We start from the raw sequence: 288,358 nt of genomic DNA, 5'->3' as shown, positions 1-288,358 counted from the left end.
TAAAGTTCAATGCAAAGGGAAACATTGGCTTTTACAGAGTTAGCTTAGCAAAGCATACAGTGAGCGAAGTTTGAGGACTACAAATAAATACATCAGGGTTAGTGTGATCACAAACGCTTCAGGTTACGCGCATTCACCCCACGCAGCAAAGGGGCTTGGCCAAGGGTGCTGTGATGTTATAGCGGAGAAAGCTAAAATGGCGTCCAAATGCTGCTATTTCCACTGCTGCTATTTCCACTGCTTACAGTTTAATTTTAATTATGTTCAGAGAATTATAAAAAAAGATATAGCTAGCATTTAATAAAGGACAGCTTCCAGAATCTGTCCCAGTTCAGTGCTGGATTCGGCTAAAAACTGGTCAAAGGAACAGCATAATAGAAGAAGCTGTGGATTGTGAGCTACAACCTGTAAGTATTTTTATTTGTTAAAACTGATCTAGTACATGCACAGTTTCTAGCGATAACGGTATGTTGTAGCAAGGACGTAAACAAGGATATAAACTACTGGAAATGCTGTTTGGCACTGTTAACAATTTAGATGCAAATTCATATTTATCCTACAAACTACTGCAAACACTGCCAATCTTCACCAGCGCTGCAGTGTCTCTCTATGCTGCCCATTTATGTGCATTCTACTTCTCAAATAACCAACTCACAAAAGATACAGTATGTGAACATTTCATATTACTTACACATTCTTATTCTGAATATCTTTGAAAGACACTTGTCAGATTTTATTTTAGAGAGCAGGCATGAGGTTCAGTTGTGTCCTATTCATTTTCTTTCAGATTCAGGCTCAAACTGATACAGCTACAGTGATGGACAGTGTTTACACAGCAGAGGCACAGTGCATGTTATTAGGCGTGACACTTTTCCTGGTGACGTAGAGCCGATTTGCGAATCATAGCACAGCTTGTTAACTGGCCAATCAAAGCCTCTATAAACACAACAAAGCCTTAAAAAATACACTCTGGACCACCCCATAGATATATACACTAGATATCGCATAGGGACCCTGAGCATGCGTCAATAGCACTGCCACATTGGTACAGTGCTCACAGGACTAATGTCATTCAACCGCAGTAGTCAAGACAGTATTATTACGTGAAGATGCTGGACTTTAGCGCTGTCTACGGGTGTAGTAACGAGCAAACAAAGAAAACAAAGCACAAAGGCAGAACATTTCATAGGTAATATTAATTTTTTTCTGTTTTTGTATGTTCTGAACTTTCATGCTAATCAGGTAACGTTATTGATGATAACAGTCACTTACTGCATTCACCATACGGCAAAGCAGCTCCAACTCGCACTAAACACTCGGCTTAAGCTAGTTTTGTTGAATAAAATCAGTAAAAAATGCAAAAGAAATATGACAACGAGATGCTGCGCTGCCAGAAACTTGTATTATTGTCATCTAGTGAAAGAGTAGTTCAAGGGATTCATTCACAAACGAATCGCTCCCTCCGTCAGTATGAGAAGTGAAAGCAGGAGAGGAGGTGTGTTTCAGGACATGATTATATCAAATTTAACAGGGAGGGTGGATAGTACATTTCTGTACACACAAACACAAGCTTTTTGTCAGGAATGCCCGTGCGGTCACTGATCCATCAATGTAGAAAAGTTATGTAAAATTTTAATTTTAGTAATTAGAAAAAAAAAATTACATACTAACATCCAGGAAAACTGCCGATCATAGATATATGTGTATATGTGTATATCTCTGGCTTTGGATGGCCACAGTCCTCCACTGTACCTTGGTCTTGCATACATTTCAACGGAGCGCCACCCTGTACCAAGATGGCGGCGCTATTGACGCATTCCGTCCAATAGACAACAATAGGCCAGGCGACATCTAATGTATATATCTATGGGACCACCCCTTTAAACTGTTACCAAAACAACCATTAATTTACACTTTATTAAAAAAAAAATAATAATAATAATATATATATATAATTTTATTTTTACACATGAATTCCTTTATGAATTTTTACAAAAACAGTATAATTTACTGTGATTTCCTAAACACAGTGTGTTTATTGTCGTTGGAGTGAAATATAATCCGAGCTCATTCTCAACAGGTTCAGTGAGTTTCCCTCTTTGCTCAGCACTAGAATGTGTGTGAGATGCATTGATTTAGCAGGCTTCTCTTACCGGTGCCATGATGAAATTAAAAACATATGAGTTGAAAAGCAGATATCTTCTGACGGACGGATGGTCCAGCGCTAATTCAAGTGGACCCTCAAAATTATCTGCTGGGATCTGAATAGGATTATAATGACGGTTGTTGATTCATTTAGAAGTGTACATGAACAATTCTTAAGGCAAGCTGTAAATACTAGCCTGGAAGCCTTTTGTTTCCAGAAGAGTCCTGCAGCGTGAGAAGTCAAATTTAGGAGTGAACCAGGAGGACGTGGGGACTGATGCCACACACTGACCTGACAAAAAAACACACCAGGTGAGCTTTAATGCAATAAAACAATTTAGGCAGGATTTAAACGCCCTATTAATTATGAAAATGAAAGTTATACATATAAAAGAAAGGCATATTTCTAATTCCTGTGGCATTTCAGAAACATCTACGTGTTATGAAAGTGTCATTAGAGCATTGCAAGCATTTCAGTGCTATTGTTTAGTTGAGGCCAATAAAGCAGGGTGGTAAAAATCATGCTGCAGTCACATTTGTACTCTTTGATGATTTGGTTTAGCTGTTTTTTATGAACACTGGATGAATTGGAGTGATATGTACCGTTCCTCCATGTGGATGATGTGCCTGGTTCTCCTGCTGTGCGTGACTGTCCTGTGGGGGATTTGCCATCAGATTTTTCCTCTCTGTTACACTGCCGCTCCCTCTCCTCCATGGTGACGGCCACTGTCAGAGCCTGCTGGAGAAAACAGACACGCATTATATAAAAGGGCGCATAAAAGAAAATGTGATCAAACCGTTTAAAAAGAGGGCTTAAAGCAAATCAGGATAAAAAGGATTAAATTAACATTGATATGACCAAACATCCCAATTTAATTAATCACATTTTTTAGATTAGAAGTTACGCTGAAATAAGGCTGTATCTCATTTAAAATATGTAATAATTTGCAAAGCATTTCTAAAATAGCACTGGGTTTACAAATGTCTATAAATGAAACATTACACTTACTTTGTTGACATTTAAAGGTTTTTATAAATATACTTTTGATGTTTCTGTTTAGAATTTTGCTAGTTTGTTCAATTTAAATGTATAGACACAAATAGACAGTCCAACAAATGTAGATTTTGAAAGTTTGTTAGTTTTTTCCCATACAAAAGTGTGAAGCAAAATATGCTATAGATGCAAAACAGACCAACAAATAACTCAAAACTAATCACTGCAAAATAAATGTTTTGCCCAATACTTGCCTTGTTTCTGCTAGTATTATAAAGGCACATGTACAAATTTATGACTAAAAATAAAATAAACAAAAAATCTAATAATAACACTGTAAAACCCAAAGTTAAAGCAACTCAAACCATTTGAGGAAACCGATTGCAACAAACCATTTAAGTTAAAAAACTAATCCTATTGAGTCCTGTCAACTTAATCCATTTGAGTAAATAAAGCAATTTGAGCACAGTAAAACCCAATAAAAGAAGAGAACTCAAACCAACTGAGTACTGATAAACCCAATAAGTTAAGGCAACTCAAACCATTTGAGGAAACCGATTGCAACAAACCATTTGAGTTAAAAAATAACAACAACTAATCTATAAGAGTTCTGTCAACTTAATCCATTAAAGTTGATGTAATGAGGTATTTAATTAACTCATTACCTTCAACACCGAGTTCAAAACTCTATTCAAATGAGTAGAAATAACTTTCAGCAAATTTAAAGTTTACTAAACTCATTTCATTTAATAAAGTTGACTGTTGGGTTTTACAGTGTACATTTTCTGCAAGATCTTATTCTACATCCCTAATCCTATATTAAACAAACTTTTTTTTCTTGCTTGTTGAAAATACTTTTTCAAAATATGCTAAAACATCAGAAAGTTCAAAGTTAAAAAGAAATTTGAGTACACTGTAAAACCCAAAAGTCAACTTTTTCAAAATAAATGAGTGTAGTAAACTCAAAATCTACTCAATTTGAAAAGAGTTTTAATTACCTTCAGTGTTGAAGGTAATTAATTAAATACCTCATAACTTAAACGGAGTAAATTCACAGTACTCATATACATATCCAAAAACGGTTTGAGTTGTCTTAGCTTATTGGGCTTTACAGTGTATCACATAAACAGATATTTCTCCTTGGTTTATGCATGATTATTTCATATTTTAGAAAGTTTCAAAATTCATTTTGATTTAATTCAATACAAAAATACTTAGAAGAAAACATTCTTGCTTTTGTTGTGCTTGCAACATTTAATGTCAATCTCTAATTTAAGACTTTTTAGTGATAGTTCATCCAAAACCAAAAAATCTATCCTCATTTACCCATCCTCCACTTGTTCCAAACTTCTTTGACTTTTATTTTCTTCCATTGAAACAAAAGATATTTTGAAGAAAGCTGGAAACCGCTAACCATGGACATCTATAGTATTTGTTTTGGTTAAAGGATTCTAACATTCTTTAAAATATCTTCTTTTGTGTTCAATAGAATAAAGAAACTCTGGAACCACTTGAGTGAGAGTAAATAATGAATCAATTTCTGGTCGTTTTTGCATGAACTATTCCTTTGAGAAGATAAAATTGACTGGCAAAGCAGGCATCATTTGTAATTATATAACTAATAGCACGAATGATCTATAACTGTCTAGAGAGGTCGAACTATAACTAAGTGTATAATGTAACATGAGAAAAGCTTGAGTAATTTCATCATTCTAAATAACATGTCATTCAAAATGACAAAGAGTGTGATGGCAAACCTGTGGTTCGGGCCCAGCTTGTTTCAGTTGATGATTTCGGCACAGTTCACTGTCTGTTTAAGAACAGGAAACAACAATCTTGCAGTCAACTTCTCTTTTAACAGTTTCACATGAGACCGTATAAGGAAGACGTTATGCTATATCTCAAAGATAAAGAAAATGGGCAGCAGTCTCTCTGAATTACAGTAATCTGCATGCCAATCTGAATGTGTTTCACAGTTATTGCAAGCAGTGTTTTTATACATCAATCCGCATGAACCTTTGCATACATTACATCACTTCAGAAAGCTGTTAATGTTTGACCATCATGACCCAGAGAACACCAATCAACATGCATTTAAAGCCATTTCAACAAACCTGCTAGCAAAACGACAGCATTCACAGCTGACTGCAGCCAATCTGAGGGAAAAGGAAAGTGATATTAGTCAGCACATGTAAATAATAGCTTAGGCTGAAAATGCACCCCTCATTTAACCCTCGCTTACCTTAGCTTTACTAAACATCAAACACACTTTCCTCCAGAATATAGTAGTGTGTATGTGACAGCAGGTCCATCTCTTCATTTCTGTCATTGTGTGTCTCTCTCAGGTCCTTCTCAGTCATGTCTGCAGTTGCCACTACCTTCTAAACTCCTCCCACTGCTTTAGCTCTCATTTTTTAAGCCCTTCATTGCCATTTATCGGGGGTTTCTCTTCATTTTAAGGTAAGACTCTTCTTGTGGTATCCAAATAGCTTTTGTTTTTGAGTCTCTGTGAGATTGTGTTCCTCTTAAGTGACTGTGGGAGTGATTTTTAAACCCTCCCCCAGCTCGAGCTCTTCCTCTATCTCTTCTCTCTGCTTTCTTTTTCTCTCATCTTGTGACTCAGCTCAGTCTGAACACATGACTGCAGGAATGTACACACAATTTCACAGCGCCTCGCCAAAAAGTGTGTGATTGTGCTTGAATCATGTGTGTGAGCACAGAGAAGAGATGGTTATAATGTGCTTTTTGTTGCAAATATTTACTGATGGCAATACTGGCATGCTGTGAGTATAGAAAACAAATGAAATGAGTGCTTGAATCAGGTGCAGTTGTTTTTTTATACACCTGCTTCAGAATAGTAAATGTTTTCTGTGAACTCTGTAGTTAAAAATTGACATGATTTGTATACTACATAATAAAAAGTAATCATTTGCACAATTTATTTAAGGATCAATGCATTATTAAATAACTAATATACCATGTAATATATTCTCATATGTCATTAAATGATATGCTATATACAGCTGAAGTCTAATTATTAGCTCGCCTTTGAATTTTTACTTTTTTAAATATTTCCCAAATGATGTATATATATATATATTAAAATATATATATAAAATAAAAAAATAAAAAATAATAAATATATATATATATATATATATATATATATATATATATATATATATATATATATATATATATATATATATATATATATTTGGAGAAAGTCTTATTTGTTTTATTTCGGCTAGAATAAAAGTAGTTTTTTTTTTTAAATCCCTTTTAAGGTCAAAATTATTAGCCCCTTTAAGCTATATAAATTTTTTGGATATTCTACAGAACAAATCATAATTATACAATAACCTAATCTGCCTAGTTAATGTAATTCAACTAGTTAAGCCTTTAAATTTCACTTTAAGCTGCATAGTAGTGTGTTGAAAAATATCTAGTCAAATATTATGTACTGTCATCATGACAAATATAAAATAAATCTATTATAAAATAGTTATTAAAACTATTATGTTTAGAAATGTGTTGAAAAAATCAGGCGGGCTAATAATTCTGACTTCAACTGTATATTCTAATATTATTAGTATGTACAATGTAATGTAATATAATAATTCAGTTTTATGTATATTAATTAACAAAGTCTTCGACAAAAGTTTTTTTTTTTCATTCATTCATTCATTTACTTTTCGGCTTAGTCCCTTCATTAATCCGAGTCGCCACAGCAGAATGAACCACCAACTTATCCAGCACATTTTTTCGCAGGGGATGCCCTTCCAGCCGCAACCCACCCCTTGGAAACATCTACACACACTCATTCACACTCATACACTATGTGTTTTGTAAATTTAGCTTACCCAATTCACCTGTACCGCATGTCTTTGGACTGTAGGGGAAACCGTAGCACCCGGAGGAAACCCATACGAACGCAGGGAGAAAATGCAAACTCCACACAGAAACACCAACTGACCCTGCCAAGGCTCGAACCAGCGACCTTCTTGCTGTGAGGCGACAGCACTACCTACTGCGCCACTGCGTCGCCAACAGGGCTTTTTTTTGAAAAATGTAAAAAATTAAAAAGATTTTGTAAAAGAAAAATGCATCTAATTTAGGTTGGACATGACTGATATTTGTGTGCATAATTAAAATCAATGCATGTATCACATATCATATAATATTATGACCTATTATATTAACAACCCAGGCTCATTCTGAAAGCGTACCCCTATATACATTTCTGGAGAGTGCGAAATACATCCCAGGAGGTAATTTTTTTTTTGCACTTTTTATTCTTGCGAATCCACCAGAGGCCGCTGTCAACTGACTGACTGACCAAACCAACCCCCCCACCCCCTTCCATAAACCCCAACCAATAGTTTTTTCAAAAGTACCGTTTGACCTGATCATCCCCTTCCCTAAACCCAACCGATTGTGTTTTTAAAAGAAATCCAAGAAAAGAAAAGCCCTCACCTGTTTTTTACCACGTTTTCACATCTTATCACGTTGTTATTTACTTGCTTATTTAATTTGTTGCCTTTTGTTTTTGTTTTAACGGCTTTCTGGAAAAGAAACAGAAGCTGTCGGCGATGTCATACCGCCCTGTAGCGTTCGTTTCAAATTACTTGATTCAAAATTATTTATATACACAGTGGGGGAAATAATTATTGAACACGTCATGTTTTTTATTTTAGGAAATAATATTTATAAAGTAGCTGTTGACAAGGAATTGAACCAGATTTTGGTAAAAACCCAAACAATACAAGCATTTAAAAAAAAATAGATATGTGTAATAACATTTGAATGACACAAGGAGAAAGTACTAAACTATTGAAATGTATTTAATGGGCTACTTTACATAAAAGGCATGAAAGGCTTTTTTAGGGATGGCAGCTTAAAGACGCCCCTCATATCCAGAATGAAGTCACATGCATTGCTCAGGTGTGATTTTTTTTTTCACAGACTTCAACAGAGTGCAAACATCTTGATGGTTCTGTAGGTTTTGTCTATCAAATCTGATCTTTAAATAGTAGTCTCTATTGGATTCAAGTCAGGTGATTGGCTGGGCAGCTTGATTCTACAGGTTGATTTTCTTTCTCTGAAATCATTTGAGAGTTTTACTTGGCTGTGTTTTGGATTAGTGTCTGGCTGAAATGTCCACCCTAGTTTCATCTTCATCATCATGCTAATATTAGTTTCAGCTAATATTAATTCACAATGACAAAAAGCAAAAACTTGCTGAATAACTACTCAAAGATTTTTAGGTGCTGTTGGCTTTCGCTACCTTTCTACACCTTCCTCTTTCGTGTGTTCAATACTTTTCCCTGTGTCATTTCATTTTATTACACACAACTTAATTTGTAAACCAATTAAATTGGTTTTCTTCGGGCATTAGAATTCATTTGGTTGTTTCCAACATCAAGCGAAAATTTCAAGTCAACAACACATTAAAAATATAAAATGTATTATTATTATTATTATTATTATTATTATTATTATTATTATTATTATTATTTGTAGTAGTAGTCGCAGTATTGTTGTTATTATTTTATTACTACTGTTTTGTAGTGGAGTGATAATGTGCACCTGTTCAGACATTTGTCAAGTATATTTGTCAAGTATATTTAAAAAGTCTTTTTTCAGTTACATCTTCTGCATTAATAAAAAAGTATGATGTAGTAAAGATTAAGGGTATATTTACAACATATACAGCAATTTAATAAATCAAACACAAAATGCTTTAAAGCAATGTGTTCTCAGTCTGAAGGTCCCTTGTTAACTTACACGCACATTAGAATCACTTCTGCTTTTGTCTGGTTTGTTATAACAGGTCAAGATGTGCTTTTTGTTTTAACCAACATCTTATGACTGATTATTCAGCAGCACAAAAGTCCTACAGTACTGTTTACAATTTACATAAAGAAATTAAGAACACAACAGAAGTGCATCCTAGACTTATTCATTCATTCATTTTCTTTTCGGCTTAGTCCATTTATTAATATGGGGTAGCCACAGCGGAATGAACCGCCAACTTATCCAGCATGTTTTTACACAACGGATGCCCTTTTAGCCGCAACCCATCTCTGGGAAATGCTTAACATTATACGTCATATAATGTATATATGGGGACAACATCCTTATTTTATGTTCAATTAACTTAAATTCCTAAAAACTAACAAGTTAACTTAATTCCTTCATGTTTTCCCTACACAAATTGATTGAGTGGAACCCAGGATTTTTTACAGGATATAGACAACTCTTGGTAACTGACCCCATCTGCTGGAAGAGACAAAAGTGCGCTGGTAAAACAGTGTTGATGTTTTTAGTTAATATAGGCTAGGCTACTGTTACTAAAATAACCAAAAGATAAAATGGATTGATTAAAAACTAGATAAATAAATTCATCCATTTTCAATAACCTATTTATTTATTTACACATTTATTTACTTACTTTAAGCATTTTTATGATTTTAATATATTTAATATATTTTTTTAAATAAATGATTTATCATAATTTAGTTTATTTATTTGAATCTTATTTAATATTGTTTTGTAATTAATTTGAGTTTTATTTTTTATTAGTTAATTTCTTAGTTAATTTAATCCTAATTTTGTTTATTTGTTTGCTTCTGTTTTGAGTGTTTTGTTTTAATACTTTTGAAATAAATGTATAGTTTCTGCAAACTAACGTTACTGATGACATTTTTAGTTTTGAATAAATGCTATCCGAACTTAATAGAATATCGCTTTAATGACTTAAAACCCATATACGTAGTTAATGCAGAGAATACGTGTCTTGATTATTTCTCAATGACTGCATATATAATGTAATATATCATTTGCATTTGTATTTATGTACCAACTGTGTATTCCACGTCTGCCTGTTCTTTATGTAAATTGTTGTGGCATGTGACTCTGACGTCACGCACTGAAAGTCATGTGACTCTTATAAGGATGTGAGTCCCCTGTGGTTGGGAATATGCTTAGCAAACGTTATTAAAGGAGATAAAGGAGACAAATAATTTATTTAGGAAGAGACTGCCCCTTCTCTTCATCTGGTTTATCGTTGCAATGGATTTTATTCGACAAATTGGAATTTTACTCGGGATTGCGGTGCTTTCCAGCGCGCGTGCCGACAAGACTCAGGTAAATACACGACTTCTGTCACATGATGTTATTTCTTTTGTCCGTAAAATGTCGTTTTGTGTTATTACGCATTATAAACAGGTGCTGCTCCTTCGTCGGAGTGGAACGTGTATGCAGTAGTTTAACTAAGGTTTTATGTTTCCGTGAATAGTCTTCTCACCAAGACAAACTCAACACTTAAACTGAAACTGACACTTGCTACTGTATTATTTTTTTCATAGGGATGTAATGCATTTGTAAATAAAAATAAATAATAATAAGATTTTTTTTTAATTCTTGTCCAGCCCTTGTTGAAGTATATACAGTAGGGATGTATAAATATATGCACACACCATGTACGTGTCTGTCTGCAATGTTAACTTTTCAAATGTTTTTATTTGCTGTGATTGTAAATTAGAATTATTTTGACAATTTCTTTTGCCTACATTTGGATAATGTCATCAGTGCTTTAAAGAATAAAACAGTAAATATATTTTAATATAACAAAAATAAAAATACAAAATGATTCAGAATTTTCAAGTGGACTCTTTAATTTTCCCCCCATGTGTATATGTACATACAATATAATACAGTAAATAGTATAAAAAAGTTAGTTTTATATATGCAATATAATTTATTTATTCATATGATAATACTAAGTTATTAAAAAGACTATAGCCAATAAAAAGATTTGCACAGAAAAAAAACTGTTGACAACAAGCATTGACGTTGACTGTCATGTGATTGTCATATGAAAGAATATGAAAGGTTTTTGTATCATGGTTTGATTATTTTACTTGCCACAGATTGATCCGCTGATATACGAGGAACAGTTACTATGGGTCAGTGGTGGAGCCGGTCAGGTCAACGCTTACAGGATTCCTCTGCTAACGTTTACATTGCGTGGAAGCCTGCTGGCGTTCTCTGAGGCCAGGAAAATGTCTTCTAGTGACATTGGGGCAAAGTTCATTGCTCTGAGACGCTCCACAGACAGAGGTAAATCACACGCATTCACCAGCTCTAGGCATGGGTCGATATAAGATACTGACGGTATGATAACGTTGGATAAAAACATCACGGTTTCATGGTATTGTGATTACTGCTCTGAAATATATTCTGTTTAAATGTCTGGTAAAAAACTAAAACTTTTTTTTTCTTTGAACACAATATATTTTAATTTGAGAATCATTTAAAGTATTTTGGAGCAGTAAACTTGTCAGGCTAAATACTTCAATTGAATCATTGACTTATGATGTCTTCATTAGGTTCCAAAACACAGATTACTTTACAATTTAAAACGGCATCTTCGGATATTTTTTTCTGCTGGAGATACTGCTGTCCTTAAAAAATTTAAAAAAACATTCATATAAAATCTTACACATACCTTAGGATTGGTATAGCAGAAACTTTTGGCGGTTTTGAAACCTTGACTTTTCCAATCCCTGGTATACCTTGAAATCGTCCCATGCCTAACCAGCCCACTCCAGAATGCTTCATAAATGTTTATTTTTCGAGATCGCAACTCAATTTCTGTTTTATTCCTCAGGTGCCACCTGGTCTCCCACCTCGTTCATAGTGGACGATGGTTCTCTAGCCGATGGGTTGAGTCTGGGTTCAGTTGTAGTGGATGAGGAGACCGGCGCTGTGATCATCATCTACTCTCTGTGTTTTCACCAGTATCAGTGCAGCCCCTCCAGCACGATGATGGTGCAAAGTCTGGATGATGGCTTCACCTGGAGTGTTCCACGAAATCTCTCTATCGAGCTGGGGGTGAAGAGCTTTGCTCCTGGGCCTGGATTTGGAATACAGGTGAGTAATTCCATGTCAACAAATTCCATGTTCAATGTCAACATTGCCACGCAAAAAAAAAAAATTCGGACACAGAAGTTTTTTTGTCTAAGTAAGTATTTTACAGTACTTTAAAAATACTCGAAAATGTCTCTGTTAGTACTTTCAAACAATTATATTTAACTAACCAAATTTACACAAGTGCTAATTTCAATGTCACATCTGTAACGAAGAAGTGTCACATTCATAACGAAGCTGTTTCCACATAAATGCAAAAAAATCAAATAAAATCTCATAAAAAATCTCATAAAATAAAATCAATTATTTTTTTTCTACAGAGAGCCAACTCCTTTAGATTAGCATTATTTCTTTTGAGTTGTGCTGTTTAATTGACAGAATTTCTACAAAGTATGTTGTTCACTGTAAACTCGACAAACTTTTTGGTCACATCCATAACGCATGTTTATTTTTCTCATTTAAAATATAAAAAATGTTTACAGATTTATATATTTCTGATCCCATAACTTTTAGGTTACTTGTTTTGGAAAATATTAAAGGATAATTATAATAGATTGAAACACATCTGCCAAATAAATTCTGACATAGCTGCAAACATTAATCCAACGTGACTAATCACCTGTTTTCAATGATTAGTCCAGTGCAGGGGTTCTCAATCCTGTTCCTGGAGATCTACTGCTGCATCCCAATTCACACACTTGTACTGCGCCCTAAAAGTCTGTACTTTTTTGTGAAGGAAAAATATATACTTTTGAGTGTGTAACAGAAGAGTATGCAAGCTTTGGGACATACTACTTCCTCATTAACAGATTGTTATGTTGCTTAGTTACGTCCCCTGTCAATCATCCACACATCATCCACTGTCATATCTGTCAGATTTAATTTCCTACCTTATCGGAGAAGCAGCAGCAGGTTAATCTCCCACTCATGAGTCTTTCATGCACAGAAATCTCCTCAGGTCTTTGGATAATTATGCTTTTAGACGTTAAGGTCCAAACAGGTTCACGTTGTTGCAGATGAAATAACTCAGAAAATGTGGTTTAAACATGTTCCAGTGGGCTAGATATTAATTAACACTCATACAAACATCTTTACTGAAGCCTCTCTACTTGACAGTTGGTCTTGTTGGCTGTCATGTTTGTAGTCTATTTACACTTTTCACCCGCGTTTGTAGTTCTAATCGAATTCATGTCCAACGTGCAATGTATTGTGGGCAATATTAGTGGGTAGACTCTTCTACACTTAAATTTTTTACCGGAAATAGTGAACCATCAGGGAACCTTTGGCATACTCTTTTCAACATACAATATTTGGGACATACTAATTCCATTTTCAAATACTATTTAGAACGGATAGTAAGTGAATTTGGATGCAGCATACCTTTCTGCAGATTTCAGTTGCAGTTCATATCAAACACACCTGCCTGTAATTATCAAGTGCTGTTCAGGCCCTATTTAATTGGTTCAGGTGTGTTTGTTCAGGGTTGCAGCTGAACTTTGTAGGAAGGTAGATCTCCAGGAACAGGGTTAAGCAGCCCGTAGTCCAGTGTCTTTTCAGTTTCTCGGTTGCTAGCTTACCAATATCCCGTGTTGAAAAGTAAAAAAATCTAAAAGTAATCAGGAATTGTACTTTATTAAGGACTTAAATAAATGTGCACTTTTATTTTTACTTGAGTATATTTTAGTTGTGTATCGGTAAACAAAACAAGCGAGAGACTTAATGGACTTAAACAATTATTAATTGCTCTACAGAATGTTATGTTTTCAAATAAATACACAAATACAAGGACCCTTATAAATGGCACTGGTTTATCTATTAATTTGCAGTGTATAAGGTGGAATCATTTTAACTGCATATACATTACTCACCACTCTTCAGTATGTTTAGAAGGGTTACATTTTACTCATGCTTTGATTTAGTATTTAGGGTCCCACTTTATATTAGGTGGCCTTAATTATTATGTACTTGCATCAAAAAATAAATACAATGTACTTACTGTGTTCATAATGTATTGCAGAACACTTCTGGTGCTCCTGAGGTGGCATACGAGTAGGGTTAGGGACAGGTTTGGTGGTATGAGTAGGATCGGGTTAAAGTGTAAGGAATGGTCTACAGAGTAATTAATTACAGATATAATTACATGCAGGTATTTAATCAATCATAAGTACAATGTAAAAGCATGTAGTTACACAAATTAGTTTCAGTGTAAAAACCTATAGATTATTTTAAGGGGTGTAAACAAAAACAATGGTCCCAATGTATTTCCTGTTTTACGTTTTTATTTTCTACAGCTTCAGAGAATCCAAAAAGAGACGCATATTGATAAATAATGTCCTTATAACAGTTTTAACATTAAGTTAGGATTGAACTGCTTCTTGTTCAGAGATGGGAAGTACCTAAGTACAAATACTTCATCACTGTACTGAAGTAGATTTTTCTGGTATCAGTACTTTACACCACTACTTATTTTTTTGACAACTTTTTACTTTTACTCCTTACATTTTCACACAAATATCTGTAATTTCTACTCCTTTCATTTTCATGTGTTTGGTGGCGCGATCTATATTATTTCTTGTCATTGCGCAATTTGAGTGCCTTTTGATGCAGTCTGTCTGTTTTTTGTGCCTGCGTGCTGCAGTGTGCGGCTAGTACGCGCCATATGTAGGCTAGTTTATGGCGTTTTTGCTATGAGAAAGGCAAGGATGACTAATTTAACATGACTGATGTTGCCCTTTTTTACTCAGTTATAAGACACATTTTGCTTGATCAGATCACAGGTAAACAAGAGAGACACATTCCAGTTCAAAAATATGCCATACAAATGCTTAAGGTAAACAGTCTTTAGTCCACTTACAATCATACTGCATGGGATTTTTCAGATCTTTCAATCTAATACTGTGAAAAAAGTGTTTTTTAGTACTAAAACAATAAAATGTGGGAGACCTTATATTTACCTACCTAGTATAACTAAAATGTGTAGTAGTAATGGGTACTTTTTATTTAGGTAAATTTTTGAGGCCATTTTTTACTTTTTATCTTTACTTTTACTTGAGTACAAAAATGTAGTCAGTACTTCAACTTTTTCCAGAGTCATTTAAAACATGAGAATCCGTGCTTCTACTTGAGTATGGGATGTGTTTACTTTTGCCATCTCTGCTTGTTTTACAGTTATGAAAAAGTTTGATAACAAGCAGGAAATGTATATGGGCCAATGACTTGGCCACATTAAAATGGTCTATTAGTTAAGGCCTCGTAACATAAAGTGGCACTGTTTTTAAAACAGATTCTTTTACTCAACTTGCTTTACAAGTAATGGTACTTTTACTTGAGTATGATTTATTTTAGTGTTCTTTCCACCGCTGTCAATGCCAACATCAAAAGGCTTGAGAGAAACTCACCTAATTCATATTTGGGGTCGTTTCTTTTTTTGGTAACTATAAAAAGATTCGCTTCAGCTTAAGATCAATACTGTTTGCTTCTGTTCCTCCTTCAAAAGAAAACGAAATTCAGATTTTATGACTTCCTGTTGTTTATGATACTTTTAGATCTCTGGGTGATATAAAACTACATTTTATCAAGTCTGTGGTTAAGCATTGGCTTGTAAAGGGGAACAAATGACCTGACATGGCCTTTTCCAGCTTTTTCAGATTGCGTGCTGTTTGCTTTCATGTATTTGTTTGTTTTGCAGAAGCGGTATCCACCCAGTAAGGGCCGTTTGGTGGTGTGTGGCCATGGCACCATTGCTGGCGATGGGGTTTTCTGCATCTTGAGTGATGATCACGGTAGATCCTGGAGATATGGAGCTGCTCTGAAGAGTATCCCTTACAACCAGCCTAAACAAGACCTGGATTTCAACCCAGATGAGTGTCAGGTAATATTTAACAGCGTCTTTAATTTGCTGTATGTATGTTTACAACTCAGTTGTTGCTGTTTTTAAAGATATTGTCATTGAATCCTCCGTTTCTGTTGCTTTGTTTCTATTCTTAAATCATTTCTCAGTTAAGAAATTCAGTTATGGCAGATTGTTTTTCTTCTAAGCATTTTAACATCAAAGCCTGCATTGTAAATACTTATTATATGTCAATAATAATATTATTAACAATACTACTAGTTATTTTGTGACTCTTTTTATTTTTACAATATTAGAGAATAGTATCACACTACTAATAAAAGATAGAATGATTAACATTTTTAATGCGTTCAAACAGCCAAAAAGGACATGCTACTTATTGGCAATACCTAAACATGGCCAGTATTTGTATATGGATGATTGACTGTCAGACACTCAAAGACAAAAATTATTAGAAAAATACACATGACACATGAAACACAGAAAAATATTGATAACTAAATAACCCAACATAAAACACTGACACTAAATATGTGTTTTGCCATGTTCATTCATTCATTCATTTTCTTGTCGGCTTAGTCCCTTTATTAATCCGGGGTCGCCACAGCGGATTGAACCGCCAACTTATCCAGCAAGTTTTACGCAGCGGATGCCCTTCCAGCCACAACCCATCTCTGGGAAACATCCACACACACACACTCATACACTACAGACAATTTAGCTTACCCAATTCACCTGTACCACATGTCTTTGGACTATGGGGGAAACCGGAGCACCCTGAGGAAACCCACGCGAAGGCAGGGAGAACATGCAAACTCCACACAGAAACGCCAACTGAGCTGAGGTTCGAACCAGCAACCCAGCGACCTTCTTGCTGTGAGGCGACAGCACTACCTACTGCGCCACTGCCTCGCCGTTTGGCCATGGTATTTATCGATTTTTGTAATATATGATAATTCATTGTTAAACAATTCACAGTTTTTCTCTGTGGTAAGATGACCAAATACCTAACAAAATTATCGGTTAACGGTTTATTGTACAATTTTTCTATGAAACGTACATTTATTTTTACACTGTAGGCTTGATATTAAACAACTCTTCTGCACTGCTTCCTGTTTGTTTTGACACCTTATCCCACATCCCTTTTGTCTGTCCTAGTGATTAACAGTTTTGTTGACACTTAAGCAAATTACAGAATACTGCAGAATACAGTATCTCTGTACAGAAACAACATTTTAATCCAAAACTAGGCCCCAAAACAGGCATTGAAGTAAGTCATAACTTAACTATAATTAAATACAATTTAAATATTCTTCAATATTTAATGGTCAAAAATAAAAAGTAAACAAACAAACAAACAAATAAATAAATAAAAAGTAAGGTACATGAAATAAATACATGCCAAAATTCAATAACTTAATATATTGTGATAATGAACATGCACACTAATAATGTCATAGACACTTCAAAATACTGTAAAAGTGTGAAGTATAGTTTATTGTTTAAACGTTGGGCGGCACAGTGGTAGGTATTGCTGAAGGTCGCTGGTTTGAGCCTCGGCTGGGTCAGTTGGCATTTCTGTGTGGAGTTTGCATGTTCTCCCTGTGATCGCGTGGGTTTCCTCCGGGTGCTCAGGTGAATTGGGTAGGCTAAATTGTCCGTAGTTAATGAGTGTGCATGGATGTTTCCCAAAGATGGGTTACAGCTGGAAGGGCATCCGCTTTGTAAAAAACATATGCTGGATAAGTTGGCGGTTCATTTCGCTGTGGCGACCCCAGATTAACAAAAGGACTGAGCCAAAAAGAAAATGAATGTATGAATGTTAAAGCTTTTAGAGTGCTTTTTTAAGATATTCATATTGTATTCGGTTTTCATGAATGCTTGGAGACAATTATTTTGTGACTATTTATAGGGCTGTTGTTTGTTTAGACTAGCTTAGTTACTCATGATGAAACCTACAAAACCTTTTATTTATCTTTAGTGATGCTGATTTCATAGATAATGCCTAATAACATGTTCAAATTCATTCATTCAGTCATTTTCTTTTTGGCTTCGTCCCTTTATTAATCTGAGAACCGCTAACTTATCCAGCATATGTTTTAGCAGCGGATACCATTCAAGCTGCAACCCATCACTGGGAAGCATTCATATACACTCATTCACACACATACACTACGAACGTTAACGGCTGCCACGTTAAAATTACAAGCCATAATTATTTTATTAATAACTAATTCATAACTAATAAAATGTTGTTGTTTTTTTTACTAATATTACCATAGTAACTAATAAATCTGGCCTTTTCTCACTTTTGATCTTAATCTATTATTTATTATTTACTACTGATGAACTTGCCTGTTGAACTTTATAATCCTTTTGCAATTTAATTTGGTTGAAATATTTGTTTACTCTGAACATGTATATGCAATAAAGCAATACTTCCTCCAATATTTCCTCATTATACATGTTAAAATAGTATTTTTTGCAGCTTTGGTCAATATTGTAAACTGTGATAAAAGCTTCAGCTATTAATTGCAACAAGAAAATTTTATACCGTCATAAGACTTACAGCAAGGAGAATAAGTATTTAACGTGTCACCTTTTTTCAGAAAACATATTTTTAAAAGTGACGTTTTTTCCCTAGGATGTGGTAAAATAATCCATATATGCAAAGAAAATATATCGAATTAGTTTAAACAAAGGTATGCGTTATAAAATGAAATAACGCTGGGAAAAGTTTTGAACACATGAAGAAATGGAGGTATAGAAAGGCAGTAAAAGTACAGACAGCAGCTGAAATCTCTCAGTAATTCTGAATCTCTCAGTTCAAACTGAAGTTTGCGCATACAAATCGAAGAAATAAATATAACAAAACATTCCCTTAATCTCCTCCCCAATCCACTAAATAAGAAAATAACAATATGAAAAGAAAAATCTTCAGCGCAAAGCGCCCTGAACTTACTCTAACTGATAAATAAAAATACAACATTAGCGCACTTCGCTAATTAGTGTGTCTATACATCAATAATCCTGCGTGCAAATATGTATGTCACGTGACTTACTATGTTGTTCCAGATCTCCCTTGTCAAGTCACAGAAGGTTTTTGAATGGAGCAATAGCGGGCTAGAGATGTAGAAAACACTCGTCAGAACTCTCAAACAAATCTCACTCAAAGTCATCAGTTAATCTCACTCAAAGGCAACATCAGCAAATCTCAAAGTACACATCAGTAGCAGCGACAACACACACGGACACCACCAAACAGACAACACGCCAAAACAACAACAGCTGATCTCTCCCCGTTGCCGCTTCCGTTTTTAAAGGGCTCTGCAACGAACGCGATTGGCAGAGAGAGAAGTCATCGTCACATGGTTGATTAGGATTGGCAGTCCTGTCAGCCAAGAGTGCTCCAAAGTAGGCTGTACCTGAGAAAATGACAGGGCCGGTACAGAGAGAGAGAGAAAGAGATAGAGACAGAAAGAACATACACGCAGCAAAACTGTGTGGTTCGTAACAATCCACATTACCAGGATGATGAAGATGAAACCAGAGTGGACATTTCAGCAAGACAATGATCCAAAACACAGCCAAGGAAACTCTTAAATGCTTTCAAACTAAGAAAATCAAGCTGCAGAATGGCCCAGCCAATCACCTGACTTGAACCCAACAAAAATACAAAAAAAGATCAGATTTAATAGACGAGTAAATGAATTAAATCCGATCAACTTTACACTGTTGCAGTCAGAATATTTACCACACATTGCATTCTTTGACCCATTTTCAAATAGGTTAAGTACATGGTTTTACAAGTACAAGTTTAAGTTGACCACATGCTTATAAGACTTATTTAATGCAGTCTTTTGTTTGTCTTAACAGCCAGTGGAACTAGAGGATGGAAGCATTGTCATTAATGTACGCAACCAGAACAACTACCACTGCCGCTGTCGCATCATAGTGCGCAGTTTGGACGGAGGCGAGTCTCTGCCCGTTGAGGAGCTGGTGTTTGATAAAACACTGATCGACCCAGTTGTAGCAGCCGGAGCCTTGCAGAAACAAGGAGTGATGTACTTCACCAACCCCTCCAGCACACAACACAGTAAGGAACAGCAATTCACCAAGTCTTACAAAGAAATATTCAAGTTAAATCTTTACTGAGACCCTGTTTTTCTTTCATTTTATTACACTCAAAATCATAATTCAGTGGCTTTTTAAATACTAGAATAATCAAAATCTATGCATACTAAATCAAATCTCTGAAAAGCCAACAGTTAATTTTGTGAGAAGTTTACAGCTGTATATTAGATTTATATTTTTCTTGCACAAAAAAAGATGAATAAATTAAATAAATTCACACAAAAGATTAACAAAACTGACAAAATGTAACAAAACAATTGACATTGTTTTCATAAAGCCTTTTTTGCCATGTACTCTCTCATACAGTGCCTGTGAGTTGGTGCATTGCTTTGTTGAAAGATAGGTTTGTGAGTGTACAAGATCATTAACAGGGTTGCATTTACAGTCATCAAAACATACATTTTATTCACAGACACTCAATTTTTTTTAAATATATATAAAATATGAATTAAATGAATTTAAAAGTGAATAATAATATAGAAATGTGTCAACATTTCTATATTATTATAAGTCAACATACAGTGCTCAGCATATACAAGCACACCCCTTACAAATGTATCTTTTAAATTCATATTTTTAAATAGGAAGTTATACAATATTATATTTGTGCATATACATTACATTCGTCAGTACTAAACTAAAAAGTTACTTACTAAAAATACTACGAAAAGTGACTAAAATATTATTTAAATAAATATATTTTGTTTAAACGCACCAAAATACATTCACTAGAGAAATAGATACTAATATTCATTTTCTAAATGGAGTGTACTCAATTTTGCCGAGCACTGTAAATTGTGGCATAAATTCATAGGAACTCATTAGAAAAAAAAAAACGAAATACATTAAATTATATATGATTACTTTCATTTTTCACTGCTTTGACAGTTTTATCAGTACAAAAAAAAACAAAAACAAAGAGTTTGTGAATTGCACTTTAAATAGCTTATCTTTCCAATATAAGGTCAAAAGATCAATAATTAAAACAGGGTGTCCGTGGGGTTTTAATAAGTCTTACATTTCAAAGACTAAATTTTAGGCTTTAAAAGGCTTAAATCCTTTGAAATATTGTGTTGTAGGTCTTAAATCTTTTTAAACAGGTCTTAATTTTGCTTTGTCCCAGTAAAGCTACTCAATCGGGCCGACATCCATCCAATTACCAATGATACATCTCAATAAAACCTTATTCTTTTAAAGTTTTTTTTTTTTTTTTTTGCAAAGAGATGCAATTCACAACAGCCATTTGACATTTCTACAACAAAGTCCCCATTAAATTCCCTAATCAAGGAAAGAAAACTAAAAACAGTTAAATGATTCCTCTTTATAAATCCTAGCCATTAGAAATATGTTAATTGTTTAACCCTGTATACGTCTATAACCTTTAATTCGTTTTAATCTTAAAGGGTTATAAAAAGTCTTAAATTTGACGATGAAATTTGCTGAAACTCTGTAAAGCACACACATTCTTAGAATAATGATCAAAGGTGGACAAAAGAGTAGCAGTTTTAAACAGAAGAGTATCTTCCATGTTTTCTACTGATCTAATAGAGGGGTTCCCAAACTTTCCAGCTCGCGACCCCAAAATAACTATTCCAGTGATTCGTGACCCCCACTATAATCGTAGGTGTTAATAAACACATAAACCCTGCACACAACAGTGCACACACACACAAATTAACAAATTAAATTTAGCCAAATTATAAAATTAATTAGAGGCCAATTTTGATACTATAAAATTTTGCTAAATAACAAAAAAAATAAAGGGCAAGGCAGCAAACAATCATCACTCTTCTCCTGTCCCAGCACTTCAACAATAAATCACACCAAATCTAATATACAAAAACAACAAGTATATTTATTTACAGATTAACAAAAAATAAATAACCAATGGTCAAACATACTAAGGAGGGGATAATGCATAAACAACAAACAAAAGATCTAACTGACTGAGGAAGCAACTTTCTAAACTTCTCAAAAGAAAATTAAAAAGAAAAACAAAGATCTTACCTTGCTCCCTCTCTACCAGAAACAGGAGAAAAATAAATGTATTAAACAAAGAAGAGACATCCACCTCCATACTGCTCCAAAAAGTTGAAACAAAACTAACAAGATAAAGTATTAAATAAACAAAGGGAATTTAAAGTCAAAATTTCACTATTGTTCACTAACAACAAGATTTGTAATTTTACAAGTATCTCAATTATTCAACACCAAAAGCTAGTCTGGGGCAGGAGAAGCAAGTGAGCGCAGCCTTTACCAACTAGTGTTTGGCACAATCTCTCTTTGTTTTTTCCTGCCGCATGCTCCAGCCACTTAATTGCCAACAGGTGAGACAAGGTAGAAAGAGAGAGAGAGAGAGAGAGAGAGAGAGAGAGAGAGAGAGAGAGAGAGAGAGAGAGAGAGAGAGAGAGAGAGAGAGAGAGAGAGAGAGAGAGAGAGAGAGAGGGAGAGAAAAAACAAAAGCAACAACAAACCCCCCCACAGGGTGGCAGTGTACCGCATTTGAAACCACATACATATATAAAGTGTATACATATATTCTTCTTTTACAACCTTTATATGCAACAGTGGGCACAATGTTTATAGCAAAAGACTATTCTTGGTTTATTTTTGGAGACAGACACTTGGAGATTGTCCTCTATGTTCTGTCATAGCCTAAATTTGTTATGCACGTGAGTGCCGTAAGGGTGTCTTAAGTTTAACAATGTGCCGTAAAATCAATCTGCACCAGCTAACGCTGTGTCTTTAATCTAGCATATAACCCCAGGGGTCGCAATCTAATGAAAAAAAAAACATTAAGGCTGATGGCTTTTTAATTGCATGTTGTTTTTATGTAACTATTAAACAATTTATATCTTGTGCAGTTTATGGATAAAATATGATATTAGTTTAATAACATATATGATATTTTTAAGAAATCACCAAGCGACCCCCACTTTAGGAACCATTGATCTAATAGACCAAAATATATCTATTTTTTTCTCTCTATGTTTTTCTTCTTCATAGGGGTCAATCTAACTCTTCGCTGGTCTTTCACTGATGGGAAGTCATGGGAGAAGGAGGCCGTCCAGATCTGGGCGGGGCCAAGCGGTTACTCCACTATGACATCACTCAAAGGAGGTTCTGCTGAGGACAACAAATACATCTTCGTCGTTTATGAAAAGGGCCACAAAGATTACTGGGAGACCATCTCTTTTGCCAAAATCCATCTGTATGGAGGGAAATAGCACACCGATGGAGGAGCCGAGAAAAAGGGAAACTTAGGACTTCGAAAATTGACAGGTTTTTTGGAGAAAACCAAGCTATCATCCTGATCTGAAATCAGTTTTACAGTTCTTTAAATAAAATCGGGTCTGTACTATGCACTGCTTTTAAGATTCACTACGGAAAGAATCAAAATATCCTGAATCAGTGATTGAGATCTAGAGTCATTTAATTTATAAAAACACAGCCATGATTGTGCCAACATTTTTACTCGTCTCACTCCAATGCACAAATCCTTCTGAAATAAAAGCAATTTGAACACGTTTTATGAGCTGCACATGAGCTGCATGTGTTTATCAGGCCTATCTGATGCTTTTGAACCCTTTATCTGCTTGTTCAGTCGTGACGTATGGAATACTGTTTTTGAGTCCGAGGCGTATTCGTTTATGACCCTTTTTGGTCATATAACACATTAAAGGGATTTTATTTTAATATAAAATCATGGTGTACACAACAATCTTTAGACTTGCTGCATCACAGACATCAATATTTGAACAGTTTGTAAAAAAAATTTGCACTTTCTGATATTAGGTATGGTTATATATACACTGTAAAACCCATCAGTCAACTTTATCAAATGAAATGAGTGTCGTTAACTCAATATTGACTGAAAGTTAATTCTACTTATTTGAAAAAGTTTTGAACTCGGTGTTGAAGGTAATGAGTTCATTAAATGCCTCATTACTTCTACTTAAATGGAGTAAGTTCATAGTACTCATATAGATTAGTTTTGAACTCAAATGGTTTGTTGCAGTCGGTTTCCTCAAACGGTTTGAGTTGCCTTAACTTATTGGGTTTTACAGTACTCAACTGGTTTGAGTTCTCTTCATTTATTGGCTTTTACTTTGCTCAAATTGCTTCATTTACTTAAATGGATTAAGTTGACAGGACTCATTAGGATTAGTTTTTGATTTTAAATGGTTTGTTGCCATCTGTTTCCTCAAATGGTTTGAGTTACCTTAACTTATTGGCTTTTACAGTGTATATATTGCAATCCTAATTTTCAGAAGTATTAACACGCTTTGTGAATGTTTATTAGTAACATTAGTCGAGTCTCCATTAGTTATTACCTTTAGTTGAGTCTTTATTGTCATTCCGCTACATGTGTGGACATACAGAGGAACAAAATGTTGTGTCGCATGACAACTGTGCTACATCAATTAATCATAAATTCAAACACAACACTGGACATAAGAGCTATTTTAAAAAAACCTATGCATAACTATACTATAAGATACTTGACTATACCGAAGACTATAGAATACACAAGACATGTCACTAGTATCTTTTTGAATGGAAAAAAGTGTAACTGTCAATATGGTGAATAAAGCCCCGTCTACTAGTACAGAAGCCAATCATTGATCACTACATGGTGAAAAAAGCCCGCCTTCTTGTACAGGAGCCAATCACGATACTCTTCGGGAGGGGCTTGGACCAGACTTGAGTTTCTGCAGATTTTGTGTGATTTGAACGTTTAGAAATGAAACTAAAGACAGTTGTTGTTTAATTTTATTGGTGATTCCTAATATGAAATTCAATCGTAAGCTTGGCAAGCAGTTTTGGAGAATTTGATGTTTCCCCATTCAAACAGAATGCCTGAGCCTACTGCCCAAGAGGTGTTTTAAAGATAGAAATGACTTGCCTTAAAGGGACTTTGACTATAAACATAAGACTATAAGGCTATACAAATACTTTTACTGAACAATGTTGTGCAGGATGTTGTGCAAAAGAGGTTAGAGGTTTAATATTGTGCTAAAAAGTTTCTAAGGGTTAATTCAAGCAGTGCAACATGATTGTGGTACATTTATAGTAAACATCATTTTCATTATTGAGCTCTTGTAAGATGGAGTTTAGATAAAGTGTCAGGTGCATTATAGAGAAGAGTGTTTCTACAGGAAATGAAATCCAACAAATGATATAGGTCTGCTATCATTTATCACTGCTTTGACATTTTTTACAATTTCATCAGTAAAATCTCCATTTAAAAGCGTGTAAATTGCACTTTAAATAATTATTTTTGCAATATTAAGGAATAATCATCAAAAAAAACAATAATTAAAATCATTTAGTACATCATGATTGTTATTAAATTAGTAAACCTTTATTATTACCATTTGTTGAGTCTCCCCATACAGTTTGATCGAGCGATTGGACCCAGAAGCTGCTACACGTGTCGTCACACTTAACAAGCGAATTGGTTGAAGAACCTTGTATGGTAAATTCATTGACATTGATAACAATATAATTCATAATAATCATAAATATTCTAAACGCTTGTATTAACCCTCAGTAACAGTATTCCAATGGGTGACCTAAAGGTTAAATCACTGTTTGTCTTCCTGACACTTTCCTATTTTTATTTAATTTGTTGATGTGGTTTACAATAATGCAGTTGAAGTGAATCTTCGTGAAGCTGTGGCAATCTTATATGGTTGTTTTCTGTTGATTTGCAAGACTTGAGTTAATGTTTTAAATATATGAATGTAATTTCTTTTTTAATTACCTTAATGTGTTTCTCCATTTCCAGGTTTTGATCAAATGAATGAAGGGCTTAAGTTTTGCTTTTGTCAACTGTAAGACACAAGGCTTTGAGAACCATAGACACTATAAGCAAACCATGTTTACGTCCTCCATGTCTGTGACATCAGAAAACTCAAATTATATTCGACCTATGTAATTGATGTACTACTGGTTTTGTTTGTCCTGCCTGGCCTTTTTGTGAACAGATTCAAAGGGCAGCCATATATTTGGGAAACATCCAACTGTAAGTGATTTTTGAGTATTATAAGGAAGCTTTGCTGAAAGTCTTTCACTGAATTACATTTGATGAACTGACTTCTCATTCATCTGCTGGGTTTACACAGGGACATTTCATTGTTCAATAAATCTTTCTATTTTAATACAGCAACTGCTTGTTTGATTTGTTTACGTTCACCTAAAAGCCAGTAGAATAATGGAATACAGAGGTGCTTTTTTTTTAATCGAAGTGTTTTCATTTTTTGTTCACTCAACCAGTGGCCTACCCAGTGACCATGAAGTTAGATTAACTCACTTGCCAACGTTTTCTTTTTTACAAGAGGCAGAAAAAATAGTGAAGCATTTTTTTACTATTAATATTCTTAAGTTTTATTTTTGATTATTTAAATAAATCAACCGCCAACTATTGTGGCATATGTTTTTGCAGCGGATGCCCTTCCAGCCAACTCAATACTGGAAAACACTCATACACTAAGGCCTGTTTTTGTTTACGTAATTCACCTATAGCACGTCTTTGGATTGTGGGGGAAACCGGAGCACCCTGAGGACACGCCAACATGGGGAGAACATGCAAACTCGGAAATGCCAACTGACCCAGCCGGGACTTGAACCAGCGACCTTCTTGCTGTGAGATGACAGTGCCAACCACTGGGCCACCATGACACCTGATCTTTAAACCATTTATTAAGTAAGTAATGTGTTTTTATATAGTGCATTTATCGTGTATGGCCATACACCCAAATCACTTCACAATCATGAGGGGGTCTCTCCACACCACTACCAGTGTGTAGCATCCACTTGGATGATGCGACGGCAGCCACAGGACAACAGGGCCAGTGTGCTCACCACACACCAGCTACAGGTGGAATGGAGAGGTAGGCTGTTTCTCAATATGCGTTCTTCAGCGGTCTTGCGTCCTCGTGTTCTCGTGCAACGTCATCATCAGCTGCCTAAGTTCAGTTCCAATACTCAAGACCGCAAGTACGGAGGACGCGTGAAACTTCCCGGATGTGTTCTTGATATCGAGGACGCACTGATGCAGACTTGACCACCGAACTCGCTCTGGAAGTCCCCGAAGTCATTGCGACTGGAGGTGGGAAGCGCAGCATTTTATTTAGATTTATTATTAAAGTTCAGAGATATCACTTATTTACCTCAGGAGTTTCCCTAAATGAAACGGTGAAAATAAACATTAACATGGACATCTTAATATAGGAATAAACACATTAAGGGTGTTTGTTTGCTGAAAATCGTATTAAAATCTGTTTTATTTATATTGTGCAGAGCATATTTATAATGTTTTTATGCAAAGTATATATTTTGAAGAGGGGAAAAACAATAAATCGTTGTATGAATGCTGTAATGTTTAAATAATTTCTATTTTAAACACGTGAAGGTCATATGACCATCAGGAAGAACGCAGCATCCCATTTCTCAAAGGATGCGTTCTCTGCCCTCGCGGTCTCCTGAGTTCGTTCTTTCGAGGACACCTGGCAAGACCGCTCTCCACAAGAACACAAGTCCGTTCTCTGCGTTCTTGGAATTGAGAAACAGCCATAGTGATAGAGCCAATTCAGTGGATGGGGATAATTGGGAGGCCATGTTGGGTAAGGGCCTATTAAGGGAATTTGGCCAGGACACCAGGGTTACAACTCTACTCTTCAGATAAGTGCCCTGGGATTTTTAATGACCGCAGAGAGTAAGGACCTCGGTTTAACGTCTCATCCGAAAGACGGCGCCCACTGACAGTGTAGTGTCCTCTTCACTTTACTGGGGCATTAGGACTTACACAAACTGCAGGTTGAGCGCCCCCTGCTTGCCTCTCTAACACCACTTCCAACAGCAACATAGCTTTCCCATGTGGACTCTTATCTTGGTACTGACCAGGCTCAGCCCTGCGTAGCTTCAGTGAGTAACCGGTCTTGGGCTGCAGGGTGATATGGCATTTGATTTTTCTTTATTCAAAACATTTCATTTAAAACACTATCTAACAGTTTAAAACTGTAAAATAAACATATGGACAGTGATTTAACAAGATTGTAGTAAATGTTTAGAAAAGTTTTCTGGTGCATCAAAAAGTGTGCTGTTATCTTAACTGCAGACAAACGAATCCAGTGCAAATGAATGCATCAAGTATATGATTGAGTAAATAAACCTCAATTAAATACAAAATTAGGGAAATAAATGGAAAAAGATCCACATTTTGAGAAACAGAACCACTCATTTCACTGTAGGCTGGCGAAATGTCTGACATATATTTCTCTGTTCTCGTAATTGATCTGTAACAGAAACACTATATGAATGTCTGCAAAAAAACTTAAGAAAACAAGTTTTAGGAAATTTCTTTCAACACGTTTGAGACTGAATTAAAGTAAAACATGATTTTTTTTTAACCTGTTTCCATTGTGTCAAATATAAATCTTTTTTATTCATTAATTTCTCAAATAGAAAACTGGATGTGCCTGTATAACATATTTGACATTGCTTCATTATCTCGTGGTGTTCATATTGCTCATGTCAGGTCTAAAGGTGCAGCTGTCTATGATTTCACCATTCTTTAAAAATGGTGTAAAAACTGGTCTTTTAAAACAATTCTCATGTCTTTTATAGTTGTATGAGGGCTTGAGGCTGTAAAACAGTAAAATCAGTAGCATATGACTTGACAAAGGTTGCAGTCATGATTCGGCTCTGTCGAATACTAGAATATTGCTTATTATCATAACTTTGTTGATAATAAACATGACTAAACATCAGGGCCCCTACTCTACAACTTGATCAATTTATTGACTTTTTGCGCAATAGTGTTTTTGAATGATAGGCAATAGTAAATTAAAAATTGAAATAAATTGTTGTAACACAATGACTACAGTTGTATAGTTTAGTTTGTGCGTAAACTGTGGTGTAGTTTTATTAGTTTATCATTTCTCTATCAAAGCCCACAGCCAGCCTTTTTTGCAGTCATTCGCCTTGTTTTCTTTTCATTTTAGGTTTAAATATACTGCATTTTTAAATGACATTTTAAGCACTATTTTTTCTGGATTAGCTTGTCAGGTGGTCATCATATCCACAATTTAAATTTAACAAAAACATTTTCTAATTATTTAGAAAAAGGAAATGTAAAAAAAAATGCTTATTATTTTTTAAATACAAACTTATCACATCTTTATCATGAGGAAAAAAAAAAGTAATCTGTTTTAGTTTTACATTATTATACTGTGACTATTTTTATTTGTTAGGTAAATAAACTGGCCAGCACTTTCAACTTTCCTCTGTGAATTTGGCCATTTGTATAATAAAAAATGAAAACATAGTAATAATAACATAGAGCTTCCCGGTTGTTATAGTCTCTCTTGTAAAATTACATTTGGTAATTCATAGATAACAACTGAGCTAGTAATTACTGTAAAACTGTTTCAAATTTTGTAAATATTCATGTAAACATCATTATAATCATTCATCAAAGTTGAAAACGATAATATATTCGGTACTAATATTTTTGTAGAGTTGAAAATGCATATTTGATTTATTATTTCTCTCTTTCATTTTTTATAATGGCTGCTCTGATGTGTAATATGAGAAGGTTTAAAATGGTTCAGTCATGCTTAAACGTGATTTTTAAATGCTATTGTGTTTACAGCTTTTAGGGTAGAATCTTACCCTTCACTGGTCTCAGAATCAAGATCTAAGCCAGGCCAAGTGGATGCATACTCTTGCATCACTAAATGCAATGAAAATGAGGATCATAAAAAATATCTCTGTCATCTTTAAGAAAGGCAAAGACTATTTTGGGTCCATCTTCATTGTGAAAATTGACCAAAGAAGAAAGGCAATGATGGGCTGTTTCATTTCAGAGAAAACTAAGAAACTTTGAATAAACAAAAAAATAATATTTAAAGATGTTTTTCACCTAAAAAGGAAAATTTGTCGTAAATGTACTCACCCTCAGGTCATCCAATATATATGGATTTGATTTGATTGTGATTTTCTTTTCTCCAGTAGAACATTGTAGAAAAAAATTTAATTCAAAAACTGTGGTCCTTGATGGTTCCATAAAATTCAAATAATTCCATTCAGTAATACATAAGTGAGCCTACTACACCACATTCTTACTGACACACACTGTGATTTAGATCTTGGTGTGACACAGGCATAAACGCCTTTTTATACCTGTTCTTCTCTACAACAACAAAAAAGTCATTTATGTTTTTCCCCAATTCCTCAATAATTAACAAAATAATGTATGCATGTATTTGGGTATACTGAAAACAGTCTATAAATCAAATGTGTTCTTATTTTAAAACCTAAGAACACAGAAATGTTTATGTTCGAGTTATGCTAGGAGGAAGAGTGTTATGGATTAGAATATACAGTTTGCACAGTATAAAAAATGATTGTCTATGGAAACAAAGTGTATTTTTGCTTAAGTGTATTCTGCAGTTTTGTAGCTTATTTGTAGATGCCAAGTTTCAATTTAGCTTCTTTGAAGCCCTCTACAGTTAAATAAGTGGAATTCATTGTCGTAAATATACCAGCTTTGTAATTACACTGGATTACACCCAAAAATAAAGAATAAAAATGAATGATACATATAAAACTATCTTGTGTTGTGTTAATAGGCCTAAGTTAATCATTTTAATTTAGGTAGAAACTTAGTGAGCACAAAATGATCACTCATTAGGTCACCTGTACAGGACGCGTGCTGAATGGGGCCTCCAACAGCTGAGTAAATATGTAAAAAAATAAAATACATGGTGTCAAAGTGTACAAGGTCGAGGTTAAACATCAAGTAAGCAGAACTTTTTTGCAAGCGAGCAAGAAACATGCCAGAGTCACACATCTAACAGACACTGCCCTGTTTAACAAAAAAAATCAAAACATGCATCTTGTGTTCCATCCAGAGGTGAATTACTATAGTAATTCATAATGAATAGTGCATTTGAACCAAACTATAGTAAAGTGTATTATAATTTTAGCATCTACAACTCTTTGTTAATAAATGCTACATTCTGAATGATACATTCTGTGTGGTATATTTTATTTTGTGAATCGATAAACTGTTTTAAAAAACTGCTAAAAAGGGAGAAAAGGGGTGCAAAGCAAAACTACCAAAAGTAACAAACCTTTTGTATTGCCAGAGTGAAATAGTGTAGCATAACATAGAAGTACCTCATAAATTCAGCTAGTTTTGACATCTTTGTCTTGCTTCCTGTGCAGTTGCAACTTTTTAAATAAAAAATTATAGTTTTGAAAATATTTAAATGACATATAGATATACTAGCCTTTGTGTCATTTTAAATTTTAAATTAGAATCTTGGTTAAAAGTCATTGTTTGTTAATATGCTATCTATTTAAGGATAAACTCCTTTTATTTAAATAATAGTTCACCCTCCAAAAATGTAAAAGACATACAGATATAATAGCCTTTGTGTCATTTTAAATTTGTATGAAATTTCATTTTTTTGCTCAAAATAACACAAAAGCGTGCAGAAGAAATCTGGTAACCAAACCTGCGATAAGTGGTCTGTAATATTGAATAATAAATGTTGATTTTATTGAACTATATGAACATTTATAATCAACTGACAGCCCTAAATAATAATATAAAATAGTATAATATAATATACTATAATATACTATAATAAAATAAAACCCTCCAATCTCATAAAAATGTAGGTAGAAGAGTGCTGAAGAAAACATATAGCATTGTTGTTCACCATAACATTTCTTATTATTATTTCTACCAATTTATTTTATTTTGTTTTGTTCAGTCGATTGTTCCACCTGTGTCTTCCACATCTTCAGGTAATTCTGATGCTGTTGGCATTGTCTTGAGTCTGTGATCTTCTGAAACTCTGCAGAATCTAATCTGTTGTCCAGAATCAGCTGGTTTGTCTTAGTCGGGCATCTCAGCTGAGACCTGTCCACTATGGGTGACCCTGCCGGTATCTGAAGTACCAGTGGTGAAGCTCTCAGCATCACTGATGCACACAAGCCCTCACAGCACGTCAAGCTGCAAACCACGTGAGGGACCCTAACCTAACCTACCCTAACTTAACAGACACCACAAATCACTAAACGCATCGAAACACCCTGAAGAGTCCAGCGACCGACCCGCAACACGAGAACAACCGATCAGAAAACCCTGATAAACGTGCAGAAAACCACATGAAACAACCTGATGACCACACAGCAAAGCATTAAAAACCATGAGCAAACCCACTGACAATCACCAAACACAGCCGACTGATGAAGCAAGAGTGTGTGAAAAAGGAAACTTACTTGTAAACTTGCTCTAGAACTATGTACAGTATATACAGTATTTACATGCGCAGCCTGTGGTGTGATTCTCAGTGTCTGGACCTCTTTCTTCTGGGCTCCTCAGGCAGCGGCTCTTCACTGATGTCTACCTGGATTCGAGGAGCGATGCTGGATCCAGATCTGCTCTCTGTGATGACTATTCGTCCATCAGCCTGCTCCGTCTCCTCCACTACAGGACACCCGAGTGCCTCCCACAGCCGCTGCTTGATGTCCAGGCCCAGCTGCAGGCTGTAGGGACGGCGGTGACCGCATCGGTTCTTCCTCATGGGCTCGACCACAGAGCGGTAGATGTCCTGATAGTCCTCAACACTGCAGCCATGGATGGAGAGAGACTCTGTCTGCTGACCTGCATCCTCTGAAGACACTGTGACTGCTGGACGGAGGTCAGGAAGGACAGCCGCGTTCTTCACGTGTCGCTCCTCCAAACCTGAAACAGAGACACGGCTGTAAGTGTGATCTAACCTGACCACAGCTGCAGGATCCAGAGCAGAAGAGGCACCCTCCACCAAGAAGTCTCTCAGGCGTGCAGGAAGAGCCCTGGTTCTTCTGAGGCGTCGCTGCTCCATGAAGATCAACTTCTCAAATCAGACAAACTGATGAAACTTGTCAAACTGGAGAGTTTAAAGAGCTTCAAGCAGAGGATTCAAGACTTTCAGACACTTGTGTGGATTTAAAGTGTAAACTCCAGTTGCCGTGGTGACAGAATATTGAACTGGTTTAAATGTAAACAGCACTTGATCAGCAGTAGGTCAATCAGAGCACGAGAAAAGTTCTTCTCTGTTACCAGTTTTGTATTTATTACAGTAAATATAAGCAAATACTGTGTGAATGAAACAAAATTAGTAATACAGAAACATTATCAAACACTTTGATTTAAATATGATTAAAATCAATTATGGTCAGCAAATTTTTATGAATAAAGTCAATCATTATTTTAAAATCAATTATCAATTAAAGATATCTTTATGAAAAAAACATTTTAGAATGTCCACATACATTTATAGTAAATATAATTAGCCCTCCTGTGAGTTTTTTTTTTTTTTTTTCAAATATTTTCCAACTTGTTTAACAGAGCAAGGAATTTTTCACCTTATTTCATATCATATTTTTTTCTTCTAGAGAAAGTTATATTTGTTTTATTTCAGCTAAAAGAAAAGCAGTTTTAAATTTTTTAAAATCATTTATGGTCAATATTAGTCCCCTAAGCAACATTTTTCTCGATTGTCTACAAAAAAAACCATCGTCACAATGACTTGCCTAAAAGTGCTACATTCACAAAGTAGCCTAAGCTTTATATGCTTTACATAATTGCAATCTAGTTTATTTATTTATACTAAAAAGTATCAATTTGCTTCCTCTACTTAAAATATACCCGTTTTTATATAAAAGTATTTTGAGTAAAACTATTGCAATTTATTTGAGTACAGAGTTTTGTATGTGGGTTTTGTGTACAGGAAATGTTTTAAAGTGATTTTACACACAATTTATTAGTGCAGCTGCCAATGTGCGGCAGGTCTGTGCATCAAACTTGATTTTAATAAATCGGCGTTACCTCTTTTTCATTGACCGGAACAGATGACAGATGCATCATCTTTACTGGCCGGACTCGGTACTAACTGCTTGCAGCAGCGGACCTGAATGGCGAAGTCCATACGTCAAGCTAAACTGATGACTTTGCTAGCAGGTGAGGTTTTAGCTTTGCGAATTGTACTGTAACGAAGTTTGCTAACGATATTTAACCTACGCTAGTTTATGTTAACGCTAACTAATGATAAAAAGTGATGGTATTGGTAAAAAAAAAAATCTGAAAGTTAGTTTTAAAACACTTAATAGGCATAACTACAGAACTTATTAAGTCTCTGTTGGGCGGTCGGGTGTGGATGCAGGGTTTGCAAGCGCTTACTTAGCTAGCTCACCTTTTAAGGATGACTGTTAAATGCAGAAACATATGCAACAATTAGTTTAGTTTACGTTTAAGTGGGAGAAAGTTAGGTTTGTATTTAGGTGATTTAATCCAAAAAAATTTGTGCTGCAGTAAATAAGTTTAATTTATTTATTTTAAATTAAAACTACTTGTTTACTGAAAATTTAAATTGTATAACTTTTGCCTTTTTCTAAAATGCAATTTCTTGGTCTTTAGATACCCAAGTGCTTTTGTTAATTGTGGGTCTTCAAACTTTACATACAGGTAAAAAAAACATTACATACAATTACAGCTATTATTTCAGGTAAAACATGGTAACATTGAAAACAATATAGGCTCCATAAAATTACACATGATTTCTGAAGATATTTATGTGTGTGCAAGACACAAATAGTAAAAAAACTAACGCAGTTTCTTAATATCTGTCACTTTTTCTCTAAAGCTAACTCGAAATAACTATTCTCTAAACTGTCATTTTCTAAACCGTCATTCACTCAACATGTTTCTGTAATAATTAAGATCTTTACAGTACATGTGATGACTAAAATCCTCTGTGTAGTTAAATATACCACACAACTAAATCTACAGAGTTAAATGTGTATCATAAAAAACGTTTCTTAAATTTGGAGAAAGTCAATTAAATGTGGTTTCAACAAAATTCATTATGAAATGTAATGTAAACCTCAATGTAATATGTAAAATGACATTTATTTAATTTAAACTTAATGACATGCAAAGTTTGTTGCAAAATGAAGATGACAATAAATTAAATAATTTATTTTTGCCAATAATTCAGATTTCAACTGTAGATAATGCTTTTTGATGTTTATATCTGCTATTTTGGCTGTTTAACTGTTACCTACAGTGTGATCAAAGTTTTATACAACATAAGTGTGGCTGTTTGAGCATGAGCAATTCCATCTAAATGTCGACCTTTCAATGAAAAAATAAAGTTATCACCAAAATAGCGAAACCCTTTCTACATTTTTGAGTAGGCTTGTATTTCATAAAGCTAAAAATACTAAAAAAATGTCTCTGTCAATGTTTTTTAAAAAAATGATATTTGATTTACCAAAGTCACACAAGTGGCAATTTTACATCTGTCACATTCATAATAAAATCAAATCAATCATTTTTGTTTCATAGAAAGCCGACTCCTTTCCTTTTGATTAACATTATTTATTTTGCTTTGTGCAGTATAATTCACAGAATTTCTACAAAGTATGTTGTAAACTGTAAACTCACTAACCTTTTTGGTCTCATCCAAAACACGTTTATTTTCCTCATTTAAAATCTAAAAAATGTTTACAGATTTATGTTTTTTCTGATCTCATAACTCTGTGGTTAGTTGTTTTGTAAAAGTATAAACGGATGTTTCAATATAATGTTAACATATACTTTCCGAATTTATGTTTTGAGGCTTTTCTACAAATGTCACATGCATAACACTGGAGTCGCTTACATTTCTGTGCAAAGCAGATTTAGTTCATGTAAATTTTGTGACTTCAGCTCAAATGCTGTTTTAGTTCACTCTACAACAATTTAATGAGGTTAAAGCTAGCTTAAGGTTTGTAAAACACTTCAGAATGGTAATTTTTTTGTGTTGTTCTCGTGTGTTTAGATATCCAATATTAAATCCTCATGATTTTACTTTACAAAACGGTCAATTATTGTTGAAACATTGATCACTGAATAATACTATTACTGAGTGTCTAGAATCTCAGTTAAAAAGCATTGTTTGTTTACATGCTATCTGTCTATAAACACTTTATAGTGTTTATTTTTACTTTTATTAACTTTAATTAAAATAATAGTTTACCCCAAAAAATAAAATGACATAAATACAGATAAACTAGCCTTTGTGTCATTTAAAATTTCTATAAATTTGTTCAAAATAACACAAAAGCGTGCCGAAGAAAACTGCTAACCAAAACTGCGATAAGTGGTCTGTAATATTGAATAATAAATGTTAATTTTATTGAAATAAATGAACATTTATAATTAACTGACAGCCCTAAATAATAATATCAAATACCTTAATATAATATAATATAATATAATATAATATAATATAATATAATATAATATAATATAATATAATATAATATAATAAAACCTGAAATTGCATTGTATAAATGTAGGTAGAAGAGTGCTGAAGAAAAAATTCAGCAAAGTTGTTCACCATAACATTTTTTTATTATTATTTCTACCAATTTATTTTATTTTGTTTTGTTCAGTCGATTGTTCCACCTGTGTCTTCCACATCTTCAGGTAATTCTGATGCTGTTGGCATTGTCTTGAGTTTGTGATCTTCTGAAACTCTGCAGAATCTAATCTGTTGTCCAGAATCAGCTGGTTTGTCTTAGTCGGGCATCTCAGCTGAGACCTGTCCACTATGGGTGACCCTGCCGGTATCTGAAGTACCAGTGGTGAAGCTCTCAGCATCACTGATGCACACAAGCCCTCACAGCACGTCAAGCTGCAAACCACGTGAGGGACCCTAACCTAACCTACCCTAACTTAACAGACATCACAAATCACTAAACGCATCGAAACACCCTGAAGAGTCCAGCGACCGACCCGCAACACGAGAACAACCGATCAGAAAACCCTGATAAACGTGCAGAAAACCACATGAAACAACCTGATGACCACACAGCAAAGCATTAAAAACCATGAGCAAACCCACTGACAATCACCAAACACAGCCGACTGATGAAGCAAGAGTGTGTGAAAAAGGAAACTTACTTGTAAACTTGCTCTAGAACTATGTACAGTATATACAGTATTTACATGCGCAGCCTGTGGTGTGATTCTCAGTGTCTGGACCTCTTTCTTCTGGGCTCCTCAGGCAGCGGCTCTTCACTGATGTCTACCTGGATTCGAGGAGCGATGCTGGATCCAGATCTGCTCTCTGTGATGACTATTCGTCCATCAGCCTGCTCCGTCTCCTCCACTACAGGACACCCGAGTGCCTCCCACAGCCGCTGCTTGATGTCCAGGCCCAGCTGCAGGCTGTAGGGACGGCGGTGACCACATCGGTTCTTCCTCATGGGCTCAACCACAGAGCGGTAGATGTCCTGATAGTCCTCAACACTGCAGCCATGGATGGAGAGAGACTCTGTCTGCTGACCTGCATCCTCTGAAGACACTGTGACTGCTGGACGGAGGTCAGGAAGGACAGCCGCGTTCTTCACGTGTCGCTCCTCCAAACCTGAAACAGAGACACGGCTGTAAGTGTGATCTAACCTGACCACAGCTGCAGGATCCAGAGCAGAAGAGGCACCCTCCACCAAGAAGTCTCTCAGGCGTGCAGGAAGAGCCCTGGTTCTTCTGAGGCGTCGCTGCTCCATGAAGATCAACTTCTCAAATCAGACAAACTGATGAAACTTGTCAAACTGGAGAGTTTAAAGAGCTTCAAGCAGAGGATTCAAGACTTTCAGACACTTGTGTGGATTTAAAGTGTAAACTCCAGTTGCCGTGGTGACAGAATATTGAACTGGTTTAAATGTAAACACTTGATCAGCAGTAAGTCAATCTGAACACAAGAAAAGTTCTTCTCTGTTACCAGTTTTGTATTTATTACAGTAAATATAAGCAAATACTGTGTGAATGAAACAAAATTACTAATACAGAAACATTATCAAACACTTTGATTTAAATATGATTAAAATCAATTATGGTCAGCAAATTTTTATGAATAAAGTCAATCATTATTTTAAAATCAATTATCAATTAAAGATATCTTTATGAAAAAAACATTTTAGAATGTCCACATACATTTGAAGTAAATATAATTAGCCCTCCTGTGAGTTTTTTTTTTTTTTTTTTCAAATATTTTCCAACTTGTTTAACAGAGCAAGGAATTTTTCACCTTATTTCATATCATATTTTTTTCTTCTAGAGAAAGTTATATTTGTTTTATTTCAGCTAAAAGAAAAGCAGTTTTAAATTTTTTTAAATCATTTATGGTCAATATTAGTCCCCTAAGCAACATTTTTCTCGATTGTCTACAAAAAAAAACCATCGTCACAATGACTTGCCTAAAAGTGCTACATTCACAAAGTAGCCTAAGCTTTATATGCTTTACATAATTGCAATCTAGTTTATTTATTTATACTAAAAAGTATCAATTTGCTTCCTCTACTTAAAATATACCCGTTTTTATATAAAAGTATTTTGAGTAAAACTATTGCAATTTATTTGAGTACAGAGTTTTGTATGTGGGTTTTGTGTACAGGAAATGTTATTAAAGTGATTTTACACACAATTTATTAGTGCAGCTGCCAATGTGCGGCAGGTCTGTGCATCAAACTTGATTTTAATAAATCGGCGTTACCTCTTTTTCATTGACCGGAACAGATGACAGATGCATCATCTTTACTGGCCGGACTCGGTACTAACTGCTTGCAGCAGCGGACCTGAATGGCGAAGTCCATACGTCAAGCTAAACTGCTGACTTTGCTAGCAGGTGAGGTTTTAGCTTTGCGAATTGTACTGTAACGAAGTTTGCTAACGATATTTAACCTACGCTAGTTTATGTTAACGCTAACTAATAATAAAAAGTGATGGTATTGGTAAAAAAAAAATCTGAAAGTTAGTTTTAAAACACTTATTAGGCATAACTACAGAACTTATTAAGTCTCTGTTGGGCGGTCGGGGTGTGGATGCAGGGTTTGCTAGCGCTTACTTAGCTAGCTCACCTTTTAAGGATGACTGTTAAATGCAGAAACATGCAACAATTAGTTTAGTTTACGTTTAAGTGGGAGAAAGTTATGTTTGTATTTAGGTGATTTAATCCAAAAAAAATTTGTGCTGCAGTGAATAATTTATTTATTTTAAATTAAAACTACTTGTTTACTGAAAATTTAAATTGTATAACTTTTGCCTTTTTCTAAAATGCAATTTCTTGGTCTTTAGATACCCAAGTACTTTTGTTAATTGTGGGTCTTCAAACTTTACATCCAGGTAAGAAAAACTTTACATACAATTACAGCTATGATGTTTATATCTGCTATTTTGGCTGTTTAACTGTTACCTACAGTGTGATCAAAGTTTTATACAACATAAGTGTGGCTGTTTGAGCATGAGCAATTCCATCTAAATGTCGACCTTTCAGTGAAAAAATAAAGTTATCACCAAAATAGCGAAACCCTTTCTACATTTTTGAGTAGGCTTGTATTTCATAAAGCTAAAAATACAAAAAAAAAAAATGTCTCTGTCAATGTTTTTTTTTTTAAATTATACTTGATTTACTAAAGTCACACAAGTGGCAATTTTACATCTGTCACATCCATAATAAAATCAAATCAATCATTTTTGTTTCATAGAAAGCCGACTCCTTTCCTTTTGATTTACATTATTTATTTTGCTTTGTGCAGTATAATTCACAGAATTTCTACAAAGTATGTTGTAAACTGTAAACTCACTAACCTTTTTGGTCTCATCCAAAACACGTTTATTTTCCTCATTTAAAATCTAAAAAATGTTTACAGATTTATGTTTTTTCTGATCTCATAACTCTGTGGTTAGTTGTTTTGTAAAAGTATAAACGGATGTTTCAATATAATGTTAACATATACTTTCCGAATTTATGTTTTGAGGCTTTTCTACAAATGTCACATGCATAACACTGGAGTTGCTTACATTTCTGTGCAAAGCAGATTTAGTTCATGTAAATTTTGTGACTTCAGCTCAAATGCTGTTTTAGTTCACTCTACAACAATTTAATGAGGTTAAAGCTAGCTTAAGGTTTGTAAAACACTTCAGAATGGTAATTTTTTTGTGTTGTTCTCGTGTGTTTAGATATCCAATATTAAATCCTCATGATTTTACTTTACAAAACGGTCAATTATTGTTGAAACATTGATCACTGAATAATACTATTACTGAGTGTCTAGAATCTCAGTTAAAAAGCATTGTTTGTTTACATGCTATCTGTCTATAAACACTTTATAGTGTTTATTTTTACTTTTATTAACTTTAATTAAAATAATAAGTTACCCCAAAAAATAAAATGACATAAATACAGATAAACTAGCCTTTGTGTCATTTAAAATTTCTATAAATTTGTTCAAAATAACACAAAAGCGTGCAGAAGAAAACTGCTAACCAAAACTGCGATAAGTGGTCTGTAATATTGAATAATAAATGTTAATTTTATTAAAATAAATGAACATTTATAATTAACTGACAGCCCTAAATAATAATATCAAATACCTTAATATAATATAATATAATATAATATAATAAAACCTGAAATTGCATTGTAAAAATGTAGGTAGAAGAGTGCTGAAGAAAAAATACAGCAAAGTTGTTCACCATAACATTTTTTTATTATTATTTCTACCAATTTATTTTATTTTGTTTTGTTTAGTCGATTGTTCCACCTGTGTCTTCCACATCTTCAGGTAATTCTGATGCTGTTGGCATTGTCTTGAGTCTGTGATCTTCTAAAACTCTGCAGAATCTAATCTGTTGTCCAGAATCAGCTGGTTTGTCTTAGTCGGGCATCTCAGCTGAGACCTGTCCACTATGGGTGACCCTGCCGGTATCTGACGTACCAGTGGTGAAGCTCTCAGCATCACTGATGCACACAAGCCCTCACAGCACGTCAAGCTGCAAACCACGTGAGGGACCCTAACCTAACCTACCCTAACTTAACAGACACGGCAAATCACTAAACGCATCGAAACACCCTGAAGAGTCCAGCGACCGACCCGCAACACGAGAACAACCGATCAGAAAACCCTGATAAACGTGCAGAAAACCACATGAAACAACCTGATGACCACACAGCAAAGCATTAAAAACCATGAGCAAACCCACTGACAATCACCAAACACAGCCGACTGATGAAGCAAGAGTGTGTGAAAAAGGAAACTTACTTGTAAACTTGCTCTAGAACTACAGTATATACAGTATTTACATGCGCAGCCTGTAGTGTGATTCTCAGTGTCTGGACCTCTTTCTTCTGGGCTCCTCAGGCAGCGGCTCTTCACTGATGTCTACCTGGATTCGAGGAGCGATGCTGGATCCAGATCTGCTCTCTGTGATGACTATTCGTCCATCAGCCTGCTCCGTCTCCTCCACTACAGGACACCCGAGTGCCTCCCACAGCCGCTGCTTGATGTCCAGGCCCAGCTGCAGGCTGTAGGGACGGCGGTGACCGCATCGGTTCTTCCTCATGGGCTCGACCACAGAGCGGTAGATGTCCTGATAGTCCTCAACACTGCAGCCATGGATGGAGAGAGACTCTGTCTGCTGACCTGCATCCTCTGAAGACACTGTGACTGCTGGACGGAGGTCAGGAAGGACAGCCGCGTTCTTCACGTGTCGCTCCTCCAAACCTGAAACAGAGACACGGCTGTAAGTGTGATCTAACCTGACCACAGCTGCAGGATCCAGAGCAGAAGAGGCACCCTCCACCAAGAAGTCTCTCAGGCGTGCAGGAAGAGCCCTGGTTCTTCTGAGGCGTCGCTGCTCCATGAAGATCAACTTCTCAAATCAGACAAACTGATGAAACTTGTCAAACTGGAGAGTTTAAAGAGCTTCAAGCAGAGGATTCAAGACTTTCAGACACTTGTGTGGATTTAAAGTGTAAACTCCAGTTGCCGTGGTGACAGAATATTGAACTGGTTTAAATGTAAACAACACTTGATCAGCAGTAGGTCAATCAGAGCACGAGAAAAGTTCTTCTCTGTTACCAGTTTTGTATTTATTACAGTAAATAAAAGCAAATACTGTGTGAATGAAACAAAATTAGTAATACAGAAACATTATGAAACACTTTGATTTAAATATGATTAACATCAAATATGGTCAGCAGATTTTTATGTATAAAGTCAATCATTATTTTAAAATCAATTATCAATTAAAGATATCTTTATGAAAAAAACATTTTAGAATGTCCACATACATTTATAGTAAATATAATTAGCCCTCCTGTGAGTTTTTTTTTTTAATTTTTCAAATATTTTTCAACAGAGCAAGGAATTTTTCACCTTATTTCATATCATATTTTTTTTCTTCTAGAGAAAGTTATATTTGTTTTATTTCAGCTAAAAGAAAAGCAGTTTTAAAATTTTTTTAAAATCATTTATGGTCAATATTAGTCCCCTAAGCAACATTTTTCTCGATTGTCTACAAAAAACCCATCGTCACAATGACTTACCTAAAAGTACATTCACAAAGTAGCCTAAGCTTTATATGCTTTAGATAGGCTAATTGCAATCTAGTTTATTTATTTATACTAAAAAGTATCAATTTACTTCCTCTACTTAAAATATACCCGTTTCTATATAAAAGTATTTTGAGTAAAACTATTGCAATTTATTTGAGTACAGAGTTTTGTATGTGGGTGTTGTGTACAGGAAATGTTTTTAAAGTGATTTTACACACAATTTATTAGTGCAGCTGCCAATGTGCGGCAGGTCTGTGCATCAAACTTGATTTTAATAAATCGGCGTTACCTCTTTTTCATTGACTGGAACAGATGGCAGATGCATCATCTTTACTGGCCGGACTCGGTACTAACTGCTTGCAGCAGCGGACCTGAATGGCGAAGTCCATACGTCAAGCTAAACTGCTGACTTTGCTAGCGCGCAGGTGAGGTTTTAGCTTTGCAAATTGTACTGTAACGAAGTTTGCAAACGATATTCAACCTACGCTAGTTTATGTTAACGCTAACTAATGATAAAAAGTGATTGTATTGGTAAAAAAAATCTGAAAGTAAGTTAGTTTCAAAACACGTATTAGGCATAACTACAGAACTTATTAACAAGTATCTGGTGGGCGGTCGGGGTGTGGGTGCAGCAGCTGTGGGTTTGCTAGCGCTTACTTAGCTAACACACCTTTCAAGTCATTAGCAGCAAATTAAGGATGGATATTAAATGCAGAAACATGCAACAATTAATTAAGTAGTTTGTGTGTAAATAAGAGAAAGTTAGGTTTGTGTTTAAGTGATATACTCCATTTTTTTAATGCTGCAGTGAATAAGTTAGTTTTTTTTAATACATTACATTTAATACATTACATTTACTAATGATGTTTACAGAAGCATTTAAATTGTATAACTTTTGCCTTTTTCTAAAATGCAATTTCTTGGTCTTTAGATACCCAAGTGCTTTTGTTAATTGTGTGTCTTCAAACTTTACATCCAGGTAAGAAAAACAGTACATACAATTACAGCTCTTATTTCAGGTAAAACATGGTAACATTGAAAACAATATAGGCTCCATAAAATTACACACGATTTCTGAAGATATTTGTGTGTGTGCAAGACACAAATAGTAAAAAAACTAACGCAGTTTCTTAATATCTGTCACTTTTTCTCTAAAGCTAACTCGAAATAACTATTCATTAAACTGTCATTTTCTAATCCGTCATTCACTCAACATGTTTCTGTAATAATTAAGATCTTTACAGTACATGTGATGACTAAAATCCTCTGTGTAGTTAAATATACCACACAACTAAATCTACAGAGTTAAATGTGTATCATAAAAAATGTTTCTTAAATTTGGAGAAAGTCAATTAAATGTGGTTTCAGCAAAAATCATTATGAAATGTAATGTAAACCTCAATGTAATATGTAAAAATGGTGATGCATTTATTTATTTAATTTAAACTTAATGACATGCAAAGTTTGTTGCAAAATGAAGATGACAATTAAATTATAAAATTTAATTTTGCCAATAATTCAGATTTTAACTGTAGATAATGCTTTTTGATGTTTATATCTGCTATTTTGGCTGTTTAACTGTTACCTACAGTGTGATCAAAGTTTTATATAACATAAGTGTGGCTGTTTGAGCATGAGCAATTCCATCTAAATGTCAACCTTTCAATGAAAAAATAAAGTTATCACCAATATAGCAAAACCCTTTCTACATTTTTGAGTAGGCTTGTATTTCATAAAGCTAAAACTACTAAAAAAAAATGTCTCTGTCAATGTTTTTTTAAAAATTATACTTGATTTACTAAAGTCACACAAGTGGCAATTTTACATCTGTCACATCCATAATAAAATCAATCATTTTTGTTTCATAGAAAGCCGACTCCTTTCCTTTTGATTAACATTATTTATTTTGCTTTGTGCAGTATAATTCACAGAATTTCTACAAAGTATGTTGTAAACTGTAAACTCACTAACCTTTTTGGTCACATCCAAAACACGTTTATTTTCCTCATTTAAAATCTAAAAAATGTTTACAGATTTATGTTTTTTCTGATCTCATAACTCTGTGGTTAGTTGTTTTGTAAAAGTATAAACGGATGTTTCAATATAATGTTAACATATACTTTCCGAATTTATGTTTTGAGGCTTTTCTACAAATGTCACATGCATAACACTGGAGTCGCTTACATTTCTGTGCAAAGCAGATTTAGTTCATGTAAATTTTGTGACTTCAGCTCAAATGCTGTTTTAGTTGACTCTACAACAATTTAATGAGGTTAAAGCTAGCTTAAGGTTCGTAAAACACTTCAGAATGGTAATTTCTTTGTGTTGTTCTCGTGTGTTTAGATATCCAATATTAAATCCTCATGATTTTACTTTACAAAACGGTCAATTATTGTTGAAACATTGATCACTGAATAATACTATTACTGAGTGTCTAGAATCTCAGTTAAAAAGCATTGTTTGTTTACATGCTATCTGTCTATAAACACTTTATAGTGTTTATTTTTACTTTTATTAACTTTGATTAAAATAATAGTTTACCCCAAAAAATAAAATGACATAAATACAGATAAACTAGCCTTTGTGTCATTTTAAATTTCTATAAATTTGTTCAAAATAACACAACAGCGTGCAGAAGAAAACTGCTAACCAAAACTGCGATAAGTGGTCTGTAATATTGAATAATAAATGTTAATTTTATTGAAATAAATGAACATTTATAATTAACTGACAGCCCTAAATAATAATATCAAATACCTTAATATAATATAATATAATATAATATAATATAATATAATATAATATAATATAATATACTATAATAAAACCTGAAATTGCATTGTATAAATGTAGGTAGAAGAGTGCTGAAGAAAAAATACAGCAAAGTTGTTCACCATAACATTTTTTATTATTATTTCTACCAATTTATTTTATTTTGTTTTGTTCAGTCGATTGTTCCACCTGTGTCTTCCACATCTTCAGGTAATTCTGATGCTGTTGGCATTGTCTTGAGTCTGTGATCTTCTGAAACTCTGCAGAATCTAATCTGCTGTCCAGAATCAGCTGGTTTGTCTTAGTCGGGCATCTCAGCTGAGACCTGTCCACTATGGGTGACCCTGCCGGTATCTGAAGTACCAGTGGTGAAGCTCTCAGCATCACTGATGCACACAAGCCCTCACAGCACGTCAAGCTGCAAACCACGTGAGGGACCCTAACCTAACCTACCCTAACTTAACAGACACGGCAAATCACTAAACGCATCGAAACACCCTGAAGAGTCCAGCGACCGACCCGCAACACGAGAACAACCGATCAGAAAACCCTGATAAACGTGCAGAAAACCACATGAAACAACCTGATGACCACACAGCAAAGCATTAAAAACCATGAGCAAACCCACTGACAATCACCAAACACAGCCGACTGATGAAGCAAGAGTGTGTGAAAAAGGAAACTTACTTGTAAACTTGCTCTAGAACTATGTACAGTATATACAGTATTTACATGCGCAGCCTGTGGTGTGATTCTCAGTGTCTGGACCTCTTTCTTCTGGGCTCCTCAGGCAGCGGCTCTTCACTGATGTCTACCTGGATTCGAGGAGCGATGCTGGATCCAGATCTGCTCTCTGTGATGACTATTCGTCCATCAGCCTGCTCCGTCTCCTCCACTACAGGACACCCGAGTGCCTCCCACAGCCGCTGCTTGATGTCCAGGCCCAGCTGCAGGCTGTAGGGACGGCGGTGACCACATCGGTTCTTCCTCATGGGCTCAACCACAGAGCGGTAGATGTCCTGATAGTCCTCAACACTGCAGCCATGGATGGAGAGAGACTCTGTCTGCTGACCTGCATCCTCTGAAGACACTGTGACTGCTGGACGGAGGTCAGGAAGGACAGCCGCGTTCTTCACGTGTCGCTCCTCCAAACCTGAAACAGAGACACGGCTGTAAGTGTGATCTAACCTGACCACAGCTGCAGGATCCAGAGCAGAAGAGGCACCCTCCACCAAGAAGTCTCTCAGGCGTGCAGGAAGAGCCCTGGTTCTTCTGAGGCGTCGCTGCTCCATGAAGATCAACTTCTCAAATCAGACAAACTGATGAAACTTGTCAAACTGGAGAGTTTAAAGAGCTTCAAGCAGAGGATTCAAGACTTTCAGACACTTGTGTGGATTTAAAGTGTAAACTCCAGTTGCCGTGGTGACAGAATATTGAACTGGTTTAAATGTAAACACTTGATCAGCAGTAAGTCAATCTGAACACGAGAAAAGTTCTTCTCTGTTACCAGTTTTGTAATTTTACAGTAAATTTAAGTAAATATTGTGTGAACTGAACAAAATTGGTAATACAGAAACAGACAAACACTTTGATTTAAATACAATTTAAATCATTTAGGCTCAGCAGATAGTTATTATGAATAAAGTAAATCATTATTTTAAAATCAAATATCAATTAAAGATATCTTATGAAAAAAAAAAAACATTTTAGAATGTCCACATACATTTGAAGTAAATATAATTAGCCCCCCTGTGAGTTTTTTTTTTTTTTTTTTTTCAAATATTTTCCAACTTGTTTAACGGAACAAGGAATTTTTCACCTTATTTCATATCATATTTTTTCTTCTAGAGAAAGTTATATTTGTTTTATTTCAGCTAAAAGAAAAACAGTTTTAAATTAAAAAAAAAATCATTTATGGTCAATATTAGCCCCCTAAGCAACATTTTTCTCGATTGTCTACAAACAAACCATTGACTTGCCTAAAAGTGCTACATTCACAAAGTAGCCTAAGCTTTATATGCTTTAGATAGGCTTATTGCAATCTAGTTTATTTATTTATACTAAAAAGTATCAATTTTCTTCCTCTTTACTTAAAATATACCCGTTTTTATATAAAAGTATTTTGAGTAAAACTATTGCAATTTATTTGAGTACAGAGTTTTGTATGTGGGTTTTGTGTACGGGAAATGTTTTAAAGTGATTTTACACACAATTTATTAGTGCAGCTGCCAATGTGCGGCAGGTCTGTGCATCAAACTTGATTTTAATAAATCGGCGTTACCTCTTTTTCATTGACTGGAACAGATGGCAGATGCATTATGTTTAATGGCCGGACTCGGTATACTGCTTGCAGCAGCGGACCTGAATGGCGAAGTCCATACGTCAAGCTAAACTGCTGACTTTGCTAGCAGGTGAGGTTTTAGCTTTACAAATTGTACTGTAACGAAGTTTGCTAACGATATTTAACCTACGCTAGTTTATGTTAACGCTAACTAATGATTAAAAGTGATTGTATTGGTAAAAAAAAAAAAACTGAAAGTAAGTTAGTTTCAAAACACGTATTAGGCATAACTACAGAACTTATTAACAAGTATCTGGTGGGCGGTCGGGGTGTGGGTGCAGCTGTGGGTTTGCTAGCGCTTACTTAGCTAACACACCTTTCAAGTTATTAGCAGCAAATTAAGGATGGATATTAAATGCAGAAACATGCAACAATTAGTTAAGTAGTTTGTGTGTAAATAAGAGAAAGTTAGGTTTGTGTTTAAGTGATTTACTCCATTTTTTTAATGCTGCAGTGAATAAGTTAGTTTTTTTTTTTATTAAATTACATTTACTAATGATGTTTACAAAAACATTTAAATTGTATAACTTTTGCCTTATTCTAAAATGCAATTTCTTGGTCTTTAGATACCCAAGTGCTTTTGTTAATTGTGGGTCTTCAAACTTTACATCCGGGTAAGAAAAACATTACGTACAATTACAGCTCTTATTTCAGGTAAAACATGGTAACATTGAAAACAATATAGGCTCCATAAAATTACACACGATTTCTGAAGATATTTGTGTGTGTGCAAGACACAAACAGTAAAAAAACTAATGCAGTTTCTTAATATCTGTCACTTTTTCTCTAAAGCTAACTCGAAATAACTATTCATTAAACTGTCATTTTCTAAACCGTCATTCACTCAACATGTTTCTGTAATAATTAAGATCTTTACAGTACATGTGATGACTAAAATCCTCTGTGTAGTTAAATATACCACACAACTAAATCTACAGAGTTAAATGTGTATCATAAAAAATGTTTCTTAAATTTGGAGAAAGTCAATTAAATGTGGTTTCAGCAAAATTCATTATGAAATGTAATGTAAACCTCAATGTAATATGTAAAATGGCGATGCATTTATTTATTTAATTTAAACTTTATGACATGCAAACTTTGTTGCAAAATGAAGATGACAATTAAATTATAAAATTTAATTTTGCCAATAATTCAGATTTCAACTGTAGATAATGCTTTTTGATGTTTATATCTGCTATTTTGGCTGTTTAACTGTTACCTACAGTGTGATCAAAGTTTTATACAACATAAGTGTGGCTGTTTGAGCATGAGCAATTCCATCTAAATGTCGACCTTTCAGTGAAAAAATAAAGTTATCACCAAAATAGCGAAACCCTTTCTACATTTTTGAGTAGGCTTGTATTTCATAAAGCTAAAAATACTAAAAAAATGTCTCTGTCAATGTTTTTAAAAAAATTATATTTGATTTACTAAAGTCACACAAGTGGCAATTTTACATCTGTCACATCCATAATAAAATCAAGTCAATCATTTTTGTTTCATAGAGAGCAGACTCCTTTCCTTTTGATTAACATTATTTATTTTGCTTTGTGCAGTATAATTCACAGAATTTCTACAAAGTATGTTGTAAACTGTAAACTCACTAACCTTTTTGGTCACATCCAAAACACGTTTATTTTCCTCATTTAAAATCTAAAAAATGTTTACAGATTTATGTTTTTTCTGATCTCATAACTCTGTGGTTAGTTGTTTTGTAAAAGTATAAACGGATGCTTCAATATAATGTTAACATATACTTTCCGAATTTATGTTTTGAGGCTTTTCTACAAATATCACATGCATAACTCAATGCACCCGCAAACTCAAATGACCTTGATGTAGTAACCAGCAGTATGGATGCCATCTTTACTAGCACACTAAATACTGTGGCACCCATCAAATTAAAAAAGGCTAGAGAGATTAAAACTATACCATGGTATAATAGTCATACTCGTGCGCTCAAAACAGCAACCCGCGCCCTGGAACGTAAATGGAAAAAAACTAATTTAGAGGTCTTTAGAATTGCATACAAAAACAGTATGTCCAGCTATAGGAGGGCTCTAAAATCGAATAAAAAAAAAAACGAGCACCTGCGCAAACTGATAGAAAATAATCATAACAATCCTAGATTTTTATTTAACACCATCTCTAAATTAGCAAATAATCGGTCATCCTTGGAACGAACTACTCCACCGCAAATTAGTAGTGATGACTTCATGAATTTTTTCAGTGATAAAATAGAAGGCTTTAGACAGAAAATAGGAGATGCCAAACTTTCTGCACCGGCTTATACTCCAAATCCTGTAAATATTTCATTGAATCATAATAATAACCTACACTGCTTCAAAATCATAGAACACGAAAAGTTAATAAAAATTATAAATAGCTCTAAACCAGCTACGTGTATGCTGGACTCAATTCCGACAAAATTACTGAAAGAGCTGCTACCTGCTATAGGAGAACCTCTTCTTAACATTATCAACTCTTCTTTATCTATAGGCCATGTTCCAAACTCTTACAAGCTAGCTGTTTTTAAGCCTATTATTAAGAAACCGCAACTAGACACCAACAACTTAGCTAACTATAGGCCTATTTCAAATCTTCCATTTATGTCTAAAATACTAGAAAAAGTTGTTTCCACTCAATTATGCTCTTTACTGCAGACAAACAATATTTTTGAAGTGTTTCAGTCAGGTTTCAGGGCTCACCACAGTACAGAAACCGCCTTAGTGAAAATAACCAATGATTTACTCTTAGCTGCTGACCGAGGGTGCGTCTCGCTATTAGTTTTACTCGATCTTAGTGCGGCATTTGATACCATTGACCACAATATCCTCATAAATCGCTTAAAGTCTACAGGTGTCCAGGGACAGGCTCTACAATGGTTTAAGTCATACTTAACTGACCGTTACCAGTTTGTGAATATTAATGGACAGCCTTCACAAGTCAGCCCAGTAAAGTATGGGATGCCTCAAGGATCAGTTTTAGGCCCTTTACTGTTTACAATTTACATGCTACCTCTGGGAGACATTATTAGAAGACTTGGGATCAGCTTTCACTGCTATGCAGATGATACTCAATTATATATTTCAACTAAACCTGACGAGACGTCTGAACTGTCTAAACTAACTGAGTGTATCAAAGACATCAAAGACTGGATGACCAACAATTTTCTTCTCTTAAACTCTGACAAAACAGAATTATTACTTATTGGGCCTAAATCTTGCACACAGCAGATCTCGCAACTCAATTTACAATTAGAGGGATACAAAGTTAGCTTTACCTCTACTATAAAAGATCTGGGTGTCATATTAGACAGCAATCTAACTTTTGAAAATCATATATCCCATGTCACAAAAACTGCCTTCTTTCATCTGAGAAATATCGCTAAATTACGTAATATGCTATCCATCTCAGATGCAGAAAAGCTAGTCCATGCTTTTATGACTTCGAGACTGGATTACTGTAATGCTCTATTTGCTGGCTGCCCAGCATCCTCTATTAACAGACTTCAATTAGTACAAAATGCAGCAGCCAGAGTTCTGACCAGGTCTAGAAAATATGATCATATCACCCCAATTTTATCCTCCTTACACTGGCTGCCTGTTAAGTTTCGTATTGAATTTAAAATATTACTTCTCACCTATAAAGCCCTAAATAATCTAGCTCCTGTTTATCTAACCAACCTTCTGTCTCGCTACAAACCAACTCGCTCTTTAAGATCTCAAAACTCAGGGCTTCTGGTAGTACCTAGAATAGCAAAATCAAGTAAAGGAGGTCGAGCCTTCTCTTTCATGGCTCCTACACTCTGGAATAGCCTTCCTGATAACGTCCGAGGCTCAGACACACTCTCCTAGTTCAAAACTAGATTAAAGACCTATCTGTTTAGTAAAGCATACTCTCAATGCATCACCTAGCGGGTTCCACACAGGCTTCTGCATCTTGCTTATATACACTATGAACAGCAGCTAAGCTAATTATTTTCTTTATTCTCTATTTTCACCTGGGGATACTCATCCCGAGGTCCTCAGATTATGCGGAGTCACTGATTGGATCCAAGACCAGCGACGTGATGATCCCAAGGATTCATTATCCGGGACCAGGCCATATCCTGAGCTGCTGCTGCGCTGATGGTCGTGGGGAGTGGAGAACATGAGTCTGATTCCAGCGACGCTCCAGGGACAGACGAGTCTTCGCTGAGGCCATCTTCCAGCCTCAACCACGGCGAATGAAGCTCTGCACAAGACTTTTGGCCAGCGGAGAAATTAAAATGGTCGTGCCCAACTGAGTCTGGTTCTCTCAAGGTTTTTTTCTTCACTCCCATCAGGTGAAGTTTTTTTTCCCTCTCCGCTGTCGCCACTGCCTCGCATGGTTCAGGATTGGTAGAGCTACGCATCGATGAATTGGCTCCTCAGTGTTTGAACTCTCAGTAATGATTAAATCACACTGAACTGAGCTAAACTGAACTGAACTTAAACACTAAAACCTGAACCACATTGTTCCAGTTACTATGACCATTTATGTGAAGCTGCATTGACACAATCTACATTGTAAAAGCGCTATACAAATAAAGCTGAATTGAATTGAATAACACTGAAGTCGCTAACATTTCTGTCCAAAGCAGATTTAGTTCATGTAAATTTTGTGACTTCAGCTCAAATGCTGTTTTAGTTCACTCTACAACAATTTAATGAGGTTAAAGCTAGCTTAAGGTTCGTAAAACACTTCAGAATGGTAATTTTTTGTGTTGTTCTCGTGTGTTTAGATATCCAATATTAAATCCTCATGATTTTACTTTACAAAACGGTCAATTATTGTTGAAACATTGATCACTGAATAATACTATTACTGAGTGTCTAGAATCTCAGTTAAAAAGCATTGTTTGTTTACATGCTATCTGTCTATAAACACTTTATAGTGTTTATTTTTACTTTTATTAACTTTAATTAAAATAATAGTTTACCCCAAAAAATAAAATGACATAAATACAGATAAACTAGCCTTTGTGTCATTTTAAATTTCTATAAATTTGTTCAAAATGACACAAAAGCGTGCCGAAGAAAACTGCTAACCAAAACTGCGATAAGTGGTCTGTAATATTGAATAATAAATGTTAATTTTATTGAAATAAATGAACATTTATAATTAACTGACAGCCCTAAATAATAATATCAAATACCTTAATATAATATAATATAATATAATATAATATAATATAATATAATATAATATAATATAATATAATATACTATAATAAAACCTGAAATTGCATTGTATAAATGTAGGTAGAAGAGTGCTGAAGAAAAAATACAGCAAAGTTGTTCACCATAACATTTTTTATTATTATTTCTACCAATTTATTTTATTTTGTTTTGTTCAGTCGATTGTTCCACCTGTGTCTTCCACATCTTCAGGTAATTCTGATGCTGTTGGCATTGTCTTGAGTCTGTGATATTCTGAAACTCTGCAGAATCTAATCTGCTGTCCAGAATCAGCTGGTTTGTCTTAGTCGGGCATCTCAGCTGAGACCTGTCCACTATGGGTGACCCTGCCGGTATCTGAAGTACCAGTGGTGAAGCTCTCAGCATCACTGATGCACACAAGCCCTCACAGCACGTCAAGCTGCAAACCACGTGAGGGACCCTAACCTAACCTACCCTAACTTAACAGACACTGCAAATCACTAAACGCATCGAAACACCCTGAAGAGTCCAGCGACCGACCCGCAACACGAGAACAACCGATCAGAAAACCCTGATAAACGTGCAGAAAACCACATGAAACAACCTGATGACCACACAGCAAAGCATTAAAAACCATGAGCAAACCCACTGACAATCACCAAACACAGCCGACTGATGAAGCAAGAGTGTGTGAAAAAGGAAACTTACTTGTAAACTTGCTCTAGAACTATGTACAGTATATACAGTATTTACATGCGCAGCCTGTGGTGTGATTCTCAGTGTCTGGACCTCTTTCTTCTGGGCTCCTCAGGCAGCGGCTCTTCACTGATGTCTACCTGGATTCGAGGAGCGATGCTGGATCCAGATCTGCTCTCTGTGATGACTATTCGTCCATCAGCCTGCTCCGTCTCCTCCACTACAGGACACCCGAGTGCCTCCCACAGCCGCTGCTTGATGTCCAGGCCCAGCTGCAGGCTGTAGGGACGGCGGTGACCACATCGGTTCTTCCTCATGGGCTCAACCACAGAGCGGTAGATGTCCTGATAGTCCTCAACACTGCAGCCATGGATGGAGAGAGACTCTGTCTGCTGACCTGCATCCTCTGAAGACACTGTGACTGCTGGACGGAGGTCAGGAAGGACAGCCGCGTTCTTCACGTGTCGCTCCTCCAAACCTGAAACAGAGACACGGCTGTAAGTGTGATCTAACCTGACCACAGCTGCAGGATCCAGAGCAGAAGAGGCACCCTCCACCAAGAAGTCTCTCAGGCGTGCAGGAAGAGCCCTGGTTCTTCTGAGGCGTCGCTGCTCCATGAAGATCAACTTCTCAAATCAGACAAACTGATGAAACTTGTCAAACTGGAGAGTTTAAAGAGCTTCAAGCAGAGGATTCAAGACTTTCAGACACTTGTGTGGATTTAAAGTGTAAACTCCAGTTGCCGTGGTGACAGAATATTGAACTGGTTTAAATGTAAACACTTGATTAGCAGTAAGTCAATCTGAACACGAGAAAAGTTCTTCTCTGTTTCCAGTTTTGTAATTTTACAGTAAATTTAAGTAAATATTGTGTGAACTGAACAAAATTGGTAATACAGAAACAGACAAACACTTTGATTTAAATACAATTAAAATAAATTAGGCTCAGCAGATAGTTATTATGAATAAAGTAAATTATTATTTTAAAATCAAATATCAATTAAAGATATCTTATGAAAAAAAAACATTTTAGAATGTCCACATACATTTGAAGTAAATATAATTAGCCCCCCTGTGAGTTTTTTTTTTATTTTTCAAATATTTTCCAACTTGTTTAACGGAGCAAGGAATTTTTCACCTAATTTCATATCATATTTTTTCTTCTAGAGAAAGTTATATTTGTTTTATTTCAGCTAAAAGAAAAACAGTTTTAAATAAAAAATAAAAAAAATCATTTATGGTCAATATTAGCCCCCTAAGCAACATTTTTCTCGATTGTCTACAAACAAACCATTGACTTGCCTAAGTGCTACATTCACAAAGTAGCCTAAGCTTTATATGCTTTAGATAGGCTAATTGCAATCTAGTTTATTTATTTATACTAAAAAGTATCAATTTTCTTCCTCTTTACTTAAAATATACCCGTTTTTATATAAAAGTATTTTGAGTAAAACTATTGCAATTTATTTGAGTACAGAGTTTTGTATGTGGGTTTTGTGTACAGGAAATGTTTTAAAGTGATTTTACACACAATTTATTAGTGCAGCTGCCAATGTGCGGCAGGTCTGTGCATCAAACTTGATTTTAATAAATCGGCGTTACCTCTTTTTCATTGACTGGAACAGATGACAGATGCATTATGTTTACTGGCCGGACTCGGTACTAACTGCTTGCAGCAGCGGACCTGAATGGCGAAGTCCATACGTCAAGCTAAACTGCTGACTTTGCTAGCAGGTGAGGTTTTAGCTTTGCAAATTGTACTGTAACGAAGTTTGCTAACGATATTTAACCTACGCTAGTTCATGTTAACGCTAACTAATGATTAAAAGTGATTGTATTGGTAAAAAAAACTGAAAGTAAGTTAGTTTCAAAACACGTATTAGGCATAACTACAGAACTTATTAACAAGTATCTGGTGAGCGGTCGGGGTGTGGGTGCAGCTGTGGGTTTGCTAGCGCTTACTTAGCTAACACACCTTTTAAGTTATTAGCAGCAAATTAAGGATGGATATTAAATGCAGAAACATGCAACAATTAGTTAAGTAGTTTGTGTGTAAATAAGAGAAAGTTAGGTTTGTGTTTAAGTGATTTACTCCATTTTTTAATGCTGCAGTGAAAGTTAGTTTTTTTTTTATTAAATTACATTTACTAATGATGTTTACAAAAACATTTAAATTGTTTAACTTTTGCCTTTTTCTAAAATGCAATTTCTTGGTCTTTAGATACCCAAGTACTTTTGTTAATTGTGTGTCTTCAAACTTTACATCCGGGTAAGAAAAACATTACATACAATTACAGCTCTTATTTCAGGTAAAACATGGTAACATTGAAAACAATATAGGCTCCATAAAATTACACACGATTTCTGAAGATATTTGTGTGTGTGCAAGACACAAACAGTAAAAAAACTAATGCAGTTTCTTATTATCTGTCACTTTTTCTCTAAAGCTAACTCGAAATAACTATTCATTAAACTGTCATTTTCTAAACCGTCATTCACTCAACATGTTTCTGTAATAATTAAGATCTTTACAGTACATGTGATGACTAAAATCCTCTGTGTAGTTAAATATACCACACAACTAAATCTACAGAGTTAAATGTGTATCATAAAAAATGTTTCTTAAATTTGGAGAAAGTCAATTAAATGTGGTTTCAGCAAAATTCATTATGAAATGTAATGTAAACCTCAATGTAATATGTAAAATGGCGATGCATTTATTTATTTAATTTAAACTTTATGACATGCAAACTTTGTTGCAAAATGAAGATGACAATTAAATTATAAAATTTAATTTTGCCAATAATTCAGATTTCAACTGTAGATAATGCTTTTTGATGTTTATATCTGCTATTTTGGCTGTTTAACTGTTACCTACAGTGTGATCAAAGTTTTATATAACATAAGTGTGGCTGTTTGAGCATGAGCAATTCCATCTAAATGTCGACCTTTCAGTGAAAAAATAAAGTTATCCCCAAAATAGCGAAACCCTTTCTACATTTTTGAGTAGGCTTGTATTTCATAAAGCTAAAAATACAAAAAAAATGTCTCTGTCAATGTTTTTTTAAAAATTATACTTGATTTACTAAAGTCACACAAGTGGCAATTTTACATCTGTCACATCCATGATAAAATCAAGTCAATCATTTTTGTTCCATAGAGAGCGGACTCCTTTTCTTTTGATTAACATTATTTATTTTGCTTTGTGCAGTATAATTCACAGAATTTCTACAAAGTATGTTGTAAACTGTAAACTCACTAACCTTTTTGGTCGCATCCAAAACACGTTTATTTTCCTCATTTAAAATCTAAAAAATGTTTACAGATTTATGTTTTTTCTGATCTCAAAACTCTGTGGTTAGTTGTTTTGTAAAAGTATAAACGGATGTTTCAATATAATGTTAACATATACTTTCCGAATTTATGTTTTGAGGCTTTTCTACAAATGTCACATGCATAACACTGGAGTCGCTTACATTTCTGTGCAAAGCAGATTTAGTTCATGTAAATTTTGTGACTTCAGCTCAAATGCTGTTTTAGTTCACTCTACAACAATTTAATGAGGTTAAAGCTAGCTTAAGGTTCGTAAAACACTTCAGAATGGTAATTTCTTTGTGTTGTTCTCGTGTGTTTAGATATCCAATATTAAATCCTCATGATTTTACTTTACAAAACGGTCAATTATTGTTGAAACATTGATCACTGAATAATACTATTACTGAGTGTCTAGAATCTCAGTTAAAAAGCATTGTTTGTTTACATGCTATCTGTCTATAAACACTTTATAGTGTTTATTTTTACTTTTATTAACTTTGATTAAAATAATAGTTTACCCCAAAAAATAAAATGACATAAATACAGATAAACTAGCCTTTGTGTCATTTAAAATTTCTATAAATTTGTTCAAAATAACACAAAAGCGTGCAGAAGAAAACTGCTAACCAAAACTGCGATAAGTAGTCTGTAATATTGAATAATAAATGTTAATTTTATTGAAATAAATGAACATTTATAATTAACTGACAGCCCTAAATAATAATATAAAATACCCTAATATAATATAATATAATATAATATAATATAATATAATATAATATAATATAATATATTATAATATAATAAAACCTGAAATTGCATTGTAAAAATGTAGGTAGAAGAGTGCTGAAGAAAAAATACAGCAAAGTTGTTCACCATAACATTTTTTATTATTATTTCTACCAATTTATTTTATTTTGTTTTGTTCAGTCGATTGTTCCACCTGTGTCTTCCACATCTTCAGGTAATTCTGATGCTGTTGGCATTGTCTTGAGTCTGTGATATTCTGAAACTCTGCAGAATCTAATCTGCTGTCCAGAATCAGCTGGTTTGTCTTAGTCGGGCATCTCAGCTGAGACCTGTCCACTATGGGTGACCCTGCCGGTATCTGAAGTACCAGTGGTGAAGCTCTCAGCATCACTGATGTACACAAGCCCTCACAGCACGTCAAGCTGCAAACCACGTGAGGGACCCTAACCTAACCTACCCTAACTTAACAGACACGGCAAATCACCAAACGCATCGAAACACCCTGAAGAGTCCAGCGACCGACCCGCAACACGAGAACAACCGATCAGAAAACCCTGATAAACGTGCAGAAAACCACATGAAACAACCTGATGACCACACAGCAAAGCATTAAAAACCATGAGCAAACCCACTGACAATCACCAAACACAGCCGACTGATGAAGCAAGAGTGTGTGAAAAAGGAAACTTACTTGTAAACTTGCTCTAGAACTATGTACAGTATATACAGTATTTACATGCGCAGCCTGTAGTGTGATTCTCAGTGTCTGGACCTCTTTCTTCTGGGCTCCTCAGGCAGCGGCTCTTCACTGATGTCTACCTGGATTCGAGGAGCAATGCTGGATCCAGATCTGCTCTCTGTGATGACTATTCGTCCATCAGCCTGCTCCGTCTCCTCCACTACAGGACACCCGAGTGCCTCCCACAGCCGCTGCTTGATGTCCAGGCCCAGCTGCAGGCTGTAGGGACGGCGGTGACCACATCGGTTCTTCCTCATGGGCTCAACCACAGAGCGGTAGATGTCCTGATAGTCCTCAACACTGCAGCCATGGATGGAGAGAGACTCTGTCTGCTGACCTGCATCCTCTGAAGACACTGTGACTGCTGGACGGAGGTCAGGAAGGACAGCCGCGTTCTTCACGTGTCGCTCCTCCAAACCTGAAACAGAGACACGGCTGTAAGTGTGATCTAACCTGACCACAGCTGCAGGATCCAGAGCAGAAGAGGCACCCTCCACCAAGAAGTCTCTCAGGCGTGCAGGAAGAGCCCTGGTTCTTCTGAGGTGTCGCTGCTCCATGAAGATCAACTTCTCAAATCAGACAAACTGATGAAACTTGTCAAACTGGAGAGTTTAAAGAGCTTCAAGCAGAGGATTCAAGACTTTCAGACACTTGTGTGGATTTAAAGTGTAAACTCCAGTTGCCGTGGTGACAGAATATTGAACTGGTTTAAATGTAAACACTTGATCAGCAGTAAGTCAATCAGAGCACGAGAAAAGTTCTTCTCTGTTACCAGTTTTGTATTTAATACAGTAAATATAAGCAAATACTGTGTGAATGAAACAAAATTAGTAATACAGAAACATTATGAAACACTTTGATTTAAATATGATTAAAATCAAATATGGTCAGCAGATTTTTATTATGAATAAAGTCAATCATTATTTTAAAATCAAATATCAACTCTTTTGTAAAATTAAAAGGCATTTTAAAATGTTCAAATATATAATGCTTTATGATTTATATGTGCTATGTTGGTTGTTTATATGTTACCTACAGTGTGAGCAAAATTTTATACATAACACATTATCTACAAAATCCTTTCTGGAACATTAGCACATTTCTATGCAGATTTAGTTAATGTATATTTCATAGCCTCAGCTCAAATGGTCTGTTTTTTGTTCACTCCAGTTCATTTTAATGAGGTTAAAGCTAGATTAACCTTCACAAAATTCAGAATGTAACTTTTTTGTATGGATTCTATTTTACAGTGTGAATCAATTATGTGCTACAATAGGCAGTTGTTACTCTATAAAATTCATTATGCTAACGCTTATGGAGAGTCCTCATAAACTGTGTGTGTGTTCAATAAATCAATGTCAAATGATTCAATAAAGCATCACGTACACTGGATCTCATGCAATCACAAATAAAAAATGCACTTTGCTCTTAATAACAAAAAAAATGTTTAATTAAAATTAAAGCAGTGCTTTTTTACCCATTCATTTGAGTCTGTTTGGGCGTGTATGAGCAATATTACACGAGTAGCAGTGTGATATGGCCGTATATCAGCACTAGTGGAAGGCGTGCAGCCTCCTGCTTTATAGTGTCCCACCAGTCCTGAAATACAGCCATATCACACTGCTACTTGTGTGATATTGCGATTATACAACAGTTTGACGGCACAATTGTGTATATCAAAAGAAAATCTAATACAGAGTATTGTCCAAAATTGTATTAGGAACTACTTTCTTCTGCCATTCACATGTGCAGCTAACGTCAAAACAGCAGAAGCCGTTACTAATTCACCAACGTCACTTTAGAGCTAGTTTTTGAATGATTCTCAAGCATAATGTATAAAGTGATGACAAAACGGGTGATTTGGCTGACATTTTAAGATTATAAGGCTGAACTTGACATGAAATGCCTTCCGTCTACAGAGATATCTTCTTACAGTATTACAGTCTACAGTATTTCTCTATTGCAATCGGGAAATCACAATAATTTACCCCGAAAAAAGCAGCAATATCGCTACCAGACTGCTGTTGTGTTTGCTATAAGTAGGGGGCGTTCAGGGGTGAGGTCTCTGAATAACACTGTTGAGAGCCGGGATAGTAAAGTAACTGTATTAAAATAGACACTGTCCTTATAAATATAAAACATATGCTGGATAAGTTGTCGGTTCATTCCGCTGTGGTGAATTTGTTTTTTATGAATGAATATGCAAATGTTCATCATTACCCCATTCTTTAGTATCAGATGATTCTTTAAATGATTCTAAAATGATTTTCTGCAAGAAATATTTTTGATTACTTTAAGTGTGGAAACTAGCTGTTATGTATTAACATTCAAAAATGAAAATAACATTCAAACAAACAAGACAAAAACACAGATTTATTCATCATCAAATTGATCAAATATGACAGTAAAGACTTTTATAATGTTTAAAGAAATGCATTTTAAATAAATCTGCTGTTTTAAACTTTCTATCCATCCTAAAAAGCAAAATAAGTCACGTTTTACCTAAAAAAAATAAATATATATATATATATATATATATATATATATATATATATATATATATATATATATATATATATATATATATATTTATTTATTTATTTATTTTTTTTTTGATGCTGTGATTGTATTAAAGAATTTTGGTGGAGGGGTGATACTATAGGGTTTTTTTAACAAGTAAATACAAGGAATAAGCATGATAATACATAAAAATAACGGTAATAATAATTAAAATAAAGAAAAATAGAAAATAAAAAATACAAATTAAGTTATTATTAAAACACAATTTGGGCATATAAATGGTTTCAATAAAAATACAAAGAGACAGTCGATAGAGGTAGTAAGCATATTAAGCATTACACTGCTGCTCAGAATTCCCATTATATTGGTCCAGGTGATAAAGAAATGGTTGCCCTATATTGTAAAACTCAGCAAAATGATCAATAACTCCATAACAAACTCTTTCCATGTGTAATGTTTAAGTGAGATAAGTTAACCATGTCTTAAATTGAGGAACAGAATCTAATTTCCACAGTTTTAGAATAACATTCTCAGCAATAATCATTCCATAAATTAGGGTGCTTTGTACATCATGATCCAGCAGAGAACTATAGTTCCCAAATACAGCAATTTCTGGGTCAGGTGTAAAGGTAAAACCATAGATATTAGAAAACAATTTAAATATGTCACATCAGAAATCATAAAGTTTTGGACACATCCAAAAGAGGTGGGTCAGGAAGCCTTCCGCAGACTTACACAGGTCATATGTCTTAGGGGAAATGGTAGGAACAATTCTGTGTAATTTAGATTTTGAGTGCAGTCTATGCATAACTTCCCAAATAGCAAAATTACTCTGGCCAAGATCTGGCCCACACAATCAGCCTTTGCTTGGCCCACATGTCACAGTGAATTATGGTACATGATCGGACCAAGTCTGGCTTCCATACAAGGGCCAAACATTGACCATATCTGGGCCAAGTCTCAACCAAGTTAATAACCCATAACTGGGTCTAAACTGGGCCAGATATTTTGGTGTGTTACGACTGCAATGATTTTGATAAACACAGGAAGTATTTCGATTTATGGTCGTGCTTTTTCTCGAAGCGATCTGATTGGTAGAATTTTTTCTTTACTCAAAAATAATTTAAATGTATTTTAAAAGTGGGTCAAGATAGACCAAACTTACGTAACAAAAGTTACGTCCACATATACATTTTTTAACATCTTTGGGGCTTTCCTCTCATGTATCAATCTGTATTCCAGTTCCTCTTCCATAGCATTCTTCATATAAATTGTAGAGTAGCTCAGTTCTTGAAAAAAAACACTTATACAAAATCTGAAATCAAATGTTTGGATTCACGTGAGATCAATAGTAGCCTGTAAACCTTCCTTTCAGTTGGCAGTGATTCAAAATTGGTTATTGCGTGACTTACATAGTTTCTAATCTGTAAATGTCAAAAAAAGTGTTTCGGGGAGAGAAAACTTCTTTTTTAGTTGAGAAAATAAGGGCAAATTTTTTTCAATTTACAAGTCCTCCAGGGTGACTATACCGTTTAGCCTCCAAATATTGAATGTCACGTCAGAGATAGATGGGCAATAGTATCTGGATGCAGTCTTTATGATGCAAGCTCAAGTGAAGCGAGTGACGTCACTGTAAGGGGTAGGGTTAGGTGAGCCCTAACATCAGGAATTACTATGGTCTTTAAAAAATAACAATCATCTCTTTCCTAAAAAAGTGTACCTTTCTATAAACTTTTTGTAATAAAAAATTAGATCTCTTTTCATTAAAAAAGTTGTTCATTTATTCAAAGTTGTTCAGTTGTTCATTTATTTTGGGATTGTAATTATGCTGTGTAATTTTGGAAACATACTGGCTCATTAATGATAATATACAGCAAGATGTTTCTGTTACTTTTATTCATTCATTCATTTTCTTGTTGGCTTAGTCCCTTTATTAACTCGGGGTCGCCACAGCGGAATGAACCGCCAACTTATCCATCAAGTTTTTACGCAGCGGATGCCCTTCCATCTGCAACCCATCTCTGGGAAACAAACACTCATACACTACGGACAATTTAGCCTACCCAATTCACCTGTGATGCATGTCTTTGGACTGTGGGTGAAACCGGAGCACCCGGAGAAAACCCACGCGAACGCAGGGAGAACATGCAAACTCCACACAGAATTGCCATCTGAGCCGAGGCTCAAACCAGCGACCCAGCGACCTGCTTGCTGTGAGGCGACAGCACTGCGCCACTGCTTTGCCCTCTGTTACTTTTAAATAAAATATTTTTTGTTATTATGAATCTGCCTCTACTGAGAGAAATGCTTATTTTGTTATAAATTTAATTTATTTTCTTTTTAAATTACATATCCACAAATGCAAATGTATTAATACCAAACCATTTTTTCTTGTTTTTTTTGTCTTTTTTTTTGCAAGAATTGAGTCATTATTTTAAAAACATAGCTCCTAGAATGTATTTTGCACTCTCCAGAAATGTATATAGGGGTACATAATCAGAATTAGTCTGGGTTGACCACATGTCTTTGGACTGTGGTGGAAACCGGAGCACACGGAGGAGTGCATGATTACAATATACTAAAGGCAGAAGTAGTAGTGTCTGCTAATTTGCAGCACTTCTTGATTTGACGCCATATTTTTAAACAGTTTGAAACAATCCAGTTATCAATCTTAACTGATGTGAGTAATTTAGTATTTGAAAACAGTAGGGCTGGAAGTGAGCTGTCTGTAATTCCATTTTTTCAATAGCGACCCAGTGGGGTATACTATAGGTTTTTTTTATCTAACCGTTGACAGGGCACAGTGAATCATCTTATTAAAACAATTATTCTGACTAAGAGAAGATAATATGAAGTTGAACCTGCTTGTCCAAGCCTTGTCCTCATAGTTCATTCATAGTGAATTACTATCAGTGAGCGAGGGGTGTGCTTAACAGAGATGTAAATAGAATTTTATCATACATTATCTGATTGGCCAAGAGGCATATTCGCAACTAATTATGTTAATTTGGCTCCGCCCCCTGAAGTTGAATCCGCCCCTCTTTGCGCTACCATCCTCAGAAGCCGTTGACGGCTCTAATAGTGACGGATCGACCCCCGCAATATTATTTTATTTTTCCTTTTTCATTTGTTTTGTGGAAAAAAAGAAAAAGGAGTACAAGTAAGCTTCACTGCACACATCCGTCCTCAGCAATCCCCATCAGATCTCTTCAACACATAATCCTGTTTTGAGCTTTTGTAAGAGATTGTGCTAACGGTAGCTAGTACACGATTATTGCTAATAACTCCACGATACAACCTCGAGACAAGTCGGGACAAGACCAGGTTAGTAGCTGTGTCTAATGACCAATCGAGTGTATTGACGAGGCTTTATTATATAGGTGTTTGTTTATGTAGTGTTGGGATACAGCTGTCCTGCTTTTCATCTGTCGGTGTCGGCTAACGTTAGCATGCTATCAACACAGCTTGTGTGTCACATTTTGGTGAATATTTACCATGTGTATTTTTAAAAGCCTACCATTTAGGTGTTTTGTTTAGAGCGCTAGCAGATTTTAGGTTCGTGTTTGGGTGGAGTGCTAACGTTACTTGTAGATTGAAGAAATGTATTAACGTTGGACGTGCATTGGCTGAGACTGCATGACAGACAAGTGCATTGTTTTGGTTGGGAATCAAGGATCCGGTGAAGTTGTTGGTTAAATGCATGTTATATTGTAGTTTAAAATTCTCAATTTGGGTTTCTATGTGAGCGCAGTGTTGTTAAATCGTCATAAATCCCGATGCTAATGTGCTTGTAGCACTGGCCTCGCTTCACCGCCGCCATTTTGTTTTGTTCTCGCCATCAAATCCTCTAATCAATCCCGCAGCATCAGTTATATGATCGTTTATTTTCTCATCTTCTTTTTGTTACACTTTCGATTTATATATCATTTAACTAGATTATTGCGCCTGTCTGAATTGATATGTGATTGCGAAGATATGTATATTATGAAATAGGTAGGTCTTCCCCCTCCTCTCCTCACGAAACATGGAGGCCGCGGTTACAAGACGCGAGTTAAACAGTCAACACATAAGTTAAATTTCACAGTATTTTTAATCCGTCAACCGCCGCTTTTTATTTCAGATATAGAGCTTTGATGTGGTTTTGGAGGATAGCGTTAGTGTTTTGTGTGTGAGGCTGTTGTTTTCCCTTATGACCAGTTGGCAAAGCGTGTAAAATAATCTCTACGCAGCTCCTGTTTGCCAGCGCTTGCTTCATGTTGCGTAGAGATTATTTTTCAGGCTCTGCCAACTGGCCATCACTGCTATTCCTAATCCACATCTGCCCAAATCAATGACAGTGATGTGCAGCCGACTGCCTGGCGTTAATGTGCTATATAACTTAAACGAGCAGGGTGGTTTGTGGCTCTTCACTGATGTACTGTGCGGTTTTAATATTCGTAGTGGTGCAATTTTGCTCTTGCTTTGACGCTTTATGCCAAATTTACCACCAATTTCCCCTTTACTTAAGTCATTGCTATTACTGTAAAATAGTATAAACCACTTTAAAGTTCCCTTTCTCTGTATTAAAATCTTGTAGTTTTGTACTTTATTTTTTTTCTGTCAACGTTATTGGCATTTAGCTTTCATATTTATTTTGTTATTGCATACATAACTAAAAAGATGCCCTGTTGTTAGACATGCTTTAATTTTCTGACTACTTGGTCGCATTGTTTTAACTTTAGAACAGTTAAGTAAACAATATTTGGTGGAATAACCGTGATAGTTAATCTCAACAAATGAAAATATATGTTATTCTGACCATTTAGGGCTTTTCACACTTGATATTGTTGACCCTGGGTAAACAAACATTGGTTTAACAGGATCCTGACTTGTATGTAATCATGTTTCACACTATTTATCATACTATACTTGGGGTTAAGTGTTAATACTGGGTGGAACAGATGTTTCATGCTGTATATTTTTCTAAATGAATTGCTAACCTTGCTTAAGATCAGAGTTTCATAACTACAGCTAAAATGCAGTGCTAATGCCACTTTCAAATCACAGGATGTGAAATGTGACTTTACCCAGGGTTAATGGTGTTTAGAATGCCTCATAGCTTGGGATTAAATAAAGATAGAAAAGCTTTTTTCATTTTCTAGAAAAAAATGTTATAATTCATTCATTTAAATGTTTAGTATTTTTTATTTGAAAATGAAAAGGGCTGTTATCAGTCTTTTATAGAATCAAACAAACATAAATATTATATTAATACATCAAGAGATACAGAAATTCTGAGTGATCTAGATTTTTTTTACATCTGTATGTATTTCTGCATTTAGATGTATAAATAGTTTATTTTTTCATATATTACTTGTGAGTGTAAATGTATTGCACAAATGTGTTAAGAACAATTTATTGTGATTGGGACATTGTGTTGCCGAATATTCAATACTTTTTTTTTTAATCTTTGCAGTATGATTGTTTGGTGGAATTGTAATCGCTCTATATTGTGTTTAGAAGAGACATTTAAAATTTTACAGTAAAAATATATCAGACAAAAATTTAAAGTGTTTTAAAAAGTGATGTACAACATTCTTTGTTTTGGTCCGTTAATGAAAGTAATAATGTTTCTCTATGTAACCTGCTTTGAGAATTACATGTTTGTCAGCAAAGGTCCACCAGGGAAGACATGGACTTCCTGTTTGAATTGTTGCCATAACAAGGTTATTGTAAGAGTACTTATTACCAATAATTGCGCTGTTCTTTGTTTGCTCTTGTAGGATGTTGAGGCAACATTTTTCATGCCTGTATTTGGTGGCATTTTTCTGTGGAACAGTTTGTATTGTAATGCAGATGTGAGTGATGATGAATTGATTCACAAATGTGAAAAATCTAATCTATTTCTGAGTATTTATAAAGTGATCCAATGCGAAAGGTGGAACTCTAAAGTGCAGAAGTGTAGCACCTGGATATTCTGAGGTGTGCACATCACAGATGCATGACAGTGGCTCGTAAAAATCAGACTAGCATTATTCACGTTTAAAACTGCCATAAGAATTGAAATTAGACTTTACTTGCTCATTATGACACACAACAGGAGAATGTTGGTTGGGCAACTACTATTTTGTCTGTGGTTAAGAATTTGTTTATTTGCTACAATTATGCTGCTACAGGAACATGTTTCGTTAACTGTTGGTCCTTTGTAACCATAAACCTGTTCGCGTCTGCTATAAGATATTTTTTTGTTGATCAGATCAAAAGTGGACAATGCTAAGTACAAGTGTGAAGGGGCTGTTTTGACCACATTCCGAGGTGGTCTAAAATGCATTTGACTTAATTCCTCTAACAGTGCGAACCCAAATGTGGGTGAATGTGGGTGAACACATTCAATGCAAACAGTAACTGATTTATGAAACATTTTTAGTTGTACTTGTAGGCTATTTTAATAAGATTTTTTTTTATCATAACAATGTAGAATTTAACATTTATAATACAAAATTACAAATAGTTATAATTGTTATAAACATGGATATGCTGTCTTATAACAAACCAAAACAAAATCATTTGAACTGAAACTAAAACCTAGTTTACACTATCGCAGATCGTTGTGGCGTTTAGACTACATGACTTGATTTTGTTTTTGAGTTGTTGTTTTGTTTACTCTACATGACAGTACATAATTTATCTACACAAGGGAGGGTCACACACTACATGATTCGTCAACAACTCTTTCACCTAACGTCTCAGTCCAGCCCCCAAAACACAGCCAATAAAATGTTGAGGACACCGCCTTCAGAAAACTGAATACTATTGGCTGACACAGCATTTGAAAACTCTGAAAGCATTAGAAAGTATCGTCAATCAGCTGAGGTGTCAGTGGGTCAATTGCTCATATATCTGCACGGTTCAGCCAATTGATGTGACTTTAAGATGCTCTAGTGTCTGTGTAAATACAGAGTAAAGGGAGTGCATCGATGACAATTCTGGCCAATCACGTTTTTATTAAACTCCTGAACACAACAACCATTCAGCTCATGACTTGCTCTCTCATTGGCTTCAGCTCGTCACTACACCTGACCCTATGTGTGGTTGAGTCGGCTGACTCTGAAAATGGTCTAGAACAGGGGTCATCAAACTTGTTCCTGGAGGGCCGGTGTGCTGCAGATTTTAGCTCCAACCCTAATCAAACACACCTGAACAAGCTAATCAAGGTCTTACTAGGTATACTTGAAACACCCAGGCAGATGTGTTAAGGCAAGTTGGAGCTAAACCCTGCAGGGACACTGGCCCTCCAGGACCAAGATTGGTGACCCCTGGTATAGAATGTTTAGCATGGTAGATGTTGGATTTTCATCTGTGAGGTGTTGGTCACGACTCACTGAGCCTTTTTGATGTGTCATTCAGTAGTTCATAGAGCACCTGCAGATTTTCCTTCAACCACAGGCCGATCAGTTGGCAAGCTTAGTAACTTGCAAATTGGCCTTAAAATCCTGTAGTGTGAACTAGGCATACTTCTCTTATTAAGCAGGAATACATTGTTTATTAGATTATGGAGTGTTTTCTCCATATTGTTTATTTTTTGCAACAATATTGTTTTGTTGCAGTTCTGCCACTACATACGATGCTTTGGGAATTTTCAGAAACTTTTTTAAGTCTTTGAAATATTGTACCTATAAACAATACTAGTAGATACAACTGTGTATAAAAGTTTTCTTTTGCAACATGGAAGTGTTTGACTGGGGAGTGGAGGTGGCTTTGGGTGACAACATGCCTAGTACATTTTGGTAAAATTTTTTATAACTATTTGGGCAAACTGGTATATTTTCTCTTGTCAGGTACCTCTGATTTCAACATACTTTGAGTCTTCCAACTAGACAAGCAGCCTCGTTTAATTGAATGTCAATTCTGCCAATGGTCTGAGTGTGCATATACATACACTCAAGTTTATTTATGTGTATGCTAGTGTACGTGTACAGCATACATGGCATAGATTTCACCTTCAGGTCATCACTAGCCCTTCTGTTTTTTGAGACAATAAAAAAGATGTTAAACACCTAGACGTCTGAGAAGGGCCTAACTTATGAAGAGAAGTAACAGAAACTAGACCGATAAAACTTTTTAGTGTGCATGTATTAATGGCCTGCATAATAATAATATTTCCTCTGTGTACATTTATTGTTAAGTTTAGCGTCTGCTGTATTTTTGGAAACATTGTAGTGGCAATATTTTTTGTTGCATGTCTTAAATTTACATAATACATTGGTATTGTATTTAGATTATATTTACTGTAAATACTGCATCTATTGCAATAGTAGGAATGTCAGTATGTTTTTCACTGTAAATTTAAAAGTGACAATGTTTCGACTTCCAAAATCTAAACCTTAAGAAGTATTTACTGTAGAATTACATGAGATATCCTGTTTGGTCCGTTACAGTTTTTCACCATTTATAGTGAGTGAACTTTTAACTCTTTCCCTGCTATTGAAGAAATAACTTGTCAAGTAAGAGAAAAGGTTTCCCTGCATTTGAGTTTTTACGGCAATAAATTTTTTATGTATGTAACAGTAGGGGCCTGCATGAGGTACATGATGTGACGTTACATGCTTAGGTGGAAATTTTGGAAAAATACTGACGGTAGCTGGCAACTTAAAAAAAAAATCTGACCAGGAAAAAGGTAAATATTTATCAGGTTTTCATTTTACTCAACCATCTTCTCTTAAAGAAGTGGTCCACACTCCACAGTGTATTTTTAAAGGGCCATGAAACCCCCTCGTTTCAGCAGGGTGTTTTCACACCTCTACTTTGGAAAAAGTCAGAAAAGTGGGCGTGTCCAGCTCTGTTTAGGGGGGAGTGTCGGAGGAACTAAAGTGGGATGGTGTGGGAGTGTCTATTTGTGCACGCGCGAGTTTCAGAGTCAAAATACACACCCACACAGACAGGAGTAAGTGATGGTGTTTAACCTACATGGACATCTGTAGTCGAATTATTTGCCAAATTATTAAATGTTGGACTTTAACAGCAGTTTGGCTCTTTCATTCAGGGAATTCATTCATGCCTCTCGCGACAAACGAGATATTTGATTCGAGGAACTGATCTAAGCGTGTATTTTTCATGCAATGTTTGATACCGCACGGCGAATGAGAGAAAAAAAAAACTCCGCATTTCCCGGAAACTTAGATGCATACGGCAGGTAGTGTCAGAAACCCACGTGTGTTATTCCGGTCACAAAATGCGGTGCTAACATTTCTGCACTCAGTGCAATAGTTAACTTAATTCGATACGAACAAACTGAATAAACAAAGAGCACTGGTCGCTCACTTACCAAATCTGTAGAGACAGGACAATCACCAGCAACTAGAGCCGCGTCTATATAGAGAGAATACTACAAACGAATCCAGATTTCAGCGTTTGCAGATGTGAACAGCTCTCAGGTAAACAATAATCCTCCTTAGACACGTAAGTTATTGTTGTCGAGCGTCGCGTACACTGTAATCCACACGTGATCCAGATAAGCTCTCACAGAGAGAAAATGAAAACGAAACTTAACGGCAGCAAACTATAAAAGCAACACTTCACGCTTGTTTTGCCAACACAACGTGGCGTCTTTGTGGTGTAAGCGCGGTGACACAAATGAATATTAATGAAGTTTCACAGTAGAGCGCGCTGATTGGTTTGAACCAAGCCTTACTCATGCATTAATGTATCACACTGTAAGACGTAATAAGACTCACTCTGGCACAGACGCCCAGTCTGCACGCTGGAATACAACGCTATTATGTCATGACCGTGACGCAGCTTCAAAAATTCGTTTCAAACAGGAAGTACGAATTTGCTTGAAATAACGCAAAAACAACCAATTTACACTTTTTAGTGAAATATAGGTGTCCTAAAAGTGTTTTTAGCAGTGTGGGACACATATACGACTGCAGGGGTGATAGCGTTCCGGCACCACGCCGGATTTCCGGCGTACTGTGGCTGCGGGGGAAAAAAAAAATCAGGTTCACGGATATTGATCTGTCATTTCTCTAGATTCACAGAATTCACTCACTGCTGAAAGCGCCGGATTGGTTTTTATTAAGTGCCATTTTGTGTGCTCGTGAATCATCTTTTGAGTGTAGACGCCATGTAAATAAAAGATTCATTGTGTAATTTAGAGAGCTTTATAAATCATAACGGATCTTTGTGAGATCTCTATGAACTAAGATTAGTGACGCTTTTTAGTGATAATAAGAGGAGCGTGCTTTGCACTTTCCAGGCTATAATCCATTCAGAATTTGTATGAAACTTTCGTTTTCGGCACATATACGCTGATATGTTTTGGGAATGGCATCTGCATATTTACACTGGGTTTATTCTCGAAATAACGGTGAAGCAATAGACGGGACAAAAATATATTTCCCCCTTCTCCTTAAACCACTTAGTGTTTCAGCTATGAAATAGTTCAGTTTTGTATGTAGCCTAATGGCAAAGTGTTTATATTTAGTTTCGTTTTTTATTCAGCTTATTTAGAAAAACGTTTGGAGCATTTTTTATTCGTTAAAAATAAGTTTTTTTTTAACGAACAGCGCCCAGCGGAAGACCATCATTGTCTGTTTGATCAGTTTGCCTTCTCAGATCATCACGACTTAGTTTGCTTATAAAAAGCTTGCAGGACATCGAGGCGCGAAAGAAATCACTTGCATTTTTTCAGTGGGAGCAATTTAAAGTTAACCGTCATTTTTGCTCACAAAGTACGAGTAATACATCAAAAAACGTTACAGCGATTTTTATAAAATAAAGAAAACCAAAACTATGCGCTTTCTGTCGTCTGGTTTTTGAACTGGAGCGCTTAACAAAATGAAGCAAAATGTATATGCCTCACAGACATAATAAATATATTTATAGAAAGCTTTAAATTATTACTTAACGAAATAAAACAAATCGAAAACAAAAAAAGTCCTTCATGTAATCCGTAAAGATGAATTTCTAAAGGCGAGTCCAAGAGGAGATTGCCAGTCAGGATCTTTGCGACACTGACTCAGAATAAGTTTATTAATAAATAATTAAGATATGTCCTTACACTTTCCTCGACACATTCATTGTTATTTGTTTTTGCCGGTGCTTGGGGCGAGTTTTAGCTTATTGTGTGCGCTTGAACGCGGATTCACAGTAGCAGTTTTAACATGGAGTGACACGACATCTGACGTACAGATGACACTGGCACATTCTGGTGGCACGTCCGGTGTTTTCCACTGTCATATGTCACTCGCTAGTGGCATGTGTAGTGACCTAGTGACCTGTGTCACTCAGAGTGTCGCGCTGCATGTCACTGCAGTGACATCGACACCCGGCGAAGCTTATGACATTAATTAACACGAGCAAAACCATATTTAATCATTACGCGACTTTTAACCTAATTTATCGCGTCACAAGTTAGTTTATTTGCTGAGCTACTCCACGATGTTTTAATTTAAAAGCATTTATTTTATGTATTCGTAGTCATACTTCCGTACGTAATATAGTCATTTGACAGTACATGTCATTAAAATTTATTGTGGCATGCTTATGTATGGGAGGGGTTACACTTATCTGTTGTACTGTATATTATTGCATCCTGGCAGTTCCTTTGTTCCCTACAATATGGACTTCTCTATGTTTTTAATTCATTCATTTATTTTATTATTTAACTTATTTTCATTTTAAGGTATTTTAAATAATATCCTTTAAAAAGTTATAATAAAATGCAAATTTAAAACTCATAACATATATGCATGTAAGATAACAGGTGTCATTTGCCTAATGATTTTTAAATATTAAGGCAAAGAGACTTATAAGATTAATGTGCTTATAACGTGCTTATACTGACACCTACTGGCACATGTCACAAGATCACTGACACTGGCATGTGTCACTGATATTACTGGCATGTGTCTAAAAAGAGCCACTTGACAATAATGATGATCAGGGTTACACATAGGCTGTTAATATATTTGGGCCCAATAATATATTATAATATAATATAAATATATTATATTATGTGTTAAAAGTGCGTTGCATACTCACCTCAGGGGCAAGGAAAAAAAGTTCAGGCTCAGGAATTTTTTCCACTATCAGCCCTGCGACTGTCAACAGCTCAAAAAATGTGTTTTGGTGTTTCGTGACCCTTTAAGGTTTGGTTGTTTTTATAAGATTCAAAGCAATGTGTACTCGTGCTTCATTTGTGGAAAATCATGTTATATTTTCATATATCTTTATTTAATTATACAGCTGCTCCATGAACATGAAAACAACAATCATATTTCCTGGTTCCTTCAAAAGCCCACCCTCAAGAGGCTCTGATTGGTCAGCTAACATAATGTGTTGCGATTCACGGATCAACTCCATGTCACCACGTCACGGCCCTACTAGCACGCACTTTAGCGCTGTTTCTACAGTAGCTAAATCAGAAAGAAAATTAAGAGCGAACAGCTGAACCTCACGCCTGCACTCTAGAATACAATATGACAAGTTTGAGTTCTAAGCATGTTTAAGTTATATGAAATGTTCACATGTCTTTTGCGAGTTTATTATTTGAGATGTAGAATGCACGGAAAGCATCCACAAAGTGAGACACTGCAGCGCTGCTGAAGATTGTGGGTGTTTGACTGATAAATATGAATTTGTAGTTAAATTGTTAACAGTGCCAAACAGCATTTCCCATTGTTTACATCCTTGTCAACGTCCTCACTACAACATACTGTTAACACTAGAAACGTTACATGTAATTGATCAATTTTACCAAATAAAAGCACTTTCAGGTTGTGGCTCACAATCTACAGCTTTGTCGGTTGGAAGAGTTTTAACCGAATCCAGCACTGAACTGGGAGATATTCTGGAAGCTGTTCTTTGTCAAATGCTCTATATATATTTTTTAAATATAGCGCCACTGGCCATTCCCTGTTGCTGCGCGGGGTGTGGGCTTGGTGAATGTGCGTAACCTGAAGCGTTTATGATCTCATTAACCGGTATGTATCTTTTTGTAGCCCCCAAATTAGTTTGCTGTATGCTTTGCTGAGCTAACTCTGTAAAAGCCAATGTCTCCCTTCGCATTACATTCATGTTGTTTACGTTCACACAGCTACACTACACATCAACTAAAGTTTGAAATATGATATCGTATCATGGACCACCCCTTAAAAATACAGAAATACATTTTACAGTTCATGGAGCACAATATTAAAGTTGGTTTACAGTTTAGAGGAAAATGACTTATTTTTTGCAAAAAAAAAAATGGTCGGAAAATAAACATTCACCATGGAGCTGTACAAGTTTCTTTTACTATGATGACAACTTTTATATGTATGGTTTATATTAAATTCATGTACTGCCTGATGTATATTTCCAAATGCAAGCATTGATCAGCATATCACAATATTAAGAGAATAACTGCTTTTAGATTGATCTGTGTATGCTGGAGTTTACACTTTTCACAATCCTTTTTTTTAGATTTTATGAATGCAGTTGATTTTGAGTGTACAGTCAGTCACTGAAATACAGTCCTGGTGTTGCTATGGATGCAACCACTCGCGAGGCAGAAAAAGAGGAACAACATTTATATTACATCTCCATGGTAATGCTAGTCACAATTGCCTTCTCTAGGTTTTCAAAAAACACACTAAAGTTTTTAATGGTTTTTATTAGTAAGTTTGATTTAGTGAGCAGTCAAAATGTAGTGAAAGAAATAATTTAGTGGCTTTCGTTGGTTTTGGTTAACATTGGAATCAACTTGTGTGCCTTATTTCACATATAACCTGCTATATTATGGGATGTCCCAATGTCTTGGTTGGTTTGAGGTTGGTTAATATTAGATCTAGGCGATGGTACATTGCAAAGTGCTAAGCCAAATCCATATGGCACAGAACTGATTATAGTCTGTAATGATATCAGATTTAACTCACTTTATTACTACTTATTGTGGTTTGCTGAGAGACGATAAATTTTGAAATGGCCTAACAAATTATTGCCCATTACAATTATGCTGTTGACAAAAAAATAGCAAACACTATCCTCATTCTTACTTGTACTGTTCAGTTGAATGTTTATTTGGATCCTGAAAACAGTAATGCTTGAAAGGGAACACCCTTCGCCCTAGCATCACATTCTCCTTTTTCACTCTCTTTCAATCTCTTTCTCTTTCAGTCTCAGGACTCACCATACTCAATGAGCGTACAGCGCAATGTCAGAGCGCTCTGGGCAAACGGCAAAGGGGAAGGATGGCAAAACCAAGTATGCGTCTCTCAACCTGTTTGATACCTACAAAGGAAAGAGCCTTGAAGCACAGAAGCCAGTTGGTGAGTTTGCATTTTGGTAGTAATAAAACAAGCTTTTAAAAATATATTTTTTATTGTAAAACAAGACAGGCATTTAGAAACTGTGGTTTTTGTGCAGTGTGCTTAGAACTTAGAGTAACATTTATTTTCATATTCTAATAATCAATTTGAATAAAAATGTTGGCATGTAAGACTGTAAATATGTTTTTTACATATTATATTTACTTTTATTTATTATTTGCATTTTAAAAAGACTTTTAAAAATGTTGTGCTATTTCTGTGGTTGCTTTTCTTTGAGGATAGCTTGTCGTTAGGGCTGCACAATATATCGTTTCAGCATCGATATCACAATGTGATCATTCGCAATAGTCACATGGCAAGTATGTGCATTGTTAGGTCTAGATTAAAATAGATCGTTTTGCAAGTGATTTTTAAGGCATGTGACTGAGGGTTTTAAAAGCATTGAAGAATATGAAGATTGTAACTTTGTCAAATTAACAACGATACATTTTATTGAATTGTTTATAAAGAGATGACCATGTGGTATTATTTTAATTTTGAGTAATCAGTTACTGTATACCTGAAACCGCGAAAGGTGAATGCGTTATTGCGAGGGATCACTGTACCTGAATACAATTTGGCTCCTCGAAAAACAGTATAGTGCAGTTTATTTAATTAGTATCTTTTTCTTCATTGAATTTATCAACACTTCTAGAGTGTTTTATTATTTGTTATTTAATCCCCTACAGAATCATCCCAAATCAATCTAAAATAGTAAATTCTTTCCAAATGGTTTTTCAACTCATTTAGTAACATTGTTTTCTTATTGCAAAATAAAAATATTGTATATTAAAATTCTTTAATATCAGATTTTTGCTAAATCCTGCAGTCCTATTTTTTGGTTGTGCATTACTGGTAAATCACTTTTGTTTTAATCAGAAAATAAGACGATTATATGAGATTGCATGGATTTTTCTAGTTAACTAGATTTTAGTTTTTACAAATTGCTTATTGCTGACTTAAGGGCTGCTGACATAGGCCTAGTATAATATTTAATTTTACTTGAAAGATGGAGGTTTATTTTTATTTATTATTTTTTAAGACACTTTTTTTTGCATTTTGAATGTTGCAATCACATTTTTTATGATGTAAAACATGTCTCATTCTCATGTACTAGCCTTGTATATCTTTAATAAAAAATAAAAATTGGATACTATTAATTTTGGGGAGGGAGAGGGTTTCCTTGCAAAATCACAAATGGTATCGATTATCGTTATTTTTCAAGGTATCATATCAAAATGAGAAATTTCAGCATCGTGACCACACTAGTATTAGCTCTTCGATAGGACTAATGAACCTCATCTGTCTTTAACAAAACAGTGTAATACAGCTGTTGCATATTAAACAAATACCGCGTTGTGCTTGATCTGTCTGGCCTTCTAAAACAAGCATGTTCTTTGATTTCTGTGCATCTTAAATCCCACAGTGGGTCACCCTAGCGTTCCAGGGCAGCTCACAGAAGTGTTGAGGCTTGACCCAAGACAGAGTTCTTCTTGTGATCTTCGTTTTTCCCTCCTTATGTTTTATTCAGTCGCTCTGCTATCAGTTCTGAGTAGCTGCCCCTGTTTTCTCAAATACAATTCTTCCAGCACTCTAGCCCTCTTGGCTTCTGGAAACAAATAGGGGATTGAGAGTCAGGACAGATGTGTTTTTCAGTGTCTGAAACCTCCAGTGACTACGCTGTGCAAGGCTAAACCTAGTTAGCATGGGCCAAGTTTATTGAGAGAGTGGTATTTTTGACTTCAAGTAATTTTAATGTCAACCACTTGAAACAAATCCACGCAAGATAGTTTTGCTTCTTGTACTGACCAGTCAAGCATTCCTAAGTCTAAACGGATGAAGGGATTTGATGTTCTTGCATATGCTGCAATCTCTCTGACTGAGTCCCTCAAGATGGTGTTGGGTTTCTGCATGTTTATTTACTCATGTTCCTCTTCTACTTTCAGTTGCCCCTCGTCATGGCTTACAGTCTCTTGGTAAAGTTGCCTCTACACGGCGCATGCCCCCCCCTGCCAACTTGCCTAGTTTGAAGGCAGAGAACAAAGGCAACGACCCCAACGTCTCGCTCGTTCCCAAAGACGGCACAGGATGGGCAAGCAAGCAGGAACAAGCAGACCCAAAGAGGTGAGCTTTTTAGCCATTATATAGTGTTTAATGACCCGTTTCCACTAAGTGGTAGAGTACGGTACGGGTCGCTACGGGTCACCGTTATCAGGCTCGCGTTTCCACTGCCGAAAGGGCAACAACGGTACCCTTTGGTGGGTGTGGTGTATAACAAAGTTTCAGTTGACTTCATTCTCTCTCGAGAACATGTAAAAGTAAAGCTGTACAGGTCGTTTACATATCATATGAGAATCACTTCTCACAAAACAGATGCTTTATACACAAATACTTGTGTATAAATGTTCATCACTAACTTTTTAATGAACATGATTTGATTATAACTGCAGATGAATGATGAAATAAATGCACAGTATATCAACACATACAGCCCCTTACAGTCTCCAGTATGTTACCTATTACAGAAAAACTAAACACAGCACACTGTAGTCCTTATTTGGGTTCAAAAACAACACAGTCAGTGCAAACCTTTCATCTGCATCTTTAATCTTCACCAGCACATGTAACCTCTAATTAAAAAGTAATTCTGTCATTCTGAGTTAATAATAATCCAAAAGGTGATGATAATAGTTAAACATGGCAGTTTTTTCATGTTTTAGGTTGCTGAAAGAATCATTTGCCGCTTTGTTTTTTTCGGCTTTTCCTTTGTTTTTTTACGGGTCACTCTTGCAATTGTCCGTTTCTGAAAGGATAGAGTGTCAGAAGCACTTTAATAATCACACGCATGTAATTAATATTAGCTCAAGAAGTTTGTTATTCCAAATATTAAAGCGTGACAAGCTTTCTCAAGAAAGTGAAACCATTTACACTTTAGAATATATTTTTCCTTTTTTTTTAGCCGTGCCTATAGACTCTGCATTAGAAACACCTTACCTAAGAGTTAACAGTTAATATTTTTTTTTTAATTGAATGCAAAGATTATATAATGCAAATGATACATTTATCAATGTCCACATTTTTTAAAATATCAAAATATAAAAACTTTTGAGGGTTTAAGAAGCTGTTAATGCAGTAAATAATAACCCATGCCAGTTCAATCACTATCAAATCTAGCAGGTTGCGCTATGAATAAGTGCTCAGTAAAATACTGATTAACTGACAGTGTACTTAAATCTGCTTGTTAAGTCATGACGTATGGAATACTGTTTCTAGGTTCAAGTCGCTACTCATTTGAATTGAGAAAATCCTCGTTTGTGACCACTTTTTATTCAAATCACCCATTAAAGTGAATTTTATATTGTTTTTGTAATTTGATAATGTTTTTATAATTTCTAAAAAATGGATCACTTTCTGGCCATCGGATATTAGGCATGGATGTATTTATTGTGATCATGATTTTTGAAAATATTACATCGCTTTGTAAATGTTTATTATAGCCATTTGTTGAGTCTCCCCATACCGTTTAATATAGAGCTTGGGTGTGACGTCACACTTAATAAGCGGATGGTGCTTGATTTTCTTTGTAGACCACCCAGATTCTTAAAGCTTTTGTCAGCTAATTTCAGCTTCTGGGTTTAAAATGATTTTTGGGGCGGGATCAAAATCGGCGATGTAGCGCAAAACTGCAAGTGCAAAAATGACGCATCGGTTTTTCATTATTATTCATAGCGGAGTTTTCTTATCCTATGAAAAGAGTCTACTTCTTAATTGTTCATGACTGCATGTGCTTTCTGAAGGCAAGGCAGACTTGCCAGTGCCAAGCTGTGTGAGACAGACCCACGGCACACAGTATTTAGCTGTTCATGAAGGGTAGTATGTTTTTGTTTCTATGATTCACAGGGTTTGTTGCATGTTTTTCCCCACGATCCTGTCAGGGCGAATTCAGCAAAGCTGTGTGTGTGCAGCAAGCATTTTGTCGGGAGAGCAGTATGAGAAATGGAGAATGGCGGACAATGTCTTTTATCAGGAGTTCGTTCACATTTAGACACATCGGCGTGCTGCTGTGTTCACCTAAATCCTCTAGATAACCAACAGGGCTAATGGTTAAAATAGATAGGGCAAGAGACCTGCTTCACTGAGTCTGCATTCAGACCTATGATTCAGACCTGGGGATTGATGGAAAAGTCTTCATTTATAGTGTTTATATGAACATGATTATCTTTATAATGATATAAATTGTGGTTATCTGTATATAAAAGTTACGATGCATCTTTTGAAAAAATTCTGAGGTAGACCTGAACCGAAAGTAAGGGGTGTCATAACCCTTTAAATCTGTTAATAGAGACATATAACATCAAGTGTGGTTATGATCGGCCTCAGAAAACTCGGGCAAAGACACAATTAGCTTCACAGACCTGCTGTTGGTATATGCAGTATAATGAAATGAATGTTCATGCCTGCCATCTAATGCAAGATTGCTATGGTTTTGATCTTTCCTCCAGTACCGATGTATTGTCAGCAGCGCAGCCGGAGTCGCAGCAGCCTGTGGCCTCACAGACGTCTGCGCCGAGCATACCGAGAACACCCCCAGCTCAAGAGGTGCCATCACACAAACATTATTAATCTACAACATTATGCATGCTCTTCACAATCTCTGATTAAGGTGCTGTTTACACTGAGCGTTAAAGAGGTATGTATCATGCATTTTATGTGTGGTGTGGACAGATCGTTTGTCTGGATATCGGAGCATTTTCATTCTAAAATGCCATTTTTAAATCAAAATGGAAAAGTGTAAACGGCACCTAAACATGCACCTTATAGCTGTAGTTGTTATTTTATGACGAGATGGAAATACTTATACTTTGTTATTCTGGCTCAGTGTTTAATACCTGCCATTTTTGTATGTTTCTTAGCCTCCGACTCCAGCTCTAGCCGTAGGGCCAAGGTCTTGGGCTCCGGCCAGTGTTACACATGGAGCACAAGGAGATGGTAAGATACTCTATCATGACTAGGGTTGTAACGGTATGAATTTTTCACGGTATGATAATCGTCTAAAACAATACCACGGTTTGACGGTTTCGCGGTATACGGTATGTTACAAAATAATAGAACAGTGAAGCAAATTTGACTTTTTCCAAATAATATATTTTTAGTTACTATAAACAACACCACTTACAATGAACAAATAAAAATAAGAAAATAATAAATAATGTGTCAAAGTCCAAATAAAGTCCAAATAAACATGGTGCAAATCCTCAGTAAAAAATAGATATAAATATTTACTATACTATAAATAGTTACATAACGAAACTAGATTCAATATGGAACATCCCTAGGTTTTATGTGCCAGCATGGATATGGTTGTCTATGGATTTGGATATGGTTGTCTGCAATGCAGACAAACAGCTGCATCTTCATTTGCGTCTTTTGAAAACAGCAAGAGCAGCAGTTCGTCTTTGCTGTGTCACTGTTTTGTCATGTTTCTGTGCTGCTGTGCATGCAAAAGTACTTAGTATGAGAATTATTTCATGCAAAACTTTTTTTTTTGCGTTTTATTTAGCCGTGCATAAATGTGTGCCTATCTCTCATTCCGTGTTGTTCAAAAAGCTTGGTCCACAAACAAAAGCGAAACCTATGCTTATTGGTTGTGATATAGCGAGTTTGAACCAATCTGGGCATGGAGGAGGGACAATGCATCAATGTATCATGTCTGATTTGTCCGGAGACACAGTGACGAGCGTTTCTTTGTCAAATCAGCGTTGTCAAATGTTGATGACGTAACCGCACTGATTCCGGAGCCTCTGAAAGTCCGCGAATGATATGTGATACAGCGCTGGAAAGCTGAGATTCTCTTCTTTATGCCAATCTTTGAATTGTATGAATCGGATCAGCGGATCAAAAGTTATTAAACATTTAAGAGCAATACTTATTTTTAGCCGCGGGCGGCTGTCTCGGTCTTTAAGGGTTAAAACCGTTGATATGCAATTGTTCATGGTATGATAATCGTGCACGTTCAAATCGTGGTAAACCGTCATACCGGTATATTGTTACAACCCTAATCATGACCATACTGTAGCATGACCATCATATCTTGATTGGTGCACATTGTTTGAAACACAACAAGTCTAAAACTTGGTTTGTTACAGTTTTAAAGTTGTAGAAAGAAAAAAATCAAAATATAGAATTCTGCATAAAATTGCAGGGTTCCCGCGGGTCCTTAAAAAGTCTTAAAATGTCTTAAATTAAAATCCGTGAAATTAAGGTCTTAAATTGTCTTAAATTTTACCGTAAAGTGGCTATAGGTATTAAATTTTCAGCCGGTCTGCTCAATGACGATAGGGAAGCACAGTGGTCCACCGTAAAACATCTAATAGTTGATTAATTCAGTATGTGAAACGGGAGAGAAATGACAGTCTCCGTGATTTATTAGCTTATTACGGTAGGTTGGGTACAGAGTACAGACGCTGACGGCGGTCTGCACCTGCGTGCTGTCATTACGCGGTTGTTGATGTGAGGTTCAAAATGCAAAGATGGGAGAATGTAAATTTAACGACGTGGCAAAGAGGCAATGTGTAAATTCTGCAAAAAGACCTTTTCGTTAGGGACCATGGGGCTCAAAGTCATCGAGTATAACTTGAAAGGAGGAAAGCAGCAGCTGGACATTGCAGCAGCTAGTCATAGTGGGTCCAGGTTAATCCCTGCATTGTTTGCAGCTCGACCTAACAATGTTACTAGTTCAGACTAGAGCTGAAGATCTTTGTTGGGCTCGGACTTTATTTCTATAATTTTAGACGGGGTCGTGCCGGGCTTGGGCTTGCGCAGTAAATGAACAGTCATGTGATGCATTTCGATTAGCGCGAGGAAGTAATCAAATTGTTTGTTACAACATTGAAATCCATCCCTGCAAAGGTGAATCAAATGATGAAAGAGATGTCAAAAAGAGCGAATTATGTCAGCGATCAGGCCAGCCGCCTTGTTTTATTCGAACAGTCATTCTAGCCACTGGTATATAAAGGTATTTTGGCGGTCGCTCTTTACGGTAGAGCACTAAGGAGCAGTGTCCAGCGAGCTGACAGGACATGACGAGGCCACTCGCTGCTTTGAAACTCCTTTGACTCCATGACTCCTTTTGTCATGGAAAGTTAAATGAATGTTTTTGACTGATGGAAGATGAACAAACAATCCTACCCAAAACATGCTAAATTAGCCGGATCAGTAGTGTATCCCGGCCAGTAGCAGCAGCAGAGAAAAGGTGTTCAGTGCTGCTCAGTGGGTTCAATAATGTCAATTGGGTTGATGAGTAAAGAATTTTAAATTACAACTTAATATTAATAAAATCATAATGTATGCAGAGTATACAGGCTAATGTTGGCATTATTCTTTTATTATTCAGCTTCACCATCGCCTTATTGTGAAGAGAAGTGGCAAAACAAATCCCACTGAGCCATTATCTTAATTTCGTTATTGCCAAATATCCGTCATCATTTATCATTTATTTTAATTTATTTGCTAAGAAAGACTTATTTTTATTGGTGTGTTGGCCAATTTAAATGTTAAGTGTATGTACCCAGGCCTATTTAGAGTGTTGAGATGTTAATATGTTATAGGGGGCTTTTTTTTTTTTTTTTTTTTTTTCCAACTTGGCCTGTAGCCTATGTTATGGATAAGTAATGTTAACGCAAATAAACAACTCATTCATGAAAAAAGACAAAAGAGCTGTACATGTGCACATTTGGGTAATGTCGGGCTATAAACGGGTTCGGGCTTTTAAAAAGCTGTCAATCAAAATGTACCTGTCGGGTTCGGGCTCTATCGGGCCTACCTTTCATAGCCTGATTGCAGCTCTAGTTCAGACGCCCCCTCACAGTCAGCTATAACAGTTTCATTTCACCACCAGACACCCAAAAGGCAGGTACTGCGGGTTATCCATACTGTGACGAGGCACAATTTATTTTAATTTAACGAAAACATTCAAATGAGTAGCCTATTCCAAAGAAATTATATAATTTTTGGGTCTTAAATTATATTTGTTGAGGTCTTAAAAAGGTCTTAAAAAGCATTAAGTTTTACTTTTAAAATGGTGCAAGAACCCTGAATTGGAAATAGTGTTAAAGTAGTACTTGCTGCTTTCGTGATTCATCTTGAAGCTATATTCTTAATTTAAGCAAAAGATAAAAAAATCATGAAGGCTTGCGGTAAAACTATTGTTGTTTATTTTTAGATGTTTTTTAATGCAGAATATGAAGAGTAATGTTTTTAATAAAGGATGTTTTTTCTACATCATTAATTCCCTTTGGTCTCTTCACAGGTGGAAAGGGATCAAACCAACCATCGCCATTCTCTCGCGAGGAATTTCCCACCCTGCAGGCGGCTGGAGACCAGGACAGAGCTGGCAAAGAACAGGCCACTGCAGATCAGTGGTATGGGCCAGGACCAAGCCTCCGCCCCCAGAGTAAGCATGATATCCCTGCTCTCATTTTAATAATTCATACTGTGATTTGTGTCTTGGAACATGCAGGGTTTAAGTTAAATCTTTTATCTTCTAATGCTTCTTACTTTTATTAGTTCGCATATGTTCGACAAACTATCAAAAACAATTGATTGCTTTCTGTCCCAGACGTAACAAGTTGGCGGGATGGTGGGGGCCGGGCATTGGCACCCACCCTGGCTGGGGAGGCAGTTGCGGAGGGCGGTGCTGGGGGAGTCATCCTGATGGAGGGTGCTGCTGGGGCCCCTCCCATCCAACAGCAGAATGCATCTTCTCATGGGCCGCCTAGAACTCCCCCAACCAGCAACCCCGCGCTTCCCCTCCCCCAGCCAACTATTGGCCCGCAGTTTCAGGCTTACAGAGGGATCATGCCTCCCTTCGTAAGTGTAAGTGAAGTTTTGAATTTTTAGTAATTAAAAAAAAAAAGATCTTTACGTGCATGTTTCTTATAAAATTGTTGGTTCTTTGAAGACTGTAGAAGCAGTGCATTCATGAATTTAAAGCAGTAATTCACCCAAAATTGAAAATTGTCATCATTTACACACTCTTCACTTGTTCAAAATCTGTGTGAAGATCTTTTCTTCTGTTAAACCCAAAATAATATATTTTGATGAAATCTGGAAACATGTATCCATTGACCCTCATTGTATTTGGTTTTCCTATATTGTGCATGTGAATATTTACAGGTTTTCAGATTTTAGCAAAACATCATCTTTAGTGTTTAACAGAATTATCTATCCCTTTAATATGCAGCTTTAACTGCAATTATTAAGCATGCTGGAGCTCCTGTGGCTCAGTGCATCCTCTTTCCCTGAAAATAGTACCTTGTTGAGTAAAAAAAGAATCAATTTATTGTTTGTTTTTGTATGTTTATTTCTAGATGTATCCACCATACCTGCCCTTTCCACCCCCTTATGGTCCACAGGGACCTTACAGGTACCCACCGCCAAATGAGGCTCCTAGGTGAGTTATACGTGCTTAATTAAGCAGAAATTCAGATACTAATATTCATGTTCACAGTCATTTTATTGCCTTTTCTAAGTCTGTTGTAACTGTTTTTGCCAGGTTTTCTCGGAACCAGGGTGGAATAGGGCCAGATGGGCGACCCCCTGGAGGCCCCCGGGGTGAAGTGGTAAAACGCCCATCCATCCTCAAACAGGATGACCTAAAAGAGCTGGATGAGCTGGACCATGATGGAGATGAGGGCTGGGCTGGTAAGAGAAAATCTTTCCATTTATATGCCACATTAGAGTGGAATAAACCGTAGTAGTTAACACTATAAAATTGAGGGAAATGTGTAAAAGTAACTCTTTTAATACTGACACAGAAGTTGTAACTACAGTATTTAGTCCTTTTTCTTGATGGTTTACTTTGTTCTCAGGAGCTCAAGAGGAAATTGACTACTCCGCGAAGTTGAAATTCAGTGACGATGAAGGAGAGGATGATGGGGAGGAGGAACGGGGTGAAAATAAAAATGGAACCCGGTAAACATTTCTAAAATTTTCTCCCATTAGTTGTTTTTAACTGTTTATGTTTGCTTACTGAAGTTCTGGTTTAACAGGGAGTCAAGGGAACAGCAGAGATCCCAAGATGGACCTGTACCTGTTTCACGTTCCAGGGCATCCGACAGTGGAGGGGATTCGCGACGCACCCCTCCTTCCAGTACTGAAGATGGCTCTGTGTCCCCCTCCAGCAAGCCAGGCTGGGCCGAGGAGGGAGGTAGCAGCTGGAACAGTCAAGCAAATGCCGGATCTTATCAGGTATAAAAATCATAACCCCATCAAAGTCCAAGCCCTCAGTGCAACAACTTGCCTTTGCCAAATACTGTACAGTCATTGTGAGGACAGGAACATGCTCACGGTGTGTCCTGGATGACTCGCTGATTGATACATGTACCCCTATGCAGGGGCCTAGGCCTGGATTAGGTGGCACTAGGGAGCAGCCCTCTCCCCCACCAGGTCCACTTCTTGGACAAGGGCCCCACTCCTACTACCGCCAGGTACATGGGGAAAGAGTCCGAGAAATAGGGCAGAAGTGACATCAAGCACTAACATAAGCATGTTGGGTGTAATGGAGGTAATGTTTGTATTTGTGAACTTGACTAACCCACCTTATGTCAACAGGACCGGCCTTCAAACCAGTCGCCAATACCTGGCCCAATCCTGGCCCCCCAGAAGCCCAGTAGTGCTCATGCACAGCAGCAGGCAGGGACAGTGCCTGGTGGGCCAACTCCTCCTCCCTCCAACACCCTGCACCCTCAGCAACAGGGTGAGGATGAAGATGAGACATGGCGACAAAGGAGAAAGCAGTCATCAACCGAGATATCTGCAGCAGTGGAGCGTGCCCGTCGACGCCGTGAAGAGGAGGAACGGAGGATGCAGGAGGAGCGCCGTGCTGCCTGTGCAGAGAAGCTGAAAAGACTTGATGAAAAACAGCAGCAACAGACAATAAAACCCAGCAGCCCCAGTGACGCTCCAGCCAACAGCCCTAGTCCTTCTTTGTCTGCACATGCCTCATCTCCCAATGTCAGTCAGCCATCATCACCCTGCGTGGACACTGAAGAACCACCTCTGTTATCCGCTCAAGGAAGTGGTGCAACTCTAGGGCTTACTAATAATAACAGACAGAGAGCTGGTAGCAACAGCAGCCACGACTCCAACAATGGTTAGTTTTTTATTTTATTTAAATTATTACATAAAAGTATGTTTGGCACTTTTGTTAAAATGTTTCCTAACTTTTCTGAAATGTCAATTTTGTTCAAGATCAGCAAACAGCTTGAGTATGATTATTTTTAAGGTAATTGCATGATTTCCTTTCTATTCAGAGTCCCAGCAGGTTCTGCAACCTCAAGCCACCCAGCATCCACAATCCCAGGATGTCCCAGGGCCTGGAGATATCAAGGAGGAGCATGTGGTGGGCGGTCCACACATCCGCAGTACTAGAGTTGGAGATGATTCAGTGAAGGTGGTTGAATGTGTTGGTGTAACAGGACGGCAGGGAAGTGGTCCTTCTGGGCAAGGCTTTTCCAAGTATCAAAAATCGCTTCCTCCTCGCTTTCAGAGGCAACAACAGGTTGGTTTTTATTTTTTCAAATCTGTAAGAAAAGCTCATTAAATTCAATGAGTTGTTTTAGTTTGTGTTGTTAAAATTTGCTAGAAACATCTTGACCTGTTTTAACGTTCCCACTAGGACTGTAGAATTATGATGCAGAGTGACAAGAATATTTTTATAGATTGTGTAGATGTAAATATTCATCACCAGAGCTGAAACATTAGAAACCTTGAATGCTTTAAAGTACTAAATGGTTCACATGGTGTACTATAATGATAAATGCATAGTTCTAAATATTTTTCTACTTAGAAAATGTCACACAACAGCTATAAAGGTAACAGCAGAGCGGAACAATTAGCAGAATCATTTTTTCAACCAGAATCTTTTCTGTGTAAGCTTGAGCATTTAAAGTGGCAGATGAACTTTTAAAAATGTTCTATATAAAATCTGCCTTGTATCATTTATCAACAGGAGCAACTTCTCAAACAGCAACAGCAGTGGCAGCAGCAACAACAGCAACATAACCAGGTTGCTGCCCAAAATCAGTTGCAGTCACAGCCTCAGAACCAGCAGGGCCCCGCTCCAGGTACCGCACCACAGTCTGGGCCCAAACAGCCAACTCTTTATCCTCCTGGCTCAATGGGACGTCCTCCACCTCTTCCTATGAACTTTGATCCCCGCTGGATGATGATGCCCTATATGGACCCCCGAATGATGCAGGGACGCCCCCCTCCTATGGACTACTACCCTCCAAGCATGCATCCTTCAGGTTAGTGACTAACTCAGATCAGCTGTAAATAATAGATTGACAGCCTTTCGATTCAGAAACTATAAGGGCTTTTGTGTTTCAGGGATGATGAATCGAGAGCGTTCTGATTCAGGTGGCTCTGGGTCAGATCCCTTTGATAGGCAGCAGCATGCTGGACCCCCTCATTCCCATCGTGGTACACCCCCCATGGATCCCAAACTGGCTTGGGGACCAGATGTTTTTCCAGGAGGAACAGAGGGACGAGGTCTAAGCTCCCCTTTACGTCAGAAAGCAGTTGAGGAAGAGGAGGCTGGAAAAGGTCAAAGGTATCAACAAAAAATTTTATTAGTTGCATTAAACATTCCAGCTTGTTGTTTTTTCCTGATTTATTTTTCTGCTAAATATATTTTGTAAACGTCTGCTTGATGTTATGTTGTGAGTTTCTAAAAGCATTTAACCATTTTTCTTTTCTGAATGTTTCTAGAAGTGACACTCCTCCCGTTCGTATGCGAGAAGGAGGCACAGCGTCTGTTCAGCAGCCTGGTGTGGCTCCCAGCTCTCCATCTGGCTCATCCAACCAAACCCCACCACCTCTGGGGATTCAAGTTGGGGGTGCAGGCCACCATGCCCATCATCAACCCTTCTTGGATGGGCGAGGAGGTTACAGCAGCTACCCTGACAATGGATCAAGAATGGGCTCCCACCTGCAGCAAAGGGCTAACAGTGGAGGGACACTGCATGGTTTTGGCCATCAGGAAGGTAGTCAGCCGAACCAAATCTGGGGGACTCCTCATCCTCATTATGACCGTTCTGATCACTCAGCCTTGGAGAGCAACTCTCATCACCAACATCATGGTCCTCCCTCTCACGCCCCTCATTTTTCTCTTCATCCTCATAAGCAAGAGAATGGCAGGGAGCGAGAAAAAATGGTGGAGCCAAAGAAGAATGACCCTTCACCTCCACTCCATCAGCCGTCCCTCTCCTCTTCCTGTTCATCATCATCCTCGTCTTCCTCTGCCAGAGAAGATGGCAGTGGAAAACAGTCTTTACATAATCAAGTTCCACCACTGCATGAGCATGATACTGGATCCACTCATGCTTCAGGAAGGAAGCAGGACAAGACAGGAAATGCGCATAATCAGCCCCCACAACATTCTGGGCAGCAGCACCACCCTAGAGCCAACCCTCGCAATCGGGAACACAAAACTGAGACGCACTGGGGCCCGAGGCCTGGTAGCAGTAGTGTGAGTGGAAGCTCTACTCACAACAGAAAGACAGGCTCTGGAATTATTGCAATTACAGAACCATCTGGAAACCAGGGTGCTGAGAACAAGTCCTTTAACCAATCAGATGGCATCACAGTCAAGCGGGCAGGTCCTATTAAGAGACCAGTTCTTAAAGAGATTAAAAGGGAGGGTGGTGAAGGAGGAGGAGAAAAGACTACTGGAGGCTCTGGTAAAGATAAAGAACAAGATGCAAGTCAAACCACAACCAAACAAGAACCTGCCACTGGGAATCAAGTCATATTAGCACCCAGTGGAAAAGATGATGCCGTCTCATCAAATAAACCCAGAACTGGTGGAAAGGAGCGAGGTAACACTGGGGGTTCAGGCAAAGGATCCAAAAATGGGGAAAGCTCCATGCAGAATTCTGGTTATTCAGCCTCTCAGTCCAGGAGGGAAAGAGAACATTCACCTGAAAGAGGGAGCACAACCTACCATTCGTCCTCATCCAGAGGTAGCCGATCCAATCGTGGCAGAGGAGAGTTCTATGGTCGAGGCAGAGGCTATAGGGGCACTTACGTGGGTAGTGCAGGTGGTGGCAACCGTGGAAAGGCTGGTGGCAGGAACAGCAGGGATTATAGGCCAGCTGCCAATAGTGGTTACCACCATCCATCTTCTAATCAAGATTACAAAAGAGAGGCATCATCTGGGAGTGGCAGACATGGCACATCTCAACCCAATCCTGGACGTGCTAGGAACCGTAGTGAGACTCGAAGCGAAGGCTCTGAATATGAAGAGGTGCCAAAGAGAAGGAGACAACGAGGATCTGAAACAGGCAGTGAGAGTGCTGGAAGTGACCTTGCTCACTCTGACAAGGAAGATCGCAAGCTCAACACCAAGGCTGGAACAGTAGGAGAGAACCCTACAACTGGCCCTTCATCTTCTGCTTCAGTCAGAAACACTCAGACTAGAGTATTCACACCAAGGGGAGTACCATCAAGACGTGGTAGAGGTGGAGGTGGTGCTGGAGGGGGTCTCCATAGAAGCGGAGGTGGTGCTGGAGTGTCTGGTGGACAAAGACCTGGACCTGGCTCTTCTTCCCATGGCTGGTCGGCAAAGTCTGCAAATGTGCGAAAGCCACAGACATCCTCACAGCCACCCCCTGCTAAAGATTTAAGCCGTGGAGTGAATGTTGACAAGAAGAAACCTGCAGAACAGAATCAGCCTCAAAGTCAAAGTGCAAATCCCACCACAACTGTTGCCTCTGTGCCTACAACTATCCAACAGGGGTCCACTGAGAATGGAAATGTTGGAGCACCAATGTCTTCAACTAATGCTCCATCAAATCCCGCTGGTGCACCTACACAGTCTCTTCCTCTGCCTGCCCCAGATGGGCGGAACTTCCCTAACAGGGGATTTGAGCGCCCTCCTCGTCGTAGGCGCCATGGCCGATCCCAGCATCAGCAGGACAAGCCTCCAAGATTCCGCAGACTTAAACAAGAGCGAGAGAATGCAGCCCGTATAAATGGAAGCAGTGGATTAATTGAAGTCATAGCTGCACAACAGCAACGCACTGCTCCACTGTTGCAAAATTCCCTGCAACAAGCCAACAGCACTCCCAATGTACCCGATGCAGTAGTTGCAAATGCAAATCACAGTGTGTCCACAACTCCTAACAGTAATAATAATAGCAGCAACCTTGCAGGTGGAAACCAAAATTTCAATAGTCACCACCACCATCACTATCAGGGTAACTCCCAGTCACACCCTCAGCACCATCACAACCATAACCCGGCCGGGGGCGCCAAATCTCCAGATGTCTCCAACCAGAACTCTGACCAGGCAAATGAAGAATGGGAAACTGCCTCAGAAAGCAGTGATTTCACAGAGTTTCGAGAGAGAGAGGGTGGAGGAGGTGGTAAATCCTATTCCTCGCATCACCATCATCACCACCACCACCACCATCCACCGGGAAGAGGCGGTGGAGGGGGCGGTGGTGGCGACAGAGAGATGACTGCTAAAGAATTAGCCTCTGGGAAGAGGAGCTTCTCCAGTCAGCGTCCAGGAATGGAGCGGCAGAACAGAAGGGTGAATGCTGGTGGTGGTGGTGGAGGAAAAGGCCAGAGGGGTCCGCCCGGCACTGGTGGGCCAGTGGGTGGAGCTGGCAATGGCGGGGGTAATCGTGGTGAGAGGCGTGGCAACTGGCCTTCTCCCAAGAACAGGAAGTGATTTCTTTTTTTTTTTGGAAATGTTTCAAACGCATCCCTCTATCTTTGGCCACTTTTGTTTTCTGTAAAACTTCTTCCCCCTTAACATGTTAACACATTATTATTGTGAAAGAATAGTTACCAAGACCATGTACACAGTCTAGCTCTTTTGGTTGATAGCTTTTTGTCCCTTAATTGGAAATTTACACTCGTGTCATTTCACGCTCCCACAATTCCTAAACTCTATTGAGATTTTACACAACACAGCCCTTTTTAATGGAAGTATTTCCTGACTGAACATGCATTCAACCCAATTATGTTTGCATACACAAACACAGTAAGACATCAACCTGACGAAAATGTGCTTAGTTTGTGTATGCCGGGCACGATATGTGTATTTCTTGTATGAAGTCTGGCTTAGTATAAGGCCAAGGTTGGTGTACTTGTGTATTATTCACATTACATGTTGGATTTTGGAAGTTGCTCTTTTAATAAGAACATATGTATCATAAAATAATTTTTCCCCACATTAGTTTTTCATTTCTATCTCTTTTTAAAGGTGGAAATGTCTTTTTCCCTTCATTAAAAGTGTTTTAATAAATCCCCCTTCATTTTTGTCAAAACTCACATATTACTGTGCTTGCCCACTTACAACCACAGCTCTGTTTTTGTGTTGGAATATCACTGTCAGGCCCACTTATTCAGATCTACATTGTATATTTTCTGTACGTTGGAGTCATAGGTCTTCTCTGCTCATTGCTTTGGGTTTTTTGGCCTCCACATGGAATTTTAGTCTAATAGTGCACATTATACATGTTTATATTGTTAGACAGAGTGATCATAAATGAAGGTCCTTCAATCGATTCCCTTCATGGATCACATTGTTAAGGCTCTTTTTTTCGGTTGTGAGCAAATCCGATAACTCTTAGCCTTTGCGTCAGATCCTCATTAGATTTTTTTTGTTGTTGTTGAGAATATCCGTTACAGATTTTCTTTAGTCTTGCACTTACTTATATTAAGCCAGTAAACTCCAAAACTCTCCTTTAGATCGTTCTGTTTTTTCTTTCTCCTCCAAATGATTAGCTGTGTATCGGACATCTTATTTGATTTGGATGTCATACTGCAGTTCCAGGTGATTAAACATGAAAGTATTGTGCTATTGTTATATTCACTTACCAGTTCTAGGCAGGGTAGAGAATCGCTCTTCGATCACCATCTGCATTGTAAATTCCCTTTTATTTTCTCTCCTCGAAGAAACCTACGCGAGCTCTTTCTCCAGTGTGTATTCCCACAAAGTCCCACAAAACATGTCTCAGAACTATGATGAGCTGTCCTGCTCACATCCTCGGACTGATCTTCAATTTACCAGACATCTCATTGAGACAAAAGTCAATGCCAAGGAGTCTGCGGCCCTTATGAGTAGTGTTACAAAATGAGACATTGGTTCAATGTGCAATATGCCTGACGTCAGACAAAACCTGCCCATCGAGGGAGCCCGAGTCCAGGTTAACGAGAAACCACAAACGCTTGACGTCTAAAAACAACAGATCAAAGCATTGTTCCCTCCTCATTTTGACCAGCATCTGTATCCTAATGGTGTAAGTTGGGGTTTGTTTGTTTCTTCTGGGAATGCCTTGGTCTAATGAATAGCTTTGAAATACTATGTAGGGCTTTTTGAATGAAATGTATGTGTGAGTAGGGCATTTAAAAAAAATGTATGTGTGAGTTTATATCTGATCTCTACATGTAACGTGCTCTTTTGAGGGTAGAACGCTTTGTGAAAGGCGAACACAAATCCCAATCGCCCACCTTTTCTGACACTATTAGGATGTTTATTTTATCTAGGATATTTTCATTATATACATTCAAGTGTGTGTATATGTTAATCCAAACGAAGTGGAGTGGAAAAAAAAGTGAAATCGATATATATATATTTTTTCCTATCTACTAAAAAAAAGCACTAAAACGAATTTATTTTACTTGCAGACATTTCACCAAGCATGGTTTCGTCCTCAGATACAGCTTGGTTGGTCTAGTCGCTGTTTATCATCCCTCTTAAACTTACTTCATGGATGTGGTCACATTATTATATGTACCGATATTTGAATAAAACCGAATAGAAAACGTGTATTCCTTGAAATACTCAGAGATTGTATTATACTTCTAACTATATACCAAGGTACATGAAGTTGTTACTGCTGTCCTAGCATTTATGGCTTATTATTGGAACCTTGATATACACACATGTATGTATATTGGTATGCATCGGAGTTTGTCCGCCCCAACTTACATTCCCACACACAATTGTTGCCATTTTAAGTTCAAGGGAGCAATGTACAAGCAGAGAAGTGTCTTATTATAATAAAAAAGTATACAGAGAAAAAGTTAAATAAAAATCTTTTGTTTTAATGGAAGATCTGTGACTTGACTTCATTTCACGCATTGGTTGAGAGGTTCTTAAAAGGGAATTCAAGAGTTCACACTTGCTCATAAGCTCCTCAAGCTCGGGGTTCCCTCCCGTTTGCAAGGCAAGAGGAGTTTGAGCTCAGATAGATCTCAAGAACTCCCCTGTTTTAGTAGCTAAGGAACCAGCCTGATCTCAAGAGGAAATGTAAGTATTTTACGTTTTGTCAGTTTAGGGCTAATTCAGTCAATTCAGAGTTCAATCGTACGAAAACGTACAATTTTAAAAAGGAGGCATGGCACCCAACCTCACCCCTAATCCCAATTGTCATTGGGTGATGAGCAAATCGTACTGAATTGTACATATTAGATTGTATGAATTCATACGAATTTTAGCCACTAAATAGAGTTACAAATTGCGTGAATGCGTTGAATGAACAGATAGTGATTTCTCTTAAGAGATAACTACTTACTATCTGCATGTCTATGGTGCAACTTGGATTAGTCAGTTAAGTTGCATGATTTTGGGTGCATGTTTTAATTAAGGAGCTACAAAAGATTTAAATGTTTCAATGAACATTATTAAAATTATGAACAATCTTCTAAAATACTTTATTTTGAATCTATATGTTTATGAAAGTATCTATATTTGTAAAATACAACGTAGTATGAAATATTTTGGATAAACACTGAACTAAAAGTGAGAACTCGTGGACTTAGAAACAATTTATGCAAATTCATCAGTTTTCTATTTATAACAAATGTAACACTGATGTAAATGCTATCCTAAAAGAATGAATACATCTAACAACTATTTATATTTGATAAATAAATGAACCACAGAACTCTCAGAAGGTATTAGTATATATGTTCACAAATACAACAACAAATGAATTCTTCCAGTTCTTCAACAAAAAAATTTAATCGCTCCAAGAGGGAAATCATATTGGTCAGCGTTAATACGGAATATTGATTGGAAAAGAACAAGTCTTCTCCAAAATAAATATGAAGATAAATAGCTTCTCCTATATGAATAATGTAGGTGGCTGCTAGCTCTCTGCTACTCTCACATGTTTGCTAACAGAAGCTAAGCAGGCTCTGTCCGGTTAGAACCTGGATGGGAGACCACATGGGAAGCTAGGTTGCTGCCGGAAGTGGTGTTAGTGAGGCAAACGGGGCCCTACCGCCCCACTATATTGATGGACACTCTACTTGCTTTTAGACGACACATTCAACTGAGGTCATTAAGGGTTCAAATTTGCCCACTGGCCTCCTAACCATCCACATATCATAATAGCCTTCATCACTCATGTCTCCTCTCCTCTACATCAATCTCACCCCATTGTGTAAAGCACTTTGAGTGTCTAAGAAGCGCTATATAAATGTAAGGAATTATTAATATAAAGAGTTCAGATGCAAAAACCTGTAAGTGCCATCTCAAATGTTCTTCAAATATTAACATTTCTCTCAGGCTCCTGTGTCTTGATTTAGTAATTTCACTTTTTGGCATAAAATCGATTATCTTCATTGCTTGTAATATGAAATATCTGAACATAAACAGAATAGGCTAAGAAAAATGCTCATTATAGAAGAACATTCCAGATGGTGTTTAGAGGTTTTTGCATCTCAACTCTTAGAGTAATCCCAAGCAATGCTAAGAAAATTCATTTTAAAATTCTACACTAAATACACCTGATAAATGCATTGATCTCAAAATTGACTGATATTGCAGATACTTGTTTCTTCTGTCAGGAAAGTGAGGAAACTTTGCTCAAATGTTCAATGGAACTCCCGCTTTCCCTCATTTGCCCATTTCTTAATTGAATTGGACTATTGGCACAGCTCCTGTTTTTCAGCCAATGATCAACTTCCGGTAAAAAGTTTAAGTGACTATTTTCATTTTCATACAGTTTCTTTATTGAAACCTCAGACTAAAAGTGACACGGGGCATCGCAGTTGTGCAGTGGGTAGCACAATCGTAAGACGGTCGCTGGTTCAAGCCCTGGCTGCAGGGGCGCCCCCAAGTCTGGCCACCCTAATATGATTTTGCTGTTAAAATTATTCATTTAAATGTACTTATGTAAATTCACAATATTAGAATAAATAATTAATAAATAGCCACTAAATGACTGTGGGTTGATAGGTGCCCCTCCCCGATCGTTGTTGACAGCACACACACACCTTCATTAGACAGCAATGGCAAGTTAATATTTACCTTAAGGTACATCAATAGAAGAAGCGGTATTAATAATAGTCATGCTGGTAGACAAGGAAGACATTTTAGTTTTATTCAAAACAAAGTCACTAATCACAAAAGGAATTCAAAGGGTTGATGTATGCTGTTGTGATCTTCATACACAGCAATGTGAGTGTCAATAGTGTAGCATTCAATCTCACTAGAAGTTCGCTCGCTGTAGACACAGCAGGTGAGTACACAGATACACAGCTCAGAGTGATAGCAGATCTTCTAGTAAACATCAGATAAGAATAATCACTTCTGTTGATCAGTATGAAGGACACGGAAACTCATAAGAAACATCCATGGAAGAAGGTGAGAAGACGAAAGAGCAAAGGTGAAGACAACCATCTGACTTCAATATCAGCCGATGAGTGAACCGAGAAGGTGGGTCTTTATAGTGTGCATGGGTAAAGGGGAGCTGGTGCAAAAGAAGTCTGGTGAAGAATCACTGGATTGGATGGAGGTGGTATTTGAAGGAGAACGTTGATTGGGTGAGCAGGAATGAGCCGGGGTTGTGACAATAATATTCATTCATTTTTTTTTTGGCTTAGTGCCTTTATTAATCCGGGGCTGTGAAATGAACCACTAACTTATTTAGCAGGTTTTTACGCAGCGGATGCCCTTCAGCCACAATCAATCTCTGGGTAACATCCACACACACACACACTCATACACTACTGACAATTTAGCTTACCCAATTCACCCGTAATGCATGTCTTTGGACTGTGGGGGAAACTGGAGCACCCAGAAGAAACTCACGCAAACGCAGGGAGAACATGCAAACTCCACACAGAAACGCCAACTGACCCAGCCGAGGCTCGAACCAGCGACCTTCTTGCTGTGAGGCGACAGTGCTACCTTCTGCGTCGCTGTGACAATAACAGTGTGGCTCAAAAAGGAATATGGATAAATTATATTATTAGCGTCTGTTTAGTGTGTGTTGTGTGTGTGTAGTATTGCTTTTTGTTTAGTTTGTTCATTTGTGTGTAGTATTAATTTATTAATTAATCTTCAATAATTTTAGACATGGTTTATACTGTATGCTGTACGATAAAGGTATGTAAAATTAACTGAAAAGTATGTTATATGAGGAGTGTTTTTAAACTAAATATCTAAATAATAATAATAAATATATTTTTATTTGGTTTGCACATGTACTTGCTGAAATATTTCAAGGAATAAATTGCAATATTTCAAGAGTAATTAGTTAAATGAATTAAAACCACATTAATATATTTACCAAAAACAAAAGAATAACTTTTTGCTGAATTCATTATTTTTTGTGTGGCACCCCAAGATTTGGTGCAGCCTCTTCTGGCCATCCCTAAGAAAATTTTCTAGGGACACCACTGCCCGGCTGGGTCAGTTGACATTTCTGTGTGGAGTTTGCATGTTCTCCCCGTTTTCGAGTGGGTTTTCTCCGGGTGCTCCGGTTTTCCCACAAGTCAAAAAAAAAAAAAGGATGAAGAATGTGAGTTGAATTAAGCTAAAATTGGCCTTTAATGTACAAGTGTAAATGAGTGTGCATGGATGTTTCCCAGAGTTGGGTAGCAGTTGGAAGGGCATCTGCTGCGTAAAACATATGCTGGATAAGTTGGCGGTTCATTTCGCTGTGGCAAGCCTTGATTAATAAAGGGACTAAAGTTAAGCCAAAAAGACAAATGAATGAATGAATAAAAGTGACATGCCCGCCAGCTACGGATCACGTGTCAGTTACTTTCATTGAAATATCAGTTTTTCTGACCTAAGTAATTGATCGCATCAATAGAATATTACACGAAAACGAATGCAAGGAAACCAAAAAGTGAATATAGAAAAGGAACGACTCTACAACTCAGAAACTACAACTCCTACAAGATCAGCGACGTGAGCGGAAGTGAGGTGACTTGTGATCACGTGATGCACAGCGGAAGCCTCCAATCAGCGTACAGTTGTGTCGCTGCGGCTAACATCGACCCCGGGAGATCCTTGAGGTAACGTCAGTAAACGCTTTTATCGCTATTATGAGCAGGGATGTGAAGTAATTTCGACGTTATGTTAATTAGCATCTATTTATTTTAATTCGCAGTTTATTTCACACATCACGACGCTCCCCGTTTTACATAATTGTGGATCAGTCGGCGAATTTGATGCGGCCTAGTTTGAAGCAGCGGCAAGCTAACCACACCTAGCATTAGCTGAGCACACAAACCAGAAAATCAACACTTATTAAAACTCTTGCCTGGCTGTTAAACATCACAATGTTTTTTCGGCCTTAGATGGAACTATTGTGCATATGTATTTTACTGTATTCGTCATGAGGCTTAAAATGTGACCAGCAGGCTATGCTAGCGTGCGTCAGACCAGTCCAGTCAATTGTTTACGTGAAAACTGTTTAGACTCGATGCAGTTTGTTATAAACATGTACTCATCTTAAACGTATTAGCAACGCAATATAATTTGCTACCCGAGACTTATTAACAGGGCAGTATTAACCTATTTTCAGTAAAATTGTCGTATGTTACTATTAAAGTGACCCTTTCTTGTATTATTAATAGTGACTGCTACTTTTTACAGTGACTAATTGTTAATCTGCTTTTTTTTAGTTTCCCAACATGAGTAGCTCAGAGGAAGTGTCGTGGATTTCTTGGTTTTGTGGTCTACGGGGAAATGAATTCTTCTGTGAGGTTTGTATTGTCATCTTTGTAAGTTATTCTGTTATGTTGTATAATAAGCAGGTGTGTAATAATACACAGTTAAAAAAAATCGGTGTGTGCCTTTTGTTTGAAGACATATACAGGCATATAATGAAGATAGAATTGCAGTTTTGTGGTTTATTGAACATGTTTGATGACCTTTTTTACTGAAAGAACTTGCACATTAATAAAATGTTAAATGGTTCCATTATCCAGCAAAGCCTAGATTATTACATCCAGTTGCTGTATAGTTTGTACAATGTATTCTGCTACGTTTAATAGGCATGGTGCGATAACTGTTTTCAAGTTATACCATGGCTTGGAAAAGTCAAGGTTTTAAAACTTTCAATATTTTCTGCTGTACCGATCCTACGGTATATGTAAGTGGGTTTTTTTTAAGGTTTTTAGGATGGAAGTATCTCCAGCAGAAAAGATATCCAAAGATGCAGTTTTAAATTGTAAAGAAATCAGTGTTTTTGAAACTAAAGGAGTCGACAGAAGTCAATGATTCTTTTGAATTATTCAGCTTGACATGTTTACTGCTCCAAAATACTTAAATGTTACTCAAATTAAAATATATTGTGTTCTACAGGGAAAACAGTTTTAATTTTTTTTTACTCAGACATTTAAAAAGGATATATTTTAGAGCACCATGAATACCATGAAACCGTTGTGTTTTTATCCAAGGTAATCATATCGTCAGAATCTTATACTGGCCCATGCCTAACTTCTAATGCGTTAATAAAAAGAAAAGCTCCTAATTGTGTCAATGTTTAGGCAAAAAAACTATTCTTTCGAGTTTATATCTTAGAAATACACACTAAATTAAGGTAGATGACACATTTACATGCAGTTTTACTGATTAAGCGATTACATATGATGTGAGATGTTATTGAGGTAAAGTTAGTTTTATATTCGCACACTTGTACTTTCATCTTTTCAATATTGATTGGGTATAAACTGCAGTTGAAATCACCGTTCAGGGCTCGAAATTGCGACTGTTTTGGTCGCATATGCGGGCAAAATTTTATCCATGCGACCTCCAAATATATTTAGGAGCATTTGTGTGACTGCATAATATTGGTGCCGTGCGACCGGTTTTCACTGCAAAATGTTCACCACACATGCAGATTTAGGAGTCATTCGCGCAGAATGCATCTTAGCACCTGAGACGCCAAATGCAGCGCTCATGAATAGTTTAAAACAGTTGTTAAGTCAACTTGCTGCCATAAAGCGCACAATGCTTGCCCCACCCTCAAGCTCTTCTGATTGGCCCACTGCTCTAGAACTGAATGCGAACAAATTGGTTAATATCAGCTGTCAATCACTTGGTCGATGGCTTTCTTTAGATGACAGGGAGAGCTACAATCGCGAACATGTAGAGCACTGAAGATGAAAAAAAGAAAACACTGACAGATTTAGTTTTAGAAAACACCTAAAGTTACAAATAAAGACACGTCTGATTAGTGGTCATGTGGTTAATGTCAATCCAGCGTTTACTCTTTTCCAAGAGTGGATAAAAGACTTCCAGTGTTAAAAGTTCGCTATGAAAATGACTAAATCGTTAGGATGCTGTCAGCTGTGCAGGTGGCGCTATATGTAAAATGTAACACCACGAACACCATCGCAAAGTGGCTTGCATTTATCGACATACAACTTATATTGCAGCTAATATAATTGCAGTAAATCGCTTAATATAACATTAAAACTTGTAGTAACAGTGCTTATAATTGGTGGGTGCGACTAAATTTTTGCTTTTTAAAGTCGGGAGCACCAGTGCTACCATGCAAAATGTTTAATTTCGAGCCCTGCCAGTAGACATGAGCATCACCTTTGTGCTGATTCTGAAACGATGTTGTAGGAATGAATTTTCAGTGCTTCCCATGCATAGGCTTTACTTGGGCAGGCTGCCCAGGTATATCAAGCGTCCGCTCAAGTATATTTAGTGACACTTTTTTTTTTTTTAACTATTATTATTATTATCATCATCATCATCTTCCTTTTACACTTTTTTTGTATCCGCCCAATATCAACAAACATCCGCAAGCGATTAAGTAGTGGAAAATCTCTCCTTGACCCATTTTGTACTGTTCGTTCTGTGTGCGCGAGAACTGTCAACACTCCCACAAACTTTAAGCCATTGAAAAGAAAGTTTAAAACAGATCCTTAATAAATCAAAATATTGTGAAAATCTAATTATGTTTTGTTTGTCGCATATGGTTAACTATTTTTGTGCTCTGGGTAAAAGGTGTTTCAATCCGGCTACCACCGCAAGTATATTTGAAATCTGTGGGAAGCACTTAAAGTGGAATAAAATATACAGAACAAACCACCATCTGTCTGTCTAGCTAAAACAGCATCAAAAACTCTCTGAAACTGCTTTTTATATAAAAATAAAGCAGAAATCAGTTTTTTTGTTTAGTTTTTTTGAACAATTGTTTTATTTTCATTGATGCATTCCTAATGTGCTTTGCTCTTTTTCTTCCCCTCTATACAGGTGGATGAGGACTATATTCAGGACAAGTTTAATCTTACAGGACTCAACGAGCAAGTTCCCCATTACAGACAAGCTCTGGACATGATCCTCGATCTGGAACCTGGTCAGTCATTTAGTTTTTCTACACAATCCCACTTTTGTGCCATCATTATGGTCAGCATTTCTTTTAAATAATTCAACCTTAAGCTTTAATTAAACGCATTAACGGCCCAACCTGTCACTTACATGAGACTAGCCAATAGCTAAACCAGCATTCAGTCAATTGCCAATGGATGACGTCAAGTCCTGCCAAATATTTCTTGTTCTTGTTGGAAAGCAGTGTCATGTGAATAGTGAGATGATTCTTGTGTTCATCAGATGAGGAGCTGGAGGATAACCCTAACCAGAGTGACCTGATTGAGCAGGCTGCTGAGATGCTCTATGGGCTGATTCATGCTCGCTATATCCTCACTAACCGTGGCATTGCCCAGATGGTATGATCTCCTTTTCAATTTTTTGAATCATTTCATTTAAGAAAGATGTTATTGTATTGTGACATGATGTGCTGTTTTCTCTTGGAGCTGGAGAAATATCAGCAGGGAGACTTTGGCTACTGTCCTCGTGTTTACTGTGAGAATCAGCCAATGCTGCCTATTGGTGAGTGCCTCAGCCTGTTTTGTGCATGTTATTTTACCAACCCAGTTTTCATGTAGTAGAAAAATGTATAAGGTAAAAGTATTTGCAGTAGTTGCATATTGACATACAATTATTTAGTTGATTAAATATAACCATTTAAACGACACATTAATATTAATAAAAATAATAAAGAATATGTATCATTTGATTGAGCACTGTAGGCTCTGTCTTTAAAAGTTTTATGTAGGTCTATCCTTATATACAGTTAAAAACAAGTCATATTTTAAAATATTGGCACAAAAATCTGTACTTGTTTTTAATTTGTCATTTATTTATTTATTTTAAATGTATTTTTTATTTAAAAATAAATGTTTTTTTATTTTTAATTTCACCATGTCTTCACTTTAGCATTTAAGCACAAATATAATGTAACTTGTACACTGTATTTCACAGCGCCTACTTTGCTGATTTATTTCATGAGCACAACCGTTACTGCATGTTAAAAGCCAAAAGGCGGATTAAAACACAAGGAGTAAATGTGGAAGACTTGTGATCTGACGAAAGAGTGTAAACAGTGGAGCCTGTAGCATTAGCTGGCCAGCCAGTTCAGTTTGTTTGGTTTGACCCAATCTTGGGTTTTAGGTAACATGAAGTCAGCTCAATTTTAGTCCCTCTTTGTTCTCATGGTACTATGGAGCATATAAGCTAAGCTACGTTCATGCTACCTAAAACCCAGAATTGGTGCAAACTTAACTGGCTAGCCAGCTAATCTGGCGTTATGGTACAGGCCGCTGGTCTTCAGGCAGTCCATTGTTCACATGAGCTCCACTGAAACTTGAAGGAATGAATCTTTTGCCCTCTCCAGGCCTCTCTGACATTCCCGGCGAGGCTATGGTGAAGCTCTACTGCCCCAAGTGTATGGATGTGTACACGCCGAAGTCATCCAGGCACCATCACACTGACGGAGCTTACTTTGGCACCGGCTTCCCTCACATGCTCTTTATGGTGCATCCCGAGTACCGGCCAAAAAGGCCTGCCAACCAGTTTGTGCCCAGGTTTGTCCTTCCTCCTGATTTTCTCAGATGAAGTCTACAGTTGTTCAGTTTGATCATAGTTGTTGTCTTTGTCCTCTTTCAGGCTTTATGGTTTTAAGATTCACCCAATGGCTTACCAGCTCCAGCTGCAGGCAGCCTCCAGCTTCAAGAGTCCCGTCAAAGCCATCCGCTAAACACCTGGGATGGGATGGGATGGGGTGGGGTGGGATGTCGGGTGGGTTGTGTGTCCGTCAACAAGGGCTCACTCTTCTCCTTCGATTTGACCGAGACTAACATTTAAATGTGGAGAGAGTGAGACTGTAAAACACTGGGGAGAAACTAAAAGCTTACCTCTGAAACACTGTACAGAAAATGAGGTGTTCCTTGTAAAAAAAACAAACTTCTTTCAGTTCTCAACCTCCACATAGAAAATAAAGATCTACTTAAAGATAGATAACTGTAGGATGGCTCTGCTCGCTCTCTGGTTACTGTTTGTTTTAGTTTGCTAATGCTAACATATAAAACAGTCTTGAATTGATGTCTTGTCAGTTCTCGGCATGGTGGATGGTTGGCTTTGAATGTAAAAGTAGGGTTGATTGGTCATCAAAACCCCATTTAAATTGGCTCAATCCCCTTCTCTGATATTTGGCTTATTGAAATAAAAAGGAAGGCTGTTGCATGATATATGCAGTATGTTTTGGGTTTAAGTGACGTCGCTGGGATTGTCTTTGACTGTTTTTTGTTGACAGACTGCAAGCTTTCACCGCATGCATAAGATAAGAGCAGAAATGGGAAGACAAGTGTAATCAGGAAACGCCATCTTAATTCGACATGTTTTTGTTTTAATATTTGGTACTGCACTCTTCTTCAGATTGACGCCAACCTGCTGCGTTCCTCCAGTGTCCAGATTCTTCAGACAAATTTGATTAGATTGACCAGAGTTAGGATGTTTTTTATGTTTGGTATGGGCCCAGGTTTTTCTTCTCTTGTTTAAAGTATTTCTTCTGGTAGAGAAGAGTCAGAGTAGAAAATATAAAATGGGTTTAAATGCATTTCTTTTGTGTGTGCTATTTCTTTTCTTTGATCCTGTTGAATGTTTTTTTTCCTTTACAGCTATTGAGGAACCAGGGTTCAGAATTCACAATAAATGTCTTTTCCTACAACTTGTGCTTGAGTTCTGCATTTTTGTAATCAATGTAAACTAAAGAAATCCCTGACCAAAGTCAATTTATTTTAGAAAGTTTTGCATTGCCTGCTCATTGTGTATCAAACTTGCTGAACAAAGCTCTTTATGTAGATGTCAAACAAAATACCTACATCATAATGAATGCAATATGAGGGAAAACCATGAATGGACATTTACATTGTCAACTGCATCCGTCTCAAGTCCAAACTAAAGCAGTCAATAAACAAACATAGGCAACCTGCAACAATAATTTGTACTTTTAGGAACAATATAAGAATACAGAATAAAGAAAAGTGCTTTCTTAGTAATTCAGTAGAAAATTTGTAGACATTGATAACGTCTCCTGACACCTGACCTGACCTGACACCTAACAAAAGGGTTTTAATCAATTATCCAATCTATTGCATGAAGTATGAATTTTACCCTCCACATGAGGTATGGATAGTGGCGTGTAAAAGCATCTTATTAATGTAGATTTACAAATGGAAATATGAAGCGCATACAACAAACCAAAAACAACATGAATAACAACTAAACAAATAGCTCAATCTTTCATGTAGACATAAGATCATTGTATAATGTACAGTTGGTTTTATTAATCGACTGCTGCCAGTTCAGTTGATATGATTGTTTGTATATGGCTGAACAGAATCCTGCAAAAGTCTTCATTTTTTTCTTTAAGTGTTTCCCTTCACTTACAGTTCTTCCTTGACTCCATTGAGAATAAGAGGTTTGGTAGCTTCACGCTTCAGGAAGTTGACAAAATCCTTCACTTCACGAGCTCCCTGAAATAGAATATAGTCTTTTAGCTCACAGTGATAAATAAATTATATTAGACAGTGACAACATAGATTACAGATAGTTCACCAATTAATGCAAAATTGCCAATAATTGACTCAACATAACACTAAATAATGTTCAGTTTCTTACATACACAGAACAATGCTTTATAAGACTTCAATGTATTTTTAAGTGCTATGGGTATTTATTTAGTCTCGCCTGTATGCTTAACTCTTGCCCCACCAGCTAAAATAACAAGAAAAAAATAGCCAGCCTTTAATCTAAATTTGACAGCTCACTGATTTTTTTTCTGATATGAATATATGACCATACTATATCTCAAAACAAAGAACTAACAATAAATAGATAAAAGGATCTTTATGTGTTCATAATGTGTACAGCATCTTGCAAAAAAACATAGTGACTGTGGAGGCCATTTGAATACCGTGAACTCATTGTCATGTTCAAGAAACCAGTCTGAGATGATTTACTCTTTATGACATGACATGTTATCCTGCTGGAAGTAGCCATCAGAAGATGGGTACGCTGTGGTCATAAAGGGATGGACATAGTCAGCAACAATACTTAGATAGGCTGTGGTGTTGACACAATGCTCAATTGGTACTTATGGGCTCAAAGTGTGCCAAGAAAATATCGCCCACATCATTACACCATCACCACCAGCCTGAACTGTTGATACAAGGCAGAATGGATTCATGCTTTCATGTTGTCGATGCCAAATTCTGACCCTACCATTGCAGCAGAAATCGAGACTCGTCAGACCAGTCAACATTTTTCCAATCTTCTACTGTCCAATTTTGCTGAGCCTGTGTGAGTTTCCTGTTCTTAGCTGACAGGATTTGCACCTGGAGTGGTCTTCTGCTGCTGTAGCCTATCTGCCTCAAGGTTGGACGTGTTGTGCAATTAGAGATGCTCTTCTGCATACCTCGGTTGTAACGAATGGTTATTTGAGTTACTGTTGCCTGTCTATCAGCTCTAATCAGTCTGGCCATTCTCCTCTGACATTAACAAGGCATTTGTATCCACAGAACTGCCGCTCACAGGATATTTTCCCATTTTCAGACCATTCCCAGTAGATCAACAGTTTCTGAAATACTCAGACCAGTCTGTCAGGCACCAACAACTATGCCACATTTAAAGTTACTTAAATCACCTTTCTTCCCCATTCTGATGATCAGTTTGAACTGCAGCAGATCATCTTGACAATGTCTACATACCTAAATGCAATGAGTTGCTGCCATGTGATTGGCTGGTTAGAAATGTGCGTCGACAAGCAGTTGGACAGGTGTCCCTAATAAAGTGATTGGTGGGTGTATATTGGGTGAACTATCCCTTTATAATGCACACCATAGTGTGAATAAATTCTACCTCATATCGTTTTGGCTCACTCTTTCTCCCAGCAGCAGCAAAATATATTGTAGGAAATCTGTTAAAGAAAAAACAACATTCAGTCATAAACATTGGCTCCCGATAGCAATCTGTTGTATGATGTGTGTTCAGCTATTTCTACTTGCCCTTGCACATCATAGCCTGCAGGAACATCGTTGACAGTCGCATCCATCTTGGCTATTACAATATTGGGATCACTGTATAGCTAATGATCACACAAAACAGCATCAGAATCAAATCAGACAGAGATAAAACTGATACCGATTTTTTGAATGTCTTGTAAAGTTCACCATTTCTCCAAGCGCTGTGTATTTGGGCTCCAGTTTCTTGCAATGGCCACACCATGGAGCATAAAACTCAATCAGCACGTCTTTTTCTGGGTCATTGACGATTTCTTCAAACGTATCTGCCACAACCACCTGTTCAGAGGCATCATGCTTTTAGTGATACTGTAAATAAAATCAATCAAGTGCATTAAAATCCTCACCAACCTTAACCACTCCATTGTTTATGGCAGGAACAGGCTCGGATTTGACGTAACGCTTGAGACGGCCAGCAAAATAGTCTTCTAGAAAACTCTCTAGAGACTTGCCATCTCGTCTGCAGAGTGTCCAGATTTACAGTTAAAACCAGATGTTATTAAAGCACAAGGAGGTGTAGTGTAGATAAATGAAGAATATTAATACACAAAAATACATTAAAAAGGAAAAGCTCATGATTAATATACTTTAAGAAGAACAATGTTAATCAGTTTAACACTACATAATCTCATTTACCAAAGATATCTGGTCAAGCATATTTAGAACTAGAATCATTTGACGACATTCATTGCTGAGGAAATTATTGGTATTTCAAATGATCATACTTCATTCAGCTTTGTTCAAATTCAAATATTTCTGTTTTTATTCAATTTAAATATAAAAGTCACTGTGACATTTGGTTTAATCCTTTATATATTTTAATAAACATTCACAAATTCATCAATTTCCTTCGGCTGAACCTTCCTGAACCGCCAACTACTCCGGTATATGTTTTACGCAGCAGAAGCCCTTTCAGCCTCAACAGTATGCCGTTTCATTTCATATTATGGTGAAAATATTTAAGTAGGCACTTTACTTGAATTTTAGATGTCATCTATTGATATACAACTATTTTTAAATATAATCTGGTGCAGATTCTGTATTGGGTTATAATGCCACTTATAATACATTTTATGAATTGTTACTCAATTAAAGTATTAATATTATACATTAAAGTACTTAGTACGGTGGCTGAGAGAGCTTAACATGCTGCAATTTAAGAAAACGTGCAATTACAAAAAACGCCAACAAATTAAAAAAAGATCCGTTTGACAGCACACATGCTGCAAATCCTCACAATGCAAATGCATAAAAATAAAAAAAAATGTGCTGCATTTTCATATAACGCAAACAATTAATAAAACACACTGCATTTTCTCACATCGCACATAATTTAGGAAAACGTGCTGCATTTTCTCACAACACTTGCAAAAACATTGGAACACAACAGAAATGTTTTAAAGGGCACCTAGGTTACCCTTTTTTTTTAGATTTATTATAAATCTTTTGTGTCTCCAGACTGTGTCTGTAAAGCTCAAAACACCCATCAGATTTTTTATTATACCTTTTATAAGATTCTATTTTATACATTTTTGGACTGGGTGGCGGTTTTGTTGTACTGCGTCTTTAAGGCTAGTCCTCTCCGCCCACTGTTTCTACGTGCATTTCACGTGAATTAATCTCCTGCCTTTTGTATTTTATTAGCCTAAATAAACGTAACCTAAATAGCTGGGTCTGTCATGTTTTAGGGTCCTCTTAAAACATTTCCGTTGTTCTCCGTTCTGTTTGAAAGTGTTGTAAGAAAATGCAGCGCGTTTTTGTAAGTTGTTTGCTTTGTTAGAAAATATAGAGCATTTTATTAATTTGTTTGCGATGTGAGAAAATGCAGTTCGGTTAATACATTTTTTTTTTTTGAGGATTTGCAGCATGGGTGCTGTCAAACGGATGAAGCTCTTTTCTCAATTTGCCGGGCAATTTTGTAATTGTATGTGCTTTCTTAAATTGTAGCACATTAAGCTCACTCGGTCAATGTAATTTAGGGTCTGAAAACAATATTGTTTATTTATTTCAATGCAGCACATTTTATTAATTTGTTTGTGTTGTGAGAAAATGCAGTTTGTTCTCAGAAATAGCTTGCTTTGTGAGAAAATGCAGTGTGTTTTATTCATTTGTTTGCGTTGTGAGAAAATGCAGCATTTTAAAAAAATATATATTTGCGTTGAGGATTTGCAGCATGTGTGCTGTCAAACGAATGAAGATCTTTTCTCAATTTGCTGTTTTTTTTGTTATTGCATGTGTTTTCTTAAATTGCAGAGCATTAAGCGCTCTCGTTCACCGTAATTTAGGGTCTGAAAACAATATTGTTTATTTAATCCATGGTCTCTTTAAATTGTTTATTTTGATTGGCTAGAAGGTGTGAAAGAAAATCATTTAATGCACAGGTAGTTTACAGTCAGTTTCAATCACAGTTTTAAATAAATGCACTTTCCTCAAACGCTAGCAGTCACCATAGCAACTCGGTGATAGTTGTCGAAGTAGACATTGCGGTTTCATCTCGAGAAAACACACACATGTGCTGTATCAGGGAGCCAATGTTTATCAACCAACATACAATCATGCACAAAATATATGTGAGAAGGAAGCTAACTCATGTTACTACAAGCTATTAGATGTGCCTTTGTCATGTGTATGCACACACGATCTCTCTCTCTCACCTGCACTCTTTGCCTCAGGGAGACCTAACGTGTCATAGCTGATATAAATTCAGTCAAATATTATGCTGCAAAACACATTACTAGATTTAACCCGTCTAATCCTTGACAAATAACCAAGGGTTAAGCATGTCACTAAGTTGCTATGGTTACTGCTAATGTTTGAGGGAAGAGGATTTATTTTGAACTGTAAACAAAACTCACTGGGAACTACCTCTGCATTAAAGGATTAAAGGACAGCCAATCAAAATCAAGACTTTCAGCAGACCTTGGAATAAATAAACAATATTGTTTTCAGACAGGATAACTGATACGTTGATTATCCCTTACATAAAGCACACACCTACCCTACTTGACAAAAGTTTTAGGAGTAACAAATATTAACTTGACTTCTAGTTGATCATTTGGTATCAGAAGTGGCTAATATGAAAGGCAAAGGCCTCCAGATAACGCTTATTTTCCCAAAATAAAATATGATCATGCCTTGATTTTTTATTATTTAATTAGCACATTAAGGTCTGGCTTCGATTAGACAAAAGTCTTGTCGCTCAACAGAAATAATGTACAGTATAGAATATAAAGTCATGGTGCAGTGGAAAAAGAATTAATATTGTGTATGAGTCCCTTGAGCTTGAATGACTGCATCCATACAGCTCTGCACTGACTCAAATAACTGATTAATAAAGTCCTCTGCAATGGCAAAGAAAGTGTTCTTGCAGGACTCTCAGAGTTCATCAAGATTATTTGGAAGGTTATTCATCTTCAATGCCTCCTCCTTCATCTTACCCCAGACATGCTCAATAATGTTCATGTCCGGTGAGAAGGAGCGCTATCCTGCTGAACAAATTGCCCTCTTCTGTGTTTTGTATTGTAATTGGCAGCACATATGTCTTGATACCTCAAGCTGTTGATGTTGCCATCCACTTTGCAGATCTCTCACACCCCCCATACTGAAATGTAACCCCAAACCATGACTTCTTCCTTACCAAACCTGAATGACTTTTGTGAGAATCTTGGGTATATGCTGGTTCCAATAGGTCTTCTGCAGTATTTGTGTTGATTGGGATGCAGTTCAACAGATGATTCATCTGAAAAATCTACCTTCTGCCACTTTTCAATTCAATTCAATTCAATTCAATTCAATTCAATTCAATTCAATTCAATTCAATTCAATGATCAACTAGAAGTCAACTAATTATTTGTTGCTCTTACAACTTGAATTGACGACAAGAATTTTGTCAAAAAGTGTATTAATATCAAATCTAGATAACCAATGATAACTATGATGCTGCCTTATTATAACCAGAGTTGCACATCTATGATTTGAATAATGTATACAAAAAATGAGTGTTTAATTAGTGTTAGTGGTTTGTAGTGGCAAGAAATTTGAGCAATAAATCATGCATAACCTTTTCTAAATCCGAATGGTTCCAGTATGAAGCGTCTGTACTCACGTAAACTCCTCCCTCATACTGTATTTGTCTCCTGTTCGTGTCCTGATGGTGACAAAGGGCAACTCATTTCCATCTGATGCACTCAGACCAAACTCTTCCTCCAGCTCCTCCATAAAGTCATTACGGTTCGCCACTGAGAACAGCATGCCCTGAGAACTGAACTTAGTTGCCACCTTCAGCACTCTGAATACAATATTAACAAATAAGACAAAAGAAGTACAAAACAAATGTGTGCCGAGTAAAAAAAACATACTTCCTTGCTGACTGTGATAGACTCACCTGTTCCTCCAATAGTTGGAGCCTTTTGGGTTGTGAAGATAATCCAAGTCATAGTAAGCAGTTAGTAAATCCCTCTTCCTTAGTACCTCCTTATTATCTTTGGTCATGTGCGGACAGAGCCCAAAACTACAGAGCAAAAACAATGGTGATGTCAACAGCTGCCGTCTGTATGTTTGTCATGGGACTGTGTGCGTTGTGTGAGTGTCTGCTCACATGTTGTCTCTGATGAAGCGACGCAGGCCAGTGACGGACAGTGATCCTGTGTGAGGAACCACACTCTCCTCAAACTTACTGCTTAGTCTGGGCGCACGGAACAGAAGAATGGATCTAAAGGGAAAGAGTTTACAGATCTATAATAACCAGAATTGTTGCAATACGATGCAATGTTCAAAGTTATGAGTACAGCAAACCAAAATTGAAACATTTAAATAGATTAAATAGATTGGTCTTAATACTGAATATTTATTTCAAGAAACTAAAGCATACATTTTCAGCGTAATTTTTCTAGTCAACAGTGTCACATGATACTTGAGAAATCATTTTTAATATGTTCATATTAATAAACCTCTCAGTTAATCTTTTAAGCTAATTTCTGTTAATGGTGTTTGGGTAGTATTATTTTTCTTTGTTCACTGTTTTTGAGAATTAAAAGAATTACTATGAAACTATTTTGACTTTTCTCATTTAAACTAGGATATTGCACTTGTGATGCATTTGGAATTTAAATGAACCAATTCCAACCAGAAACAAATATTCTCTAGTTTTGCAGTTCATATACATGAATGACAGATGAGTTGTCTTTCCACGGTTTCTGCAGGTTTCACTAAGTAAAATTTAAGTCTTTTTAAAAAACCTTTAAAGAACATTATAAATAAAGTTCATACTTCAGGCATGTGATCAGCCGAGAAAAAAAAAGAAGAAATATTCCACGGGATAAATAAACTACAAGCCAGTCAACAATTCAAACTGCAAAAATATTAAGTCCAGATAAATTGAGTAGCCTAATATACTTTAACATTCCACACTGAAAAAAATATCATACAAAGCTAAAATGTTTATCACTTTCACTTTTTCGGCTTAGTTTAGTAATTAAAAAAACATTTTTATAAATTTGTAATATCATCTAAGTTTATGAAATATTTTGGTATTACATTTCAGGTGCTAGGCTGTAGAACTAAATAAATGAAGACATAAGGACAGGTGACTTGCAGAGGATAATAACATGTTCTAAAATATGCATCCTGGCTTTATTTCCAATGTACATAGAGCACACATAGTCATGATGTGCAAATGTGAGAGCGGAAATATTACACAATATTGTTATAGTAGCATAGGTAGGTCTACAATTACATCCCTGAAAGATGTCCGGAATGAAGCAGTTACTGCAGCTCCTTTTGGAAAATGATGAAAAATGAAGAGGAAAACCATTTGGTTGTCTGCTTTGATGACGATGAACCTCACAATGATTTTTTTTCTAATGGTTTGTTTGGAGCAATGAAAATGATTTTTACTTGTCCCCGTAAATTTTTACTTGCTTGTCCACAGGTTAATATAAATAGATGCAAAACTTAAAAAAATGTTCTTGTAAAGCAGACAATTAACCTCTTAAGGCCCAAGGTGTTCTTGTACATGCATTTTTAATGTGTCTTTGCTATTTGGGCTTAATGCAACCTAATTAGAATAAAACCTGAGTATCATCTTTTGATATGATGTACTTTTAGAGAAAAATGATGTCCATATATGTGGACTCGTGGACCGAATATACATAAAACACTTTTTTTCTGACAGATTTTTAATGCATATATAACATATAATTAAATGAAATTGAAGACATTTGAAGTTATAAGACTGCACGGACACACTGTATTCATGCTTTATCAATAAAGATAGAAATATAAAAATTTGATAAACCGCATATGTTGTTGTGGCCTTGGAGTCCCCAGTAAACCATATTTATAGTGTAGATTTGTATTCTGCATTATCCTAGCTTGTCTTGGCACAGCTGTCTGTGTTCCAAGTCCAATATGAGCATTTTTTTAACCATTTTCTATGTTCAAGTCATTATTCTGATCAAATCAGGTGCATGGTTTGTCTGTTGGCCGAAAATAGTGGCACATCTGTGTTATGGTTGACTAAACCAACCGTCAATCAAACTTCCTGCAAATGTTAAATTATTGCTCCTTAAAAGAAAAAGAAAAAAACATAAGAAGTTTATTTACTCATGTGTGACACCATATTTCTGTCCAAGCTGGAGGTCTGTGGTGTGGGCAAAGCGGAAACTTTCCCTCATTAAACTGGCTCCTTTAAGAAACTCAGCAAGCTGAGAGCTGTCAGTCCCTGAGAACAACCCTGAGAGATGGAGAGATGGTGAAAATGTAATCAAATTGAATGAAAATATTTCAATGCTCATCATTTTAGATCTCAATGTTATATTTACAGTGCATTATAAGTTTTTAACTTATAGCATAAACAATAGACAATATATACAACCATTAAAATGTATTTACCAACTACACTGGCATCAAAATGATTGATGAATTTCTCCAGATCAAGCTCACTATGCAGAAGCACAGAATCAGGACCGGCCTGTTTCTTCATATAGTCCACGATTCCATCTGTTTGGGAAGTATGGCATCATTAGCAAATTTGCATTAGACACACATCATTCGAAATGAAAAATAAACTTACCAGCGGAGCGCGGCCCATCATACGAAGATGATTCATGCCCATTACGAAATATTTTGAGTGTGGGGTATCCATTTACACCGTAGTGCTTGCAGATCTCTGTGTTAGCGGTACAGTCCACCTGAACAAAGCAAGTCAAACATCCCTAAATCATCAGATGAACACACAAAGATAACACCAATCTCTGCTTATTCCCCTGCAAACATCACTGCATCACATAAGGCCTTTTAATACTCAGTGTCCATAAAGTTTCACAACAAAGCAAGGTCTACCAGAATAATCTGGCTCCGTGCTGATGATTGCTGGAGAAGATCACTAAGGCTCAGTTTGTAAATGCTAAAATAGTTTTTAGTAAAAGCACTTAGTCTGACTGGGAAAATAGAGTAATCCGCATTATGTACTATTTCAAAAACATTTTTACAATTATTACTTAAGATCTATAACATTTAAAAGATATTACACCTTTCATGCACATTAAAGTAAAATTAATTTACTAGTCAAAATCTTTCAAAGCAATATTTGTTATGTTGTGTGGGTAAAATTAAATATGTAGGTGTGTCATACATCTACACAGTTTTGAACAATCATAAGCTTCAAATGAATTGATCTACATTCCATTTATTCTAACTGCATCTATAATGGCATGATATATGATTATATGTGTATGTTCTTATAACTTCACGTATCTATACAATCAAATAATTTTTCATTTTTAAAATTACACAAACAATGAAAATTAAATAAATAAATAAATGTTTAGTTAAATCAATAAGTAGTATTTAAATATCATGGTAAAACATATAAACATTAAAATTTAGATTTTCTTTTACATTCTCTCATAATTGAAAAGTTGATCAGATTTAATAAGGTTTTAGTTGGAAAAAAAGATTTATAAAACTACGATTCTTTAGGTCAAATTTATTAATATTTAGCTTAGTATTATAATTATAATTGTATATATATATTTTTTTTAGGTTAGGAATGCTATTTAATGCCCTTGACGATGCTTTTAAATAGTGTATGTTTCAACCTGTATTTATCCTAGTATCAAACATAAAACATTGTACCAGGTTACAAAAAACCAACATTTATTCTGCAATTTTAGGAAATGCATGATGAAAGTCACATGACCAATACCTTGTTTACTAAATCAGTGGTTTCCAAAGTGGGGGTTGGGGGACAATGTCAGTGCGTCCCTTGGTGATTTTCAAAAGTCAAATAAATTTTATTAAACCATTACAATTACCATATTTTATCCACAAACCAAAGACGATAAAGATAATATTTAATAGTTACATAAAAAACAACAACATGCAAATGAAAAACCATCAACCTTTCAAACTTATTTTTTTAGAGCATTGGTGTGTTTATGTTAGATTAACAACACAGCAATAGCGTCAGCAGCAGCAGATTAATTTTATAGCACCAGGTTAAACTTACTGACACCTTTATGGCAATCAAATACATTTAAAATGAATACAGGACACAAATCAATATTGGGAATGATCTCTGAGTGGCCATCTCCAAAATTAAACTAAGAATAAACTTGTGCTGAAAATGTTGTATCCACCAGCCTCTTTAGGTAAGGTTAATATTACATTAAATAAATAAATGACTATAAAAAGTATCCAGTTATTAGACTGTTGCACTTTTTTGTGTTGTCAATATGCTCGTGTTTATATAGGCCTATAGTTGTGTGCGCAACATTTGAATATTTCTTACCACCGCCAAGAAATGTGTGGGTCGTGAGTTAACGGCATTGTAGTTTTTGGGGTTGTGGGCTTAAAAATTTTGGGAAACCTTGCAATAAATGTTGATATAGAAATTGCTTCAATTTTTTGTTTGCATCTCTATTGATTTTATAGAATTATCCTATGTCCAACTCCTATGCATCTATCAACTATCATGCAGGCGTTCATTGACAATATTTATCACTGTTACATTGACTTCCAATGTACAGTAAGAGCATTACTGTACATGTCAATTCCTCAAATGTCAAAGGCAAGAGATCCAGAAATGGCCATGTTAATTCCTACAGTAAATTGCTCACCTTGGCTAAAGTAACTGTTCCCTTCAGTCGAGAAGCTGCACTTTCAAACTCTGGGGCAAGTTTCTTACAGTGACCACACCTGAAAACAAAACAGAGTAGAAATTTATAATCAATCAAATGATAAGCTGGAATGTTTGCATTAAATAATAGCAGTAATGCTTTTAAATGATGAACATGCAATCTAAAAGTATGGCGTTTATTAAACCAGGATTAAGCGTTTCCCAAAAAAAAAAAAAAACCAAAAAAAAAAAAAAAAAAACATTGCGTTGCTTTATTAAAATAAACAACGGCTCTCCCACAAACCCACTTTCCTCGTAATTGGCAGCTGTACGCCGGTACCATGGACAGCTCACGCCATCACATACAGCAGCATTGTACCGCGAGTTGCAAACGCGCGTAGGCATTCTCCATATTCTCATTTAACAACAAAATATTCACAATTGCACATTTTAATCTGTAAATGAATCATTATTGTCTCACCATGGAGCATAAAACTTCACCAGCAGGGTCTCGTGCTCGGGCGCGAGGTAGTCGAAGTCCGCGTCTGTCAGCTTGAGCACATCACTGTGTTCACGCGCCGACGAGCTCAACGAACACACCAATATACATAAAAGCCCGCGCGAAATCATTTCATCCATCATGGCAGAAAAACAGAACAATTCACTACATGCAGAAATAACACTGGATTAAAAAATGCTCCTGACCGGGCGGTTTCCACTGATATGTGTGTGTGCCAGTGTGAAGGGCGGGATGAAAACACAGTGTGTCGCTGAAGTGGGCGATGATTGGCTAGTCTTTCTACAGCTGATGAGATGTAATAAGGCCATTGGCGGATTTCTCCATCACTCAATGCTCCTCCCGGGGACTCATTTATTGCAGTAGTACGGTCATGAATCAATATTCGACGTATTCATAACAATAAACAATTAAATAATTTATTTGTGTTACTCTTTCACAAAATCACACGTGAGCCCTTTATACAATTGTTAATTCATAAGGTTATGAATTAAATTAAGACAGTTCATGGTCATTTATGGCATTATAAATGGTTCTTTTTGTTGACGTAGGAAAAATATATCCTGTTGAAAAATGTCCTCCTACAGTTTAAACATGTCTGACTTCATACATTTGTAATACTACATGTTCAAGTACTTTAGGAATTGTAATTTGATGTGTTATACTGTTCATCTATCAGTTCAGGCGGCAGGTCCAGCCTGCACCCACTGTCTTTTCATCAACTTTTTATCAAGTTCTTTCACAATTTTAATTTCAGTCTAGATAATCTTCAATCATACTGGACTGGATCACTGTGTCCAATTGTCTGGTGTGTGATGTAACTTGCTGGATTTGTGAAACAGCTTAATGAGATCTTGAAATCGCTCTGAAACCTGAGGAGAAAAGCACAAATTACTTTTTCTATATATAACAATATATAATGGCTGATATGAATGCAGCACACAGTTGATTAGACTGGATTGCTAAACAATATGTTAAAAACCAAGAATAGACTTTCCGAAAACCTGTGTAACACATTAAAAATAAATACTAAAAAAGTTATTTTATGAAGCTTTCTTAAACCGATGCATTCAATGTCACTTCAACAATATGCCCCACTCACTTATTAAAATATGCTTTGTACACAGGTTGACTTTGTAAAAATTGAAATAAAAGTGACAATAAAAGGAGTAAGAATGAAGGGTCAAATCACTAACTTTATTTTATTTAGCAGTTTGACATTAAATGATGCGTTGTCTAAATTTTTTTCTGTACAGATTTATATAACTAAATTGTTAACCTGGATTTAATTTTAATATTACAATTTAATTTATTTAAAGGGCACCTATTTTACAACTTTTTTCAAGATTTAAGAGAGTCTTGTGTCCCCAGAATTTGTCTGTAAAGTTTCAGCTCAAAAAACCCATCAGATAATTTCTTATACCTTTCAGAATATTGGAGTTTTCTGCTCTAAACACAATGTAGCTGTTTTTGTTGCCTGTGCCTTTAATGTTAGTTCTCTCCTCCCACTTTTCCTACGTGGTTGTCAGAGTGTGCCTCAATTTCTGCTTCGGCTGCATCAGATAAACAGCACAGTGACAGACATGAAGGAAGCAGATCTCATGAAACGTTTGTGAGAAACTCTACAGTAAGAACTTTCCCAATGATTATTCAATGTATTTGTTGTGGAATTAATTCAAGCCTTTCTATAGCCCCTTTCACACATACAGACCTTTCCGGAAAATTGCCGGAAAGATTGTATGTGTGAACAGGTCCTTTTTGAAAATACCGTTAAATTCGTTCTGGCTATTTTCCGGAAAGAGAAGTTGTAACATTACCGGCAATTTGCCGGAATGCTGCGCTGTGTGAACGCAGAAGGAAGATTCCCGTAATAAGCGCGTGCACGTCTAGAACGTGCTGACGTGAGACGTCTGCCTTAGCCAATCACAACAGTCAGACGCATTTACGTCCGCGCGGTTTGTGAGGATAAAAGCCTTTGAATATTTTTCCAGACACATTTAGCTGCTAGAAGTTAGTCAGATCACGTTTATATGTTTTTCTTAATGTCAACTGTGTAAATAATCATCGATGAGATGCTTATGATAAGCCGTTGTTTGTTTACCTTCAAGCTTTGCGTGTGCCTGTGAAACAGCCTGTGAGCGCCTGCACATGCACATATTATGAACATCTCGACATGCGAAAGTGATCCTGCGAAAGTTGTTCACAATATTGATCATCCACAGAGTTTGTGATGTAGTCAAATGTTTACAAATACAAGCGCAGCCGTTTAAAGCTCATTTGTGGTGAATGATGTCAGATTTTACCGGTATTTTGGAATGGATGTGTGAATGCTCTTTTCCGGAAAATTTCCGTAACGTCCTCGCCTGTGTGAACAGCGCTTTTTTTAATATACCGGTAAAGTCGTTCCGGAAATTTTCTGGATATTTATCGGGTTCACTGTGTGAAAGGGGCTTATGAGTCACAAACAATGTCGTTACATATTTCATGCACACACATACAAACATGCAGCGTGCACATTTAACTTTGCACTCTTTTTGCACAGCAAATGTGGCAGGACACGTTAATATCTACTGCTGTATGGGTATCCATTATAATAATGTACAAAATAAACCTTATTTAACGTCCACAAACAAGTATTGAAGCATCTTCTTTTATAATTGTACTCACATGTGACTGTGGTGATGAAATAAAGACGGTATAAACACTGTAATTTTTACAAACATGCACTGTTTTGAAAATGTTTTTAACTTGTAAAACTCATGCTTGATCACATTTGATCATAGAGAGCTCAACAGATATCCCAGTAGCTTTGCACATGTCCTGTCTTGTTGATATGATTGTTCGCGTTACTACAAAGACATGTTAATGTGGCTGTCATACAATTTGGATCATATTTTAACGTCAGGACATTTTTAAAAAAAGACACTTATTGTCATTATATGACCCCAATATGACTATGGACACACTATACCTACAAACAGTTCTGTTCAAACAGCTTACAAAAGATGATTTTCGTCATAGGTGCCCTTTAAAATTTCATAAAATTTGCACCTGCAACATGAAGTTTTTGTATCTATATCTTGGATAGGTTAAAACATTCATGTTTTGGTTTTTACAATAGCTTGCCATGTTTGGGTGAACAATGCCTTAAAAGAATTGCACTGTGATATTATTTTAATCTTATTTTCATGTTTTAAGGTTGAATTAGGATTTATTTGGACAAGATTTTTGTGAGAAAAAGCATGAAAGAGCTCAAACCTCGCTGGCTGTTTTGTTGCCAAGCTGAGCTGCAATGGCATGAAATGTGGTCTGCTTGGCTCCTCTTTGCTGACAGGTGGTCAATATTACACGGTCTGCCTCCCTTTTTAATCACACAAACAAAGCACAGAAACATTATTTATATACACTGAATATGTGCTTAAACTTCACAAATTGCAGATGTACAAAGATTGAGTAGCTACCAAAATCAACAACAATCAGAGTTGTGCAAAATAACAAAATTAAGAATTGGCTGTTTTTTTTTTTTTGGGGAGTTTGCTCAAAACTAACCAAAAATTTGCACTAGCAGTATAACAAAAAAATAACTATTTAATAATAATAATAATATCGGTCAAAATCTAGTGTCAATAAGATGCTTTTCATAGCTGTATTATTTGAAAATAGGATGCACAATATATTGGCAGCCATATTGATATAGTAATACTGGTCACACTTTACAATAAGGTTCATTAGTTAATGTTAAGTAATGCATTTACTAAGATGAACAAACAATGAACAATACATTTACTACTGTATTTGTTCACGTTAATTAACGTTAGTTAATAAAAATACAGTAGTTCATTGTTAGTTCATGTTAACTCATGGTGCATTAACTAATGTTAACAAGCATGGACATGAATGTTAATAATGCATTAGTAAATGTTCAATTATGATTAATAAATGCTGTACATGTGTTGTTCATGATTAGTTCATTTTAGTAAATGCATTAACTAATGAACCTTATTGTAAAGTGTTACCGTAATTCTTAACGCTATTAGGCAATTAGGCCGATATCTTTAAGCCGATAAATTACAAAATTGTACAGAACTGCCTGCATTGTAAACACGAGAGAATCTTGTGGGAGTGAAGTACTAAAAGTGTAAAATGACTAACAATTTTATATTACTGTAAGACTTTTTATTCGAGAACCATTTGAGCTGGTTTCAGTTCTTAGTTCTTTCTTTTTATTTTTCCTTTTCCTTTTATTTAAAATATATTTAACTTGTTTGCTAATTAAATCCAGTTTTGTCATTTAACCTATTATCTTTATGCAACAGTCAAGTTGCATGTTAATTTGCTATGTGAAGAAAGGAAATTATTTATTTCTGGCATGCAATTTGAAGTGAAATTGTGAATAGGTCAATATAATCACCAAGCAGTTTTGAAATTATTGCTTTTTTGTTTTGAGTAGACTATTTTAAGATCAGTTCAAACTTTTATAAAGTTTTAAAAATAAAATCAGTTGTTCACTGTACAAAAATATAACATTTTGAAATATTTATATTTATCACTATAGTACATCGGTTATCCTTATCGGTGCATCCCTATTTGAAAATACAGTCAAACAGTAATATTGTCAAATATGATTAAAGTAATAAAAATCTGTTTTCATTTTACATTATTTAAAACAGTATTTTTACTCCAATCTCTTCAGAAAACTTTCTAATATGATGATTTGCTGATCAAGAAACAATTATTATTATACTCAATTAGGAAAGCTCCGATCGATCAGCGGAGATCGGTATTGGCCGATAATAACATTTCATGATCTCTTGAACTGATCGCAAGTATTTATGAGTTTACAAGTGTGAGTGATTGCAGCTGTAATATATACAGATGTGAAGCAACCTCTGTTTACAGTCTATAGGTTCGACTCGCATGAATGAGGGTCTCTTTGTTGCAACCATTGTATATCCAGTGTTTTGAGCTGCATGAGCTGTTTTATCTGGAAAGCTTTTTCTGGCCATGACATGTTCATACCTAAATAGTAATAAGAGATGTGTTTAAGGGATTATATGCTGCATGCTTAATTAATTATTTAAGGCAAGGAGAGATCTTCACTTAAGCATCATACTTAGAAGAAAAATGTGCTTTATGCATCATAATGCTTGAAGCACCAGAATCGGCACTCGGTATCGGATGATCACCATAACAAGAAATCGGTACTCAATATCAGCGGCGAAAATCCCGAAGGGAGCATCCCTATGGTCAATATAAAATTTTTTTGTGAAGAAAAAATATATCAGTTTGTTTCAGGTTTATCTGACGAACAGAAATGTCAAATGAACAACATAAAAATATGCACAATTAAATGCATTCTTCTTGTAAACAAAAATATATAATAATAATAATAAAATTTGTACTCATCCCAAACTATACAGTGTGCAACAATGAGACATTTCTGTATATAAAAATACACATGAATATAAAAAGGTGGGAACATCTAATGTATGCGGTTAAACTAATGCTTTTTGTTTGCTTTTCCCAGTTTTATTTGAATTCTATTAGCTATATTTATAGAATATTTCTCATTTAATTCTGAATACCACAAAACCTTAATAACAAAAAAATATATCTGAAATTGGTGAGGCAGTGGCGCAGTAGGTAGTGCTGTCGCCTCACAGCAAGAAGGTTACTGGGTTGCAGGTTTGAACCTTGGCTCAGTTGGTTCTGTGTGGAGTTTGCATGTTCTCCCTGCCTTCGCGTGGGTTTCCTCCGGGTGCTCCGGTTTCCGACATGCGGTACAGGTGAATTGGGTAGGCTAAATTGTCCATAGTGTATGAGTGTGTGTGTGTGTGGATGTTTCCCAGAGATGGGTTGCGGCTGGAAGGGCATCCGCTGTGTAAAAACTTGCTGGATAAGTTGGCGGTTCATTCTGCTGTGGTGACCCCAGATTAATAAAGGGACTAAGCCGACAAGAAAATGAATGAATGAATGAATGAATATTTGAAATTAAAATAATGCACCAACAAATAAAGCAGGGGCTCTCAAACCTTTCAACCCACGACCCCAAAATAACAATGCCAGTGAATTGTGACCCCCAATAACCTCTGGGGTGGTTATAAATATAGAAACCTTGCGAACAACAGCACACAAACACTTATAAGCCCAAGTCTGTTCTTCATTAAATTTCTTTAAAATGTATGCGAGTGCTGTAAAAGTATCAGAAAGTTTCACCTGGTGCCGTAAAATCAATCTGCAGCAACTGACGCTATTGTTGTGTCTATAATACAATGTAATCACCCCAAGGGTTGCAAATCCAATAGAAAAAAAATCAGAAGGCTGTAATTATAAACTACTATTTTTATCTACAGTAGGTTATGGATAAAATATGGTAATTCTTTTTTTTATTATTATTTTTGCCCTTTTTGCCATTATTAGATAGGACAGTATTGAGACAGGAAGCAAAGTTCTAGAGAGAGTGGGGTAGGGTAGGGAAATGTCCTTGAGCCGGGATTCCAACTTGGAACACTCTGACGTGCTACTGCACCATAGTTATTAGCATTGGCATGCTAATCACTAGGCTTATGCGCCAACAAAATATGGAAATTCTAATGGTTTAAAAAAATGAATGAGATTTTTGGAAATCACTAAGCGACACCAAGCTTCATTCTTCTGCAAACCAATGTGGGGTCCTGACCCCCACTTTGGGAACCAGTGAAATAAACAACAGATATATGTTGTAATGCCAGACATGAATGCAACAATTCTAACCTTGTCCAGAGGACTACTTTTTTCCCAGCTGATGTGTGAGAGATATTTTTGGCACAAACAGAGCTTCCTGTGGCATTAAATAAAGACTGTTGACTGTCCCCCAAAGAAGCTTCAGAATCCTTATCCAACATTGCACTGCTATTCTTGACCTTGTTCCTTCTCATTTCTGCCATCTAAGAGAAATGACATATCGTGTAAGATAAGTCAACTAAAACAGAAAAAAAAAATTGACAAAAAATAAATAGAAGGGCTATATGAAAGAAGTAATACCTGAGCATGTTTGTTTGTTTTTCTTCTATGTTTAATTGATGTTTTGTCTGTCTCCAGTTTTTTATCCGCTAACATATTTCTGCTAGGCTGAGACGGCTGTTTTTCTTCCAGGACTTGATTTGTTTCCACATTTTCTTGCACTTGAGGGTATATCTGTTTAAAATATTCCCAGAATTCCTCCAGCAAGTCAGTGTGATCACGGAGCAGCAATGCCATTTCAGCCTTTATCTGAAAAATAAATACACATGAATAAAATTATCATATTTCAGAAAATTAATGAAGCACTGCTAATCTGCTTGTAAGCTTTTTTTTTGGGTACCTCTTTTAAATCAGCGAGACCCTGTGACTGATCCCCTTGTAGAATGTGCACCACCTTTCTGTAGAGATATGACTGCTCTCCAAAAGTGCTCTCCAGCTGGCGGAGAAACCCTCTGCTGCGCTCAAACGCCTGCTGCTCTGCCAGCTAAAGCCACACATTAACAACAGCATCACATTAATGTTATAAAACTCTTCCGAGTGTGTGCTATAATGGTAGCTGCTGTCAAAACACTGCATTATAAAGCCTCGAAACCTTTACGAATCTTTTGTTTTAAATCAGTGGCTTTAAATTGGAAATGTCATGTGGTTTAGTAAACAAAGCTTCATTGTGTTATTGCAGTTTTAAAAAATGTAATTGTTTTCTGCTTGAAGGTGATCTGTCTAATACCATAAAATCCACATACACTAACTGGCCACTTTATTAGGTACACCTCACTAGTACTGGATTGGACCCTTTTTTGCCTTCAGAACTGCCTTAATCCTTTGTGCAATAGATTCAACAAGGTACTGGAAATAATCCTCAGAGCTTTTGGTCCATATTGACATGATAGCATCACGCAGTAGCTACACATTTATCGGCTGCACATTCATGATGTGACTCACTTGTTTTACCACATCCCAAAGGTGCTCTATTGGAATGAGTTCTGGTGACTGTGGAGGGCATTTGAGTACAGTGAACTTATTGTCATGTCCAAGAAAGCAGTGTGAGAGTATTCGCTCTTTATGACATGGCACGTTATTCTGATGAAATTAGCCATCAGAGGATGGATACACTGTGATCATAAAGGGATGGATATGGTCAGCAAAAATACTCAGGTAGGCTGTGGCGTTGACACGATGCTCAATTGGTACTAATGGGCCCAAAGTGTGCCAAGAAAATATTCACCACACCGTTACACCACCACCACCAGCCTGAACTGTTGATACAAGGCAGAATGGATTCATGCTTTCATGTTGTTGACGGCAAATTCTGAGCTTACCATCTAAATTTCGAAGCAGAAATCGAGACTTATCAGACCAGGTAACAATTTTCTAATCTTCTATTGTCCAAATTTGGTGAGCCTATGCGGACTGTAGCCTCAGTTTCCTGTTTTTAGCTGACAGGAGTTGCATCCGGTGTGACCTCCTGCTGTTGTAGCCTATCTGCCTCAAGGTTGGATGTGTTGTGCGTTCAGAGATACTCTTCTGCATACCTCAGTTGTAACGAGTGGTTATTACTGTTATTACAATATTAATTACTGTTGCCTTTCTATTAGCTCAAACCAGTCTGGCCATTCTCTTTTGACCTCTGTCATCAGCAAGGCATTAGCGCCCACAGAACTGCCATTCGCTGGATATTTTCTCTTTTTCGGACCATTTTCTATAAACCCTAGAGATGGTTATGCGTGGAAATCCCAGTAGATCAGCAGTTTCTGAAATACTCAGACCAGCCCGTATGATACCAACAACCATGCCACGTTCAAAGTCACTTAAATAACCTTTCTTTCCCATTTTGATGCTCAGTTTGAACTGCAGCAAATCATCTTGACCCTGTCTACATACCTAAATGCATTAAGTTACTGCCATGTGATTAGCTGGTTAGAAATTTACGTTAATGAGCAGTTGGACAGGTTTCCCTAATAAAGTGGCCGGTGAGTGCATATGGACCCCACATTTGCGGATTTCTCAGAAGCGGATATCATCATAGCTTGGTAAGCTGTATTGAATAGTAGAGTACAACAACAATTTTTTTACAATCCTATTTGCTGAAATAATAAAAGAAAAACTTTGCAGTCGTGTTTCGTAGAAAAAAGGAAATTTTTTTTTTTGAAAAATTGCGTGAGTGAGAACAGGAGGCAGAGGAGAGAACAACATCAAATTTAAAGTCCTGCCCATAGACAGTGCGTTAGATTCACCTTGTGTAGTGGTAATTTGTTTTTGTAATTTGATGCAAAGATAATACAATACATTTGTAAATACACATAAATGTTCACACGTTTTTAAAAAAATATATTTCAATTATTAAAAACTTTCAAGCATCTAAGATTATGATGACCATTAAATGAGTCATAACTGGCTTGTGAAAAGGGTGAATCGCTGAATAGGTTACATAGCTTTTAGCTAATCTCAGATCAGTTTTCCGAGTTTGTAGAGGTTTTAGTTAAACATTTATAAAATCAAAAGTAATAAAAGTTAATAGAGTCTTGTTGGACTATGGTACAAGCAAAACATATGCCTTGAAAATTTGTAAAAGAACGCATATTATGCAGACATTAATTAATTAATTATAATAGAAAAGTGCATTTATAGGTTATACTATTTTATATGTTATACTATTTTATACAATTTTAATAAACATTTTTGTTGCATTTACACTGTTTTGACTACCAGGGGTCCATTCTTGGTACCTCGCTTAAATGATCTAAGACGATTTGGCAATTCCTGGATCTTTTAATATTGATAACTGATCTCTGTTTAATTTGGTTCTTCAAACAAGTTTGCGAATCAGATTAAAATGTCTGGATGAACTGATCTGAGATCGCTGTGTGTGTTGTGAAGGACTGATCTACTGATACTCGAAATCATGATCAGCAATACAGTGATTGGCTGACAGCACAGGACTGTAATGACATCACCTGAATAATATTCAATTATCCTTGTAAGCAAAATTACATAAAATTCATATTAAACGGTTTATTAAATATGATACGCAATAACTTTCCACATTTGTTGTGAGCTGTAGGCTTTACACTTTCATTTTCAAGAGTGTTTAGTAATTTATTAAGTTTTACTTTTAGAGCAGAGTTTCTTTATCACAGGCCAATTCAAGTTTCTTAATAAATGTCTGTTTAAATTAATTGTAATAAAGCAAAACTCCAGTTGTCCCTAGCAAGTAGTGTTTAGAACATTTTGAAACACAAAAATCATACCTCGGTGAAAGTTTTATGTGACCATTTCCAATTACATAAGGTTCTTTTTACAGCATCTTTGTTGTAATATAATTAAAATATACTTAGTTATAATCAATCATTTAGTTGCTCAACGAGATGAAAGATCATTTAAATGCAAGTACCATCAGCAGCAGCAGGCTAGTACATAACTCTATTGAAAATACAGTGGTAAAATAACATTTCCATATTATTATTATTATAATTTCCAGACATGGCACAGAACAATGTAATTTAATTCAGCGCTTCTTGTCTGGTCTGATACCCTCTTTATATTTCTCAGTCAGGGAATGAAGATCATTGAGTTTTAAAAAAATCAGATCTAAATGTGGTGATTTTATAATGGCATGACAGTTGACTGGAAGCTCTTGAGCTGGCTGACTGAAAAATAAAGTCTGTGTGTGCTTACCCCATTGGTTCAAATGTTTTTTTAGCTTTGAAAAGCTTTTTTGTCCCATAATTATAATTGGTCATGCATGTTAAAGTATTGGTAATTTTCATCTACCAGGCCGCACTCTCGGGCTTGATCTGGATGCAGAAAGGCAGCAAAATCCTGAAGCAGTTCAGGCCAGTCCTCCAGAATAGGCTTGAGTCTCATCAGCAGCTGGAGTGACGTGTGACTTTCTGGATTTTTCACGAAATCAGACAGAATGCACAAAAACTCATCCACCTTGCCTGGCACCTGATGCAGCACCTCATACACCTAGACGAAGAGAAAGTTCTGAATAAAGTGAACATTAATATTGAAATACAGATATGAATATTATATTATTAAACTTCTTGCCTTCTCCAGGTATGCTTGGGCAAAGGCAATATCTTTAGCATCCCTGTAGGGATCGTGGTCAGATGCATCATTGTGAAGGACTGTCTTTCTTTCAGTCTGAGTCCAGTAGGAACCTGTGAATGTCACATTATTTAGTTTAGATGTATATGCTCACTGCTTATTAATAAACAGTTTTGTATATGTGCCTGCTTAACTGCTACAAACGTTTTTCAGCTACAGAATTCATAATGACTGAACTGACCTGAAGGTTGATGCTTTGATTTAATATTTGAACGTCCTTCCTTTTCAGATACTGTCTTTGTAGCCAGATGTAAGAATTTCTCCATGGTTTCCTGGTGGTTTACAATGACAAGGTTAATCAAATTTATTAAATGGAAACATATCGTAAACACAACAATGCATAAATGAGGACTCCACATTCATAAAATGGTAAAATCTTCTGAGAACTGTTCACATTTTACAACAAAAGTATAACCAAACAAACACATTATTTTGTATAAAAGGGCCCATTTTTAGTACATATTTTCATGTAAATTAGGATTATCTATAAAAACAAAAATAAACAAAATGTGACTTTACATTTTTTTTAATCACTGATCAGGTATAATAATAATAAAGAATATGTTAATACAATTGGCTGGGGGGTGGGGGTCTGGTTGATGTCACATGATTTGCGACAAAATCGGGAAAATGATTTGATTCTCTCCACATGTAGCGAAACCATAGAGCAAATAAGACAGCAAATGGGATAAAGCAAGTTTGCATACTCCTGGTTGGAGAAAGACGATTTTAAACAGTGGCTGACGCCTGTTGCTGAAAACAATCACGTAATTTATTCTATTAAGCTTTGCTTCTTCCAAGCTTATTGAAGTTCTGTTGCACAGTTGTGCCCCATTCATTTATTTAACTACAACTGTTTATTAACAACTGTTTATTAACAACTGTTTATTAAGTTTTTGTTAGTGCAGACTAGTTCAGTAAAAAGAAAGAAAGAAGAAATGCCTGCATGCGTTTAGCGTTTATTCTTATCGCAAACAAAACAGTAATCTGGTAGTATTTGTGCTGCTTTGGCTTTTTTGGGGGTTAATTATTGTGATATCCTGATCGTAACAGAGAAATACTGGGCAATCTCTGTAAACTGATGACATTTCATGTCGTTCAGCCTTATAATCTTTAAATGTCAGCAAAATCACCTGTTTTGTCATTACTTTAGATATCACACTAGAGAATCATTCAACTACTAACTCTAAAGTGACGTTTGTGAATTCGTAATGGTTTCTGCTGTGGCGGAAGAAAGTAGTTCCTCATACAAATGGGTTTTTAGACGTGTTTGATTTTCTTTTTTATATACACAATTCTGCCAGTGAACTGTTGTATAAACGTAATATTACACTGATAGCAGTTCAATATGACTGTATATTGTCACTGGTGAAACACTAAGGCACACACGCCTACCCACCAGTGCTGATATACAACCATACCGCAACGCTACTCATGTGATATTGCTCATATACTTTGGTATTCAGTATTAACCCTTAATACCATGCTCAAAAAAAAAAAAAAAAAAAAAACAGGAGAGTTGCTGGGTGTTTTTACAAGGCTTTTGAACTTAGTCCAAAAAATATATACTGTAATCAATGTCTATGTAGGTCCCAAGTATGGTTCTTCACCTAATAAAGGGTTAAAAGTACAGTAATTACGCATATAATCTTACCTGGAGTTCTGGTACCAACCGGACACCGGAAACATTATCAGCTCCACCTGTTTCCTCATCCCCAAACAGCCTGTTACAGCCTTCCTGCTCTTTTTCTTTCTGTTCCTCTGGTTTCTCCATCTCCATCTCAGCATCTTCCCCATCTATACTAGGCATCGGGCTCCCAGAGGATTCAGAAAGTGTGAGAGACATCTCTATGGAGTCGATCTTACCACGTTCTTCCTCCTCATTCTCAACTATTCCTCCATCATCATCATCATCATCATCATTTAACTCTGCTTCTGCCGTTTCTTCAAAGCCATCATTAGGAGTCTCCTGAATGAAGGACATCTGTGATTGATCTCCTTTTAGTCGATCAGCGCTGTGCAAACTGTCTTGCGATGTCTGTTGCCTCATGAGTTTCACATGTTTGCATTTCAGAGCTGATGACTGTTTTAAGGTTTGTTCTTGACCAGCTCTCTGATGGCCAAAACTGCTGTTTGCAAACACATTTCCTGAAGGGAGAAGAACAAATCGATTTACAGGTTTTGGACAGACTTGCGCTAGACCACCAGAGACCTTTGGTAGAAGTTTAGGCAGAGTGCCACAGCGCTGACTAATGTGATTTTGAGGCATCTGGACATTTGTGTTTATGATGGGAGTGGGACATATAAAGGTGTTGGCGACTTGAGGCGGCTGAAAACTAATGATGAGGTTTGAAGCTCTTGGGACGGCTGGTTCAACAACATTAGAGGTGACTATTTGTGTTTGATTCACAGTTATATGCCCAGAAGGATAAGACTTGAGCTCTGGTGTCACAGCAGCAGGTAAGGTGATGATTATGTCCCTCTGGGCTGCAGAGCAAGAGATGCCCATTGGTGTTTCTACAGCATTTTTTACAGGAGCAGACGTTGAAGAGCTTGGTTTAAAAGTGGTTGAAATATTTGGTGAAGTGGCAATCGCTCTAGCTTGTTTCGATCCCACTGGAGGAACTCTGGACAGTATGAATGGGCCAGTGATAGCTCTATTTCCAGGCAAGCATGGATTTGGTTGAGGTCTGGAAAGCGACAGGGTTTTTGGTAAAATGGCTGGTAACTGGTTAAGAACCAACTCCAGCTTTTCAGCAGATGGGGGAGGTTTTAAAGGCTTAGCAGATTTATCAGTTTTGTCTTTTTTCTTTTTGAAGGCACTCAGAGCTGAAGCTTCAAGGGTCTGAGCAAGGTCTTCAGGGAGACTGAGAGGGTAACGCATGCCTGGAGGAAAGCAAAAGTGTGGTCCTGGACCTGCAGGATCAGTGGCTTCGGTGGTCTGGGGGTTTCCAGATGCCTGGTTATATGTTCTTACATGCTTATAAATGCACTTAAGGTTTTTCTAGAGTAGAGAATAGATACATGTTAGAGATTCTAAAAAAATTGTATGCTATTATAGTTAACCCTCTGGGTCTCCAGAAATCAGAATCACACTTGTAACCCATTTTGGTCAAAAGTGAAAGAAGACGCAACATAATTTTCAGGAAAATATTCCACATTTTTTGTTTAATAATATTTTTTCTTTTCAATTATGCATTTTGAGAAGATTTGTTAAAAAATACAGTTATTCATATTAAAATTTTCACAATTAAAAACAATTGGATTTTAAAATGTTGTATTATTAGAATTGTTTATTAGTGCCGTATTTCTAATTAAAATAATTAGAGACAGATTAGCACCATGTGGTAAAAAAAGAAAAACCCGTCTAATGTCATGGTGTAATGACCAACTAGATGCCTGTAAAACAGCTTGTGAATTCCAAGAGGTTTTTCGACATAATTAACTTTTTCTTTTAAGTTTAGAGATTTGTTTGTGTGTTTTATTTCAGTCTTTATGTTTTAGACTGTCACAAGTTATTTGATTTTTCATATTTTCAAAACTTTGCTCTGTATTGGGGATGCAGCTTTATATGTGTGGATAAGTGTGTGTCTGTGTAAAAATTGTAAGAATTATTTTTATTTTTTAAGATTTCTCATTCATTTCCTATGGTCGGTCAGTTTTGACAGATTTTTAAAGTTTTTTTTATGCCCACTTTGTGACTTTGTTTTTGCAATGTATACATGAGAAAAAAGCAAGATTCAAATAGGCACAGTTTCACACAATTCTGACAAAAAAAGACAGAGGAGACCCAGTGGGTTAAATGAAAAACCTATAATAAAATTAGAAGAGTTATTACTGAGAGCCAATCAGGCATGAGACTCTGTTCTCTTTCTACTGGGGGGCGTTGGTCACAGGGACTGACCCTCTTACTGGCCAAGGGCATGGAGGGGCATTTTCCTGCCATGAAGTACGTCTGAAAAATGTAGGAGAAATTATTTAACAGTATGTTGTGTTTATCACAGATTTTGAGGTACAAATTGAAACAATAGTACAGTGATAAAGGTTGCAATGTCAAGCAAAGGTAAATTACTATTATACTGTGGCAGAGTTTAAAAGTTTAGTTACTATAATGTGAAAAGTATTTCAAGTACTTCATCATGTCAGCCATCCAGACAAGAGGAAGCACTAGCTTAAGGCATGGTAAGATTAAAGTATCTAAACATCCCTTTAATGAATCATAATCAGTTTATAATATTTTTTTTTGAGACTGAAACTGTCAAAAGATTCAAATTTTTAAGCTTATTAATTATATGTATTGTTTAAATTACAATTAATCATACATGTCTTAATTGATAAGAAGGTGAAAAATACTCTAAATAACAAACTGCTAATAGATGGCAATACATTTCGAATGAGTGAGTCAATGAGTCACTTATTCATTTTATTTTATTCATTAAGAAATTAAATAAATGCCACAATCAATGAGTAATTGAATCATTGGTTTACTCTTTTTGTTCAAAACATGGATTCCATCAGATAGGAATCACTGCTGTGGGTTGATCAGAAACACAGTACTGCTGTTGCTTTATATTTTCATTGACAATAATGACAGACAATAATGTCTCAAAATTATAGAACTATAATTAATCGTTTACTGAACTGTTGTATAGAATCAATATCACATTTGCATGTGTGCTGCAGCACTAAGTTTACCTTATTCTCTAAAGAATGCCATCATTCCCTAAGGATAATGCTAGCCATAAATTGTATTCATTGACTCACCTTGATGACACTAGGAAAAGGCTTCTGACATGCATCACGAATGTGTGATTTTACACTGATAAAACTCCTTGTAGCAAGCAAATAACGACAAGTCATCTGCAGGGGGTGTAGGGTACCTCTTAAGTGCTTATGACCTAGAACAACAAGACTGAAGAGCGAGAGAAACACAATAAACATTTAAGTGTTGGTGTCTTCTAAGAATGTATAATGGTCGAGGTTGAACCATAAGTCTAGTACCAGTCTTCTGCTGAGGTGAACGGCCCTTTGAATTTAGACGGACGCAGCTGGATTGTAGGAAGTAGCTCTGGGTAAAGAAACACAGAGCGAGTTGCCATCAACCAGGCCAGTGAAGCAGGAAACTGACATCCTACAAGAACAAAAAGACCAGACAGATTACAGTACAATCGGAAAATACAATACACTTTTTTGTGAAAGTCCCAGTCACCGTTTCATAGTGTTGGATGATTGAGTTATAGTTTTTAATACTGATTGATAATTACCACACTAAATATAAAATCAGTATGTATTTCAAGTTTAAATGCATATTTTTGGTCTCGAGGGAAATGGTGAAGCCATTTTAAAAGCCAATTTTCTAATCACTTATTCACAAAAGGTTCCAAAGCTTTTTTCTAGTGGTGTAATGGATCACAAATCTCACATTTTGGATGACATTGGGCTCTATTTTGACGGTCCATGCGCAAAGCGCAGGGCGCAAACGCTTTCAGGGCGTGTTAGGATGCGTTTTTGCTAACTTAAGGACGGGAAATCTGCCTTGCGCTTCGGCGCATGGTCTAAAAGGGTTGAGTTTATTTTCTTAATGAGTTATAGGTGTGTTTTAAGAATAAACCAATTAGAGTCTCATCTCCCATTCCCTTTAAGAGTCAGCTGTGTAGCGCCAAGAGCACATTCGCTATTTACAGGACGCAAAGTAAGTCTAAGTGGAAAAAATGAGCAGTTCACAAGCAAACAGTTAACAGTTAACAGTTTTTTAACAGAAAACTGTTAAACAGAGCATCTACTGCGTGAGAATGAGAGATAAATGACTTCGCTCTTGGATAGGGAAATCTTTACGCACAGACATCAATTAGTCTATAAATAATTACTTTTGTTTGTTAAGCGCAAACATTCGTTTCAAAACTATTTCTAAATTCAGTTCTAATTTCCATCAAACGAATAAATGAATAATAATAGCAAAATGTGCTCTAAAACACATTTATATGAGTTATATCCTAAAACACAGTTATATCCTGAGTTATATCCTAAAACACATGCTTTACCCCATATGGTCTAAAACCTGACAGGTGGGCAAATCTAAGCTTGTTTTTAATAAAACAAATATAAATATGGATATAATAAATAATACTGCTAATAATAATAACATAATACAAAATCAAATTGTTATGAATGAGCTGAAAAAGCCTCCCGAGATGAAGAAGACATAAAAGCAGTGGTTTTTCATATTTATATAGGCTAGAAAATAATGTTTTGTAATATTTTAATCCTTTATATTTATATTCTATATCTATTCTTATTATATCCTATATATATCCTTAATATTTACATTTTTTCATATGTAAAGATATTCGCCTATTGCTCTCTTGTGCGTATTAAGCAGTGCGTAAGCGAGGCGCAACTCTGCGCCGGAGTTTAGACCGGGTTAGTTTTGGTCTAATGAAAAATCTATTATAGTTTCTCAAAATAGCAACGCGCCAGCGGTCCGCCTCCGAACGGCTTCCTTTTTAGACCAGAATGCCTATGGGCGCAAAAATGAGCACTAATACATTTGCTATTTAAACAGCGCCTCAAAACGACTCTTGCGCCAAGCTTAAACTACCAAAAGACTACTGCGTCACGCCTTGCGCCACACTGCGCCGGGTGTATGATAGGGCCCATGATATGTTTTTTTAGTCACAGATAGGAGCATTTTTCAAAAAGAGAAGGAGACAAATGTAATTTGCTTTCTATTTATTACAAAAACTGCACTGCAAGAAACTTTTGGTTTTAACAAACAGAACCTGTAATTTTATTCAAAATAAAAATGAATAAATAATCAGCTGAAAATTATTATTATTATTTTTTTAAATATTTAGTATTACGAAAAATGCACTGTTACTAGTAGTGTTGCTAATAATATTTAATTTATAAATCTAACATTAAAAATAAATATGGGGTGTACAAATTATAGTCTCATTTTCAATAAATTATTTAGTTATTCATTTATAAAACTCCATGTTTCATTGCTAGATGTATATAAGTTGAAGAATTATTTCTGATGGCTGGTTGTTGCCACCTATATGTTAAATAATGTAATTGTTGCTCACAACTTAAATTTTTGAGCGTCAAGTTAAATGCATATAACAGTTTTTCTATTCTTTACCATAAACATCAGTGGTTAAATCTAAACTATAAACTGTTATCAAAGTACTTCTGTGTTATTTGACTGTTTGTAAACTAAAGACTGAAACTCTTGATTTTTGCGTTTTTCAAACACAGATTTGAATGCAGCGATTCGAAGGATTAATAAACATATGCAAATTATCATCATTTATAATTTATGTTGCGTGGCCATTGAGATCCAGATCTTTTAATGATTAATCATGCAGCTTACACTGAATGCAATAATGCAGGGTAAACAAGTAGTGACAGAAAACACATTTAGAAACCCACCACATTCCGAATAACCTACCACAACTTCTTCCGCAATCATTATATTTTACAGGAAAGCCTAAATGCTTTCACACATGTGATTTGAACAATGCAAGAGGCGATCTCTCTGTAATAGTTACAAATTTAGTAAAGTAAAAAAAAAAAACATTGATAAATCCGTGTGTCACGTGTGTTCCGAACCGATCCAATACACCCCTACTTTTTTCTTTTTTTTTTGTTTAACAAAAAAGAAGCCACCTGGTAGAACATTGGAAACCTGTAACCCCTGATATTTAAAGCAAAAAAACAAAAAAACAATGTAAGTAAATGGCTACCAGTTTCCAACATTCTTTAGAAAATCCAAAAGAGACTCAAGAGGAGGTTAAGTACATGATGACAGAATATTTCTTTTTGGTTTAACTAGCCCTTTAAACTTCTCTTCATTGTCACAACACAAAAGCAGGTGAATAAAGCCTTACTACAATATGAAATAAAAATACATATTCATGACAGGTTTATAAACAAAGACTACTTTTATCTAATGAGTTTAATGGAAATTAATTGCTTTCTGGGGTAAACGTAACATTCTGTGACAAGGTTTCTTTTTAGTCAGTGGTATTGTTTCTTTCACAGGGCTCGAAATTAACCTTTCTGCTTGGTAGCACCGGTGCTCCTAACTTTAAAAATTTAGGCGCATCAGCCAAAATTTAGGCGCACCCACCAATTATGAGCACCGTTACTACAAGTTTTATACAAACATATTTATTGTATTTGAAATCAACACTAATCAAACTAACAAGCAAAAAAAAATATATATATATAAAAAAAAAAAATATATATATATATATATATATATATATATATATATATATATATATATATATATATATATATATAAATGCAAGCGTGAGGAAAATATGTCTCAACGAAATCCCGTTATTGCAAGAAAATAGATTTTTATAACAGAACTGAGTGAGCAAAAGATACAAGGAGCGCTCACCGGCCCTGCACACACTTAAATGAATCTGTTAACGGTATAACTGTGCTGTTCTCACAAGTGCTGTCTGATATTGCACTAATGCTTTTGACACATATTGTAGCTTATTATATGCATACATGTTAATAGCAATACCGGTTTATTTTTATGAGTAGCGTTATTAGTTTACTCAATGCAAGCCCGTTCGCGATGGTGTACGTGGTGTTCAATTTGACATATAGCTGCCCCTTGCATGGCAGACAGCATCTGGCGATTATATGAAGGATTAAACAGAAGCTCTCGTGCTAGATGTGGCAAACAGTTACCTAAACACCATCCCACAGACTTTTTATAGCGGACTTGAAGCCAATGGAAGTCTTCTAACGTTACTCTTGGAAAAGTGTAGATAGTGGATTAACATTTAGCACATGATCACTACTAAGATGTTTCAGTATTTATAACTTTAGATGCCATGGTTTCTAAAACAAAATCTGTCAGTGTTATCTTCATTCTCCTCTTCAGCGCTTTACAATTTTTCGCGGTAGCAGCTCTCTCTCTGTCATCCCAAGCCAGAAGCGATGACTGAGTGATTGACAGCTGATATTAAACAATCATTCGCGTTCAGTGCTAGAGCAGTGGGCCAATAAGAAGAGCGTGAAGGCGGGGCACGCATAACGGACTTGGATTTGTTTACTGCAGCAAGTTGACATGACAACTGTTTTAAACCATTCCCGAGCGCTGCGTTTCGCGTTGCAAGTGCAGAGATGCATTCTGCGTGAATGTCTCCCGAATCCGTGCATGTGGTGATAATTTTACAGTAAAAACTGGTCGCACATAACAATTTTAAGCACTCGCAGAAATGCTCCCAAATAAATTTTAAGGTCGCATAGATAAAATTTCGGGCGCATTTGCGACCAAAATGGTCGCAATTTCGAGCCCTGTTTCATCATACAATCTGATGTTTTATTCTTGCAACTTTTATAACAAAAATGAACATCACAAAGTATGATCTGTAATAACACATTTACTTTTTGATATTTCTGTATTTATTTTTAATTATTTAAGCTTTTCAATACTATTCTGAATGGGGAAATTCCCAAATTTGCATAGTGTATGAACCTTGCATTTGTTTAATTTTTGAGGCAATAATAGTTATAATTTCATTGCCCCTTCCGACGACTGCAAAAATACATGCAGTATAAGCAACACTTTAACTTCAGGCTTTCATACACTGATGGGAACATCCAAGAGTATACAATTACCAGGTAAACATGGACTCAAGACTGCAGGATCTCCTTTGAGTGACTGATCTAGTTCCTCCAGCAGAGAAACAGCACCCTGTAGGTTGCAGGCATTGAAGATGCTGGTGAAGAAGCCATGCTCTGCACGTCCGCAGTTGTGTTCTCCACGCTGACCAAACATCTGCAGCTCCAACTAGGAGAGGATGATGAAAAACAGAGAACATTTTAAATCATATTAACCTATATCTACATACATTCTAGCTTGTCTTTTGTAGATAGGGTGCATGTCTCACCAAAAACTGTCTGCTTGTTGAAGCCTCGGTTTCCAGACCCTTGACTGTACTGCTCAACATGTTCACCTGCGTGAGGAGCTGCACATGCTGAAGGATATACAGAACAGCCATTGAAAAAAAACATCAATTATATGTTTTACAATAATGTCTTCTAAGGTCCGGTTTTTATCTGGCAATCACACATATTTTCAGGCGATTTGGATTACTGTTTCCAGCAGGTATTACACATTCAAATCTTGTGACCACTTGATGGGAATGGGAATATGTTAAGACTATTTCTCCAGAGTCTATATTATTTCTGCAGGGCACTCAGTGTAAGGCACAAACACTTTTGAATGAACTCGTGTTACACAGCCTACAAAAGAGAGGAAAAGCAAATTAATGAAAATAATGATTTCAATTACAATTTTGATCACTGATGCTTTATCTGTCACCTTTTGGTCAGGTCGTTTTGACCTAAAAATAATATGTAAACTAAAAAAATATTGTGAAAAAGGCACAGTTTTTTTTCTTTTTTTTTTTTAAACATAAACATTGTTAGAAAACCAGATAACGGCAAAAAATCTAAATAATATTTTATGTAAATTTTTAACTACTGTTGTATACAGTGACGTGTTTTTTATTATTAATTAATAAAATAAATAAATATATATGTCAAGTATGAAATTATTTGTATCCCTGGCAATTTATTCAACGTTTATATTACATTTTTTTTTGTCAGACAAATGTCAGACATTGCTGTACTAAATGTCTAAAAGCACAAAGGCTAACTTAACTTACAAATTCAAGTTTTGAAACTTGCATGTTTATAAATTTATTAGTTTTTTTTTGTTCTCTATGGAATCTCTAACTCTATAGGCCTTTCTACTGACAGAATGCAAGTATAAAAGCAAGTTTTTGTGAGTTTTTTTCCCACAAGCAGTTTTTTTTCTATCAGACACTCAACCGAGCCGTTTAATTAATTTTTTATTGTATGTCTACAGTAAAAAACAAAAATTCAACCTAAATTAGCTTATTTTCAAAAAATGAATTTGTTAATTGCACTTTAAATTGAAAGACCTTAATAAAAGACATTTACTCTGTATAACATTTGGTTCTATTACACAGCTTCCTGTGTTAGCAAATGCTCACTGTATGATATTTATTTATTTTTTATTTTATTGTTTTAGTTCATGCTCTTTGGTCTTGTACAAAAATTCAGGATTTCTGGAAAAGAGTTCATGAACACATTTGCTTGGTTTTAGACTTCCATATTTCACTATGTCCTGGACTGTTTATACTAAGTGGTTGGACAGACAACAAAATAAAAGATAAAAAGATCAAATCCTGGGTCCAAACCAGTTTACTGATTGGCAGACAGATAATTCTTAAAAGCTGGAAATCAGAAGATACCCCTTCCCTTTAAGAATGGGCAGCAGAACTTACGTTAGCGGCCACATTTAAAAAAAAAAATGTTTTATAAGCAAATGGACAAGCTAAACCTATAGTATAAAAATGGTCCAAGTACTTAACCTGTTAGGAAATGGAACAGTAATAAATGTGTGAGAATTATACTGATTGTGACAGTGTAAATGTGATATGTTATTAACTGAACTTACCTATGCATTTTTTATTGTATTTTAATTTTACTTTTCTCTTCATTATATGAAGATGGAGTATTTAATGATAGCAAAGCCGGGACCTTAAAGTCTTAGTTAGGGATTAGTTTGGGTTGAGATTTTAATAAGGTAAAATGCTTATTCTTTACAGAGTTGTATTCTGTATTCTACTCTGAATTAATAAAATTGTTAATCACTAAATTGCCTAAATGAAAGCTCGACTCTTTCCAGACCTGCTGGATCTGCTGCTGTAGCTGTAGTCTCTGAGCTGCATTCAGGGTCATGGATGTTATGGGGCTGGAGGACCGCTGAGGGCAGGCTGGAGGTACAGACACTCCTTTACTCTCCAGCAGAGCTTTCCGTTTCCTCACAGCTGCCAGCTGCTCACGCACGGTCCGATAACGCTGCTTCAACACATCAGCTAATGGGTCCTCATATCTAAACACAGAAAACATCTCACCTGTAAATTCACTCCAATAACATAAGTTGATCATGCAGAAAATAATGTTAGGATGAACATACTGAATGTTCTCCAGAATGCCAGGCGGCTCCTGCAGGGGACTTTCCTCTTCCTCTTTTTCCTCCTCTTCTTCATGTCCTTCGTCGTCTTGACCTCCTAATTCATCCTGAAACTATAGGTGATGGAGATCAGGTTCAGCATTGAGAAAGAAACATACATGTGTAATGTAAGTAGGCCCTTTCGACTAGGTTTGTCACTTTTTGAAATGAATTAATCATAAGACTGTGTCAATTTGATCTAAATCACAATTATTTAAGATAACCATAATAACGGAGCAGTAATTGTGTTACATTTAAAACAAATAAGAATTATGTGCATAAGGATAAAAAAGGCCTCTTTTTACTGTTAACATTCATGTCATGTCATGTCAAAGATTCCTAGTGCTCGATATTGTGGAGAGATTTTCTGTGAAGACTGAACGAAGAGAAAATGGCTATAGAGAAAGGGAATGTGTAGTTACAGTGAAAAGCATTCTGGGTATTTAAGACAAGGGAACCTGGATCTTACTGATTTCTATTGATGTATTGAATCAAATATACACTAGTCAGTCAGTAATAACAGAGTATATACAGGAGTCAGAGACTGAAATTCAATGCCTTTTAAGACCTTTTTTAAGACTTTGCATACATTTTAACAACTCATCACCACTTTAGGTTTCAACCAGTAACATTGTCAACATTTTAACTTGCAGTATTCATTGTTAAATACTGATTGCAAAAAATGAATCCTAATCTAAAACTCTATTAAACTACACAGCATCCCAATATTCAAAGATTAAATTCAGGTTAATTTTAGCACACCGATTCAGAATTGAATACCTTGTAAAATAGCATTTAAGACCTTTTAATACTTTTTAAGGGCCTTACATTTCTCTAAATTGATTTATTAATTTTTGTAATAACTTTTAAGACTCTGCAGACACCCTGAATAAACTGTAAGTGCTCATACTGCAAATAAAGAAGAAAGTTATATACTGTATGGAAAAGTTTTCCTGTGGCAGCTTGTTGATACCCTGTTACTTGCAGATAAGCTTTTTAATAATTTGATTTAATTTGGCTTAGGATTCGATCTCTCTGTGTATGTGCTAGGCTTCTCTAGTTTCAATTCACTGTTGGAGACATTATTCTTTATATAATTTCAACTTCGCAGACACATATAAATCCATCTTATTCTGAGTGTTTGTAAAATGTACTTCAAAAGATATTACTATAAAACAATCTTCTTTATTTTTCCCTTTTTATTATTTTTTAATTAGTTTTTTTCTGTATAGTAATTGTTTAAGGTTCCCTGTTTGGGCTTTTAATAACTTTTCTTCATTGTCGTAGACCTCTTTTAGCATAGTTTTGAATACCTATTTCTATTTGTGTATTACAATTCTTTTATTAATTTATTTTTAACTGGCTTAATTTGAAAATTTCTTAACCTTAAATAAAGATTTGATAATTGTCTTTTTGGTTTGGAAATTTGTTTTATGTATTTGTATGTGTATGTGTATACGTATATTATTATTTTTTGTTATTATTTTTATTTGTTTTAGTATGTCTTTGTTATTTATTCTTTAGTTTTTTCCTTTTTATTGTCACTATTGTTGTTGTTGGCATTATTATTAATATTATTATTCAACAACCTGTATATTGGGTATTACTTGGGCCAAACGGAATCTGCGGACGTTTTTTTGCTATTTCTGCAGAGAATTTTGGTAAAAATCTGCGGATTTCTGCTGAATTATTTTGGTAGCATCATAACTAAAACCTTAATATATGTAATAAAAAATAATGTCGTTTTAACTTTTATTTAATGTTTAAAATGCAAATCCAAGTAGATTCACTTTATTTAGTAAACAAAGCAAGTCTCTCATCCACTAAAAGACAGAGAAAATATTACTGTACAAACTGCATTGTACATAAATCAGATGATCATTTTCACATTAGTCAATAATAATAATACATTTATTTATCACATAATAATAGTACTGTAATTCATTTAAAAATTGAATAAATATAGATTTAAACACATTTGCTCAAGTAAATAAACAGAATTAATGATGGGCTAAAAATCTGTGGAATTCTGCAGAAAATCTGCAAAATTCTGCACGCGCAGATTCCGTGTGGGCCTAGTTATTACATGTATAACTATGCACACTGCTATATGCTGATCATCTACGGCATGCTTTTCTGTGTCCGAATAATACAAAATAAAAGAAAAATTTGATGGAAAAAAACGATATTTTTTCTTTGGTAATTTGCATTAGTGTATATCATACACTCCTTTGTGCGTCTACAAACATGACTAAACACAACTCGCCATGACATAGATTTCCATTCTCTATTATCAAGTACAAGAACAGTCAAAGGTCTTTCTTTAAACATATTATATTATATTATATTATATTATATATAAAAACAAAGAAAAAAAAACAAGTAAATCAAAGCATTTACTACTTTTTAATTCATCTAAATTGTCCCATCTTGTGACATTCTGCTTTAAAATGCATTTTTTTAAGCCTGGATCCCTCAAATTAAGTCGATTTATTTCATATTTCAGAAATCATTATTAACTAGATTGTTTTAACAACTCTATGAATAAAATTATAAATAAATAATAATAAAAAAAATCTTACCGCATCAAAGAGTTCCTCCATCAAGTCATTGACTTCCTTTTCTGAATAACAAAGAAAAGAAGGAGATTAATATCAAAACTATCAAGATGACCGGCCTTTTTAATTCTCTTTAATGAACTCACTGGTGATGCGCACTGCCTTGTCATTCCTGTAGTCCTCCACATCAGGCTCATCAATGTCAGCCAGAAAATTGTACTCGGGGTCGTCTTCATCATCACCCTCCTCTGACAAGCGAATAAGATCGTTTTTGAGCACATTTGAGCACATGTACGTTCAGTATTTTGGTCTGTCCATACCTACCATCATTGTCCATATCTGAGATCATAAGGCCCTGCAGCCACTGTGTCCATTCTCTGTCCTCAGGGGCGGAGCCAAACTCATACATGTCAGGAGTGATGTCAGGAGCCCGTAGCTCCGCCTCCAGGCGACCCAGAGGGACGTCTCTCAGTGGACGCTTTGATCGCGTGCGGAAGGAAATCAAACTCTCTTCTCCACTTGCACCACCGAGACTCTAATGCCAAAAAGAGATTTACAAACTGAGTAATAGTTTATCACATCTACTACATGATATATTAAGGACTGACAATAAAGATACTTCGTTTGTTTATGTTACATAGAATGGTACCAGTAATTTTGAGACAATAAGATTAGGTTTAAAAACAATGATACATTTTTAGCAAGAATGTTGAGACAGTATAGCTTGGATGACGTTTTAAATAAATGATTCTTTTATTCAAGTTATTCTGAAGCAGAATCCTACAAATATGTTGAAAATAATTTATATAGCAGTAATGAAGTTAAAAAGATGCCGAATGAAGAGTTAAGTGTGGTATAAATAAATCATAAATACAAGTAATTTGATTTAATAATTTATCATTCTTGATCAATAGGTGGTGACATACAGTTGAAGTCAGAATTATTAGCCCCTCTTTGATTTTTTTTCTCTTTTTTTAAATATTTCCCAAATGATGTTTAACAGAGCAAGGAAATTTACAAAGCATGTCTGATAATATTTTTTATTCTGTGGAAGTCTTATTTGTTTTATTTAGACTAAAATAAATGCAGTTTTTTAATGTTTTAAACACCATTTTAAGGATAAATTTATTATCCCCTTTAGGCTAATTTTGTATCGTAAGTCTACAGAACAACCCATTGTTATACAATAACTTGTCTAATTACCCTAACCTGCCTAGTCAACCTAATTAACCTTGTTCAGCCTTTAAATGTCACTTTAAGCTGTATATAAGTGTCTTGAAAAATATCTAGTAAAATAATATTTACTGTCATCATGGCAAAGATAAAACAAATCAGTTATGAGTTGAGTTATTAAGAGATGAGTTATTAAAACTATTATGTTTAGAAATGTGATGAAAAAAATAATGTCTCCGCTAAACAGAAAACAGGGGAAAAAATAAAGAGGGGGCTAATAATTCTGACTTCAACTGTATAGACTATATGCAAAGAAATGACATGGTTTGGTGTAAATATATTTAAACTTAAGATGCAGAGATACAACCCCAAGTGTAGTTTGTTTTGCTGGCATGGACAAAACATTATCTGGATCTAATTTGATTAAAATAACAACAAAAGTCTATGATATATTTAAAAAAAAAATCAAAACGGGAGAGAAAGCTTGGCCAATTATAGCATACCTAGTATCAATGTGCTTTGCAAAACTCCTGCAATCTATCAAGACTTAACTTAGAAGTAAGGACAATAATAAAAAAGGGACCTTTAAAATTAGGAATAATATTTTAAAACACAACAACCTCAAAATCTTGAGTTTAGTAATAATACATCAATGCTAACACAGTATATTGCTCTAAATTTAATTAAACTACTTTAATTCCATGGCTTCATGTCAAGATTGTGTGAGGGTTGCAGGTTCAAATCACAATAACCAGCTCTCTCACCATCCTTGAAATGAGTCTGCCTCAACCCAACTTCCACCCTAAATGGTGTGTTGATGCTCATTTCCCAAAAGGGCTGAGTTATGAGAGAAAATAGAAGTCAACAGTTTCTTGTCTCTGCGTTGTTTTAGGTGACTACATCTCAACCCAAATGTTGACAATTGTAGAATGGGGATGGGTGAGTTGGACAGAGAACCAATTCATTAATGGTGTTGAAACTGCATTAACATAGGGAGATGGAGAGAACAGCTGGGTCAGCAGCCAAGGAGCTACTTCATTTACATTTAAAGGCAAGTTTAAGGCAACATCTAAAACAGTATAAAAGGTTTAAGCATGCTCGGGGTTCATTCTTACTCCGGTGAACCAAAGGTACTACCGTGTGAAAAAACTGCTGAATAAATATTATCATTGAGATTTCCACGTCGTCCTCATTTTTTCTTACACTTAATACTACAGCAGAGGTGAGTTCCTTGAACAAGGTACCGCCAACGGCTTCCCACTGCTCTAAATGTATGTTCTCTGCTGTGTGAGTGCACAATAGAAAAGATGCAGGGTACGGGGTTTTACATACTTGACCACATCCCGACTATCACTTTTTTGATCGATTTTTAAGATCAATGTTCAGGAAAATGATAAAATTCAAGATTGCGGAATAGCAAGAAAAACAAAATTACAATACAATACAAAAAGAACAATGGTTTGATAATGTGTTTGTAATGATATCTGTGTGACTTAATGTGCAAAGAATTATGGGTTCTATTGATCATTCTTTAGTTTAGCTATCATATTAATGAACTTTAATGAGCTGTACCTGATATGAGTCCATGCAGTCAGTTCCAAAGGCCAGCTCTTCATCCACAGCATGGAGTTTCTCTAAGAAACTGCACTCTGGTGGAGCCCTGGAGGTGTCCGGTGGCGGCGGGGGCCCCATTGGTGTGGCAGCCACTGTCAGGTGTCTGGATCGGCAAAGGTTCTGTAAATATTGATAAAATATGGCTTTTACTACAGTACTGCTTCAGCAGCTTTTTGTTAGATGGTTACTTTTTTATGCCAGTCAACGTTTTAGAAAATACACAGAAAAACATTTTATAATTTCTTGATGGTAATAAGTAGTTCTAACATTTCTTTAGTAATGACGAGAGAGAAAAAAACAGGAAAAAAATGAATAAAGAGAAAAATAGTGCAGTTTGATCACGTGTGCTTTTCTTGTTTGATTGTTTTTATTATACATAATTATTATATTTATATGATTATATTTTATAATGACTGGAAATCTGGCTCAGCAAATCATAATCAATAAATGGAACAGCCAATTTTATAAAAGAAATTTAGAAAATATATATTTTTACAGTGATAATATGTTTTTTATTTCTTCTCATCTCATTAATAATAAGCAATGCATTTGTTTCACTGATTAAAACAACATAAACATTTAAGCTTTAAATCAACATATTAACATTAATTGTGAAAAGACACGGCATTAAAACTAGAGTAACAGTAGCTGAAAATTCTGATTTGCCATCACTGCAATACACTGAAATATATTAAAACAGAAAACAGTTGTTTTTGAATGTGTCGCATTATTTTACAATATAACAGACTTTAATTACACAGATATTTTTCATAAATATTTCAGACACAAAACCTATGAATGATAATGGACATCAACAGTACTTTCTAGCAATAGCATTTCCATCTGCAAAGGTCTTACCAGTCTGGATCTACTGGCTCCATCCTCAGATTCAGAGTGTGATCTTTGTACTCGACTCACCCGTGGAGAAGATGAGGAGTTTTCCAAGTCACTTTCCAGAAGAGTCTATAAAGCACACACACATAACAAACTCTATAAATCCAGAGAGCAGAAAGTATCAAATAAAAGAAAAGTTATTCTCTCCAACCTCCTCAGCTGTCTCATCCTCCTCCTCTTCATCAGGCCGATACTCTTCATCAGAAGAGTCCTCCTCTTCTAATGGAATATCCACAAACTGGGGCCCCTTCTGTAAGTGCACACACCATTATTTATTTACCTTTAATTCACAGCCTGCTCCCAGTCTCATGCATGTTTTCTTGCAAATGTACTCTGCTGATCACCTTTGCTTCTGTTGGCTTCTTAATTGGTGAAATATTCCAAGTGGGAATGACCTATAAAAGCAAACAAAAATACTCCATTGCGTTTATTAATTGCTAAAGCATTTTACAGGGAGACAACCCTCTTAATGCAATCAAACGGTATTATTTCAACATACTAAATCCATTTGGACCTGAAGATTTAAAAATATGCATACAAGTAAATAACAGCCATAACCTAAACATTTACATTATTAAAAAGTTTTCTACGTTATACGTAATGTAAGGCAGGTTTATTTATATAGCACATTTCATATACAGTAGTAATTCAAATTGCTTTACATAAACAAAAATTAAAAAGATATGAAATATATCTATAAAAAATAATAACAATAAAGAATAAAAATTATTTAAAATAGACTAAATTATAGTTTTAAAACAAGTTTTAAAAGAATGAAAAAAAAGAAAGACACAAACAGCTTTATTTTAACGATCTAGGCACAAAGTCTAAAGCGCATGGTGCAAAACTATTAAGGGCATGTCCGAATCCACTTCTTTTTCTATTTTAGAGATGGAAAATTCTGATTTGCGTGAAAGCACATGGTCTAACAGGGTTGTGCTTATTCTCTTAATAAGTTAAGTGTGTTTGAGCATAACATCTCATCTCCCATTCCCTTTAAGAGTCAGTTGCATCGCGCCATGATGTATTTGCTTTTTACATGGCGGATTTCATAAGTGGAAAAACTAAACGCTTCACTACTGAGAAAACAGTTAAACAGACCATCTGAAGCGCGAGGAGAAAGAATGAGCCTTCTCCATTTGGCCTCTTTACTTCCTCTTTACTTTACTCCTTTACTTTTGTAGATAAGGAAATGTTGTTGTACGCACTACATTGAAGACATCTACTAATCTACATATTAAATTTTGTTTGTTAAGTGCAAAGAATTGTTTCAAAATTCAGTTCTAATTTCCAGCAAACAAATAAATGAACAATAATAACAAAGTGTGGTCAAAAAAAATATCCAAACACACTTTCTATTTTTGTGCCCCTATTTGGTCCTAAACCTAACAGTCGGACAAATCTAACGCTAAACTTGTTTTTATTAAAACAAATATAAATATGCATATAATAAATAATAATAACAACATTATACAAAAGCAAACGGTCATGAATAAACTAAAAAAAGTGCCATCCAAGATACAGAAAGCATGAAGGCAGTGGTTTTTATATTTATGTAGAAAATAATATTTTTTGTAACAATTTAATCCTTTGATTTTTTGTGTGTGTATTAAGCAATGTGTAAGTGTTTGGATGCATAGACGCACAACTAATGCGTTCTGTACTGGAATTTAGACCTGCATTCAGTTGGTCAACAGCGAGGTCAAATTCAGTTCCAACATTGCGCCAACAATTAACACACCTTCTTTCTAGACTGGCACACCCATGAGTCCACAAAATGGCACAAATGGATTTGCTGGAAGTAAATAAATGGAGAAGTATACATATATGTTCAGTTCAGGATTTGCTATTTAAAAATGGCACAAAATGCAAAATGTGAAAATTAGGATTGCTCTTGTCTGAAAAAACCAACAAATTGCAAAAAAACACTGCATTTAGTATTTTTTAAATTAATTTATAATTGAGAAAACGGAAGTTTCAACTTGCACAGGTAACACACCAGTACTAAGATGCTATAGTTTTGTAATATATATATTTTATTTTTGTATCATATGTTTGTATATACATATATATATATATATATATATATATATATATATATATATATATATATGTATATATATATATGTATATATATGTATATATACATATATATACAGTTTTGTGTATATATATGTTTTGTAATATATATATTTTATTTTTGTATCATATGTTTGTATATACATATATATATATATATATATATATATATATATATATATATATATATATATATATATATATATATATATGGTCAATTCCATGAAAATGTCAACCTTATCATGAAAAAATAAACTTTTGACCAAAATAACAAAACCTATTTAAATTTGCTCATTAAGGTCTATATTTTATTGTAATGATGTGCTCTTGTTGAATTTTTAAGGAAATTGGTTTGTTTATCCATGAAATATGAGGATTGTGCCAATGGTAAATTTCATTATAATCCAACCACATTTCGTGCTTTAGAAAAAGGGATTAAAGACGCACCTTTTCCATGCTTTATGTTAACAGTAATCATTCTGCAGAAGGATTGGAGTCTGTAGTATAAATAATTACCCTTACTTTTTCATAACATTACTGCCCTTTTGATTTATGAGCTACATATTTAAGACATCAGGCAGCTTCGGTCACATGTCACGTCCGTAACGATTTAATAAAAAAGTTTATATTGTGGAATAAATATTATAACAAATAAAATGAAACTTTGTATACAAAGCCAAAATATGTCCATACTAATTATGATCGCCAACTCATCTCAGGTCTTTGCTTTAAACAACTACAATTTTGCGTTACGGACGTGACCATTTTTGAACTCCTTATTAATATAAGCCAATGACTAGCGCATATTTGTTCATTATGATGCTGCATTACAATTACTGACTTACATTACATAACATCCATATGTTATATCAAGAACTGAACATTTCAGTTAGCTATAAACCATTTTAGTAACATTTAAAAAATAAATGTTTAATAAAGAGAACAACATTTTACATGCCATAATCTTGGCGCATAATCTTGGTGTTTTGGCGATGCAGCACCTTGTGTTGAAGCACTTCTTGTTTCTTTTGTAGATAGGGTAACTGACCGTCAAATAATAGATCAAATAGTTAAGATACAATTTATGCCAAACTAGGAATGCTGATTTCGATTCATGTTGCCAACCAACAACCGCTCGTTAAGCGATATTAACCGTTAACAGATTAATATCAAAATATTATTTAATAAAAAAAAATTGACGTGCCTATTTTGTCTGACACATTAAATATTGCATTTTAAAATACTGATTTAGGTTATTTTAACATGCAAACAGCATACAGAAGGAGCATCTTCACGCACCTGCAGTGTTTTTTTAGCAGCACAGAATAACTGAATAAACTAACAAAAATAATAAAATAAATCCTGCTCTAAACCTTTTTACTTAAATGACAAATTAAGATTACAAAACGAAAACATTGACTGAATGCTTTTTAAGAATCGGCATAGACTGTTTGTCCAATCGTGTTTTTTTTTCTTCCGTCAATAAAAAAATATTAGGCTAGATCAAATAGATTGCTTTACGGAAAAAATGCATTCAATTAATGCTCCGCTGTTATAATATTACAAAACCTGTCAACATTTTTAATAGAGGTCATTAGTTTAAAGATTATGTCTTAATTATGATTTATTAGCCTATTTCCTCTGTCTTACTTGCGGTTCATGTGCGCGGGCGCGCTGAGTATAGTGAAACATAATGACAATGAACCATAAGGCTTTGAACCTATACTTTTTGTTAAATATAGGCTAAGGATATAACAATTTTGTTATTTACATGTGATACTGTTTTAATTTGCATACATGTTTTATAAGCTGTAAAATGAAAGTTATCCTAAAATATTTGGCTTTGTTTGATTTGTAGATTAGGCTATGTAGGCTATTTAAAAATGTATATAAGAACTAATAATAACTGTTATTTTCCAATGGAAAAAAATTGGTTTGTTGGTTAGTCTGCACTAAATCATCAATATACCTAGTTGAGTTTATGACGCGGCTCCAGGCTGCACAGACGACCAGCATCAGCGCTGGTTCGTCAACTCCTGTGTCAACTCCTGTGTCAAACTGTGGCCAGAATATCCTACTTTCATTTAGCTTCTTTGGCAAAATACATCTGTAAGCACGTGTTTGCACGTGTTACTGTTCTGCGAGTTAACAAATATGTGTTGCTCATAGAGGCCGATCACAACGAACGCGCTTTTTCATTCCAGAGACGTGAGGCGCTCCGCAATGCATTTTAAATTGACAAGAAAAAAAGGAGCACGGTGCTCTTTGGTATGTCACTTTTGGTAACAACTGAATCAGCTGGTCTATTGTGCGCTAATGTTGCTGTCAATGTTGTCATAATTTAATTTTTAAAATAATATTATGAAATTCAAGATTTGTAAAGTCATACAACTTTGGATGACTTAAAAGAGCGACCACAAGTCTCTACTACGTTATTAAAAAGTTCGCCGTATCTTGACAACACACTTTGTCACCTCAAAGGAAACCCCGCCTCATCTTTCATTTGATTGAAGAATGAAAGACGCCACTGAGGTAACATGCTTTTCCTCTGGAGCTCACAAAGCGGGCAATGGCAAAACGCGAGGCGCGCATGCAGGGCGCAAAATCAATAACCTCCATGCATTTGGTCTTTTCCCATTGCTCAAAATGCGCACGCCGTGGGTCAGGCTGCAGGCACTTGCACAGGCCACAGCGGAGTTTTCATTTCATGCAAAGCATAAATATGTTTTTTTATTTTATTAATTAATAACTATTTATAAAGATAAATTATCATAGCGACACAATTAATTTTCCAAGCCCTTTATCCAAAATCTAAGCACTTTCAAAGCTGGAAAATAGGCTATAGCCTACATTAAAATGAAAACATTTTCAAAGATTTCAAGCACCCGGCAAATGTGCTTGAGTGCTTATTAAAATTATTTTACAGGCGGCAAAATAAGAATAAAATCTTGATATTGATCTAAGCTTTAACTATATTATAGGAGCATTTAATTTGTTAGTAAATCGATAGCACCTGCAGCTGTAAGGTCATTCAATATTTTACACAATCGGTTATAAACTATAGCCTAAAAATATAAACATTATAGTCATCCATCGTACATGCCTGCAATTAATGGCTATTTTTCACAAAACCTTTCATAATAAAGTTTTCTCTCTCATCCTGTTCCTCTGTTTAAATTTTTTCAACCTGTCCTGAAGTGACTGCCGACGAGAAAAAGAAAGCAAGCGCGAGTGGACAAATTAAGCTATTTATTCAATCGACTAACACATTAACTAGAATAAACTAAAATAAACTTTGTCAAATATAATATTGCCATAACTGTGACACAACTAGATTTTGAATATTCTCCACGTAGACGCGGTCTTGCGCACTAACAGTCGGGCAATGGTTCAATTCAAGTTTGTCTGGAAAGGAGCCCGATAAACATAGGCCTATTATAGCTGATTATGTTTATTATCAATTCTATATTATTCAGAGGATAAAAGCACCATGTTAGCATGCACCACTGTTTACGAATTGAGTTTTGAACATTCGAACGTGCGTTAACCTTTAACAACACACATGCCATAATACTAATTAAATATAACAAGGTGATATCTATTAAAGTTTGATTAATTGTGCAACCTTACCATTCAGATGTCTCAGAGGTTAAAGTTTATTGGTTTACACACCCAACAGATATCCACAAATAGGTCTTTTGTCAAGTTTTGAAAGCATTTATCTGATTTTCATAATGTGTCAACTGTCAATTTCAGAGCAGTCACGTCCGTAACGAAGACAAGTCACGTCCGTAACGATAGTTTTCCCTCATTAATGCAAAAATGAAAAACTAAATAAAATGAATTATAAATGTCCCATGCAGAGCCAACCCTTATCCTTTTGACTGTTATAAATATTTTTGGCTTCTGCATTTTTATTCACAGAATTTTAACCAAGTATGTCAACTCACAAAACTCATGTCTTTTTTTTGTCACGTCCGTAACGCATTCATTTTGCCGTCATTTTAAATATAAAACGCCTGCATAGACTGATATTTTTTGATACCTAAACTCCATGGTTAAGGGGTAATAAAAATATAAACAGATATTTCAATATTCTGTTAACATATACATTCTCCGAGTATATACATTTAATTTTTTTTCTGCAAATGTCACGTCCATAACGCTGGAATCAGCCATATATATATATGTATATATATATATATATATACATACCCATGTATATATGTATATACATACATACACATACATATATACATAAGTTTTGACAATTGATCATTTGACAAAAATACAATTACATTTTTTTCTATTATAAAAATAGATCAAACCAGATGCATAATGAGGTTTAAAAGTTAAAACAATGATAAATATGTGATAAATAGTGTACTGCACATGGCTCTTGTACAATCAAAGCAACTTACAACTCCTTTTTCCACAACCTCTTTCAGTTTAGAGCGAGTCATCTTGGGTTCCTAACAGACAGACGAAGAGTTTTTAGACTTTTTAGAGAGAAGAGTTTAAACAGCTTTCAATCTCTTTCTAGCCGAGCAGATGATGATTAGAGATACTCACAAACACAGGAATGGGTTCAGTTTCACTGATAGCAGCTTTCATCATTGCCACGACGTGCTCATTGGTAATCACTTCCTGCAGAGTGACAGTGAAGATGTTGAGCTACATGTTGAATACGGAGTCAAACACATCATTATGATGACTGGTGTTTCCAACATTTTCAGGTCACACTCACATGAATAATGCTTCGAACATTTGCAGAAGTTAAGTTATGTTGTCTGGATTTATTCTCCAGTTCTCGGTCCAGCTCTCGGTCAATCTCCACCTCCGGCTGGATTTCATCTTCCACTTCATTCTGCTGAGCTTCTACTTCATTGATGGCGTCTTTTTTCCTTCTCAAGCCTTTCCTTCGCCCCATCCCACGGGTTCCAGCTTGTTCCTTATCTGAGAGAGAGAGAAACACAGCTGCTTTTTCTACACATTTCTAGCTAGACTGATATTGTTTTATCTTTATTAGAATAGCAGAGAGAGGGCTTTAGATTTTATGTAACTCTACTAATTAATTTTAATGAAATAATACAATTAAAGACATAGATTACCCCAAAAATAAATAATTTATCCCAAAAGAAAAACATATTCACTATTTATTCTATTTATTTATGTTTCCATCCACTTATTTTTATGCGCATTTTGCATACGCGCATAAAAGAACGGTTGATGGAAACATCATGATGCACATAAATTTTGAAAATGTGCATAAAATATGTATGCACATAACTGAGTAGGATAAACTTTTTATCCGGTAAAAAAAGAAACGCATAAACTATGATGGAAACACTTTTACCGCACAAATTTCAGTATGTGCATTAAAAAAGGTCATGTGACTTTGTTATAAGAGATCATGTAATGATGAAAATGTGTGTAAATGGACAAACCAGCAGGCTGAGCACCCTGTAAAACATCTGAAATGTTGTTTAGGTCATTTAAAAACACCTCATCGTTTAACTATTAGTGTTATTCTATTATAAATGACCTCCAGAATCAAGAGAGTCTGTGCTCTGCATCTGACCCCTTCAATTGCCACCGCACATTCACTGCGTGTCAAGATTGCCTTCTGAGGTGCAAGTCCTTTATTAGATGAAAAAAATAAAAGATTGACGCGGCTTCTCTTACTGCAGCAAATTCAGTTTTTACAGTCGATATTTGGCGCCAGTTAATCAGGAAGTGAATGGAATGGAAACGCTGCTTAATTTGCATGTTTTTTTATGCGATAATCCAGTTTTGTGCATACAGTTCATCCGCACTTTTGGATGGAAACAAAGCTAGTGACTTCCATGGTAGAAAAATAAATACGATGAAAGTCAAGGATTAGCAGTTTACAACATTTTTCAAGATAGCTACTTTTGAGATCAACAACAACAACAACAAAAAAAAAGAAAGTCCAACAGGTTTGTGACAATGGTGATTAAATTATGATAGAATTTGTGTGACCTATTAATTAAAGTATAAATAAATTTTTTTATTTAAATATCAAAAATGAATATATAAGTACATTTAATAAAACAATATTTTGCGTGGGTTTCCTCTGGCTGCTCCGGTTACGCCCATAGTCCAAAGACATGCAGAGCTGGTGATTTGATTAAACTAAATTGGCCATAGTGTATGAGTGTGTGTGCGTGTGTGAATGTGAGAGTGTTTAAGTGTTTCCCAGTACTGGGGTGCAGCTGGAAGGCCATCCGCTACATAAAAACATATGCTGGAATAGTTGATGGTTTATTCACTGTTGTGACCTCTAAAATGGAGACTAAACAAAAAAATATTTTAATAAACCCATTTGAAGCTGCACTGAACTTGCAAATTGGAGGTTCAAACCACTGAGTAACCATAGAAGTCCACTATACAGAGAAAAATACAGCACGTTTTCCTCAAAGAAAGAAAGAAACATTGGAAAACAATGGGATGAGTAAATATGATGAGGCCTTTTCAAATTGTGTCTCCCAAAACTCCAGTGCAGTCATTAACTAACTGAGAATTAATTTGTGGCTCAAATATTAAATTCATGTCATCAATGTATTCCCTAAGCATACATTTCACATCACTTAAACATTTTACACTAGAATATACTCTTAGGTTGTTTTCTTTCTTTGTTCTAGTACATTCATTCATTTATTTATTTTCCTTTGGCTTAGTCCTGTTAATCAACAGGGGTCATCAAAGCAGAATGAACATAATAATCCTAATGCCAAATATCAAACATGCACTGCAAAATACATCTATCTTTCTTACTCAAGAGTTTTAGTTTTATTGTTTCTAGTCAAAATATATTTAAAAAAAACTTTGTTTTGTTTTAAGAAATAAAATGTCAAGATTAAGTCAGTTTTTCCTTAAAATAAGCAAATTAATCAACCAACAGCGTAAGCAAACTAATCTTGCTTCAAGGCAATGCAAGATTAAATTTTAAAGAAAATAATTTTTGCAGTGTGTATTGACCAGGGCTGCATTTGTCACCCACTGTTTCCAAAATCGACTAAGGCTTGCTACGGTTTTGCTGGAAGCACACGCCTGGTCAGTATAACAATGATTACAATATCACTATGAGGACAGTACACTGACTCACCAAATGTGATGATCAAGTTGTTCTCAGCATCATCTTCTGATGTTTGTGTACATGCAGCATGTTGCTCTTGACCTAACAGCATTCCCACAAATGTCTCAGATTATGAAGAAAGACACATGTTATATTGTAATATCTCACGTATTACCCAAAGTACAGATCTTACTGGTGCTGTCAGACTGAGGGCTGGAGGCTCTGATGGAGCTGAAGTTTGATCCTGCAGGCTCTGTAACGTTAACATCTCTGCTCTCAGAAATGTCCTCGGGTTCTTCTGCTCTCGCTACTTTACACTGAGAAAGCCCAGGTTTTCTGTTATTCAGTCTCCGTTTGCGAGTTTGGTCCATCTCAGGCTTCCATATTTAAACCTTTTAGGGGAAGGTATGATGTATAAAGAGTGAACCATTATACTCATGTACACCCGAACACTTCATACGTCCTATACGTCTTCAGTTATGTTTATTTATCAACCCCTTTTCGTCAGAAAGAAACCTGTATTTATTTTTCCTGCATTTAACGCATTTAATTACCATGCAAGTTTGGCTTTTAACCGACAGCAGCTTTTTACACTGAAGCAGCAACGTTAACATTAGTTATGTCTGTTACAGTAGCGTTAACGTTACCTTCATAATTTCTGTCATATCAGCAGAACGTCCCGGTTGTCATGTTTATTCGCACTCTGAGGTAGACATTAATTAATCATTTTAATATTTTATACACACCCGCCAACACACGGTACAAAAGTGCTGCGGTGACGAGATACACAACAAAAGCGCGTCACTTCCGTGTAGTGGAATCGAGTTAGAAAATGTGCAAATAAAAGTCCCTCAGCTGGTAAACTATAACTTTTAAGTTTTTTCCACAAAAAGCCATTTAAACTTGATATAAATAAGACGAAATAAGCGTTAAAAATACGAAAAATTTGTATGTGCTGTGAATATGCCAACCTTAAAAAGTGAGAAAATTGTAGGTTACTTGCAAATCTAACGTAATGATTTAGCAAATAGTGATATCAACTACAGCCTAACATTTCTGTTTGGTTGTGTAAGTGAATAACTAAAAAATAAGAAAAATAAAAAGTAATCGTTATGAAGTAAAATAAACTTTCAGATCCATGAATGGGTGGTTTCTAACTCATTATAGCTAACATTATCTAATCAACGACATTTTCTATGAGCAAAAACAACAACCCCAGAAGCAACTGTGCATTGAAGCATTTTTACCAGTTAATATGTGACAGCGTTTCCAAGTGTTGGGTTGTGGCTGGAAGGGCATTCACTGCTTAAAAACACATGCTGGATAAGTTGGCAGTTCATTCCGCGGTGGCGACCCCTAATTAATAAAGGGGCTAAGTCGAAAAAGAAAATGAAAAGGAAATGAATGAGTGTATGTAACATAGCCTGCACAATCTTTGAGCAAAGCTGGGTGGTTACTAAAATAATTAGTGATGCAGGCCTAATATTCATGCTTTTCTTGTGTGCAAACGATTGGCTCACAATTTAACAAAGTTGGAATTCAATTGAAGATTTAGTCATTTCAATGTTAATAATAGTCTTAAACAGTGTCAAAATATTAAACAACTTTGATAAAAATCTCAAATACACTTAGAAACGGCAGCTGTTACTGTACCCTTACACAATGTCTGTAGCTTATTTAAAGGGTCATTGATACCTAGCTACTATGTAGAAACTTGAATAGGATCACTTTCCGTGTTCGCGTGGGTTTCCTCCGGGTGCTCCGGTTTCCCCCACAAGTCCAAAAACATGTGGTAAATTATAGGTGAATTGGGTAAGCTATATTGTCTGTAGTGTATGTGTGTGAATAAGTGTGTATGGATGTTTCCCAGTGATGGATTGCAGCGGGAAGGGCATCTGCTGCATAAAACATATGCTGGACAAGTTGGCGGTTCATTCCGCTGTGGTGACCCCAAATAAATCAAGGGACTGAGCCAAAAAGAAAATAATGAATAAATGAAAGGAAAGGATTACTTTATTACTGTTTGTTCTAGTGAGGTATTAATATGGACCCTTTAGGGTCTAAGAAAGGTTGACTTTTCTGAGTGTAGAAATGTATAATTGCAAGTTAATGACCCTCTTTTGCTGATACAAATAGACTAACAACTTATGTTTGTTATTTTGCTTTGAAAAATAATGGCCAAAATGAGCACCATGTTAAATGTTAAAAAGCACTAGACTTTAGTCAGCAAAGATGGCTTGATTGAAATGTGCTCTTAGCCACTAATTATGTTCACCTGTTGCTCATTAAGACCTTTAAACAAGACCTCTGACAAACAGAATAAACTTCCAGTAGTTCATCTTTTGGTTAACCTGAAAGTCAGAGGATTCTGCTGCAGTTGCTTTCATCCTTAACATCTTAAAAAATAAAAATGTTTGCTTATGAAGAAGATGCAGCCACTCACCAGGACATCATAACACCCAAAAACTTCTCCAGGCTAAACCTACCACTAACCCCTGGAAGAATCCCAACATTTATCATTCCTCCAAGGTTATCACTGTCTCCTCGTCTGGGTCTTCAGAAAGGAAAAGAGGAGGATACCCGTGCACTGATTTCTCCAGAAAGCCCAGAAGAACAGTCTCCAAGACCTCGCTCAACCAAATCTCCCTACATTTCAGCCAAATTTAGTTTCACTCCTAAGATGAAGCTGAAACGTTCGCAGAAATCTACCCCAGAGGATCTCTCAGACCCTTCCACGTGTGCAGCCATGTCTCTGGAACATGTTGGGAAGGTCACCACACCTTATGGCTTTCGGACCTTAGCTGCTAGTCCTCAAGTCAACAGGAGGGAATCTTTGTTTCACAAGCAGGGGCGATCTGTGGAGAAGAAAGGGCTGGTGGATTCTTTGGTTTCACCAGCATCAAGCTTGACATTGAATTCTGCAAGCAAGAAAAACCGTTCAGCTAAAAAGATGCAAGATGGCACAGATGACTGCTGTTCTCCTCGGAGGTCCAAAAGAGAAGGCCTGGAGCGGCTTCTGAACAAACCATTGACTGTCCTGAAGAACCTTACTCCCAAAGGAAAGAGTCCTCATCTAAAACTTAAGGTTTAGGAGGAGTTGTAATTGTTACAGCCTTTTGCAATGTGCTTGTTTTGACAGAAAATAATTTTTTTTAAAATGTATATTTAAAAAATAAAAGCATTTTAATTACAATCGTTTATTTTTATTTCTCCAAGTGAAATGCTAAACATTGGCTTGCATTAACCTTAACTCTTGCTTTTAAAACCTACTAAATTATCAGTCTCTATCAAGAGTTTTCAAAACCATGTATTTGCAGTAGCCTTTACATTAGAGTTGTGCAGTTAAACAGCTGTGAAATGATGGCATTTAAAACAACCAACATAATGGGAGTCCAACAAATCTGCAGGGAGTCATTTCAAAATTAATGGATATTAAGTTTGTGTATATCTTTGCTATCACAGCAGCCTTCGGTTTTCGATTTAAAGGAGATCTAGGCATGTTATCCAAGCACACTTTGTAGCAGCCACATGAGATTGTTTTCAGTGAGGTTCTAGCATGTGTATTCAGAAATCCCGGATGAACAGATCATCCTTATTTTGAGTTTTTAAGTATGAATAATATGTTTTTGTTCTTTTTAAATTAAAATGTCCATTTTTTTTTTTTTTTTTTTTTAACATTTGCACTTTTACTTTGTGCATTTTTTTTTTTTTTGAAAGGTAATGGAAGCACAACTTCTCTTATTCAATAAACGGGACTATAAAATGATAATGTCTAAGGTGTTGACACTGCATTTCTTGCATTTAGTTAATTCACCCAATAATGAATTTTGACATTTACTCTCTCTTTGCTTGTTCCAAACCAGTTTGATTTATTTGGTTGAACAAGGCATTTTGAGGAAACCTGAAACCATTGACTTTCATAGTAGGACAAAAAGCAATACTATTGATTATGAGATCAGCTTTCTTTAAAATATCTTTCATGTTTAACAAAAGGAAGGAGCTCAAAGTTTAGAACCAATTAATGGTGAGGAAAATGCATATGTCTTGTTGCTGTGATGTGTCTCTTTAAATTCAAGGTAATATTTAGCATTTTAACTTGTGTAAAGACTGCAAAGGCGGCTGGATCAAAAATGAACAAAGAAAGACCTTTGGGTAAAAGCAGCTTTCTGTTCTGTTGTCTAAAGCTGTTCCTTGAGTGCCACGGGTCCTAGATCTAAAGGTTTTTAAACTCATTAGACTTCAATTGTGTTGTATGTTGAGAGACAGGATTTGTGTTCTCACAGCAGGACTAGACGCTATTGCCTCAATCCCTTCCAAGGGATTTACCTTCCAGAGGTAAGAAAAAATTGTTTCATGAAGTTTACTCCTTTTTTTTTTTCTCTCGGTTGAACACAAAACTATTTTGAAAAGAAAGTTGGAAAACAGCCATTGACTTTCATAGTATTTCTTGACCCTACTAAAGGAAGTCAGTGGTTACTGGCTAAGATTCTTCAAAATCTCTTGTGTTCAACAGAAAAAAAAATAACTTAAAAGTTTTAAAGCACTAAAGGGTAAATAAATGGTAAATAAATGTAAAACTTTAGGTGAACCATTCCTTTAAAAGGCCTACAATTTAGCTCTTACTCTAAAGTGCCCTTCAGATTTATTTCTGTTAGGAAAGTAGCAAATGTTTCAAGTTTATCCAACAAGTTTTGGAAAACCAAAGGGGCTGGACATTGCATTTTGCCATACACAGTAGTCAACATTTGAAGAGGATCAAAACCTTTCATTAAGGTAGTCCTAAAACTATTGAACAACACCCATTCTTTTGCTCTAGGATGATTTTTAAAAAGCTTTATGATTGACTTCAAATGTTGACTACTGTTTATACTATGCTCTCACAAAACTATTACTTAAGACGCACAGTAGCTTAAAAAGAACACTTTAACCTTATTAGATTCTAATGTGTACACTTTAGGTATTAATATAGAGCACATGTGTCAAATCCAGTTTCTGGAGGACCACAGCTCTGCACAGTCTAGTTCCAACCCTGCTTCAACACACTTAAGCTGCGGTCACACAAGAGTTTGTGTGTGCGTAATTCGGTCGTACAGCACAGCGAAAAGAGGCAGGATTAAACAAGGTGACTAGACATTAAAAAAGCGAGTGATTGCTCCATGTTTTAAATTTCTGTCCAGAGATGTCATGTTTTGATCCTCGATTGGTCTCACGCAGTCATGTGATGCGATTTCGCAGGTCAGAGTTCACCAAGCTTTAACTTTGCACCGCAGCAACCTGTGAAACTTGACGCATTACCTTGCGTTTCCGGTTTGACGCATTCACGTGCGTATGAATGGTGTGACTGCAGCTTTACCTGTGGGTTTCAAACAAGCCTAAAGTTTGATCAGGTGTATTCAAAGCTAAAACACAGGGTTAAAGCTAAACTGTGTATAGTTGCGGCCCTCTAGGAAATGGATTTGACATGTGTGAAAGGCCAGGGGTGGGCAATCTCGGTCCTGGAGGGCCGGTGTCCTGCATAGTTTAGCTCCAACACTAGTCAAACACACCTGAACATGCTAATCAGCGTCTTCAAGATCATTAGAAATCTATAAGCAGGTGTGTTTGATTAGAGTTGGATCTAAACTGTGCGGGACTGAGTTTGCCCACCTCGGACACAGACTCAGTAGGTAAAACCATGTACAATTTTGAAGAGCCTCTGCCCAAGTGACAGCTATTGTACTTTTCTTTCTGATAGTGTACTGCTCTTTTATATACTGCATCAGATTAGTCAGGTATTGTGCATATACAAAATCTTTAGTCTTCCACTTTTCATCTCATCCCTACATGAACACAAGACTTCAAACGTGGCATTTTGGTAAGAAAACCAAACATTTCCGCCCTTTTTTATTAATATCATAGTCCTTTAACATAGTTACAATCTGTTTTTATGAAAATAAGTCAGTAGAAAGAATTCTTTAAAAAGTCCATCAAGCCGAGTCCTCTGTTTGTACTCTCCTGCTTTTCGCGTCTCTGTGCGTTTCAAACAGGAGATAAAAACCGGCAGACCCGCCGTAAAGTCTCGGGATCCACTCTGAAGAGCCACATCATCCAAACAGGACAGAGCATCAATCTTTATTTATGATGGGCACGGGATTTATGAAGGTCTGTTCAGCATGAAAAGATAAAAGGCTTGAACCTGAAGACCCTTAATCTGCTTTCCAGTATTCCAAAACGAACCTCTAAATGCAGTAAAATCTTGAATCGGTTTAAGATCCCTGTACTTCATGTTACAGTCTGGGTTCATTAGTTAGTGGGTAATCACTCTTTGAAGCACCTTGCCATTCATTTTTGTGGGTGGGCCGTCGAGGAGCATTGAGTAAACCTCTTCTTTAAGGCAGTCTGTCTTGTTTGCATGTCAGTCTGTGCCAGCATGGATCTTGATTTTCTCCACAGCGCCCTTCCTGACACTTCACCTAGCTCTCAGGCCTGAAACAGCCAAAGGGGTCGAGTGGTTAGAGAAAGCAGAGCCCAGTCTTCCAGGCTCCAGTGCATCGAGTCCAGAGAAGAGTAGAGTCCCGCCCCTGCAGCCAGGAGAGTGTTTTGGGCGGGCTGCCTCTGAGTGGCTGGAGCAGATGATTGGCAGGTAGTCTCCAGTGACGTCACAATCGCAGAGGGGGCGTGGTTATGTTGGGTGTGGTTGGCGTGAAGTCGAGGGTTTTTCATCTCAGTCGCTGTCAGATCCGACTGCTGAGCCTTTCCTTTTCCTCTTCGAAGCTTTGGGTTTGGAGTCTTCTTCCTCCTGAGGGGAATCAAAAAAAGTCTCCTTAAAGTTGCTGTATGCGCGTTTTTGGCTCTTCTAAAGCATAAAAACGCCATATGTTAGCAGTCTCATGTAAAATTACTTGTATAGCCTGTCTTATGTGTATAGTAATAGCTCTTATAGCTCTTTGTTGGACAAAATAGCTATTATGTCCAGTGTTGTGTTTGTATTTATGAATATTTAGCACCATTGTCCTGTGAGACACGACATTTCATTTCTCTGTATATCCACACATGTAGCGGAATGACAGTAAAACTTGACTTTACAATTAAGAAACAAGCCAAGTTACCATCCTTGTAATCTGAAAAATCATTGCTAGCTAGTCAACTAATGTTCCTTGAAAATGTGAATTCCAGTCATTACCTTCACTCACAGATGATTAGCTTTTTTTATAATATGACAGTGGTATTAATAAACTAAGTTGAACAGCATGCAATACACTTTTTAAAATAAAAACATCTGTCCTATACAATTATCTTACCACAACATGCTCTTACTTTCATTTTTGATATGGTAATTTCAGACATTTATAGTATAAGAGTCTCCTTGCCATGACATCCCTACTTGGCATCAGTCTCAGATGAACACAGTTTTAATCGTTTGTTTGTGGATGAACAGGTTTCGATGTCAGTGCTTAAGTGTGAGGCTCTGGCATAATTGTTTCATAATATTTAATCTAAAATACTCCATTTGGTAGTACAAATAATATCAGTAAAACCCAGTTTCTGTACATTGTGTGCAAACAAACATCTTTAGTACAGTAGAATTAGATTTTAGTACATGCTAAAAATGTCTGATGAACATTATATATATTATAATATTAATACATATACATGTGGTTTAGTATTAAGGCATTTAATGAAGTGTTTCTTTAGGCTAATGTTTTTTAAACCTTAAATTCCTTCATGTTTATAAGCGTGTTCCACAGGAGTATACAATAAGCTTATTTATATAATTATCATTTAAAATATTAATAAGTTATCCTTAAACTAAGCTAGTTGATTTAGTTGGCTTAAATTTTATAAAATTCATTTGACTAAACTGCTATGCATGCAGAAAGCTGAAAGGCAAAAGACTGAATATAAAACTTTATCAAATTTGCTGTCAAAATGCACAATTCTGGGCTGATGATGACGTGCTATGAGTGTAGATTTACCGAAGCACTGCTGGACACGCTCTCCTCTTCATTGCAGGGTTGAGGAGCTGCACCTTTGCGGGATCGTGGTGAGGACGCTGGGGCTTTGCGGCGGGATTTGGGTGGTTTGGAGGAATCCTCATACTCCTCAGCCAATGAGAAAAGATCACTAAACCTGAAAAAAAAAAATCATTGACTGGTATTATTACCCCCCAATACACCCCCCCACTCTCCTCTCACTTATACTCCTTACAATCACTGCACTGTTTATTCACTTATTTGAACTGTACATACCCACTGCACATAGACATTTGTAATTATGTACACACTGTACATATACATTTGTAATTATGTTTATCTATTTGCACACTTCTGATTATTATTAGCAACCTGTACATATATTCATCTATTGTAAATCTATTCATTGCTAATACAACCTGTATATAATGTTGATAGTGACTATAGTTTTTTTTATAACTTATACCTGTATCCTGCACTTGCTGCTATTGCACTGCTGGCTAGGCCTAAACTGCATTTTGTTGCCTAGTACTTGTATATGTGTAATGACAATAAGGATGAATCTAATCTCATCTAATTAGGAGTGTAATGGGACACGTATTCATACATTGTTTTACATAACTTGTTGATTTAACCACTGCATGTGTGAAAGTAATTTTAACAAATCAATTTATTTCTTAAATCCCGATGTTTTTGTCTATGTTGTTTTAGTTAATAATAATAGTGCCTTTTAAACTTAATTCTCAAAGCACTTTACACTAAAACAATATACAATGATAACAGAAAAATGAGTTATCCAGAGGATAAAACATTATATAAAAACATAAAACATGTTATAAACATTGTGAACATGAAACCAATCAGAAATAGATATCCACCTCACAAATATGCAAGTCTAATATAGCTTTCAGGGATACTTTAAAAACTTTAAATAGGTAAGTGAGATCCAGAGTTTTGGAAGAAGGGAAAAAAGCAAAAGTTGATGCACAAATAAAACTTCTTTATATATTTAAGTGTGACTTCAATACTGTTGTAGGTACATATAGCAATAACTGTGTCTCAAGTATAAACATACCTCATTTTGTGGGCCTCATCACAGCTGGCCTGAACATGCTGTAGGGCCTGCAATATGGGTGTCTGGGAAAAAACTGATGCAAGAACAATTTACAGATCACTGTTTGAATAAATCTGAGCAGTAAAATAGGCAGCAAATCTCATTTGGTGAAGTTTTAAATGTGTTGACTAAAGGTGAAACTCACAGTTATTCTTTGTGTTGCTGAGACTGAGTCTCAAACTGTCCAGATGTTCCAGCATCTGTTCCAGGGTCAGCTGAGCCAGTTTACTGCTGGAACTCCTCAAACTACACAAAAACACACAACTCGCATATGGTTATCAGTCAAAATGACTCTACCTTTATAACCTTCGATATGACAACTTCCCAACATTGCACACCATTATACCTCGTTTGAACACACAATAGACTAGGGCTGCACAATATTGGAAAAATCTGACATTGTGATATATTGTTTTTCTGTGATATATATTGCAATATGAATACATTTCACCAGATGGCTTGAATTGATTGGGTTGATTTTGTAAGGGCGTGAATCATGTATACAAACTCTAAGCAAGAATAATTACAACAGAACAAAGAAAAAGGTAAAAAAAAAATAAAAAAAGAGAAAAAAACTATATATACACAGTATTTAGACAAAAACTTACAGCAGTGTAACATAACACTGAATAGTCTTCACTGTAATAATAGTTCAGTAAATGTATTCTTAATTAAATGTATGTTTCTGTCCTTGAATGCTTTTAACTCTCTTGAAAAGACTTATAACACATGCAAATGATAGTTTCACTTTGTTATAGTTATACTTTGCAATGACTCCACAAATCTCATGTATTCTCAATTGACGATCAACTATAAACCCAACTCAACACCGCATGTCCTGCATTGTGACTATTGCGGACACGCACATTGTGATACTGATGCTCAAACAATATATTATTCAGTCCAACAATAGAATATTTTACTTAACTAAAGAACTGTAATAATAGATTTGTAAAATATATCAAAGGATTAAATCTGGGGCGCTATTACAATACTTCTTAAAACTATACAACTTACTAGTCATGACAATCTGTAGGTGGAAAACCAAAATATCACCTACTGGCAAGATCTTTGTGTTTTCATTATACCGGTTAACTTCATAGTGCAAACATTCAAATGTTTTTCATTTTTCTCAAGGCCTATAACCGACCCTACAGTCAATGTGCTTCAGCTTGAACCTGTAACCCTTGTGTCCTCATCCCCGAGGCCTTCAAAACCCACATTTCAGTTCTGAGGTCACAAGAGGGCGTTAAACTAGCTCAAGGGTTGCCATTACCTCTGTCGTTTGCGAGGCATGTTGTTGTTCTTAATGAGCAGGGCTTTAATATGTTCTCCCAGCAGGTCATCGTGTTTGGCTGTCCAGTGCCGGAGGATGCTGGTGGTGAACTGATCCTCCTGGTGATACGGTCGACTCAACACCATCTTCACCATCTCCTCACTCGGCCTTAAGCACAATGAAGAAATATTATAGATGCACAGGCTGACTGGCTAGAAATCACAATCAGCTTTTTTTGTATAACTTCAGCTGACTTTTGTTCTAGACTTGAAAACAAAGCATACTGAAATGATTTTATAATACAAAGTGCATAAAGTGAGAATTAACATGGACCAGAGATTGAACTGGAGCATAGACAAACTAACACCCATGGAAAAACCCATTTCTGCATCTGCTTCAAAGTAGTGTGAATCAGAATTTGCTGAAGACTTTTATTACAGCATGATGATAGTATTTTCAAGTGAAACAGAATATTGAGTAGCGGGCGAGGCTTAATTTTCACTCGCAGGATAAAACAAAACAGTTGAAGGGGTGTGGCTAATCATATTTTGCCCAAGCCTTCAGCTGACATCATAACATGACTATCTGCAGGGTTTCTGCAGGTTTCACAGAGTTAAATTTAAGACTTAAAAACTATAATTTAATTTAAGACTTTAAAAAAACTATATGTAAATCTATGCACAACAATTGGTCTAGGTCAATGTCCTCCGCAGTAAATACATAGAGAACTTTTAAACAAATGTTACTGCCAAGGAAAACAATTCAACTATTATGCAAGAGTAAAAATTACTGTTTAGAATAAAAGTTTAAAGTTTTGAGATTTATTGTTGGTGAGTGCATGGGTTTTGGCTAGATTGAGTAGCAATACAAGAACAAAGAAAAATTAAGATCTGTTAAAAAAAGATTTAAGACCTACAACACAATATTTCAGTCAATTTAAGACTTTTTAAGGCCTTAAATTTAAATTTTGAGATTTAAGACATGTTAAGACTTTAGGAATCCCTGATCTAACAATGTGCTTGATTAGGGCTGTGCAATATAGGCAAAAGAAACATATCGCAATTTTCTTGAACAAGATTGCGATTTCGATTTTAATAACAATTTTGACAGACATTTTACATTGTGAATCTGAAACATATTTCCAAATTAAAACTATTAGATCTATCAAAAACCTCTAACAGATGTCTTAAATTGACAAAGTTCATAAAAAAATAAAATCACCTAGTAAAGGTGTAACAAATTGCCTATAGAACAGACCTATGGGAAAACAAATAGACTACTGTGTGCATGTGTGTGTGTGTCAAACTCAAGTAAAGCTCCAATGGTCTGCTTGGCAAAAAACAACAACCTGTGAACGTAAAAAAAAAAAAAAAAAAAAAAAAAAAGTACACAACTACTTCTGATATTTGATCATGCATAGATCGTAGACCTCTTTGTGCAGCTGCTGTGAAACAGGCCGTTCACATATCACGTTGTTTTATATAGGCCGTGCACATATCATGTTTGTATCAAGTTTGTTTATTTCCATTGAGGAGCGACGCTTGCATAATACAGGTGCGCATCAGACAAACATAAAGCACCCAAACACAGTGCTTTTTAATATCCTCCATAAATAAAACTTGTTTCAGAGCTGCAGCAATGTTTTGTCAGTTTGTCATTCTCTGAAAAAATGATTGATGGTCGCCTAGCAACAACAAAGGACCACAAATCGCATTGACAATGTTGAGGGAAGCGATGGACCTTGCATTTTCCACACGTTTTTAAATGCGATATGTGAATAACCTGGTTCTGCAATAAATCAGCCTTCCTGTATCCAAAGTAATCACAAACCACAGATGTTGATTTTGCTGAACTCATCATTCCTGTTTAAGCACTGCAGGCTATTTGACAGTCTCCTGTTCTTGTGCTCCGTTTAGTCGCACTGCGTTATGATTGGTTCAAATAGCATACTGCAGAAAATTGTGCTGTAAGGCGTGCATGTTTAAATTGCAAGCCTTATGCTCGATTATGATTTCTAGCAGAATGTCTTGTATCAAATACTGACCTTCAAATATTTCATACTTTTCAGATTCTGTGATAATATGAACATTAAATAAAAACATTGTACAGATATGACTTGGGTGTTCGGCTGTTTTTCAATATAGCTCATGTTTAGGTGATGCCTTTTAGGTTAAAGTCAAATCCTTCTTTTTTTTTGTATTTTAAAATTATACAAATCCATATTTTTTAATGAAAAGAATACATAAATACTGGAATTTGCAGATAAACCAAAACTGTAAATCACTAAGAAAAATGACAAGTATGTCATTAGCCAAGATTAACAAGCATTTGTTTTAAAAGACTTACTTTTCTCTGCGCAACTGCAGCAGCAGACATGACAGAGCCTCAGGATGCTCTGTGAGTGAAGAGACAAAAGGGTTATGGGATCTGTTGGTGACGTTGGAGTACACGTAGAGTGAACATGTGTGTCAGGGAAGAGTAATGTTCACCTTTGTATTTGAGGTGCTGTAAAATGGGGATGATGGTCTCCAGAGGGATACTGTGTGCCAGGAAAAGCTGCCATGTGCTGTACTGCTCAAACGTCTCCCAGTCCAGAGACTGAACTGTAACACACAGCCAAACACAGCAAAATGAGAAGCCATAGAGAAATGCAAATTCAATTCTGTCTGTTTCTTTGATTTTCTGGCGCAACAAACACGCAATAAAAAGATTTTTGCTGGTTGTTCAAAATGAGCTGAAACACAAACTGTATTTCGGGGACAACTTAACTGTTTGATGTTAAATCCACTTAAATTTGTTAAAATAAATAAGTTAATTTATGTTAGGACAACATGAAGAAATTGTGCGGAACCCAGCATTTTTTTTTCTTTTGAGTAGAACTGGGCAAAAAAAAAAAAAAAAAAAGATAAATATTGCACTACATTTCAGATACAACTCCTGCTTAATATAATGTTTACGAATCAAAGTGGAACCAAATGTTGACACTCATTTGCACCACAAGGACTATGTATCCACTTGTGCAAATCATACTCAAAAAGATTTTAGATTTCTGTACATGCAAACAAATCTCAAATCAAAAGCAGTGATGTTCTCCAAGTCACTGACAAACACTGAGCCATGCAATCCAGTTAAAAGACGATACATGGATTTACCAAAGAACCAGTAAGTGCCCCATAGTTTTTTTTTATGGTTTTACCCATAATAATGATGATTTGAACCGCATTAGGAATGACGATGTTTAAATCAGAATTAAAAAATTGTGAAGATGTTCTGTTTTACCATTGATTTACATCTGAATCATATGCTCAAACTAAAAACAAGTAATAATAATAATCAACTAGTTTATTAGCCATTACAACATGCAGAACAAAATTAATTCAGTAAGAAAAATTTGGTCACACTTTACAATAAGGTTTCGTTAGTTACTGTATTTACTAACATGAACTTATGATGAACAATACTGGTACAGCATTCATTAATCATAGTTCAATCTTTACTTATGCATTATTAACATCCAAATACATGCTTGTTAACATTAGTTAATGCACCGCAAGTTAACAAACTAACAATGAACAACTGTATTTTCATTAACTATCGTTAACTAACATGAGCAAATACTGTAATAAATGTATTGTTCATTGTTTGTTCATGTTAGTAATGCATTATCGAACACTAACTAATTATTGTAAAGTGTAAACAAACTATTTTGTTATGAAAAAAAAAACAGCCGAACGATTTCAAATTTACTCACATACTTACCATCATAAAATATAAAGGTAGTGTTTGTCATGTTCTGACAATGAAAGAGCCATTTAAATGAACATTAAACTTTACCTTAAAAGCAAAAGTCTACCATTAAAATATCAATTCGGTTTCATTTTAGAGTAATAATTGCTGACATCAAATTAAACAGATTTTTTTTTTCTCATATCGCCCAGTCCTAGTGTAATAACACAATTTGACCTTAACCTGCAATCCCTGAACTTACTGAGAATGTTGAGGACTGAGTCTTTACGAAACATGACCAGATTCCCCATCATCACGTGACACATAAGCTCCTGAAGCTATGAGGCAAAAACAAGAGGACAAAGTTATTTGAAATTTCAATGAAAAATCATCTTGAATATAAATCACTGCTAAAGTTATATATCTGAAACCTGTGCTGAGTCAATGACAGCCACGATCATGTTGAGGAGCTCGCCACTACGAAGAGTCTCATCTGGAAACTGTACGACACAAACACACAGAAAGACTAAAGGCCTGTTCATATCAAGACACAAAAAACACGTTAAAGTCACTGAAACTCTGCTAAAGCAATCTGTTATAATCAGACAAAACCAATATTTGAATGCCATTAACACATTTTTAAGATGTTCTGATCTTTTTTCTCAATTACACTGCAAAGAAAACTTCCCACCCAATTAGATTTACACCCAGGGTTTCCACTCTAAGCTGCATGTTAAACTCTACCTGACTATTTCTGACTAAAAAGCTAAATTTCCATGATCTATAATGAACAGAAAAACAGGCAGCTGTTGTGTTGAGCACTATTGAGCATCTATCCATCCATCCATCTATATATGTAGAGTTTCGTTGCAAAACCAGATATATCCATTTTGAGAAATGTGTGTTATTTGACATTATTATTTAGGACATCAACAGTGAAGTTCATTCACAATTTTTATACATTAAACTATTACTTAAGCTCAGTGAAGGCCAGGAACACAATATTTTCAAATCCAGGATATTTTTTAAAAGTAACTTTGTTCATAAATAGTTCCTAAAGTCAAAAAACATGCCAAAATGCAACACATTAATCTTAACATTGTCAAACATCTTAAATCGGTTAAAAAAAACAATACATCATAAATATATGGAATAGTATATACAAAGACTGATTAATAACAACAGAATTCTAAGTTAGATTTGGCCAGAACGTGCATAACATAACATAACTTTTATTTATTTATTTTTTTCTATTTCACTTTTAATTGTTTTTGCATATTGATTAAAGTTACTATAGTTATTTAGTGAAGAGCAGCAAATGAATCTCTCATTGTGTTTTGTTTGATAACAGAGTTGTTAATGTAAGAATACACAGATCTATAATGAAGCATTCGACTACTTTAATAACTGTTTGTGCTCATTTAAGAGAAAATTAGTTGTGTTTAAAATAAAACACGCAGGACGGAGCAAAAAAAAAAAAAAAAACACCTTGCAGACAGGTATCTTTTGATGGGGGAGGAGCGCAGGAAAAAGGCGGTATTTCCATAACCCCGGAATTCTTCTTGACATCAGCGGAGACTGACAGATGCAGGATAATTTTATCTTGGTCCACTTTTGTAGCGTTTTATACATTTTTGGGAAGTTGAAGGCTACATCTTCATCTAATAGTGTTCGGCATGACACAGACCAACATTACTGGCATTACTGAGCAAACTCGGAGCACTTTACCCGCGGCAACTCTCTTCACAGGGGATGCTGAGCTCACAAAGCATCCTGATTGTTCTATAACTGTTATATCGCACTTTGTAAAGAAACTGCTCTGGCAGATATCGCGTTTTGTGAAAAAATACATTTTGTAGCAGGCCTAAAATGTACATTCTCAAATGTTATTAATAGCAGCAATTCACACAGAGATTAAGGTGCATCTGAACAGTGATTTCCAATAATAAAATCCAAATGTCAAAAAAAATGCCATTTAACGCATTTTGCAACCAAACTCCTCATATGTTTATGATTATTATTTTTGGCTAATCTCTTTATTAATCCGGGGTCGGACACAGCGGAATGAACCGCCAACTTATCCAGCACATGATTTACGCAGTGGATGCACTTACAGCTGCAACCCATTTCTGGGGAACATCAATAAACACTCATTCACACTCATACATTATGGACAATTTTCATGTATAAATACAATTGAAACAAAAGTTCTGTAAGTTTCTTGGTTCTTCTATTGCAGGTCTATTAACTCTGATGATACAAGATTAAAAGATTCAAGTCAGGTGTAGCTGAGATCCTGTTTATGTTTGCTTATCGACTTCTATCCATGAATAAAAAAAATAAAAAAAAACTACTTTAAAGTGCTTGATTTATCTAGATTTTTAATTTTATTTTATCAATTTACCAATGTTTTAGATATTTGGGTTAACAAAGAACTTGAATTGAATTTGAAAAAAATCTGTTATTGCCTTTTTTGTAAATATCATGATTTGTGTTCTGAAAATGAAAAGAAATTCTTAGAAGTCAATAATACCTCTGACAAACCCAAACAATCTTTAATAAATGCATTTCAGGTTATTTTACTTCATTAAACATGCTACAGCACACACTAAATAAGAGCCTAAAATGAGATAGATACTGAATACGTTCGGGATTTCTACTTTAAAAAATCTTTGCATTACAGTGTTAGTATTATCCAAATTGATCAACAGTAGATCCTACATGATAAATTTATTCAATTAACAATGATCCTGACTCTGTGATCCGTGCTGAATATGTAACAGCACTGCATATTGACTTTCAAGCTCAAGTTCATTTCACAGGACTGACCAAAGTGCTGTTCATATTTCAAAATAAAATAAAAAGACCAAATAAAAAAGCATAAAAATAATGCAAAGAAAAACGACTGAATACACTTAAAAATGAAGCATTGGAAAGAAACAATATAATAATATTAAAAGGCCAAGCTAAATAGTTATGTTTCAAGGAATGATTTAAATATCGAAAGTGATGGGGCCATTCTAATCTGGGGCAAAGTGTTCCATAACAGAGGAAACCAGAACAAAACCAGAACTGCTGCAGCTTTTAAATAGAGGCATGATTTAGTTGCACTCTCAAACAGCTTATTTTGTCAAGAAAAAGTGACTAGCAGAGGAAACAAACCCAAACAAACAAAAACAAAATCAATAACTAGCTTTATCTCTGAACTGTTTAGTGTTGTCTGATAAACCCTGCAAACACAAAAGCAATTACCTCTGAATAGATGGAGGGGGTCAAGTAGCACAGTAGTCTCACGTCATCCTCCTGACAGGCCTTCATGTCCATCATCAAGCAGGTGTGCAGGTCTCCCAGAGCTGTAGCCTGAGCGAACGACTCGTACAGGCTCATCTTCCCTGATGCTGCTTTGCTGTAAAAAAAAAAGTCAACTATGAAAACACCAAGCTTTCACAGCACAGAACTCAGGACAAACTAAAGGAGAACAACCATCTATAAATGACTAAATGTCTTCATCAGGCACACAACAAATCTCCAGCTTTCAGTAACCATTGTCTGCGTTCGAAGATTGATTTCTCAAGCAATTTTTCACCACAGCTCTAATAACAATTCTGTATCGATTAAGATGTCCTCAAAATGCATCACTATTCCCTCTTGAATGGATTCAGAATTTTTACTGTTTTTAACAGCAGATGGTCATGTGTGCTTTTGGTACCACTGATGGGAATAATGGTGAAATAAATAAGCATCATTACTAGGGGAATTACTTTTTTTCTTCAGTAATGAGTAATCAAATAAATGTCTGGTTCCTGTTACAACACCAATACCAAGATTAAACTGCAGTGTTCAATAAATTATATATAATTAGCAATTGACTTCACTGGTCTGTCTACCTCCATCTCGGTCTAAACTGCTCTGGTGTGTGTTGTGGGGGAAGTGGGGCACATTTCGAATAAGCATTATCATGTGTGTGTTGGGTGTGAGACAACCACATAACTGATGAGGATTGGCTATAAATGCAGGTGATACTTTCGCAGGAATAGACGTAGGGGTGGGCAGTAATCAATCCACCAGAAGTGTTTTACAAGACACACATTCTGGCATGCTTTTCAGTTTGCATGTGAGCTCCACCTGCACAAATGTGTGCATGTGCAAAAAAACGATTCACTTCCTAAGAGAACTCATCATTTGAGTCATACAAAAGATTCGTTCAAAATTAACGAATAGTTCAAGAACAACCCATCACTTCACGCAACATGAAGGAACATGCAGCCCTAATATTGCTAATGCTGTAACGCATCACATTTTTATTTGAACCTGAGAACCATACACCAAGTGTTAGTATTAAATGATTAATGCTTAATATTTGCTTAATCAGCATTTAATCACAGTACTCTGAAACTATCTCTCTCTCTCTCTCTCTCTCTCTCTCTCTCTCTCTCTCTCTCTATATATATATATATATATATATATATATATATATATATATGTGTGTGTGTGTGTGTGTGTGTGTGTGTGTGTGTGTGTGTGTGTCGTCATTCATTGTTAAAATCCGTCATCTGCTGTTAAAAACTAAGCTCTGAATCGATTCAAGACAAAATAGCAATGCACTTTGCAAATCCAATAACTGAAAGCCAAATTGAAATCAAAGCAGAATTTAACAGGCCTAGGGTCTCACTTACAAATGTAACATGCACACAAAACCAGGACAGAAATGCGTGTACGCCACTTTCCACACAAAAGTTGGGCTCTATAAAAAACTTGACAGGAGGATGTGCGCAGCTGTAAGTAAACTCTAAGTAAATATATTTAACTTGAAAACGGACTTAATTGAACCACTTTAAATCACCATATGAGGCATATTCATTCATAAAAAATCTTTACTTTTAGGAAAGTTTATAAACAGTTTTTATAAGCTAAATTCTACACAAATTTTATGAGACCCCTATTTTAAACCTGGCATAATACAGACTGGCCAAGCTAATTGGAATTGGCCCCATTCTATACATTTTCAGACTTAGCACTAAACATTTGCGTCTACCTGGCTTTGAGGTAGTACAACAGGTGATATCCGATTTTGGGCTGTTTCTGGTAGAGCTCAGCGAGCAGGTCCAGCAGAACAGAGAAGCCACTGTTGTCTTCCTGCATCTGACACAAGTTCCTGAAGATCAGACACACCGGCTTACAGACAGACTCCTCCAGTGACCTGCAAACACAAGCGCACACACAGATACACACAGCAACCTATTAGCCTTAATCAGCATTAAGAAAAATGAACGGGGCAACATGGGAAGTAGGAGCAGGACACAATGCAGACAAGAACCAAAAACAAAAAGTTAACATCCTACTAGACGGGAAGTCAGAGAGAAACATACTCTTCTGTGATCTCCTCAGGCAACACATCTCCTCTGAAGTGACTCTTAAACAGTTCAGCCAGACAGGAAGCCAGAGTGGACATCTGCTCAGAGTCAAAGTCCTCCTAAATAAAAAAGAAAAATACATTTGTATGCCAGCCATATTGAAAGTACAAACTAAAATGTTTTCAACGAGCAAACATCACCTCTAAAATGAGATCCACAATTTCCTGCATGACCTCACAATGTGTTTCTGTGTCACTGAGAGAGAAAGACCAGCACAAATCAGGCTTAAGCAATAGAGGCCTTCATACAACTACAATACTATCATTAATCCTGTGTCTCACCTCCCCTTCTGCAGCTGCAGGACCCTTTCTTTAAGTGCCTCGTCCAATTGATCAACAAATGGAGTGATGTCAGAAGGTTCGTCAATGTACGTTTCTTTGAGCTGATGAAATCTGAACTCTCGTTTTTTACCTTGGGATAAACAAGAGTTCATAACATGATGGCACTGAAATGAGCTGAAAATACAGAAGTGGGTCATCATTCTAAGCCAGACTCACTGATCTAGATCCTGAACAACAAAGCAGGGCACATGGGCTCAGCTGAAATAGTGCTCTTCTATTTAATTGGCTGGTCTAAAGTTCATTTGTTGTTACCATTACCGCAAGCATCTTACCCTTGTTGTTCAGCTCCTCCTCATCGTCACTGAAGGTAGCATCTGTGTTGTCATAGCAACCATCCTCCTTATCAAGTACATGATTATCCATCTCCAAAGGAACAGATTCCTCCATTTTTACTACAAAACGTAGAGGGAAAAATAAAATGCAACACTTTTAGCAAAATTTCACAACACTAACTTGTTGAGATCATAACTTCATTCATTCTTTTTCTTTATGGCTTAGTCCCTTTATTAATCTGGGGTCGCCACAGCGGAATGATCCACCAACTTATCCAGCATACATTTTACGCAGTGGATACCCTCCTAGCTGCAATGAGATTATAACTCGTTATATATTATTGTAATTGTGGCTATATTTTATATCTACATGGCACACTTAACTAGTGGCTCTAAACCAGTAGAAGGCTTCAGCATGGGGCTGGGCGATTTGGCCTAAAACCAAAATCTCTATTAATTGATTATTTAAGACATTTTAACTTGATTGCGATTAATGAAGTATTATTTTATTGATTTATTTGATGTTTCTGCCCTCATACTTCACTGACAAGTTTTGTACAGTAAATATGCTTACATATTACAAGTGAGAGATTTCTGAATGTAGGATGCATTACTTGATTTTAAAATAAGTAAACATGCACTATTTATTATCTATGATTATTTACTGAACATCAATGCAGAACAACTGAAATGAAAAACACACATTGCCTAAACTCACTCACATTGCCACTCTCTGCGCCACCCAGCCTGGTCACCGATACCAAACTGACTAATCCCAAAACTTGTGCTTTGTGTCGTTGAGATGTGTAGTTACATTTTTTTGAGAGGTGTGCGGGTATGTGAAGGCTGCGCCGAATCGTAATAGTGTGCTTGGCAAAAGTATAATATCAGAATAATATAATAAGTGTAAATCATAATATAATAAGGATTAATTAGCCTTTGACCGAGCGGGGTCATGTGACTCCACACACTATAAGGAAAGTAATTTTAAAAAGGGACCTGGAAAAATGATTGATTATAGGTTTTGAGTGTCGATTTCGATTATTTTTTTGATGAATCGTCCAGCCCTACTTCAGCATAGATTCTAACATAAAGCAAGATGACTTAAATTATTTTAAATAAATCATAATATGCATTTTCATAACATTTTCTCAACTTGCACATTTTCTATTTAAAGAATGTCAATTAGTGGTGTGCTTTGTAATTTTTTTGTAAATTCAATGTTGATATAATGTTTAATTCTACTAGTCACAAATGTGCCTGAAATAATTGTTAGCAATCTTTAAAAATGTAAGCTTTATAAAAAAAACTGGTAACACTGCAATAAGGTTGTATTAGTTATTTTATGCTGATGTGTGTTTAATGTATAAAATATTTAATGATCTTGGACCACCACCTCTCAAACAATGCGTAATTGTTTGCAAGGACAATAAGACAGACTAGTTCATCGGTTAGAGGTGATCGTTCAGTTAAAAGACAATCAGTTTTTTCAGTCAGAGCAGGAAAGATTGAATAAAATACCAGTGCATATTAGAGCGAGTACAACTTTTAATAGTTTTAAAACTGTCCATAAGATTTAATTTCATTTTATTGATTATGAAGTATTGTATGTATTGTACTTTAAGTGTTTATTGTACTATTTCTTATTTCTAATATTGTTAAACTTGTTACAACTTCCTGCCCAAAGACTACAGATGTAAATTAGCTTTATAGCTAACTCTTTCACAACATGTCAAGTTGTAAATTTTCCCTGTATAAATAAATATAATAAATAATAAAAAAAAAAACTTAGATCATGCTAGTAAATACACTTACAAGTATTAACTTATGAACCCTTATTGTAAAGTGTGACCAAAATGTTAATGTCAAACTGAAATCATATCAAATATTTATTTTTTAAATTCAGAATAATAAATATACCTGGAATATATGACGGAATTAGACTAGGACAGTTTTTAGATTTTAGAAAAAAAAAAAAAATCAATACAATAATAAAAAAAATATCAACTTTATTGTAATGAAACTAAATATTTCTAGTTAACCTTAAAAATATGTTGTTTTGTTAATAAAATGTCAAACTCATTATTAAAAGAGTTTCTTTTAAGAAGCCTTCTACAAACATTTTCGACTGCATGCTAATACAATACACTGCTGGTATGAAACAATAAACATATTACACTATCATTATTGTCTAGTATGGAAACCATTTCAGCTTATCTTCAATCACAGCAAACTGAAAAGCATGCCAGAATGTGTGTTTTGTATAACACTTCTGGTGGATTGATTTGGATTTTATGTTTCACTGAAACAGTGATGTGCAGGTCTGACCTTCTGTGGGCGGTGAGGGGGAACTGCAGAACTCAGGGAAACGTTCTCTCAACATAGACCGCAGCTCACGGTCCAGTTTAGGGTTGTCAAACAGAGGTGCTAGATGACTGAGAGAGCAAGAGCAATTCAGGATAATCATATAGAAAGTCTCTCTACCAGCAGGGACACACGACTGCTGTTCGTGATAGAGTGTGTGTTATACTCACGCCAGAACTCTCTTCTCCATGATGAAGTTGAGAGAGTTGAAGACGCCCTGTCGCACTTGACCCTCAAGAGGTGGGAAAAAGTGTGGGATGATCTGAATGAGAATATGAGAGCAGGTGAGACTTTAAAACAATAGCTGCTATTCATAACACACTTTGAATTAGGTTACTTATTTCTGAGTCAAACAAAATATACAGTAGAAAAGAATGTAGGGTGTAACTTTTTTGACAGGACTAGACTGGCCCTGTGACTTCTGTGATGTGGAAAATGTGGGTGGAATCAAGTCGTAAAAACAGAATTAGCTGTTTAATGTGAAATGTGTTTCTCAAAGTAGTAATCATAATTACAACATTAATCAATTATATTTACACATGCACATATGCACACACACAAACACACACCGGTTCTTTCCTAAATGAAAGAATAAAACTTAATTTTACACTTTTAACTTTTATTTTGTTAAAATCTATTAAATGTTATTAAGTATGATTTCTGACTTATCAAAATTATTGTAAACATTACAATTTAAAAAATAGGAAAAGATATTCAGGAAAATTTTGCAAAATTATTCAGAATTTTGGGAAAACAGATTTAATTTACTAATTTACTAAATGTATTATTAAAAATCAAATGCTGTATCTGCTCACATTATTTAAAGGTGCAGTAGGTCATTGTCTTCAGAAAATGGTTTTGTTGTGCTGGTTAAAAGTCTCTTCACATTCTGATAGTACTGGCTAAAATAAATGATCTAAATGTATTATATGTATTTTTATATTCTGGGCGAGGCATAACACTAAAAAAATGTTCATCCAATTAAAATCATTGGGCAGACAAATAACTCAAATATTACAGGTAACTCAAACTGTCATCTAATTTAAATGTGTATTTCTGCGCAGCCTGTACACGCAGACAGATTCGACATTTGCATGTGCACTTGAAGTATGGATCTGCAACTGACAGAGTAAGTGACATGAAGCAAACTAAGCATCAACCTGAACTTCTTTCTGAGAGACCAACGTAGGCTGGTATCCATGAAGAAAAAGATGGTTTTTTAAAAGGCTTCTGCCAAAAATGTGGAATCAGAACTTTTTAAATCCTGAGTCAATATCGGAATTACTTTTGCACGCTGGAGGGAAATAACGTTATGCAATTCAAAACAACGGCCATGGCTGAAGTATTCCCTTTAGACAGGTGTGTTTTTAAACTATTTCAGTTAGACAAGGCGTATGTAGATTGTGTTCTTTTTTTATGAATGGATCTTATGAATCGGTAACGGAAAGATTAACTTTTTTCCAAGTTTCATGGAGTACATTTTTGGCATCGATAATATATTTAAATATATGTTTATGTCTATTTAAATTTAAATAGACATAAGCATTCATTAAATTCTTCAAGTATAAAAGGAGATAAACAATCGATGTTCAAGGATCAGCGAGCAAAATTGAAAATGAAGTCATTTGTTGTCTTGGCAGTGTAAATGTAATGTAAAACCATGACTGCGTTTCTGTTTTTAGCACTCCTTTTTTTCTGACCTGATTTTTATTTAATTGAATAACAAAACTTAAATAGTGCTTCACTATTTAAATAGTAAATAGTGCTTTTCCGCTTAACCAGCTTTACTGACGTAAAGTTAGATTTTTATTCGCACATTAGTTTATTTTTGAACAGTGACAACCTGTGACACGCTCCAACTCTAATGTTACATTGAATTTTGGGTCTGAAATAGCGTGACTTCATGACTGTAAACAATGTTGTATCATATAGTCATTGTCTGATTATATGATTTCATTATTTAGATTTTGCAAACTTCTTCAAAAATACTTTTCTGAAATAATAATATTCAGGAGAAAGTCCAAATGTGCAGGTATAAAATGCCAGTTTTGGGGAAATATAATTCCTGCACCCGCTGGCCTGTCAACAACTACTCTGCACAGAGTAAGTGTCTCCATAGTGTTTTCGAACTGGTGAATGACATGATCTAGTGTTATATAAGGTTGTCTATTGTCATCTATTCGGTGCGCGTTCATGACTTAAGAAAGCGTGGCATTGGATGGCAGGGAAGAGACATAAATTAAAAAATTATGCTAACGTTAGCATGCTGGCAGATCAACTACTGTACTTTTAATGAACATGTGCTGAAGATGAAATAAGAAAACAAAACTGCACTTTAATTAACTAACGCTAACAAAGACAATAAATATATATGTAAAAAATTAACTGCTCATTGTTAGTTAACCAAAAAAAAGTGAAAATAAATGAAAGTTTGAACATGCATGGATGAATTCTGCACCGTTTGGACATAAAAAAAGCTACTGCTCAATTTTGGTGATCTTATTTTTGTGGTCATTGCCCACAGTAATGTGAGTGAAATTAACAAGCTCTTAGAAGCTGTAAAAAGTGAAAATGAGTTTCTCACCCGACACATGAAGTCCAGTAGTGTGGCTGTAATGGCAGGATGTGGCTTCATGGAGTGATGCATCACCAAAATGGCTGGCTCTGAAAAAAAACAGAAATAGATAGAGAAAGAAAGAAAGAAAGATAATCTAATTAAGAATCTGGATTGAGGCTAAACAGGTGGTTTATTCTTGTCCATTTTGGAAGTCAAAGCTAAATGACAAGGACTTCCTTGCTCTCTTACCAATGTTCATTATGCTGTCTTTCTCTGGGTTGAAGAAGAGCCAATCATAGAACAAGGCCAGTTTGGCATTTGATGCAGCAACATTAGACTGCATGGAAAGATGTGATTGATGTTCAGCATTAATATGAACTCCAAACATAGAGAAAAAACATGTGCTTTCTAGCGATTCTGGAGTAGTTGCGGGTGTCATATTTTCAAAATTGCTTTTAACAGCCTCCTACCGTGCAGGTTGTCAGAAGCCAGCCAATGATGGCCCAGCGTGGCAAAATATCTGAGCTCAGTACTTCATTAGATGGATGAACCACACCGCATATATAACGAATGAGGTCACAGCGCAGTGATTGGCTCTCAGCTGTGGACAGATACTGCCGCTGAAACCAGTCCTGATATCGCTTCTGCTGACCAAACCTAACCTGCAAACACAGAAAGCAAGAGCGTTTGATATACAAGTCACAATTATTAATGTGTCAGTTTTTTTTGTGTGCATTTTTACCCGTGAGGTCATGAACAGCAGCTTGGTCTCCATGTCAGGGGTGAGTCGACAGGCCAGAAACTTTCGTGAGGTTCTAGAGGTAAGGAGCTGCAATATACCTAAAAGAAAAAAAAAAAAGTATTTGTTTAATATTTCAATATTTAATAATTGTGTGTATTCCATCTATGAATTGCACTCTTGCACACCTGTGAACTGTGGGCTGAGGGTTTGAGGACTGTGCAGCAGGTCTCGCCACACCAACTCCATCTCAGGAATACGAGCCACATTTTGTAAGAGTCTGACCAGATCCCTCCCGATGATAAAACACTCCATGAACTATAAAAAAAAAAAAAAAAAAAAAAAAAAAAAAAAAAAACAACAACACTTGAACACTTTAAACATACAAAACGTCTGTATAAACTAAACATAAACATTTACTAAGACTGGGTGATTAATCGAAAAAAAAAAAAAATAATGATCGGAATCGACATTCAGAACCTATAATCGATCAAAGTTTCTTTTTAGGTAAATTTTTTCCATTACTTTCCCTACCGTGTGTTGATTAACGTGACCCCACTTTGTTTACACTTCACATCGCACACCACTCGCTGTGACTGACACCGATACTGACCTCTCAAAAACATGTAACTACACATCACGACATGACACATGGCGCAAGCTCTGTGATTGGTCAGTTTGGTAGCGTTGATGAGTGTGGGCAGCGCAGGGAGGGCAAAAAATAAATAAATGAAAGTATTATTCACTAATCATATTCATGTTAAAGTGTTCAATTAATGGAAATTTTTATTTTAGGCCAAATCGCCAGCTCTAATGTTTACGTATACATTTGATATGGAGTAGATGGAACAGGACTGGCTTCTGATAAAACTGGTTATTATAAATTAATTTGATCAAAAGTGAAAGATACTAGTTATAATTGATTTCAATTTAAAATAAATCCTTGTTTATTTATACAATAACTTTTATATGTAAAAGAATAAAAAAGCAATAATTTCCAAAAAAATATTACGCAAGAATCATTTTCAACACTAATACGAAATGTTCTAGATTGTTTCATAGAGTATTTTTAGAGAGTTTGATTTTTGAAGGATCATATGATGCTGAAGACTGAAGAAATGATAAAAATAAGAATTAAAAAATAAATTTAAAAAGGACAATAAAGAGTTTGATATCAGTAATACTTCACAAAAGCATTGCATTTTTTGATCAAATAACTTTACTAATATAGTGCTCAGCATAATTGAGTACACCCCATTTGAAAAATGAATATTTTTATCAATTTTTCAGTGAATATAGGTAATATATATATTAGTGCATTTAAACAAAACAGATTTATTAAACTGACATATTTATTAAAATAATTTTAGTCATAGAACATCTTTAGAAAGGGAAAGAATCCATTTAAATTCATTGCAAAAAGAAAATTACGAACTACATTTCAACTAAATTGTATATATTTTTTGTTTCTCTTGATTTTTGCCATTTAAAAAAAAATCATATTTTTCCCTAACATAAATTTGGGTGTACTAATTTGTTAATCATTATTGTAAGTTATTTAGTTAGATAAGCTCCAGATTTGGCTTCAGTATTGACTAAACTAATGTATATGCACAAATATGATATTGTAAAGCATCCATTAGAAAATATAAATTTAAATGTGCGATCTGTGAGGGGTGTTATATATGCTGAACAGTGTATACTTTGGTAGGGGAAACAGGAATAGACTGAGCCAGATTATGAGGTGGTCTAGCAGGTTAATTGTTGAATCACAGTTGAGTATTGAAACCCTTTATAGTAGGTGGCTTTTATGGATTGCCCAGAACATTTGTAGCTGTAGCTTTCAAACTGTTTGAAAAGTTTAACCTAGGTTTCAGATGCTTTTTTAGTAAGCAAAATGTTACAGGAATAGCTTTAGAGCATCATCAATTGTTGCTCTGAATAAACTGTAATATTATAAAAAGTTGATATGTCTTGATATGTCATTTAATGTAATTTTTGTATAAGCGTATGTGTATATGTGATTTGATTGTATCAAATGCCAAACTGCTGCTGCTGCAAAAAAATCTACCTATGGGTACCAGTAAAACAAGTCAACTGAACTAATTTGAAATGATAAAGGACTTCAAACTTTTGAAGAGAGCTTAAAGTATTTTATTTGTTAACTTGCATATCATGTTTTCATTGAAATAGCTTTAATTCTCAAGGTGTACACTGAAATGATTCCTTGGATTTACACAATTTAAGGTAAGGTCAATTTAAATGGGCTGAATTTAAACAAACAAATTAAATTTAATAACGTTCAACTTCATTTGTTTGTTTAAATTCAGCCCATATAGTTTGCAAAAACTTACCTTAAAAAATTTAGTAAATCCAATGAACCATTTTTTTGTCAGTGTACTTTATTTTTCCAGTCAAAGTGGTTCTGCTGCCTATACAGTTTCCCTGATATTCAGCACAGACCAAAATGTATATTAGCATTTTACAGCCTTCAATCTGCTCACTGTTTGATGTAGAATATTAGGGAGAATTTAGAACATATTTTCCAACAAAATGGATGAAAATAAATACGTGGCTGTTTACTTAATTATCGTAATGATTGCACGAAGCACTAGGGCGCAAAAAGACCAAGAACATTTACATAAGATTTGCAAGGTCAATTTCGATTCAATGTTGTCTTTAAATCTGTTGAATAATTGCTGGCAGCCTAATTTAATCACAGCTGGTTCAAGCCCAAGTCACAAGCTAAATCCCAAGTGTTCTCTTGGGAAGTGCTGACCCAGATAAAGACATCACAATCCTGCTTTAGTGCCCTTGAGCAAGACACTTCACCTCAGCCAGCTCCAGAGGGAGAGTTCTCCAAATTAGTCGACAATGAAAAAACTATTTATATTTCTTTTTTTATATTTTAATTCAGGCCCTTTCTTTTATCTTTTACTAGATATGGTGAATTTGAAAATGTTGGTAATCAAGTATTGGATCATGGCTCAAAGCATGTGTGCAGATAGTCAAAAATCCATGTCAATGAGTGCAAATCTTGGCCAGTTTTTCTCCACTATCTTGTTTAACCATGTAAAATCAGACAAATTAAATATGTCATGAGCTAAGTCACTTCAGACCACTAATGCTTATCTTGAAATGATTCTAACAACTAAAACAGTTGCAATGTTTCAACTTCTTTTTGGTTTAGTTTGCTATCATAAGGTTACATTAATAAACAAACCATACTTTATTTCTGTGCACTAGTAAACTGTCCTCCTATTGGTCCGAGTTGCCCTGTTCATGTTCACTGGCTTATTGGTGCTTTCTCTGTAGCTGCCACAGTCTTTTTTACTATTTTGAGGATGAATAGTCTTTGTGAGTATTTTATATGTTTTGTATAAATTATATGTTTTCTTCAGGTTATCCAAGGCAGGGATTCTGTAGATTTCACCAAGTTAAATTTAAAGAGCCCATATTATACATGAAATAGGGTCATATCTTGGTTGTAAGGGTCTCCAACAACAGTCTAATATGCATGCAAAGTCAAAAAACACTTTCATGGTCTTATAATCTGCATTTATTTTTACCTAATTATCCCAGCGACTCCTGTATGAATCGTCCAGTGATTCATTTGTTCCCAAACCCCTCCTTAGCGCGAAGCTAATCTGCGCTGATTGGACCGATGACAGTCTGTCACGATTGGTCGACTGCCTTCAGTCAGAGAATGAAATGCCCAATAGCTAATCAGCAATATTAAAGTAATCACAGTTCATACACGCTCCATAGTGTAGGCATGGATTTTAGCTGCCACACACACACACACACACCTCTGGACGACAACGCTCCCGCTTCCGCCCGCACCCGCCAGGTTTTAGCCTGAACCCGACCGCTCCCGCTTATATTTAGAATTTCTTGTCCCGGTGCCCGAACCGCCCCGTTTTCTGCCCGCCGCACCCGATCCCGCTAAAGAGCGGGGGAGAAATAACCGAAAATCACCCAGCTAAACAGTCCAGAGACAGCCAGACAGAGCTCTCTCTCTCTTTCTCTCTCATATGCGCGCACTAACACATACACACAAGCGCCAAGCAGACACACAGGCAGGCAAAGCTCTGTCTCATTCGCATGGCAATATCCACGATATTGCTAGACAGCCCGCTCCCGTCCCAAATTAAACCTGTTACCGACCGCTCCCGCGATTGATTCGGAAATTTATTCCCGCGCCGCAGAAATCTGGCGCGGGGACAGCCGCGGGAATGCAGACCTCTACCACGGAGCTCTGTAAACAAACAGCACGCGTCGCGTTTTTAACGTGACTTTGCACGCGATAAGAGAATATAGCCAGTTAACCTGATACAGTACACTCGGTTACAAGTAACAAATCACAACTAAATACATTTGCAAGCTAGAGTCAACGAGGCAACTTTAATCGCATGTACTTACATTTGAGAAATGGAGGAAGAAACTCATCCTGACGTCCATTAGTAAGTTAATCTTTACTGATCCTTACTTTAACAAACGCAGATGAAGTATTCTTTGTAGCCTGTAGTTTCCAGAAGTTTTCAACTGCTTGGTTATAATGCTGAGGTTTCATCTCTGGGTAGAGAATCGATAATGTCCATCTGCAGTGTGACTTCAATCGACCGGCATGTTTGTGTGCGTGTTTGTGGGTGTGTGTGTCTGGGTTTCTGCATCAGAGGGCGGGGCCTCAGGTTTGAAATCTCCCGGGTTTGCGCGTGCACGTGAATAACTTGGTTTCGTTCGTACGTCATGGCGAAACACCTAATGACTCGGTATCAAGGCGACTCGTTTGAAGCACTATGAGTCGACTCTTTTATAGATGAATCAACCGTTTTAAACACTGTATTCTTACAGATTTAAGCCTTAGCTGGATACTTCACTTCACTTAGAGCTGTGTTACACACTACATGGAGGGGAATTTTCAAAAACCCATAATATGGGCTCTTTAAGACTTTTAAAGACATTAAGACCATTGTGAATAAAATTGAAGGATTTGTTTTTTAATACCCACGTTACAAAAGATTTTCACTTGCCCTATAAAATAATGATTAAAAATTATTACATTTAATAACACAATAAAAATGATTTTGTTTGAATATTTATAATTACTTTTCAAATATATCCATTCACAAACCCAATAACCCTTACCAAGAATAGAAGAAAAAATAGCTGTCAATTACTTTTCTTCACACTAATAAAAATTTAATAATAACAAATTTCCATCAGGTCAGTATCCTCAGTAGTAAATACATGAAGAACTTTTGAGCAAATGTTACTGTAAATGCTATTTTTAAATACAAAGTTTAAGTTTTATTGAGATTAATTGTTGGTGATTGTATGGGTGTTAATGGCCAGATTCGGTAGCTATACATGAACAAATGAAAATTAAGACCTGTTTAAAAAGATTTAAGACCTACAACACAACATTTTAGTACATTTAAGATTTTTCAAGGCCTAATATTTAGCTTTTGATATTTAAGACATTAAGACTTTTTAAGACCCTGCGGACACCCTGCAAGAATTCTTTTTGAGGAGCACAACAAACATTAATGCTTTTCACACATTGCTTTCCTAATATTAACTCAACATTAGGCCCACACTGAATCTGTGCACAGGGAAAACCACTGATTTTTTAAGCCATCAAGTTTGCCCTTAGCCCAGTAAGTGTGTGTAAATATTTATTCATTCAGTTTTTATATTAAAATCAGTAATTTCATTGCATAATATGCATGTTAATATGATTTAAGTTTAATACGGTTTATGAAGAAAAACTTCTGTCTTTTAGTGGACATATTATATAAGACTTTGTTTACCAAAGAAGTGGTTTTAATGGGACCTGCATTGTTAGACAAAAGTAAGACTAAATCTTAAACAAAAGTAACAAAAAATTAGGGTTGGACGATTTGGCCTAAAATCAAAATCTTGATTAATTGAACATTTTAACCTGATTATAATTAATGAATGATTATTTTATTGATTTAATTTATGTTTTTGCTAGTTGTTCACTGACAAGTTTTGTACAGTTAATATGCTCACATATGACAAGTGAGAGATTTTAATGAAGGGTGCTTTACTTGATTTTAAAATAACTGAAGGAGATTTAAAATAATTTACCATCTATGATTATTTATTGAACATCAACAATAAACAACTGAAATTAAAACACACTTTGCCTAAAACCAACTGTCATTTTTTTCTTATAAAAGTGAAAATAAATAAGTAGCACTTTTGGAAACAAAATACATTTAATTAAATGTTTTTCATATTAAAAGTAGAAAATAAGCAGTATCTCTTGTATATAAAATAACTCTTGTATATCCTGTAAATATTATTTTAAATAGTGCATTTCTTGAATCTTCTGTAAACAAATATTTTCATGTAAATATTAATTTTATTGTAATGGAAAATATGCTGTCTCACGGCATCTCTGGCGCAGCTTCCAATCATCGTCAATGTAGTGCAAACATGTGACGTTTTGAGAGGTGTGCAGGTATGTTACTGTGCAAAGGTACTTTGCCAGACCATACCCGTGCATTTGACGTAAAAGTATAAATCAGCCTTAACAGAGCGGGGCCACATGGGAAAGTAATTGAAATATTTACCTGGAAAAATTAACAAATTATAGGTTCTGAATGTTGATTTCGATTACTTTTCGATTATTCGCCCAGCCCTACAAAAACAATACTTTTTTTTTTTTGGATTTATGTGCTAAGTTTTAGTTACTATACATTGAAAATCCTTTTGCATTAATCTGAGATTTAGAACAAAAATCTGTGCAGAAATAGCATAACAATTTCTGCAGATTCTGTCTGGCCCAGCTTATTATACATCCCCAAATCCGAAAAAGTTGGGACAAATTGAAAAAAAAAAAAATCTTGATTATTTCTAAATGTACTTTGACTTGTATTTCGTTGCAGACAATACAACAAACATTATTTATTGTGTTCCTCATGCTTTTTATTGTTTTTCCCCAAAATAATATACAAATAAACATGCATTCCTTTTTCTGATTTGGGTTTGTATATTATAAAATAAAAAAGGATAGGTTAAATAAATCACTTAAATTTTTCAGACTGATGATTTTGTTGTACATCAGAGTGTGCCTGCTGTTCGGAAATGCCAAAATTGACTGAACTATGTGAAAAAAATCATCAGATACCAAAACAAAATGATCAAAACAAGCCATGTGTGAAAACACCCTAAAAAGCTTTTGCTACTTGCTAAATATGCATGAACTATAAATAAGATGACAGAAGGAATGTAAGAGATTGTGCATTTGTTTCAGAAAAGAGTAATCTTGGTATTATTTAGAAAATTGCTCATTAAATATGATGCAGTAGGCTTTATTGCATAAACTCATTCACACAGATAATTAATTAAAAATGATCCTATAAGTGCATTTTATTTATTTAAAAGAAACAGAGAATATGGGCACATTGTTTTAAGACATCACTGTACTCACCCTCTCTCGGAGCAGCCCGATGCAGAAGTCCACCTCTCTTTGTCTGAGGGGCAGCAGGCTTGTCGTACCATGGTCCACTATGAGCCGCAGGTACGTGTACAAAGACATGGCCACTAACATCCCGCTCTTCAGCACCCACTCCCTGTCCATCACACAGACACATTCACCAGACTGAATAATAAGCTCACACTGGTCGATTTGCATGGACGTAGTTTACTCCTACAGTGCAGCAGTCACATTACATGCAGTTTGACTCAACTTCTCACCTCTGGTCCACTAAGATGTCCAACACATTCTCTGCCAACCACAGGTTTTTGCTGGAAATGTCTCCCCCTGCAGAGTGACGTAGGTTAGACACACAAACACACACACACACACACATTTAGGAATACGTTGTAAGTATATAGCATGATTGGCAGTTGTGTGTGAACGTACCAGCGATCTGTTTCATGAGCGTCATGAGGACTCCATCTGCTCCAATGACTCCACTCTTCACCAGTTCTCTAACCAACCACACCAGCTGCCCACACATAGAAGACAAATGTTATTATGCTGTTTAGGATGTTGCATTTCATGCAGTGTCCAATGAAGCGGTTTCGTGAATGTAAAAGTTTTACAGATCAAAGTACACAATTTAAAAAAGTTACCAACTCCCAAAAGTAGTTTTGAACTGCCTAAAACAATAAATTAGTAATTCAATAGTATATGGAATATTTGGGGGACATGTCCCTTATTTTTTTTTTTTAAACAAAAGATCAATTCCTCTCCCGTATTTTGTTATCAGACAGTTCATGATCATGTTATGCTGAGGTTTTCTTGAAGAAACATATATAAATGCAGAATGATTTAAAATTCAAAAAGAGTCTCTACATGACATTCACGTTTCCATGACAATCAGTTACTCATGACTAAGTCAGTCATGCCCTACCTTGCACCTGTGCTTTATTCACTGTTAATAGATATTGGAGATGGAGATGAGTTCAAATCTGCAAAAAGTTCTTAACTACTTATATATAAATAAGTCAAGAAACATAGAGTGGCATGTGGTCTGAATTACTTAAAAAATTATTTAAAAAATTGTGGTCTGCATTACAAAAAAAAAAAGAAAAGTGTATTTTCCTGTGTGATTTATTTCCTGTGTGCCATTTACTGTACATTGTATATACACAAAACACATTTTCAACAAATGTCAACTATGTATTGTAATAAAATATTTGTAATAAACCGCAGTGGTACAACAGCTTGTCACTGGGGTAGTACCGTCAAAAGGACATCTTATCTTTTAACAATGGTTACATAAAAGTAAATTAGACTACCATTATTAACTATAAAAAGTTCAATTGTGAAGCTTTTTGTGAAAAATAATATATTAAATGCATACATGCTGATGTACCTCTAAAACAGCTGTGCTGAACCCTGTTCCTGGAGATAGTCTTCCTGCAAAGTTCAGCTCCAACCCAGATCAAACACACCTGAACCAATTAGTTAGGACCTGAACAGCACTTGATAATTACAGGCAGGTGTGTTTAATATGGGTTACAACTGAAATCTGTAGGAAGGTCAATCGCCAGGAACAGGGTTGGTCACAGCTGCTTTAAAAGATTACATTTTTAAACTAAATTATTTTTTTCTTGGAGAGCAAAATGAAATGTGCATTATACAGTACAGAATGTCATTTTCTTCCTTTCTCCGGTTTGTAATCAAATTTTTACCATTTCACCCCCTATTTTGAAATTATGGTTAAAATCCTGATTCCATAATTCCTTCCAGAATCGTTCTTGGTGATAGCAAATTTGCATAATGCCAACGTCTACTTTGACCCTCAAACATATAGGATTGAACTTATAGGGAAAAAACTCTGCCATCATTACAGTTCATATCACTGTGGTTATAGGTGCTGAGGAAGCATAAGAGCTAAAATTCAGACATCAGATTTATTCACATATTCATGTGTTATAAGCACTAGACCAGACACAACAGACTGGCCTGTCAGTGCGGAGTAGGCTCTTAGTATTAAAATGACAATATGTATGGACTACAGAATAAACAGTTTCAGAATCAATATAGCAATGTGCACATCTGCAATAGTCACATCATAGGTTATGCAATATTGAGTCTGGATTATAGCTGCCCAGAAGCCACAGTTCAGAACACATGAATTTTATTGATTTGTTTATACAATTAAGACTGTTTAGTGTTATTTTGATTATTTATTTGATTGATATATATATATATATATATATATATATATATATATATATATATATATACGTATAAATTTATATATAAATTAATATCTTACAGTCCTTACCTACATACACACTCATATATCATTGTTTGAAAATGTCACTATTAGAGATGTCATATAAAAGCCAATTTAAAATAGGAATACATTTTGTAATGGTACAAAAAGGTAATAAACAATCTACATCAAGTAAGTTTCATATAAACCCTGACAGATTTATCATTACCCACAAAGTTCATTAGTTTAGTTGTATATCTATTTTTAATAAGTCTTTTGCACTATCACACAGCTCCTTGACACATAAGTGAAAAATAACATACGTAGGCTCTTTAAACACAAATCCAACTGACCAATCAAATTCAAGCAATTTCGAAAGCCAGCTCCTTTTATCTCAATCAGTGCAAATGACATCAGACTGGAACCCACCTGTGTACGGCACACATCCTGCAACTTAAGAAACTTCTCCATGAGGATCTGATTGATTTTCATGAGCACCACGTTCATGCCGTCACGATTCACCAACGTCAGGTCCCTGTAGCACTGCAGAACACAACACCATAATAAAGTCATCATAGGAATCAAAACAGACATGGTTTATGTTATTAGCACACACTGACATTCTTGAGGTGAACAAGTGGTCAGTGTTAATCAAGTTAATTCACAGAAAAAAAAACTGATTATTTTTAATCAAATCTGAAAATTTGCTTCCACTCTGGAATAACATTCCTTTATTAGTGTAACAGCTTGTTCAGAAGATCCTTAAAGTCTGTGTGAACTGGAAGACTTTTATTTCAGTATATTGATGTACTTTAAACTGAAACAGAATACTGATTAGGTGACGGGGCTTTCTTTGCACATCACTCACATGTCGGGCATGGTTAAAAATAATGTGGCTGACATAAACAAAGAAGGACCATCACTCCAAACGCAAAAGCATGGGGTCAGTCTTTCATTGAAGATCATTACCAATACAAAAAAAAAAAAAATCAAGTGGATCAACTTATATAGATTAATTTTACACTTAAAGCAGGGGTCACCAATCTCAATCCTGGAGGGCCGGTGTCCCTGGAGGGTTTAGCTCCAACTTGCATCAACACACCTGCCTGGGTGTTTCAGGTATACCTAGTAAGACCTTGATAAGCTTGTTCAGGTGTGTTTGATTAGCGTTGGAGCTAAAATCTGCAGGACACCGGTCCTCCAGGAACAAGTTTGGTGACCCCTGACCTAAACCATAACAATGTGCCATAGCAAAGCACAAATTGTACATTATGCTTTTTCGCAGATTTTGAACATTCTGTTTGTTTGCTGAATGACACTGTGAGAAATAGCACTAAAAACAAGACCACTGAATACTAGTAAAGTTGGTACAATCGATCAAGTTAACACGGACTTTAATAGTGGGAAGTGCTTTTATTGCATGTATGTGATTCAAATGTCATGAGCATACCCGCTGTGCTTGTGGAGGCTCTGTGAGAAGAAGTGTGAAGAGACCCAGACACACCTCCTCATGCTGCTGTGGACCCTTACACACCTGCACACACAATCAGCAAATGTTTTAATAAAAAAAGCTTCATCATCATCATCATCATCATCATCATCATCGACAATGGTTTGAAAAAGTCAATGCATGTAGAATTTTATCAAGTAGTTTTCAGCCACATTTTATTGATTGGATTTTGAGTAGAAGATATCAGGGCAATAGCAAGTTATATGTTTAATCGGAACTTATGTACCTCAAATGAGCATCATGGCTCAAATTCATTATCCAGTAAGCCATGGCTAAAGGTCATGTCGTTCTTCTGTCTAATAAGCTCTAGGCTAAATCTAATGCAGCATACTACTGTTTGAAACTTTATCATTATATAATGGCCGCTGTTTCCCGTACTATTTTTAAACAGCTGCATGCAGCGTATAGGTCAAAGACGAAACGTCCCACTTTTGGGCCACATTATATCAACAAAAGTGTAGTATTAATATACATAGAATATATATAATAATTTTAAGGTTCCAAACAACTTGTGCAAAAAAAAAAAGGAAGAAAGAAATAGAAAAATGCTCCATCTTTATTTAGCATTCTATGTAAAAACAAAGCAGCATACTCATTCTAGAAAGTACTTGTTAAAATATATAGAGGAAGTGATCATACTAAATGTATCATATGTAAATTACAACTAATTAGTGTTTCTTGGCTACATAGTAATCTTTAGATATAATCTTTCAACAATTATTGTTCTAAATATACCTGGATAGATTTTTTGATATATAAACTAGTGTTCAATCAATTTTAACACAAAATTACATTTTACTTTGAGTCTTCTGTAAAAATCTAATGTCCTTATTTTTGGTTGGAAAAATTTACCAGGACACAAATTCACATTGTTTTAGAACTTCAAAAGCTATGACTAACTATAATTGCAGATTTTTATTTAAGTAATACTTGCTTTCATCTAGAATCTATTTGTTTAAAATATATTCGATATTTAGAAAAGGTTTTAAGCTTCAAATCAGAATATAAAATAATTTCTGAGAGATTGTTACATTTTTATCATTTATTAAAGTATTTCACTTTATTTAAAGTAAATAAAGTATTAAAGTAAATCAGTTATTTTAATTAGTAAAATATTTTACACTATTACTGTCACCATTGTATTTGTGACCAAATAAGTTAAAAAACATTTAGAAATCATCACAATCACAATTATATTCTAAATATGGTAAACTACTGATTAAATTAAGTCTGCATTCTGTGTCAAGCAATAGAGTTATAGTACTTTTTATACACATGTTGACAACACGAACATGCAGATATAGTAAGTTTTATGAACAAAAGGTTTTCTCTATTTGAAATCAAACATACCTAAAAGTAGGTTATTAAATATTTTCAGAGCAGTCAAATAAATTATAAACAAAAAAACTATTCTTCAGAAATGTCATTTCAGCATTTTACTAACATCACATTTACCAACACTGGGTTGTTTCAAAAGTTGTCCTAATAGATATACTAAAACAATTTAAAATGTTGAATATTCATTGATATTTATAATTTGGTATTGTATTCAGATTTTTTTAAAGTGTCATTTGTTTGATCTGTTTGAGAAAAGTCCTTTATACATAAAATGCATAATTCTAAACAAAAGGAGTCTCATGTAAAATTCTAATTTATTTCCAGGTGTTTATGATGTGTTTTATAAGAAAGTATGATTGATAAACACTCACATGAGCAGTGAGGGCATCATTAGCTTCCCGCTCTGACAGTCCATTGGTTATAGATGTGGTGATGCTCATACACCTCTCCAAGCGCTGAAAGACACACACACACAAACACAGGTGAGCACATTACAGAGAAAAATATGTGCAAACATGCATTTCATGCCAAAAAATAACACTGCAGATCTCACCAAATCATGCATAAAAACCCTAAGCCCACAGTAAGGACATGACTTTCTAACAGTTTAATAGCTTTTCAGGCAGATGCACAGTCAGTGACTCCATCAGCTGTCATATTCTACATGTACGACATGATAACATCAGCACACATCATGTTTACACCGCTTCCACAGCTCCTCTGTTTCCATTTAACTGATCTTATGTGGTATTAAAAGGCTACAATGGGCATTCCTGCAACTATGCTCCCAGTTCTGACTGATCTTACAAGTCTGATAGTGTCAACTTCTCCATTCGGGCTGTCCCTTTTGTTATTGCACTTAGTTTTCGGCATGTTTTTCTTCGCAAGTGTGTGTTGTGAAGGACGAACTGACACATGTATGGTGATGGCCGATGGGAATGAGTCGATCCCTACCTCCTCCAGCTCATCTTTGGCGTCCAGGCTGGTGGACACCAGAAGGCGACCCTGCGCTTTACCCTTAGCCGGCGAGGGCTCCATCTCCTCCCGCCTCGCTGCGCCCACACACACGGGACCAGACGGGGGTTTAGGGCGCTGTTTGAACCCCTTCTCTCAATGTTTAGGTGGGTCTGTGGGGCTTATGAAATGGTTAACCCTCTCTCCGCCCAGTCCTAGGCGCCCACAGTGTGTTTACGACTCTTATTTCGCCACCTTCGCGCTACCACTCCAGTGTTTCCACAGTGTCCGACTGTAACAATTCAACTTCCGCAGGGCATGGTGGCCTAGCGGAAGTGTTCCGATCGCGGAGGAAAGGCGGAGCGATACGACTCATTTATACCAATCGCGTGCGGGGTATTTAGATTGACGTGGTCTTTGACCAATCACAGGAACGGCTCTGTCAGCGAGACCCGTTAGACAAAAAAGAAGCCCGTGCAACTTGACATGAACGCCGCTTCTGTATAAACATGTGGAAACAAACTCAGACAGACTCAGTAAACAATGAGGACAGCATGTAGCATCTAGAACCTGGAGAAAAACGATATAGACTTGTAAATATCTATGCAACGGGCATTTAATCGCACGGGGACTCCTAAATAGCAAGCAATGTTATTCAAATACTTTTCATATATTCTTATTATAAAATGTACACATTAATAATAAAATCAGGATAAATTACAATCATTTGTAGTCTAGACGACTATTTATAGTTGTTACATCAATTTTATTATCGTAACTAACAATTGTGGTATTATTAACACAGTTAATTCTAAACTGTATACCACAGATTTCTAAAGAAAGGCAAATAAAATAGTAATAATAATAACAATATTCATATGCATATGGATTTATGTTTGATAGGCTATTGTTTAAAATAGATATTAGGCCCACTGAAGCTGCTTAACTTATTTTAACTAATACATTTAATTTAAATATAGAATCAATTATAATTATTTTATAACGACTACATTAATATAGTTAATATAGAAAATCAATTTTAAGTAAGTAATACTTGCACATCAATATTGCAACAAATAAACAATTATGATATCAGGATAAAATTCTATATATCACAAAAGCGAAGTAATATTGATAATAATAACAATAATAATTTTATAAATACAAATGTAATATATGCAGATATTTAATGATTAATTCATTCATTAATTTTTATTTCATCTTAGTCCCTTTATTAATCCGGGATTGCCACAGCGGAATGGACCGCCAACTTATCCAACACATGTTTCACACAGCGGATGCCCTTCCAGCTGCAACTCATCTCTGGGAAACATCCATACACACACAAACTCTACGGACAATTTAGCCTACCCAATTCACCTGTACCGCATGTCTTTGGACTGTGGGTGAAACCAGAGCACCCTAAGGAAACCCATGCGAACACAGGGAGAACATGCAAACTACACACTGAAGCGCCAACTGAACTGACCCAGCCAAGGCTCGAACCAGCGACCAAGCGACCTTCTTGTTGGGAGGTGACAGCACTACCTACTGCGCCACTGTGTCACTGTTGCCGATGTTTAATGATTTTTAGTTCAATATTTCTGAACCCACTAAATATCGGCACTAAAGATCCAATACAAATACATTTCTTTGCTGAAGCCACTAAACAAAGATATTTATAAAAAAATATAATTTATTTCATCATAAATGTGTAATTAATGTATTTCATATTTTTATCATTATATATTTGCAGCATATGTATGCTATATAACAACTATTTAATAATAACAAAACCCAATAATAATAATAATAATAATAATAATGTGTTAATAACTCACTTGAATTGTACAGCAGTCTTTAAATGGTAAAATATCCAAGACACATTAATAAAACTATAAAGGAAAAAGTTAAAGGTTTCATATTAACAAAAGCCAATTTATCTCAGTATTAATGGTCTATATATCCAGTGCATCTGGAAGGTATTCATAGCGCTTCACTTTTTCCACAATTTTTTTTGCTACAGCCTTATTCTTAAATGGATTAAATCAATTTATTTCCTCAAAATTCTACACTCAATACCCCATAATGACAATGTGAAAAAGATTTTTTAAAATTGTTGCAAATTTATTTAAAATAAAAAAAGCTGAACAATCAGATGTCAATATTCACAGCCTTTGCTCAATACTTTGTTGATGCACCTTTGGCAGCAATTACAGCCTCAAGTCTTTTTAAATATGATGCCACAAGCTAGGCGCACTTGTCTTTGGGAATTTTTGCGCATTCCTCTTTGCAGTACCTCACAAGCTCAATCAGGTTGGATGGGAAGCAACAATGTACAGCCATTTTCAGATCTCTCCAGAGATGTTCATCAATAGGATTTAGGTCTGGGCTCTGACTGGGCCACTCAAGGACAGTCATCGAGTTGTTGTGAAGCCACTCCATTGATATTTTGGCAGTATGCTTTTAGACATTGTCCTGCTGAAAGATAAGCCGTCGCCCCTGTCTGAGGTTAAGAGCACTCTGAAGCAGGTCTTCATTTAGCTGTCTCTGTACATTACTGTAATCATATTTCTCTCTATCCTGACTAGTCTTTCAGTTCCTGCTGGTGAAAAACATCCCCACAACATGATGCTGCCACCACCATGCTTTACTGTAGGGATGGTATTAGTTTGGTGATGAGCGGTGCCTGATTTTCTCCAAACGTAATACCTGGCATTTACTCCAAAGCAGGGGTGGACTAGCCATAGGGAGCACCGGGACATTTCCTGATGGCCTGACATTCTATCTGGCCTGTCACCGTAATCATAAATATCGTAAACATTGCCCCCCCCACACACTTTACAGAAGCATCGCACTTCTCCTACCCCCTCCCCCCGCTATTTACTTTGGCCTGACCTTCAATAACTTTTCCCAGTGTAAAAAAGCTGTCCCAGTCTGCCCCTGCTCCAAAGAGTAAATTTTAGTCTGATCAGATCTGAGAATTTTGTTTCTTATGGTCTGAGAGTCAGATGCCGTTTGGCAAATTCCAAGCCGGGAGTGACTTCCGTCTGGCCACTTATGGTGATAAAGGCTACTGTGCTCATTGGAACTTTCAGAGCAGCAGAAATTTTTCTGCAACCTTCCCCAGCTCTGTGCCTTGAGACAATCCTGTCTCGGTGGTCTACAGACAACTCCTTTGTCTTCATGCTTGGTTTGTGCTTTGACAAGCACTGTTAACCATGGGAATTTATACAGACAGGTGTATGCCTTTTCAAATCATGTCCAACCAACTAAATTTACCACAGGTGATACCAATAGGGTATGCCGGAGCATGCTTATAGGACTTTTAATTTGCTAGTAATCTGGGTTAAGCGCTTCTGGTGAAATGCATGACAATGTAAAAATCGGCGCGTTTAAGGTCAGTTTTCTTTAAAAATCAGCTTTCTCCACTGGCTGAGTGATATCCGATATAAAGTGGGTCTCAGATTGTACAAGAAGCACTGCATTAAATTATATTTTTCCCAAGAATGTTTTTATAATTTGAACATTTATTTTACCCCAGAATATACAATGCTAGCTTCTGCGCTAGCTTGCCGATTCTGACGGGCGAGTGCAAGTAAAAGGCAACTAAATGAATGCCTAAAACTAAATGAAAGTTTATTCAACTGAACGTATTTTAATTACATTACAACATTGATGTTGTAAAAGAAATCATATAAAATGGAAAAAAAAAATACAACAACAGGTCACCGGAAGTTTATCAGTATGGGAACACTAGCTTGGCATATACCCTATTAAACTACTGAAACATCTCAAGAATGATTAGTGGAAACAGAATGTACCTGAGCTTAATTTAGAGCTTTACGGCAAAGGCTGAATACTTACGTATGTGATTTTTCAGCTTTTTTATTTTTAATAAATTTGCAACAGTTTCAAAAAATGTTTTTTCACATTGTCAGTATGAGGTATTGTGTGCAGAATTTTGAGGAAATAAATGAATTGAATCCATTTTAGAATAAGACTGCAACATAAGCACTATAAATACTTTCCAGATGCACTATATATACCAAAATGCTAAATTACTAGTACGTACCTCTTATATGTTTATTTTCTTTAAAACAATACAATTACCACATTAATGTACACCACTGAAAACACACGAAATATTTTAAGATGGCTCAGTGTTTTTAATGTGTTTATTTTACATAAACCCTCCAACATAAAAAACAATAATCAATTTAAACTTCACTTGAAGACTTTGTAGTAATATATATCACCCACAGACCCAGCAATCCAAACCACAAACAGAAGACAAATAAAACAAAACAAACATACATATTCATGCCTTCCCAACAGGAAAGCAAGAAGAGCTGCTTCTAAAAGACTGTACACCTGATATGTATGGCAAACAGTTTAAGACCCAAAATATTCCTAAATTTACCCATCATCATTTCATATTTTTTTAGAATAAAAGTAACAATTACAATAGAGATCCTAGCAATTATTGATAGTAACAGTGCAAATTAGACCGCTTTACAAATCTATTATAGTAATTCATGCAAATAGAGAACTCTGTATTTTTTTTTACTTCACTAAAAAACCCAACAGTCAACTTTATCAAACGAATTGTGTGTAGTTAACTCAAAATTGCCTGAAAGTTAATTCTACTTATTTAAAAAGAGTTTTGAATTCAGTGTTGAAGGTAATGAGTTAATTAAATACCTCATTACTAGTTCTCTAGTTGGGGTTTTACTGTGTCCAAATTGCTTCATTTACTCAAATGGATTAAGTTTGAAGTACTCGTTAGGATTAGTTTTTGAACTTAAATGGTTTGTTGCAATTGGTTTCCTTAAAGGGTTTGAGTTATCTTAACTTATTGGGTTTTATTGTGTAGTTACAGTTCAAATTACATTTAAAATGTTTGTTGTTGGTTTAAACTATTTAAAATAAGTTAAAACTATTTAAAATAAGCTGACACAAAACCATTTTTTAATTTTTTTTGGCACAACTTAATTGATTTATGTTCAATTCACTTAAATTTGTAAAAACTAGTAAGTTAACTTAATTATTTTATGTTGTCCCAACACAAATTAATTGGAACCCAGCATTATTTACAGTGTAGAGAGCTTTACAAATGAATTTTTATTAGTCATACTTCTCTATTGCCTTCCATTAATTAGTATACTTTACTTAAAAAAGTGAGTAAACTCAATGCTTTTAAAGCGATTACTTGACTTTACCTAAAAAAGTGAGTAAACCTATTGGCTTAAAATTACTAAGTAGCAATTACTTGCAATTTATAGCGTCAAAATGCCAATGAGACTACAATTAAACAGTATTAGTTTTAGTTACAAAGCTCTCTAAATTAATTTGTATTCATATTAAGAACTAATAGAATTCTCCATCATTTCATTTATTGCTAGTGACAATTTAAATTTGACAGTTTAGTTTTTTACTACTAAAAATGCAATTACATCACATTTCTATTAGTAAAAACATTAACTATATGTATATTTGCAGAGCTCTGTACCTGAATTGTAGAGCTCTTAAATTCTAATATAGTTATTGATAAGTACGGATGCATCAAATAATTGTCACCTGAAACCTGAAAATAATAAGTTTAGGCATCAGAAAATTTGGTCGCTCCATACTAATACTCTAAAGCAATGTTTCCCAACCTGTTGCGTGGAGGCACACCAACAGTACATATTTTGAATTATCGACTCATTCATTTCGGTTTGGGAGTCTCTTCTAATGTTCTGATGAGTCGATTCAGGTGTGTTTGATTAGGGAGAGGTTGAATATTTGTACTGTTGGTGTGCCTCCAGGAACAGGGTTGGCAGCACTGCTCTAAAGAGATAAACAGCCAACAGTTTAAGTAAAAATAAGGGCAACAAAAGTGGCAGAATACATCGTCGAAAGTTAGAAATAGCTCAATATTCTGCTCTGTGGGTATTTTGCTTGTACATGACATGTATGCATGAACCATATACGTCTCGTAAAATGACACCTCTTAACTATTGTTTTTAATGAGTTTGTTTTTAATTTAAGCTATCGATTCAAATTATAATTCTTTTTTTAAAGGAAAATATAATATAATTATTTTTTTAAATTTACAATTGTGTTCAGAATTTTTTGGTTCGGCCCAGAGTTTTCATTTAGGTGCATCTTCACTAATAAGAATTGATTTGTAGAGTTCTCTAATTGTCATTGTTAGCAAAAATGCTGTAATGACAAGCAACACTAGGAACATTTTAGGCTAAAAACGGCTTGGAATAGACATGATCAGTCAGAATACTCATGACACTGAATGTCCATACGGTGCATTGCTACAGTTTGACTGACCGCTGAAGATAAATGATGTGGAAATAAACAACAACATTGTTTTTATTTACATCTGGGCTAGACGTTCATGTTTATTTCAAAAATTGAGCAGCGCGATTATCAGAGTTTTTTGAAATGCCATTGGCCTGTTTCTAGGATGTATTGTCATCAGTACAGAAAATGGATCAAAAGGTTTGGGATTGAGAAAATTGAATGGTTCAGCATGTGTCATCGCAACTGGAAATAGTTTCTGTCTGCATCCTCATTATCTGCAGTGCTGGAGAATTTAAACAGCAGAAACTGTGATAGGCTTCCAGAAATGTGCGATTTGACGATTTTAAACTTGACATTTGCTTCGTACTGAATTGAGTTTGCCATTGCTGGGATTTTATGAAGCACACTGTAGTGATATATTAAGTGCATATTAATGATGATTTGATGGATGATCTACACAACACCGTGAGCTGATAAATGTCAAAAATTAGGGATGTTTTTGGTATTGAATTAAAGGGGACCTGTTATGCAAAAACCACTTTTATAAGGGGTTTAAACACAGCTGTGTGACAACAGTGTGTGAATATAGCCAGCCTCTAATGGTGAAAAATAATGAATGCTATTTTTTTAATCACACTTGATAAAAAAAAGTCTGGAGAAAAAAACTTCTCCTTTTGTACATGCTTACAGAGGGGGAAAGCCCCGCCCCTTAGTGACTATCTTTCTCTCATTTGCAGAGGATGTTAGTCTTGTTTTTAAATCTGCCAATATGCTGACACATAGGCATTTGTAGCTCCGCCCTCTTTTGAAAAGAGGGCTGGGAGCACAATCTCACTTGAATTTAAAGCGATGGTCACCAAAATGGCACCATTAGGATCAAAAAAAGGGGCAGTTTATAAGAGTTCGAAAACAGTTTGTGTGGTATTTTGAGCTATAACTTCACATACACACTAGGGACATCAATGACTTATTTTACATCTTGTAAAAAGGAGCATAATAGGTCCCCTTTAAGGCCTGTTTACATCAAGTATGATAATTACTAATATTGAAAACGTTTCACAAAAGTGTATGAAATGTTAACGTGAGAACATTGTGAGTCAACAGCCTGTTGTAAACTTTAAAACAAGAAAACCCCCAACTTTCAGTGAAAATTTGTTGTATTTAAAAGACTGGGGATGTAGCTGGGGATGTACCAAATAATTTTGTAATAGTCAATAGTTACAGGTTTCTAACATTTTTCAAAATATCTTCTTTTGTGTTGAAGAAAGAAACCCAAACAGGTTTTTGAAAAGTGAAGGGTTAGTAAATGATGCCAGAATCTTCCATTTTGGGTGAACTTTCCCTTTAAATGGCAATGTCAATGCAAAGAATTCTTTAAAAACAGTTTAATCAAATTAAAATTTACAAGACATTTCAACTGGCATTGCATTAAAGTATCAATTGTTATTTCATAGAACTTTAAATTTAGTTGAATGATGATATACTAATTTTTTATCATTGTTGTTGTCTTTATAGTTATCGTTTTTGGTGTGAACAGGCTTTAACTGCTTCAGCAAGTAATAACTGTGTCCCTTTTTTTAATTTAAGCTATAAATGTAGAATTTAAAGACACATGTTCATATGCCAGCAGCTTTAACAGATAAATGAAGTATACACTTGAATTGTCTATACATTTTGCGGTTTGCATCATATTATTTGAATATTGACTGTGAATCACTTTTTTGTTCTTGATATTTAGAAAGAGAATAAAGTGATGTCATTATCCATTTTAACACAACCGACACTATTGTTCAAACGCTTGGGCTTGGTAAGATTTTTAAAATCTCTACTAGAATGCATTAAAAGCAAAACTGTAAAAAAAATTACAGTTTTCAGTTTGGATATACACTCACCGGCCACTTTATTAGGTACACCTTACTGGGCCCCCTGTTGCCTTTAGAACTGCCTTAATCCTTCATGGCATAGATTCAACAAAGTACTAGAAATATTCCTCAGAGATTTTGGTCCATATTGACATGATAGTATCATGAAGTTGCAACAGATTTGTCGGCTGCACATTCATGATACGAATCTCCTGTTCCACCACATCTCAAAGGTGCTCTATTGGATTGAGCTCTGGTGACTATGGAGGCCATTTGAGTACAGTGAACTTGTTGTCATGTTAAAAAAAAGCAGTCTGAGATGATTCATGCTACATGACGATTGAGCGTTATCCTGCTAGAAGTAGCCATCAGAAGATTGGTACGCTGTGGTCATAAGGGGATGGACATGGTCAGCAACAACACTCAGGTAGGGTGTGGTGTTTACACAATGCTCAATTGGTACTAATGGGCCCAAAATGTGCCAAGAAAATATCGCCCACATCATTACTCCACCACCAGCAGCCTGAACCGAATACATGCTTTCATGTTGTTGATGCCAAATTCTGACCCGACCAGCCGAATGTCGCAGCAGAAATCGAGAGAATCATTAGACCAGGCAATGCTTTTCCAATCTTTTATTGTCCAATTTTGGTGAGCCTGTGCAAATTGTAGCCTCAGTTTCCTGTTCTTAGCTGATAGGAGTGGCACCTGGTGAGGTCTTCTGCTGCTGTAGCCCATCTGCCTCAAGGTTCAATGTGTTGTGCATTCAGAGATGCTCTTCTGCATACCTCGGTTGTAATGAGTGTTTTTTTGAGTTACTGTTGCCTTTTTATCAGCTAAAACCAGTCTGGCCATTCTCCGTTGACCTCTGGCAACAAGGCATTTGTGCCCCCAGAACTGCCGCTCACTAGATATTTTCTCTTTTTCGGACCATTCTCTGTAAACCCTAGACAAGGTTGTGTGTGAAAATCCCAGTAGATCAGCAGTTTCTGAAATACTCAGACCAACCCATCTGGCACCATCAACCATGCCACGTTCAAAGTCACTTAAATCAACGTTCTTCCCCATTCTGATGCTCGGTTTGAACTGCAGCAGATCGACTTGACCATGTCTACATGCCTAAATGCATTGAGTTGCTGCCATGTGATTGGCTGATTAGAAATGTGCGTCGACAAGCAGTTGGACAGGTGTACCTAATAAAGTGACAGGGTGAGTGTATTTTAATGGAATTTTATTTCTCTGATGCAAACACTTTTTAGTTGCCATAACTCACAGGTCATGTCACATAAGGTCCTTTAGAAATAACTTTACACTTAAGGGACAGTTGACCCAAAGATGAAAATTCACTGACTATTTACTGTCTATACACTCAAGAGATCTTTCTTCTTTTGAACATAAAATACTATATTTTGAAGAAAGTTGAAAACGTGTATTCCATAGTAGAAAAAACCCGATATGAATGGTTTCCAGCTGTCTTTAAAATATCTCTTGTGTTTAACAAGAAAAAAAAAAAGGTTTGCAACCACTGAATATTTTTCAGTTTTGGGTGTACTGTCCTTTTAATTACATCAATGTGAATTACTTTTACCCTTTTTGGGTCTTTAGCAACTCAAACTTAAATGTCTAACACAGATGGATCTTTAACTAAAACTTTGCTGACATTTAATAAGAATTACAAAATAACAAATAAAGCTTAATTTGTTAACTTTGGGAATGTGAAAAGGTTCAATTTTAGCAGATGATTTTACTATCGCTGTCACTATCCGAACATGCTAATCCAGTGCATTCAGTATCTGGCTCCTCATATTTGTGATTTTACCACATACACAATACTATATATTTGAATACCACAGACAGCTTCTTCACTTATTCAACCATCAGGAAACAAGGACATGTATACTTGATGATGCATAAGAATTAGTCTGCAGTAAAGTTATTCAAGCCATTTTAAGTTTCGCTGATGATATTCTTTTGTTTTATGACTTTGGTATTTATGCGTGAAACACCACATCATATGTATCAGACATTTCTACAAACAGGAATAAGATGATTGAGTCATTATTAGCTATGTTTCCATTCAAAGATGATTATTTAATTTCTATGCGAAACTGGAAAATCGCATAAAAGAAAGCAGCGTTTTCATCCAATGAGTCAAAGAGAACAAAATTACTATTTCTGATTTTCTTTTGTAACGAATAAAATGTTTATCCAACTCAGTTAAAATAATAATAATAATAATAATATAGAAAATGTCAATTTTTTTAAATTTATGAGTATCTTGGATTTTCCATCAAGCATTTTCTTATGCACTTGGAATACTAAAATGCTTACACTATAAAAAACATTGGTTCACTAGTGACCTTTTACACAAAAATTAATTAGGAATCACACATTCTTTAACGTCTGGATTTTTAATATCTTGTTTTGTTGTTTATAATAAATGAATTGAGTAATACTAAGAAGGTGGGTGTCTGATTAAAAAAAATAATGATGTGAATGCACAAAGAATTTATTGGTTTGTTCCTCAAGAAACATTACCACCCTTGTAGAAATCACATATCCCACTTAAAGGTGCAGTATGTAAGTTTGACGCCCAGTGGTTGAACTCGGTATTGCATTCCTGGATCAAAACAAACGCAAGTGCCGGTTGCCAGATTGAGGACCAACAGGAGTGTGCCTGACTAACAAGCATGAAGGCTGATTTAAATCAGGTTCTATATAAAAGTCAAGCCACGTGATGAAAGGAATATTTTCCATATCAAAAGGAGTGTTTGTCCTAACCAACACCTGGAATTTATATTAGAAACTGCTTCTATTTCATATCATAACAGCAAACTGATAATGATCACCTCAGGTACACCTCATGTGCTTTATTCAGTGTTAAATGCTAATAATTTTTATTTGAAAACCATTTTACAGGACATTTATTGCCATACTACTGAAAGCAGCAGCAGATCGTTTACCTAAGATTTTGAAAATAATTTGAAATTGAACTTTGAAACTTTAGACTTAAAACCAACACATATCAGTGATTCAGCATGTACATTTAATAATGTTAAAGAGGTTTAATATGTATTATGAACCTTACCATTTCGTTGGAGTGCAGTAAGTGCATTATTCTATGTTTCTGAGTGGCTGTATTTAAATTTCTAAAGTGATTCTTCTGGTGCAAACAGCTAAATTGCTAATCACTGCAAATATTGTTGTGTATCGTGTGGTAAGGGCACAGGGTAACAATGTAACCTGCTCACCTAATGTTTGTGTTCATAATATTTATATTATTTGCTAATTTATAACCTCACGTGGAACTCTGAATCTGCGTCTTATTTCAGAGTCAGCAACTTTCCACTGGAGGTCACATTTCGGTCATGGGTGCATGCTTTGTGAGCCTTCCTGACTGAATGAATCAAATACTGAATCAGGTTGAAAGAAACGAAACAAAGAAAGCGTTCCAGAACGTAACAGACATTTTCAAAGTAAAGTATCTGACTTCAGATAAACAAAAATGTTCACTTGCTCAAGGTTCTTAAATATCTCCAAACATATAGTATTTTTATGCTTCAGAAGAGTCACAAACTTACACACAGCACCTTTAATAATTTAGTGGAAATTGTGATCCATTAAATCAAGAAAAAACAAAACATGAATTGAAATGTAATATTAAAAGTGATATAAACTTTCAGCTTTTACTGACGTAATGTATCAACTTACAAAATCTTACAGACCCCAAATGTTTTAGAGTGAAATATTAATTAAGTCCAAGCCCCAGAGACATTTGTTTGTCTTCAGAAGACAAATGGGGATATTTTAGATGAAACCCGAAAGATCCATTATTCTCCATTAGATCCATTATTCTCCAGAGCGCCATCTGATTAATTTCATTTTAAATAGCATGCGAATGTGCGCGTCTGGTGTGCGATACTTTTAACTGTCATGTGCGCGCCGTGTCGTGGAGCTGAGTGGTGCATCTGGTGTGTGACGCCCTTTACTACTGACACTGACGGAAAAACTAGAAAAAGAGTTGTTTTATATGTGCACGAAAGTATTCTTGTAGCTTCATAATACTCTGATTGAACCACTCAACACAAATGGACTGTTTTGATGATGTTATTTGGTTCTTTGAACGAGACGGGAACATTGCTGCATATGGAGAATAAGAGAGCTCTCAAATTTCATCCAAAATACCTTAGGGTTTGGAACAACATGAGAATGAGTAATTATTGACAGAATTTTGAACTAATCCTTTATCATTAATCACTAACATTAACGTAATCTAATAATGATGGATGAAAAAAACAAAACACAACTCCATTTGTCTATTAACAAAAAACAAAATCAACCCTGTGCTGGTTTCAGCTGAAACACTATTGCAACATCAATACTCGTGTGGATTTCTGCAGGGATTCTAAGAACAAAATCCATCATTGCACACGTCTAATCATACTTGACATGTATTATTATTTCTCCTAATGTGCGTAACTTTCATCCCAAAACCCTCTGGATCAGATTTGGCAGAGAGAGGCGTTTCGAATTGACCTGCGTCCCAGAAGAAGAATCGGGAACATTTTGCATGGCTAAAAAAAACTACAGATCTGTGTCTCTGTATGAACAATAAACATACCCATACAACTCCTGAAGGAAAATCTGGATGAAGACCTACAATGATGAAACAAAAACCCCTACAAGACCCGTAAAAACACTGGACACACTCATCAGACCTTTATCTGGCACTGTGTTATACCACCTTCCATTTGTCTAAAGGATTCTGCTCAAGTACTGTTTCTTTTCTCGTGCGTTTACTTGGTAAAAAAAAAAAGTGAGATTCCTGTGAAGCAAGAATGTTAAGCTCTGCGTGATGACAGATGAACAGGACCCAGTTTTTTTTGAAGAATTTCTGGTCTGGTCTTTCAGTCCCAGTACTTGTTTAGATGTGTTTGTTTTGTTGCTCTTTCTGTCAGTCATTTAGTTTTTAGGCATTGTTAGAGCTGATTTCTCCTAGCAGCCAATACGTCCTCATCCGGCCCTTTCCCTTCATCTCCACATCTCCTCTGAGCTCCAGCTGGAAGCAGTTGAACTCCTGCAGGACGGCCCGTGTGGCTTCTGACACATGGATCTTTAGAGCTGAATGAAGAGCAGTCAGTGTACACTAGATTATAGTAACACACACTCCATGGAAACAAAACATAACAACAAAAACTGCTTTTTAACCACTGTGCTTCTTTTGTGGAGCACTAGAAATTCCACTTTTTTCAGAAATCTTTGGTGAATAGAAAGTTAAAAGAACAGCACTTCTTTTAAAATAATCTTTTATAGGAATATTAATCAATAAAGGTCTTAACTGTGAGTTTTGATCAAATAAATGCAACCTTTCTGAATATAATGTACAAAAATATTGAAGTAGTTTGCCCAGAAAAAAACATTGATGAATTTCTTTCTTCTGCTGAACACAAAGAAATATATTCAGGATAAAAACTGCCATTGACATCAATAAACAACAAACAAAAAATGTAGGTGCTATGGAAGTCAATGGTTGTATTTTTTCATCATTTTTAGTAGGGGTGTAACATATCACAACCCACTGTTCGAAAAGCATGGGAGCTGTGGATTAATAATTTGTTTTTAACTTGTAGTTTAATACAACATTTATTGCAATTGCATAGAGATCGCCTACCGCATCATTCAAATCAAGTGTATGAAAGCATTTTTGCTTTCCTGTAAAATATAATGATGACGGAAAAAGTTGTGGTGGGACCTAAATGCTTACTTAGGTTATTATTTAAAGGTGTTTTCTATCTTGGTTTATTTAGCTTGCATTATTGCATTCTGTGTAAAGCTGCACAATTAATCATTAAAAGATCATGACCTTAATTCAAAACCGCGTAACATGAATGATAAATAATAATGATTTGCAAATGTTTATTAATCCGTTGAAGCGCTGCGTTTAAATCTGCGTTTGTTCTACAGAGATTCACTTTTCATTTAGTTACAAACAGTTAAATAACACAGAAGTACTGACTTAACAGTTTATAGTTCAGATGTAAACACTGATGTTTATGGTAAAGATTAAAATCCCTGTTTAAAGATGCAGTAGGTGATCTGCCTACATCAGGCATGCCCAAACTTGGTCCTGAAGAGCCGGTGTCCTGCAAAGTTTAGTTCCAGTCCTAATCAGACACACCTGGGTTAGCTAATCAAACTCTTACTAGCCTTTCTAGAAACATCCTTGCAGGTGTGTTGAGGCAAGTTGGATCTAAAATCTGCAGGAAACCAGCCCTTAAGGACCGAGTTTGGAGACCCCTGGCCTAAATGCTAACCGGTTAGCTTAGTATCTTTCAAATACGATCCCTCCCCTGCCGTCCAAAGCCACACCTCATGAAATCAAGAATGAGCGCATTAAAGATGACAGACACCCACAAGATCATGTCATTCACCAGCTAGAAAACTTTATAGTACTTTATAATATTACAATTCTGAACAAAAAAGTGCATTATATCTAGCACATTTTCAGTTCTGTAGTTAGCAAGCAAAGTAGCGTGGTAAACAATACAGGGAGCGAGTCACAGGTTGTCATTGTTCGATATGAATCAATGTGAATATAAAACCAATTTTACCTCAGTAAAGCAGGCTAGGATCCCACTATTAATTTATGTTTTGTTGTTAAACTAAATAAAAATCTACAATGTCAATGCTGTCATGATGTTCCTTATGAAATTGAAAATAGTCACATCAATATTTCGCTGGAAGATTTCAGTGACTGAACACCATTTCCCTGCATATAACCCATTTGTAAAACAGCTTTGCGTAACTAAAATGTAAGTGTTAAAGCATAATATTCCCTATCTAAAGGAAATACTTCAGCCATGGTGTTATTCTTCCTCCTGCATGCAAAAGTAACTCCAAAATTGATTCAGGTTTTAAAAAAAGTTTTGATTGAGCATTTGTTTTTATCTCTGTCACTTGTGTTCATGTGATCGTAGCTCTGGTGAACACGCATCTGTGTGAATGGGTGCAGAGATGTTTTTTTAATTTTTTTATTTAATATTTAATTGGTTAAACATTTTTTTGTCTTATGCCTTACCCAGAATATAAAAATACGTATAAACACATTCAGATTATTTACTTTAATCATTACTATTGGAATGTGAAGAGACTTTCAACCAGTACAACAAAACACGTTTCTGAAGACAATCACCTACTGCACCTTTAATGGACGCTGGTGAATGTTGTAGCAAATACATTGTTTAACCAATAGATGCCATCAAACAACCATTTAAAACTATGTCACTGAATATTTTTCAAAAATAATGCACTTTAAATGAAACATGAACTTTTGTGTGTGAATTGTTGAATCACTAATTGAAAATAAATATGATATGTTGTATAAGATGTTAGATTTCTATATTTAGCATTATTAGCAACAGTAGCAAATATAATTTTTCATATTGAGTATTTTACTTTTTCAGCTGGTTCTTTGTTGTTTTTTATTTATATTAAAATGACAGGTTTTAAGTTCTGTTTGTTAAAATCAATAGTTTTTTTGCAGTAATATTTTTTATAAATGGAAAGCAAATGACATGTCTCCTCCCATTTTTGCTACCATTTTTGACTCAAAAACCATAGTGTGTTCTGAATCATGAGATTTGTGATCCGTTATACCGCTAATTTTTAGTATATCTTCCTTTGTGTTCAACAGATGAAAGAAACAAACTAAACAGGTGAAACTAGAGGAGGGTAAGGGAATCATGACTGAAGGTTAACTTTTTGGATGAATCCCGCCACATGTTTATAACAGCAGCCATCTAGAATACGTCAACTACTTGAGGAAAAAGTTTTATTGGTAATTTGTCACGACTGAGTCATCTTCAGACATAAATGATCACAGAAGTCCATGTACAGTATTTCAATACTTGCATATACTTTTTAAATAGTTGTACATGAATATTAAAAGATTTGCTAAAAGTCTCAGTAAAGACATAGTAATGTTATAAAATATTTATTTTCCACTTATAAACAATAATATCAATAATAATAACAATAATATCATTATTATTAAAAAATAATATTAATAAGAAATGTTAGAAAATTAGAATGATTTTTGAATGTTGACACTAAAGACTGGAGTAATAGTTGCTAGAAATCCTGCACCGTTCCTTTATTTTACAATATATTTTATTTAAAGGTGTCCTTGTTACAGTATTCATGTAACTACTGAGTAATAATAATTGCACATTCTTATGGTAAGGATAAGATTAGAATGTGCGTTAGGTTTAGGGTTAATTACATGCAACTATGCATAACTAACTGTTATGCGCATGGAACATTGCAAGAAGGACACCTTAAATGTAAAATAATCAATTTGTACAAAAATCAAAAAACAATAATCAATGTTCTAACTGTATATTGAATCAAATAAATGCTTCATTTAAAATTATTAGAAATTTTACCAACAACAAACAGTGGCAAATGTTACAATACAAAAACAACAACACCAACAAAAACAAAGGCTAATATTATAATTCATATTTATAATTATATTAAAATAATACAAATGAAATTTCACAAAATTGTAATACAATACGCCTGCTTCATAACACTAAATGTTCCTCACCTTCTCCATTGGATTCCATACGTGAAGCTGTATTGACTGTGTCACCAAACAAACAATAACGAGGCATCTTCAAACCCACCACCCCTGCACACACAGGACCTGCACACACACCCACAGGAATAATAGTCAAAGGATTTTAAAGAAGGGTACATCAAGTGCATCACTCCAAAATTCTAATAAATAAATATGAGTGAATGAATGTTTCCAATTTTGTATACAATACATTGTTGTATTTAATTAGGCATAATATACATGAACATATCCCTGCACCATCACAATGTAGATATTAAAAATGTTTGGTATATTTAAGTGAAGGGCAGATTTACAGCTCATGAGGCTAATGTGTGACCATGGACCCCAAAACCAGTCATAAAGTTCTTTAAAAAATCAAAATAAAAAATTGTTGATGTTGATGTATACATTATCTGAAAGCTGATTAAATAAGCTTTCCACTGATGTGGTTTGTAAGCACCAGACTATATATGTCTGAAATAAAAACAAAATGTCTTAATTGAACATGATCTGTACTTAATATTAAAGACTGTTTGGTATTAACATAAAATTTGCATCATTTTGACAAATTTGTCACACAAATACGCATGTACTGTAACATAAGATGGTTTTGTAGGCTAGGGTCAGATTTTACGAAAACAGCCTTTAAAAGTGTTGAAATTCAAATCTACAGGCACAAATTGGTAAAATGTGACATAAGAAACTCTTAAAGGAGGATTTTTGTGGCTTTCTTCACTTCATGGAAAACCAAAAAGAGCAAAATCTCAATTTTGACAGGTGTTTTTGTTCTCTGACTCTGAAACTGTTGCTGATCCTCACCGCTGTGGATGCCGATGCGCAGACGGAGCTGCAGGTTTGGTCGGTGGCGGATTCTGAATGAGTGTACGGCCTCCAGCAGAGCCAGAGACATGCGGGCGATCTCACGGGCGTGCAGTTTGCCGTTCCTCACGGGCAGACCTGACACCACCATATACGCATCGCCGATGGTCTCCACCTGGGGGCGCCACACAAAAACACATTATTCCCCTTGTGGAAAACAAGCGTGCTTAATTCAACAGATATTAAAAAGAACATGGCATTATATTAATAAAAATAAAAGCTGCACATTTTTGTAACTAACTTTGTATTTACTAGTTGTAATTAAATTGTAGTTGCTATACTTTATGCAATAAAGCAGAAGAGTACATGATACTTTATAGTTTTAATACACTGTATGTATATAACCATGTAGGGACTAATCGACTAATTCATTACAGCATGTGCTTCATTAGCAAATTTATATTTGTTTTATTTTTAGTATGATTACTTATTTATCATGAGCAGATGTGCCATACGATTCATATTTTTTTAAAGTGCATAGATTATACTTATCAGCCAGTATAAGCTTATTAAACATACTTTTATTTAAATTACAATTACAACACTACATTTGCACACTGCATGTGCCTAATAAAAGTTTAAACAAGAACACAAAAATGACATATATCAGTTCATTCATTCATTCATTCATTCATTCATTCATTCATTCATTTTCTTTTCAGCTTAGTCCCTTTACTAATCTGGGGTCGCCACAGTGAAATGAACCGCCAAATTTTCCAGCATATGTTTTACGCAGCGGATGCAATTCCAGCCGCAAACCAGCACTGGAAAACACCCATACACTTGCATTCACACACATACACTACACCCAATTTAGCTTATTCAATTCACCATATAGGGCATACATGTCTTTGGACTGTAGGGAAAACCGGAGCACTCGTAGGAAACCCAAACCAACACAACATACAAACTCCACAAAGAAATGCCAACTGACCCAGCCGGGGCTCGAACCAAAGACCTTCTTGCTGCGAGGCGACAGCGCTACCCACTGTGCCACCATGTCAGCCACATACATATATATATATATATATATATATATATATATATATATATATATATATATATATATATATATATATATATATATATATATATATTGTTTAAAAAACATACACACACACACACACATATATATATATATATATATATATATATATATATATATATATATATATATATATATGTGTGTGTGTGTGTGTGTGTGTTTTTAAACAATATAGTATTTTACAATTATTTCAAGGTGTTTTTTATTTTATTGTGAAAATATCTAAATAAATGATGTAGAAATTATTTTTTCGATTTTCATAGATGGTTTCATGGCTTACTGGCTTACTGTTTTCTGTTGAGCACAAAAGAAGATCATTTGAATAATCTTGAAAAGCAGTGGCCATTGACTACTACTGAAAAAAACTCTATTGATGTCAAGGTCTACTGGTGTCTAGTATTTTACAAAATAACTCTTTTTCTGGGAGTAAATGATTAAAAAAATAATTTTTGGGTGAACCATCAAAATAAAAAGTTACAGTTCATCCGGAAAGTGAGGTCAATTCATCCGGAAACCTGTGGTCAATTCAGTTGATTGGACATGATTTGAAAAGGCATACACTTGTCTATAAGGTCCTAGGGTTGACAGTGCATGTCAAAGCACAAACCAAACATGAGAACAAAGGAATTGTCTGTAGACCTCCGAGACAGGATTGCACAGGCACAGGACTGGGGAAGGTTACAGAAAAATGTCTGCTGCTCTGAAAGTTCAGGGGATTTTTGACCATTCCTCTTAGCAGTACCTCTACAGCTCTATCAGGTTGGATGGAAAACAGTCATTGTCCTGCTAAAAGATGAACAGTCGCCTCAGTTAGAGGACAAGAACACTCTGAAGCAGGTTTTCATTAAGGACATTGCTGCATTCATCTTTCCCTCTCTCCTGATTAGTCTTCCAGTTCCTGCTGCTGAAAACATAATCCTGCCCACAGCATAATGCTGCCACCACCATGCTTCACTGTGATGGTATAAGTCTGGTGATGAGCGGTGCCTGGGTTTCTCCAAATGTAATGCCTGGCATTCACTCCAAAGAGTTCAATTTTAGTCTCATCAGACCAGAGAATTTTGTTTCTTATAGTCTGATAGTCATTCAGATGCCTTTTGGCAAATTCCAGGCATGGAGTGGCTTCCGTCTGGCCACTCTACCATACAGGACTGATTGGTGGATTGCTGCATGGATGGTTGTCCTTCTGTAAGGTTCTCCTCTTTCCACAGAAGAAAGCTGCAGCTTAGACAGAGTGACCATCAGGTTATTCATCACCTCCCTGACTAATGCCACTTTCATATGTGGTCTTAAATCAGACACAGATCTGATGTTTTGCAATGCGACCGCAGTGTAAATGGTTATGTCGGATTTTATGTGACTTTTACACAATCTTTGAACGACATGCGTCATCATTCTGTGCTGCAGACATCATCTACCCCTCAGCAGCACAGTAAAATAGCACCCAGGGCAATTACAGTACCACAGAAAGTTGGTTGTTGATGTTGAAAAAGATTTTGAAGGCATAACTGGTGCTTGTTAACTAATCTGGATAACGATTGAGACACGGGTTGATCGCGAAGCTGAAAATTGTCGTGGGTGTTGCGGATGGGGGATCTGTGTGCAAAGGAGGAAGATAACTTTCTCTTCGAGAGAAAAAAAGGGCAGGTGTTGGAGCGCCCAAACGACCCTTCTGCACATGTCTGCTGTTTATAACGAAGTAAAATTAAATAACTCCGCAAACGGAGATAAACCAACTCTGCCTTTACAGCTCAGCCAGCGGCTGCTTATTAACCCTTGATGAGTTAACTACTCCGGTGATCAGAGCGCCACGCACAGCACTTGTAATAAATCACAAACGATCATTTTTTTTTTTATCACAGGAGACTTATTTTTGGTCTCAAATGCTGAAATACAAAGTAGTTGTAGCAGAACAATCATTTACAGTTCATAAATTGCAGCACAATTTTCTGTGAAAAGGGTAATAATTATATAAGCATGATCTGACAACGTGCTTACTCATGCAGAACACACGTGTGTGGATAATTAGACATTTTGTGCTCTCTGTAAAATGCACTTTTGCGCATGCGGGTCAGTTTAGGACCAGGATCTGTTCACATGAACAGCCATGCAAAAAATCAGATCTGAGAAAAAATCTGATTTGAGCACTAAGCCTCGCAGTGTGAACGTAGCCTAAGGCCCTTCTCCTCCAATCACTTAGCTTCGATGGCAGGCCAGCTCTAGGAAGAGTCCTGGTGGTTTCAAGCATCTTCCACTTACGAAGGATGGAGGCCACTGTGCTCATTGGAACTTTCAGAGCAGTAGAACATTTTTCTGAAACCTTCCCCAGCCCTGTGCCTTGAGACAATCCTGTCTTGGAGGTCTACAGACAATTCCTTTGTTCTCATTCTTGGTTTGTGCTTTGGCGTGCACTATCAACCCTGAGACCTTATATAGACAAGTGTATGCCTTCTCAAATCATGTCCAATCAACTGAATTGACCACAGGTGAACTGCAATTAAGCTGCTGAAACAAGTCAAGAATGATCAGTGGAAACAGAATGTAGCTGAACACAATTTAGAGCTTCATGGCAAAGGCCTTAAATACTTATGTACATGTGATTTCTCAGCTTTTTTATTTTTAATAAATTTGCAACAATTTCAAAAAATCTTTTTTTTACATTGTCATTATGGGGTATTGTGTGAAGAATTTTGAGAAAATAAATGAATTTTATTTATTTTAAAATAAAGCTGTAACAAAAAAAATAAAAAATGTGGAAAACGTGCTATGAATACTTTCCGGATGCACTATATATTTAAATATATATTTTTTAACAAGTATTTTTAAACAACCTACCTTGTATACGTCGAAATTGTCAATGATTGCATCAAAGCAAGTGTAGAGATCATTCAGCAGCGTCACCACCTGTGACAGATAATTTAACACAAGAGTCATCTATTTGAACTCAGTAATGCACTTGTGACTGTTCCAGTAAATGATAAATTAGCTTGTAAAGGTGGGCACACACGGTACAATCCTTTTGCTGTTGTATTAACTTGGATGCGTTTTTATTTCTATCAGGAGAAGTTGTGTGGAAATATTTGACACTCATATGGCTCAGCTCATATTGAGTGAGAGGAACTTTTTATTTCTTAGAGCTTATGATCCTTTTTAAACATTTACAAATAACGTTCGGGAGTTGTTAGCTTGAATTTGTGGGGTATATGCGGTTGAATGATCCAATATCAATTTATCTGAAGTTGACCAATAGGGAGGATAAGTAGTCATGAGAAGGATAATAGTGAACGCAGAGTTATCAGAGATAGTTTTCAGTGGACTAGGCTTTATAACTGAAACACATGAAATGACTAGACATTCTTGTGCTATATACACTGTTAACGATTTTTGTAAATTACACAGTATTTAACTGTAATATGAACTCTGTTTTACTGTAGCACAGATATGTGGTATTTAACAATATTTTAAAGTTTATTCATAAATTTATTTTCTTTTAGGTTAGTCCCTTTATTAATTAGGGGTCGCTACAGAGGAATGAACCACCAACTTTTCTATATGTTTTACACAGCAGATGCTTATCCAGCTGCAAATCAAGTACTGGTCGCCGTATTTTAAAGTTTTAATGTGAAAATGTCTGTAGATTTTAAAGTAAAGATTTACAATACAGAAAATACATCCAGCAAGATCAATAGTGTTGTAATTGAAAATACAGTAGTTTTGCTGTAATTTATTTAGAGTAAGTTAATAATGAACTGCGCAAGTAAGTTTCTGTAGATTCTACAGAAAATTGTTAACAGTGTATGTATAGGAAGGATTTTTATATCATATCAATAGTTGTAATGGAAGAGAAAAAGAGAGAGATTTGCTTTAAAAGTAATGTCTTCCTCTGTCAATGTTATTGGTGCAGAATTTCACACGGTTGCTTCAAAATTCTCCAGGTCATAAAATTGTGCCGTATATCACTTTGTCCTCATGACATATGATCTTCCAAGCATTAGAATTGGCACCGTGTACATCTGCCTTATTTCATTCTGTTTGTCTCCTTGAGGAGTGTTTGAATGCTCTGGGCTTTCTGACCTCCATAGGCGTGCTTTCAGCGGATAACGCTGTGAAGCCCACAATGTCACTGAAGTAGATGGTGACAGAGTCAAAGGCTTCAGCCTGAACCATCTCTCCTCGCTTCAGCTGCTCGGCCACTGAGCTGAAACGAAACACACACACACACACACACAGACGCAGGCACGCACACAGTCACATACACACCTGTGAAAACACATCTTCAGCTGAAGAAAATAAATGCACATCAAGTTCTATGAACTATGTAAAACATCCTGTTCAAAATAACAACCCTGAATCAGTACAAGAAGCCTATAATAAGTGTTTATACTTTAGACCTGTTGAGACAGATTTGGCAGAGATTACCATAAAATTGAAGTTGTCACACTAAGTGAGAAATATTGAACATGGAAACAAGTCAGCATGCAAAATCAACAGCTTTAAAAACAAACTGACTGAGAATAGAGCAAAGTCTGCAAGCAAAGAGGGGAAGAGTGATAATTGAAGTAACAAAATAAGAAAATAAAGTAATAAATCCTGAATCAACATGATTCAACCATTTTGAGGTGACAAAAAGTTTGAGATCTGAAAGAAGAGCTGCTTGAGTCTTATAAAAATTGTTCTTTGAAAAAGCAATAGCAGGTGATGAATAAATAACTGATTTGACGATGCTTCACTAAATAGTACTGCCTGTTTGCATGCAGTAATTGCTGTTATTAGGCTATAGCATTTGTCGGTAATTGATGTATTCAGTCTGGTGTTTTTAAATATTTCAACATGGTAATGAGGTTCTATCTGAGTGATTTTAACAATGATTATGAAGATCTTACTGGTGACAAGGCTCTACCATGATATGGTATATGGATGTCAATGTTGCTTAAATTTTATTACAATTAAATTCAGAGCATTTGTACCAATTTGACAGATCGTCTTGTTTTATTGAAAATAAAAATCTGCAGCATGTCCTCAAAATCAGGAAAAAAGAACCTGCTTCATGATTTGATATCTTATCATTACTGATATAATTTACAATCACCACAAAGAACATGCAGGAAATAAATACATTTGTTCTACTGTAATTTTTAAATTTTGACAACAAAAAAGTAGTTTAAAATAATAATTAGCTAACTAAAAATGTTATTGTGAGTTTTCTGTTGGGCATTCATTTCATTATGCAATATATTTTGGGGCTTCCAACAAAGTGGCAACATACCGCTCTCCCTCATGAAGCTAATACTATTGTTGAAACTGCAATTGATTGAAATTCCATTGTCCTGGCTCCATAATAGAGCACATTTCTATTGAACTCAATGTTAAAATGGCCAACTTTACAGCAAACAAAAAGGTGTTTAAATTATTACCATCATGACAACTGTGAGGGGGTGCATTTTTTTTTATAACTCAGCCATTTCGTTTATGTTAAGTTATATTAATCTGCATAATTACTTGAATGACAGCTAGGTCTCGCTGGTTGCCCTCACGTCACTTCAGCGTATTCTTACTGATTAGCCGCTGAATAAACATCTACATAGCATTTTTGTTTTGTTTTATGTGGCTTTACACAGTCAATTGCCTTTTTGGAATTATTTCCTACAATTTTCAAATAACATGGCATGCTGTGCACTTAATTGTGTTCACAAACCATTCAAGTGACCTCCATTTCCCAGGTGAGTAAAATTATATTATTCTATAACATCTCTATAAATGTATTTGTTTTATTTAAGATCATTTATCATTTACAATTTCTTTAGAACTTGAATGCACTCCAGAATCTGACAGATTGATTAGCTGTAGGGTCTAGAATAGTCATCTGAAACGTTGCCATACATTGTTTTGTCTGGATTTCATCAATAGCCTTGCATTTACTAACACAGACTATATTTGAAGTATTTAGAAGTAATTTGGCCTTTCTTCCTGTATAAAAACATCATAAGAACAATGTTTAGTGGCTCAATGTGTTACAACTGTGCTTTTAAAAGACTAAACACTTTGTTGATATAGTGCACAACCAAGCACATGTGGTCAAAACACAAACGAGTCGCAGGTAATGAAGTATTAAGCGTTTCTCCCAAATAGCGTTTCTCCGTGCTTCTTTACCCTTTGATGGTAACCCTCGTTTGGCACAATGATATGCAAATAAAAAAGGAAACGGTTGGCCACGCCCACTTGTAGCTTTATTTGCACTTTAGAAACCAATGGGTGACGTTACGAATACTTTGTCCATATGCTATGCTTATGAACAATTTTTGAAATAACACTTATTGAAATATTTAAACACAAACAAACAAATAGAAAACAAGAAACACATGCATAAATAAATGGTTTTAAAAATAAAAGTGGTTTGTAAATTTGCATACTTTAGACAGAGAGACAGTATGCACGCGCGCACACATAAATTATCCCAAAGGACATTCATGCATGATGTGTGTGGGACTCACTGTGGGAGAATCTGATAGAGCAGAGCTTCAGCTTTTCGTTTCTCCTCATGGTACGCCTGTGTCCTCTCCTCCACCAGCTCCTCCAGGTTATTGGCATATTGCTCCATACGGGACAGGAGGTTATCCAGAATATTAGAGCCGTATCCACTGAGGGCAAAACATAGAAGGAGAGGCAGGGAAATGAAGTGTGAATCTGTGTCTGACATGTGAGAGGGCTGAGCATGCAGGTTTCCATAAGCAGGTCAGCATATGTCTCCACCCCAAAAAATATAATAAAATAATCAATTAATTAAATAAATAATTTTTTTTTCTACATAATTAAAAGTTATTATACAAAACTATTATTATATTAAAGTAAACTATTATTTATTATTTGTATTGTATTATTTTATTTTTATATCAATAAATGACATTTTATAAGAGCATTTTTAAAACTGTATAACTTACACAGCTAAATAGTGCCAAGTATCTTTGCAAGTCTGAGGTAAACTAGCATTTTACATGATCTACAAATGAACCTTTAAATTCAACCAAAAATGTTGACGTTCATATAATTTGTTAAGTCAATTAAATTCCTGTGTGTGAAATGATGATCACTTGAATGTGTGTGTGTGTCATGTACCAGTTGTTCTTGCGGAGCAGTACTTTAATCTGGCTGAAGTCTGGCCTCTCGTTGACGTCCTCTGACCAGCAGCGCAGCATCAACTGTCCCATCTCCTCACTGTGACTCTGAGGACACAGTAGGGGACGCAGGTATGGCCAGCGGCCCTCCACCACACGTTCGATGATCTCTAAAACACAGAACCTAGTCAAAACATGTAACAAACAGTCCCTCCAGGATTTCACGGGATATTTTTATCGATTTTTGTGGCCTAAAAAGACTTTTCTTTCTCATTCTTTTCTAAAGAACTGTGTCTATATTTGTAACAGTTCTTGTGTTTTTAGCAGTGAAAATATACACTGAAAACAATATGGTAAAATTTGCAAATCATGGAGAGAAGCAAGCAGGAAACTTAAAAAAAAAAAAAACGTTTTACAAGACGTAAAGATACGACTTCAGTGTCTCCAGAATGTGTCTGTAAAATTTCAGCTCAAAATTCACATTAGATTGTGCCTATTTTGGTCTCAGAGCAAAATGAAGCTGTTTTTTTAGCCTGTGTCTTTAAATGCAAATGAGCTGGTTCACCCCGCCTACCATTTCCACATGCATGTCTGCTTCTCATGCGGTATGTCAGATAAACAGCAGTCAGTGACAGAGGCAGACATGGATGAAGCAGAAGAAGTTAATTTTAGGTATTTGTGGCAGAGCTTATTCAAGCTTTTCTCAGCCACACACAAATGCCATTACAAGGTTCGTAGTACACACACACACACACCCACTCCCTGGCACTGTTTTTTTCTCCTCGTAAACAGCTGTACTGACACTATGCGGCAGTGGTGATACCGGGCATCTATGAGTAACACAGCGGTTTCTCCTGCTCTGTGGACATGTTTATATACATTACTACAGAGACACATTAATATTTGGGAATCAGTCTGGACTCTCACCTTACTTATTGTGAGCATGTTCAAAATGTCAACAAAAAGCTGAAACAAAAGCTGTTTGTTTATGCAAAAATTAGGACAAGTTTGTCTTTTTCTGTGTCTGAAAACGATCTTCATGCCTAAATCTTGTCTGTTGCTTGTTTGGTCACTCATAACAAATGATATCTTGGAGCCAATAGCTAGACTGTACAATCAGGCCTATAAGATCAACAAGAGACTTTCTGGATGGACACATTACTGATTTGCTCTATCACTCTCCAATGCTTTATCATTTCAAAATTACATTATGAACACAGGGGTTAAACTGTACAATCAAATTTTAAATAGTGCTACCTCAGCAGCCCTTTGTGCTTTGACACCAAAACTTAATACAAGGACAGATCGTTTCACCAGATCTGCAACAAATGGATGTTTGGACGGCTTAAAAAAACTGTTATGTACAGAGAACTTTCTTTTATATATTCACAAAAGCCTGGAATAAGATCCCACAACATCTAAAAACAATACTAACACTGGGACTTTGAAAAAAGTCGTCATTTAAATGGTCAACTATTGCTGTAGCCACTATGATAGTAGCCTGTCTATCTTCATTTTGTATGTTTGGTGATTGTTTGTACTGTTCTCATGTTGATGGATATGTTAAGGGTGTCTGTATGTTTTTATGTTCCGCAGAGCAAGAACCTGCTGAAAAAACAGCATTCATGTTGAGTCAGGTTTGATTATCTTTTAATCTTTTCCTGTTTAAAAACTATCAATAAATTCATCAATAAATAATAATAAAGGTCTGTCAAGCAATTCGGTGGGTGGGGGAAAAAGTGACTTGTTATGTTTATATCAATCCAATATGAATGTGGACAAACTATACTGTATCTACACACAGTTCTGTCCAAAAGATGATTTTGATTTCGCATCATAGGTGCCCTTTAGGTGTTTACATCTCAACCCTTTAAAAGCTGCTGTATCAGTGGACACAGGAAGGAATTTTGAAAGCAAATTAACAAACAAAAATGTAATCAGAAAAATTATGACAAATTATTTTAATCAAATACTCTTTAAAGAGCCCCTATTATGGGTTTTTAAAAATGACCTTCCATACAGTGCGTAACACAACTCTAAGCAAATAAAAACATTCAGTTGAGGTTTGAATCTGAAAATGCACCGTGTTTAAAACCAGATTAAAAAATTGATTCTTTAACGAAATCTTCGACTTAAGAGTCGAATAAATTAATCGTGTTGGGTTCGGATTTTTTTTCCTGAATGCGTCAACATCAATACGGTACATTACCAAATGTGTGGTGCCAGATCTTGTAAAATGCCATTCCTTTTAGACACTAGCAGAGCACGGGGGACCACAGGACTGATCATGATGTGAAGATGATAATCACTGACAAATAGAAATTCGGCTGTGGGTAATTTTCACAACAATACCACAGTATAGCCAACCTAATGCTGTGTTTGTTCCTGTCATTTCTTTGATTTTTGACACAATAACCTACACTGCAATGTGGGATTCGCCTGCCGTTTGCTATTAAAGGAAGGAGCAGCAGAGACTATTATGTATGGGACTTTGTCAGACTTTGACAAGGACTTTATCAGTAACTGTTGGAGTCCTCTGGATCATAACATGTAAGTGAAATTAAAATTGTTGCCTTGTTTTCTGTAGTTTGCAAAATATGCATTTAATTGTGTGTTGTAAAGTGTTATCGCCCCACATAGCTTGTAAACACTTATCTGTAACAGAACTATAACGGTACTGTATCTCTCAGGTTACATCTGTATTGGGCTATTCACATATTGCATTCAAAATTACATTGAAAATGTGTTGCAAGCTTCTTCCTTTACCAATTTAAATTTGTTTGTTAGCTCGCGATCCTTTGCCATTTGTCTTTACTATGTCCACCATCAGCTGTTCCTACACACGTACATGGCTATTTTTTTAAATAGTTCAACTTTTGGCACTATCTGAATTAATACTAAATGTGTGTCATTGTTATTACTTGGGGTTAGGGTTAAGAGTAGAATGATATGCTGGTGAATAACTGCATTACTTTATTGCATTCCTGCATTGGGCTCACACACACTCTTTGCTACTACATAGCCAAGGCGAGCATTTCTCTCTGTCTCATGCTAACCCAGTTAACCAATCACAACAGACTGGGTCATCGGACTAATCACAGCAGATTAGCTTTACCAAAGGAGGGGTTTGGGAACAAATTAATTGCTGGACAAATCATATGGGAGTCGTTGGCATAATTAGGTACAAATAAATGCATACTATAAGACAATTAAAGTGTTTTTTGACCTTCCAAGCATATCAACCTTGCTGGAGAAATAAATAAATAAATAAAATAAAAACTATCACCGTTTATAATGCAAAATAGGGGCTCTTTAATTAATTAGAATTGTAGGCTTGCTGCATTACATTTTGTTTTGCCCACATTTAAATACGTTTTAATTAATTTGACTAAATGCAGATTACTAAGACATTAAGAGCAACAAATCATTTTTAAAAGTATTCTACGTAGGTGGCCTGTTATACTATTGTGACTATGTAATTGACTTATTTGCATATGTGGCCAAATAAATAACAAGTGCAGTAAATTGCTATTTTTGCTCCATTTGAGCCACTAAATAAAACCCAGCTGGCTTTTTTGTCCTGTACTCTGTATCACATGGGCAATTAAAAGCCTGATGTATCAAATATAATAACAAAAAAACAAAAACGCTTTTTTTCTGGCTTGGTTTAGTCCAGACTGAAATGTTTAAGTTTCAGCAGGAGCGGGTTTGCAGTGTTACACTAACTGGGCCTGACAGATGCATATTAAAGCAAGTAGAAATGTAGCGACTGATTCAATGCTCAAAGCTTACTTCAAGTGCAGTTTGGCTGAATGTGCATTTCGTTAACACCAAAACGCATCTGGCTACTACAGTGGCTGAGAGAGCTCAGACTAAAAAAGTTAAGAAAATTCCAAACAGAAATCAGAAAAACACAAACAAATTGAAAAAACATGCTCAACAGTGGCAGCACGGTGGCGCAGTGGGTAGCACAATCGCCTCACAGCAATAAGGTCACTGGTTCGAGCCCCAGCTGGGTCAGTTGGCGTTTCTGTGTGGAGTTTGCATGTTCTAAAGGCATGTTTGCAAGGTAAATTAGGTAAGATAAGTCTGTATAGTGTATGTGTGCAGGCCCGGATTGGCTAATCGGGAGGACCGGGAGAATTCCCGGTGGGCCGGTCCGTTTTTTGGCCGCGAGGGCCGGTGTCCCTAGCTCCAGAATCTGTTGCTCTAAGCAGTCACACTTTTTAAATTAATTTATTTATTTACTTGACCACAGTCTTCTTATTCATTAATTTAATACAGCTCTCTGCTCTTTTCATATATAACCAGCCTGCAGGTTCATAATGTTATAAGTCACTTCTCATTATACAACCGTTGTGGCCCAGTGGTTAGCACGTTAAATTACAACGTCGCCGACCCGGGTTTGATCCTCGCCTGAGTAAATTGTTATTTTCATTTTTATTGTTGAGACATATAATACTGTTTGGGTTGTCGAACATTTGAAGTTCTAAAGCAGCTGTTTTCTCAAAAAAAAAAAAAAAAGACGTGATAGTGTAATTAGAAACTGAATTGGAAATGACCTTATTTTAATATAGTCAGTCGTGAACTGAGGTGGGCCGGTCTGAGGCTTGAAACTCCAGGGCTGAAAAGGAGTCCCACTCCGGCCCTGTATGTGTGTGAATGAGTGTGTATGGATGTTTCCCAGTAATAGGTTGCAGCTGGAAGGGAATCCATTGCCTAAAACATGCTGGATAAGTTGGCGATTCATTTAATAAGGGGACTAAGCTGAAAAAGAAAATGAATGAATGAATGATCATTAGTTTGACAACACAAACGCATACAAATTCTCACGCTCAAAATGCTGCAAATTCATAAATAGTGGATTCCATAATGAAAATGAAGGTGAGTGACTTGTGTTAAGGATAAGGTGAGTTTTGATCGCACAAACTAAAGATGGGGGAGGGGGGAGTTGGTTACTGCGGAGGGCCCCCCCGCCACCACCGGTTCTTGTGTACTAAATGGCACATTATACACTATGAACTTATTTACTCAACTAAACTCTTTAACAATACTAATTTTAAAGATAATAATAATAATAGAGTTTAGTGCAGTCTCAAATAGAGCCCTAAAGCTCCATTCAAGCAATTTATTTTTCTAAAAGTACATTCTAACCATGGCGACACAATGGCTCAGTGGTTAACACTGTTGCCTCACAGCAAGAAGGCCACTGGTTCAGTTGGCATTTCTGTGTGGAGTTTGCATGTTTTCCTCTGAGTGTTCAGGTTTCTCGCACAGTCCAAAGACATGCAGTATAGGTGAATTGAACAAACTAAATTAGCGCTAGTATATGTGTGTGAATGAGTGTGTATGGATGTTTCCAAGTACTGTAAACATATGCTGGAAACGTTGTAGGTTCATTCCGCTGTGGCAACCCCTGATGAATAAAGGGACTAAGCCAAAGGAAAATAAATGAATGAAATTAAAAATTTTTTGCAACATTTAACGGTTGATAAGTTAGTAAAATAAATGAGCAAACTGCCAAATAGTGATGAGTACAACTGCAATCACCATCAGGAGGCATCATAATCTTTCAAATAGGGGAATTTTGCTTTCACGATTGCTTTAATGGTTGAATATGTGCATCATCCAGTTATTTAAAGTGCGCTTATTCTTTTTAGATAAAAATAATATTTCACAATGAATGCATTATTTATACTACAAAACGGCGTAGAATAGTGCATAATTATGCAATTTGGGATGCACCTTATGTCTTTTTGTTTATATTTTGTAATTTGAAAGGGTTTTTTAATCTGTATTTGGTTGAAACATGGAAAAACCTGATATATTAATTTATTACAATCTTCAGCCTTTCTTAACTTTAAAATAAAAAAGAATAAATGACCTAAACTTTCACACTAATTTCCTTAAAAGTATCTAAGTAACAAGTTTACTTACTTTAAAAATTGTATTCTCAATTTGTTATTGTTTTCTAGAATTGCAAAAATGACTGTCAAAACAATGCATCTCCAGACAGAGCCTTATAATAACTCTCTGGGAATAACATACACAGATGAACATACAGAGTTAGCAAATCAAAATCTAAAAGAAAACAGTCGAGCGACTGGAATAAGTGCTGGAGGGAAAAAAGAGAGACAGAGAAAGGAAATATGTGAGAAAAAGCGACGAAAGTGTCATTCGCAGAGAAGACCTTGGATTTAACAAATGTCTTCACAGCAATCAAGGGGAGTGATGATGACACAACGCTCTCATGACCTTCCTGTCTCACTCCACATCTCACTGCACTCGTGAATATGGCAAAGATGAGCTCCAGCATCTTCGTCCCTGAGCCTATCAGTGCATAGATGTCACTAAACACTGCACCAAAAATAGCATCAAACACCATCCATCCATCCGTCTGTCCATCCATGCAACCATCCATCCATCCATCCATCTGGTATATATCCGGTATTCTCTTATTGCTATCTTTGACTCTGTTTGTTCTCATGGTTGGTCAGGCACTGCTCCAGATCTGCCGCTCATGTTTTGTTGTCTCTCTATAATGCAGCCGCTGGTATGTGTGTGCTGATTTGTTTATGAGTACGGTTGACTGAACAAAGTTTGTGTGAGTGTGAATTTGGATCCACGTATCTACATAAGCAATACTGACACCCGTAAAATGTAAATAAGACACAGAACACAGCTGAATATAGAAGTCCATCCCAAAACAGACAGAATGGTGACAGTTACTGGGTCCCAGCTGAAAGTGACCAGGCCACTTTGCATGAGCAAATATTACTTTAAAACATTTATATGCAACATAACTTATAAACAATATCTTTATTTGATATATTAATGGAGTGTGTGTTTAAACTGAAAGCCTCTGAGGTAAATATTAATCAATATCTTTTCTTAAACTATCTTGTTTTCTATTGATATTACAGTTTTTCCTCAGTCCCTTTAATGAATTGTAAAGAGATGGTCTTGACTTAGAAAGAAAAGAAAATACAAGTAAAGCAATTCACCCTTGTGTATTACTCTGCCCTTAAAGAGTGCCAATAAAAATAATAAACTCACTACAGTTGGAAAAATATTGCAGCGGTTGGACAACATATTATACTTTTTTAGTAAAGAATGTAGTTGTTTATGTCGTTTATTTATAAGGATAGTGTCTATTTTATTGTTTGCAAAGTTTTGGAGATTTAGCTCATCGGCAACCATCAGCCTAAATCATCTTTATTTTTTGAAGTATGCCACAAAATATTTCAGATTGTCACTTATATGTTTTTTTTCCAAAAAAAAAAAACTAAAAAGTATAGTTTAGCAACAGGATTATGCTTGTTTTTTTTTTTGTAAATCAACAACGCTGTGTAGTGTAAACCATTATTTACAACAGTCATTCTTTTAATGAATTTAACAACCACTATTTAAAACAATCAAAATATGTGTACACTGTAAAACCCAACAGTCAACTATATCAAATGAAATGAGTGTAGTAAACTCCAAATTGACTGAAAGTTAATTCTACTCATTTGAAAAGCGTTTTAAACTCTTTTACAGTACTCAGTTAGTTTGAGTTCATTTATCAGGTGCACTCAAAATGCTTTGTTTACTCAAATGGAGTAAGTTCACAGTTCTCAGTAAGATTAGTTTTTGAACTAAATGGTTTGTTGCAATTGGTTTCCTAAAATGGTTGAGTTACCTTGACTTATTGGGTTTTACAGTGTATTTAGAATGTTATCCGCAATTTGCATTCATTTGATAAAAACATCTAAATTGAAACACTGCAAACTCTAATGTGAAAGGGAAAATAAGGTAGCAGTGGGGCATGTTCCAAAGAATCTAGATTAAAAAAATGTATCAATACCCACCTATTATATATGCCCCATTATATATATATATATATATATATATATATATATATATATATATATATATATATATATATATATATATATAATAGGTGGGCATAGATATATTTTTAAAATCTAGATTAATCTTGAAATTAATCTAGATTCATCAAGATTAAAATGGTTCCTTTGAATTCTGCCGAAGGCATTCTGATATGTGTGCTACCCAAATAATAAGTCTTTGAGAACAGGTTTCAAGCCAGGTGCCGCATTAGACCAGGGACTCATCTCCTGTTTCCAAAATGCAGCAAAGACTGCTTGAGAAACTGTTCTACTATAATAATTAGTAATGAAAATAAATGATGTTTAAAAAGATGTACTTGTGTTTACTAACTGTTAATTCAGTTAAACATGAATTTTGAACTGTAGGCCTACATAAGCTCCAAACAGCGATTTTTGATAACATTAATCCGACTAAAGTCATAACTGAACTAAACAGAAATGGAATTAAGACTTGCCGAGTTTGCAGATATTAGTGGCATTATTGAAGTAAACATGCAATCAAACTATTACCATCATGTAAGACTTTTTGCCATATTTTCCGACTAGATCCACACACATGGCTGTCAGTAAAGGACCGCTTACACAAACACACACACACACACATCGAGAAATGCGGAAGTTTTTTTCTTTCCATTTGGCGTGTGCGACTAAATTCCATAACACTCTCACCAGTCATTACTCCTTATTTGCATCTAATACCCTAGTTTGTCATGGGTGCATAAAAGTGAAACTGCCGAACTGCAGTTCAAGAGTTCACACTTACCTGATGATTTATAAAAGCTTGTTTAGCATGCTGTCCCGGGAGAGAGCCCCGAGCTCAAGGGATCCTCGAACCCGGGGCTTCCTCCCGTTGGCAGAGCGAGAGGGGAGCCTGAGCTCGGTGGATCTCAGAACTCCCCGACTGCGGTAGCTAAGGGAACAGAGGGGCTAGACAAATGCTTGATTGTTATACGTGTTGAATGTCTTTGGATGGTGGGAGGAAACCGGAAAACCCAGGGAAAACCCACACGGACACGGGGACAACATACAAACTCCTCACAGAAACACCTATCGGCCCTATGGGACCAGGGCCGGCAGTGTTCTTGGTGTGGGGCTCACAGTGCTAACCACTGGGCCGCCGTGCCACCCAATCAGAGGTAAAGGAGGAGAATAGGGGAGGAGGGGGGTTTCTTCCAAACGAAGATAAAATGAACTGAAAACTGTGGATATTTTTTATCATATTTTTTATCATACAAGATAGTGATTAGCAAACACGGGACCGGCCGTGATAAATCATAAGCATGTGATCCTCTCGAGATTAGTTTATGAATAAACTTCACTTAAAGTCAGGCTTCTTGCTGACTTGATTCACCAGTCAGGTATACATCCGCGCTAAAATATCAAGGTGAAAGTCATCATAGCTTGCGTAGAACAGACCCAGCTCTCAACCCAACTTTGAGAATAGATTAACGGCGATATTTCTTTTTATTGCGCGATAAGAGTCTCACGCAGATACGCAGATAACTGCTCACCACTAATATACACACGTCAGGTATAAACAGCATTGTATCTCCCTTGTGCACTTGTTATTCAATCAACCAAATTGCAATTCTCAACAGCAGGTGTAAACACTCGTACTTCTGTTCTTTTGGTTCACTTGATCTATCTACTTTAATTTTGCCATTTTTTTAAAAAACCAAACAAGCAAGCTGCTATGATGTATATTTTGAGTTGAAATTTGACAACATCCAAAATAATCATGCTAAATATGCTTGTAAAGAATTTGTGCATATGTGAGGCTATTTTACTGCCTTTACCACAGATATTACTATTGTTTTGTCTGTATATATTGTTGGACAGAGCTGGTGTCCGATGCAAATTTAAAAACCACAAAGGACCACGGTTTCAGCTGATAATCTTCCTTTATACTTCACTGAGATTTTCTATTTTTTGAATGGCCTGAGGGTGAGTAAATTAAAGACAAATGTTTATTTTGAATAAATCATTCTCATGTTTAGGGCACTGTTACTAATGCTTTGGCAAACCAAACTATTCAAATTTCGCAATCTCTGTATAATTAGCTGTTTAAATCGCTACATAAACACATTTTATTTAATGATGTTTTAATTCACATCAAAATAACAAATGAGGAAGTACACTCCCCTGCATAATGAGTTAATCATTCTCATCAGAGTGTAATACTGCAATTTATTTATATTTCACAAAAAAAAAACTTCACTTGCAATCATGAAATATAATCATCGTCTCTTTGATAGTTTTCTAGAAATCAAGCAGTGAATAGTGCTGTTAATTTTCTGTTGTAAAAAGGGATAGTTTGTAGAAAAATTTGGCAAAGGGTGAAAAATACTGTAAGAGTGTCTATGATGAAAGGCAAAATATTTAAAATACAGTTGAAAACACTTATCCAAAGTTGTTAGAAATGTACTGTATGTTAGTTTCAGTGATACTATTGTAACCTAAAATAAAACTAAAATGATTGCAAGCTGATTTTGGTAACAGAAATTGAACAAAGGCTGAAATCAATAGATGAATTAAAATAAAATAAAATAAAAATTTGTTATATATAACTTAAAAAAAAAAAAAAAAAAAGAGAAATGTTAGTAGTATGACATGACAAACTATCACAAATAAAAAATATAGAAATCTAAAACAAATTATACAAATGCCAAACACACATAATAATTACCTAAAAACTAAAATGAATATTAAAAACGTTTTGGAAAGCTAAATATCAAATACAAATATATATATATATATATATATATATATATATATATATATATATATATATATATATATATATATATATATATATATATATATATATATATATATATATAAATAAATAGAAAAACTTAAATGAAAACAAGTTATATTGAGCTGGCAAATAATAAAGGAATAACTTTGATGTATTAAAATTACCTAAACTAAAATAAAGATTAATGTAATACATAATATATATATATATATATATATATATATATATATATATATATATATATATATATATATATATATATATATATATATATATATATATATATATATATAGCAACATAAAAACACAGACTACACATTAGTTGAAAATATAAAAGTAACAGTAAAAATAATGTAAACAAAATACAAAAGGAAAAAGTAAATAATTAATAAGATTTTACAGATTGATATGATTTTCATTTTATTTTTAAGATTATTCATCTTTGTATTGATATATATATATATATTTATATATATATATAAATAAATAAATACATAAATAAATAATTAAATATATATGTATATATATATATATATATATATATATATATATATATATATATATATATATATATATATATATATATATATATATACATATATATATATATACATACATTTACATTTAGCAGACGCTTTTATCCAAAGCGACTTACAAATGAGGTTAATAAAGTCTAAGAAGGAAAGTATTAGTAATTTTTAATTATTATTTTAATTTTTTTTTTGAGTACAGTTAGTGGTATATCCAGAAAGGCAATTGCAGATTAGGAAGTTAAGTGGAGATTAAATAGTTGAGTTTTTAGTCGTTTCTTGAAAGTAGCGAGTGACTCTGCCGTTCTGATGCAGTTAGGGAGTTCATTCCACCAACTGGGCAGATTGAATACGAGTGTTCGCGAAAGTGATTTCTTCCCTCTTTGGGATGGAACCACGAGGCGACGTTCATTCACAGAACGCAAGTTTCTGAAGGGCATATAGATCTGCAGAAGTGAGAGCAGATAAGAAGGAGCAAGGCCAGAAGTCGCTTTGTAGGCAAACATCAGAGCTTTGAATTTGATGCGAGCAGCAACTGGCAGCCAGTGCAAACGGATGAGCAGCGGAGTGACATGTGCTCTTTTAGGTTCATTGAAGACCACTCGTGCTGCTGCGTTCTGGAGCAGCTGAAGATATATATATATATATATATATATATATATATATATATATATATATATATATATATATATATATATGTAAAAAGAAATTATAAAAAAAACATTTATTATATTATTATATATATATAATATATAAAGTTGAAGTTGAAGTCAGAATTATTAGCCCCCTTTTGATTTTTTTTTCTTTTTTAAATATTTTCCAAATGATGTTTGACAGAGCAAGGAAACCCAGTATTGTGTTTACAGTATGTCTGATAATTTTTTTTCTTCAAGAAAAAGTCTTATTTGTTTTATTTCGGCAACAAAAGTTTTGAATTTTTTAAAAATTAAATTTTTTTTTTTTCCGATAGTGTACAGAACAAACCATCGTTATAGAATAACTTGCTTAATTACCCTAACCTGCCTAGTTTACCTTAACCTAGTTAAGCCTTTAAATGTCACTTTAAGCTGTATAGAAGTGTCTTGAAAAATATCAAGTAAAATATTATTTACTGTCATCATGGCAAAGATAAAATAAATCAGTTATTAGAAATATATTTTTAAAACTATTATGTTTAGAATTATGCTGAAAAGTCTTCCCTCCAATAAACAGAAATTGGGGAAAAAAATAAACAGGAGCGCTAATAATTCAGGGAGGCTAACAATTCTGACTTTAACTGTATATATATATATATATATATATATATATATATATATATATATATATATATATATATATATAAAAATTTAAAAAAACATTTATTACTGAAGGGCCAGAGAAGAACTGTGTTATGATCACCAACGATCTAACGGCTGCGGATCGCTGGTAAACACACACCTTCACCTGCACTACAATTCTGCCACTTAACAAATAACAACAGCTGACAACTGTTGTGGATCTAAATGCAGGATTTATTAAGAGATGTCAAAGAGGTAATGACCAAAATAGGGGCGAAAAGAAGCATGCAGGGAATCCAGAGTCGTGGTCAACAAACAGGTGAATGGTTGGTATAGGTAGCAAGGAATCAAAACAAGAGAACAAGGCAAAGGGTCAAAACGCGGCTAGGCTAGACAAAGGAAATGCAACGTAATGTCACAAAAACAGTTAAACAAGACTCAGCAAAGATGTGCGTGCGCTGTATTTAAAGTCAATGTAATCAGTCCATAATGATCCTCTTGCTGTGTGTGTGTGCATGTGTAATCAAAGTGAAACAGAAATTGGTGTGTAAAAAGTGCATTATGGAATTTGTTGTTCGTTATGTGACAGAATTGTAGTCTAGGTCAGTGTTTTTCAACCACGTTTCTGGAGGACCACCACCTCTGCACATTTTCCATGTCTCCTTAACTAAACACACCTGATTCAGATCATCAGCTCATTAGCAGTGACTGAAAGACTTTTAATGGGCTTGGCAGACAAAGGAGACAAGCAAAACATGGACTGTTGGTGGTCCTCCAGGAACGTGGTTGAGAAACAAATTTTATTTTTGATAAAACTGGACTGAAGCAATTTCAATTAACTAGAACTTCATCTATGTTAAGCTGCTTTAACACAATCAACATTGCAAAATCATTGTAGAAATAAACATGAATGGAAGGTCTGAAATATTTTCTTGGCACACATACATTTCATTTTTTAAAGAAAAATCTGGATTAAAAAAGCTGCTAATTACACTCCGAGAATACAGTGTGTGAACTCTGACCTTTAGGGCTGAGACAGGGGCCCTCCAGGTAGAAGACGCCCTTCAGCAGAGCCAGCTCCTGCAGGATGATGCCAAAGCTGTAGACGTCACCCTTCTGTGTTCCACACGCTGGTGGATTATCAGCACGCAGAAGCTCAGGGGCCGTCCACAGCTGACCTACAAACACAAACTTCAAAATTAGAAAAGAATTTATCATTCTTTTTTCTTAAATAACATAATCATTTAACATTTTATGGAGTTTTAGTCATGTCTATACCATGCTGGAGTAAATAAATAACCAAGGTAATCAAACAAAACCTTTATTTAGTTAAAAAATGATTATCATAGCAAAATCACTTGTTGCTTACAGACATCAGGACATCACTAGTCTATCACAAGACATCACCAGTCTCTTACAGACATCAGTAGCCTCTCACAGGACATCAATCCCCTAAAGACATCAGTGTCTCTCACAGCACTTTACTAGTCTCTAACAAACACCATCAGTAGCAAGGCTACTTAAGGGCCAGGGTGGCACTAGCCCACTCAGGGTTGACCCACCCAGACAAAACATTTTAAAACTGAAAAATCCTGCATGGAAAAGTAAGGCGAATATGTAATTTGATAACAGCACCCTTTATTCTTTGTAGGTTTTTCAATCAAATGTACAGTCCCCCTCCATTCCACAAAAATGGAACTGTCCAAATGTTGCTCCGCCCTTTGCACAGATGATTGAGTGCTTTTGGATTTGACTGAGACAACAGCACTGAAAACAATTCTAGAAGTGCAGTAATAAATTAAGTAAAGTGAGCATTATGAGAATATGATTATTGGCCTGTTTCCACTGAGTGGTATGGTATGGTATGGTTCGGTATGCTTTTATGGCCGTCACCAATGTCAAAAAATACCTTGACAGTGAACTGTACAGTACCACTTTTTGGCTACCCTTTGCAAAGGGTACCTAGCAGAACTAAAGGGTACCAAAAGGCGTAGCTAGACGTGCAGCTGAACACTATTGGTTTACAGAGAATCATCACTCGCTCGTGGAGCTAGCCATTGCATATAATAACGAGCCATGGTCGACCCGAGCCCAAACAAACCTTGTCCTTGTCTTGATGAACAAAAAGCCAATAAAAACTGTTTTTGTGGTTATCATGACAAAATGGCAGATGTATAATGTTCTAAATTCAAATTCAAATGGATTACCTACTGAGTAGTAGGCGATTTCGGAGGCAACCCACTAGTCCAGGGGTGGCCAACCCTGTTACCGGAGAGCCACCTTCCTGCAGATTTCAGTTGCAAACCATTTAAACACACCTGCCTGTAATTATCACATGGTGTTCAGGTCCTAATTAATTGGTTTAGGTGTGTTTGATATGGGTAGCAACTAAAATCAGTAGGAAGGTGGCTCTCCAGGAACAGGGTTGGCCACCCCTGCACTAGTCTCTCACAGGACATTACCAGCCTTTCTAAAGCTGCGGTCACACTGGGCTTTTCCTCCCATAGACTTCCATTCATACGTACGAGAATGCGTCAGACCGGAAACGCAGGGTCATGGGTTAAGTTTCACAGGGTGCTGCGGTGCAAAGTTCAAGCTTGGTGAACTCTGACCTGCAAAATCGCATCACTTGACTGCATGAGCCGAACCGAGGATCAAAACATGACCTCTCTGGACAGAAATTAAAAACATGGAGCAATCGCTCACTTTTTTAATGCCCAATAATCTTGTTTAATCCCGCCCCTTTCGCAGAACTGTACGACAGAATTTCGCAAACTCAAACTCTGGTGTGACCGCAGCTTTAGACATCAATAGTCTTTCACAGACATCACTAATCTTTCTCAGTCATCACTGGTCTCTAACAGACTTCACTGTACAGACAGCAATGTTATTTAAAATGCTATTAGAACATTCAATTTACAATTTTCTATAAACATTACAAGAATGTTCCAAAAACATTATTTTAATAACATTATGTGCAAATACTTACACAACTTGATGGTTATGGAATGTTACCTGGGCAGTTAAATAAAACTTCCAAACAGAACTATGGAATTGACCTCAAAATTGAGCAAACTGTAGGTCAGGGGTGCTCAACCCTGTTCCTGGAGATCTGCCTTCCTGCAGATTTTAGTTGCAACTCATATCAAACACACCTGCTTGTAATTATCAAGTGCTGTTCAGGTCCTAATTAACTGCTTCAGGTGTGTTTGATCAGGGTTAGAGCTGAACTCTGTAGGAAGGTAGTTCTCCAGTAACAGGGTTGAGCTGTAGGTTGTTCTCTATACTTGTATCCAGTACTCACGTGCATAGAAAGCATGCACGTCATCCAAATTGCTGTCCTTGTGGAAACTTTCCAGCCCATAATCGGTTATCTTCAGCACGAAGCGACTGTCCACCACGCAGTTGGAAGACTTCAAGTTGCCATGGGAGACGATGACGCTGTTGTGGAGGAACGCCATTCCCTGAGTGATGAAAAGATGACACTCTCACAAAGACATCCGACAGCATCCAGTGTATTTACTAAAACCACGCCACAAAAATATGAATTACTGACTTTGCACTATGCTTTCAGGGGTTATAATTTGCTTGTCAAGGAATTGACATCCTTTTAAATTACATGTTTAAAAACCACCCATATATGATGTCACGTGGAGAACTGTATTTTTCAAAATGTAAATCAACTTGTTGCAGATTCAGTTACATTACAGTAATAAAATCAAATAAAATCAATGTAGACATTTTTATAAATATTAATCAAAATGTAAAAATATTGAAAAAATCTAGTATTTATTATAAATCCTTTATTTGTGACATAATTATTACTTTTTTATCCACGCATGTTCATATTTTTCATAAAAAAAGCTTAGCATTGAAACTGTTGACTTGCATCCTGAATATGGGTCTCTCAGCTGGTCAGGACCAAGTGGTACTGTGTTTGGGCGGCAGATTATTATTATTTTTTCTCCTCTTTCCCCTTCTGTTTTTCCTTTTTCTTCTGTCTCCTTTCTCTTGCCTCATCTATCCTTATTCCCAGGTGCGGCGGCTGCTGTGACAGTGGGCTGAGGTTGTTTGTTGGGGGTGCAGAATAGAGTTTGGGGTTTGGACATGGCTCTGGCAAGGTTGGTGGAGCGAGTGTTAATGAGAGACACCTGTGAGACCCACCTGTCTCGAATCCCACAGAGAAGCTCCAGAAGGATATAAGGTAGAGTGACGACAGTGAAGGACGAGAGAGAACTAGTCCTGGAACATTTACTATGCTGCATTTGGTTCATGAGGAGCTGCTGCTTACTTTCATTTTGTTGTTAAATTTATCTTGTGATTAAATTTAGATTCAGCATTTGTCTGCAGTGTTGTGGAAAAGGTTCTTTTAATGCATTTTGAGTAACTTCTTGAAAAAGTAAATAAATGTGTTGCTTAGTTATATTTTAAAGGGGACTTTTGATAAAAATGTTTGTAAGCTGTATAGACAAAACTGTGTGTAGGTATAGTTACATTAGGATAAAATAAACACAATAAGTCTATTTTTATATTTCCTAACGTTAAAAATAGGACCCAAATCACTCCCATTTTGAGGCCCATCACAACGTGATGTAGGAGTGCAGTTTTCCTGCCCAATGATTTGACTGACAGCTACATAATAACATGTCTCCTTATTAACGCGTATAATCATGTATCCAACAAGACAGTAACACAAAGTGTTACTTTTTTATTTTTTTTATCTGGGTTATTATATTATTATTTTACATCAAAAGTGAAATGCAAATTGAAAAACTTTAGGCTGTTTCAGGAAATAATATTTTGAGTTTGTATTTTACTATTTTTTATAAATTTTAAGGGATACTAAGGCCCAATTTCAATTTAATTTTTGTACCCCTACCCCTTCGCCCTTGAAACCAAGTGTAAAGGGGAAGGGCTTCAAAATTTAACCCTAAGAAATGGCACACCACTATAGCACTTGCACACATCATCATATGTTTCACAATCTCTTAATGCTTCATATGAGATTAATGATGGCGACTGCTGTAGTTATTCCAGTTGCGTTTTTTTGTTTTTTGTGTTTATCTTCAGGAAATCACAGAAGGCAACGGTATCATGTTATCATACCGATATAATGTGGTAATAAGATCATAACTGTACAGTGCATTTACACTGTGGCCATATTCATCTATGTAAACACACTAAAAAACAACATTAACATTATACCAGACACTACAAAAAGCTCATTCTCAGCAACTAGACTATTCTGACAGGGTATTCCAGTGTCATTGAGTGTCAATATGTTGCGGAACTGCTATACAGAAGTTATTATTAGTGATTATAGATAGCAAAATTTTGTGTTATTTATTTTAGCATTTTTTTAAAAGCTTGACGGTAAAATACAAACGCCGTAATGAATACATTAAAACAAATGCTTGTTTGTTGTAAAAAAAAAAATCATAATAATGACAAATAATACTAATTTGTGCGTCTTATGACTTCCGTGTGCAGCTATGCTGCTGCTGTAGATGGTGCATTCTGGGAAACTTTCAAACTCCTTGATTTTACATGTGGCCTTGAAAAATCTCTGTTTTGAGGGGTATCTAGCCCTTCCCCTTAGCCATAGCCTTAAATATAAAGAGAATTGGGACACCGTTACCCCTTCAGTTAAACACGCAAAACAAGGGGTGGGGGTAAGGGGAAGGGCTAAGCGGTAGAATTGGGATTAGGCCTAAAAGTTTTATTGTGGAAGCGAGGAGGGTGTTCACAATTTACACAACATATCTGTAGATATTCTTGATTTCTCTCAACACAGCAAAAAAAAAGGAAAAGCTTTCAGTCAATAAATGGGAAAAGTAACTTTTTGAAAAAGTAACAAACATTTTGTTTAAAATGAGACAAAAAGTAATGCTTTACATTATTATTTATGTGAGATAAGTAATTTGATTATGTAACTCAAGTTACTTTAATGAACAGGTGTTAAATCCAATTTCTGGAGGGCCGCAGCTCTGCATAGTGTAGCTTTAATTCTAATTAAACACACCTTATCAAGCAATTGAGTCCTTCAGGCTTGTTTAAGATCTACAGGTAAATGTGTTTAAATAGGGTTGGATCTTAACTGTGCAGAGTTGCGGCCCCCCAGGAACTGGATTTAATACATTTGCATTAATGCAGTACACCTCAAAAACTGTTTGTTAGCTTGAAGATAATGACACTATCCATATGCCAAGGATATAACAAACAAATTTATTTACAGTCTTAATTTGTTACAAATTCCAAGCATTTAAAGCCAAAAATGTATTTCTACTGCATGAGGAACAAAATCAAATGCAATCACAGTTTCTGTAAGAGGTAATGAGCAAAACAAAAACACATTTAAATGATGGATTATTTCAGTTTTGATTTTGAGATGCTGTTAGCTCTTGCATAACTTGTGACCGATTGCATCAAGCTAATGTTTGTTTTCTTCTTTTAAATAAGAAATCATTGTGTAATGGAGCTTTCAGAGGACATGCAAGACAAAATGAGTTTTTTGTAAGACTTTCAATAATACCGTTTTCTTGTCAGTTTTTCAAATAAAAGCCTGTGACTGTACATTTGTGGAAGTGTTTACATTTACGATTTAGCGCTTTAGGTGCACAGGAATACCAGTAAAGTGTAATATAAATGCTATAAATAAATGATGCCAATTAAGCATCAACTTGTCAGTTAGTGAGAGTGTTGTTTATACATCACAATAAAGAAGAAAAAAGATTTTCCTTCTTAAATTTTGTTTCATGCTCGAAAAAGAGCATGTGTGACAGATGTTAAGTGCTCACCTTAACAATGTCATTGATGAGAGAATAGCGAAACATCCAGTCCAGCGTGATTCCTTCACTCTCCATCAGATCCTATATTTCACAAACATATCATTTGGATTATGAGGAAAGTCTGTGTGCTGCTGTGTGTAATGTTGCTTGTGCAGCAATAAAATAATTTTAATATATCATTTGACAATGCATCCAAATGATTACAAAAACATTATTTCACATTTTTTACTATATATTTTTTTATTAGATAAACACAGCATTGTTGAGCCTAACTTGTGTTGATACATTAAAAAATATGTTTTTTAATAATGTTGGGTGAATACGAAATTTTTACTTCTTCCCTGACTACAGGTATGTCTTCAGAAAGCATCCTCAATGTTCAGTCTATGCTAACGTAACAAAAAGTTTCATTAACCTGAACCACATGAGCTGGTCTCTGTTTCTCAAACTCATAACTCTGCACTCCATAAAACATTTATTGCATATAAACATATATTTATATTCACCAAACACTTTATAAGATACACCTGTTCAACTGCTCGTTAAACAAATGTTTATTTAAACAATGGCAGCAACTTGGCATTCAAACGTAAAAAGGTCATCTGTTGAACTTTAAACCAAGCATCAAAATGAGAAAAGAAGGAGATTTAAGTGTCAGAAGGCTGATTGAGTATTTTAGAAATGGCTGATATACTGGGATTTTAAAACTATCTCTAGAGTTTATAGAGGAAAAACCCAAGGAACTTATATTCTGTAAGAAAATTGCATTGTTGATGCCAGAGGTCAGAGGAGAATGGGCAGACTGTTTGAACTAACAGAAAGGCAGTTCAAACTGTAAACTCAACTCATTTTAACCACTTGTTAAAATTGAGGGCTGCTGAAGAGCATCATTGAATTCACAAACTGTCAAACTTTGTGGTAAATAAGCTACTGCAGAAAAAGAGCTAATGTTTCCATCCACCTACTTTTATGCTCATTTTGGATTATCACATTAACAAATGCTTAATGGAAACAAAAAAAATATGCGCATACATTTTAAATATCTGCCTAAAAACTAAGCGCACAAATGAGAAGAATAAACATTTTACACAATAAGAAAAAAATTGCATAAACTTTGATGGAAACACTTTTGCAGCATTAATTCCAATATGCACACTAAAAAAGCCCTGTGATTGTGATGAGATCATGTGATGATAAAAATGGGTGCGATGGCAAGCATTACATAATAAACCAGTCGATCGACCACATTGTAAAATATATGAAATGTTGTTTTGGGCTTTCTATGCCTTAACCCAGGGTTTTTTAAAGTCTAAGACAGTGGGCCTCCCTTTTGACACAACTTATCCATTGGCGCCCCCCTCCTCCCAAATACGCACGCACGCACGCACGCACGCACGCACGCACGCACGCACGCACGCACGCACGCACGCACGCACGCACGCACACACACACACACACACACACACACACACACACACACACATATATATATATATATATTAGGGATGTAACGATATTGTAAATACCGTCATACCGCAATATAAATTTTTTTCGATATTACCGAAGTCGCATGACTCTGTAAAACTATAGGTCGTCTGAGAAAATTTGCTCAGGCGAATGAAGCGAACGGGAGGTAGCGAAAACTACAATTCCCATCAGCCCATGCTTGACCATCATCCCTTGCGGTCTGTTGTCGCTACAGATCCAGTAATGCGGAAATGGAGTGTGCTGCTAGAAGCGGGGATGAAAAAGTGCTGGAAAACTCTAAAGCGGGTGTTGTCGCCGCGCGCGTACTGAATAGCGGTGCTGTCGCGCGAGTTCTTATCAGCTGTGTTGTCGCGCGCGTACTGAATAGCGGTGTTGTCGCGCGAGTTCTTATCAGCTGTGATGTCGCGCACGTACTGAATAGCGGTGTTGTCAGCACACTGTTCAGATTGATGCAGACATGAGACCTCTATCTTACTCATGGTTTGTCCTCTCAAGTGGGGGAAAGACAATGCACAACGTTACCCACTGCGGTCAACCTGGGCCAAGTCATATCTCTCTTGTCCCAGAAACCTCAGTCCTAAATGAGAGGTTTTTTTCTGTTGCAGGGGACATTGTAAATGCCCAGAGATACCAGCTTTTACCAGATTATATTTATATGATAAATTTCCTTTAAACCCATCTCTATCTAAGTGAGTGAGTGATTAAATGTTGAATGTGATGAGTTTTCAACAATACTAAATTGAAACTTTATTTTTTTTACATGGTTTAATATTTTTTTGTTATTAAAATTCAAGTTCCTGTTTCAAAGCTTACAGATAGATGGCTAATTTGTATGTCATTGACACTTTTGGCACTTTTTTGGAGTATTTTCATAAGTTTTGTTTTTTCCTGTAAATGATTCAATAAATACCGTACCGTGACATTCATTCCGAGGTATTACCGTACCGTGAAATTCTGATACCGTTACATCCCTAAATATATATATATATATATATATATATATATATATATATATATATATATATATATATATATATATATATACAGTATATATAAAGACACAGACAGATGCCAGACTGTTAACTCACTTTTATCATCATTTGCATGAAAGTGCAATTATTTACAGAGTAATAACAAGTATTTTAATATAACGTTTTTAAAACTAGGATGATGGTTCAATATGAATAGAACAGTTCCAAGAACTGTCCATCCCAGTCAAAACAGTGGAAGTTTAGCGGGTCTCATGCTGTCATTAGCCAAAATATATTTTGACAAACCACACATAAAGGTCGTGGTTGATCAGCTGGTCCTGTCCACGTAAATCATAAACTCAAATACTGATCATCATATCGTTGTCTTTTGGGTTTAAGCCCTGAACTTGAAGGCTTTTGTGGCGAGGGGGCGTGGCCGAGCGCGTAAGTGGATACACCTGCGGTGCGCACCTGCCTCAGATCCCACGGAAGGAGCTCTGGATCATAAAAGGAGGAACAAGGGCAGAGGAAGCCGAGAGAGGACCGGACCCGGACATATTTTACTTTTGCTTTCAGTTTGACGGCAGTCTCCGTGAGGATCTGCCGTCCGTTTGTTTTGGTTTAGACGGAGCTGCCATCACTGTCATTAATAAATCACTTTAAAACTGCTTCGGTTCTCCGCCTCCTTCCCGGCGGCCAAAGGGCCGTGAACTTCATTACAGCTTTGAATCGGGGTGGGTCTCAAAAACCAACCCATTGTATTAGCAGGCATATAATAAACGTTTAAATATAATAAAAAATACATATAATAATTAAACTTAACAATTATATTTTTATTATATTATATTTTTTCCCGCGCCTCCCCTGACATGCTCTGGCGCCCACCAGGGGAGGCGCGCCTCACACTTTGAAAACCCCTGTTGTAAGGTATGCATTATATGCAATTTACATTTGAGTTTAATGGGCTATATGCACACAGACATTTATTTTCAGCCAGCCAGCCTCATCGCTCCCGGTGAACTTTATTACCAATATAAAATCACCACGTTTAAGGTCTGAAGTCTTTAAAAATCGGTGATCTTCACTGCCTGATAGATATACATTAACAATATGAAGAAGAACTGCATTAAATTCCATTTCCCCCACCATGTTTTAAAATATGACAGTTTATTTTACCCGAGTATTTTTAGTCGAGTTTCTGTGCTCGCCTGCTGATCCTGATGTCGCTAGTGGTTATACAGTCTTTCATCTCATTTTACGCTTGAACAACTAAATGAATGCTTAAGTCTATTTAACTGAATGTATTATAATTACATTACAACATAGATGCTGTAAAAGAAATCCTATGAAATTGAAAAGAGTCACATTAAGCTTTCACCGGAAGTCATTTCATTGGTTAAAAAACACTAATTGTGCATATACCCCATTGTGTATTTATTGTTGTGTTTTTTTATGGGGTAGGGGGGTGTTAAGTATTTAAGGTAACATAAATGGTTAAAAATTTTTTTTATTTTTGTTCAATTGACAAAAAAAACAACGTACAGCTTTTTTTTTTTTTTACAGTTGAGTGCTGTGATCCATCATTATTGTATTTGAGCAAATAAACACAATTCAAATTAGTCAGTTCAATCTCTTTCAGTATCTCTTTCTATTCTTTGGTTAAAACAACTCTATACATAATCAAATTCCATAACCAAACATGGCAATATCCAGCTCCCCAGGCGTTTTTATACACAGTTCCTGCTTTTCAATCTAAATAAATTTTTCAAAAAGGGGTTGCTGTGATCCTCTTATTCAAGGCCGAGTGAAAAAGGGCAAAAAAAACTATGCAAAGTTGTCTGGCATCAAACCAGACTGGAGGAACGATCGTCTTTTGTGTGCTCTAACCAAAGTCAGTCATTAGAGTGGTTTAGTATTATTACCTCAAGAACTTGAGTCTTGAGCGTTTGAGCTGCCAAATGAGTGTCACATGTTCATTGCGTGTTGGCATTGTCCTCTGTATAAAGTCATTTGTTACTATATATAAAAAAGACTTGTGTAGCTTTTACCACCACAACAAATTCCGTTTTTCTTTTTGATGTTTGGTGCCAGTTTATTAGAAAGTGACCTTTTTTTTTCTTTGACTCCTTTATGCGATTTTTCATTATACAAAATCTATTTTTCCATGTTTGGATGTAAATTTTATGGGTTATTTTCAGTTGCTCTGTTTTCCCCTACAGTCCAAAGACATAAACTATAAATGAATTGGTGTAAACAAAATTGGGTCTAGTTTATGTGTGAATGAGAGATTGTATGGGTGTTTCCCAGTACTGGGTTGTGTGGAAATTTTAATTTATATAATCAAGTTCCAAATTAACAACAATCTATATATATCTGAAAAGATATATTCTTTGGTTTTTAATTATATATTTTCATTCAAAACTGTAACAGCACAGCTATGACGGACATTAAACCTTTTGTTTCCTGAGTACTGGCTGAGCCAAAGTGAAGCAAATGCTATGGGCAGAGTCTTAACAACAAGTCTTCGGGTGATACTTCCCAATACTTAATTTGATCACTGCATGCTACAATTATGTCGATGAGATTAGGGCTGGGAAAATGCTGTTAACCTTGCTGACCACAGGACTTCATTTACATGCTTTGGTTAGCCATCTTCACCTAGCCACTCCCTTCCTCCTAAAACACTTTATAGACAAGACTCAGTTTAAACTTTTTTACAGACTTGTGATCAGTGCTTAATTTGTACCTTTGAAATCTGATCCGGCACCTCATTTTACAGATCCCCCATCTCAACCGCCCTCCTCCCTCATTCGCTGTTGGCTTTCACTTTTGTCCATGACTCCCCAACCCTCCTCACTTTCGTCCGCGACACCCCCGCCTCGCTCACTTTTGTCCACGACACCCCTCCGCCATCCACCGAACCGACCACCCCCAGCTCTCCATTTTCATGCGCGACACCTATTCAGCCTCAGGTAACATGCTGGATCTGTTACCCCGATCTATTTCGGGTCCTCAAAATTCACAAATTAAGCACTGCTTATGATCATACTTGCAGATTGCAGACCTGTAAGACTTCTTTAGCCTCTTGCAGACTAGTGGACTACTTAAAGAGGCTGTTTGACAGCGGATTAACCAACACTTCTCAATAAAGAAAGTCTTCTGCTTGTTTAGAGTCTCATGGACTGGGTTTTCTCTTATTTATTTATTTATTTATTCATAATTTACTTATTTATTAATATTTATACGATATTTTTATTATTTAACAGTTACAACTGGAGGGCAATCCGCTGTGTAAATCATATGCTGGATAAGTTGGTGGTTTATTCTGCTGTGGCGAGTCTTGATAAATAAGGGACTAAGTTGAAGGAAAATGAATAAATGAATTTATGATTCACTGACCAATAAAAACTATAATTCATTAAATCCCATACACAAATTGTTTCACTTAAGTAATTCATAAATTAATAAAATCAAATATACAATAAAAACTGCAAGAAAAACTGCACCTTAGTGTGCATCGTATTTGTTCTCTCTCTCTTTCTCTTTCTCATAATAAAGACAAACTGATTTGTTAGACAAAAGTGAAAATTTTAAACGGTTTTAAATAATGTTTTACTCGTATCTGTAGATAAAAAAAATAGTAGCTTTTTTGAAACCTTTTATTGCGTCTCTATGTTTCAGTTTCACTTTGATTCGCTTAATGAAGTTGTTTGATCACAATGATCCAGGACAGCGCATGCATCTGATGGGCATTTCAGAAAGTGCATGTGCAGAAAAATGCTTGAAGAATGGGGCGTTTATAATTTTAAGAGCGGCCTACACAGTTTGCTTAAATAATTTTATGTATAGGCATAATACTGCTGTTTGCACTTCTGGCTATATTCTAACTACTTTTTTACTTGTACTCTGCACAACGACAATAAAGCTGAATGTAATCTTCGTTAATATATGTACTGTAAATGCAGTAACTGAGCATTACGGCGTATAAAGCAGTAGTGTGCTCAAATGTTCACCTGTAAGCTTCCTCGAGGGCAGTACTCAGTGAGGATGCAGATGTTTGGTGGGTCGATACAAGCACCGATAAAGCGGGTAAGGTGCTCATTCTGGACATCACGCATCTATAACAGGAAGAAAAAAAAGAGCAGAAGGGAAAGAGAAGAGAGAACAGTATTAGGCGGAGAGGACAAACAGAGAGAGGAGCATGTTTAGCCTCTCTTTTCCATCAGACTCCATCTATTAATATCTCCCAGAACATCATATAAACTTAATTACGATGAAGGCACCTGGCATAAAGCAGTGAACGGAATGGACGCACACTTACATGTTTGAGTTCAAACAGCACTTTCCTGGTGAGCTCGATGCGTTTCTTGTTGACATACTTAATGGCTGTTATGTTTCCCTGGAAAAGAGGCATCAACGCACATTAGTTTCTCCCTGATTGCTGTTGTGGGCTCGGCAAAGCGCCAGAGCACTTTAGAGATGGGTAGAAAAAATATTCATTATTTAAAAGGATAAAAAGTAACATAATGTGTTAATTAAGCATCATCCTAATGAATGGGTAAAATAATGACGTGGACATGAATGGTGCTCGTCCTTAGGGGTTCTTCTTAATTGGAGAGGCGCTGGATCATCTGATGAAGAACTGGCCATTAGCCAGGGCGGCATGATGGTATTATTGGAGATCTAAATATGAGCCATGTTTCCAGGCAGGATGTGCAATTTACTTTAGTCTAAAATACATGCACATAGACTTATTACAGCATATACTGTAGAGTGAACAGGTACAGCAATTAGTACAGTTGGAAGTGGGTGGGGTTTAGAGAATCAGAACTGTGTACAGTATAATTGGTCATAATAAACAGATCCAAATAATAAACCTCTTATGCTGAGTTCAGACTGTGTGATTTTCAAAGTAGTCGTGTCACAGATGATTTTCCACTGCATGACTATTAGGGGTTGCGTTTCATGGTTGCTTTGTTTACACTGGAAGATGGATAGGCGGCATGCGGTTTCACACTACATGATTTACAACTGGAAGAATCGCCAACAACTTTGTCTCCATCCACAAACTACATTTCACAATCAAACACACGTGAGAAGTGACATGGAGTCACATCGTGTATCCTTTGATATTAATTATAATGAGAAAGAAGCCTAGTTTGTCCCCCATTTTTCGGATCCAAATAGACTGAAAAAAAGCACTTTTAACTTTAACCTCCCTCTGGCTTGGAAATACTTATACTAGTGGATGCTGCTCTCTCATAGGCTGCAGGTAATTGGCGATGTTCTTTTCAATCAGAACACATTTCACACAGCATGATTTGAATCAAAGACAAGTCCAGATTAGAGTTGCTCAAAATAATCGATTAACTGTTAACTGAAAGGGTGCATTTTTAACAGATTAATGATTTGCTAAATGATAAAAAATATTATTTTACATATTTTTAAAGTTTGGCAGCATCAGAGGCCCATCACAGTGAACGAGCTATTTGCGTTGAGAGCTATTTGCGCTTTTGTTTTAATACTTTATTTATAAGAATTTTTTTATACATTTGCACAAAACAAAAAACAAAAAAACAAAAAAGTCAAACAGTCAACAACAACAAAACAAAATATATAAACAAATATCCCCAACACTACTTTCCCTTTTGTGGCTTTAACAGAAGATATACATAGCCAACAGTCTGCAAACATAAAGTCCTCAAGATATACGATACACATAAAAAGTGAACAGTTCAGTGTGTGATAAAAGGAAGGTTCTGTATACCTTTATTACAAGCACTGCCATTGTGAAAGGCATTACAAGGTTACAGTGACATGAAAGAGGAATAAGAAAATATAAATAATTAAATTTAAAAAAAAAAGGGGGGGGGGGGGTCTTTTGGGATTATGAGAGAGTTTATATATCCTCCTGCTCTAAAAATTGTAAATGGTCAACGTATGTAAGAAAGGGAGACCAGGTTTTTAAAAAAGTATTTTTTGAACCTCTTAAAGTAAATTAGATTTTTTCAAGCTGAATAAAATACATAACTTCTTTAATCCATCTACTATGTGTTGGGGCCTCAGTTTTTTTTCCAATACAGAAGAATTAAACGCCTTGCCAGTAGCGTGGTAAAAGCAATTACTCTACATATTTCTTTTTTAAGCACAATATTTTCTGGACTGGTTCCAAAAATTGCCAACAGGGGTTCAGGTTCAATAGGAAAACCATACATATCACTAAATGATTGAAAAATATCTTTCCAAAACCTCCCTAGATTTGGGCAGAACCAAAACATGTGGGCAGTTGTGGCTGGTGAAACTGAGCATCTACTGCATGCTGGACTAACAGTAGGATAGATCTTAGACAATTTTAAATTTGTAAAATGTAACCTGTGAAGTATTTTAACTTGAATAAGGGCATGTCTGGTACAGTGTGATGATGAATGTACTTTATTTAAAATACCATCCCATTCTAAGTCTGTGAAGTCTCTGCTCAAGTCGAGCTGCCAGGAGGTTTTAATATGTTCTAGACTTTGAGGATCAATTGTACAAATTAAAGAGTATATATGAGAAATTAGTCCTTTACTTTCGGGTTTTAAGTCTAATAATGCATCAATTACTGAGGCAGCAGGTAATTCAAGAAAAGATTTAAATTTTGACTTAACAAAGCTTCGTATTTGCAGAAATCTAAAAAAAAATTGTTTTTGGGCAGAGAAAAATTATGAGCAAGCTCTTCAAAGGAGCAAAAAATATTATTAATAAATAAATCTTTCAGGCATTTAATCCCCTTCTCCTCCCACAACTGGAATGCAGAGTCTGTACAAGATGGGGCAAATAAGCAGTTAGAGGCAATGGGACCTGCAATTGAGAGAGCCTGAAAGCCAAAATGCTTTCTTAACTGTGACCAAATTTTTAATGTATGTACAACTATTGGATTAAAAGAAGTCATATAATTCTTGAGAGGCACATCTCTTGAATGGTTTACTAACGGCCAAGAATGAATTGCTCGCTGCTTATGCGTCCTGCGTGCCTTGTGTTTTTGCCATTGTGCGCTGTGTGCTCGCAGTTGAAATAAAAGTCAATCCTGAACAGTTAACAACAAAATTGTTATATGCTATAGTAGCCTATACTTTACAAAAAGTCAACATATGAGCCTCGTCATTGTCTTTCATCACAAGCAGCAATGCACATGAACCGCAAGTAAAGAGGAAATAAAAGCAATCAGATGCTCAAGACATAACCTTTAATCTTTAATGAATTAAAAATGTTGACAGAGGCTTGATATATTGAATTAAAGCAGATCATTAATTAAATGCATAGGCCAATTTTCCATGAAGTGATCGGAACATGATGGGGATAAAATGTTGATTATTAGTGAGTTAGTGAGTTCATTCAGTGTTTTCGTTTTGTGATCTAAATTAGTAATTTAAGTGAAAAATATCTCGGGCAGGATTATTTATTTTATTCTTTTTATTTATTTTATTCCTTATATATGCTGTTGGAAACACTGCAGGTGCATGAAGAAGTTCTGTTGTTATGTTCTATAGTTAATTTGTTCGCAAAATAAATCAGCATTTTAAAATGCAATATTTAATGTGTCAGACACAAACAAGACACGCTATATTTTTCAAAAATGAAATAGTTTAATATTAATTTGACCAGTTAACCGTTAATGAGCGGTGGTTGACGGTTGGCAAAATTAACCAAAATGAGCATCCCTAGTCCAGAGATTTAGGATTCTCACGGGTTTCGGCGAATCATGTGATTCTCTCAGATCACGTCTTCGATAGTTCATACTATGAAAACGAGCACCGTTTTGCCTGTGATTTCAGATATTTGTCGACAATTTCTCAAAATCTGTTGGCAACTCAAAATCTGGATTCAAATCATGCAGTCTGAACTCGGTATAAGTTTTAACACTCTTTAGAAACGCTCATATATCTATTTGAAATGGAGGCCTTATTAACTTTCCCACTTTCCTGCTGAAATTGAATATGAAACAGACTTATTTTAATCTCTCACTCACGGTAAATTAAAGGGTAAAGAAGAATGGGGAAGGAATTCTCTCAAGAACAGAAATATTTTTTTCAGATTTTGATTAAAGATTATGATGGCAAAGAAAGAAAACAAAAAAGTTAATTATTTTGTTCACATTAAAAACAAACGTTGTACATTTTGAGTTTTGATGTCAGACTTTAACATACTTTTAAAAGTTGTACTTACTACTTTCACACAATATTTTTTCAATATTTAGGAAATATGTAAACTAGTTTACATGAATTTGAATGCAATTAGCAACATTTTTTTTACCTATAGAATCTTTACCATTTTATTATTCTGTTATTTTTAAAATAGCGTTAAGGTGTACTGATATCTGCAAGAATTTCTGGTAAACTACTTCAAATGTCATTCATGTTGAAACTTGAATGTCATGTAGTTAAATGTATTTGTTTCTATGAGTCAAAGTGCACAGGTTTGATCTGTGCTGCTGGAAAACTAAATCATATTTAAAGGTTATCAGGCTCCTATCATGAGTGCTTTTGAAGAAAAACTCATATCAGGGTCTGCCAAATTATCAGTATCAAACCTCAGAAAGGGCAGAGTAAGTTCAAGAGCAGGTGTGTAATTATATATATTGCTATACAGTAATGCTAATACAGGGTTTCTGTGGGTTTCATCAAATCAAATGTAAGAATTTCTACAGAGAATTATGAATGAAATGTCAGCCTTAAACATAATTAAAAACTATAAGAATATGTAACTATACATAATTAAAAATTAAATGTCAGACTTAGACAAAGTTATAACTATGTATTGACAACAGTCTGTATAGGCCAGTGTCCTCACCAGGTAGCTATAAACACTTTTAAGAAATGTTATTGCAAGAAAGATGATTCAATCAAAGAATTTTCAGTTTTGTAGTCCAAATTGCATGTAAAAACATAAATGTTTGGAAATAAATCTCATACCAAGTCTTCAAGCTTTTAGTGCTGTAATGAACAACAAATGCCAACACAATAATCTGAATATTCTTAAAAGCCCCTCTAAAAAGTTGAAAGAATAAATAATAATTCACTGTATTGAAATGCTGTATTCACTGTGTTGAATTCACTATTGAAGTGCCCACGATATTGATATTGTGCACAGGGCCAGATTAACATAAGGGCTTGGTGAGGCAGAAGCTCCAGGGCCACAGAGGGAGGGGGTCCTTGATTGACTGAATAATTACTTTGCATCATGAAACTGGAAATGCCTCTTTGCATTATGCTTTCGCATATCGATAAAGTGATGCATTACTTTTGGTTTGCTGCTGATTAAAAACAGTGATGCCGCTAAACTGGGGCTCAGAGTAGCTGTAACTCAATTAGAATATTAAATAGCCATATTTAAATCCCCCTTAAAGGTGATCAGATGTCCCATTTTTACTAGAACAGTCCCTTATTTTGGCACTATTGCTAATCAAGCTTGTCGTAAAACAAAAAATGCAATTTAAACAGTATTTGGTCATTGATTAACTTGTGCATGTAATAAAAGAAGCTGGGATAGGCGGAATCATACTGAATGGACTGAATAGATAACTGAAGTGCAGTCTCGGCCGCATGGCGGTTAACAGCTGAATTTAAGTAACTGGCACACGCCAGCGCAATCTTACTATCACATAATAAAACCAAGAAATGTGGGAAAATAAAGCAAATAGCCTAAACAAATGGTTATTGTAATTAAGTTTACGGCCCTTTGGCCGCCGGGAAGAAGGAGGCGGAGAACCGACTCGGTTTTAAATTATTTATTTATAACATGAACGGCTATATTTTCGCGAATCCGTGAGAGGCTGCTGTGTGCACTTTTTCGCATCTCGAATGTCTCTTGTGAGTGCGGTTCACACCCACACCGTTCTCGCGTAAACCCATCAGAGGCCGCTGTCGACTAACTGAATGACTGAATGATTGACTGGGTGATCGACTGACCCACCCTTCTTCTTCCCTAAACCCAACCAATTTTACCGATTGACCTGCCCGCCCGATTACCTAAACCCAACCAACGGTTTACCATCTAGAAAAAGGAAAGCCCTGATTTTTACCATGCTTTCGAGCTTTACCACATTCTCACCCCGTTGTTCACTTGTTCATTTTATTTTTTGGATTCCGTTTTGTCATACCTGATTTCTGAAACTGCTCTTCCCCGTACTCGAACCCTGTCGTTGTGTTCAACTCCTCTCTGCTTCTCAAGTTCGCAGACGTACCCGACTAGCTAACTGGACAAACTGGTTGCAGCGGGAATGCCCTCTACACGAAAGTAAGTGGTCAGCCGGTAAGCGCAAAACGGAACGGCGTCATACCGGCCAGTAGCGTTCGCTTAAAAAAATTAAAGGCAGCCATACGCACTTCCGGCTACATAATTCTTGGTCTCCAAAAATGACCGCTGAATTACGCTTTCAGAATTAGCCTGTATTGACAATTTTTGGATATTAAAACCATGGATTTTATAGATATTCTATCATTAAAGATTTTTATCTCAGCTAAAGTTCTACAGAAACTTTTTTAAAGGTAAAACCCTATTTAAAAATATTCATTATAAAAGCACATTTTTAGAAAGTATTGCAAATGTTTTTTTTTGTGCTGATTTTAGCAACCTGTTTAAATTTTCATGTTATTTTTTTAATTAATTTTGTATTTGAAATAGAAAAATAATATATAATAATCACGTATAAATCAAATGGTGGAAAATTAGACAATATTAGTTAGTAAATTCATAATAATAAAATTAATGACAATAACAACAACAACAACAACAATAATAAAAGCAAAAATATATACTTTTGTGAGGCGATAAAATAAAAATAAAATAAATTGTGTTCTTAATATGGCCCAGATTGTGCATATTCAATAGCATGATGTATTGAATTATTACATTTTTTCCATATGTCTACTCAATGCCAAACCTAAAATACCTTGTAGTAGCCAGTCTTAGCGTAGATCTGGAAGTTTCCATCCATAGTGAGCAGTGACCCATAGTTAGAGCCTCTCTGTGTGCAAAAGATTTTAACAGGACATTAGTTTGCTGACTCATTTGAACTAGGGCTGAGCAAATATTCAAAATTTTGATTTTAGCTACCAACAATTATAAAAAAAACATAAATCGAGATGATAAAAAAAATATTGTATCAGCTCATTGCATTGATTCCTCATTGACAAAAAGGTGTAACTACTGTGTCTTTCATTCAAGGTACATTATTTGGACTAAGTGAAAAATAATGGTTTTGGATTATTTACATGTTTTATTCAATTAGATGTATTTATTTAGTTTAGTACAAACCTGGATTTAATTATGAGTCAAACCAACGTAATTTATTAATTAATCATAGTCTATAAAAACAATATTTTACTATTGGGTCTATGTATTGTTTCACTGGGCAGGATAAATATTTTCATTAATATAAAAAAATCGATATATATTAATATACCAACTAAGTCAAAACAAAAATTTAAGGGGTAATTTATAATTGCAGCCATTTTTTGTCTAAAGTAAGATTATACTTTGATCTAAGGTTGAAAAAGATAGGTTTCTACTTTAGGATAAAAAAAAAAAAAAAAAAAAAAAAAAAATATATATATATATATATATATATATATATATATATATATATATATATATATATATATATAAATAAATAAATCAAATAATATTCTATTTATATTTAATATCTCCAGATAAACAATATTTTTACTTTGTGTAAATGTAATTTTTATCTTGACCACAATAAATATTTTTGATTTAGACTATATTTTATAGTTTAATCAAAAGGTAAACAAAAGGTAAATTATTCAATTCAATTCAGGTTTATTTGTATAGCGCTTTTCACAATAATTATTGTTTCATATCATCTTTACAAAAGGAGCACATTACTGCATTACAATCAAATTCGGAAAAGTTAAGGTTATTAATTACCATAGCTTTAAAAGTTACAACTTATTAACTAGTAACTGATAGCTTTTAACAGTTAAAGTTATTATATGTAAACAAAGTTAACCTACTTAGGTGATTTCTATGTGTACATTTTTAATGAAGTGTATTTGTGTAATAGGTTACATTATTCTTTATTATATACTATATTATTATATTATTCCTGTATTTATTATTATATTTAATAAATTAAGTTAAAAAATTATTTAAGAAAAACAATAACATAAAAAACTGTCTGTAACAAATCACTTTTTTAAAAGTTAGTTCAATGTGTTGTTTTTTCTTTTCTTTTTATTTACAATGCTCTGTGTGTGTGTGTGTGTGTGTGTGTGTGTGTGTGTGTGTGTGTGTGTTTGTGTGTGTGTGTGTGTGTGTGTGTGTGTGTGTGTGTGTGTGTCTGTGTGTCTGTGTGTGTGTGTGTACAGTATGTTTGCCCTCACCAGGGATATGGTGAGTTTGCTGCAGGCTCTGCGCAGGACCTTCTCCGTGTTGCTCATCTGGATGTCCTCCCAGTGCACACGCCACAGCTGAGCGGTCAACTCATTCTCCAACTTCAGCTTCCTGATGGCGGACAGAGAAACACGCCGAGAGACAAAGAAATAAGAGCATAAATAAAGTAGAGTACAAAGAAAAAAAAGAGTGTAAAAAGCAGAGGACAGGGACAATGAGAGATGTGACGCAATAGGGGAAAACCCATCAGATAAAAAAGACAAAAGCAAGCCAGAGCAACAACAAGTCCAAACAGAAGAAAGCATGTCATAAACATTAAATAATATATCTTAAACAAACCAATATATGCTGATATGTTACTGTCAGCACTTAAATATATTATATGTTAAGCAATCAACATCTGTAAAACAGCTTTGAAACAACAGATGCCCTTCAGTTTTTTTTATTATTGATGTTTTGGTAATAACATTTACAGGATTATAATAATCTCATGATTAATGCACGCAGACATTCAAAGAATAAATACAGAGCACAGCAAAGTCGATATAACAGTCTGTACTGTACATACACTACCAGTCTTGTCAAATATCCAAGATTTAGGAACAACAAATAATAACTTGAGTTCTAGTCGAACATTTGGTATCAGAAGTGGCTTATATGAAAAGCAAAGGCCTCTTGATTTTGCTTGTTTTACAAAAATAAAATATGATCATGCCTTGATTTTTAATTATGTCATTAGGACAGTAAGATCTGACTTTGCTTAGACAAAAGTCTTGTCACTTAAAATAAATAATGTACAGTATAGAATATAAAGTCATGGTGCAGTGGAAAAAGAATGAATATTGTGCATGACTCCCATGAGCTTGGAGGACTGCATCCATACATCTGTGCAATGACTCTAATAACTTAATATAGTCATCTGGAATAGCAAAGAAAGCCATTAAGAGTTCATCAAGATTCTTTGGAATCATCTTCAATGCCTCCTCCTTCATCTTAACCCAGACATGCTCGATAAGGTTCATCTATGGTGACTGGGCTGGCCAATCCTGGTTCACCTTGACCTTCTTTGCTTCCAGGAGCTTTGATTTGGAGGCTGAAGTATGAGAAGGAGTGTTATCCTGCTGAAGAATTTGCCCTTTCCTGTAGTTTGTTATGTAATGGGCAGCACAAATGTCTTGATACCTCAGGCTGTTGATGTTGCCATTCACTCTGCAGATCTCTCGCACGCCCTGATAATGAATGTAACCCCAAAGCATGATTTGTCATTTACCAAACTTGACTGATTTCTTAAGTCCATGCAGGTTCCAATAGATCTTCTGCAGTATTTGGGATGATTGGGATGCAGTTCAACAGATGATTCATTAGGAAATTACCTTCTTCCACTGATCGATTAGAATTCAAGTTATTGTTTGCTGCTCTTACAACTGGGATCGGCAACAAGATGACAAGACTTTTTAGGTAGTGTAGAAGGACTTTTCTACAACAGCTGTGCTGTTTCTAAAAGACTTAATACAGTAACATTGGTAGAACGATTAATTTACTATTTTTCACACAAGGCCACATTAAACATATCTAGGATACTAGAAATAATGTCATTTTGCTGTGACAGAAGCCTCTTTTGTCAGTGATGTTAATGTGGTGTTCACTTACAGTTTAACTGTACTGTACATGGTCATTTTAAAATGATTTCCTTTTACATTTTAACACAATAAGTCATTTTACAATAACTGTAGAATTGTTTTTACATATTAATATTAATTAATGATCAAATCTGTGGCATAACCTTAAACTTTATGTAAAAAAAAAAAATTATGTTTTTTTTAAATGCACAGTTTACCCCAAAAAGAATATCTCCTAACTATTTACTCAAGTGGTTCTTTCTTCAGTTGAGCACAAAATAAGGACATTTTATAGGAAATGCCATTGATATACACATTAGGAAATACAAATTCTATGTAAGTCAATGCTTTTTTATCATTCTTCAGTATATTCTAAAGTACATTCTTCAGTATGTTTTGTTGAAACAAGTGGAGGTTGAGAACATAAAAACAGAATTTTTATTTTTGGGGTATCCTAGGAATATGAATAATAATTAACAACATATATCAACACAGGAAAGAGCCTATCCAGCATTTTCATAATCTATTTAATGAAACACATTTGGTGTTTTCTATGCAAGGTGTGCACATTGCAACTGGACTTTTTGTCAGTCTGGAAAAGCTTCTGCCAGATCATTTGAAGAATAACCCACTGGATAATTTGGCATTCATCATAACATGACTGCAAAAAAGGAAGGATAAAATTACAGAAGGAGAAGACCATCAAGAGCTAAAGCAGTCTCCAGCCTTAAAGTGAGTGAGAGCTGTTAGAAAAGATGAGATAATTATGTGATTGATATCCCATCTGTGCCTTTGCATTGTAATAATTCACTGTTATCATGTTTACAGGACTTTCACTTCACTTTATATCAGGTTCATGTCCATGAAACTCAAATCTGAAATTTAATTTCAATTTCTTTGGAAAGCACAGCCATTTTACCAACTGAGAATATGAATTGGACTAATGTATAACACCAATGAGTTAGCTTAGAAAACTCTGACACTATATCCCAAATGGACTTAGGAATATGTTTGACACCATATATTATTCTTTTCATACATTTAAATGTGAAATGGAATTTTAAAGTAGCTATATTGTATTTTTACAGTTGCATGCAAGCATTATGAAATATTAGTGCAATTAAAGTGCCCCTATTATGATATTTCAGAGGGTTCGAATTTTATCTTGTAGCTCATTATGGACACTTTCATTTCCTTTAAAGACAGACCTCTCTCTTATGCTGTGATTGTTTTAGAGCCACCAAGATCATTTCTCATTTCAGACTGAGGACCAGGTAACACTGTCACATGAGCTAGATATGCAAACAGCATCTTTCAGCTGGATTAGACAAATTAGTGTCAAATCAGTAGTTTGATGCATGTCAACTGTAATCAAATTATAGAATTTATGTATCATTATTATTATATTATTAGATTAAAGTAAGACATGCAATAGACATGTACCATTATTAATGGTTAAATAAACCATGTGCTGTGCAATTTTGGTCCACTGATAAAAATATTTTTTGCATGAACACATTTCAATGCGTGTATAATGTGCGTTCAATAAGCATTTTATAATGGTCATGTGTGGCATTACAGCTTATTTCATTAACATTCATTAGCAGAAACAAATGTGAACTTAAGCTGTGTTTCAAGGTCAAAAGTAGACATTGTTTATGATTAACCAATAAAACCCTTATACTGTTGGTGCATTCAAGTCATACTGAAGAAACTGTATTAACAATTTGAAGTCATTTGACTTGAACACCTCATATTTATTACTAGTGGGAAATTCTATATTTTCTTTAAGCCTGGAGTTATCGAGTTAATGGCGTGTCAACGGCCATCCTAATGTGAAGTTAATAAAAAAGAATCAAAGCATTTCCATCAGGCTGGCTGTAGTATAACACTAAATAAGGCAAGCATAAGGAAGACAGCTGATTAGCCACATAATAATAATAATAATAATAATAATAATAATAATAAATTCCTTACATTTATACTGTATAGTGCTTTTATGGACCCTCAAAGTGCTTTACACATTGGGGGGAATCTCCTCATCCACCACCAGTGTGCAGCATCCACCAGCCATATTGTGTCAGACAGCCAACCACACACCAGCTGATTGGTGGAGAGGAGATTGGAGATAAAGCCAATTATGATATGGGGATGGTTAGGAAGACAGAGGATAAATGGGAAAACCACTACTCATTTTTAAAAGTTTAACATTTCATCCGAAAAATTGACATCTCATACTACTCACTGAGCAGTATAGAGTTCAGATCAATATACTGCGGCATTAGAACCCAAATGTTAGGTTGAGCACCCCCTGCTGGTCTCACTTATACCACTTCTGCAGCAACCTTGTTTTCCCATGTGGTCTCCCATCCAGGTTTTGACCGGGCAGATCCCTGCTTAGCTTCAGTGGGCGACTTGAGTGAGCTAGCTCTAACATGGGGGTAAAAATGGGATCACCATGTCAGAGTTTATTTGGCAAATTTGTTTCTGTCTCCCATTATTTAAATTTTTTGCACAAATAAAAAAAAAAACAGCTTGTGAACATAAAAGCTTTTCTTTTGCAAATTAAAGAATTTTGAATTGAAATTTTCATTTTCATGACTTGAAAGATTTATTTTTGGCCTTTTTGCCTTTACTAGATAGGACAGTATTGAGACAGGAATATAATGAGTAGGGAAATGTTCTCAAGCAGGGATTCGAACTTGGGACGCCCTGTCGTGCTACTGCACCATATGTCAGCGCGCTCACCAGGCTATTGCCCTGACAGTTTACTAATTTTTTAAGTCAACTAATCACTCTTTACTATGTGGCAGAATTGATGGAAGATTTATTTACAAAAATCAAGCTTGTTGTAATTACATGATTTACATATTTTTATATGTTTATCTTAAAGTGTCTTCTTAAATTCTTTTAAAAATGAAAAGATTATGATGAAAGATTACACCTAATGACATTTTCTAGCAAATTCTTTGCTTTTTATTTTCTACAAGCAATTTTACAAACCCTGCTGTAATTCTTGGCTTATTAAAAAGTCTTGTGCTGACATAAGTGACTTGAATGCACATAAATAAGGGCTTGTAAGTATAAACTTTAAGCAAATGTATTACAAACCTATGCAGATTTGTACAATAACTAAAACTAGATTCTATGATGAATCCTTTTAGGCAGTTTAGAACTGGTTCTCTCAGTCATATTTTAAACTAATAGTAATAAGTAATGTAAGTTTATGTATTTACTAACATGAACTAAGTATGAACAATCTTTTACGGCATTTATTAAAATTCAACATTTACTAATGCGTAAAAAACAACGTTTGTTATTAGTTAATGCAATCTGCTTTAAAGAAAGAAGAACTAACAATGAGCACCTTTAATTTCATTACCTAACTTTTGTAGACACATAAATACTGTAATAAATGTTTTGTTTGTGGATGTTCATGTTGGTAATTACATTAAATTTAAATAACAAACAATTATTTTGAAGTTTTACAATTCTTTAATCTAGAATAGGGGTTCCCAAACTTTTGAGCCTGTGACCCTCAAAATAACAATTTCATTGACTCGCAGGCCCCCACTATCCTCAGAGGTGGTTAAAAACGTACAAATGTTGCACACAATGCACACACACCAATAGGCCCACATAAACACAAGCATATTAACAAAACAAACAAGTGCAACAGTCTAACAATCATTTCATTGTTTTTTATCATTTATTAATTTGTTTAATTGAATATTAACCTCATCTAATGGGACTGGTGGGCACAAAGTTTATTGCACAAGTCTATTTTTGGTTTAATTTTGGAGATCGCCACTTGGAGATCATCCTCTGTGTTCAGTCACACATGACTTTTCTTTTATTCTTAAAAAAAATGTTTACTTTTATTGTATGTGAGTGCTGTAAAGGTGTCAAATTTTACCATGGTGCTGTAAAATCATTCTGCTGAAACTAATGCTACTAATATTAAATATCACAATTAATAATATTACCACCCCAGGGGTCACAATCAAAATCAAAAGGCTGATAGCTTTTTATTTGCATGTTGTTTTTTTGAATATTAATACTATTTTAATCTTCTGTAGGTCATGGATGAAATAGAAGACAATAGCTCCACTTTTTTGTCTTCTTTGATGTTTGAAATTTTGCAGACCTTTTAGGTTTACAAACAGACTAAAAGTGCTTTCACACCTAGACTTTAGTTTCGAAGAGTTTAGTCTCGTTTACCCAGTTAGCGCAGTTCGTTTGGCATATGTGAATCCAGCAATCGCGCTCGGATCCACGCTAAAACACTCGGTCCGAGGTTGCCTGAATGAGGTGGTCTTGGCTCGATTGAAACGAACTCTAGAGCGGATTGATTGTAAGTAAGCAATGCAATCCGAGCCCGGCTATATGACAGTGTTTTATGGATATGTAGACCGGGAGGTCATTCCAGAAATCCCAAGTCACCCGGAAGTTCCGGGAGTCTCCCGCAAATGCACAGAGACTCCCGGATGCCCGCAAACGAGTAACAATCTCCCGGTAATCGCACGTTTCCCTCTCTGCCTTCAACTACGTCGCGTCCAACCCCTCCCCCTGAGCGGGACTCTGTACAATAAACTGTGAAACTCTGACCAATGTGAGAGAGTTTACTCACACGTGAATTGTTTTAGCTATTTTGGTCTGTTTAGAAACTTTGCCGTGTGAAAGCGAACCGCTTGTGACAATTTGACAATGTAACAATGTGACAATTTTAATCCCTGTTTCGGAACAAATGAATCAATTCACAGATGTGAAAGCACCCTAATATTCAAAAAAGCATAACAGAGGCACTTTAAATGAAGAAAAGTTCTGGTTATAGTATGTGCTTGAATAGACATGTCAATCTAATCTAATCTACAGGATAATTAGAGAACAACTTGTAATAAAGCACAACCATCACTGGTTGAAATCCTCTGCATGAACTTTACAGAAATCATATGCAGTTCATTGTGATTGGACACATGGTCACATATAAGTGACGACGCCACGTGGTCTGAGTTGCTATTTCTGTCTCTGTCGTGGTCTGGCAGTAAGTTCCCTAATTAAACATCAGATAGAGGAGAAAGACAGAAAGAAAGACAGACAGAGAGATATAATATCAGACCCAGACCTCAGCATACGAACACCTGATATCTAGTGTTACACCATATCTAGAGTGCAAGTCAATAACATAACAAAACAGGACTCGAAAAACCTTTATTAAAGCACTCTTGTTTTGTCATGTCACAATGCTCTCTTTGTAATATAGACAATGTTTATCAGAAAGGTTTTTTCATGTACTGACCTGTATATGAAGACTGTGACTGTAACGATGATGATAAAGATGAAGCACACCACTATGGAGATCATCTGGTGCATGGTGACTGTCTCTGAGGAACAAAAGTCAGAACATAAGCTACAAGTATTTGTATTTCATTACCTTTCACAAAGACACCAGAAAGGTGATCTGACCTGCCAAAATGTTTTCATACATAGGATTCTAGTCCACATATACTGGACAGTAAGGGCAAATGAATTATTCTAAAGCCTGATTTATACTTTAGCGTTGAGTGTTCATAGTTGATGCCATAGCTGATGCCATTGTGAGCATTTATACTTCTGCTTTGTGTCTGTGTTAATCTGGTATTAATGCTTTCAAAACTCTAGCAGGCAGTGGGGTTTCTGTGTTCCACTATGTTGAGTTTGTTTGCAGATGATTTGGGTTTATGCTGGAAATGCATGCGATGCTGCGGTAGAAGTAGAAGCTGACACAAAATCACATTCATTCAAGGAAGAAATATCAGTAAAACCACATGTCTGCACTGCTCCAAAAATCCATACTCACAAAGACCTGTAAATGTGCTGCATGGGCCCGAAACAGACATGAGAAATTCCTTAAATGTACCTGACTCGGTACGGATGGCAGTCTCTCCATAATATCAGAAGCTGAAAACTGTTATGGAGTAGACCCTTTTCACAATTTGACAATCACTTACTTAGTATGATATAATCTAGTGGCTAAATCAAACTTTCTTTATGTATGAGCAATCATGAGGCGGCCTAATATTACTTAAAGTAAATTAGTTTACAGTTATATCCTCTATCTAATAACCAGAACTGGTGAGGATGTGTCCGTGAGCAAATGTAATTGGCCAGCATACTGCCTCTAAGTGACTTTGGATAAACGATGAACCATCAACTGAAAATAAGGATTTTTTAGGTTAATCGATCTAAATTAGACCTAATCATAACCTATGAGATGATCAGTTTTAATTGTATGAATCTAAATTTAAATTATTATTATTTAAATTATTATTATGGATTATATGTCAGATTAAATTCGGAGCTTTTCACATGCTAAAAAGGCTTATGCACATTTAACCTTCACTCATGCTGTTAGTTCCACCATAGGAGTAATAGATGGGCCCTTACACTCGACACTGAAATAAACCAAACCACACCCAATAGGCACATATTGACAGCAAACTACTATTAAAAGGTATGATTAAGTTCAGAATGTTTTTTTTTTTTGGACAAACGTTCGAGGTTACTAAAGTAACCCTTCGTTCCCCGAGGAGGGGAACGGAAGCACTATAAGTGGATTTGATTGTAAAATCCACGCATTGGGAGGTTCGGTTCAGAAGCTACTCGTCTGAAAGAGTATTGAACGGGCCAATTAAGAATGAATTGGCAGCGCAAGCCTGCGCAGGTGAGCGGCATAAGCAATCAACTGAGTATATAAGCTCACCTGGCGCAGCAGACGCTATCCTTTTTAAGCTGAAGAGACTTTCAACAGCTAAGGGACAGTCATTATGGCGACGGAGTATAGTGCTTCCGTTCCCCTCCTCGGGGAACGAAGGGTTACTTTAGTAACCTCGAACGTTCCCCTTCGGGGGGAACTTCAGCACTATAAGTGGATTTGATTGTAAAATCCACGCATTGGGAGCCCATTGAAAGCGCCACAATGACTGCACCTTACCAACACCCCCGATGAGGAGATAGTCAAGCAAGCGTGACGCACCCACATCATGGGGGGCGCGGTCCTCCAACGTGTCCCTGGCCCTAATTTATCCTACTTCAACAGAAGTTTTACGGATTTATATATATTTTTTGGGAAGTCGTGAGCATCTAGATAATTCTAGGAAAATACGACAGTACGTTGGGAAGCGTGCAATCCCGATAGGGAGGACGCTGCGGAGGCCATCCGTTACCCAAGGGGGGATAGATGGCAGAATTTACATATGGACTAGCCCTAAAAGGGGGAGTACGCATAGCAAAAGAGTGGTTAGCGGGGAGGGAAGACACGGGTCCGCCCAGGGGGGGGGGGACTTAACCGTGGCTGAATAAGCATATGGGATCGCCTAGTGGGGACCACGCATAGCAGGCACCTTTACCCAAAACGCGGGCTGACCAGCGGGCAGACCTACAACGTAGTGGGCCAGCAAGTGACTCCTCCGCTGAGTCAGTGCTGGGGGCCACGGAGGAATCTGCAGGGCTCACCTGACGGGGAACTTTACTGACAGATAAAAAGGCGCACGTATCTCCGTGTTAGGGAAAATGGCGCAGCAAGCGTGTTTCAACACCCTACCGAATTGTTTCCTCAATCACCAAGGGTTACCTAATACCCTTGAGGAAACCGGCTCCACTCGCAGATTGTAAAACCTTGCAAATGTGTTGGGTGTCACCCAGCCCGCAGCTCTACAGATGTCTGTTAGAGGGGCGCCGCGTGCGCGCGCTCGAGAGGATGCGAAGCTCCGAGTGGAGTGCGCACGCGCTCTCGGGGGACGCGGCTCATCTCGGCTCTGATAGTGAAAGAAAGGCATCCACAATCTAGTGGGAACTTATTTCGGTACGGCACTTCCCTGCTGCCGACCGCTATAACAGACGAAGAGCTGCTCAGATGATCTAAACTCTGAGTGCGGTCCGGATAATACGCAAAACGCGAACTGGACAATAAATAAGGGCTGGGTCTGCCTCCTCCGAGGGCAGCGCTTGCAGGCTCACTACCTCGTATTAAAACGGAGTGGTAGGAACCTTGGGCACATATCGCGGGCGGGGTCTCATACGTGAGAGAAGCCAGCCCAATTACAGGCACGAGTCACTGACCGAAAAATGCCTCCGGGTCCCCGACCCTCTAATCGATATCAACGCGACCAGCAGAGCTGTCTTCAGGGACAGAAAATACTGAGTCGAGGATCGAAGGGATCTGACGCGGCTTGTGTAGCGAGGGCGAGATCCTAAGAGGGCATGAGAGGGGGCGGGGTGGATTAATTCGCTTAACGCCCCTGAGGAACCGGATGATGAGGTTATGCGTTCCCACGGTGCTGCCAGCCACCGCGTTATGAGAGCGGAGATGGCAGCCACGTAACCTTGAGTGTGGAGGGCGACAGCCTGCTCTCCAACTTCTCTCGGCGTAAAGAAAGCACAACGCTGATCTGGCAAATTACGGGGGTCTTCTCAGCGAGAGACACACCATTCAGTGAATAGACTCCACGTCAGGGCATAGGCGCGCTCGGGGAGGGGGCTCTAGCCCGAGTGACGGTATTAGCCACCGCAATCGGAGGTTACCTAAGTCTTCCTCGCGTCTATAAATCTCTTCAAAGATCGGCGAGGGTGCCAGGTGGTGCCCTGTCCCTGAGAGAGTAGGTGCTCTCTCGAAGGGACTGCCAGGGGAGGGCTATCGCGAGGGAGAGCTCTGACATCCAGGTCCGGTTGAGCCAGAGGGGCGCAACCAGCAACCTGTTTCTCGTCCTCCCTGACCTTGCCCAGTAACTGCGCGAGCAGGCTCACTGGGGGAAACGCGTATTTGCGCGTGCCCCGAGGCCAGCTGTAAGCCAGTGCATCCATGCCGAGAGCACTCGGTCAGGGAAAGAACAACTGGCAATGAGCGATCTCGGGGGAAGCAACAGATCGATCTGGGCTTCACCGAATCGCGCCCATATCAGCTGAACAGACTCGGGGTGGAGTCTCCATTCTCCAGGACGCAAGGCTGCCGTGAGAGCGCATCGGCTGCACGGTTGAGCTTGCTTGAATATGAATGGCGTGCAGCGATTTCAGCCGCAGATGACTCCAGAGGAGCAGACGGCGAGCGAGCTGAGACATGCGGCGAGAGCGCATACCCCCTATACGGCTGATATACGCCACCGCCGCCGTACTGTCCGTCCTGACCAGCACGTGTTGCCGCTCCAGCACCGGAAAAAAACGGTGGAGAGCGAGGAACACTGCCAACAGCTCCAGGCGATATGCCAATGCAACTGGGTACCTTTCCACAGGTCCGCAGCCGCATGCCCGCAACGCACAGCCCCCCAGCCCGTGTTGGAAGTGTCTGCTGAAACGACAACAAGACTGGACGCCTGTTCTAGAGACACCCAGGCCTGTAGGAACGAGGGGTCGCTCCAAGGGCTGAGGGCGCGGCGACACAGCGCAGTAACAGAGACTCGGTGTGCGCGCGCATGCCATGCGCGTCTGGGGACTCGATCGTGAAGCCAGTGCTGAAGTGGTCTCATATAGAATAATCCGAGCGGCATGAAGCGGCTGCGGATGCCATATGCCCCAGGAGCCTCTGAAATAGTTTCAGTGGGACCACTATTTTACTGTCGAGCTCTCTCAGACAGTACAGCATCAGCTGAGCGCGCTCTCCGGAGAGGCGCGCTGCCATGGTGACCGAGTCCAGCTCCAGCCTGAGAGAAGAGATCCTCTGCACGGGGGCGAGTTTGCTCTTTTCTCGGTTGACCTGAAACCCCCACAGGTGGAAGTGCCAGAGCACTTTGTCTCTGTGCATAATCAACTGCTCCGAGAGAGGGCAAAAATCAGCCAGTCGTAAAGAAATTGAGTATGCAGATGCCCGCGAGCCGAAGGGGCGCTGAGGCACCCTCCGCGGGCTTGGTGAGGACCCGCGGAGACAGAGAGAGCCCGAAGGGGAGGGCTTTGTATTGCCAAGCTCGACCTTCAAACGCAAACCGCAGAAACTGTCGGTGGCGAGGAAGAGTGGAGACATGGAAATACGCGTCCATCAGGTCTAATGCTGCAGACCAACCCAGAGGACGAACGCACCGGAGGATGCGCTTCTGCGTGAGCATTCTGAACGGCAGCTTGTGCAGGCAGCGGTTCAAAACGCGCAGATCTAGGATTGGCCGTGACCCACCGCTCTTTTTGGGCACGATGAAGCGTGGGCTGTAAAACCCGCTCTCCATCTCGGCTTGAGGGAGCGGTTCGATTACATCCTTCGCCAGGAGGACAGCAATCTCCTCTCGCAAGACAGGGGCGGACAGGGGGCTGACCCTGGTGAATACACACCCGTGACTTGGGGGGCCGTTTCGCGAACTGAATCGCATAGCCGAGTCTGATTGTGCGTATGAGCCACCGCGAAGAGCTGGCCCGCGCTAACCAGGCAGGCAGAGCTCTCGCTAATGGACTCATCGCTACAATCGCTGACGTACCAGCAGTGGGGCAGCGCGGAGTGGGTGTGCTGATCCGGGAAGCTCGCGGGTCCCACGGAAAAGCTGGAGGTGAGATATTTGCTCTCACTCCAAACCCGAGCTCCGGAGGGGAGGCTCGAGGGGTGGGAGAAAGGAGACCGTCCTCCCAGCGCTCGTGAGCCACTGGCGAAACGCACCGAATCTGCAAGCTAGAAAGCATAGCGTCCCAGACTGGCAGATTTCGGGCTGTCACATCTGGGGAAGTGAAAAGTGCCCTTTCATAATGTTTTCATGGCAGTAAAAAGTGCCGTTGGAAATGGGGCCCCGCCCTCCAGCGGGGAAAGAGCAAGTTCCCTCTTCTCCAGATGGCCTGTCCCAGGGGCGCTTCGCGGTCCGTTGCCGGACTTAGCGGCGTTCTGGGCAGGGGGGCTGCCTGCTTCCGAGGTGCCCGACGCGCTCGCTTTGCCGGAGGCGTGTGCGGGGGCGGAGCAGCTCTCGTAGGCGGGCGCCTTCGGCGAGGAGCAGGTATGAATGGCACGGCGGGCGGAGCGGGCTACGGACCGCCGATAAGACATCACCCACCAACTGCTCTCTCACCGCCTTGAATTCCTGGGTGAATTCACAGACAGTGTCGCCGAACCTGGCTGGGGATATGGGGAAGTCAAGAAAGCGGACTTTGTCGACTTTGCGCATATCAGCCAGGGGTGGCGCTCCTGGACCACTAATGTGGACATCGTCCTCCCCAACGCACACGCAGCGGACTCAGTAGTCCGAAGAGCTAAGTCGGCGGCGGTGCGAAGCTCGTAAGCCTGGGTTGGACCCACCCTCGTGCTGCTCGGCCAGCGCCTGCGCTTGGTAGCGCTGGTAGGTGGCTATCGCATGCAAGGCGGAAGCAGCCTGGCCCGCAGCTATGTAAGCTCTAGCTCCGAGGGAGGTAGACAACTTACAGGCTTTGGATGGGAGACGAGGCGGACCCCGCCAAGAAGAGGCGCCGCGCGGATTTACCGCCATCGCGCACTCAACCTGAGGAATCGCCACATACCCCCTGGCTGTTTCACCGTCAAGAGTGGTTAGGGTGGAGGAACACGCAGCACGAGCAGAAAAAAGTGCTTTACAAGACCGCGTGAGCCTACTGTGCACCTCCGGGAAGAAGGGAACGCCCCTCTAGTCGGTCCGGCCGCGGAGCTGGGGGATAAACCATCTCCAACCCACGGCCGAAGCAGCCCGGGAAAGCACGGCTAACATGTCCGTTTCAGGATCCGTAGTGACAGCGCTCACCAGCCCGAAGGGGGCGAGCGGGTCTGGATCATCATCGGACAATGAAAGCCCACCCTCCGATGCCGCGGTGGACATCTGGTCTCCGGTGTCATCGGGCGTAAGGGCTACCATCTGTTAGACGGATCGCTTCCCCCGCCCGAAGCTTGGATGGAGCGCTTAGAGGAGCGGGAGGTCCGCGGGCCCGTGGGCGACGGATTATCTCTCGCTGAAACCCTCAGATCTGCCCGAGTGCCCGCTGCAGAGCAGGGGACAACTGGGGTGGTTCGCCCTTTTGCAAAGGCTAACCGCGATCTTGCGCAACAGTCATGGCATCGCAATGACGACATGAACTGCCCGCGAGCAGCGCATTAACATGCTGGACCCCCAGACATGTAACACAGTGCCCGCGCCCATCATCCGAGGACAGGAAACCACCGCATCCAGAAACGCACAGTCGGAGCGCCGTCCTGATAAGGACGTGCTGCACGACTGTGTTGCTCTTTCTGTGAAGTTTGCAACTTTATACGCACCGCTCTGGAGGACCGGACCCAAAGAACGCCAGGCAAGGGAGAAACCCAGCTCGACCGTCTGCCACTGCGTGTACACACTCTGGACCGGGAGAATGCTCTCGTTCGCTCAGAATCGCTGGTCACAGCAGGAGGAACCCTCATCGACTCGATCAGAAAGTCTCTGAAGCGAAAAGGATAGCGTCTGCTGCGCCAGGTGAGCTTATATACTCAGTTGATTGCTTATGCCGCTCACCTGCGCAGGCTTGCGCTGCCAATTCATTCTTAATTGGCCCGTTCAATACTCTTTCAGACGAGTAGCTTCTGAACCGAACCTCCCAATGCGTGGATTTTACAATCAAATCCACTTATAGTGCTGAAGTTCCCCCCGAAGGGGAACTAGTATTATTAGCCCTCTCCCCGAGTCTAGTAGAGCATTTGTGTGCATGACGTCGCCACTCTGTTGCCTGGCTGCCAGATTCTCTGTAACTGACTAGGTGGAGAAGCGCTATTTATTTTTTTATTTACCTATTTTTTTTTAAAGTAAATATCTGAAAAAAGGAGCCCCAAATACACAACTATCTATGATGGATCCTCATCCATGTCACTGTTTATATTACACTTACAGTTAAAATCAGAACTATTTAACCCCCTTTGACATTTTTGTTCTTTTTTTTAAATATTTCCCAAATATTGTTTAACAGAGCAAGGAAATTTTCACAGTATGTCTGATAATATTTTTTCTTCTGGAGAAAGTCTTATTTGTTTTATTTCGGCTACAATAAAAGCAGTTTTTAATTTTTTAAAATCCAAGGTCAAAATTGTTAGCCCCTTTAAGCTATATATTTTTTTGATATTCTACAGAACAAACCATCGTTAATAACTTGCCTAATTACCCTAACCTGCATAATTAACTTAATCAACCTGGTTACATGTCACTTTAAATGTCACTTTAGGCTGTATAGAAGTGTCTTGAAAAAATATCTCGTCAAATATTATTTACAGTACTGTCATCATGGTAAAGATAAAATAAATCAGTTATTAGAGATGAGTTATTAAAACTATTATGTTTAGAAATGTGTTGAAAAATTTTCTCTCCGTTAAACAGAAATAAAAAAATAAATAAATAAATAAACAGGGGGGCTAATAATTCTGGGGGTTTAATAATTCTGACTTCAATTTTATGTCAAATAAAAGTTTCTGTTGTTAAAAGTAAATCCGCTTTGAAGATTGTCATATTGCAATTTTTTATCTTAATTTGTGCCTCTACTAAAATGCTGGACAGATAAATGTAAAATGGATCCACACTGTACAGTGAGTGTACAGTAAAACTAATTTAATGGAGGAAAAAGCTAGCTAATACTGTAAAGCACTATATGGAATTAACCAATATCAGTACTGAACCAAGTTTTTTTTTGTTATAATTAATATTATTATCGTTCAAAAATAAATAAATAAATAAAATTAAATCCCTGTCGGTGCATCCCTAATTAAAATTGACGGTAAAACAAAATGTGCTTTTCTAACTGTGGGTCCTTAGTTGGCCTTCTGAAAGGCATTTTCAGGTATTGAGATGCAGAGTTCCAGTAAATGAAGCTCTCACAACAATGATCAACTGCTGAATGGTATTTTTAGATCTGTTATTAACTTAAATTTAATGAAAGAACATTGTAGGGCATCATTAAAACAACATGAAACATGCCTAGATTTCATTATCACATTAATCATTAACTCTGTGTGCTTCATCCCACTTATACTTGCACATTTTTGCATCTATTAACTGACCATTCCAGTCCTCATTTCAAACAAAAGCAAAATTAGCAAATTACACTTAAAAAGCACACGCTTCTTTACATAATGTAGGCATTTCAATGTTTATTTAAAGTGCCAGGTTTAAAAGGTACTCTTCCAAATCACAGCTGCATCTAAAGTGTTTGAGGGTCAAAGTAGATGTTGTTTGCGGCAGCCAATCAAAATCATGAGAACTTAAAGTGATTCATTTCAAATCAACTCTTTTTTTTTTGGAGACAATAAATCCATTTTGTATGAATTTGTTGAAACTTGGAAGATGTTTACTTTTCCAAAATACAGTTGAAGTCAGAGTTATTAGCCCCCCTTTGTTTATTTTTTTCTTTTTTTAATATTTCCCAAATGATGTTTAACAGAGCAAGGAAATTTTCACAGTATGTCTGATAATATTTTTTTCTTCTGGAGAAAGTCTTGTTTGTTTTATTTCAGCTTAAAGCAGTTAATAATTTTTTTAAAACACCATTTTAAAGGACAAAATTATTAGCCACTTCAATAATCCACAGAGCAAACCATCGCTATACAAGAACTTGCCTAATTATCCTATCCTGCCTAGTTAACCTAAATAGCCTACTTAAGCCTTTAAATGTCACTTTAAGCTGTATAGAAATGTCTTGAAAAAATATCATGTCAAATATTATTTACTGTCATCATGGCAAAGATAAAATAAATCAGTTAATAGAAAAGAGTTATTAAAACTATTATGATTAGAAATCTTCTCTCTGTTAAACAGAAATTGGTGAAAAAATAAACAGGTGGTCTAACAAATCAAGGGGGCTAATAATTCTGTCTTCAATTGTAACACACTACTAAATAAAAGGCTATATTCCAAATACTATAAAATAATGCATTATACAAATATTAATATTATTTATGTATATTTATATCAAAATATATAGTTTAAAAACAAATCTCCACATTGGCCATTAACAGAAAAAGCAAATACAAGGACTAATATATAAATAAAAAAAATTATTCAAAATAATACAATACAATACAATACAATATTTATAGACAATAAAAATATTGAAACATAGATTATAAAAATAAACAAATACATCAAGATAAAACATGTACTTTAGACTTTAGTAAACATTTCATAATCTTAAATAGGCTGTTTCAGCTTTCTACATACTATTATGCAGCAACTATCAGAACCATTTTATTTATTTTATTAAATTTTATAATTTAGAAACATTTATTTTATAACTTATAAAACTATTTAAATTTTGACTGCTCATACATATTTCCTATTATTACATTTTGTAAAACACAATAAGCCTTTTTAACAGCATTATCCTGCTGGAGGTAGCCATCGGAAGATGAGTACACTGTGGTCATAAAGAAATAGACATGGTCAGCAACATCAGCGTTGACACAATGCTCAATTGGTACTAATGGGCCCAAAGAGGGCCAAGAAAATTTCATGTTATTCTGAGGGCAAACTCTGACCCTACCATCCAAATGTCACAGGAGAAATTGAGACTCATCAGACCAGGCAACGTCTTCTAATCTTTTATTGTCCAATTTTCGTGAGCCTGTGTGAACTGTAGCCTCAGTTTCCTGTTCTTAGCTGACAGGAGTGGCACCTGCTGCTGTAGCCCATCTGCCTCAAAGCTGGACATGTGCATTCAGATACTTTTTTGCATACCACGGTTGTAACGAGTGGTCATTTGAGTTAAGTTGCCTTTCTATCAGCTCGAATCAATCTGGCTATTCTCCTCTGACCTCTGGCATCAACAAGGCATTTGTGCCAACAGAACTGCCACTCACTGGATATTTTCTCTTTTTCAGACCATTCCCTGTAAACCCTAGATATGGTTATGCTTGAAAATCCCAGTAGAACAGCAGTTTCTGAAATATTCAGACCAGCCTGTCTGTCACCAACAACCATGCCATGTTCAAAGTCACTTAAATCACTTTTCTTCCCAATTTTGATGTTCAGTTTGAACTGCAGCAGACCGTCTTGACTATGTCTACTTGCCTAAATGCATTGAGTTGCTGCCATGTGATTGGCTGATTAGAAATTAATTATTAGAATAATTAATTAATATATCAATACTGCAGTTTAGATGTGCCCTAAAGATACAGTGCATAAGGGTAAAAATGAAATAAGGCTGGCTTCCTATGTATTCAGAAAACTATGTGGGAAGACAAATTTTGGCTGAGCATATAGTGGTTTTTGATACAGGTCTATAATTGCGTGAGTTATATAGGGCTGCACTTACTTGCCAGACAGGCAGGGTTGTCATTTTTGAAGCCACACTCAGGAATATCTGGAGGCGGCCTTCCCTTCAGCCAGTGCACCTTCATTCCTGGCTCCAAAATCATCTGCTTCTGACTGCCGTTATACACAGACACAATCTAGGATGCGTACAGTGGTGAGATTGTAGTCAGTAGAGTATTGTAAATGTGGAAAAGTATATGTAATCAGATGAAGGCCTTTGTACCTGATAATCTCCTGTCTTTGTATCGGTCATGTCCCATAGAGCAAAGTCAATCTCCCGATCACCATTCTCATCCAGTTGCACAAGTCCGGTAACACCTTTGAAGATGACAAAACAAACACTAGATCAGATTGGCAAAATATGCTGAAAAAAGCTGGTATGTTAGGCTGATGAGTTACTTTAGCAGGTATAATAACAAAATAGACATCTTTGTGCACAAAGTGTCAAAGAAACCAAGCATTAAAAAAAAAAAACGGCAGTAAATGAATTACACAATAGGTCATATTTTACAAACAAGGTCTAGCTAAAATCTTGTTCAAGAAGTTACATTAATGTTATGCTCAAAAATACTGAGCTTCAAAAAATATTAAGTTATTAGCTTCATTAAATACAACTGTTATAATGTTGATGAGCTGTGAACAAACCACTAAGAAATTACCATCATCAAAGAATTATAAAACATTTGCAGGTAATTTCATCATATATATAATCACTCATCATACAGCAGTTTAAATATCATCGATAGATAAACACAAAGCAAACACAGTCAGTCAGCAACAGATGTACAGCACCTGTCTTGGCCAAACCACACAAGGGGACGGAGGCTAAGCGATAATCACACCTCATTTATCCAGTAGATTTTCCCATCATTGGTGCAGTAAGCACTGAGCAAGCACACTATGCTTCTTGCCAGAAATGTGACTCTTTCCCGGCACTCAGCATTAATGCCCACAACCTGACTGTGCTTTTCTGATGCCTGGCAGCGAACCGAGCACACCTGACTTCTGCTAGCACATGCAGAGACATTCAATAGGCTGTGATTTAACAAACCATGGCTACTTTCTCTTGGCTTAAAATCCCCAGAGCCAAAAACAAATGGCTTTGAACTTTTATTGTTTTTTTAGAGGTATATTAAAAACATTTTCAGTCTTTGTTAAGTTTTAAACACCAGTTAGTAATGGTTTACATCTCAGCAGAAATTGGAGACATTCTCTACAGCAAGGCATTTGTTTGAAAGAGAAAGGTTCACTTTAGTTGATAAACCTTCGAAGCACACTTTCAAAATAGCATTGGAAAATGATGATTATTAAACTAGTGGGTGTGGCTCTGAGGCTCCGCCTTTTCACATGAATATTTTTCTGTCTTTTTTCCTGTTCAGTCTATGAAAGTCTGACTGCAATATTCATAGTCATACCCCTCCCCTCTTACCAATAGTTTGTGAGGGAATGATGGGCAAAAAGAAAGTCCTATCCCCTACTCAATATTCCTTTACAGTTGGAAGTACATTAACATACAGAATTAAAAGTCTCAGCAACTTCCAGTTAATGCTAACTTTAATACACCCCCTCCCCAGTGCACTGCATTGACTGTGTATGTAATTTACTAGTGCGAATACTAACAATTAACCTAACCCAAGATTCGGTGGAGGAAAAATCATGGTTTGGGGTTACATTCAGTATAGGGGCTTCCGAGAGATCTACAGAGGGGATGGCAACATCAACAGCCAGAGGTATCAAGACATTCTAACTGTCCATTACAATTCAAACCAAAAAAGAGGCCAAATTCTTCAGCAGGATAGCACTCCTCATACTTTAGCCTCCACATAAAAGTTCCTGAAAGCAAAGCAGTTCAAAGTGTCCCAGTCGCCAGATATGAAGATTATTGAGCATGTCTAAGGTAAGAGGAAGGAGGAGGCATTGAAGATGAATCCAAAGAATCTTGATGAACTCTGAGAGTCCTGCAAGAACGCTTTCTTTACCCTTTCAGATGACTTGTTAATAAGTTATTTGAGTCATTGCAGAGATAGATGAATGCAGTCTCTCAAGCTCATGGGAGTCATGCACAATATTAATTCTTTTTTCACTGCATCATGACTTTTTATTCTATAATGTACATTATTTCTGTTAAGTGACAAGACTTTTGTCTAAGCAAAGAACTTACTGTCCTAATTAAATAATTAAAAATCAAGGCATGATCATATTTTATTTTGGTAATGTAAGCATAATCTAGAGGCCTTTGCCTTTCATATTACCCACTTCGGATACCAAATGATCAACTAGAAGTCAAGTTATTATTTGTTATGAATACAACTTGGATGATAGACAACTTGGATGGTGACAAGACTTTTGTCAGGTAGTGTATGAATACAAAATTAATTGACTATTTTTAAAGTTACTAATAACAGATCTTAATAACGGATGTAATATTTTAAGATCTAATGCATAATCCATTTTGGCATATTTTGTGTGTGTTCATCTGGGAACAGCGTCACTTTATTATTATAAAGCGCGTCCAACAATTACGTAAACGTTAAGTGATTTGAGTGATTTGGAGGTTTACATAAAAGTGACGGTGCATGGCTTTAAAGGAATGTAATGCAGCCATATTCATAATCATTTCGTTCAATAGCCAAATTAAATAAACAACTGAACAAATTCTCTTATAGGCAACTCTTATCATTATTTAATCTTTCAGAGAGGGCCCTCGGGTGGTTCGGCTGTCATGATTTTTCAGCATTTGGAACTACTTTTTCCCTTAAAAGATGAAGTAATAAGAGTATATTGGGAGCTTCAGGTTTTGTCTGAAAACGTAGAAGCATGTGTGTGATCAAAACAAACTGGCCTCTGAATGTTTGATGTCTTGAATGTTTTGATCTTTGATGTGTTTGGCCCATCTGTTGGTCTACCACTTCTACCAAGCGCTTGTGATTATGGATACAGATCTGCTTTCCTGCACCCAAGACTCAGACCCTCTACGTCCCCACAGCACGTTGATTCAATAAAACCTCTAAATATAGCATTAGCCATGTAAAACATGCCGCCACGATGCCGGAGTGTTCTGTGTGGTTGAGCGTGTGTTGTTGTTTGGTTTCAATTAAAATGCAAGAATCAAGATGTACACCAGTAACTTAGAATTATATCTCTTTATGGTGACAACTGAAAATAATGCTTTATTGGGACAGTTTCTGATTATCTCCAACTGCAAGCTACTTTCCTCATGCATTACGTCAAGGTTTTGTTCAAAGTAGGAGCCCCTGCATATAATGAATCTGTTCCTGCTTAATTTAGATCCTGTTCCTGTCAGGTCATTAAAACAGAGAAGTCAGAGATGTGTTTCATAAGGATTATCATTAATAAAATAGCCCTTGACTATACAATTTGCTTTCACACATCTATGATTAATACCACAGAATTATTCACGTTTCTTCATTTTTTTATATTCTGTTTTTTTATAAACCCTTCTGAAAATGAAATGTGAATAATTGCAGAAATAAGATGAATTAAAGAATATACTTTATTATAAATTGTATGTTACATTTTAAGATATTTAATTGGAGTTAAATTATCTTATTATATAGTAAACGTGTATTAAATGCAATATATTTTGAGTCTCTAAAGTAGGGCTGTGTTATATGTCATTTCAGAATTGCTTCTACTGTCTATGAAATATGATTAAAAGGCACGGCTGAATGTAAAAACAAGCAATTAAGATAAACTTTCAAATGAGATTATCATCATTTACAGACATTTATTTGCAGAAAATGGCAAAAGGTCAATATTAAATATTCTAAATCTGCACACTTTAAATGTAGATAAAATAAAATAATTTTAAGGATTACCCCCCCACCCCCCATAAGAAAACACAACTTTCTCATAATAACAATCAACAAACAATCGATGTAATTAAACCAAATGTGGATTACTAAATCATTTTGGCTAAAGAACTGGTATACACAAATATAAACGTCTGAAAAGATAGCATATTTTGATATTTTGTATAAAAAATTCTCTAAATAACTATTTAACCCATTTAGCCATCATACATTTACAGTACAGAATAAAACAGTATGTTATACTCAAAACACACACAGGTATTAAAGATCAAATATTCTACATAAAATTTATGTTGACCTGTCAATGTACACTCACTTTATTAGGTACACCTGTCCAAATGCTTGTTAACGCAATTTTCTAATTAGCCATTCACATTGCTCAATCCATTTAGGCATGCAGACATAGTCAAGACGATCTGCTGCAGTTTAAACTGAGCATCAGAATGAGGTAGAAAGGTGATTGAAGTGAGATGGGCAGATGGGCTACAGCAGCAGACCACACCGGATGTCACTCCTGCTAAGAACAGGAAACTGAGGCTACAATTCACACAGGCTCACCAAAATTGGACAATAGAAGATTGGAAAAATGTTGCCTGATCTGATGAGTCTTGATTTCTGCTGTGAAGTTCAGATGGTAGGGTCAGAATTTGGCATCAACAAAATGAAAGCAAGGATTAATCTTGCCTTGTATCAACGGTTCAGACTGGTGGTGGTGGTAAACGATGTGGGGGATGTTTTCCTGATACACACATATATATATATATATATATATATATATATATATATATATATATATATATATATATATATACACACACAATAAAACACTTTTGAGGATTTTTTAGCACATAAAATGCAAGTTGGTCAGAATAACAATGAACAGAAACAGATATCAAACTATTCTAGCTAAAGAAAAAGTATTCAACATGAATTTAGACTGTCTGGAAAAATAGCATATTTTGATATTTTGTATAAAAGTGTAACGAGGAGACTGACATGGCGGGATCCATTATGCAGTATTTATTATTCACAACTTCACTCAAACACACAATATGCACCGGAGTGCACACACACATCCACAGTAGTAGTAAGGGTATCAAGAATGGTGATGTACAGACACAGAGAGAGTTACCAGGCACGAGTGGGGGGGAATGAGCGAGAATCAGAGTCCGTGTATCAGGCTTGGGTTGAGGGCAGGCAGCGAGTATCAGAGTACGTATATCAGGCGTGGGTCGTGGGCAGGCAGAAGGCGAAGCAAAGTAAGAGACAGGCTGGAGTCGTACACAAGAGATCAGGCTGGGAATAACGCTCAGTAATGCTGGCCGGGGCTGAACAAGACTTCGCACTGACTGAGTGTTTGAGTGCGGCTTTTATGAGGTACATGGGTCGTTAACAAAATTCAGATCAGGTGTACGCGCAATCAGTGTAGATGGATGATGTAATGCTAAAAGTCCGGAGATGGTGGCCTCTGCTGGCCAGCGAGGGGAATGACCGGGACCGAGTCGGTGACAAAAATTTACTCTAAATAACGTTTTTTTTTTAAATAAATTTTACATTTAAAAGAAATGTCATTAATTATTTAGATATTATTTAGGTATGAGGTATTTAAGGTAAAATATGTTACATTGAAAATGTAAAAGGAATATTTTATGCTGACTTGTTAATGTATATTTTCCAATTTAAAACACCCACACACACACACACACACACACACACACACACACACACACACGCTTTTGTAAAAGCATGAGCACAAGTATAATAATGACAAAATGTTCCGTTCAATTTTTGGATGAACTATTACAGAGTCATGCTTAAAAATAACTGAATTTGTGGTGGAACTTGGCAGATTCACAACAGTCTGATTCTTGTTATAAGAGTCTTCAGAGAGCTGCTACTCCTGAAATCATTAACCCCATTTATCTTTCCCCTCCTAGACCTTTAAATTTCCCTGTTAAAATGGTGTGAATGGATTGAATGCAAAATGACTGCGTGTATCTTATCGAACGGCAAACTCTTTTATGCCATGAAGCTAAAACATATCAGTTCATTGAATATCACTTTCAGCATCAGCTTGAAAAGAATGACTTTTTACTGCTTCGGCTTGGTGATACTGATCAATACTGCACACCACAGGAAGTGAGAGAAAGAGACAGATTGCAATGGAGATGAGCAAGACATGTTAATGACTTGAGAGAGAAATAATAATGAAGCAAACACAATAAAAACAAAATCAGCCAAGACTGTGATTAGAAATCAATGCAGAATATGGACAGAAACACTTATAAAAACAGCTGTTATGAATGCACATCTATTTCAACGATAACAGTGATTTGGGCTCCCAAGGTCCCAGTGGAGAGCCAGGTTCAGTAGGCAGCATTGAGTTTCATGCCTGACACTGTTTCCATTTGAGCCACACTAATAGGGCGCCGATATAAAATGTGTGTGCGTATATGTGTGTGTGTGTGTGTGTGATGATAAGTGGGGTTACGTGCATGTGTGCATGTTCAGGGGTGTTTGTCTCTCCCATCGAGGACACAATTCCCTCCCTCCTCAATATCTAAGCTGTACCTGTTATTGCAGCGTCAAATTGAATGAATTAGGAAAGTGGTTACTGAAGCCTGCTACAGTGTGTACTCTTTAGTCAGGCTGATCTCAGAGGAAAACATTTTTATGAGGTTAAATCTATTTAATTAGACAGCGGCGCTAGTGTTCGTTTGACAGCCTCCCTCTTGCGCAAAGTGGCAACAAAAAAGAAACAACGCCGCCGTGACTGGCATTGCTTTCTTTCTTTAATTTAAGCTCTAATTAGGTTGGTATTTACAAATAACAGAAGTGATTGGAGAGGAAAATAAGATGCAGGTTTTGTTGTTCCTAACAACCAAGGAGCTTATGTTTTGATAAAAAAAGAGAGCTAAATGGGTTATTTGAAAATACACATTGAGATAGCATGTATATTCTGATTACAATGTAATGAAATACACATCAAAAACGACAGTGGCAAAACAAAAATAGAAATGTACTGTATAGTCATTAAAATGCATTTGTAAAAAACGTATGGTTCATTAAAGTCATAACATAATTATATTACGACAACATAATAATATATAATTATATTACAACAGACGGGACCCATAATACCCAACTTACAAATGCATAAGTAGTTATGTAAGTAAATCATTGTTCAGATAACAAGAACTGGCTCATATCCAAGTTGTTTTAATTAATTAACATTTTCAGTCAGTGAGGGGCAGAGTTCAAGAGGGAGACAGCTCTGGGGAAAAAGCTGTTCCTCAGTCTGCTGGTTTTTGTCCGGGGGAGCTTGAAGCGCCTGCCGGAAGGCAGGAGTGAAAACAGTCCTTGAGCTGGGTGAACGGTGTCCTTCAGAATACTGCGTGCTCGGCACAGACAGTATTTTCTCTGGATGTCCTCAATGGCTGGCAGTGTGGTCCTTGTGATGCATTGAGCCGTTTTCATCACCCGCTGCAGTGCCTTACGCTCAGCAACAGAGCAGCTTCTATACCAGACTGTGACGCAGTTGGTCAGGATGCTTTCTATTGTGCAGTGGTAGAAGTTCACCAAGACGGCTGATGAAAGCTGGTTCTTCTTAAGTTGCCTTAAGAAGAATCGGTGCTGGTGAGCCTTCTTGACCAGGCTGGAGGTGTTGGTGGTCCAGGAAAGGTCCTTTGAGATGTGGGTCCCCAGGAACTTGAAGGATGAGAAAGGGTCAACGGCCATCCCATTGATGTGGATGGGATCGTGCGAGCCTGTTCGTCCCTTCCTGAAGTCCACAATGAGCTCCTTGGTCTTGTTGGTTTTAAGGAGCAGATTAATGTCTGTGCACCAAGTGGCCAGATGCTGTATCTCCTCCCTGTAGACAGTCTCATAATTGTTGCTGATTAGACCAATCACAGTGGTGTTATCTGCAAATTTGATGATGGTGTTGGATCTGTTCACAGGCCTACAGTCGATGGTAAAAAGGGAGTAGAGGAAGGGGCTCAGCACACAGCCCTGTGGTACACCAGTGTTTAGTGTGACGGTAGTGGAGCAGATGTGGCCTGATCTAACATTCTGAGGTCTGTTAGTCAGAAAGTCCATAACCCAGTTGGAAACTTAATCCTTCATGGCATAGATTCAACAAGGCACTGGAAATGTTCCTCAGAGATTTTGGTCCATATTGACAGGATAGCATCACACAATTGCTGCAGATTTGTAAGCTTCACACCCATGATGTGAATCTCCCGTTCCAACACTTCCCAAAGGTGTTCTATTGGATTGAGCTCTGGTGACTGTGGAGGCCATTTAAGTACAGTGAACTCATTGTCATGTTCAAAAAACCAGTTTGAGATGATTCAAGTTTTATGACATGGCACATTATCCTGCTGGATGTAGCCATCAGAAGATGGGTACACTGTGGTCATAAAGGAATAAACATGGTCAGCAACAACATCAGGTAGGCTGTGGCGTTGACATGATGCTATACAGTTGGTACTAGTGGGCAAAGAGTGTTCCACGAAAATATCCTGTACCATTACACCACCACCAACAGCCTGAATCATTGATACAAGGCTGGATGGATCCATGCTTTCATGCTGTTGACGCTAAATTCTTACTATCCAAATGTTGCAGCAGAAATCAAGACTCATCAGATCAGGCAAAATTTTTCCAATCTTCTCTTGTCCAATTTTGGTTAGCCTGTGTGAATTGTAGCCTCAGTTTCCTGTTCTTAGCTGACAGAAGTGGCACCTGGTGTGTTGTTCTTCTGCTGTAGCCCATCTGCCTCAAGGTTTGACATGTTGTGCGTTCAGAGATGCTCTTCTGCATACCTCGGTTGTAACGAGTGCTTATTTGAGATACTGTTGCCTTTTTTCAGCTCGAACCAGTCTGGCTATTCTCCTCTGACCTCTGGCAGTAACAAGGCATTTGTGCCCACAGAACTGCTGCACACTGGATATTTTCTCTTTTTCTGACCATTCCATGTAAACCCTAGAGATGGTTATGCTTGAAAATCCCAGTAGAACAGCAGTTTCTGAAATACTTAGACCAGCCCGTTTGGCACCAACAACCATGACACGTTTAAAGTCACTTAAATCACCTTTCTTCCCCATTTCGATGCTCGGTTTGAACTGCAGCAGATCATTTTGACCATGTCTATGTGCCTAAGTTGCTGCCATGCGATTAGCGGATTAGAAATTTGCGTTAATGAGCAGTTGGACAGGTGTACCCAATAAAGTTGCCGGTGAGTGTATATAAAATGCTAATAATTCAGTTAATACACTGCATAATCACAGAGTGAATTGAATGTAAATGGCAAATGTTGTTCTGCAACACAGAATGATATTTGGAATAAAACTATTTTAATATTAATTATAAAATATTTATTCTGGATTTTTCCCCAGATTTGTTTCTTTTCATCTATATCTGGTGTAAGACCCTGAAAGTAAATGCCCTCCCTCATAGTGTGTTCAGACTGCTCATCTTGTTTTTAATTATACTGCACACCATTTATAGCTAGGAACACAGAGTGCTTAAAAGCTTTTAATAGGGCATTCCCTTGGTAATCAAAAACACAAAGCATATGTGTGTACAAATGAACAAGTGTGACCATGTGGCTCAAATATACATTAAAATCATAATACAACAGGACACAAGAACTTCATATTACCACCAAAGGGATTGTGGACAACTGTTGAATCATGGGAAAAGGCTTATCGAACGTTCAGATGCTTTGCTTAAGTGTGGGAATCAACCAAGTGGGGTCTTCTCATCTCAAAAAAAAATGCATGAAAATTTAGAAATCTAAATTTTTTTTCACTCTGACCAAATGATGTCCCATTGGTCCTGTTCACATGATCTGCAAGACCAGCAATAAACGTCTAAACTAAAGCAACCAGCTACATGTACCCTATCTGACCTTCTAATAAGGGTTTAAGAAAGATAACAGCAGAAACATAAAAACATTGTATGCAAATATTATTTGCAATCAATTATTTTCCAGTAATCTCAGCATGTGTAGCTAAATTATTTGTTAATGTAATATGTAAAAAGGCAAAACAATATGTAAAATGGCAATGTCACCTGTGCAGATCACTGGAGAACTACTACTACAACTCATGCACCTTACACCAGTGCCTGATTCCCTCTGATCACACACAAACACACACACACACACACACACACACACACACACACACACACACACACACACACACACACACACACACACACACACACACACACACACACACACACACACACACACACACACACAGCTGGAAGATCATGATGAACTAATCAGATGGACCATAAAGACAGCACACACACACATACACATCATGGCTGAGTCTTGTTAGTCTGTAACACCACAAAGGGTATCCTTGTCGAGTCTTTCCAAATTTAATTCTAGTCTTGCTTTCTCGCTACTGATTCTTTTTCAGTCTGTACTGACCATCTGCCTGTTTTTTGGCTACAATATTGAATGACCTTTATGCTACTGTTTGCTACCTGTTCGACCGTTGCTTGCCATACTTTTATTAATACACTGCATGTGGTTTCTTAACTCCGTTGTCAGCAACCCTATGTTACAGGCAATGCATTTCTGTATTTAAATTTGCAGCCTTCATGTGCACAAAGTATGGTGCGAAATGAAAATGCTTTTTAAATGATATAATTTACATTGGCCATTTCCAACTCTAGTTTTTATATGTAAATAAATGGCATTCTAATTTCAATGCTTTATAAGTTGGACACCTAAATTGAAAATGTAACACAATTTGTACAAGCAGAAATGGAAGGGTGATAATGAAAATGTTATTTGGCCTATTTCTGTATTTAGAATTAGCAAAAGTAGGATTGCATTTTCATCATAACACACTGCAGTAAAATTCTGTGTGCATTTCAAAAACATTCTGTATAGCAAAAAGGTAACAGAATTAGAATTATAAGCTTAATTTATTTTCTTTGCATTGACACTTAAGTGTTTGAAAAATAAATTTTCCATCAATACATTGTGATGAATGTTAAGTCAAAGTGTTTTCTTTAAAAAGCATTCTCTTGATGCCTAAATCATTCCATTTATCTGAATCTTCATTTTTATTTTGCTTTAAACTTTGTACATCAAGCTCATTTAAATGCAAAAATACAATGCCATTTTACTTATTGCATTGCCATTTTCAAATTTCACAAAAAAAAAGAAGAGAAATTTTGCTACTCATATGCTTCTATATGAGTAAGATTATTCAAACTTTACACCTCTTGACCTGCAAGCAGGTACTAAAAGCTGATCTTTGCTTGCATATTAATTTAAAAGATCTTCAAGATATGAGAAGGGGCACAAAGACTTCCATAATGACTTAGCATTTCACTAGACAACACGATTATTTCATAATATAAAGTCATTTGCAGCTCCACTGAAACTTCAGATTTGAAGTACAAACCACTGAGCACCATAGAAATCCAATTTATGGAGAAACATCTTGTATCTTTACCCTAAGATATCCTTAATATCTATATATCTAGATATAATATATAGAAACCTTAATATCTTTTCGACTGAAGAACGAAAAAAGTAACATCTTGGCGAACAAAGAGGTAAAGAAATTTTAATTATGGAATTGAAGGAAATCCTATAATAATGTCTTATAAACATGAACCAGCCAAGAAGAATCTCATCACATCCCAGCTTATTGTCAAAGTCAAAAAATGGTAAAAGATTATAAATGTATTTAGTGCCCCAAAGAGACATAAGATCTGTTCAAATGTCTCTTTTAACATGTATATTGTGAAATTGACCATTCATGTTTGTAATGAGGAAACAAACATATGTAGTATATACTTATTTGATGCATGTTTTTGCATCGTGTCATATCACTCAGCATTTACTGTGATATTCCTGGAGAGAGAAAATGCCAATAAACTTTATTCAAGTCATTATAAAATGTAGAGGTTGATATTTACTCCTGCCTTTGTTTTCAAGTACAGTAAAGCCACAAAATACAATTCTAAATACATATTTGTTTGGCCCTTTTGTCAAGCATAATTATAATTGATCCTATATTTCATTCACAGCACAGCTCAGGTTACTCTAATGGCATAAAGACATCTCAGTCACTCCTTCTAGCTAAAACCCCACTCTACCACCTCAGTTGAAAAAATTGCAATTTAATCTGGTCAATTTGTTAAATTCTTTTTGACAAATGATATGATTGTCTTGGTTACGTAATTTACTTTCATCTACTGGCACTACACTGATTTTTGTGAGTGATCTATGCTTGTTAACAACAAAATGAAAACACTCCAATATAATAAACAATCCTGCAAACTAATCACGTGAATGAAAATAAGATATAAGAAATGACAAAAACTGCATGTCTGAAATATTTCCCCCCAGGTGTTAACCTTGAGGTTTCCAATAAAAAGCAAGAGCTCAGAGAAAGACAGATTTAATAGTTTGTGACTGCTACAGTAAGACGTATATAGCACTCACAGAGAGCCAGGACTAATACTTTGGTTCTCACTTGTTTAAGAGCAACATTTTTTCGTCTTCAAAAATATCTTTTAGTCTTCACTCAATATCAGGTAGATTTGATTACATGGTAAGAACTTTAGAATATGACAGCTACTCACACTGTCGATATCATTTTCCAGCTTGTGAACAAACTGTCAATAACGCTTCTCGCTACAGTCAAATATAGTGGTTTTATAGAGAGCGGCTGTGAGCGGAGCGGCTTCTGCTGCTCACAGATTGAATTATAGATAAAGATGGTGCCCTTTTCATGTGTAACTGTTATCAACAGTGCTTTTGAGAATGGTCCCACTGCATATGTCAGGAAAGGTTCTACTGTAACCAATATCTGCCTCTGTATTACTTGCACTCAAAACAAGCTTATATGACACAAAAACATTGTACAATGAGAAACATTAAAAGCTTTTTAAAAATACATTTATAGGCACATTTTTTAGATTCTGCTTAGGTAATTGAAATAAGACAACTTTACTTACAACTTAAAATGTGCCAAAGAATGACAATATAATTTCACCTTAGCATAGCTAAATAATAAGTACATGGAAATGACATACAATGAGCCTCAAACAACATGTGAGTACAAAGTCCTATTGAAAAAACAGGCCAATCGAAACAAAACACTGATTCTGACGATCAATACAGGAAGATTAGTTTGTGGAGTTCAATAGAGTGGCTTCAAAATAACTCAGGGAATATCCTTAAGGGGCCCAGCCACACCCCAGACCTAAATCCTATTAAACATCTCTTGAGATATCTGAAAATGGCTGCACATAGTCACTTCCTATTCAACCTGATAGAGCTTGAGAGGTACTGCAAAGAGGAATGGGCAAAAATTCCCAAAGACAGGTGTGCCAAGCTTGTGGCATCATATTCAAAGAGACTTGAGGCTGTAATTGCTGCCAAAGATGCACCAACAAAGTATTGAGCAAAGACTTCTGTACATGTGATTTTTCAGGTTTTTTTTATTTTTTAATAAATTTGCAACAATAAAAAAAATCACTTTGTCATTATGGGGTAGTGATTGTAGAATTCTGAGGAAATGCATGAATTTGATCCATTTTGGAATAAGGCCTTAACAAAAAAACATGTAGAAAAAGTAAAGCGCTGTGAATATTTTTCGGATACACTGGATACATGTTTAATGCAATTTTTGAATCTTGCCATTACACTCGGCTTTTACTGTGATATTTCTGAAAAAAAATGCTAATAAACTTAATAAAAATCATTATACAACTCAGAGGTTGATATTTGCTCCTTTCTCTGTTTTCATATATATTAAAACCACAAAATACAACCCCAAATACACCTCTATCTGCCCCTTTGGTTAAATATAATTCTATATTTCCTTCTTAACACAACTCAGAGGCAAACTAGGTTACTCTGGTGGCATAAAGATATCTTGATCACTCTCACTCCTATAGCTAAAAAAAACCCACTCTGCAATTTTAGTTGAAAAGACTGCAATTAACAAGAAATCTGCTCAATTCAACCCAGTCTCATTCTGAAAACATAGTCCAGTGGACGTTTCTGGAAACCACGAAATATGTCCCGGGAGGTACGTATTTGTGCTGTTTTTGTTTTCGCGAATCCGCGAGAGGCCGCTGTGTGCGCTTTATCGTATCTCGAACAACTTTCCAGTGCCGTTCGCGAGTGTCGTTCGCGCCCGCGCCATTCTCGCGTGAATCCACCAGAGGCCGCTGTCTGACTGACCGAATGATTGACTGCGCGACCGGCCAATCGGCTGACCCACCCTCCTCCTTCCCTAAACCCAACCAGTTTTACCGATTGACACGCCAGCCCGCTCACTTCCCTAAACCAGAGCAACAATTTAGAAAAGCCGTCTAGAAAAAGAAAAGCCCTCGTCTGATTTTTTTCACCACGTTTTCGGATTTCACCACGTTCTCACCCTGTTATAAACTCGATCCCTTGATTTTTTGGATTCTGTTTTGTTTCACCTGATTTCTGGAACCGCTCTTCCGCGGCCTCGAACCCGGTCACCGTGGTCAACTCCTCCTCTCTGCATCTGAAGTCCGCCAACGCACACGATGAGCTGAATGGACAAACTGATTTGGGTGGCAAAGCCCTCCCCACGGAGGTAAGCCGGTAAGCGCGAAAGGGAACGGCGTCACACCGCCCCATAGCTTTCGCTTAAAAAAATGAAATGCAGCCATACGTACCTCCCAGGACGTATTTCGCGGTCTCCAGAAACGTCCACGGGACTACATTTTTAGAATGAGCCTGGGTTGGCTCAATATGTTAAAATAATTTTTCCATAAATTATGTATCTACATTTCAGTGTATAACACACTGTGCGTGAGAGAAAGATAGAGAGCAGTCACTGACACTTGCTGTGAGAGTGTCAGAGCAGAGCTCATTAATATTCACAACAGTTCCAAATATGGTCAAAACAGAACTTTTGATTTTAGGGGTAATTTCTTTGTGTTATATGTGAGCATATAAAAACATTTCTGCACATACCTAAGCCACATTCAGTACCTACTAATTTAGAAATCTTAGATAAACATAGCAGACATTCAAATACCAGAGCGAACTAGTTAATGTATATTAACTTATGTCTATATGTTGAATTGTTTATTATTAATGTTTAATAAAACTATCACTCTTTTCTTTCTATTTTCTAAGTAATAAATAATTTAAAAACATTCTAAGTATTAGTATTAAACATCTATAACATCTATTTCATTCATTTAGCGACTACACTACTTGTGCACTAGTGTAAAATGATCGTTTAAATTCTTTCTTACATGATGAATGAGATAATTCATCAAACAAACTGAATAAAATGAATGATTTGCTTCAAACTTTGTCTAAGCTACCACAGCGGATGTGGATTAGATCTTTACAGTCACTGAATTAAAGGATATCATTGATCAAATGAATGAAAAAACAGGTCTTTGAGGGGTCTGCTTTGTGTTTCTGTCTTGTTTCTCATTTCTCTTGTGGTCTGAGGTCTTTTCATAGGGGAATAGATTTCCTTTTTCAGCTGTCTTATAGTAGAATGAGTCTTTTGAGTGGCTCAGAGGTGTTCAAGGCAGGTCTGGTGCTCAGGTCGATAAGGATAGCATACCCACTGAATGGCCTGTATTTACTGCTGAATGCGGCTGATTAGCTGGAGACTTGAGTTCGACCAGGAGAAACACCAACACAGACTTAGTACAGGAGGAGTATAAAAGTGTTTTGCTAAGGACAGACAGCTGCTACAGTAGATGACACTATTACATGATATACAGCTCTTGGTTTGCTACAAATAGTTCTGTTTGGTTAAAATGAGGTACATAAAGCTTATTCAATCATATTTGAAAATATTCCACTATGCCTAGCATCTGTTCCCTATTGTTTATATTAGAGCTTGGTTACAAAATGGTAATTAATCATTAATAAATTGAAACATATATGTACTAAATATATTCTTTTTGTAGATGCTTTCATGCAGAGGATGTGAATTATATCTGAACTTTGACTTTTTTCCTCAAAATATTACCATCTATTGAGTTTCTCAACTTAAAAGCAAATAAATAAAATTTAGTTGTCTATTGTGAACGTCACAGATACAGAGGAGAAATCCAAGCAAAATTATTGAATAGTGTGGGCTCCGTTGGTGGTGTAAATGTGCATTTCATTAGTATAGATTAGTTAAAGAACTTATATTTAAATATGGATTCTGATTGATAACTAATTGAAACTGAAATTGAATTAATACCATATAAATAAATATAGAGTTTTGGTTGGTAGCAAATACCCAGGCAAAGTTAATACTGCTGTTGCTGCTATGTGTAAAAATGTATATGTGCAAAAATACACTTGTCAGATCACAATAGACATACAACCATACAAATAATCAGCTCTGATTATACAAAAATAAGTATTGAGTATTAGTAGACTGTCTGCTTAATATCTGTTGATACGGCCACTAAACAGACATTTAACTGACTATAAGAAAACTTACACTAACCCTATCCCCAACCCTAACACCAACCCAACAGTCTACTTATAATCTAAAGAGAATTAGTTGGGAAGTAAATGCAATGTAACTTAAATTTAACACACGGAACATCAAAATAAAGTGTGACCAAAAATAATAATAATAATAACAATTTATTTCCCAGGGTTGGGTTGCAGTTGGAAGGGCATCGGCTGCCTAAAACCTATGCTGGATAAGTTGGCTGTTCATTTTGCTGTGGCGACCCCAGAGTAATAAAGAGACTAATACGAAAAGAAAATTGATGAATGAATGAATATCAATTTATACCAAGTTCTATTACTTTGCTTTGATTATCAATATATGAAGTTAACATCTGCTTAAATATGGCATAAATGTAGAAAATTAAAGAAAAAGAAAATTCTGTGCATTAAAACTAGACTATTGGATACAGAAAATATCTGATAAATAAAATACATTTTATAACATAAAACTAGAAAGCTTAAGGTGTATGCAAATACATAAATACATGTACACACACATACAGTAGCCATGAAAAAAACACACACATCATATGTTCTTGGAAAGCAGGGGTCCATCTGGGGAAGTGACATGACAGCAGCCTCAGCTGCAGGTAGCAGATAATGTAATAGCCATGAATACACAAGGAGAATGATTGACAGGTTCATCCTCTGATCAAATTGCCTCTCCTGAAAGTGGTAGGGCTTTAGGTAAGAGATCACATCCTTCAACAGTGACATTCGGATTGAACTGAACTGAATCACCATTGAACCAGAACAAACTCAGCATACTGAAACTGCCTGATGAAGTCAACTTGACAAATCTTCGATGCTTTTCTATATTCTTTGTAAACTGCTCCATTGTATAAAGCATTATTCACCTTCCCCTGCATTTTAAATAATGTGTTGCAGTTCCAGTTTGAGAAAAAAAAAAACAGAAACAAATCATAATAAA

General features: G+C 36.1%; 8 protein-coding genes across 20 annotated transcripts in view; 3 read left to right on the top strand and 5 right to left on the bottom strand.

The window, feature by feature from the left end:
- si:ch211-222e23.2 overlaps nt 1-5,662 on the bottom strand; it is a 16,607-nt gene extending 10,945 nt beyond the window's left edge. For 2 of the 3 annotated variants that reach the window (XR_012395095.1, XM_683161.9), the window contains exons 1-6: nt 5,382-5,662; nt 5,254-5,295; nt 4,897-4,949; nt 2,749-2,884; nt 2,343-2,437; nt 2,154-2,261 (exon numbers count right to left, since the gene is read on the bottom strand). Coding sequence is in view for 2 of the 3 variants with exons in the window: in XM_683161.9 (XP_688253.2) it covers nt 2,154-2,261; nt 2,343-2,437; nt 2,749-2,860 (315 nt within the window). In the remaining variant the exon portion in view is untranslated. The remainder of the gene's footprint in view (nt 1-2,153; nt 2,262-2,342; nt 2,438-2,748; nt 2,885-4,896; nt 4,950-5,253; nt 5,296-5,381) is intronic. The other variant, XM_005170101.5, reaches the window with a different exon arrangement.
- A 4,483-nt stretch (nt 5,663-10,145) lies between these two features.
- On the top strand, nt 10,146-23,587 carry neu1 (neuraminidase 1). Its single transcript, NM_001044909.2, is given in 6 exon segments — nt 10,146-10,288; nt 11,074-11,263; nt 11,814-12,076; nt 15,762-15,944; nt 19,800-20,019; nt 23,064-23,587. Coding segments are annotated over 6 exon segments (1,152 nt in total). The 5' UTR covers nt 10,146-10,213; the 3' UTR covers nt 23,285-23,587.
- A 40,288-nt stretch (nt 23,588-63,875) lies between these two features.
- prrc2a (proline-rich coiled-coil 2A) lies at nt 63,876-93,278 on the top strand. Of its 5 annotated transcripts, none has more exons than XM_068215056.1 (17): nt 63,876-63,977; nt 74,957-75,108; nt 77,094-77,271; nt 79,650-79,746; nt 80,061-80,136; nt 83,456-83,599; nt 83,765-84,021; nt 84,516-84,598; nt 84,701-84,849; nt 85,017-85,119; nt 85,197-85,395; nt 85,542-85,634; nt 85,759-86,299; nt 86,460-86,707; nt 87,158-87,455; nt 87,538-87,760; nt 87,919-93,278. In XM_068215056.1, exons 2-17 carry the CDS (start codon nt 74,994-74,996, stop codon nt 90,884-90,886), a joined length of 5,772 nt encoding a protein of 1,923 aa, XP_068071157.1. In that variant the 5' UTR covers nt 63,876-63,977; nt 74,957-74,993; the 3' UTR covers nt 90,887-93,278. The 5 variants fall into 5 exon arrangements, with proteins under 5 accessions (XP_068071157.1, XP_005170072.1, XP_009292481.1 ...); XM_005170015.5 differs by having other exon boundaries at nt 63,876-64,141; NM_201347.3 differs by having other exon boundaries at nt 63,921-64,141; nt 83,765-84,015.
- Nucleotides 93,279-97,431: 4,153 nt separating this feature from the next.
- On the top strand, nt 97,432-103,490 carry csnk2b (casein kinase 2, beta polypeptide). 2 transcript variants are annotated; one of them, XM_005169999.6, is made up of 7 exons: nt 97,432-97,479; nt 98,092-98,172; nt 100,679-100,781; nt 101,036-101,151; nt 101,239-101,314; nt 102,159-102,348; nt 102,431-103,490. In XM_005169999.6, exons 2-7 carry the CDS (start codon nt 98,101-98,103, stop codon nt 102,519-102,521), a joined length of 648 nt encoding a protein of 215 aa, XP_005170056.1. In that variant the 5' UTR covers nt 97,432-97,479; nt 98,092-98,100; the 3' UTR covers nt 102,522-103,490.
- A 47-nt stretch (nt 103,491-103,537) lies between these two features.
- On the bottom strand, nt 103,538-115,714 carry pdia8 (protein disulfide isomerase family A, member 8). The gene is made up of 13 exons (NM_001003517.2): nt 115,443-115,714; nt 114,963-115,041; nt 112,916-113,033; nt 112,735-112,842; nt 112,447-112,576; nt 110,441-110,554; nt 110,228-110,353; nt 109,949-110,131; nt 106,195-106,303; nt 105,994-106,122; nt 105,829-105,908; nt 105,683-105,740; nt 103,538-104,298 (listed from the first exon to the last, which is right to left on the bottom strand). Exons 1-13 carry the CDS (start codon nt 115,598-115,600, stop codon nt 104,209-104,211), a joined length of 1,482 nt encoding a protein of 493 aa, NP_001003517.2. The 5' UTR covers nt 115,601-115,714; the 3' UTR covers nt 103,538-104,208.
- Nucleotides 115,715-115,883: 169 nt separating this feature from the next.
- On the bottom strand, nt 115,884-154,881 carry gon4la (gon-4 like a). 3 transcript variants are annotated; one of them, XM_073931772.1, is made up of 31 exons: nt 154,731-154,881; nt 154,277-154,475; nt 154,114-154,185; nt 151,732-151,940; nt 151,557-151,631; nt 151,406-151,456; nt 146,647-146,700; nt 145,250-145,300; nt 145,057-145,155; nt 144,870-144,974; nt 143,970-144,131; nt 141,549-141,759; nt 141,371-141,472; nt 141,249-141,289; nt 138,631-138,740; nt 138,342-138,546; nt 136,511-136,597; nt 136,239-136,410; nt 131,592-131,721; nt 131,355-131,502; nt 130,429-130,545; nt 128,245-129,594; nt 126,772-126,862; nt 126,531-126,643; nt 126,252-126,449; nt 122,821-122,964; nt 122,502-122,729; nt 122,232-122,404; nt 118,184-118,839; nt 117,930-118,006; nt 116,668-117,163 (listed from the first exon to the last, which is right to left on the bottom strand). In XM_073931772.1, the coding sequence occupies exons 2-29, from the start codon at nt 154,452-154,454 to the stop codon at nt 118,731-118,733; spliced, it is 4,785 nt and encodes a 1,594-aa protein (XP_073787873.1). In that variant the 5' UTR covers nt 154,455-154,475; nt 154,731-154,881; the 3' UTR covers nt 116,668-117,163; nt 117,930-118,006; nt 118,184-118,730. The 3 variants fall into 3 exon arrangements, with proteins under 3 accessions (XP_068071385.1, XP_003200651.2, XP_073787873.1); XM_068215284.1 differs by lacking the exons at nt 116,668-117,163; nt 117,930-118,006 and adding an exon at nt 115,884-116,350 and having other exon boundaries at nt 118,737-118,839; XM_003200603.6 differs by lacking the exons at nt 116,668-117,163; nt 117,930-118,006; nt 146,647-146,700 and adding an exon at nt 115,884-116,350 and having other exon boundaries at nt 118,737-118,839.
- A 5,037-nt stretch (nt 154,882-159,918) lies between these two features.
- On the bottom strand, nt 159,919-193,692 carry ints3 (integrator complex subunit 3). Its single transcript, NM_001044932.1, has 29 exons — nt 193,345-193,692; nt 192,762-192,845; nt 190,993-191,076; nt 189,972-190,085; nt 187,736-187,820; nt 187,567-187,633; nt 187,301-187,442; nt 180,027-180,156; nt 179,842-179,939; nt 179,570-179,761; nt 179,349-179,436; nt 179,127-179,206; nt 176,713-176,804; nt 176,507-176,613; nt 174,179-174,298; nt 173,847-173,976; nt 173,706-173,760; nt 173,521-173,624; nt 173,187-173,351; nt 171,404-171,557; nt 168,583-168,651; nt 168,414-168,489; nt 166,915-167,028; nt 166,772-166,820; nt 164,426-164,593; nt 163,295-163,395; nt 163,111-163,183; nt 162,039-162,192; nt 159,919-160,861 (listed from the first exon to the last, which is right to left on the bottom strand). Exons 1-29 carry the CDS (start codon nt 193,426-193,428, stop codon nt 160,787-160,789), a joined length of 3,054 nt encoding a protein of 1,017 aa, NP_001038397.1. The 5' UTR covers nt 193,429-193,692; the 3' UTR covers nt 159,919-160,786.
- An 11,391-nt stretch (nt 193,693-205,083) lies between these two features.
- Nucleotides 205,084-288,358, bottom strand: part of npr1a (natriuretic peptide receptor 1a) — a 237,606-nt gene continuing 154,331 nt past the window's right edge. For 3 of the 4 annotated variants that reach the window (XM_073930933.1, XM_073930934.1, XM_005170050.6), the window contains 17 exons: nt 271,310-271,404; nt 271,088-271,223; nt 260,178-260,262; nt 253,250-253,370; nt 251,797-251,871; nt 245,188-245,265; nt 244,880-244,984; nt 238,417-238,488; nt 234,924-235,083; nt 232,642-232,797; nt 219,164-219,332; nt 218,542-218,688; nt 216,125-216,248; nt 214,886-214,954; nt 210,946-211,120; nt 210,115-210,213; nt 205,084-206,627 (listed from right to left, as the gene is read on the bottom strand). In XM_073930933.1, coding sequence (XP_073787034.1) covers nt 206,476-206,627; nt 210,115-210,213; nt 210,946-211,120; nt 214,886-214,954; nt 216,125-216,248; nt 218,542-218,688; nt 219,164-219,332; nt 232,642-232,797; nt 234,924-235,083; nt 238,417-238,488; nt 244,880-244,984; nt 245,188-245,265; nt 251,797-251,871; nt 253,250-253,370; nt 260,178-260,262; nt 271,088-271,223; nt 271,310-271,404 — 2,018 coding nt within the window. In that variant the 3' untranslated portion in view covers nt 205,084-206,475. The remainder of the gene's footprint in view (nt 206,628-210,114; nt 210,214-210,945; nt 211,121-214,885; nt 214,955-216,124; nt 216,249-218,541; nt 218,689-219,163; nt 219,333-232,641; nt 232,798-234,923; nt 235,084-238,416; nt 238,489-244,879; nt 244,985-245,187; nt 245,266-251,796; nt 251,872-253,249; nt 253,371-260,177; nt 260,263-271,087; nt 271,224-271,309; nt 271,405-288,358) is intronic. The other variant, NM_001044937.2, reaches the window with a different exon arrangement.

This window comes from Danio rerio, chromosome 19 (genome assembly GCF_049306965.1).
Source record: "Danio rerio strain Tuebingen ecotype United States chromosome 19, GRCz12tu, whole genome shotgun sequence".
NCBI lineage: Eukaryota > Metazoa > Chordata > Actinopteri > Cypriniformes > Danionidae > Danio > Danio rerio.
Note: the sequence above shows the minus strand (reverse complement) of the source record. Positions and strands in the feature narration are given on the sequence as shown.

Bases quoted from the DNA above. Each gene is read 5' to 3' on its own strand.
- gon4la (XM_068215284.1), bottom strand. From the start codon at position 154,454: ATGGACCAAACTCGCAAACGGAGACTGAATAACAGAAAACCTGGGCTT. The intron at 151,457-151,556 runs GTGAGTATCTCT...TCTGTCTGTTAG, and splicing joins CTGAACCCATTCCTGTGTTT to GAACCCAAGATGACTCGCTC. The intron at 146,701-151,405 runs GTAAGTTGCTTT...ATTTACTTCCAG, and splicing joins AGGTTGTGGAAAAAGGAGTT to CAAATCCATTTGTGCCATTT.
- ints3 (NM_001044932.1), bottom strand. From the start codon at position 193,428: ATGGAGCCCTCGCCGGCTAAGGGTAAAGCGCAGGGTCGCCTTCTGGTG. The intron at 187,821-189,971 runs GTGGGTTCCAGT...ATGTGTGGGCAG, and splicing joins AGGATGTGTGCCGTACACAG to CTGGTGTGGTTGGTTAGAGA. The intron at 187,443-187,566 runs GTGAGAAGTTGA...TGTGATGGACAG, and splicing joins GACATCTTAGTGGACCAGAG to GGAGTGGGTGCTGAAGAGCG.
- prrc2a (XM_068215056.1), top strand. From the start codon at position 74,994: ATGTCAGAGCGCTCTGGGCAAACGGCAAAGGGGAAGGATGGCAAAACC. The intron at 79,747-80,060 runs GTGCCATCACAC...TATGTTTCTTAG, and splicing joins GAACACCCCCAGCTCAAGAG to CCTCCGACTCCAGCTCTAGC. The intron at 83,600-83,764 runs GTAAGCATGATA...TTTCTGTCCCAG, and splicing joins ACCAAGCCTCCGCCCCCAGA to ACGTAACAAGTTGGCGGGAT.
- csnk2b (XM_005169999.6), top strand. From the start codon at position 98,101: ATGAGTAGCTCAGAGGAAGTGTCGTGGATTTCTTGGTTTTGTGGTCTA. The intron at 100,782-101,035 runs GTCAGTCATTTA...TGTGTTCATCAG, and splicing joins GATCCTCGATCTGGAACCTG to ATGAGGAGCTGGAGGATAAC. The intron at 101,315-102,158 runs GTGAGTGCCTCA...TGCCCTCTCCAG, and splicing joins TCAGCCAATGCTGCCTATTG to GCCTCTCTGACATTCCCGGC.
- pdia8 (NM_001003517.2), bottom strand. From the start codon at position 115,600: ATGGATGAAATGATTTCGCGCGGGCTTTTATGTATATTGGTGTGTTCG. The intron at 106,304-109,948 runs GTGAGTACAGAC...GACACTCTGCAG, and splicing joins AGTATGAGGGAGGAGTTTAC to ACGAGATGGCAAGTCTCTAG. The intron at 105,741-105,828 runs GCAAGTAGAAAT...TTTCTTTAACAG, and splicing joins GCAGGCTATGATGTGCAAGG to ATTTCCTACAATATATTTTG.